This window comes from Vicugna pacos, chromosome 26 (assembly GCF_048564905.1).
Source record: "Vicugna pacos chromosome 26, VicPac4, whole genome shotgun sequence".
Taxonomy (NCBI): Eukaryota; Metazoa; Chordata; class Mammalia; order Artiodactyla; family Camelidae; genus Vicugna; species Vicugna pacos.
In genome coordinates this window covers 6,693,683-6,952,588 of record NC_133012.1, presented here as the reverse complement: position 1 = coordinate 6,952,588, position 258,906 = coordinate 6,693,683, and the positions used below count along the sequence as shown (strand labels likewise).

Below are 258,906 nucleotides of genomic sequence, written 5' to 3'. Positions count from 1 at the left end.
GTGTATTATGTTATAAAAAGCAATCTGCAAACTTGGCCCCAAGGGAGCGCCACACTTATGCCCGTTCACCTTATTTTGAAAAGCACTAATTATAAGATGTCTGTTGACTTTATTCCATGATGCCAGGGAGACGACAGGTGAGGGGGAAATTTGAGAGCATACCTGAACTGAACAAAGATTCTCTGACACGCATCCAAGCCAAGGTTCCCTCGGGTGCCACTCTTAGGTAACGTCCCACCAGCATAAATCAATGTGTTTTTTTTCCCCCATTTTCCTCCCCTACCTTATCTAGTGCAATATGATGTAAATTTTGGAATTTTAAATCCACAAACATCTTTACAACTGGGAAAAATACTCTTGGAGCACGGAATGTGTCCTGGATAGGGAGGATACAGATATGCATTTTAAAAGTAATCCTTTAAACCCAACTGAATGTGGTCACCCAAACGACCTCTTCCAATCCTTTCCTGTTTGACTCCATTTCAGAATCTTACATTTCATCTCAGAGCCCCTTTATTGGCAAATACTATATTCGCTTCTGAGTAACCTCTATCATTACAGCATATACATTTCCAGAGAGCATAGCCCATGACTGAACTGAGAAAAGTCAGGTAGATTGAGACAGAGGCCACCTACCATGATCTTCCTGTTGTCGGAACTAGCTCCCTGGGCTGCAGCATCCAATGCTATTTATAAGAACATGATGGAGTATCATCTCAAAACCATACAAGCAGAAAACAAATTCTAGGAAAACCTGCTACATCGAGGTAGGAAAAAAAAATATTCTGATAGATTTGCTTCTCTTCTGTGCCAGCTGATCTCCCTGGAGAACTAGTGACCAGCAACATGGTCCCCAGGCACATTCTCCAGGCTTCTTTTCCTTGGTTACTCAAACGAAAGCCTGGGCACCACTGCCAGTGCTTCTCAGCTCATTTGTTCTATGGACATCAAGGGTATTAGCTAGGAAAGCCACCTTCAACCTTTGCCCAAAGGGAGAGTCGAGATGATACACATCTTTCTCTCCGCTTGGAACTCTCTTCCTCTCTCAGTTCCTTTGTTCCCTAGAGGACCACAGTCCTTCTGGCCTGGAGTCTGACACCACTCTTCCACATTAGACACAAAACCCTCTTTATGCCCACCGCCAAGCCCCGTGACGTTTGGACTTTGCATGTGATGAGAGTCTGAATTGGGCTTACCCATCCTGGGACACAACTCAGCCTCCTTCACACAACTGAGTCTCCAAATCAGGACCAGCACACTCTGCAAAGAGATTAAACACACACACATGCACACCCACAGCTCCTGGAAGGTGACCCCGTGCTTCCGTGCTCTTGTTCTTTAACCGGCCAAGGATGTTTATTACTTTTCCTCTCAGGGGAAGCGTCTTGTCTCCCATCAATGACCACAGCCTCCTCCAGCCACAGTGAAGTTGCAGTTACATGTCCCCATCACCAGGTAATTATTTCTTCCAAAAATAGTATAATCATTAACATCTTCCCATCCTAATTACAGTTCAATTCCTAGGTAATCTATTACATTGGACATATACTCAAATTCATAGTGATTTCTGAGGTAGATTTAGGTCACGGTTCCCATCTCAGCATCCTTTTCATTTTTTTTTTTAATTGAGGTATAGTCGGTTTACAATGTTGTGTTAATTTCTGGTGTACAGCATAGTGATTCAGTTATACGTGTGTGTATATATATATATATTTCTTTTCGTAATCTTTTTCATTACAGGCTATGACAAGGTATTGAATATAGTTCCCTGTGCTGTACAGTAGGACCTGGTTGTTTAGCTATTTTATACATAGTAGTTAATATCACAGTAATTGTTTAACATGACAAGTGACATTTTTCATTCACATTTATTTCAAATATGTTTGGCATTCCCTGGAGACAGGTAGACAGGTAGGTAAAGGGAAAATCCAAGCATCCTTCCCTGCTGAACCACAACCCTCAGGACATTCCTAATCTTATATCTTGGTCACTAACTTCTCTGCTTCCTTGGACAGTTAAGGACAGAGGACGGTAGGCAAGGAGCTGCTAATAAGTCAAGAATGGGTTTTATTTAAAACTCCAATGCATGCCTTTGCATTTTGGGGTCTTTTGAATAGGTAGGCCAACTTGCAAATTCTTTCCAAGCTTCCTCGGTGTGTCTCTGCTCTTCCTTGGCATTCTGCTGAGGGTGCAGCTCAGGAAGAATTCAAGGCTTCCTTGGCATGATTTTGATGAATAGGAACCTATGAGGCTTAATAAGAGGCACCAAAATGGACAGGAACCTAAGGGGAAAAACAGGTCTGCGTTGATGGATGTCTTTCCCAGGGGAGTTGGGGCACTGCTGAGATGCCGTTTTTTTTCCAGCAAGTGGTAAAACGGAAAGATAATTCAAGGCAGCACATGCAAAACAGGATAGGCAATGTATTTTCTCGGCAGCAGGAGGAATCAGATAAGCAGCTGCTTCACAGGGCGCCACAGGGACATCCAGCAGAGAATGTCCTGTGTGCACCAGCCCAGAAAAGGCTGCGTGCAGTGGAAACACGAAAATCCCCCTCATTGAGTCAATTGATGGTTCAAGGTGCCCTTTATCTGCTAAGTTTTGGTGTTTCCGCTTATTTAAAAAAAAAAAAACTAATTCAGGGCTTTCCTAATCTTCATGATCAGAGAAAACAAAAGCTGTAAGGTATTGTAGCAACTTCTTTTTTTTTTTTTAAACAAAATAAAAGGAGATGACTCATGGCAGATGATGCTTTAGCTGACAGCCGTCGGTCAGTTAATGCATGAGGCACTGTTGCTAATATCCACTGAGGTGTTCCCCCACCTGGCCGTGTTCTACTGCCCCTTTTTTGAAGATCCACAACTTTTTTCGGAGGGATTTTTCATTTATTGTCTACCCGACTTTACCTCGTTTGCTGATTTCCTTACTCTTTCATCTGCTTGCTGACAAAGATTGAAAACTTCCCAAGTGAATGTGTGTTTGAATTTCATGGGTTGTGTATGAAGCACGTCTTTTCATTCTGATGCTGTGACATCCGGGGCCTCGCTGACCCTGGAGGGACTGTGCCTTCCACGGCTAGGCTAGCCAGTTTCTAGACAAAGTAAATGACTTGCCTGTGAGCCTAGCTTTCATATGCAAACCAACTGAGCCAGAGTCCACAGCCCTCACAATCTGCTCTGTCAGGCTCTCACACTCAGGGCCACCGTCCACCTGCTTTCATCACCCAAGGGCCAGGTACCAGACGCCCCGGGATGGCCCCTATGTCCCAGAGCCTGCCAGAATTACTCAAACCAGCCAGACCTAAGTCTGCATACCCCACCACACCTATTTCTTCCCACAGAAATGCTGATAAAGGCTCTTGGCCATGGTTTCCCCACTCCCTCTACCTCCTGAAGGAACCTGCTTCTTCCCTGCGTGGCCCCCTATGTCCCATGTCCCCTCCTCTTGGGAACTCTGAATAAGAACTTACCTTTACAGTGGCAATCATCAGCTGGTCAGTTGGCCTCACCATACCTGAATAATAATAATAATAATAATAATAATAATAATAATAATAGTAATAAAACTTTATATTTTAAAACAGGTGATTGGGGGTGGGAATAGCTCAGTGATAAAGCACATGCTTAGCATCATGAGGTCCTGGGTTCAATCCTCAGTACCTCCATTAAAATAAATGAATAAAATCTAATTACCTCTCTCCAAAACAGATTTAAAAAAAATAAAATTAAAAAATAAAACAGGCAATTATAGACTTCCTTTGATTTTGTATTTGTCTTAAGTGAATAGTGAGGAGGGTCTTCGTTAGTTACAGGTAGCCTCCCCCACTTCACTCCACATAAAAGCATCTCTTCTAAAGGAACTCACTTCCCCAAACGCTGACACTTCAAGAGCTAAATTGCATCTTCACAGAGTCTCTTGAAGAAATAAACAGCTAGTGACTCTCAAATTTCCTTCATCTTGATCTGCAGTCCTACCAACACAGCATGGAGGAAGGACGTACGCGAGAAGAAGGGCTACTTTGGAAGGCTACAAATACATCCTAAAGGACAACCATTGTAAGTGCACCTGTAGTTCCCTCATCCTGAGGGGGTAGTCCTTCAGAATCTCCATGCATTATGCATGAGGATCACAGGACTGACTTCTGCTCCCGCCACCACCCACTTTAGAACAGTGTGTACAGACCGAATGTGAAGGTTGTCCAGTTACCATGGGAACCAGAGATCTGGTAGGTGCGCATACATGGAGAGTAAATTCTATTCACTTTCACAGAAGGTAGCGTATGTTGATGGTGTGGATTTGCCTTAAGGTGAATGCTACTTTAAACCGTAAACAACCCCACAGTAAATCAAATGAATACTCTAGGATCTTGAATGCATTTTTTTAAATCTATTACTTTCACTTTTATTGAGTAGTTTTCTAAGACCGGCATTCTAGACTCTGTGGCTTCAAATTGGAAGGAAATATGGTTCCTGTCCCCAAAGGGCTCACAGCTCCTGAGGTCCAGGCAGGTCCACTGCCCCTTGCTGTTGTAGGTATACTGTTCTTCCTGTTTTGGAAAATGTTCTGTGAGCCTATGAGGCAGGTTAGAACTGTGCTAAGAGGCTTCAGGAAAAGATTCAGAGAATAGTTCAAAAAATTAGACCCTGAATGATAAGGGGAGGCTGCCGTGGACTGAATTGTCTTCCTCCATGCAGCTCTCCAGAGGGCGTGAGAGTGGGACCAATAGGACTGGTGTCCTTATAAGAAGAGGAAGAGACACCATGAGTGCACATGCGCAGAGGAAAAGAAACAAAGACAGAAGGAAGGCAGCCATCTGCAAATCAAGGAAAGACACCTTAGAAAGCAGTGCTTCTGGGACTCTGATCTTGGGCTTCCAGCCTCCAGAACTGTAGGAAACTACATCTCTGTTGTTTATTTAAGCCTCATCTGTAGTGTTTTTCTCCCCTTTTCTTTCTTTTTTAAAAATGGAAGCCCTAGCAAACTAATACAGATGCTATTAGGCAAAGAAAGAGCAGCTGAGAAGGATGTGGAAGGAGTGACTTTATAGAAAGTGCAGCCTTTTCAAGGGCATGAAAGAACCTGTAAATTCAGGGTCTCGCAAGAAGTTCAGCAAGACTCCTGGGATCCCTGGGCAAGTGGAGGAAACTGTCAAAGGAGAAAAGGATGCTGAGCGAGTTTGGAAAAACCCTTGAATTCTAAAGTAAACGATTTGCACCTAATCCTGTCGGTGATAGGGAACTAACAGAAATGTTAAGGAGAAGAGTTTGCATGATTATATTTTAATTAAGGTTCTTTTGGAGGGTGTGAGAATGATTTAATGAGCAGCAAGGGAAAACTTGATGGAGAGAGGGGAGAATACAGACAGCAAATTCGGTGAGAAGTGATGACGAGATCAATGAAGCTAGAGGAGTAGGGGAGAGAGGCTCTGAATCTCCAGACCCCTGAACTGTAAGCTCCTGCCATATCTTCCCCGACTCCCCGCAACATGAAGCACAGTGCCTGGATGAGAGAGTTGCCCAGTATCATTCCTGGGACTGAATAATAGGCTCGCTCCCTAAATAGACTGCTTAAGAGACTTTGAAATACCCAGCAGAATGGGCGGGGGAACATGAAACCAGGGAACATCAGAACAAACTTTTGCCTTCAATGATTTGCCTTTTCCCCCCTTGACAGCAGCTCTTATTAAAATAACATTAGCTAAAAATATTTCTCTGCCAAAAGTAATTATGATAATGGTTCTCTGCATTGATATCGTGCATTTTATTCTAAAAATTCATAGGACACAAGCCTCAGCTTAGGAGGAAAGGAAAGCACTGAACTGGGCTTGGGTTGCTCATTCCATCCCTGGGCAGCCTCTTCGTCTCCCGCCTTACCCCTAAGTCCATTGGCACCATGGTTGTAAGAACTCTTGAGTTTGTATCCAATTGGTCAGAAGTGTGAGTGGCCGCAGAACAGGGAACAGTGATGCAGTGAGATCTGCCCAACTTCCTCCTCAAGCTCCCTCTCATCTCTGCAGCCAAGGACAGAGCTGTTGCCATGGCGTTTTTAGGGGAACGATGCCCAGGGGGCCATGTCCACTCTTTCTGTTGCTACACAGCCCAGAACAGCTAGAAGCTGAATGAAATCAGGATGAAGTCCTGCTTGCTATAAATCACACTGCCCATAAATCATCAGACAATTCTCGGAGAGCCTCTCTCCTGCTCCTTTTTTTTTCTCTCCAACAAGCCAGGATTTCTCCAAGCCTGGTGGGCGATCCTCCTGCATCACAATCACCCAGGGGACCCTTGTTGAAACACAGATTCCGGACAGCCAACCATGAATTGCTGAATATTAATGGGGGAACAGAAAAATGAGCAGAAATTATCATTTTAAACAAGCTCTTGAGTTGATTCTTATGTACACTAAGTTTTGAGAAACTTTTCTATGTAGCTGAGAGTCTTAACAAGGCTGCTGGGGGAAAATAGTCCCCTTGATTCTATGAGTTCCTGAGCCCTTGGACCACGTGATACATCTTTTTCCCTCTTTGGTTTGGATCTTGGTTTTTAAGTTAGAAATCTCATCAAAGGAACTTTGCTTTCAATTGCCCAAAATACAAAACATTTGTCTGATAACAGGGATGTTTCTCCATTGAACTGCAAACTATGTTTGGTAAAGTGTTGGGTTCTGGATCGAGTCTGTCACTGGTGTTTCAGGTTGTAAGGATCTCTGCACAAACAGGCTTGGGCTGAGAAGCCAAACAGGTAGCAAGTTAAGCTGCATCCTCAAAGGACCATAAGATATACACTTCAGAGAACCTTAATTCACAAGATAGAATACATGCATGCCTGCATAACTTCTGTTTAAAGCTTTGATTTTTCTGAAATTTCAAATGCAGGAAAAGAGTGGTGTGGGAATGAAGCAGCTAATCATTTATGAAAAATATGTTAAGACTCAACGTTAGATGTTGAGTGGGGGGAGTAGGTGTCTCAATCTGAAGGCTCTACAAGGGGATATCAGGAAAGGGAAGAGATAAGAACTAAGAGGCTGGAGAAACAGAACAGATAAAAGGGAGAGTAAATTCAAGCTTTGATGTTTTCACAGAGCTGTCCAGGGCTACCCTGGATATGGGGCATAGATCCAGGTGACTTGAGAAAATTAGATGAGAGGAAAGGGTCTGAGAGAGATGATTAAGAGGAGCACTACTGAGCAGTCACATGGACCCCTGGCCCTGCAAGACTCCCCAGTAAGGAGCGAGTGTCAACGGTTCAGCTGAATGTGGAGATTAGGGGCTGGGGCTCTGATCTCAGAGAGTCAGGTCCACAACACACTTAAGGAGAGAAATACATGACAAAAAGGTTTATGTTTGATTTCAAAAAGCAATCATTGAGGGGAGGGTATAGTTCAAGTGGTAGAGTGTGTGCTTAGTATGCATGAGGTCCTGGGTTCAATCCCCAGTACCTCCTCTAAACAGAAATAAACCAAATTAACTTCCCACCCAAAAAGAAACTAAAAAAAAAGCGATCTTTTTTTGTGAAGGTCATATTTTAGTTTGGTTTAGGTAAACGTGGGATCTAAAACAAAGCCCATTTAAAATTTTTAATTTAAGAAACTATTAAATTGCTCCCCACCTGCTTTCACCCCCGGTAACCAAGAGATTGTTCACTATGTCTATGAGTCTGTTTCTGTTTTGTGGATAAGTCCATTAGTGTCCTCTTTTTTCTTTTTTTAGATTCCACATATGAATGATATTGTATGGTATTTTTCTCTTTCTAGCTTACTTCACACATTATGCTGTACACCAGAAACTGACACATTGTAAACTGACTACACTTCAATTAAAAAAAAAACCATTAAATTGAGCAAAACAATTATGACTACAAAGTTGCACAACAGAATATGTGTGCCACATATCTTGACTTACCATATTATCCTTGTATAATGCCTATGATTTTTTCATAGAATATATATAGAAATATATATATATAATTTTTTAGCATTCTATATGATGTTGCTTAGTATAGAGATACTGAGAAATAATGTGATGCAGTACTCCAGGATGACACGTACTGCCTTCTAAGAGTTTCTGGTATGGCTCCATGTGGCTTGTTCACAGTTCTTCCTACTCCTACCTTACAAATACTGTAATAATTAGAGAGGATGAGTGATGTTATTGATTTGAGACTGGAGGAAGGAGAGAAGTAAACGTGTCTCCCAAAGATTTGAAAGGTGATGCTTAACATAGTTTAGGTATTTTGGTGGGAGGGGACTCTAAAGCAAAACCAAATTATTTAACACATACACATTACTATATATAAGATAGATAAGCAACAAGGGCCTACTTATAGCACAGAGAACTATATTCAATTTCTTGTAGTACATATAATGGAAAGGAATCTGAAAAGAAAAAATATATATGTATGTATATGTATAACTGAATCACTTTGCTGTACACCTGAAACTAACATTGTAGATTAACTACACTTCAATAAAAAATAAAATTAACAAAAAATAGAAGAAACAAATTGTTTAAGAAAAAAACTAGTATTTAATAGACTTTTAAATTAATACTCATATCTGTTCTCTTATTTCTAATTGTCAGTGCCATTGGAGTGACACAGCTATGTTGATCCCAGTTCTACCCAGAGTTTTCCACTGCCAATATCCCCAAACTATGTTAGCCCATTGTAATTCTACATCCCACTGCCTTCAGGGTATAAGAAAAACACCAATGTGGAGGGAAAAGTGTGAGCTTAGAATAAATCGAATCTCAAATGATGAGATTTGCTATAGTCCTGAAACCAAAAACCTGATGAAGGCAGTATTAAGGAAAATTACAGGCCAGTCTCATTCCATGACTAGAGATGCAAAAATCCTGAAAAAGAAAAAACTTGGCAAGTTGTATTTATCCCAAGAACGCAAGGTCATTTCACATTCAAAGCCAATTAATAATAATGTAATATAAAATAATAATTTATTGTTAGCATCAGATTAGAGCAGAAGAATCACATGATCTTCAGCGTATCGGATAAATCCAACATCGTTTGTAAGAAGACAATGAAACACAGCATCCTTGCAAATGTAACAGATGCTGCCCACGTGCCCTTGCACTCACTCCAGCACACTCAGCCAGACTTCTACCTGCCAGCATCTGCCTAAGAGATTTTCCTGGTTTGTGGACCATAAGGCAGGCCAGAGGTGCCAGAGAATTAGCCCCCTGCTCCCTCCCTGGCAGCCCTCAACCAAGGACTCCCAGCTCTTCCATCTCTCCCTTCGAATAACTCTAAGGAGTGCTTTTATACTGACTCCTGGAAACAACTGGCTTTATAAAGCACCTTTCAGTGGCTTCCTTCACTTCCCTAATTCACTAAACATTTTCTTTATGGTGTTTCTGGAGATTACCTCTCAAATAAATTATTGCATTTAAATCATCTTTTTTCAGAGTCTCCTTCTGGGGCAAATTAACTAAGACAGCAAGGTAGGGCTGGAAGGAAACTTCTTAAACTTGATAAAGCAAAAAAGAAAAGAACAACAACAGAAAAATCCTGAAAAGAAAACAGAAATGCAAACAGGAAAACAAATATCACAGCAGACATTCAGCTCAGTAGTGAAATGCTGAACTTATTCACATAGCATCCAAAACAAGTCAGACACACCTGCTGGTACGCCTTCAGCTCGGCACTACACTGAAGGTCCTCGCTGAGCGCAGCAAGGCAAAAGAAATAAGTAAACGGCATAAGAATTGTAATAAATTGAAACGAAGAAAACCTGTCATTATTTGCAGATAACATGGTTGAGGAAAAAGGAAATGATTTGAATTGCTGAAAGGTCAGTATATAAAAAAATTATTGTAAAGGCAGGGCTCAGGAGAAAAAAAAGTCCACAGTAAGGGTATATCCACAGAGGAAACCCAGTAGCCAATTGAAAGTGCTCCAGTTTGGCCAAGGGTGGAACCAGTTTAGCAACAAGATAAATAAAGTAGCATCAGATTAGAGCACAAACTCTAAATTACTCATGAATCCATGCTGATATAAATAAATTACTGAATAGATAAATGGGGAAGAAGAGACAGTTTCAGGTGCAGAAGAATTCCAATTACCTTGTATAGGTATTTGGCCCTCAAAAACGTGGACCACGACTCCCCACTCCTTAGGCATGGGCTCGGCACAGCGACTTCCTTCTAAAAATTATAGTGTGGCAAGCGGGTGTGAGAGCGTACCCCTGCAGTGGTGAAATCTGACAGACACCACCTCAGCCAGATCGCCAAGGTCAGCTTCCACACTATGTATTCTTTTCTTGTTTCATTGAAGTATAGTTGACTTAAAACAGTATGTTAGTTCCAGGTGTACAACATAGTGATTCAATATTCTTATACATATGCACTCACACTATGTACCCTTGATAAAATGGAGCAAAAATAACCCATCACTTCTGTGGTCTTCCTCCCCAAAACCTATGACCATGAAAAAAATGTCAGACACATTCCAATAGAGGGTTACAGAAGATACCTGACCAGTTCTCTTCAAAATTGTCCACGTCAGCAAGCCAAGGAAATTCTTAAAAACTGTCAAAGTGAATTGGAGCCTAAGGAGACATGGTAACTAAGTGTCCTGTGGAAATTCTGGAATAGACAAAGGATGTTATGTAAAAACAAAGGAAATTTGAATGAAGTATGTACTTCAGTTAAATAGCAGTGTGTCAATATTGGTTCATTAATTACAACAAATGCATTAATAATACAGGAAACTTGGGTAGAATTTATGTGAACTCTCTGTCCTGTCTTCCAAATTTTTTCTTTAAATCTAAAACTCTTCTAAAAAATAAAGCTGATTTTAAAAAGGATAAAAAAATCAATTTCAATTTGATACATGCTCAAATACATTTATAAAAGGTAATTATTAAAAGATAGCTTTTATATTGGCTTGAAATAAAAAGAAAGTAAAGTCCCAAGGAATTAATCAAGCAATACATGCACTAAATTTGTATGGAGAAAATTATATTGAAGAAAATATTTTCAAAGAAATAAATAGAAGCCATACCACAGGCATAGCCTGTAAATTAATAATGAAAAGACAGTATCTTAAGTATGTAAATTCTCACCAAATTGCTCTAATGATGTGAGTCAACTCTCAGCAAAATACCAGCAGGTTTTGGGGGAATTTAACAAACTTATTTTAAAATTTATGGGGAAGATCAAAGGTACAAGAAGACATCTCTTAAGAAGAACAAAGTAATTGGATTTGCCTTATCCTATATCAAGTATTACCATACACTGTAAAAATTAGGAAATTCACAAAGATGGACAAATTGGAAAAGCAGAAGAGAGAGCTCAAAGACACACCCACACATGTGGAAGCTAGGTTTATAACACCATAGCGAATATCAACTCTAGCTGGATTAAATACATATATGCAAAAGGCAAAATTTTGAGCAAAATACTTTCATTACTTTGAATTAAGGAAGATCGCCTTTGTATACAAAAAAGAAAGGTAAATACTGACAAATATGAATGTATTAAAATCAAGTTCTGTTCATCAGAAGTCCACATAAATAAGTGAAATCAGTGTGTAAGCTGGAAGAAGTTATTTGCAATAGGTTAAATTTATAACATTTAATGTCCATAATGTATAAAAGATCTACAAACGGATAAGAAAAAGGCAAATGACCCAGTAGAAAAAGTGAGCAAACATAAAAACGTCTAGATATTTCACAGAAGAGGCAATGCCAATAAAATACGTAAAAGGATGCTCAATTTTATCCCTAAAGAGAGAAAGTCAGATGAAAACCACAATAAGATACCATTTCAAACTGCACATATTAGTGAAGGGTAACAATGTCATATGTTGTCATGTGAGGATGTACGGAAGGCTGAATAATTGTGCAGTATTATTCAGAAAAAGTTGTAGTAGAAACTGCTCCATCATTTTGGGAAAACGGTATGGTATTATCTCACAGACCAAAAATATGTCAGGCTCAGGACTTTGTGACGCTCTCAGATAGACTCTGGGGGGTGTGTATCACATGTTCTTGTCAGCACTCTTTGTAATAACCATCTGAGGGCCTGTTCTACCAGTTTTTCCCAGAGCACAGAGTGAATCATTCCCGATTTCCACCCCAAATTCCTCGCAGCGTGTGTTGAAGGTCAGCGACTGCGGTGGTGAATGGCTTCATTCTTGTAGAACCAGTGGCGAGTGACAGTTTTTAGACAGCAGTTGTCTTCTTTGCTTACCCATTCATTCATTCATTTTTTTTCATTCGTTCAAGTATTTAAGGATGAAGATCAAGGTAGTCAGCTAATGATGGTCACTTCATTTTAGAAAGATAAACCATCATCTTCCCCTCAGATAAATAGGGTAGCTTACTCAGGTTTTCTGGAAACAACACCTCAGTACACTTATCTCATCAACAACTTTAGTAGGAACGTAAGGTCAGGCACTAGGAAGAGAGATCCGGATGCCTTGTCCTTTTGGTAAAACTAAAGCTTCATCTCAAGGACCACTTGGAAACAAACACGGACAAAGCAGATGCTCTGTGGTCACGCACACTTGGGCTCGTGCCCCAGCTCAGCCTGTGGCTTAAATATAACCCTGGGCAGCTGATTAAGATACCCCCAGGCTTTATTTCTTCATGTAAAATATGAGGATACTGTTTCTTTCATTGCAGGTTCGTGGTAAGAAGTGGAGACAATACACTCATTGTGCCCAGTGGAACCCCTGATGCAGTGGGAGCTCACAGGAATGATGGTTGGCTGTTCTTCTGCCTATATCATGATATGGTTAGTAGATTCCTCAATAATATAACCATTTCATCATTCTATAGTATATAAATCTTGTATCTGTTTTAAATTATAGCCTAGAAGCACAGCAGAGTGTCATGGGGTGATTAGAAACTCAGTCCCTGGTGTCAGATGGCTCAGGTTTAAATTTTGACTCTACCAATGACTAGCTATGTGGGAAGATCCTTAAATTCTCTGTGTTTCTTCAGTCAAGTAAAAATAAATAAAGAAATGAGATAATTTATATAAAATGTTGGGCACCTCTAAACATCATTCAATAAATGTTACTTTGACTATTATTAATAATATTACCATCATTAACATTATTTGGTTGCTTTTGAGAATTTCCCCTCTTAGAACAACAAAAAATTTTTTTAACATTTTTTATTGATTTATAATCATTTTACAATGTTGTGTCAAGTTCCAGTGTAGAGCACAATTTTTCAGTTATACATGCACATATATATATTCATTGTCACATTTTTTCTCTGTGAGCTACCATAAGATCTTGTGTATATTTCCCTGTGCTATACAGTATGATCTTGTTTATCTATTCTACAAGTTTGAAATCCCGTCTATCAAAAAAAAATTTTTTTTGAAGAAAAAATATATATGGGTACAGCTCAGTGGTACAGTGACAGCTTAGCATGCATGAGGTCCTGGGTTCAATCCCTACTACCTCCATTAATAAATAAATGAATAAATCTAATTACCTCCCCCCCTAAAAGAGAAACCCTTAAAAACTTTTAAAAGAAAAAAAAGGGTTTCCCCTCCTATGAAACTCTAAAACCTATTTTTGGATATTGGCTTTATCTTTATTTCAATTAAAATGAATTTATTATCCTTTTTAGTTTTCAAACTTTCTCAACACCTTTGTCCAAGAAGAACTCTTAGAGCAATCATCAAAATCAGAGTTTCAGAAGCCGAACCTATAAAAACAAGCAAAAAATTTAAGGATCTTGGGTCCTATTGGAACGTGATTTTGGTTCTGTCATCAGCAAATTCTTTCTCCTTTCCAGCGCTTTAATTTTCACACTAGAGTGTGGAAATGATTTTTTTTTTTTGCCTCATTTTCCCGATAGGAATTCTAAAAAGGAGTCTCTTCTTTCCCTTCATTTTGGTTGAAATCAGCTAACAGAGTGACTGTGTGTTCAGAACTTTGTGATAAAGGGTCAGATGGAGTCAGTCGGTGACGACCAAAAGCTGCTTGGTAATAAAAGTGGAAGACCCCGGGTCACCTTAAATAATCCACTTCGCAAATAACCTGTGCCGTTGATCAAATTCGTGTGAATGCAACATCACTTCCACACGAATCGGGTTCTAAGATAACTGTACTTACTTCCCAGAAACTTTTCTCTGAAGCACACAACTCTGCAATTTATTTCAAAAAGTTGTCTTTTAAACAAAAGCAAGAAACAAAAATTTCAAAACTCCCTTAAACTAATTTTAACCAGCAATTCAGGATGGTGAATTGCCATTCAGACACCCATACCTCGAGCAGAGGAGACAGAGAGGACTCATTCTGAGTCCTGAGGAGCACAAGGGGATGTTCTGTTGCCATGACTACAGAGGCTAGCACTCAGCCTGCTTCCCCTGGGACCAAAGTTCACCGTTCTCCCTTCATGCGTGGCTTTTCCTAAGAGCCTGCATGAAGACCAATGGCCTCAGTCACGGCTTCTAAGCACCTGTCTATTTCCAGCCCACATTTTAACAAATAACACTGTTTTCCTTTCACTTTTATAATTTTGTTCCTTTTTGTTTCTTTTCAGGAGCATAGAGAGTTGAGTTTTTTTTTTCTCCTTTTTCCACATGATTCCTTCTCCATAGATAACAAAATCGAGGTCCCTAGCTGTTGTAATTATTAGCATATTCCTGGAGAAAATTGCTACAGTCTACATTAAAGGACTCCCTGCCGAAATTTACGCAGTAGGTATCCAATTTCTCTTTAAATAAAAGGCACTCAGAACAGTGAGGGGTTTAAAACAAGAGAAAAAGTGGGGAACAAACAGAGCTTTAAGGAACAGCAGGGGGATTTGCAGTGGTCAAGAGCAGATAGTCAGGCTGAATTATTTGGATAATTAGTCTTCGTTAGCAAACTGGAGAAAATTATAATGCCCCCCTAAGATGTTATAATGTGCCCGCGGGCTGACAGTATGAAGGATCAGGTCTGACCCAGTTCTCAAAGGGCTTGGCTCTCCATTCTGAATATTCTGTAGTGGAAAATAGATTTTGAGCCTGTGAGCTCTCTTCAAAATGTTTCCAAAGCTTATTAATATGTGCATTTAGTCGAGGTGATCCTGGTATCACTGTGATCCTCTCAGCATAAGAGAATTCTTAAGGAACCTCTCTGATGATCAGGAAACTTTGAAGATGAAAGCAAGGAAACAAAATGGAAATGGAAGACGTAATTGTGATTTCTGTCCTCAAGATGATGAAAAATATGAAAGCTAGGCTGACTCTTGTGTTCTGGAAATCTTCTCAAGGAACTTACCTGGTCTCAATGAAAGGAACTTAAATCTAAATTTATATTTTGAAAAAATTGTATTTAAACAACCTGCGACAGTCTGAGGAAAGCCTCTACCCTTGAGATTCATCTGGGAAAAGTCATCCTTTATTTTCTAGACTCCTAAGCATCTGTGTAAATGTCCCTTGTGAAGGCCAGTGGGATGCAGCCCACGGACGGTCCCAGAGAGCAATTCTGAGCAGATTAGAATGTTGCTCCTGCTTCAGGAAGAATACACAGAGGACTGAGACGAAGACAATAGTAGATAAAGAAAATTAGGCTGGTTTGAAGGACCAGGGTAGTTTAAGTTTTCTGAGAAGCAAATTCATTTCTTCAGAAGAGGTTTTTAAAAGTTTTTTACGTTGCGTAGCCAATTCCAGACTTGCCATGTCTCGGGCACACATGTGTATACGTGTCTGCATGTATACAGGAGGGACTCTGGGGAGGAAGACACGTGGACTTGTGACCATCACCTGTAGTGCCTCCACTGAGGCACCATTTAAAAGACTCACCCAAGGATGATTTTTTTCTAGGAGAATATACCTGGCTTGACTCACTGTTTATTACTGAATAAAAAAGTGTAATAAAATACACGCTAACTTACAGATTTTGGTCTATTAGTAATGCAAATAGTTTCCAACAGTTAGGAAGGATAACTCCTGTGCATGGTTGCTCGTGGGGCATCAGTGAGGCTTGCATTTAACCCCATTCTTATTCTCTCGTTCCTTCAAAACGCCTGTAAAAATTCCAAACCTCAGAATGCTTTTTGAATCAGCCTTCACCTTGTTACTCATTTCCTTGTTACTTAATGAGTCAGATAAAATCCTTGAAAAAAGTCCATATTATATTTACCCTGAGAGTCATACTTTAAAGTTTTTGGAAATCATGCTTTGACTTTAAAAAGCCACTTGATGTACTGAACCCTGTTCATAGGAAAGTGAGGACAAACTGGGTAAATTCTTGAATTTACAAGTATTGTGGCTAAAATTACCTCTGGTGATCTTGTTGGATAGACTTCTTTTTTTCTTTTCCTTTTAAAAAATGGATACATTCGTGAATCATTTTTCTGTCTTCTTCATAAAGAGAGATGTCATGTCGCCGGCCTGCTTGCTTCTCTCACCAGCAAAACTGAAATAAAGAACATTTGGCCTCATTAAAGGAAGAGATAGATGGAGGATTCATCTTGGTTGGAAATGCAATCCGCAAATACAAAGTTCTCTGAATCCCAGAACAAAGCCAGAGTCTAAATATATAGAAGAACCATAGCAATCAAAAGTGAATTGGAAAAAAAAGTAAGTGGGTCAATCATTTTACCTGGAAAGGCCGGGGACTGTGCGTGTGTGCACGCGCGCGCGTGTTTACCTAAGTTTTTTTCTAGATCCCTCGAAGGATATCAGAGGCAGAGTGTGTCGATCAGAAAAATGCCAAAAAGATGACAAGCTATTCTTAGAGTCTTTTCTCAGGGCACGTCTGTTTTAATGCCTCAGAATATTAAGGAAAACGCGACAGGCATTTGAGAGAAAGGAATCCTCAGTGTGGTTGGCGTGTGAGTTCTCTGGCTGTCAAAACCTGGCGATGTCAGGAAGGACTTTCATCTCCAACAGAAAGACATGGAGATGGAAACTAGACCGTTTAAGTGACAATACTTTCTTCTGCGTGGAAGTCATTTTATTTATGACCAAAAATCTAAACAACCATTTTTCTGCTTCCTACTGGTAGTGACATATTGCGGGGTCATCAATGAAGAATTTCTGTGTAGCTCTTGCCTCTGATAGCACATCAGGATGATTTATGGGACTTGGCAATAAAACCCCTCATTACTTAAGCCTCACCTCATACTTACAGAATCAGAATCACACTTAGGGCCTCTCTAAACTTCTCTAATTGTTTAACTTTCTTGGGCAATTCTTATGCACAGCTGGTATTACAGGATCTCTGAATTGAATGCTAAGCTATTAAATGGTCACTTGAATTTGTATTTGTTGCAGGAGTTTATTTTTTTAATTAAGATATAACTTATAAACTTGGGAAATAAATTCATCCTGTTGTTTATCAATTTGCCCCTTATCAGATACCCTCTGCCCTCTACCCTCTACCCTCAGTAGAGAAATATGTCAGTAACATGTTTTTAAAGCAAGAAATGCCTTGTGACATAGACAGTGGTGAGCGGTTTTCCTTCACCTTTTCCTGAGATAATGGTTCTCAGGATGGTCACCTGGGCCGGGTACTCAGCCAGTGACCTTTGAAACCCTGTGTGATCCTTCAGGAAGAGAGCTTGAGATCTTCAGAGATGATGTCTCCCAGGAGGGCTTGCCCATTTCTTCATCTCTAATGTCTAGAAAAGTTCCTGGCATACAAAAGGTGGCTAATTAATGCTGGTCGAATAGATGAACATGTGAATGCATAAGTGATTAATTCAAATAGCTACTACCTGTCCTCTGCTAATTTGAACACATTATTATTCTGATTCTTTCACTTCATTGGACTTTCTCTCCTCCAAGCGCAGACCAAAATTTTTCACTCAATAAGGGAGAGAAAGACTAATATTTCTCTGGAAAATGAGACGTTATTACATCCTCAGACTTCTCCTTCAGTTTTCTCCACAAGCCCAAATTCACTTACCCATGTTACCATCTCGTGGTCATTTATCCTATGTTTCTATTGATCCTGCACAGACAAGAAGACGAAATCTGAAACAAAATTAAGAGTTCAACTTAAAGAGGGAAAAAAAAAGCTGAGTTCCCACTGTGGTGCACCTTATAAAGTCCACACAAGGAAGGAAAATACAGGGCTCATAATTAATGACTAGAAAGCTGTCATTATTAGGGAGACTAGAGATTCCGGACTAGAGAAAGGAGAAAGGAGATTCTGGACATCATTAGCAATTAAAGGAGGAAAAAAAAAAAAAACCCGTGGCCAGCAGGTTAAAAGTTAATTAGGAGAAGTGCTAGGGGACTCTGTGGTGGTTTCAGGCTCTTTACTGCCGCTATAAACGTCCCCGTGTCAGCAGGCTCCGGGGAAACAGGACCAGTCCTCGAGGCTGTCCTGAACAGGCAAACTCGGTGCCTCCGGCACCCAGGGGTCCTCTGTCCTTCCCGGTAACGGGGGCTTTGGGACTTCTGTCCGTTTGTTCTCAAAGAAAACGTTTTCTTGGATAAAACAGACACAGCTGGCTGGAGCAGTAAAAACACAAGTGAAAATTTAATTTAGATGCGTAAGCAGCAGTTAACGAAGGGAGAAGGAATGGAACTTCAGACAAGCGAAACCATTCATGTTGATCAAGAGATAGTCATCAAAGGATTCAGAGCCTTATTATACTTGAGTGACCTGGAATTTCCTGAGACCGATATCTCCTAGTACCATTGCTTCCTTCTCTACAAACTTCTCTGATTTTCTACATGGCTGTTTCATTTGAGATTCTTAGGTGAAACTGTCAGGTATCAGAGTGAACTGTGAGACACAGCGCACTGTAGAACTAGAAAACTGGATGGCAGAGGACAGCTCAGTGATGGAAAGTCTACCAACGTGCAGGTATAGGAAGGGTCAACAGACGAGAGGTGTGGGGAAGAGGATATTTGGAGACAGGCGGTGGTTAATTATTACCCACTTTGCTCCCATCTCCGGTGTTCAGAAGGTCCCTCCCCGCCCCTTCATTCACTGGAGAAGGCTTTGATCCAAATCTTTCAGAGAACTTGATGTGAGTCTTTGCAGTCAATGAAGCCTTATTGCTGCCAAGAACGTCTAAAAGGCTTTCCACCTCTGCTGGGTGTGAGAGGAGGTGAGTGAGAAAGAGGGAACATTCTGTCCTTACCTCCCTTTCCTGGTCCTAGGTGGGGGAGGAGGACAGAAGTCCTCTCTCGGGTTGGGTTGAATGGTTGGTTTGTCTATGGGAGTGGACAGCCTAATTTCCAAAACAACCAACACCAGCTTTTGGACTGAGTGACGGTGTGATTCGAGAATCTGTGGTTGGCGGAATATTGTACCCACCCCTCCTCAGATGTCTGCATCCTGATCTGAGGACTGTGAGAATATGGTACCCTCCATGGAAAAACCGACTATACAGATGTGATTAAGGTTAAGGACTTTGGTGAAAGGGCAGGCATAAAAAACAAACAAAAAACTTCCCACCAGGAAAGGGAGAAGCCAAAAAAAAAAAAAAAGTCTGCCTTAGCCTTGGCTTTTGGTAGAAAATAACTGTAAAAACAGATAGCATCCTCTGGATAAACCATAACTGCAGACCAGTACGAGTTTCAGAGAGATCTAAGAATTTAAAAATTGCAGTGAATTGTAGAGCAAATGGACAAAGCAGTCTCCTTTTTTCAGTCTCAAGCATCCTCTATGCGTCAACCCCTGGTTATTGTCCTCTGTTTCTGATCTGATCTCCAACACATATGGATCCCCACTGCCATGCAAGATCATTCACTTAAAACTTGACAGATCATTGACCATAATGTTCTCAAAGCTCTGGATTCTCCTTCCTTGTAACTTCTTCCTGTTGGTCTGAATTTTGCTCTCTGGAGCTCAGGCCACGGCTGTGATGATGTCCTTTCTGGGTAAACATCTCTGATTCCTTGTCTGTATCTTCTTGCTTATGAGACATGGGGGCTCACATAGGCCTCAGTTAAAAACTCGTGAAATCACCTTTAAAAAGCCGGTGATGGGGAGAATATGGTTTCATACTTTGAGTGCTTTTATTTCTTTACCAAAATAATGAGAAATGTCAACTTTTTTTCTGTAGTAATGGGCTATATTTCTAAAGATTGAAAACTCCTCAAAAGCACAATCTGGATACTTCTTTCCTCTTTCTGCCCAGGAAATCCAGCCGGATTTGGTGCATCTGGATGGAATGCGTGATTTAGGAGCCCAGGCAGGCTTCCTGCAATTCAGGAAACAGGGGCATTTTTCATTTTTGTTTTTCCTGTTATTTATTTTCTTCACCTCAGGTTTCTGAAAACCAGAAACAGATGGACTAACCCAAGCTCCTCAGAGCAGACGGCGGATCCACCTCCCCGCGTAGAGGGACGGGGCTCTTCCGCAGAGTCCTGTAGTCCTGCGATGATTTACTGCAGCTCTGCCCCAGGATGAACCCGCACAGAACTTGAACCCAGTAGCCTTTCCATTGGGCCCATTATCAACAACTATTGGAAAGATGTGTCCTTGTCTGATGCTTGGGGGCACAGGTATCGGCCCAACTGCCAGACGCCAGATTGCACCTTAAGGAGCTAAGTCCACGGACGTACGCAGAAGCGAGCAGGAGAGGTAAGATGGATGGACCTCGTGTATAGGTGCTTGGCATCAGCCACCTGGGGGGAAATTAGAGATGAAGGAAAATGCTGGATGGAAGGCCAATGTGTAGTAGGATGAAAGGTCTCTTAACACATTCTTGCCTCTCTACGGCTTCATCTTTACGTTCCTTTCCTTCCTTCCCATAACAACCCAATTAAAACAAAGCTGGGTTCCCAGGTCAAAGCTTAGACAAATACCCACTGGCTGTTACCAACAAGAGACGTATGTTCAATGGTGAATAACAAGAATCAGACACAAAACAAAGTCGGCTTAAACAAACTAAGGGTTTTATTTTTCCCATGAAATCAAAGTGGGGAGCGTTTGCTGGCAAGTACTAGATCAACAAATCATAATGGGCTTGAGGTCCGTCAAATCTTACTGACCTTTTTCCTTGTGGTCACTTTATGGCTGCTTGATGGGTGCTCCAAACTTGTGTCGGCTTCCAGGCATGAAGAGAGGAAGGGTGAGGAGCAGCTGTCAGCTGTGGCGTATCTGATGCTTTCTGCTTACATCCCTTGAGCCAGAATTGTGCCCTTTGGCCAAGTCTGTGGAGGCTGAGAGATTAATTTGTAAAAATTGGGCTCAGTAATGACTGTCTCTCCCAAATTATGGATGTGGAGTTGAAGATCTAGGGGAAATCAGTTTTCGAGCTAACAGTCCCAGTCTTACTGGCTTCAAGGGCAGATGGTATATTCTAATTCTGAAAATACAGTAAAATCTTAACCAGACTGTCTTAATATGAACTATTATGAACAATATTGGGAGTGGGTAAGAGGCTTATGATAGTAAAATAAAAGCACATTCAAGGATGGGACTAAACAAGCAAACTTTATAATCTACAGATTAAATCTTAGGGCCAATACTGCTCCAACCCAATCTCTCGTGCTGGCGGACCCACATCATGGCTTTTATGCCATGAGAATTGGTATTCAGACTGATGGTCCTCCACCCTTTTGCTTAGAGGACTGAATATTTCAGAATCAAAAGTAAAATTTTAATGGACCTAGAGATGATCATGCTAAGTGAAGTAAGTCAGACAGAGAAAGACAAATATCACTTATATGGGGAATCTAAAAAAATGACACAAATGAACTTACACAACAGAAATAGGGGCTCACAGTCTTTAAGGCATTAGCTTGCTGTGATTTGCCTGGCAAAGCAATAAAGCTGTTCTCTTCTATCCTCAAAAACAAAACAAAATGAAACAAAAAACAACCAAAAATCGAGTTGCAAACATAGGAAACAAACTAATGGTTACCAAAGGAGGGGAGGGATGTATTAGGAGTTTGGGATTCAGAGATACAAACTAGTATATGTAACATAGATAAACAACAAGAACCTAGTGTATAGCATAGGGAGCCATATTCAATATCTTATAATAAATTATAATGGAAAATAATATTATATATATACACATATCTATACACACATATCTGAATCACTTTTCTGTATACCTGAAACTAACACAACATTGTAACTATATTTGATAAAATAAATAAAATTTTAAATATGAAAAATATATTAAAAATCAACAAAAATAAACCTTCAAGCTCTTCTTAGGATGCCGTACTATCTAACATGTGTCTTTGTATGCCTTTCAATATACTGTGAAGTAATTCATACACTAAGGTTTTCCATGTTTTCAATATGGTGTCACAGAGAGGACGCCTACTTTTTAACTATGAGGAAACTCAACGTACCTACCAGTCATGCTCATACTGGGTCGTGTGGTCCATGTCTCCTTCTTACATTCAGGGTACTTGGCATTGGTTGCACACATGCCCGGATCTCCTCTTGCAGGAAGGTCTGGGCATCAGAAGGAATGTCACAGGCAGTGGCACCGTTGGTAAGATAGAGCCATTGCAATAAATTGGTGATTCATGTCGTATGAGCCCAACTTTGGTAAAAGTTATGGGATTCTTAGGTCCATAATGCCATGTTTTTGGTTGTTCCTTCCTAGGAGCAAGATTAAATGCATGTTAAAAAAAAGGAATCTTTTTCTCATATAAAACTAGACTGTGCTTTCTTGGTTAACAAAAATTTTTTTAAAAGAGGAAGAAGAAGAAGAAAGAGGGGGAGGAGGGGCGGAGGGGGGTTGGAGGGAGAGGAGTGGGAGAAGAAGAAGAGAACGAAGGCTGTGCTGAGCTGTGCTCACCTTTCAGGAGCCTCGGGTGATTTTTGTTCTCGATCTGCTCCAACCCCAGGCATGGATCCTCCTTGCCCACAGCTCATTCCAGAGCCTGTTCTGTATCATCGAAACTGGCAAAACCGGGGCAGACGAGCCCTTCCAGGAGCACCCAGCTCGATGAAGCCTGCGATGCCCGACTTTGAAGATACAGGAGAGCACAGAGAAGCCGAACCTCTTCCTTGTGTAGAGAGAAGCGGACATTGGACCCTGGAATTTGGCAAACGAAGCTTTGAAAGGAGGGGCCGTGAACACCGAGGAGACAGAGGTAAGGCTGGGAGAAAGCAAAGTTGTCTTAGGATGGGTTACCCACAAGTAGACCTGAGGCAAGGAGTAGCATGAAAGAGACCTATTATGAGTGTTCTTAGGGAAAATGGACAGGGGGATGGAAAAAGGGACCAGGAAGAGGAGGAGGCGAAGCAAGGGAGAAATGCCAACCCAAGTCCCACTTGGAGCATGGCTGAACCCTGCAGGGGCGCCTTGGGGGCAGAGGATCAGGACAGCTCAGCGTTGTCCTGATCAGGTCCTAGGGGAGCCGGAAGAGTTACAAGGTCGTTGATAAAGGCTGCCCTCTGCGAACATACATGCCCAGGCACTTAACACCTGCCTAGACATTAAACCTGTGTAGTATTCACCGAGGTAAGCTTGAGCTTCTTTTTTTTTTTTTTTGACTAGATAGCTCTAGCTCTTCCCCTATTTTGATCTTGATAAAAATAGGGCAACTCTCAATATAGCATTGAACTAATTAAAAATATAATGATTACAAACAAGCCTAATTACTTCGAGCATCCATTCTCTGATGACATGAGGGAGCAAAACATGGGTCTCCCAGAGGTCTTCGAGGAAGTGATAGTTTAGATGCAAAAGGTACTTGAATGGTTTTATTATTCATTTTGGACCGAAATTGGGGGAAAACAATATATTAAAAAAAGAGTTTTTTGTAGAAGATGATTGTTACTTCAAGAAATGGTCGTATGTTATCAATTCCTACAGATAAGAAATTCTTATCTAGAGCTAAATGATCACTGTGTGTTTAATTTATTACTCAGAGAGATAATATTTTGTAAATCTAGAAGAAATTACCGCATCAACTATAAGGAACTATAGCTTTTTTGGAAATGAGAAACTTTTATTTTTAAAATGATTCGCAAACCATTTTGGTAATGAGTTTAGCAGTTTCTTATCAACTTAAATGATACTTTATGACCCAAAATCCCATTCCTGGAGAAATGAGAATATATGTCCACCAGAATATTTGCATATGATTATCATCCACAGCCGCTTTATTTAAAATAGCCCCACACTGTCAACAGCCTAAGTGCCCATCAACAGGGGTGTGGATACATTGCTGTATTTCCATAATGGAACACTACTCAGCAACATAACAAAATATGTACTGATACACTCAAGAAGGCAAATGAATCCCAAAACCATTCTGCTGGGCAACAGTAGTCAGACACAAAGCACTGCTTACTATATAAATCCAAGGTATACATTTCTAAAGAGACCAAGCAAACCTATAGTGGTAGAGCCAATTAGTTACCAAAAGCCAACATGGTAGGGAGAATTACTGCAGAGGGGCACAGGGAACCTTAGGGGAAGATAGAAATGTTCCCCCTTTTGATTGTGGTGGTTATACAAGTGTACACATTGATCGAAGCTCATCAAACATATACTTCAAATGGGTCCATTTTTAAAATACAATTATACTTCAGTAAAATTGATTTTAAACATCTCAAACCTGATAAAATTCATCAAAAAGACACATGCATAATATAGGATCTACTGGGAGGAGGTTCCTCTCGACAGATAACACAGAATGTAAATGAGAACTTTTACCACCTAGTGTTAATATCAGGCTGGCGATACCAAGATTAATTTTCAGTTGGTTGATCATTTATAAACTTTCTTTGTGTAATAACTTCAATATGCCTTTAGACAAATATATATTGAGGTGACAAATTTAAAGCCTTTAACTTCAGCTTCAATCTGTATTAACCTGATCAGAGAATTGCCCTACCACATTGAACTCACCATCTTAATTGGCGCTTGACAAAGGGCAAGTTTGTTGTATGTAGATACGGATATTTCATCAGAGAGGTGACATTTACATTTTCACTCCACGAAACCAGAGGAAACAGTCCCAGACGATTTGCATCATGATCAAAGTTCACAGAAAGCTGTCTTTAAAGAGACATTAATTATTATAACTTCACTTAGTTAAATATAAACCATTCTCATAACCTTAAATAGTGTATGGAGACAATGAAGAGCTATCTAACCCCTTGGAAATTTAAGATGTGCAGGATAAAATGGCTTTCTATAAAATGTAAATTTAATATTTGTAATCCAATCTTATATAAATATTAAATTTATAGTTTCTGCCTCACTGTGACAAAATTTGAGAAGACACATTACTAAAATTTAAACCAAAATGATCAAAGCCGTCTTATCCATCAAGGGATTTACCTTCATTAACATGCATATTACATAAACTAGTACCTTATAATAAATCTGCTCTTATTTACCATGTGTCAGATGTGTATCAGAATCTTTTATTCGTGCATTTTTATGATTATTTGTCGCTAGCCGATGTCATTTGCATTTCTTTGTTTCTTATCTAGCAATCTGCCATTGCCAGCACAGCTTGACTTTTCCTGAGCTGGTAGAGAGGTTTTTCTTAAAAGGCAGTGCATTTAAAGCATTAAGAGTTTGATTTCTCCCCTCTCTCTTTTAAATTCAATATACTCTATTTTGTTAATCTCCTCCAGAGTTAGACAAAGGAATATCAGAGCTGTGCTTAGAAAATATTTCAAATGACACATCCAAAGAATCTTATCAAAGTTAGACAAAAGCTGAGAATTTTTTAGTGTGTCCTCTCTCTGCAAGGAACAAGTCCTTTTGTTGGGTTTGAGCCCCAGTAGAGATGCTTGTCTGGAGACCGAGTTACTAAGGTTCGGATTTCAGAGTTTATCCTCAGAAGGTATTACTCCTGATACTTTTAGAGGGAAAAGCAAGAAAAGGCCAGATTATACAGAAGCCCTTCGACTTCACAGCAGGTTTGATGCTCATTAATGAGAGGTCTGCAGGCTCCCAACAGGCCCTGCCAGTTCCATCCTTGTCCCCATTCCATCACTCTTTTGGGCTCAGCTACCCAACTGAAATAAAAAGCCACGCCCCCACTCTGCTCTCCAACCCATGCCAGGCTGTTTCAGTTTCTTTAAGTAATTGCATATGCTTCCTGCCCTTTCATAGTAGATATGTGTGTTTGTCTTGGTTACTCATATAGTTTGGGATTTGGACAGATTCCCCTGATCAACAAAGGTCCAAGGATGCCCCTTAAAAGAACCTGACTGCAGATGGAAAGTGTCTATAATTATAAACAGATCATTCATTGTCATTCTCTCCCCCGTCAGGAGGCTTTCTCACAGATACACACACAGAAAACTGACAGCATCAGAAAATTCAGTCATTGTGCAAAATAATGCAAAATTAATAATATAATGGGGCTCGTGTGCTAGCAACCCTTTCATGAAAGACAAATGGAGACAAGCAACCTGAGGACTCTTTCTATGATGTCCCACCCTGTCTCCTCCCAAAGAAAAAGATCAATGAAGTATAATTTGGCATGGGACAATTTTTCAACCACCAAGTTGAGACTGGCTTGTGGTTTCATAAAAGAGCTGCTCCCTTGACCGTCCCGTGAGAAACAGGGGAAGGCTTGAGTCCATGGAAATTTCATGAAATCCTGCAGATACACAACCAGAATCGATCTCTTAGCACTTAACACTGGTGGAAAGAAACCAGATGGCCATTAATTAATGACAGAAATAATTTAGATCAGTCATGAACCAGAGATAAACTAGACAACCACATAGCTGTGAACCAGAAACAATCCAGAAACAGACTCGGCAAGCTCCTGCCATTACTGTACATGGCAACTCATCCTCGGAGCCACAAAGAGTGGGCTCCAGGAAGCTGCTGGAGAAGTACCTGTACTGAGAGTACCGAGTTTCAGTGACTCCAATAGCTGGATCTTCATGGAGAGAAAACTGTTAACATCCACCAAAGCTAAAACCCTATGACAGTTTCGGTTCCTGAGTAAGATCCCCCTACTCCTACCCTATAATAAAGAATAACACAAGGCAGTACCTGTGCTTTCAGAACCCCCGGGCACCCAGAATAAAGATGGATAGCTGCATCTATTGTTGAAATCCTTTTAAAAAATAAAAAATAAGAGCTTCCTGTTGTTCGTGGCATAAACAGGAAACAGGACATGCTTTTAGATGTGCTGCGTTCTGGCTTCGATATAACCAACTGGGAGGCCTTAGTAACTGCACAGTAACTTAGTAACTGCTATTGTCCTGTGGGTTCCTTCCACCCGGCTCAGGATGCAGGATTTTCAGACATGGAACTCTCTTCCAGCCGTGCTGTGGGACTGGCTCTTTGTCAACAGCGTTAGGTTGCTGAAGAGACAGTATGTCAGTTTCACTTTTTTCATGATCGTTTTCTTCTAGTATTTTTGTTACACTGCTATCAGTAAAATGTATTCAAAATGCTCCTAAAGCTGATAATAACATAGTTATGCCTATAAATTTTCCCACAAATTAAGTAGATTGTATTTTTGTTTCAGAATTGGAAAACCAGAATTCTCACTTTTTCTCCTTTTCTATCTGCACTCCTCCTCCGTGCGCTCTTGGAAGGGAGAGGCTGAGGGGAGGGGCTGGCGGATGTGTTCTCCCACAGCAAGTGATAATTATCCTGAGTCATTTGGGACAGTTATTTAACGGTTTCTCTAGGTTTAAAATGGCCAGTTTCCTGGTTGATCTGTGCTGAAAGGGTTAACATGCAGTGAAAGCAAAGGTAACAAGGGACAGGCCATAAATGGCTCCAGCTGTGTATAATTAACTGTAATACTGCAAAGTAAAGGACTTCTATTGGCAACCATGTCATAACTTCATTAAAAGTCATATTTATAGCCCTATCATATGAAATGAGTCCTCCTGCATTCCAGAATTTAATGAGCATTCATTTTCACCTTGTTCAATTATCTCCCACCCTCACCCCACCCCCAAGTCTCCCTCTCCCTCATATGGGAAGCATGAAGCCAAAAGACAAGAGGAATGTAATTAGCACCTGGCAGAGGGCCCTTCTTCTAGGGAGCATTTCCCCAACCACAATAAAACTGTTTCTCCTTGTTTTCAATTATAAATCGGTAACTTCCTTACATGAAAGCATTAAGTAACAGTCATAAAAACATCTGCTTGATTTGATGGAAAGCTTTTGAAGGTTAGACCTCTGAAACGCGGTCATGTCTGAAGCCATCAGGAACCAAGTCCACATGGGCACAGTGACTTGTGGTCTCAGAGAAGGAAAGGGGAGCTTGCTGTTGGTTTTGAGTCAGACCTTCTCCATGATAACTCTTGTCTGAAAGCACCTGTCTCATGTAGGAGTGGAGTATCTAATCAAATCTCTCTTCTCTCCAACCCCACTCCCTACTTGCCTTCCCTCCACTCCTCTTTCTGCCTCCTCCACTCAAGTTCAAAGGGAAGACCTTGCCCAATCCATCAAGCGTTCCAGGAACTCAGCTTTCATCCTGTCTCAAGTGTCTCCTTAGAGTTTCTGGATGTTGAACATGGGAGCATAATATCAAGAGTGGATTTTCTTTGTTGAAGTTCCAGTTGATGTTCCCTGTGGTTCAAGATGCACACATAAGGTCCCTGTGCATTTTAGGAAAAATATGCTCTGGGGACCCAAGCAGAATTGTATGTTTTTTTTGGGTGGGGATGGACATTTTTATTTTCTTATTTTCCCCCCAGCTTTATGGAGTATAATAGAGACATAACGCTGTGTGTAGGTTTGAGGTGTACGACATATTGATTTGATACATTTGTAAGATGTGAAATCATTTCCACCTTAGCATTGGCTACCACTTCCATCCCATCACACAGTAACCTCTGTGTGTGTATGTGTGTGTGTGCTGAGAACATATAAGATCTTCTGTTTCAGTCGCATTGAAGTGTACGGTCAGTATTATTAGCCATAATTACCATGCTGTACATTAGATCCCTGAACTTATTCATCTGAAAACTGGGAGTCTACCCTTTGGCCAATGTCTCCTCATTTCCCCCACCCGCAAATCCCTGGTGATCACCCCTCTACTCTGTTACTCTGACTTTGTTCTCTTTCGATTCTGTGCATAAATGATATCACACAGTATCTGTCTTTCTCCATCTGACTTTTTTCACTAAGTATAATCCTTTCATGTTCCATCCACATTGTTGCAAATGGCAAGACTTCTTTCATTCCATGGCTGAATACTATTAGAATCATTTGTGTTTAATTCTGTATCTCGTATCTTCTTTATACATTCATCCATTGATGGACCCTTAGGTCATCTTTATATCTTAGCTATTTTGAGTAATGGGCAGACCTACATTGTAATCCATACCATCCACTAGCTACATGGCATTGGAAATTCTAGCTCAGCCTTCCTGAAGGTTATTTTCAAATGAGTAGGATTAATTGCCATGTTTTTAATGGGGCTTATTAATATTAAATAAATAATACGTCTGATATTGCGTCTAAAAGAGAAAACATTCAATGAATATTTTTTTCACCTTTCCTCCCTCCAACTCCTGTCCCTTCCTTTCTCTTTGGACGTTTATAATTTCCCTGTCTTCTGTTTTAGCTAAGATAGAATGTTCGGCATTATTGTTTTGGGCTCCAGATTAACTGAAGGCTACTGTTGACAAAGGATGCATTTGTTTGGCAAGCCAAGATCTGCCCAGAATCTGTAAAATAGACCTGTCTACCATAAAAGGATGCCGTGATAGGTAACTGACCCCTAATTCAGTGGGGAAGGCAGTGAGAAAAATGATAGCCATGGTGGGCATTGAATGTGGGGTCATCTCCCCTCACAAGCCCCCTGAGGTCTGACAGCCTGAGCAGGGGTGATGGAGAGAAGGGGAAGTGCCCAAGAACCATTCATGCACAGCCAGCACTTACATTTGTGAACGTAAAGTGCCGTTGGAAACTGGCATCGTTTTAAACATAATGCCAACACGCCAGGGGATACATCTGGCTGCCAGGCCCGCTGTCTTCAGCAAACTCCACCGCGCATGTGCACTGCCGTCCTCAGCCCTCCTGCTTTATCTGATTTTAGGCTGATCCTTTATAATTAGCACTGTGGACTGGTGGTATTGTTTAGGAACACTGTTTCCAACATTCATTTGGGGATTTTATCAAGCTTAGAAATACCATGAACAACATCTAATGCAATTTTTTTCTTCCTTTTTTCCTTTTCAATTGAGACTCAAAATTTCTGAGTGGGTTATAAAATCTTTCAACTGGGTCCTAACCAACATCTCAACCTTTTTAAAATAGAATAGAACAGAATAGAATTGAAAATGAAGTACAATAATAAGGGAAAATATAGGTTCATAAAACTTTATGTATACTCTACGTACATATATATAATGTGTGTGCGTGCATGCGATGCTGTAAGATATGGTCCAGAGTTTGAAAGTCACTGATAAAATGATCAGCACCCAGACCCAGACCCAGATCTGGACAGGTTCCCTGGTCCAGCTGTGTTCTTGCCTTATTGCAGTCTGCTCTTCAAAGCTCCATTTATCTTCATCTTCCTTATCATCAAAATGAGCCCAGCAGCACAAAAGAAGAAAATCAGATTTCAGAATAGGAGACACCACAGGGGGAGGGAGGTCTATTTTAAATGAATCAAGGAAATTTTTATCTTATTGTGGCTCACAAGGGCCCCTACAGTTAATCAGCCCCAACCCCTTTCCATATAACGTCGCAATCATTTGGCTTATTAAATCCAATACAAATCTCAAATACACAAATTTGCATTTAGATGCAGTGAGCTACAGTGTGTCCCTAACAAGATAATTAAGCACCAGCGTGCAGGGTAGCATTTAATTGCTCTTTACCAAGTGTTCCCAAATAGCATATTCCAAATGTTTTGAAATGAGGGACCTCCGGAGAGGTCCAAGGTGAACGTCACCAGATATGTTCTGGCTCCATGTCTAGTTGAAGTAAAAGGAGTGGAAAGGGGCAACGCTGGGGAAAAGGGAAGGTTTGGGGTCTATTCCCAGCGCCCCCCGAGAGGTGTTATTGCTTTGTCGGTCCCTTGTCCAGACTTGCACCTTGTTAAATGTCATGCTGTCTTCCTGGTATCTTTGATCTAAGGTATCTTTCTTGTTCTCCGTCTTCTCCCACCCCCAATTCCAGAGGCTGTATTTTAGTTGTGAGGCAATTAGCTGCAGTGTGCACACTCTATTTAAAACCAGACTCCGGGAGAAGGAAGGGGAGGATGCCAGAGAGCAGTGGGTGATGGCAGATCTCTGTTGAACACTAGGTTTTCCTCTACCCAATCTGCCACTCTGTTGAAGCAGGCAATTAGATCTCACACAAAACCATAGGATGCCCTTGCATGTGTCCAAACAGATGGCTGGCCAGCAGAGGCATCTGCTCTGATTCTAGACAGAGCAGGGGGCGGCCAGAGAGAATGCCCTCTAGAATCTGGGACGCTTTGGGGAGCCTTTCCATCCTTTCCACTGCAGAGTAGTCATCCCCCTCAAACGTCTTATGCATGTCTTTTCTCCTCTTCCTTTTTTGAATTGTTGACTTTCAAAAGTCAACTTGTTGAGGAAAAAAAGGGGATGAAAACATATATACAGAGTTATTTTTTCTTTCTTTTTCTTTTCAAGAGAGGTAAAGAGAATAGAAAAAAAAAAACGAGAGAGAAGAATTCAAGGAAACGGGGGAAGGAGAAAAAAACAAGATCCAAAAATAGAAATCCTGTTTAAATTGTGTCCCACTACTTTCTTCTTCCTGCTCTGAAATATGACTAATTTTGCAACTTATTGAAAATTCAGGAGAATGGCCAGTTATTTGGGTGTGAGAAGCACAGTAATTAAACAACATCTGACCGCTGTTACAGCTGACTAACACATCTCTTTTTCTCTCTCCAAAGATCAGAGAGACCTAGTAACAGGGGAAGGTCCTGCTCTCTTCCTCGAGCGGATTCTACCCAATTAGTCATCAGACCATCAGAGGCCAAGCTCCCTGCTCCATCCCTCCCCCTGGCTTCACCCTATAAAGCTAATCTCTTAGTTCAGCAGGCTTGCTCTTTCCTGACATTTCCAAAAGACCTAACTAAAGTTGACAGATGTCTGTTTTTCATAACCAAGACGATTGCCTCCAACATGTTCATTAATTTTAACAAGTTATTTGAAAATATCAGTGCACTGTCACTGTTGATTGACAGAGGGTGAGTTAGCCCAGTCCAGGGAGTCCAGGAAGCATTTACTTACATGTGACACGTGTTATTTAACAGCTGCAGGTGTGTGGCCAGAATCCTTGGGTAGAAGCCCAGCTCTGCTGAGTGAGGCTGTGTGATTTCATGCAAATTTACTCTCCGTTTACTTTATTTTCTGCCCTGAACAGAAGAAATAAAGGATACCTATCTCATAGGGCTGTTGTGAAGAGTAAACGCGTTACTTCACGTTGCATACCTACAGTTGCATAGAACGTATCTTTAAGAGTTAGCTCTTATATGATAAGGAGGAGGAAGGAGAGGAGGCAAAAACTTTACCCAAAAGATACAGAGTCAGTACAAACAGTACAAAACATAAAATATCCAGAGACCTCTGGACTCCCAGCCTGAGAATGCTATTCATTTACAAACTTTCTTTGGAAAAGGAAGAATGACTCAGAGGGTGACACCAAGAACCAGGAAGAACAATGTGATTGTTCATTTCATGTGCCAGTTTGTCTAGGCCACGGTGTCGAGTCTCTGGTCAAACACCAGTCTGGAAGTTGCTGTGAAGGTATTCTTTTTTTAAAAAGATGTGATTAACATACAAATTAATAGACTTTGAATAAAGTAGATTGTCCTCCATAATGCAGTTGGGCCTCATCCCATCGGTTGAAGATCTTAGGAGGAAAGAGTGAGTTTAAAAAATATATATATATACACATAATATATGGGATCTGCCTCCAGACTGCCTTTGGGCTTGCATTGCAATATCAGTTCTTCTCTGGGTCTCCAGCATGCTGACCCATCCTGCAGATTTTGAATTTGATAGCCTTTACAGTTGCATAAACCAATGCCTTAAAATATATCTTTCTCGATAGGTAGACAGACAGACAGACAGACAGACATACACATGTGCATATATCTCTCTCCATCTATACATCTATATATATGTGTGTGTACATATATAGATCTACACACCCCCATGCTATTGTCTCTGTTTCTCTTGAGAACACCAACTAAAATAAAGAATTCCCAAGGACTAAGACGGAGCCCTAATCAGAGAACCAGCAGCCCATAACAGCTCAGTTTCAGATTTGCTGTGGAGCAGTGAAGGCTGTGAGACCCCATTTATGTGTTTTTGAATGGGAATGTCTATCACATCCGTTATCTTTTTATGATCTATGATCTAACGCCTGTCCCACTATTGTTTGTTGGACATGTCAGGCGTCACCGGCCACTGATGCTCGCTAATCTCCAGAAGGGGAGGAACCATATTTGAAGACCCGCACCTGAGGCGTTTCGTCTGCACCTGGACCCGGTGTGGATGATCAGATCCTGGACTTTGAGTTGCTGCTGCAATTAGATGAGACTTTGGGAATCTTGGGAGAGGGACTAAGCATATTTTCATGCGACAGAATGTAAATAATTTATAGTCAGTATGTTGGTTTTGGCTATTTTTTTAAAGGCCACAAATTCTTTGACATTCTTTTGGTTGAGAGTGGGGCATCTCTTTCTTCTCACCAGGAATCTTGGACCACTAGAATACGGTGGGAATATGTGGGCTGACTGCCAAGACAGGGTCACACAAGGAAATGCAGTGTCTGTCTAGTTTGCTTGGAAAATGCACTTGGAGCCCTGGACTGCTGTGAAAGAAGTCAGACCATCCTGAGGTCACCCGACTGAGGGGAAGACAAGGTCCCCTGATAGGTCAGATTTCAGTTTGCCATCCTAGCTATTAAGATACTCCAGGCAAGGCACTAGACGTGTGAGAAAAGATTTCAGATGATTCCAGGCACAGAGTCATCTGAAGTCATCAAATATTCCCTGCCTAATTGACAGATGCCATGAGGCAGAGATAAGCCATTGACAGGGCTGAACTTTATCAGAGCCCTGTGTTCCCAGAAAGCAGTGATGGTTAAGAAAGCTTCCCACCCTTGTTATGCCACTCTGCCCTCGCATTTTCCAAGATAAAACCCTCTCCATCCTTCCTCTTTACTCCCAGATGACTCGTGGATGTTTACCTGTCTCTATAAAACCCAAGATCTCCCTTTCTTTCCCCTGTGATTGTTCTCACTAATGAACATTCTCTCTGTTACCAAAGCCGGAATGAAATCGTGTCTTTAACTGTCAGGTGCCTTTCGTCTTTCGCTCCATTCTCACTGAGCCCCTCCCAAATACGTGACCCACAGAATCTGTGAGCATAACAAAGTAGCTACTGTTTTAGGGTCTGAAGTAGTTTTTTCCTCCAACAAAAACAACCAGGAGAGAGCTTGTAGCCATCTCTCTTTATGCTTCAAAGTTAAAAATGTCACCAAGTCAAATTTGGAAGTTAGTCTTCTACTGGTATTACCACAAGCACTTATGGGTGTTTTTAACCTGCAGGATTATGACTTTATTCAATCCAGGAAAGATCTGTCTATTCTGTTTTTAAATTATTGCTTCTGTTTGATTTGTCGTCTTCCTCGGAAACATCAATTATGTCTATGTTAGAGCATCTTTCTTTCTCGTCCATGTATTTCATCAGGATCTCATTTTTATCTCTTTTCTTCTCCAGTTAATTCTGAAATATTTTCAAGTTTGCCCCATATGTCTTCGAAATTTTTCACTACAAAGTGATGTATCTTTAAATTTATTTCCTGTGGTGTCTTAAAAAAAATATATGTATGTATATTATTTATCTATACTTTGATTTACCTTCATATGTGATATATTTTGATATTTGTATACTTTGATACTTTGAGTGTTTTGTTTTCCATTTTTTTTATATTGTAGATTTTTTTAATGATTCCATTTTGATGTTTTTTCTAATTTCCTAATCACTGGACTAGAAAACATGTATCCAGTCCTGGAGTGGTTTCCTTGTTGCCTCTCTGGTTTGTCATGTGGAACGGAGATGATTTCTGGATGGTTCTGAGTTCACTCTGCTTTTGCTTAGATTGCGCTGCCTTTTATTTTATTGGCAGAAAGAGCAAAGAACAGCGTCTGTCCTTCCGGGGGTATTTCCTAGTTCTGTCTTCTCTGTGGAAAGGACAATTCACTAAGTACAAGACCTATCTGAATCTACTCCCCAATTTACCCATCACCAGGGATTGCTGTTTTCATGAGAATTTTTCATACTATAATGGCTTCAGAAAAGGTCCTCGAAGGCTGACCCTGTGACAGTCAGACCTCGGTCATTCATCCATAGCTTGGCTGCTGACCTTCCCCGGAGGGCTGGTCCTTTTGCACATTTCTCTGCGTGCTGCAGAACAGAGACATGGGCTATGCCTGCAGCTTGACAACGCTGAAGTCTTTGTCTTCCATTTTATTATTTAGTCCTTTGAGAATTCAGGGCATAAAATATGCAAAGCGGTTTGAGAGCCTTTAAATCGAGGCCAAAAATAATGCTGATTATTTGTTATTGTTTTCTAAGGAAAGTCATTTAGGATTACCCTCCTGCCGACTTCTCATTAATGCCCATCTCAGCAGCATTTTCGCAGCGGCTTTGTAAAGGTTAAGTTACTTCCCTGAACATCCAGACCTCACAATGTAACCCCAAAAGTAGGAGCATAGAATTCTGCATCATTTGGTCCCATGTAAAGGGTAATGTTTACTTGATGGCAAAAAAAAAAAAAAAAAAAAAAGCTCCATTCTTACTCCCATCCCTCCCTAAACCACGAGTCTTTGCAGCGTGAGTGCTTTTTTTTTAGCTGACGTGTATTCTGCTTATACAAAGAGCAATAAGGAAAGTAAAGGGGACAAAAAAGAAAGAGCTTGAGCTCTCTACACGTTTTATCTTGGATTCCACATCAGCGTCATGTTAGTCGGTGCCAGGCTTTGCAAGCTGTGTGCAGAGTCCTGGCCCCACCCCAGACCTTCCCAATCAGAACCTGCAGTTTGAATACAATCCCCAAGTGATTCACATTGAAGGGTGAGAAGCACCTTTCTTTGTAATGTTCTGCCTGATGAGTTCTAGATCAAAACTCTGAATTCTCTGAGTTTGCTCAGCTGCTCTGTCCACAGGGGACTATGGGCTGGGAAGCTAGGTGCTCACCCTCCCAGACGTCTTTCTATTCTTGCTTTTCTAAGGAGTCTGGTTAATCATTGGTTACTGCCAGAGAAGCAGCGATTAGCTGCGAGGTCTCATTGACCAGACTTGCATAAGTGGTAATAAGTTTACCTTCTGGAGAGAGGGTTTGACAGTGCCAATGAGAACTTCAGCATCCTATCAGAGCCTTTAGTACCAAGTAGATGGAAGTTTTGTTTCGTCAAGCCGGTGAATAAATACAGCTTCCTATGGAATCCTCTTATTCTAACCAGGTTTGCTTGCAGAAGGAGTACAGGTCAGAACCGTGGATTGTGTTCGCAGACAAGGCAGCTTCCCCAACCTCTCACCGAGATGCGGTGCAGGCTGCTAGCCACGGAAGTGGAAGCTTCTGGTTCATCTGTCTCAAGGAAGGCATCGTCTGAGGGGTTTTACTGAATTGGTCTGGTGTGTGAAGTGTGTGAAGCTCCTCACTGGGCTCTGCTTCCTAAGAAGAAATCAGGTCACTTTTTAAAAAAGAAAAAAGAAAAAAGAAGAATGGATGAAGTCACAGATTTGCAAAACAGATTTATCAAAAGCTATTTCTTCCCTTATTAAAACATCACAATAACAACTCCTGGTGTATTTCACTAACAGCATTGAACATGAGATTTGATTTATACAAAAGAGAATCTATTCATCCTCAGCCCTTAAGAATATACCTCTTATGTTACCTGACACACACCCACTTTAAATCTTCATTCGCTTATTAGAGCCTTCAGTTATGCTGCCCTAGGAACCAGACATCATTTCAGAAGCTGTTTCTTCCTCCCTCTCTCGGATTCTGTTCTATTTTCTATCCAAGGCCACTGGGTGAAAACCAGTCCTTCCAAACCGATTCCACTCTGTTTCCTCCCTCACTTAAGCCTGCCCTCAACTGTCTGGTTGCCAAAGGAATGTAAAAGTCAGTGGAATCACGAGGTTTCCACATTTTGGCTGACTTTTCGGATAAGTCATTTGAAAGGAAAAGCCCCGTGCTCTCTTTTCTCTGTAAGTCAGCTTTGTTTCCTGCCCCTGGCTCAACGCCACAGTGAGTCATTTCAACTGCTAGAGGTTAATTTTCCTGTAATAGCCTTATTGTGTTGGAGGGTTTTGGAAATTACAAAAATTAGATGCGCTACTAATTGGCCTGTCTGTTTTTTGGAGCAGCTCCCTTGGTTATAATACAGGCAGAGGAGGCCAGATTAGATTCTCAAACCAACACTTAGATGTGAGGAAAGAAAACTGTTCCGAAAAAAAAAATCACATAAGTGTATTATTTCTTTTTTTTAATTGGCTGGGAAAAGGTACGAGAGATGCATTCTCTTCGCTAGGACTGGGGCAGTGTGTCAACAAGTACTTCTGGGCACTTGCTGTGCCCACTTTAGAGCTGAGCCAGTGGCAAATACAAAAGAAGGATATGCTGCTGCTTAATTTCCAGGGGCTGAGCTTACAGAGGAGAAAATGTCAAATCACGTAGCCATCCATCAAAGTTTCAGATCTGCTCAAAGAACACCTTGGATGTACAGAGAAAATGATCTTGATATTTTTTAATTCATCTGATTAGCTGGGTGGGTAAGTGGGAGCAACTTAAATATACCAGATAATAATACTGCAATCTTTTCTGATCTCAAGAGTCCCCCTCTAGTTTATACTTTTGTTCTATAGGAAGTCCTCCTCCTCAGCATAGCTATGATGCTGGCTATGGATGGCTCCGTCTCTTCGGGCAATTGGTCAGTCTTTTATCTTTCACTCCCCCCTCCACTGCTGCCAAATGGTATTTGGATGTAAGAGGTGGGGCTTAGAGCATTTTTATGGAAGGTTGGTTAAGAACGGGAGTCCTCAGATCTGCATGGCTTCCTCTGGATCATCCCCAGATCCCTGGATGGAGAGGTCAGGTTGTCCTACTTTCTGGTCTAGTCCCAGTGAAGGGTGAGTGGTTTCATCAGGACTTCAGAGTGAGCTGGGGACATCGCCACTGGCCTCTGTCCTGAAGTCTCAGCCCAGTGTTGTCTCTTTTCCTGAACCAAATCTTTTTCAATCCACCATCCCTCCCAGCCTCTCTGTGTCTCCTCTTAGATCACACAGGGCTTTCTGCATCATTTGTTTGCCATGCCCAGCCCGCAGAGAGCCCCGGATTCAGTTTCAATGCCAGCTAGTACCCAACCTCTACTACCTCCATACTTCTGTTCCCACATTATATAGCTCATGGCTCTGAGCTAAAGGCACGTATTTTCCTAGGACCATGGAAAACCCCATGATCTGGCCAAGGACATGAGTCAGCCTCGTTTTCCCCATACTTGGTAGATGTTGCTAAAGTTTCTCTTGCTAGTGATTGAGTTTAGACAGGGACAAGGTCTTTGGTGCCTTCCTATTGTTTCTCTCTGTCATCTCTCTGGTTGAAAGGGAAAGACTCAGAATTCCAGCTCTCTCTAAATCTTCTACTCAGGGAAATAAGCCTTATGGCCACCCCAAGGGCTTGTCCCCTCTGTACTGTGAAAAGCGCTTTGTGGCTGTGTCCTTTAAGTTTGGTTCATGGTTTGATAAATGGGGGCTCATCTGTGATCAGAAACTGAATGTCAGACCTTTAGCTTGCTGCAAAATCCAATCTTGAGATCAGAAGTTGAGCGTAAACTCTTTCTCTTTGTATGATGGAGTGGTTAAGAGGACATGCTCTGAAGCAACACCCCTGAATTTGCATTCATTCTATCCCTTAGTAGATTTGTAACCATGGTTATGTTTTGTAACCCGCTCTGTGCCTCAGTTTCATTGTCAGTAGAACAAAACGAAACAAAACAGTATTACCTCCATCAAAGGGTTGTTACTGCAGATTCTGTCAGTTTGCTTACGTGAAGTGCTTGGCACAGTGACTGGTACCTAGTCAGCCATATAAAAAATGTTGACTATTATGTGAATTTCTCTTGGAACAATCCTAATGGGTATTTCTGGGAAAACAGAGGGAGGGTTGAGTGTGTTGGGAGGACAGGAAATTGGAGGGAAGGGTCAATATTATTAAATGTAGGAGATAATTGCATAAATCTATTTTCAAAATATCATCTCCTTTATACTTATAGGAACAGTTAAAGGCTAATACGAGGCAACACAGAATTAGGCACTAAATTTTATTCTGCATAGTGGATGCACTACCAGCATTCAGCTGAAGGAGAGAGGAGATGAATTTAGTGGCAGTATGCAGGGGAGTTTTTATGGAGCTGCAGGAAATGAAAGGATGGGTGGGATTTGGGTGAAGAGACGGGGAGCGCAGAGCTTGAATGATAGCAATGGAAGGATTTTTATCTTTATAGGCAATATGTGAAACCAAGTGGGCTTTTTATTGTCTTTGGTGAATTCATTCCTTGGAAATGGTTCAAAGGGATAAAAGGGAACGGATTAACCGTTTCTGCTTGCATGGCAGGGAGATTTAGTTGTCTATAAAGACTTGAGTATGTGGCAACTGATTGGCTACCTGGCCGGTGATCTGAGTGTTTCCTGTAATCGTTCTCCTGTAATCTGATTCTGTGCCGATGAGGTTTTTTTTTTTTTTTAGAGGATTTTTTCCTCTTCCATTTTTAAAAAGAATAACAGGAGGGGACTGCTGTGCTCTGAGCAGCTCCAAAGCCCACCAGTCTGTGAAGGGGAAGTTTTCTTTTTCCCTGGCTCTGTTGCCTCATCCTTACCTTTCCCCAGGACCAGATGCTGACCCCGAAGATGTTCTATTCTGACCTTCAGCCTCCCTCAAGCTTCTCTCTGTCTTACAGCAGACTCAAGTCCAGAATGAATTTTAGTGATTTTCTAGGAAGAAGCAAGTTACAGGAAGAACATTGTGCAACCCCTTTCTGACCTTAAACACTCTAAAACCATTAGGAACATCATGGTTGCATTAAGTCTAGGACTGAACATTACTCCTGGGGGAAAAAAAAATGAGTAAATATCCTTTCTAAGCTTGATCCAAGGCTGCTGGACAATTGTTGTGGCTTCTTATATTGGTATTTTATGGATGAAAAAAAATAGGCAATTAGGGAGTGGGTTATAATGTAATCACCTTGGATACCATTGTTTCTACTATTTATAGCTGTGCTAAAATTTGTGCTAGATCTTCAGTGACTCTCCTACCATTATTCAGAGTCTAAAAACTACGAGCATGACTGTCTACCTAGAATTCTGACAATTGCACCGGCCTCTAGAGCATTGGGCATGAAAATCTGTGTTTGGGTGCAAATGAATGTTACTATTTATACACTTGTCTTCCTAAAAATCCTCTCTAAAAATCTTATTTTTCAGAGGAGGGCGAAAAAATCCATGGCATAATGAAAGTTATCAGCAGGAATTCTAATCTCATTTTAGAATTCTATAGAATCTGTCCTTGAAAACACAGACTCCCCCAAATCCCAGCAAGTGTCCTGAGGACTGCCAGAGGAGCACTGGTTATTAGACAGATTTTAATTTGTGCAAACCCATTAACAAAAATCTCTAATTAAAAAAAAAATCAATAGATGCCTGTGATATTAACCAGGAAAATCTAATAAGGGACCATTAAAAATTTTTTTTCTATTCAATTAACTTAAATACAACATGATGGACTCAACAGATACTTTAATTAGATGCATATGAATAGAAATTTTAAAAAATTAAACAGACTCTGTATTTGCCACTGTTATAAGGCAAACTGCAGTGAAAGATTTACTCCAGTCCCTAATGACCGGTAATTTCCTTGAGAGGGACATGAATTCTTAGACATCCTTACAAATCAACCCTTCCCAGGAGGCTGCTTTTTGTCAAGAAATTGTACATGGTGCTGCCTGCTTCCTTCTTAATTCTTTTTTTCTATGTGAGATATTCTTGTGGAAAACAGAAAATGTAAGTTTAAAGGGACTGGTTACCCAACTCACTCTTCCAGGCTCCTCACAGTAAAAATGGCCCAAAATAAATGGCTCTAATTTACAGGGTGAACATGTGTCCACGATTGTCCTGGACAGTCTCAATTTATGCCTGTTGCCTTGGCACCATTATTAATGGCACTTCTTTTTGCTCTAAATAGTGTCTTGGTTTGGACAATAAATTATACAGTCATCCTACTAATTTATCAACCATCCCCACACCCTGTTTCATACTGCTAAGCTGGCCTTTTCAACTTCTGGTAGAAATACAGGGTTTCCATGCTCATGAGAGGTTAAAATTTGGGAAATTGAAGAGTACCCATTACTGCCTATGCAAGAAGTCTGCAAACTGACATTTGCCCCTCCCTCATTTAGTCGCTGGCTGCTGCTTCCCTGGTTTCCCACCTCCGACTTTATGTCCAATGCTTTTGCATTCACGATGAGTGTCAGACTCTTGTGAGATGAACTTAACATAATTCCCACTACAGAGGTTCTCCAGTCCGAGATGGTTCTGGCCTCTTCTATTTAAAAGATGACTGTCCTCTTCTAAACTAATTTGTTAATTGCCATATATCACATATGCTTGAGAGAAAAGTGTATATATAAAATCTCACAAAGCCACGTGGTAGCCGGACTCCAGGCTGGCTCTCAGTCATCCCTGCTTCCTGATATTTACACCCTTGTGTGTTCTCTCTTCGTTGTACCAGGATTGGGTTTTTCAGCCAGCAAATGATGATTTGTCATCCTAAGATTAGGTGTTACAAGACTGCTATTTCCATTTTGTGTGTCCTATTGCTTACATGCTCTCCCTTTCTTTTTCAGATTACCTACTCTGGGGGAAGCCATGTTGTGAGCTAAGTTGTAAACAACCCTAGGAAGAGGCCCACCTGGCAAGGGGCTGAAGTGTCTGGTCAACTACAAGCAAATGAGTGAGCATGGAAGTGGATTCTCCAGCTCCAGGTAAGCCTATAGTCTTGGCCAAGGGCTTAACTGAAATCTATTGGGAAACTCTGAACCTTGACGATGCAGACTCCTAACCCTCAGAAATGGTATGAGGTAACAAATATCTGTTGTTTTAAAGTGTAAAGTTTTGGGGTAATTTGTTAGGCAGCAATAGCTAACTGATACAGCTAAAATCCCTGCTTGCTGGGGGAATGTCAGTACCAGGAACCAGGAAAAAGGTGGAGATAATAAGGGCATAATCCGTTGATCTGTTCATTTAACAAACACTTATTGATCACCTACAAGATGCCAGCTACTGTGTAAGACTCTGTCTAGGTACTGAGGATGTTGGAATGAGTTAAGGATATAGAGATGAACACTTGCTTCATGAAGTTTAGAATCTAGAAACATCTGGGAAAAAAACAGGAAAATTTCTTATCAATTTCTGAGCATTTGCCTATCTAGAAGGATGAGTATGTGAAAGTGTAAGGGGCATTAAATGTCAAATATACCCTGAACACTTATAGCTTTTATTGCTACTATTTAATTTATGCACACGAGTATATACCAACCCCAAATCAAATGATTCACTTGCATCACAGGAAAATTAGACCCTAGTTAATAAATTTAGAAATAATTTCCCCCCAGCTTGGAGAGTAGCTGAAATAAAACTGTGATGTTAATCACTAAGAGAAATTTGAATATTAATATACTATGGGATGATTGGTTTTAATTGAACAGTAAACACAAGGTGATAAATTTTGTCTGGTGTTAATTTACATGTGGGCTTAACCAAGAAGAAGATGGGTTGGGGGTTATTCTCCAAGGGAAACTGGCTCTGAAATTTTGGCATGGTGTCTTAATTTGGTCATAAAAATGGGAGTTATTTTTAGAATCTTAAATTCTAAGTCCATCACTGACTTTTTCAATGGTCTGAAAGAAGCAATTTACTGCCTCATATTTCTATTTATTAACACACATTAAGTGGAGATGATAATGCTTAGATAGCTCTAGCAGGAAGATTTCAAAAATAAATCACACAGTGTTGGATAAGACTTATGCAAGAGAGAGTTATCACCTGAGTAAGAATTGGTCTTTTCATTTCCCGTGCTGCGTCATCACGATTTTAAGGAAAATTCTTGGCTGTGACTGTGTGGTCCACATTCAGAGTCGTGTTCCCCCAGCCCCCACCTTCGGATGTCAGGTTGATATTCTTGCGAGATAGGACAGTGTTTCCACCTGCAGCACCGTGGATGTCTTTGCTCTGCACGTTAATGAAGAATCAGTGCTGACAGATCCACGGTAATCACCGTTCTTTTCAACGTCCCTTCTCTCCCCAAAGCTTAAACTAATAATAATAACCATTTTAAAGCTTTCTCATGGGAAACTTGAGCATGACTGGAAGGGAAGTCAGTTGTTCTTAGGACAACTATTATTGTAAGAATTAATCACCGCTATTTGCAATTACTGTACCATACAATTATCACTAATATTTATGCCGCTTTGGCTGCTGCTGGAGACTACCTTGCCTTTGCTGCTATTACCCCAGAACAGAGAGGCAGAGTGGAAAAATAAATGAAACCCGAGGATGGAGATGACAGGTTGAGGGGATCCGATTCTCCTACTGTCAGCCCAAGATGTATTAAACAGCCACTGCCTGCTCATGTCACAACAGCAACCCGCTCAGAATGGGAAGTTTTCCTCTGAAAGAAAAGAAAAGAACGCAAATAGGTTTGAGAGGATACAAATTAGAATTATTCTCAGCCTTAAACATCTATTTTCTGATCCTGCATAACTCAGTTCTCCTGAAGCATATGATTCTTTGTCATGCACACACACATGCACAAATCTGCCATTCCCTGTTTTGCACTACAGCAGTTGGACCCACCAGGGTGACACTCCATCTGTGCTGGTGAGAGATATTTGGCCGCCATATTGGAGGGGAATGGTTAAAATTTCAGGCATTCAATTTCACTAAGCAATAAAAAAAAATGACTAGTCTTTATTTTTCTTATCTATTGATCCAGCACTAATTTATAATTTAAACATATTTAAAATTATTTATGCTTTTATTTATTTTGAGTAACTTTAAACTTACAAAAAAATCGAAGACGTTGTATTAAAGTATTTGTATAACTTTCATTCATGTTTCCCCAAATCACAGTGCGATTATCAAAAATCAGGAAATAACATTGAAATAGTAGTATTATCTAATCTACAACCTTGAAGATTTCACCAGGTTTTCATTAATGTGCTTTGTTTTCAGTCCAGGATCAAATCCAGAATCCTGCATTGTATGTCATTGTCCTTAGTCTACCTTAATCTGGAACAATCCTCATTTATTGTTTTTTCTAATTTTACCTTGGATACTCTGATGGTTTTGAAAAGTAACGTCTGAATATTTGTGATGATTTGTGAAATGTCTCTCCCATTTGGTTTTCCTTGAGATATCCTCAGGATTAAATTCAGGACATGCGTTTTAGGGGACAGAAATATCACAGCAATGAAGTTGTGGCCTTCTTAGCGCATCCTATCAGGAGGGACATAGATTACTGGGGAAGTCTCTTTTTTAATTAAGCTTTTTAGTTTTGCAATAATCAGAGATTCACAGGCGATTGAAAAAAAATCATACAAATAATCTCATAGACCCTTTGCCTAGTTTCTTCCAATGTGAACAGCTTCCACAATCATAGTGCAGTACCAGGATATTGATACTCGCACAGTCAAGATGCAGAATATTTCCATCAACACAGGGATCCTTCATTTTGCCCTTTTTAGCCACACGCACATCCCTTCTCCCTCACCCTCTTCTTAGCCCTTCAGCAGCCACTATTCTGTTATCCACTTTTATAACGGTGTCATTTCAAGAATGATTGATAAATGGAATGTAAACTTTTGGGACTGGCTTTTTTTTTTCCCATTCAGCATAATTCTCTGCAGATTCATCCAGGTGGTTGTGTACACCAATAGTTTTTTTCCTTTTTATTGCTGAGTAGTATTTCATTGTATAGGTGTATCACAGTTTAACTATTCGCTTGTTGAAGGATGTTTGGGTTACTTCACTTGGGGGATAATAAGAACAAAGCTGTCATAACCATTTCTGTATGGGTTTTCATGTGAACATAAAGTTTTTCATTTCTCTGGGATGCATGCCCAGCAGTGCAATTGCTGAGTCATTGTGATTGTTGCATGTTTAGGTTTTTAAGAAACTGCCAGACTTTCCCAAAGCAACTGTACCATTGCACATTCTGACCTGCAAAGTATGAGTGATTTAGTTTTTTTGCATATTCACCAGCATTTAGTATTGCCACTATTCTTGGTTTAGCCATTCCAATAAAAGTATAATGATATCTTGTGTTTTTTAATTGAATTTTGCTCATGGCTAATAATATTTAGCATCTTTTCTTATGCTTATTTGCCATGAATATATCCTCTTTGTTGAAATGTCTGCTCATGTCTTGCCCGTGTTCTAACATAATCATTTGTTTGTTTTTCTGTTGTTTTGAGGAGTTCTTTACATATTCTAGATTCCAATCCATTGCTGGATATGAGGTGGGCAAATATGTTACCCTAGACTGTAGCTTGTATTTTCATCCTCTCAACAGGCCCTTTTACAGAGAAGAAGCTTTAAATTTTGATGAAGCCCAATAATCATTTTTTTAATAGATTGTTCTTTCTGGGTCAAATCTAACAATTCTTTGCTTAGCCTTAAATCCTGAAGATTCTGCCATATCTTCCCTCCAAATTTTAGAGTTTTATATTTTCCACTCAAGGCCATAATCTATTTTGGGTTCATTTTTGCCTATGGTATAAGACTTAGGTGAGGTGTTTTGGGTTTTTTTGTGTTTTTGTTTTTGTTTTTGTTTTGTGGTCCAGGGGTGCCAACTTTCTCCAGCACCATTTGTTGAAAAGGCGACCTTTCCTCCATTGAATTGCTTTTACACCTTTGCCAAAAATAATCCAGGCATTTTTTTCTCAGACTGCTCCTGGGTGCTCCATTTCATTTCACTATTCTATATTTCTCTCCTTTCACTAACATCCATAGTCATGATTAGTGTATCTACATACACTGAAGACTGAATCCTCCCTCTTTAATCTTTTTCAAATAGTTTTATCTGTTCTAGTTCCTTTGACTATCCATGTGAATTTTAGAATAATCTCATATAAATCTACTATGTTATCTTGCTTCCATTTTGATAGGAGTTGTGGTAAACTTGTATATTAATCTGAGGAGAACTGACATCTTTACTATGCTGAGGCTTTCAATGCATGAACACAGGAGGTTTCTAAGAAAGGAAGCCATACAGATAGTAAAGACAATCTCCAGATCCATCCATGTTGCTGCAGATACCATTATTTTATTATTTTTAATGGCTGAGTAGTATTCCATTCTGTGTGTGTGTATGTGTATGCGTATGTGTGGTATATATATATATATATACCACATCTTCTTTATCCAGTCATCTGTGGATGGACATTTAGATTGCTTCCATGTCTTGGCTATTGTAAATAGTGCTGCTATGAACATTGGGTTGCATGTATCTTTTCAAATTAGAGTTTCCTCTGGATATATGCCCAGGATAGGATTGCTGGATCATACAGTATGTCCATTTTTAAGGAACTTTTTTAAGGAACTTTAAGGGAGTTTTTTAAGGAACTTCCATACTGTTTTCCATCATGGCTGCACCAAACTACATTCCCACCAGCGTGTAGGAGGGTTTCCTCTTCTCCACACCCTCTGCAGCATTTATTGTTTGTGAACTTGTTAATGATGGCCATTCTGACTGGTGTGGCATGGTACCTCATTGTAGTCTTGATTTGCATAATAACTGCATGATGGGTATTGATATTCACAGTGTGGTGAACATATCTGAAACATGATGATGTTTAAGAGGTCAGGTCCTGTAGTCAGGCAGAGATGGATTCTGCTCTTTTATTGAGCGTATGACTTTGAGCAAGGTAACTCAGGCTTTCTGAAGCTTAGATTTGTCATTCTGAAATGGAGGTAACAATTGTTACTGTATCATCGAGTTGTTAGGATTTCTCATAATAACGTATGTAAAGCATATAACACAATGTCTGAAACATAATTAGGGTTTGATTAATGTTGCATTTTTGTCTTTATGGATCTACAGATATCATTAACAACTTTTATAGCTAGAGAGCATTACATTTCTGGAGTTTCAAAGATGTTTGCAGAGGCTACTCTGTGTACACACCACGCTCAAAGAAGCAGACACTTGGGTGAAATTCAGCATAGTGGGCACTGTTTCATTTTTAAATATATTAAATAAATAATTTGCTTTCTAAAGATGACTTTTAAAAATATGTTTGTTTGGCATCTTGTAGACACAGTGGCAGTCTCTGTTGTCCCAACCATGTGTCATTCTCTCCTGGTCTAGAACACTTATCAAATAGCTAGAGTCAGCTGTGGTAGCCAGCCCTTCACTGGCTGCATTCCTGGGGGAGACACAGCATGCTTTTAATTTTGAAAATCTATGTTGAGATATCAGTGCATTTTCATATTTTGGATCACAGAGCCAGGTTCTGGTCTTTTTAGAGGTAATTTGCAGAAGAAGCTCTTCATGAGAGGTGATTTGTGCTTCCTGCCACTTTCAAATGGCTCTTTTCTGCAGAGGGTTAATTTTAAGGGAAATAAAACACACAAGTTCAAACATTTCTATTTAATAATGAGATTTTGCAGCTCAGTGCAAACCTTGCTGTTATTGATTTTTTCTCAAAGATATTAATTTATCACAGGCTTAATTCTGTGTGGAGCATTCTCAATTATAATATTTCTCCTTCTTTACGTCCTGGAGAATTTCAAGATGACACATGTATTTCCTGTCCCTCCTTCATTTCTCCTAACCCTGTTTCTCCCAGCCTTCTGCTTGGCTGACCATAAGAAGTGTTTTGGAGTCTTTTCTGTTGAACTCATGAAACTTATCCTTTATTAATACCCCTTGGCATCCAACAACTTCAAGGTGATGGAGTCCAGGAGTGACATTAATTATTTAGAATTGAATAACCAGAAGGGAACAAGCCTCTTCCCTTCACCTTTTCACTCTCCCTTGGCAGTGTCGGGGGATTGCCCAAGCCAAGCAAAATGGGGCAAAGGCACTGACGGGAAAGGCAGAGATGGATCAACAAATCAGAGCAAGGAGGTCAGCTGGCTTTTCTGATCCCTGTGTTCCACCCAAAGAAAAGGTAGAGCTCTTCATAAGACTGCACATGAACAACAAGGGATCGTAAAGATGATCCAGCTCTGTGCTTTCTTATTCAGATGAGAAAACTGAGGCTCGAAGAGGTAAAATAATTGGTCCGAGGTCACACAGGGAGCTGATGGGTGGTCCCATGGTTTTTTTGCAGGACAGAATAAAGTCATGTTGGAGAGGCAATTTAAAGGAAATGTCCTGTGTTTTGAAACTGAGATTTTCACGTAGGTGTACCCTGGTTGAGTTTTCAAGTTTGACACTTCATCATACCAGAGAAGAAAATGTGTGAAGCCACTTATAAACATTTCTGCAAGATTCTCATTAAGACTGCAGTGGTTTTCCTCTTGACTCCAGGGCATGTGTGACAATTAGCCTGCCTCCTGTGTCTGCAGGACCCTTCAGCCCACACTATATTCCCACTGGTCCCCTCTTGCACTTGATTAATGACATGTATGTCGATATCAGTCTGCTGGACTTTTTCTCATACTGACAAACAGCTTACAGTTTATTTCCATAAGAATCTCCCCGACCAGAGTGAACACAGTCAGTAGGGACACTATGTTTTAATTCTTTCTAGCCCCACGGTTCCTATTTTATTGTTCATGCCATACTGGATGCTCAGCCAGTACATGTCCGTCCATTGATGAGTGCTTATTCGCAGGGCTATTTATGACTACTCTGCCTCCCATCCTGAATTACACTGGCTGTAGAAAAACCACTCATGTGTCTGAGGAACTGTCGGTTCTAGAAACAGACGAACTCCATCATGTGTAAGGGTCCTCCTGAGAAACCTTGCATATCCTCTAACATTAATTAATTGTTTCTAGATTTAAAAAATTCTTCTGGGTTTACATTTGTGCCTTTCAATCTCAAGGCTCTTACTAGCTTGTGTGTAAAGACGGATCTGCTGTTCTCTCATTGATTTCTGAAAGTTTTCATATCCTATTAGAGAACTGTCTGCAAGGGCAGATTATTATTGCATTATCGGCAAGGGCAACTGAGTCATAGAATGAGTTCCTTCCAAGGGATAAGCTGTACTCTGATGGTGTAGGAAATCCTATAATGCATTAAAATGTTTCCAGTGAAGCTTAATGAATGCATCACAGTTAAAAATAATTCAGTCTGTCCTGATGATTGATTTGAACCACACGATAGAGACTGGCAGCTAAGTCCCCTTTCTCTGTCTCTCAAACATTTTCCATGCAATGAAGATTAATTCCTTTTTATTGTGTTGATGAAATAATAATAGAGTCATAAAACATAACAGAACAAGAGAAAGTTGACAAAGTATGTGCTTGATTAATTGCCTTAGTAGATTACAGTTGCTGACTGAAGTGGTTTTTATTTCTCAATATTCATCTTTCAATGTTTTAACATGTAATGCAAAAAACATATATTTACCAACCCCCACCTCTATGAACAAAATGCATGTGTCAGAGCATGAAAAACCTAGTATCTGTTTAGAGTCTTTATGTTATGACAGGCTGACTGGGTTGGCTTGTCAGCCAGGAAAGGAAGATAATTAATCAGAGCAACCTGATATTTCCGGCATTTGGACTCTCTCTTCTCAAGTGATGTCTGGCTTCTGTCTTGCAAAACCGAAGGTCTAAATACCTCAGAAAAAACACAAGAACTATTCTCGGTGGCACCTGCCCCTGTGTTGTCTTAGTGCTGGTCTCAGCCAACATGGGCTTGGTCATGGGATCCTATGAGAATCTCATGGGTAAGAAGATGACACAGAGGTTCAAGAATTGGCCACTGAGTTGTATTCAGTTGATTGGGGCAACATTAATCAGAGTTCAGGGTTCTCAGAACCTTTTCTCTTTTCCTGTGTTTTTTTTTTTTTTCGGTCCTAAACTATGCTATTTTCCTATCTATCTGAATTTATTCACTCTTTCATTCATTTATTTTTCTCATCTGTCTGCCATGTGAAAAAAAAACTGGAATACAACAATTAACATCAGATGCATGATTGCTGTCCTCAGAGACTTGATAGCCTGTTTAGAGAAAAGGATATTAAACATGTTATTTTGATAAACTGTGATGGGTGTTATGATAGTGAAGATACGGGGCACTATAGAAACACACAGTGAGAGATGTGTAGAGCTAATGTCCTCTAGCACATTAAGAAAGACAGACCATCTGTAGATGGAGATGTTTAAGCTAAAATCTGCAAATTTAGACAGAGTTAGCAAAGCAACATGGTATTATTTGATGATGGGTGGATGGTGTGGTTGTCATCCTCTACTGCCTTATTCAAAAACCTCATGTTAAGAGTTGTCATTTTAGTAATTCTGGAGTAGCTTATATGAAGCAAACCTTTCTGCAGAAAACAGTTGCAAGCTTAGGGAAAAAAATGTAAAAACCATCTATGTAAATCACTAAAGAGAAGCCAAAGGTAGGAAGAAACTTGAGAAGATTCACTCCTGAAAGAAGAAAATCTCACTGGGTGAGGTCTATGATTTTACAGATTGTACCCTTGGAGCACATGGGGCTGGACAAATAGAAGTTAAGCAGAAAAACTCAGCCTCAGAGGTGGCTGGAAATCAAAGAGGGAAAATCCTTCATGTAATCTTGTGAGCTACAGAGATGTTGCCCCAATTCTGCTTATAGAATCTCCTCAAAAACTTCAGTGACCCCTGAACTGCACGTGTCCTGGGACGATTACAGAAGCCCAGAAGAAAGCAAAAGATTTTCAACTGTAAAACATAAGCAAGAGGTTCCAGCTGCTGCCTGACCCAGGAGATACAGAGTTTAAAGTCGAGTCCTATCAATTTGAGACATCTCAGAGTCGGGCTTTAGTTGTATGTTTAAGCTTTTTGAAGCCCTGTTACTCTGAAGATTAAGTGTGGGACTGGTCACAGCTTTCTCTTTGCTGCCTTTGAAGGAGATAAGATACCCTTTGTCTTTTCAAACAAGGCCCTCTGGTTTTCACCCCTAGTTTTTAATTGCTTATTAATTGCCCTCAGATTTTTATTACCTTTTTCCAGGGCTCAATTTAACCACCAAGTTCTATTGTTCTTATAGTTACTATTGTATATTTCTCAAAGACCTGATAAATTACACCAGCGAGTGCATTCTCTTCCATTGATATATCAACCCACTGGTGAAAGGTGAAGCATTTGGATCACCAGTTTTTGTAGGGACTATCTGTGATCCGCTGACCACCACTAATGGGATTGCTAGCCTGGCAACAGGTGATCCAGCTCAAAAATGCGACCTTATTGGTTGCTGTTCCTGATCAGCCAGACACCAACTACTGCCATTTAGAAGTGTATTCTTAGGTAGAGTTTAGCATGCAGGATGTTTAGGAATCGCACCTGTAAAAGAAAGAAAGCAGAACCTGGATTTGATAGACTAAGAAGTCCGATATAATGCCTGAGCCAACCAGGAGCTCGGGAACTAGGAAAGTTTGTCAGTATTATTCCCACTGAGACAAGGTGGCTAGGCCTTTGCATGTTACATGCAACACACCATGTTGTATACAGGCTACCCCAGGAAGGTCTGTCACTTGTGCAGTTTGGTTCTTGGACACTGAGCCAATCCCTAAAGAAGATGACAGCTAAAGGCAGTCTGCTAACAGCTCTCTCAAACACTGGGTCAGCAGGCGCTTTCATGGAAGGGGATTTGGGTGGTTTATCAGAGTATTCATCACAATCCACATCCGCTGTCTTGGACCCTTAGTTGATAAGCTTAATGGTAACAGGCAATACTCCAAAAGGGCAGAACGGAGAGACAGAAAGAGACTGGTTCTTTGAATCATGGAAACATCTAGGTCAGGAATTCTTACTAGGATGTTTTCCATATCTCATTGCTTGCTGTCACCATTGTTAGCTGGAGTTCTAGTTACTGAAAACTGAAAATATCTTAACAGATGGGAGAAGGAGAGAATGGCAGGTTGCACGTTGCAGGCACAGTTAACATCTTGTGAAACAGCCAAGATGCTAGAGATCACGTATCTTCTGAATAACTGAAACAAGTCTAGTACAGGTAAAATGTATATTGTACAGGATGGAGAGGAAAGAAGGACAGCTGTAGAAGTAAGCAGGGGTGAGGTCACGGAGAGCCTCTCAAACTTCATTGTGCAGTTGACTTTATCCTCAGGGTGAGGGAAAGTCATTCAGGTTTTCAGTAGGAAAGTGATACAATAAAATTGTGTTTTTTGAAAGATCTTTCCAGCTCCACTAAGGAGCTTAGCTTGAAGAGACCAAGGCAAGATACAGAGAGACCGTTTAGGAAGCAGTTGCTGTAATCCTGATGAAAAGGGGCTTGGAGCAGAGTGGTAGCACTGGGATGGAAAAAAGAAGTCAACAGAATCAGAGCTATTAACTGGTCAGAACCATTTGCACCAATTATAGACCAGTTCAACAAGAAAGCACTTGGAATTGGGGCTGTTTCCCCAGTTCTGTCTTCTGCATATGTATTTCTTGATTCTCAACATTCTTTCATTTATACTGTCCCCCTAACCCCTCTCCCCACCATCACACATGTAGCACAGATACCAGCCCAGGTTCCTTAAAGCAGGATCTCTCTCCCTCTCTGTCCCTGTCTCTTCCTCACTGCTGAATTGCTAGCACCTAATTAATATATGGGACACATATGGCTTGTGATCAATAGACATTTGTTGACTAACTGAATGATGACTGATTGATATCGAAGCCTTACTATTAAAAAACCGATACTACTGAGGCCTTGTGTTCATCCTTGAGAAATTAGGAAGTGGGATAAAAATAAAACTGTTCCTTTGACAGAAGAACAAATCATCTCTATTTAAGCAGATAGAATAAACAAGATCCACAGAGGAAATACAAGATAGACGGAAGCCACAGAGACACGGCGTATTTCAGATTTTACTCTATATATCAATTTAGCCTGCTTTTTGACTCCATGGCATAAGTACTTTCTCACATCATTAAAATTCTTCGTAAACATAATATTTAATTGTTGAACAATATTCCATTCTCTACGGAGAGACCATAATTCATTTAACTGTTCTATCGTTCAACATTTACTTTAATTTTTTTCTGTTACAAGTAAACACACTTAGGCATTAGTCTTTTTCAACATGTCTGATTATTTCCTTAGTAAGAACTCTTAGAAGGGGGAAAACTGCTTAGAAGTATAAATATATTAAATGTTACCAAGACTTATTCCTAAATAACTTCCTAAGATAAGTGTGTAATTTATATTCCCATTGTCTCTAAAAGTAGCCATTTCATAACACCCTCCAACATTAACATTTATTTTAGTCTGTTCGTTTAGAGGCAAAAAAGGATTAATCTCAATATTTCCTTTTGTATTTCTGTGATTACTAAAACCATAAATATTTCAGCTATTTGCAGTATCCCTTTTGTATTTTGTACATTTGTACAGTATATTTTCTCCTTTTGTTCTTAGTGATTGTCTCAATCTATTTGTGTGAAGTTTTTTCTGAATTAAGCATACAACTATTTATCTATTATATTTGTTTCAAATATGTATCATGACTGTAGATTTTAGAAGAACATTTGACCTAATGTCAGTAACATTAGACGCTCTGAAGGTACAGGTATATCTAATCTAAGTTAAAGCGGAAAAGTACCTTCCTCTGGGGAGTAGAATGTGCTAAAGTTTGGCCTAAGCAAACTGAACTAAGGATTTGCCTGAATAGAGTTCCAGTGGAACCTAAAGGATTCAGGATTTCACAGGATCAAGAGGAAGTCGCATTCAGTAAAGTGAGCTTCCCAAACAGGGTGTGCTAATTTTCCTCCGAAACCAAGGTCGGTCATGGCTGAGAGACCAGGCACAGAGCATAAAGCAGTCGTAATTTATCTTTTCTGAGCTAAGGATTAGACCATCTTTGATATCTTAGATACATTCTTTTCCAACCTGTAGCCTTTAACCTCACACATCTCTCCTCTGAAGCCATAATATTAAGGAAATTCTGAAAGACTTTTTATCTAATATCTGGAGCAAAGCCGGGGGGAAAAGGGCAGATGCTAAAGAGAGCAGAATTGAATTCTAAGACTTCTGTGAAGCTGGGGAAATTAAGAAGATCTCCCCAAAGAGCATTTTGATTGTGGGAGAGAAAAGAGAGACAGCTCTGGAGACAACGTTAGCAATGAGACAGCAGGCAGGTGCAGGGAGTCGACCCAACCACAGACCAGTTTAGAACTCGCCTTCCCCGGTGGCTTGAATAAGTATGTTAACAGCCAAAGGAAAATCTTCAAAAGCCAAACACCTGGGACGAGGAGAATCTATATTTTTCTTCTGAAATCATGCTCTTTGGCACTTGCGCAGCTTCTAGGGGATCTAGGCCAGCTGTGTGCCCTGGGAGCTGGCACAGACACAGGGACGCGTGCCTGGTGGCTACGCCACGTCTCCCAACTTGAGTTAAGCTCCTCGAAATGGCACCGGCTGAGAATGTCCTTATTAACACCATTACCATGCCACTAAGCTGTTTTCCCTTAATTTGAGCTGAAATTTATTATATTCAAACCTATTAAACAATTTCCTGAAATCTACTGCCACCACAGTGTCTTGCTTTTTCCGGGCTTACTTGCACGTAGACTCAATTGTCATTCAGCAACGGGAAGGAAAAAAAAATCACCTTCCTTATCTCCCGGCTTCTTATTTATTCAGAGTTCCCTGAGGCTTTTCAATGTTACCCAAAAGAAGCTGCCTTGCTCTTAGTCATTCTGTTCTTTAAATATCATGGAAATTGGCTTTAGGAGGCAGCCCATGAAAAGGCAAAAAGGAAAAGCTTACTGTGGTTAGCCGAAAATTAAAGTAGTTCATAAAAAGGAAATTTTTTTTTTATTTGCATGAATGCTTTCCTCTTTTCAAAGCCTTTTTTTTCTTTAAGATCTTAAATCTTGGAGCTGTTTGTCTTCCCGGCTCCCTGCACCATGCCTCCTCCTGCCTAGAACGTCCCAGTCCCCATCTCTCGCCCATCTCAGCTCCCATCCTGCACATCTATCTCAGCATCAAAACAGAACCCTGCGCTGATCATTGTGCTTTACTTCAGCATCACAGGAGGCATCTGAGTGTCGTTTATTCACCCATCCACTTAGCATCTTATTCAACAGACTAACTAGAAGCCAGATGCTAGGAAAATACAAAGGCTCATTCATTTGCTCACATTATTCTAGGCATGCCCCCTAAATTTTCTCTTCCCTCATTTTGTTTCAATTTTATGTATATTTTATAGGAATTTATCAGTTTCATCTGGATTTCAAATTTATTACCTATGATAATCCATTAAATACATTAAAAGTCTGTATAGTTACATCCTCCTTTTAAATTTCTGTTCTGTAGCTATGTCCACCTTTTCATTCTCCATTTTGTTTATTTGCACCTCTCTCTCTTTGTGGTTTTTGTTTGTTTGTTTGTTTGGCTAGTCCTGGCAGAAGTTTGTTTTAACAATCTTTTGGAAGAATAAGCCTTTCATTGTTAATCTTCTTTAGTGTTTATCTATTGTCTAAATTTCATTGAATCTGCTATTATTTTCTTGTTCCTTACTTCTTTTTTACTTCTAGTGTCTTCAGGTTTGATTTTTTTTTTCTCTCTAACTTCCTGAATGGAGGGCTAAATTATTTACCTACCTTTCTTCTTTCTTGATAAATGTATGCATAACTCTACGTTTCCCTTTAAGCACTGTCGTCTCTGTGTTTCACAATTTGTTTTTTAACACATTAATTAGCATTTATTTTAAATACTTCTTAGTTTTCTTTAACATTTCCTTTTTTAACCTGAGTTACTTAGTAATTAGTTTCCAAACACACTGGATTTTACAAAAATAATACTTTTGTGTTATATTGATTCTTTGAAATTCATTGAGACTTCCTTTGTATCTTATTATGGGGCCATTTTCTTTCTTTCTTTTTTTTTTTTTTTTTTTGGTCAGTGTTCATGTGTGCTTAAAAATGCTCTCTCTTTTCTTAGAGTGTGGAATATTTATTAATATTCTTTTAGTTTTCAAAATCTCTGATTTTACTTCCTGCTTAATCTCCTAATTTCTAAAAGAGGTGTAAACATTCTCAGTAATGGTTACCTCTATCTCTTAACATTCCTTCCAGTTTGTGCTTGATAAATGTGGCATCTACATTGTTTGTTAGGTGAATATGTGTATGTCCAACTGTTTTGTGATACTTTGTATAAGAACATAACGTCCTTCTTTGAATAGTGTGCTGCCTTTGCTTTAAATACTCATTTAATCAGATCCTATAAAACAACCCTAAATTTTCCTTAGTTCATTTTTGTTTGAGATATCACTGCATATCCCTTTATTTATAACCATTCCCCTCTTACTTTAAGTAAGATATCTTGTTTTATTTTCAATGAAATCTTAGTCTTTGCTTTTTAATTGATATGTATAGTCCATTTAGAATTACTTTAGTTATTTTTATAGTAGAATTTTGTTTCATCATACAATTTCCTATTTTCCATTGACTCTTTTTATTCATTATTTTTTTTTTCCTGGATCAAATAAAAAACAAACCCAGGCTTAAGTAAGGAGAGTCTTTGCTTGAGAAGTATTACAGTGAGAGGAGAAAGACAATTGCCATAGAGAGAACTCTCAGATCTTGAGATCTGCTAGCATCTTAAAGATTAGGCAGAAGGGAATTTTGTTTTACAGGGAATAGTAAACAAGGCTGCAAAGAATGAAGCATGGGGGAGTGAGATGAACGGTTGAACAGAAAACGTCTTTACTCGAGGTCAGCAGATACTTGGGAGGGCCCATTAAGAAGGACTGAATATTGAAGGCACATTGCAGTCCTGGAAGGGAGATTTTAATTTGTCCTGTATACTTCGTGCAACAAAAACTGTGTTCTTATATTCATTAGGTGAGTTTTAAAGCATCCTTATGTCCATCGGTATATTTCTTATGGTTTGAAAAACAATTACCTGCTATTTCAAACTGACTTATATCCAGAATTTTTCAGTTCTGCTTATTCTTACTCTCTTCCTCAAAGTCACAATCTTTAAATTGAGGAACATTAAAATCACATATAGTTTATCAAAACCCATGATTCTTCCAGGGGAATTCTTAAAGTCAGTAGTGTATTCTGTCTCTTGTCATGTGGATAAGGTGATTTTGATGGGCTTATCCAGCAAGCTCTCTTTATTTGTTCACAAGTCTCATGGTATCCACCCTGCAGGCAGTCACCTGTCTACAGAGCAAGTCAAAGAACATCGCTTCCTTAGCTATAAGCCAATGCATCTCCTATAGATATTTTAAGATATGGCTCCAAATCTCTTTTCTTACTTCAGTAACTATCACTGCCCTCTTCCATCATTACTTACTGCACTAAATATCTTTCTGTTCCTCTTGGTCTTTATACATGCTCTGGCTCTTTTCTTTTACCTATTCATTATGATGTGGTAAAAATATATAGGTGTTGGGTAAATCATAACTGAATTCAAACTCCAGCTCTGCCAATTACAGGTTATATTATTACTAACAAATTACTCAGAGTAATTGACCTTTAATTTCTTCATCTATAAAGTGAAAATAAAAATACTTAATTGGATGTCTGAGAAGATCAAATCAATTAATAGATGTAAATCATTTATTATTATAGTTATCCTGGTAAGTGCTCAGTCAATATTTGTTTAATCAGTTCACACCATAGCAAGCAATAATTCCAGGTATTTACCTCGTCAGCATCTACCTATTTGCTGTTCTTCCAAGCAATACAATCTATCAATCAGTAATTCACTGTACTATCATGTTGCATTATTGAGATTTCCAAGCACATGACTTACCTCAGCATTATAAATATATATATAGTTGTATCCCTTTATAATTTCTAGGAGTGTTAATAAAAAGTAAGTAAATAATTAACCCCGTATACACTGCTCACTGCATTCTATTTTCCAGCCTCCCTTCTCTATGATTTAGTCCTGGACATCATTTCACAGAAATTATCTTGTCCATTAACTACACCCGTGAAAGTCATAAAAGGTTTTAAATTGTACCCTTTTAAATGTTTACCTTATAGAGAAGAAGGGAGACTAATTCTGCTAAAATTTTACCCTGGGACCATGTGTCTTGATGAGCAGCCATTTTTAAAAGGACAGAGCAACTCCCAGAGTATCAGCTCACCCACTTCATACGGTTACCACATACGGCCATTTATCCAGTTTGCAAATAATTGCTGGCCCTGGGAATAGAGTGACTGACAAGACAAACTTGGTGATTAGACCTCTCTTGTTTCACAGTCTGGCATTGGAGATACACAATGAACAACTAATTACAGCAAAGCATGGTAAATGTTGGGAGAAAGTATGTCCCAGGTCAGTGGGAACACAGAGCAGAGGCATCCGCAAAAAAAGCAGCATTTGGGATTTAAGCCCAAGTAGCCATTTCTGAAGAAACTCCTCCAGAAAACCTGTTTATTGCAGTTAAGCTGTTCCAAATCCTGAAAAAGAAAAGATGATTTTAAAAAAATCCCTTAATCACTTAAAACATCATCTCAACCGTCTAATTCTTCCTGGAGCTGCTGGCAATTATGGTACATTTTCACCCTCAATTGTCAATGAAAATATCCTTTTGTAGGCCATTCCTGTCCTACTGTTAGACCAGGATTTTTTCTTTTTTTCTTTCTTTTTATTTTTTAGCAAATCAACCAAAACAAAAGCCCTGCTTCAGCTTAGATACTGGAGAAGCTACATTCTACCTGGTCCAAGCTGTTGTCAGCAGAAAACCAAATCTACACTGAAAAAGCAGGCTGCCTTGGGAGATAGTAACATCACTGTGATAGAAGTGATTAGAGTAGAAACTGACAATCACCTTTCAGGGAACCAGGGAATGGTCTTATCCACAGAGTGAGGAGTTGAAAGAATGATTGGTCCCTAATGACCACAGTCTTGCAAATTCAGATATAAATCATATATATATATACACACACACACACACATACACACATATACATGCACACACACATACACACACACACACACACACACACACACACACACATATATAAAATACAGTGTATTATGGGGGATATGGGAGTCCAAAGGAACAAAAGATTAATTTAATTTTCATTTAAAGGTAATAGAGAAAGCTTTATGGGAAAAGGTGGTATTTGACTTATATTTAAAAGTGATGGAAAAATTTCAGTGACATCAGAAAGGAAGATACAGAACATTTTTAGATCTTCCTGGTCTGTTGTAGCTCGAGCAGAGACTATTGAGGCTTTTTGGTTGAGATAAACATAGAAAGAGAAATCCAACTGTAGAGCCACCCAAGTAACGGACAAGACTCTCTGATTCTGAACTGTATTCTTTTCAAAAGAATCTGATTCACATTCTGTCCTGATTCTTTCCAATGAATATTCCTTTGGTCTGAACTAACAAATATTTATTTTGGAACTGAAACTATCTCTGTGTTGAAATGACTTCTTAGTGGGATTGAGGACTCAAAATCTGCCCTGAAATCAATTCCATGCACATGAACATGTGTCCCCCTCATAGATATATATATGTGTATATCTGTGTGTGCTTTCATTTGTCATTAGAGAAGACCTGATATATAATATTGTCCACAATCCCTTTAGCATCCTGGAAGGAGCAGAAACAAAGAGGCTTGTAACCAGAAGGGACAGATGTCCCCTCATTTGAACCTGTCAATAAAATCGTTGGCATCATTCTGGGTACGGTACTGAGCTCATGAGGATCTCACAGATTTCTGCTTTACTGCTTTCTTGGATGCAGGTACCAGCTAAAGGTACCAGTTACTACTGGTACTTTACCAACAGTGTCAGCAGGCCTGCCTGAAAAACATTTTTTAAAATGAGGATGTATTTGCTGAAGTAGCTAAGTTCTGCCATGTTGTTTAACCAAACTTAAGCCAATATAGCTAAAAGAGACCCCTGAGAATTTAAATGAGAGCCAAATCACCCATGTCTGAACACATGTTATCTCATACAATCAGCTTTCAATAGCAAGTCTTAGAGCAACTATGAAGAAAATACGTTTAATTCTTTAATAACGTATTAATTAATGAAAACCCAAAGGTGGAACCCAGAGCATAATCGCCCTGTGGTATTGAAATAATGAGCAAGACAGTGCTGAATACTCCAGAGGTTTGGACTCCTGAAAATGGCAGACACAGTCTTGCTTTTTAATGGTTTGGAATAGATGATTAATGTAATTCATCTAAATCACCCAAAACATTTACTAAAGTGTTGTCTTACACACCTGGAATACAGCTACAGACAAAAACAAAAACAAAAGCAGCAGAAATGTTTCTGCCCTCATGAAACTTACATTCCAGTGCAGAGATATCAGCAGTAAATGAAACCGACCAATAAAGTGTAGATCAGATGGGGATCAAAACTATGGAGAAATAGAAAGCAAAGAATAAGGATAAGGATACAGGGGCGGGGGTGGGTGGTAACTGCCATTTCATGACATCACTGATTCCATGGCAGATAAACTGAAATTTGGAGGAACTGAGCAATGAAGCCAAATTAACAGTTGAAAAATATGGGGGTTGGGGGAACCAGTGTCCATGCTCTCAAAAATCTGCATATAATTTCACAGTTGGCCCTCTGTATCTGCGGTTCTGCATCTGTGGATTCAGCCAACCACAGGTCGTGTAGTACTGTGTATTTACTATTGAAAAGCAATCTGCACGTAAGTGAATCCATGAAGTTCAAACTCGTGTTATTCAAGGGTCAACCGTATTAACTGTAAGGAGAGAATGCCTGGCAGTGGAAACAGTACAGTCAACCATCTGAAGGCGAGACTATGCTTGGTTGTTCAGGAAACATCAAGGAGATTAGTGTGACCAAAATATAATGATGAGGGAGGATGAGAGTTGAAGGAGATGAGACGAGTAAGTTTGCAAGTGAGGCAGCTCACATGAGTCCCTAAGGCCATTGGACAAGTTTGGCTTTTACTCTAAGTGAGATGGGGGGACATCACAAAGCTTAGAATAAGGAAAGGCCATGGTCTTGCCTGAGTTTTGAAAAGACAACTTTCTACTGAGAATAGACTATGGGGGAGGATCAAGTATTGGGAAGGGCAGAAGCAGGAGGACCCATAAGAAAGCCATTGGAAGATGGCTTAATACAAGTGGAAGACGATGGTTTCTGGTAGGGAAGTGGGGAGGACATGGTAAGCATTAGCCAGATTCTGTATGTATTTGCTGACAAGGATTTGCTGTATGTTGCATGTAAGTTATGATAAAGGAGAGGAGTCAAGGATGGTTCTGCCTTAAGGATGAAGTTGTCATTAGCTGAGATAAAAAAGACTAGGAGAGGAGCAGCCCTGGAGAAAGGAAAATCACAGGCTTTGACTGGAGGCATGTCAAGTGTAAGGTGCCTATTAAACATCAAAAAATATGTGTTAGGTAGCCAGGAGGAAAGAAGCATTTAGAATTGGAAGTAGAGTTCATGGCCAGAGATGTAACTTTGCACATCAGTAAGAGGATGGCATTTAAAGCTCTGAGACCAGATAAGTCATCAAAGGAATGGTGTAGAAAAAAGAAAGAAGTATGTCGAGGAGAAAAGAACTCATCAAACTGAGAAAGAAGCCCCCAGAGTTTTTATGATCACAGTATTAACTGTGCAATCACAGTCTTTCTGTTTTAAGAACGTGTTTGTCATTCCTGGTAGATGATCCTAATGCCAGTCACTCCTGGCTGATTCATTCACTCAATACAGATTCTTAAGCACCTACTGTATGCAATGCTTTTTATTCCTCCACCAAAGCATTCCTCCACCAAAGCACAAAGTGCATGTTCTCTAAGACCATTGGACCAAGATGAGATAATGAACACAGGCAAATATTCATTCTTATCACAGTTGAATCTTTCAATGGCTCAATCTTTGTGCTAGCTTAGTGTACAGTAGTTAGTGTGTTGGGTGGGGAGGGGGAAGAAAGACCACATTTTGGAAAGTGAAGCACAAAGCCCAGATAGTAGGATATGGAAGAAGGCACAGATGAGTTAATGAAGATTAGTCTAGAAAAACCAAGCTCCTGCCTCTCCATTCCTTCAGCAATGTGTGGTGGCAGGTTGATTTTCTTTAGATTCCAGGAACATTCATTCAATAAATTACTTCTATTCATTACTGTAATTATAAATTCATGACTGTAATTTTAAAGTCATCTTTTTTTTCCAGCCTCCGTTCCAGTGACATCTGAGTGCTATTGATTGCAAATGTCAAATTAAATTTCTAGGCATATTTTCCTTGGGTTGGGATCAATACATAACTTGAAGAGGTCCTTTGATAGGACACTGAAAGTTATTCCTCACCCATGTGACATTTTGGCTGTTTTTCCCCCTGAATATTTCAGCTAGGTATTGGCAGCTTACACTTCCTGGATGTTTATAGGGAAATATGGTCTTTCTTTGTAAAGTTGAACTTCCAAATTAACAACAACAACAACAAAAAGATACAGGATCTTGAATCATATGCATATTAATTTAACTTCGAGTAAACCCAATACATGAAAATCCAAATTTACAAAAGCTGATTAAGGTACCCTGACTGTGTTAATTATTTATTGATTTTTTTAACAACAGTATTCTTAGTTTTTCAATTTTCTTCCTTCAGTCATTTAAAAATGCTTTATTTACAGGTTTTTAAGGTCTCAGATTTTACATATAGAAGTCTTCCCAACAAATCATAAAGTTTAAGGAATTACAAAAGATGTATTTGCTTAAAACATTACTTTCATATTTTAATCACTTATTCATCCATTCATTTACTCATTGAATCATTTTGCTGTAAATTGGTACAGCCACTATGGAAAACAGTGTGTAGTTGCCTCAGAAAATTAAATATAGAACTACTGTATGTTTCAGCAATCCCACTTCTGGGTATTTATCCAAAGAAAATAAAATCACTATTCTGAAGAGATGTCTGCACCCCCATGTTCTCTTCAGTATTATTCACGATAGCCAATATACGGAAAGAATCCATTGTTAAATTAATGGGTAAATGTATCTCGCAATTAATATTTTTCAGCCTTTAAAAGGAAGGCAATTCTGCCATTTGTGACAACATGGATCAACCTGGAGGGCATTACACTTAGTGAAATAAGCAAGACACAGAGAGACAAATACTGCATGATCTCACTTATATGCTGAATTTTAAAAAGCCAAAGTCACAGTGATGGAGAGTAGAATAGTGATTATCAGAGGCTGGGGTGTAACAGAAAAAGGAAAAAAGAAAGTAGAACAGTTGCTAGTAGGGACTGGGAAGAGGGGCAGTTATCAGGAGTTCTGGGTACCGAATTCAGTTTTGCACGACAAAAGGAGTTCTGGAGATGGATGGTGGTGATGGTTGCACAACAATGTGAATGTACTTCATGCCACTAAACTGTACGCCTAAAAATGGTTAAGATAGTGAGTTTTATGTTATGCATATTTTACCACGATAAAAAAATCATAATGTATTTATTTACTAAATATTCTGGAGCAACTAGACTTGGAGTTGTCCAGGCACGGGAGTTGGGTCTATAGGAGAGGGAACCTCCCCACAACCCTACCAGTAGTGGTAGGGCCAGAAAGAGACAATAGAAGACAGTACTGTCTGTGGTGGGCGTTCACATTGTCTGCTGATCGGTATCGAGTGTAAACCTGTCATCCACTTGCTCTATGAAATCCCCAAGGAAGTCAGCATATCTTACTCAGTTGTTTGAGTGAATTTCTATGGGGAAGATGAAAGAGGTGGCAAGTTCTTGGTCCAAAGTTGGCATGGACTAGAAACAGACAGCCTTCAAATACACAGGAGCTGGAACAGGGGAGATGGCTCTCACTTTGGTGGTCCTCTCTTAAAATACTTCTCACCCTAGAAGGTAAGTCTCTGCAGACTTAGAGCTTTATCTCCAAATCTGTTCTGCTCCTTAATGGTAAGGTGTGCTATTTGATTTATAATTCCAGGTGCCCAGAGTCTGGCCCCTTACCCTAGAAAGAGACAGAATAGTGTAACACAAAGAAAACATATCTGGATTCAAAAGAGGTCAAGGGTTTATCCTAGCTGACTACACACCAGGTGTAGGGTCTTAAGCCCTAAACATATGAATGCTTTTAAACCTTATTTTCATCACCTATAAAATAGGGATTAAAATAATTTTTCCCTTGGAGAGTGAGAATTAAATAAGAAACCTCTAAACCCCATAAAAATGTTGACTGTATGTTCATTCAAAAATATTTATGGAGCATCTAGCACTAGTCTTGTCCCAGAGATACAACAGTTAATAATAAAGTCAAAAATCCTTATGCTTATGTTTTTTTTTCATATCTTTGTGTATGTGTTTGTGGAGATAAATAAGCAGAATGTAGTCTACAGTATGTCAGATGTGTAAGTGCGGCGGAGAAAAATAAAACCAAGAATGCAGAGGGAGAGTGCAGGGTGGAGGGAGGGACAGGAGCTGCCGTCTAAAAGCAAAAAGGCAGGGCTCTCCAAGAGAGGATGGTTGGGACAAGAATCCACCAGGAAAAGGGAGCAACAAGAGCAAAATCCTAATGGGGAGAACTTGCCAGGCATATTTGAAACAAAGCAGTGTTTGGAGCAGAGGAAGTGAAGGATAATGCAGGTGGAGACACGTATAACAGAAGCAACATGGAACCCCATCTTGCAGGGCTTGTGGTCAGTTTCCAGACCTTCAACCCTAACTCTGAGAGGAGCAGACATGGGAGCAGGGGAATTACATGATGGGACGTGTGGATTAATTCACTTTTCCTCATCTTGCTGGTTAAAGAAATGAATCTCAGAGAAGTTAAGAAATACCCAAAGATTATGTGTTTAGTTCTACCCAGAGCTGAAATTAAAAAGCAAGCAAACAAACAAACAAACAAAAAAACAAAACAAAACCCAAAAAAGCAAAACTTGCCCTCATTGAGAAGAAATGAACAAGGTGAGATGTGTTCATTGTGTGTGTGAGTTTCAGTCAGGCAGGAAGTAGGTCTAACAATGCTTCTGCAACCAAGACCCATCAGACTGACGCGTATGCTGACATCGTGTGGGAGCTCGTCTATGAGAATTACACTCTGGTGAGAAGAAAACAGCCAGAAGGGGTTGGCTCTGCCCTCATCCAGCTCAGTCACACTATCACATACCTCTCAAACTGGCAATCTAGCCACTAACAGCATCTTACTTTCCCGGGCAATTCTGTATTATGGAAACGGCAAGCTATTTCTTGGTACTTAAGACTTAGTTTCAAATACTGGTAACTATAGTTTCTAACACCCTGCAAGGAAGGCATTTCCAAAGCAGCTATCAAAAATACATATTCATTTAGTTATTGAGAAAGTAAAAGCCATCCCTTCCTTCTACCTGTGGGGAACATCATTTTTCCAACTGCAATTTGTTCATAAAGGAGCAATATTTGTGCCAAGAACTCAAGTGTAACAAATGTCCTTCTTGATGGGAAGTGTCCACACTAATTTGGAGCTGTAAAATAAGAATTTTGAATCCACCTACCTGTGATTTGGCATTTGCAACGTCTACATAATTTAACTCCTGTTGAGCTGCATGAAAGGACTCGGTGGCCAGCCCTACACGGTAAAATACCAGGCTGATGTGCTGAAATTTCCACTGTACCTTTCAAAGGTGCTGATTTCTAGAGTGTGCTGTTAGGCATCCTGTCATCCTTCTTTCCTTGAAATGTCACCCTTGTTCTGTCAAAGGCTCCTGTCTGCATGTCTGACTAGCTTTGCAAAAGCCTGGCAGAAAATTGTCAGGAAAAGCTAAAAAGGGAGACGCCTTTTGTCTCTATGTGAAGATGGTGGTTTTTGGACAACGTGGATCAGCCGAACAAATGCTAGGAGAGTTCACGAGCTCTTTGAAAAGGCATGAAGATAATGCCAGAGGGTTGAACAGTCCCCAGTCCTACTGCCTTCACGTAATTCTCTTAACACTACGTCTCTCAAACGACTCCAGATAAGCTCTCTGGAACTTTCCATGACTCTGACAATTTGATGTCTCCTCAAGGGTTCAAGACTTCCTAATACTAAAACTTCTCCACAAATATTCAGACAAAATAAGGAAGGGACCCCCCCACAAGTGAGGTAGATTTCCAGAACGAATAGACTCCAACATTTAACAGAGAAAATGGTCATCTGGAATGTATTTGACAACCTTCAATGAGAATGATTTCAGTTGGCAGATCCAAGAGTTAGGATGGAAAAATCAAAAGACCCTTTGTGTTCTCAGTGCCTGTGTTCTCATTTACTAGTTCTGATCCTCTGAGCAGTCCCGTAGGCTCCCAGTCTTCAGAGGGTCTCGGCAGCACAAAATTGCAGTCATGGGAGCAAGTGACCCAGAGCACTGACCTAGTTGTTCTTGGTTTCTGATGCCTGCAACCTCCCTGCTGAGTGGCTGCACGTTCCATGTAGAGCAGAGCAGAGAAACTCAACTCACAGTAGAAACAGTGTTTCTGCACATTAATAAGAAAATGACGCTTTAAGAAGAAATAATAGGAGGTTGGAAGTCACCAGTCCCTTCTAAAAGTAAAAAGCTGAACAGATTTAAAAAAATCAGCAACTCTTCCTGGATCCACAGAGAGAGGAAAACACAGGGCAAACCACTGCCCCCAAGATTGGAGAGCTAGACGGGCAAATACAGGGTGTCCTGACTTACCAGAAGGGAGTCCCCAGCAGAAACCAACACAGGAACCAGTGCCAGGGTAGGAAAACCTGAGCTTTAACTGATGAACTGCTGGAGGCTCAGTGTAGACCACTTTGAGAATGAAAAACTCTAGGGGGATCCAGTAATTGGGAGGACTCTGACCACGTTGTGAGATTGACCTCCAGGATCTTGATCAGATGCTCATGGTAAATATCAGAGAAAAATCCACACGTGCTTCTGGCAGGGGGAGGGAAACAACCAAGAACAGACGGGCAATGTAGTAGAGAGGTGGAAATCCTAAGAAAAACCTTGTTAGATGTCTTTTTGCTTCTCAGGGCCATGGAATCCAAACAAGAAATGAACAAACTTTGAGCAATGTTCTTTCCCGAATGTGGCAGAATATAGTTCTCCACTGCACAGAAGAATATTGATATTCACTCATTTATTCAACACATATTATGGAGCATTTGCAAGGTGCTCAGCCTTGTGTTTAGAAGAGGGAGACACAAGGAGAAATATGTCCCTGCTCAGGAAGAGCTCACAGTGTAAGAAGGGCTATTGTAGTGCAGCATATATATTAAAAACCAGTTGATGTCAGAATGTCATGGTTCCAGGGTCAGGAGTGATATTGGGATCAACTTCAGAGGGAGGGTGATATTTGAGCAAGATTTTTTTATCAAGTAGGTTTTACCAATAAGGGAAGTTTGCCTTCCGTCTGTGAGTCTGGAGGTAGCAGCATCTCTGTGCTGGAGAAGGAGAGAGAAAGACGGCGGTCCTGGGGGAAAGAGAAAGAGAGAACATGAAAAGATAACTGAGCTTCCATTGCGACGCTAGAGCCCACGATAGAAGAAGAGAAACACTTGTGGAACTGAAAGCAGTGTCTTTATTTCTACATACCAGCAAGACTATTTGAATTCAAGAGTGTGGCGTGATTTTCCAGATAGTCAGAAGTAATTTTTGGCCTCAACCTTCACCCAGCTTCTCTGAGACCTCTGAAAAAACTCAGGAACAATATGCAAATGTGGCATTTCCGATTAAGTATAAAGAGCGCTGTCATGGCTCTCCAGGCATGGGACGCCCATCAGAATCTATCCATTAAACAGGTATTGCTCTGCTGCATATAACTGAAGAGGAGTCATTTTCTTCGTATCCTCCATCCTCACCATTAAGCACATAATGAGAGAGAGCGAGGCGCGTAGAATTTTCTCTCTCTGCGTCGCCAATGCTTCAATACATAAGTAGAACAAAACAGTTGAGTCAATTTAAATACGTAGTTTTCCTTTCTACCTGTCTAAGGAAAGTGATTGTTTCTGGAAACTGACATCAGCTCTGACAAACACAAAATAACAGCTTGCCTGTCCTATTACGTATGAATCCAAGTGTAATCCCCTGGGTTAGTCTGGAAAGCTAAGTCAAATATTACAAGGGACCTTTAGATTGGGAACAGAGTCAGAAATGAGTACAACACAAACATATTAAGGGGAGGCAATTAAATGCAAACAAACACTCTTGCAGTTTTCTCCTAAGGAAATATAATTAGATTGCCAAGTAGATTGCTTTTGGATTATTTGGATTAAGTGTTGCATTCTTGAAAGCTTAGTGACTTCCTGGCATTTCATTACCTTGGAAACCACGAGCTTCCACTGTTACAAGCTCTGTGTTCTCCCGTATGCCTTGGGCATTTCTTCTACATTTTTCTAAGACTGAGAATCACAGCATTTGAAAATAGGATGACAATAAGAAGAGCAAGTGTAATAGGGAAGAACAAATCTGATTCCATATTACATCTGCTTCTTTAGCTCAAACCCTCTACTCTGTTTTCTGGGCACAGTCATGCTGGTTCTGCACCTTTTGTAAAAGAATGTTGCCTGTTGCCTGAAATATCCAGGAGAGCCCATTCTCAAGGCTCTGACCTTTAAGGGTGTAACACTTTTCCTTTCATATATAGAGAAAAAGTTGTAGAACAGAGTCACATTGTGTTGCTGGAGGTTTACAGGAACATCATGACCTGACCCACGTGGACAGCTCCAAGAACAAAGGATTCCAACACCAAGAAGCTTGCAACAGCCAACCACACCTCCTCCCCTTTCTAGTATAAAAGGAATCTGAATTCTGACTTGAGTAAGATGGTTCTCCAGGACATTAGTCCACTATCTTCTCCATCTGCTGGCTTTCCAAACAAAGTCGCTATTCCTGGCCCCAACACCTCATCTCCTGATTTATTGGCCTGTTGTGCGGTGAACAGAATGAATTTGGACTCAGTAACACAAGGATTAAGGTCGAAGAGTTCTGGCTGACTGGGAAAACTTGGGCAAGTAGCGTCATTATTGCAACCTCAAAATACACTTGGTGAGCCCCGCAGACCAGACAGCATGGACAGTCGCTCTTGCTCATAAAGTGACTTTGAGGATTTAATGAGCAGAACGACCAAACTAAACAGCCCCTGCAATAGTTAACTCAAGACCTTTCTTTTGCTCTCGTTTTAGCCTACTTTCCAGACCTTGGAAAATAACCTTTATTTACCATGGTTTTAGCTTCACACTGAGCTGAAAGTCACCTCCCAGGAGGACACACTCCCGAGCTTTCAGCTGTGTCTTATTAATAAAGTTTTCCGTTTACTGAAAGAAATGGAAAGAAAGAAAATCAGGCATCTAAATAAGAAACCATGTTGCATCCACAGTCAGAGATGAAAAGGAGAAGGACAGGGAGATGCCAGTGGCAGAGATTTATTAGAAAAGCAAAAAATGAGTGGCCATTGACTTCCGGGCTGAACTAGCCAGATCCACCAGAGAGTTGGAGCCTCAATTACAACACAGACTTGATGGAGTCAGTATTCACCTGTCAGGTACGGGGGCACACAGCTATCAACTGGGTTCAGACGTCCGGACTTAACTGCTCTGACTTCAGCTAGAAGTGTGTTTTGTTTTGTTTTGTTTTTGTTTTTGTTTTAATTCAGAGACTTCCCCGACTGATTTTTATAGCTGGCATACCCTGGGAGAGAAAGCATTCTGTCTTCTTAGCAAGGATGGTCCTTAGCAAATTATGACATGGGGAAGTTGAAATTGCATGTCTATCCTCTTCTCTCATATGCTGGCCACCGGGCACGGATATCCATCACTCTTTTTTTAAGGGCCCGGGTTAGCCTGTCCAACCCAGACTGAACTGAGATTTGAACTGATTGGCTCACATCCTGAATGTCCAACACCAGCTTCCTCTTTTGCATCCTGTTTCTCCAGGCCTGTGTTCACTAAGTGAACTTAATTAATTGGTCGAATGGAATCACCGTTATCGCTTTTAATGTGAATATGTAAACCCTGGTAGCATATTGGCACTTTAATTACATGCTTTCTGGAAACTTACCTTAATCTCAACATGGGGTTTTCGGAACTGTGGCAAAAGAATCAGCCTAATGAGGGAGATATTTGGTGTAAGAGAGTGTTGTTTTGTTGCCCACCTCTGACCAGCAGGATGCAGTGTTGGGAGCCGCCTGAGGATGGTTTAGAATCGTACCATCAAGAGGACAGCCTCAGGTAGAACTTATACAGGGGGAAGCAAATGTTGACTGTAAATAAACAGATAGTAAATATTTTAGGCTTTGCAGGCTGTCCATGCTCTGTTGTGACTACCCAACTCTGCCCTTGTAGCAGGAGAGTCATAGACAGCACACAATAAATGGAAGTGGCTGTGTTCCAAAAGCACATTTTTTTTTTACAAAAATAAGCAGTGGTCCAGATTTGACCCACAGTCCATAGTTTGCGTATCTCTGTTCTGTACTAATGAAAGTAAGACACCAGTTACCCAGCTGCCCCTGGTGAGAGTCACCATCCAGACACTCGGGAGAAAATAATAAATTTATTCCTTTTGAAACAAGAGACTCCTTGCCTGTGTATGTGTGTATGTTTAAGTGTGTGCATATATATATATATATATATATATATATATATATATATATATATTCAAATATGTGCACATTTATACACATAAGCATATTTACATATATGTAACTGATTAAACTTTATTCTCAAAACTTTTTATATTATCATCTTTTCATCTATGATGGATTTGTGCTTTCAATTTAGCTAAACCAGAACTGTGTTTCTCAGAATCCTCATCTTTGTATATTTCTGGGTTAGTGTGGGTCACAAGTAACATTTTGCATGAGATTTGGAAGAGGCAGGCTTGGAGAAACAACCAATTTTCCACACTCTCCAGGCTGGGGCAGGACCCCAGGAGCCAGTGCAGTCCAGGCATGATGCTCCTGATCTGCAGGCTCCCCTTGTTTCTGGGAGGCAGCAGCTGAGCCCTCAGCTACACCAGTCCCTGCCAGGCCTCCTCCTCCAATTTTTCCAACTCCTGGCCAGGTTTGTGTGCAGCTCTGCGGAGAAGGACATCAGCTCCTTCTGCAGAAGTTCACTTACATCAGGGAAGTTGGGGGCTGGGAGGCGGTGAGAGGCGGATGGCAGGTTCCACTTTGTCCTCATAGGCTGCTGCTCACCTTGTGAGTTCCTGTTCATCCTGCTCTCTGCATTTCCCATGATCTCTCCTTCCCAACTCTCAGCCCCGTGGACTTCAGGCCCAGCTGCAGATATAAAAATAACTGGCCTTTCATGGACTCTGTAACCAGCTCCCACAATTGCATAAGGTTAGACTCTTACAATCAGTCCCTTTCTCTGTATCAGTCATAGTGATTCTGTTTTTCTCATCAAACCCTAACTGATGTATCATCCCAACCTAAGAAATTTCCCATTCAGAGAAATGAAATCCAAAAATTAATAATGGAAAGTACTGTATTTTTAAATATCATAGTAAAAGTGATGCTCATTTCTATTCGTGAAGGTCACACTATCCCGTTCCACCCTGAGATTCTGTAGATGCTGGATTCTATAATGATGTTGACCTGTTTATTCACATATGGCATGGACTCTGATTTCATTTTCTTCTCTTCTGAGACCAGTGATACACATTAGTGAGGAGGCTGATGGGAGCTCAGTGTAGCATCCTCTTGCCCCCAAAGTAGGCAAAGCCATCTGGCCCTTAGAGGAATTGAACCCACATCATTGACCTCAATTAGCACCAGATTTAACCAACTGCAGAAATAAAAGGTGCAATTAATCCAATTGTCCTCTCTCTGGTTATTCCCAATTGCAATATTCTATTCATATTGACCTTCTAAAACCCAGTAGTTCACGCTCTTGAGCAAGAAACATTCAAGGCATGATATCACAGTAACATCACTATTACAGCTTGAAGTATTGCAGGAAGTCATATTTCCACCTGTCTCATCATAGCCCTCTCCCTCAAACCCACACCACATTAGATAAAGGAAAGGATTTCTCAAAGAAATGACGTCACACACCTATTTAGTGAATGGAAACTCATGTCCACTACCTCTCATTCCAGCCCATCTTCCCCTGCTCTGTGCTCCGGGTTGGTTCCTTGGAAAGAGAAAGCTTACTTTCAGTTACATTTTGTTCATGTTCAATGACTTAATTTGGGGGGTTCAAATATAATTTTCAATATAAAATGTATTCATCTCATTCATTTGAGGCAATGGACCAGTTGCATTCTTTTCTTTCTGATGTTCTTAATTTCAACTTTGATAAGATGTAAAGACAGAGGGAACTGTCTTGTTTTAAGTAATGATCCTTTCAACTACCTAATGGCTTCTGCTGGTTATAGCAGTCTGTCTCCTAGACTCAGGGCATTGGCTCTAGATGACTTTCAACAAGTCTCCCACACACATGCATCTTGATGGATCAGCTCATTTGTGTGTGTTTCTACTCTCCTATAGACCAGCTCAGATAAGAACTAAATCTTAATGGATAAAGGTCACAGGAAAAAGATTGTTTGCTGTTTCTAAAGTTTCTTTTCCCATTTAGCTCATGTAATGTTATACGTCTCTATTAAAACCAGCAATGCTTTTAGTTGAAAACCTTCGTGAGATCCATTTATAGATGTAGACAAATGGGTGCCGGTTGGAAGAGTGTGTGGAATGATGTGGTGATGTGTCAACTGCTGGGATTTTATAAATGGGTTTTTCAAAGTATGGTAGGCTGAGAATGGCCCCCAAAGTTACTGGGTTCTAATTCCTGAAACCCATAAATGTTACCTTATTGGAAGGAAGAGTCTTTGCAACTGTAACTAAATTAAGAATCTTGAAATTGGTTGATCACCCTGGATTAGCTGTGTGGACCCTAAATGCAGTTACAAGTGTCCCTATAAGAAAGAGACCGAGGAAGATTAGACACACAGAAGAGATGGGGTTGTGAAGTTGGAGACAGAGATTGGAGTGATGCAAGTACAACCAAATTCAATACCTTGTAATGGCCTAAAATGAGAAAGAATATGAAAAAGAATAAATGTGTGTGTGTGTATATATATATATATACACACACACACACATATACATACATATATATAAGTGAATCACTATGCTGTACACCAGAGATTAACACAACATTGTAAGTCAACTATTCTTCAATTAAGAAAGAAAGAAACAAAGAAAGAAAGAAAAGAAAGAAAAAGAAAAAGAAAAAGAAAAAGAAAAAGAAAAAGAAATGCTGGCAGCTACTAGAAACTAGACAAGGTATAGAGTAGATTCTCCTCAACTCTTCAAAGCGTCCTCAGCCCTGCCAAAACCCTGATTCTGGTCCAGAAATGATGATTTCTGGTCTCCAGAACTGTGAGACAGTAAATCTCTGGGGTTTTTTATATAGTTTTATTAAAGTTAGTCAGTTTACAATGTTGTATCAATTTCTGATATACCGCATAATGCTTCAATCATACATGAACACACATATATTTGTTTTCATATTCTTTTCCACCATAAGTTACTGCAAGATATTGAATATAGTTCCCTGTGCTATTCAGTATGAACTTGTTGTTTATCTGTATTATATATAGTAATTAGTATCTGCAAATTTTGAACTCCCAATTTATCACATCCCATTCCTTCCCCCCACTGGTAACAATAAGTTTGTTTTCTATGTCTGTGAGTCTGTTTCTCTTTTGTAAGTAAATTCATTTGTCTTTTTTTTTTAAGATTCCACATATAAGTGACATCATATGGTATTTTTCTTTCTCTTTCCAGCTTATTTCACTTAGAATGACAATCTCCAGGTCCATCCATGTTGCTGCAAATGGCATTATCTTATGCTTATTTATGACTGAATAGTATTCCATTGTATAAATATACCATAACTTCTTTATCCACGCTGTTATTTTAAGCTACTAAGTTTGTGGTGATTTGTCACAGCAGCCTCAGGAAATTAATACTCAAAGTTTGGCATATGTTTGTAATTTCCTATAGGATTGATTGCCCTAAGTGGATGGGCAGCTCCTCCCAATCTAGAACAGTAAAGTCCCAACTGAGGGGATCCTGTCTGGCTCCCATTACCATGTACCTTAAATCCCAACAAAGACATTTTTGATGTGAGTTTCTTGATCAGGTACTCAAGATAGAGGCTCTCAAATCTCCCTGGCTCCAAGGTCTTTGCCCAGTAAAACCCTTCAGTACCAGCCATTATTTAGAGGATGTGATAGTGATAATGAATTTCTGGCATAAAGAAGGTGGAGTAAGATGTTTTTGCCCTCTCTTCTCAGGGCTGGTCCCCAAGCCAAAAGGATAAAAATAGAAACTCCATATTTTGCTATACATGAATTAATCCCCACGTATTAAGAATGTCAGGAAGCATCCCATGAACATGTGGAAAGAGGTCTAGGTACTGGTGACTGCAGAAGTCAGAAAAGGCTTGCAGAGCTCAGATTTCCAAAGTAAGTGGCATATATTAACAAGAAAACTCAACGATCCCATTCTGGGAAAAAAATAATAAGCTTAAAAGTAGGAGCTTCAGTCTTTCATTTTTATTTCATTTCCCCACCGGGGCTAGTGAGGAAGGTGGACTACACAAAACAAGCCAGGTTTACAGCAGGCTGTTTGCTGGTAAGCCAGAGTGGAGACAATAAAATATGAATTTGGAGCAATACTGCAGCTGTGAGTCTCTGTTGGATGGGAGAAGAAAGGTAAACATTTCACAGAGAAAACGCTGCCATCAAGGACTTCTCTTGAACTAAAGGACAATTGCTGCTGTTCCAGAATAGAGGCCAAATTCCTCTAAAACTGAAATAATTAAGCTAGGAAGAACACAGCTCATTCAAACATAAAATAAGTAAGAAATTGATTCCAACACACAATAATCCAAGCAATATCATTTAGTGAAATGCTGTTTTAAAAGAAACGAAAATAAATTAAAAATATAAAACATGATGGAGTAGAAACTAAATTTTTTAAAGGGTCAAAAATAGGAAAAAGATAAATATCAGATGACAAAAAACTCAGAAGGGTTTCCATGGAGTAGAAGAAAATCATTAAAACTAACAACCATTAAATTAAAAAAGTGATGAAAAAATGATCTTTTAAAAACACCTACTGAAAGCAGAAATGCCATCGTTTAGAGAAATTTTAGGTTAACGGACATTGGGAGAAGAAAAGTGAGCTGGGGGAGCTAAGGAAAGAAGTGGGAAACAAGATAAAACTGTCATGGAAATGAAGGTCTCTTTGGAAGCTGGAGAGGAGACGTGTTAAAATGCAAAGAACATTTCCATTTGGACAGAATTGAGCCACGTGAGCAAACTGAAATGAGAAGTACTGAAAAGGATCAGAGAAAAAAAATAGGCAAGATGAAGGCTATATAGCATGCAATCAGATCAGTGTCCTGAAAGAACACAAATGTATAGTGGATCAGAAAAAAAGATTCAAAGTTATAATTGTAGAAAAAATTCCAGATACTACAACAATAATGTATTGAGCACCTTCTGTACAGCAGGAAGTTCTATACACAAACGACATGACAGGGTCGAAGACAGATGGCACCCCACCCACTACCAAGCTACCTTCATAAAGGAGACTGGACCAAAGATGCTCAAGAGAGGGCTTATTGTGTTAAAGAGAAGAAGATACAGGATAAGTCACACCAAGACATGTGCTAATAAAGTTACTGATTTCAAAGCCAAATAAAGTATATATTGAGTAAGCAGGCAAAAAGATTAAGTTACCTAGAAGAGGAAACACAATTGTATGGACCTAAACACAAAGCCATCAAATGAAGCAACACCTGCCAACTCCTGGAAGAAATAAAATTTTAACTGAGAAATGTATGCCCAGCCAAAGACAAAAAACATATTCTAATAAACAAGGATGAGGGACCTATAAATGCACCCTTACTGAGAAATCCTTTGAGGACATTGACATCAGTCAATGAAAAGATGCAGAGATTTTGATGAAAGGATTGGTGATGAGCGCTGAACAGGCATAGCCAAGATAGCCATGGGAGCAGCAACTAAAGAACAGAATGTAAAGGTTACACAGTAAATATGTGAGAAATATTAAATAATGAACAGAACTTGGAAAGTAAGTGGTAAGAAATGAAAGAGATTTTAAATATAGCAAACAAAATACATAAGTTAAAGTTGATAAATCAAGTAATGGATGTAAAGTTGTATTTAAAGACACAAATTTAATCATTAATAAAACTGAGAAAAAATAGCATAAGAGCTTAAATCAGGTGGTGAAAGATGGAAAGGGAAGAGTGATACAGGTGGAAGTCTTCGGGTTTCATATTCACTTACAGTGGTGTACCAACGCTGTAAAAAGAGTAGCCGGATGTCCTGAACGTTTACATTAAGAGAACTAAAACAACAAAAAGTTAACTTTCCAAATTACCTTAGGGAACACACACACACACCCCTCAAGCAAATCTGAACCATATTGTTTAAAAAATACATTAAAGGCGTCATAAAATAAAAGATGACACAACTTATACAAAATAAGGCCAAATCTGTACTCTAGTAACATTAACAAATGGGTCACCCAATTAAAAGCTTAAAAGTGGCGGATTTGATGGCAAAACAACATCTAACTTATGCTGTGTACAACAAACATATCTCAGAGAAGGTACCTCCAAACATCCAAAAAATATAAAAGGACAAGCAATAGCATGCCAGGGAAATGCAGTAAAATTAAGACAACTTATTAGTTCAAATACAAGTTATTAGAAAATTCCTAAATTCTGAATTCCTTTGTTCCTAAATAATTCCTAATTCCTTTACACCTTTGGCTTAGGAATAAAAGCAATAAATGAAACAAATAATCAGTTTTATTGTCTAAGCTTATTCTAAAATTTTTATAGAAAAAAAAAGTAAAGATTGGGAGAAAATATTTGCAAACTGTGATTCTGACAAAGAACAACCAGTCTAATCAGAAGATGGACAAAAGCCATGAAGAGATATTTCACCGAAGAAGGTACACAGATGGCAGATAAGCACATGAAAAGATGTTCAGCATCATTAACCATGTAAATAAGTGTAAATTAAAATAATATTAAATGTAAATGCAAAGTAATAAAAATTGAAACCACAGTGAGGTAACACTACACACTTACAAGAATGGCTGAAATAAAAAATACTGATAATATACCAAATACTGGTAAGATTCATAGCAGCTGAATCCCTCACACACTACTATATGTAAAATAATATAATCACTCTGGAAACCAGTTTAGCAGTTTCTTAAAAATTCTAAACATGCAAGTATCCTAAGACTCCATACTTCTAGGTACTTCCTACAGAGAAAAGAAGATATATTCACTTAAAAACCTGGCCAGGCAGAACCAACAAGAGGAATCGCGCCCCAAAGTGGCCTGGCCCAGGAAGCCTCTTTGCCCTGGGGGGCAAATAATTCACCTGACAGGTTGTCTTTAAGCAAATTCCTGGAAACAATTTGAATGCTTATATGTATAGAGACTGGTTTAAAATGGACTACTGTACAGTGCTTTAGAATGACTGACATAGTTTCATATGTCCTAATGTTATACTCCAAAATATTTTAAGTATTAAATATTGAGAATAGAAGGTTAAAGTAATTTATGTATTATGCTACATGTGTTAAATGACACAAAATATATACATCATATATTTGTATATTATACAGATATGTTATAAGTATACATACATATACATGCTTACTTATACATATGTAGAAGTGCATTTAAAAAAAATAGGAAGAAAGAATACAATATTTTAAATGAATCTCTCTATTTTTACAACAGTTTAGGTTGAATTTTCTTTTACTTTTAACTGAACACATTCTAATGATAACACTCTGTGGACTGAATACTTTAGGGCAGTTAAGGAACCACACTGCTGTCTATTTCTCCATATCCAGAGATACTGCACGTATTTGTTCCTAGATTAACAGCATAATCTAAGGAACAGAAGTGCCTGAATTTACCTTAATCCCATTAAATGGACTCTAGAGCTTGGTTTTGACCAATAACATCAAATCCATTTCCTCTCCTAAATATAAGACCAAGAGATTGTTTCACAAATTTTGTTTTAATATCTCTTCTTGAAGCTTAGGAAACTATTAAAAAAAGAACTATCTCTAAATTGTACCAGATTTTTAAAATAAACTATAAAGCTTTGCATCCTTACATCAATGTGTGGCCAGCATACGATTAGAATTTTTACGTGGGAAGAAACTTTATCCAACTTACTGTCCCCTGTTTTTTATAGTAGAGAGGTAAAATGACTTGCCCAGATAATAAACTAGTGTGAGAAAGATCAAAACTCCTAAATTCAAGTTTAATATACTTTCCATTATACCGTACGGCCAAATATCTAATAAAAAAGTGCAAACGTGCCTTCCAAAGAGAAGTGCGGATTCCAAGTCCGTGAAATGTTGATACATTTCAATCACTCTCGCAAGTGGTCCAGACAACAATTTGTGTGCAGAATCTCCACTCTGACCTGTAAAAACAAAAGCTGGGGGTTGTCCAAACCAATAACCAACATCACTATAGACATTGTTTAATGGGCGAGAACAAATAGCCCATGTTCTCATTAAACAGCTTTTTGTGATGGCTCCAGAGTGTGCTCATAAATGTAATTTACTCTCTGGCTGTCGAGGCCTCCTGACTAATTGTTCCCTGGTCCCTTGATTATCTTGAATATGCAATGTTGACTAGCTTAAGATACCAGGTGACCCAATTGAGCATCAATATAGGATGCCTAGTTTCCAGAACAGTCTTGTAAATCTGGATAGTACATCATTTCCATCAAAAAGATAAAACAGCACCGAGATGTGTCGAGCTCAGAAATAAACACTTGCAACCAGCCATGAGAAAAGAATGACGGAAATCCTAAAATCCACAGCCAAATTTACCAGATGTTCTACCCTCCAGATTCTGTGGCTTCATTATGAGTCAAGTTCCCTGTGATCTTTCAGATCATGCATGCTGTTGCCACACAGATACCCTGGAGATGGAACGACTGGGTGGGGATTCTAGCTCCATCTCTGCGACCTTGGATGTGCTACCTACCTCCTCTGTACAGTGCAGTTAATGATAGTTTATACTCCAGGCAGTTATTTTATTTATGATCTAGCTCTCTGTCTGTCTACAATCAACAGGTGCTCAGTAAATGAATGCCAACCAGACATCAGGCATCCTGCTCTGCTGGGGCCACTTGGAGATGAATAAAACATGGTCTTGGTCTTGCCATGGATTGGAGGAGAGAAAAAGACAAGGTAAGTACAAGAAAAGAGTTACAGACCAACATGTAATATAAGGACTAAAATTAACTTTCAGTATCAGAAACAAAGATTCAAATTTTTCATTATTATAATAATATTTTCTAATACCTACATGACATTAAGATAATCAACTGAAAACCCATTAGAAATGATCAGAATTTAGTAAATTAGAAAAAAAGTGCACACACAGAAAAAAACTTCCTCATATGTCTACAAAGCCAGTTAGAAAGTATGGGGAATTGACCCTATTCATACAATTTACATCAATGAGCAAGTCAATATTTAATAAATCTAGCAATAATTGTAATAATCGCTCTCATTTATTGAACAGTTATTACCATTTCAGGCACTATGATACGAGCTTTTCCATTTTTACCTCATTTTATACTCACTACTTAAAATAGGTACTATTATTAATCCCATTAAGAAAACTTACACTTTAGAAGGTTAAGTGATGTGCTTAAGTTTACCTTACTAGAAAGTAAATGTGCAGATATAAAAATAAAACTTTGCTGGCTGGCCTAGCCTAAAAGAAAGCCTGAACAAATTGAGTAATATATCTCTGGATGGGAAGGTTCAATATCATAAGATATCAATTTTCCTAATATACATGTACATGTTAAATTCTAAATCTTATTAAAAAGAATAAATAGAGAAGCCTAATTAGTTTAGTTCTCAGAGGGTAAAAATGAAGCCACCGGAGGAGAAGCCTCAATCATGAATATTTGGATGTATAATATCAGCCATCAAAAGCTGTGAAAATGCATTGAATGACTTAGGAAAATATTTATCATACATATTTATGTGAAATAGCAAGATGCAGTATTTTCCATGAGGCATCATCTCTTAACAGGACTGTCTGCTTACAGCCTTGCCTCATTCTCAGCCTGTCTCCTTGCGGCTTCCACACCTGCTTCAAAGAGATCATGCCTTCCAGCTCATGGAGGATGATATTGTGAATCTCATTTTTCTATTTTCTGGATTAAATAATTCTCATAGATAGGGTACCTCACAGAGTCTTAAGGATGGTTATGAGTTTTCCAGACTCAAAACATTTTCTGTAAGCTTTATTGCGGAAGTGTGTGTGTGTGTCCAAGATGCTCATTCAGGACTGAGGAGAGCTCTCTGTGTTTGTCAGCAGGCATCGTGGAGTGGTTCATCCGGGGCCTTAAGACTGACTGTCCCAACGCTTATGGCCACACAACTAGATCACCTTGCTAGGTGTGGTCATGTGACTACATTCTGGCAAGTGGAATGTGAGCGGAAGTAATGTCTGCTCTTTAGCCTGGTCCTTCAAAGTCTTCCTGCTCTTTCCTCTCTGCTGGAGTGAGGTAGACACATGTGGAAGTCGCCTGCTCAAGGAAGGAGGCTGGGTTCCTGACCAGCTGCTGAGAAAGGAGGTGCCCACGGATTGGGAATGCATGATCTGGACCTGTGGCAAGTGAGAAGCAACCTTCTGTGTGTTAAACCGCAGGTAGGTCACCCTGGTACAGCCCTGTAGTAATACAATGAGACAGAGATAATACATTCACCTAGCAAAGCAGCAGTCTGCCCCAGGTGAGGAGAGAGAAATTCTCCCAGTGAGATGGAACATTCGAGGGTCCAGAAAGATCCTCTTCAGCTTGTTAACCAGCCCAGATTGTTAGGGAATTAATTCCTAGTCCTAGTAATCAGGTTACTAATATCCTTGTGGACCATGAGGGCTAGTTCCTACTCGTTTCTGAAGGAAAGAAGCAATCCCAGTTTCCTTCAATGAGGGGATGGCATAGTTGATCTCCAAATGCAAAGGACACAGTGGGATGGGACGGAACATCTGCAAGCTGTGGTCAAGGTGACATCTGATCTCCCAGATACGTTTTCTGCCCCTGCTACCAAGTTGCCTTTGGGCCCAGATTTCTCTGTTTCTCTCTGAAAGCAGGCCCGGCCTCTTTTGGCAGAGGGCAGTGTGTGTGACTTGGTCCCAAATTAGAATGTTTGGGTCATAGAGGTTTCTAGGTTTTTATGTTATGAGCCGGGGCACTGCAGTAAGTGTTTTGCCTGCATTTCCGCATTCAGTTCTCACAACTACCCTGGAACACTGTCCTGTTATTGTAAACACAGCCCTACTGTTGTACCTGTTACAACTGAGGATATATTAATCTCATTATTGGTGGCCAGCTTCTCAACTAGGGAGAAAAATAACATAATTAAGGAAGAAAATAAAGCAAGAAAAGCTAGTATTCTCTTGGTTGGCCTGGAAAACACCCCAGTGAACAAGAGACGGGGAGATACAGAAGGGGAGGAGAGTTAGAGCATCGATAAAGGAGACCTGCCTTATATCAGAATAAAGGTGGCTTTGTATGGTCATTGCTATTGATTTTTTAATCTCTCACGTGGTTTGCCAGCCCATTTCCCTGGTCATGAGGAATCCACTTATGCGTGGGGAGAAAGACTCCTTGTTTATGTACCAAGGGGTAAAGTCAGCTTTTCTCAGCAGTTCCAAAAGCCTACAATTGATTTTATGTCCTGCAGATCATAGGCAAACATGTTAAACAGAACAGCGGGCCAGTGGTACCCTTGGATGTGAGTGGAATTCCCTTTCCCGGCACACAGCTGGAGGATGAATTAGAATGCCTGGTTTATCTCTTGTGAGCCCAAGATACTCCCTCCAGGGGCACAGTAGGCTTGATGTGGGCACCATCTCCATCTTCACTTTTCTTCTTTAATGTGCAGAAGAGATGAAATACATACGCAGGTAGAGTCCCCAGCCTGCACCGGGGCTCCTCCCGTCTCCAACTCACCCCACAGTTTGCTTGTTGGAACTGTAACTCCCAAAGCTCAGTGCCCTCCCAGCAGCCCCTTCTACTTCCTGCCTTTCGATTGGTTAATAAATATACTGGGATACATGATGTGGAGGAAGAATGTTGCCTGTCATATCAGTCAACAGAGGATGTTGTGGCCATCAAGCCATCCGCCACTGCAGCCGCGCCCCGAGCTGTGGCCCCTGAGGGCACTCAGGATGGGAAAGAAAAGGACACTGGCCCCAGATAGCTAAGGTGCATGGCAAAGGATTGATGGCAATGACCCCGACTCTTGCATCTTCCCATACATAGAAAAGCACTAAATTTATTTACTAAAGATACTTGCTTGTATTTAATTAACAATGGTCTTTTGCTATTCTGACCACCTGGCCTTTGTTACAAAACACCTATAGCTCCTGGCTTCTCCCTCACCTCTTTGGACCAGCCCCTCAGAGCTATCTGAGAGGATGTCTCCAAGGCTTGAAGTTCTCAGAAAGTCCACCAAAGAGTTGTACATGTTTTTCGGCCAACAGTGGGATAGCCTGAAAGTTTTCTGTTGTTGCAGACCTTGGATCTCTTATCCCAAAAGTGAGGGGGAAAAAGGTGCTTCCTTAAAGTTCTTCAGGAAAGAAAGTGTGCTTTCCTTCATGTGTGTATCAGCTTTTGTCATGAGCCATATGTCTTTTTTGTCACCACAGACCTTCCAAATATGGGGACATCCCATAGTGTTTCAGGAGGTGATCTGATGTGTGTGCATGCACGTGTGTTTGTGTGTGTGCATTGTGATTATGTCTTTTTCTGCTCTCTAAATTGTCAGAAGAATTTCAAGAGAGTTAAGAATGACAAAATCACCATCTGAAACAAGAAACTCAACACTTTTTATTTTGAAAGAGGGCTTAAAATGTGTGATATTTTTCAGCGTGAAGTATGTTAGTGAATTCCAGATCTTTGTAATGTTCCCTATTTGATGTTTTTACCCTTCGGTCTGAGGCTCTTAAATCCTATCTAAATAGGAAAATGGTCCACTATTGCTCCAGTGCATGTTTCTTTTGGCCCAGATGATCTGGCCTCCTATTGAAAACACTGTGAAACTCTCCAGATACCGTGGTCCTAATGGATAACTTCACATTCAGTGATGGGGCGCATTCTCCTGACAGACTCAGGAGCTCCCTTTCAGGGATGGGGTGAATCAAGGTTAATTTACATTTCTGAACCTGTTGTCTGCACTGTTGTATGCTGACACAATTGAGTTTCTAAGGGACAACCAAAATAATATACGAAAGCACAAAGCTAATGCTATTAAAAGCCGGGAGTGGCCATGATTAATTACCACTGAAGCTGAAGGGAAGAGAGAACTCCAGGAATCAGTTTAATTAATCATTTGGTTTAGAATTAATAAAATCCCTCTAAACTCAGTAAGAAAGAAGGATCGACAGGGAATAAATGGTGTTTGCTATTCAGAAAATCGACTGAAGCTCTTAATCTGGGGAACAGCCACGGCATCTTAGAGTCATTTACTTTGATTGTGCTTTATTTTAAAATGTAAACAAAGTTGATACTATTCTTCTGTTTTTGGTGAAGTATATGGCAGTGTAGCCTGGGGGTTTCAAAGTCCTTTGCAAAGAGGTGGCTGTCTCATATCTGCTGAGTGCAACTTACAGGGCACGCATGGGCTGGCCCTCCTCTTGCTGTTGACCGTAATTCCACAGAGATAGGCTACATCCAGAGTGTGGGGGTGGAGTAAAAGAGAGAATTTTGTGACTATTCAGTGTATTTGATCCATGGATGTAACCAAAGCAGACAGCTCCAACCCCACGCTACACATTTCAGCCTGAATGATCTTTTCCCCCATCTTGCACCCTAGATTAATCAGGTGATTGAAAAACTCTCTCCTTTATCATGAGATGGTAGAAAAGGATCCAGGAGACGAACTTTAAGTTTATTAGGGAAATGATGACATATATTTGGGGCAGCTTTTATTTCTCTGGAGTGAACTGAATCAAAGTGAGAACTAGAGCCCGGACCACTGTGCATAGCTCAAGCTGCGCATAATGCGGGCTGCTCCATCGTCAATAGTGTCTTAATCCAAAATATAAACATAAAAAGAGATACCTCTTGTATCTCTTATAATAATATAATATAATATAATTATATACATATAATAATATAATAGTATAATAATATAACATAATAATAATTGATTGTTACTTACAATCAGTGGATAGTCATTATCTCTCTCCTCTGAGGTCCCCCAAAAGAAAGTTTAGACACTGGTGTCATGAATGCACTCTCCCCCTGCCCAAGACTTCTAGCAAAAACTAAAATTTTCAATCCATTTGTGCTCAGGAAATATCTTTGGAGTTTCACATTCCAGAATGAAAATCTCATCCATCACCTCACTGCAGATACCACTCAGGTAATCAAACAATGCAATGAACACGAGTGTTTCCAGCATGAGGATTAGGCATTAAGCGTCATTCGTGGGAGACGTCCTTAAGCAGAACACTCAGAATTAAAGAATGTCTCCAAGGTGGAACAGGAGAGAATACAGAGTAGGCTAACATTTTATATGCAGGTCAGTTTCTCATGTCAGCTTGTAAAACAAAAATCACATACGTTGAAAATTACTTGTAGTTAAAGTGTCAGGAAAATGGCAGGTCGGAAACTGTACCATCTCACGACTCCAACACACCAGCACTGGACAAGTTAGCCCTTTCCTCATTCAGGCACAGATGAAGGAGTTGGCTTTGCTGAGGAATTTGTTGTCTGAGAAGTGTTTACCTCTAAAAATTGGATGCCACTGGATGTGGCTGAACATTTACATCCTGTCCCTAACCCTGAGGCAAATGCTTATTGAGTGGGTTATTTTAGCTCCACTATTTAAATTCTTGTTTTCCTCTGTATCTCCTCCTCTCCTCTTTTTTTCCCTCGGCTTTCTATCTTCCTCTGCCAAGTCTGTTTAATTGAATTCATTAAAGTTAAAAGTGCATATGACAACCCGATTAAAACCTGAACCAAAAACCTTAACCCACACCACACCAAAGAAGATATACAGATGGCAAATAAGCATATGAAAAGATGCTCCACATCAAATGTCATCGGGGAAATGAAAATTAAAATGACAACAAGACACCACTATACACCTTTTGAAATGACCAAAATCCAAAACACTGACGACACCGTATAGTGGTGAGGATGTGGAACAGAGTCAAGTCTGATTCGCTGCTGGTGGGAATGCAAAATGGTACAGCCACTTTGGATGTCAGTCTGGTGGCTTCTTATAAAACTAAACAAACTCTCACCATATGGTCTACCAATTTTACTCCTCAGTTTTTATACCCAAAAGAATTGGATATATCCAACAAAAATCTGCACTTAGATGTTTAAGGAAGTTTTATTCATAATTGCCAACACCTAGAAGCAACCAAGACGTCCTTCAGTAGGTGACTGGAAAAAGAAACTGTAGGACCTCTAGACGGTGGGATATTACTTGGCACTAACAAGTAATGAACTATCAAGTCATGAAAAGACATAGAGAAACTGTAAATGCGTATTACCGCATGAAAGAAGCCAATGTGAAAAGGCTACCTACTGTATGATTCCAACTATACGACATTCTGGAAAAGGCAAATCTATGGAGACAGTAAAGCATTTGGTGGTTTGGGGAAGGGTAAATGAATAGGTGAAGCACAGAGGATTTCTAGAGCAATGAAACAACTCTGGATGGCACTACAATTATTAATACGTGTCATTATGCAGTCATCCAAGTCTATAGAATGTACCATGCCAAGGTAGAACCCTAATGTAAACTGTAGACTCTGGGTGATAATGATGTGTCAGTGTAGGTTTATCATTTTCAACAAATGTACTACTCTGATGCAGAATGTTAATAATGGAAGAGGTTGTGCGTGAGTAAGGACAAGGGGCATAGGAAATCTCTGTACCTTCCTCTCAATTTTGCTGTGAACCTAAAGCTGCTCTAAAAAATAAAGGTTATTTTTAAGAAGTAAGTTCATCTTTGATTCCTACTTACACAAGCATGAAACTCGCACATGGCTGCATTAGAGCCTCAATTTGATAAATGATTAGATTATATTGGAAAGGTTAGCTAACGGTCCTCTCCTGTTCCTCCCACTGCACTTGTTAAATCAGAGAGTAGTTTCGCCATCTTACCATTTGAGCCAAATCTTTTAGAAATAATAATGATGATGATGATGATGATGATGATGATGATGATGATGAACCAAAGAGGATGATGAAAGAAATAATAGGAAGAAGAAGGAAGAAGAGGAGGAAGGAAGGAAGGGAGGGAGGAAAAAAGGAAGGAAAGGAAGAAAAAGAAGGAGGAGGAGGTGGAAGAAGAGAAGAACAAAAAGGAGGAGGAGGAAGAAGAGAAAGAGGAGCTAATATTCTGATATTTATGAAACCCTTACCATGTGCCCAGCAGGATGCTCATTGTTTTTGGATAGTAGAAGATCCTACGACAATTATATAAATTTGGTGCAGTATTTATCACCCCCAATTTTAAAATGAGGAAACTGATGCTAAGTAAACTGCCTGAGCTAGTAAGTGATACAGCCAGAATTCAAACCCAGACAGTCTGATGTGAGAGCTTGTGCTGTTAGCAGTGATCGCAGTACGTGTCTGAGTCATCTCCGATTCTGTCTTCTCCACCCATTCCTCCCACCACCTTAGTTTCTGTCCAACATCAAGTCATGAAAATTCTGCCTCCTGAAAACTCAGTTCCTCCTGCCACTTTCCCACTAGCAATGCTGGATTCAGCCTCTCAGTTGGGTTTTAACAATTGATATCTGCCTAACTAGCGTCTCTCCTAGCCATTCCTAGTCAGCCTAACTAGATTCTTTTATTTTTCTTGTCTTTGTCTCCTCAAACCATTCTTCCCAGGGCCGCCAGAGTGATATTACTGAAAAAAAAAAAACCAAATTTTGCTCCCCATATTAAACCTGCTCCGTGAGTCCCCATCCCTGCAGAGATACAGTCAGATTCTTCAATGGGGCATACAGAGTCGTCTGTGGTCTTACTTTAGTCCACCCTTTTAATCTCAGCCTCTTCCGCATCCCCACACCTACTCCTGGCTCAGTTATATCAAAGGACTTTCTTTGTCCTCTTACATCATCCTCTATTCTGTTCCTTCTGCATAGAATATATTCCCACTACTCATCTCCAGCTCCTTCTCCTCCTAGAAAACTTTTAGCCATATGTCCGATCTCACCTTGAATGATCACCTGTACTGCGATGTGGTTCCTAGCCTTGTCTGTTCTCTCAGAGTTGCTATGCCCAACTCTATGATAGTCCTTAACCTCTTGCATGATGATTGTTTGAGTGGAAGCCTGTGACTCCAAAGAGCAGTGGCTATGTAACATCTACGGCCCCCTACAGTCCTTTCCCCACTCACCCACCTGTGCTTGTAGCCTTACCTCACCACCCATAACTGACATGCCCTCCATCTATGCTAAATCACAACTTCTGTAAATACCTCATGATTTATTGCTTCTGTGTAATTAATTGGTCAGGTCATCCCTTCTATCTGAATAGACTCCCCCTCCCCCAAATCCCGACCTATCAAGCCCGTTCCTATATTTTCAGTTCAAGCCCAAGTATCACCACTTCCTCAAAATTTTCTCCACGCGGAAGTGGTCTCTTCTCCTTGGAACTGCCATAAAGCTGTCTGCTCTTTGGCCTCATCTCCCTGGCACTTGGTGTCAAGCTTCTCAGCGTCCATGCCTTAGTTCCTCTACTCTAAATAAGTCCTTTGAGCTTTTTATTAGAAATCAAGTCTTAGTCGTCTTTGTTTCACCTTCACCTGCAACATACTCATCCATACTTCCCACCTGCCACCAGCCCAGCCAGACATGATGAAAGAATGTGTAAATGTTAGTGACTAGCTTTGTTCATCATGGCACTCTCATCCTCATATTTTCCTTTTGCAAAAGAAAGGGCTTATGGCAGCATCAGTGGGATAAGAAATGGTTAATACTAGAACATGGACTGAAGGATGTCCTTTGGTTGTGCTCCGGGCCTGATTTATATCGAGCCTTGGTTCTGTCTGGTCTGAGTGTATTGAACTGAGTGTTGATAAAACTCTCACTGGAGAATTAAGAATCGTTCAAATCATCATAGCCAACACATGCTTGTGTTTACTAGTGTCTGTGCCAAGCATTTTGTGTGCATTTGCGGATTCTTTATAGTAATCCAATAAAGTAATACCACTGCTAATTTTACACCTGAGAAAACTGAATTATGGAGAGGTTATATAACTTATTATGATTGCACAGCTAAGTAGCAGATCTGGAAGTAAAATCTATGTCTTTCTGACTCTAAGCTTAAGCTTTTAACCACAATTCTCCTTTCTTTAGAAGCTTTTTTTTTTTGTCTAACATCAGAACTCAGATACCTTACCATGGTAGAAAAAGAAAAGCAGTAATGTCCCATTCTCTGAAAATTTGTTTAAAGCAAAGTTTCTCTACCTTAATAAAATTAGCATTTTGGGCTGCGTAATTATTTGTTGGGAAGGGGGAGTCTGAATTTTGCGTTTCAGAATTTTTAGCAGTATTCTAGCCTCATCTACTGGATGCCAGTAGTACTCCTGAATGGCCTTCCCACCCCCATTTTTAGCAACGAAAAAATATTTCCAGGCATTGCCAAATCACCTCTGCTGAGAATCACTTGATTTAAAGGAAGGGAAATCCTCCTTGTTAAGATAGCATATCTTGGTCATAACTCAAGGAAAATACTAAATAGAAAGATATTGCAAAAGAAGAAATCTAGACGAAAACAGTTAATCTCAGCTGAGGGGCCATTAAGCAGAGTTTCCTGAGGTGTTTTCTTTAATGTTCATGACGGTCCAAAAAATGTGACCAGAACCTTGGACAGCGGTGGGGTGGGGGCGGGGCGGGGCAGCTGAGGCAGTAATCTAAATCTTCCCACAAGAGATGACTGAGGAGGCATTGCCGGGGTATTTAGTACACGTGAAGCCACTTCCAGCATTTTTACCCTAACAAAACCTAGTTAGAAAGGTCACTGAGAGTGCTCTGTCAGAGGAATAGCCATCAAGGGGCACTTTGAGAGGACATATGTGGAAAAGGCGGGAGGCCACCCTAAATTTGCCATGGTAATGGGGTCAGGTGTTTTAATGGATTGCTCACATGTGAATTTCATTTTTTTTTTAAATTAGTAATAGGGGAGCTCCCATCCAAGCCTGCCACCAGCCATCACTACAAAGAATGGAGGCATAGTTCTTGGCCTTGGATAAGGCTGCTATGGTACCCAGTAAAAGATTACAGCAAACTCATGTCTAAACAAAGGATGAATTAACTGAATTCACCGAAGGATCTTTGTATTTCTAAAAGGGACAAAAGCTGAAAAGTCAAGACTTTTTAACATCTTTTAATGTAAGAAATGGAGGCAGTGACTTTGAGATTCTTAGGTTTGAGTTGGATACATTGAGGGCTACTCTTCTTAGTAGCATCTCAGATTTTACCTTGTGCCCATCACCCTGGTTTTCCCACTCACTACAATAAATTTTATTATAAAAGTATAACTCTGAAGCTGACCCAAGTCTTGATCGGCGAATACAAGGGAACCATGAAAAGTATTAGTTGTATGGCTTACTGTGGAGAGTAAGAACAAGGAAGGGCAGTCCTATGTTCTCCTCATGGTAAATACTTGGTCACGTTTTTGAAGAGTGTTGATTTTGAAACCTACTCTTGTAATGAGAACATTTTGGAAATTATGTGGGAAACCTCCTGGCTTCTCTCCTTTCTAACTCTGTGACTTAGGATATGACACTCAATTTCTTTGAACCCTAGTTTTCTCCTCTATAAGATGAAGACAGCAATATCTACACAGAAGAGTTGATGAAGGGTAACCGGATTTATCTTTTCTTTTTCCTTCTGGTCTTTTCCATGTGTCAGGAAGGGTGTAAGCTATTTAAGAACATCATATATGCTATTATTCCAGTACAAGGTGGTTTCTCTCCCTTTCTATTTATTCATGACTGCATTCAGTCAGCCAGTAGATTGATTTTTCTCTGCTGCCAGCCTGCAGTTACAAACAGAAAGAAGTCCTGCATACTTAGCTCCAGCCACTTTGGGAAGGTCTTTCATATACTCTCTGATGCACAAATATCTATTGTTTTTTATTATTTATGCTGCTGTCACTTCTGTAAGACCTCACATAGCTTATACTCTGTCAGCACAGGGACACCATTCAGATTTCATCTGCTGACATGCGTTGGCATCCTTGGAGGAGCTGGGAGGCAGTGTACCAAGCCGTCCACAGAAGGCTGGGTGGCTCCGTCACCTTCATCAGTCTCCCATTTCCTGCCCTGATCTCCCACAGTTCTATGGCGTAACAGCCAGGAGAGACAGAACAGAGCAGAGAAATATGGGAAGAAAGGGAATTGCTTTTCAAGATGAGGCTTTTTGATTCTGGGATGCCATTTAACCAGTGTTTGGCTGAATTTAAATTTTACTAGGGTCTCTGTTATCTTAAAAATCTATTATTTTGTTCTGTCCCAAGATATGTGCTGACAGCAAGTGGCATTTCTCTATAACTGTCCCAGAGAAATACGTGGGGAAAAACTTCAGAACAAGGAGGCTGATAGTCTCCTTCAGTCCAAGTAACCTATGAATTAAGGAGTGATTTTAAATGTGAGTTCTCTGGATCTGTAGGGTTCTTTAGAAATGCCTGCAAGGGGCCATCTTGGAAAACCAGGAAAGGGGACTGAGTGTAGGGCTCCAGGCTCTCTTTACCCATTTAAATCAGAGCAGCTCAGAGTCCATCTATTTTTAATATATTAGAATTATTCATGAGATTTTTTTAGAAAACAGTTGTATTACTAAAAAGACACCTGAACACATTTGAAATGGTGCCTCTGGGGCTTTATGTGGAAACCTTCAATCCCACCCTAGACGGGATGAACTTGTGGCTTTTGAAAACCAATGACTTAAATAGCTACAAAAATGTGAAGGATGTTCAGGGGGAAGAATTAAAGTGGTCAAAGCTTGGAAGGATCCCTGAACCAGATAACTTGTGAAAATCAACAATTACTGTCTTTTTCTTTACAACAACACTGTGCTACCTGTGGAATATCAACTCATCCATAAAAAAGAATGAAATAACGCCATTTGCAGAAACATGGATGAACATAGAGATTCTCAGACTAAGTGAAGTAAGTCAGGCAGAGAAAGACAAATGCCATGTGATACCAGTTGTATGTGGAATCTAAAATATGACACAAATGAGCTTATTTACAAAACAGAAATAGACTTACAGAGAAAACAAATTTATGGTTACCAAAGAGAAAGGAGACGGGAAGGGATAAATTGGGATTTGGAGATTAACAGATACAAACTACTATATATAAAATAGATAAACAATGAAATTCTACTGTATAGCACAGGGAACCACATTCAATATCCTGTAATAAATCATAATGGAAAAGAATATAAAAAAGAATATGTGTGCGTGTATATATATAACTGAATCGCTTTGCTGAATCACTCCAGAAACTAAAACAAGACTATGTAAATCAATTATACTTCAGTAAAAAAGACACTGTTTCCCCACCATCTTCTCTTCTGCCCCTCTCATTCACAGTTTAATCCAGTCTTGCCTGCCTTCCACCCTCATCACTTCACTAACGCCAAAGTCTTCCTTGTAATTAAGTGAAATGAACATTTTTCAGTCCTTATCTCACTTGATGTCTCAGCAGCATTGACACCAATGGCCACTTCCTTCTTCTTGAAACCATGCTGATCCACTAGACTCCATGGTCTCAAATGCTTCTGGTTGTCCTTCTGCCCTCATGCATCTTCCTTGAGGATTCCTTTTTTTTTCTCCCTCCCTATCAGTCCTGTCCTTGGTTCTCTGGTCTCAGTGTTCTGCAGGGAACTCATTCACTCCTCTGATATCCAAGTGCTAATGATTCTTAAATGTTTCTTCTAGTCCTGAGTGGTAGATTCACAAATCTTGTACTTCCCAAGGGCACCTCAATTTCAAAATGTTCAAGGTCTATTTCACCATCTTCCCTGTAACCTAGCCTTAAATTTTTTTTAGCATGCTCATCGCTGCCATCTTCTGCATAGTTGTCCAAGCCAGAAATCTTGACTCATCCCTAGACATCATCCTTGACTCCAGAATCTTCAGCTTGACCTTCCCTCTTCTCTTCCTTCATATTTAATTAATTATGGGGGCACCACGTTGATTCCTAAGTGTTTCTCATATCTTTCTACTTTTCTTCTTCCCCCCTTTCAGCTCTCATCTGTCATCAAAAAGGCAGCAGGGACCTCCTAGCTGGTCTCCCAGCATTTAGTTGCACCATCTACTCATTCCCTATACTCCAGGCGAACTGACCTTTCTAAAACAGAAATTTAATTAGATCTTTGCTTTAACACCCTTCAATCATTTCTCACATTTCTTTGATATACTCAGACAATTTTAACGTGGCTAATAAAACAAAGTATAAGATTATGCTAGCTTACCTCTAAAGCCTCTTCTCTTAGTATCCCGTCAAAATGTGAATTATACCTGCTCCTTGTTCTATGACATTTCCACGTGTTGCTCTTGTCTTTAGCTGGAATGATCTTCTTCCAGTTCTTTGCTTAATTAACCATGACTTAGTCTTCAAATCTCAGCGGACACACTACTTCCCGCAAGAAGTGTTTATTACTTCCCTAAGCCTTGGTAGATTTCCTACCAACGTGCTGCTGTGGCCACCCTTCTTTTCTGTATACAAGCACTTATCCCCTTGTATTGCCATTGTCTGTTTACCTTTGCTGTCATCCATCCAGATCCCAAAGCTAAGGAAGACAGAGAATGTTGCATTCCGTAGTACTTAGCAGTGTGCTTGGCATTCAGTGAAGAATCCCCCATTAAAGAACAAATGAATGGCCTCTGAAAAACAAAGGAGAAAGTGTCTTATCAGGGACTCGAGATAGTTGGCATTTGAGATACAGAAAATGAAGAAATTAAAAATAGGCAAACAGTGGGGAATATGATTCCAGCATGAAAAGAATCATTTAACATCATTTGAAGTATAAACTCTGTAAGTCATGTAAGACAAGTTATGCATGATTTAAGGAGTTCTGGAATTGAGCACACAGATGTGAAACCAGGCTAGATTTTCTTAACTGTACATCTGGGGCTGATATGGGGGAATAAATGTTAGGAAGGGTAAACCTGAAACAGAGGCTCCTAAGCCTTTGGTGGGGGACCGTGCTCAATCAGTAACTACTCAACAAGCATCTTCCATAAGCAAGCACTATACTAGGTCCCAAGGACTCAGGAACGAGTAAGCCCATATTTCTTTTAATGAGTTCATGACATTGAGAGAAAAATCACCACAAACAACAAGAGAATCACTGCACTGAACTGATAAGCAAAAAAGCCAGAATGAAGAAAAATTGTAATTGCATAGAGGGAAACCTGTAGCTCTACTTTTCAGGGAGACTTCCCAGAAGAGATGACAATTGAATTAAGCCACGAAGAACAAAGGAGTTGGGTTTAATCTAACAGAGAAGAGAGAAAGGGGAACTTTAGGAAATTCTGGGCAGAAAAGGCAGCAATCCGAGGCAAGAATTGTTAGGAAGAAGCATGGCGTGTTCAGGGATGGCAAGCAGACTCATGAAACCAGCTGCAGAGTTCATGCAGGATGGAGCAGGGTGATGGGGTGGAAAGGCCAGTAAAACTCAGACTGTGACCCCCATATTCAGGTGACTAAAGGCATGGAGTAGACACCAACTTTTTAAAGGAAATTAATGACGTAACTAGATGTAATTTTTAGAAAATCTCTCCAATTGATTGGAAAATGGAGAAATTAGAAGAAGCAACACTCAGGTGAGTGCTAAGGCAACTGCAAGGGTCTTCAGGCTACTTTAAACATGAATGGCTCACTCACGGAGATGATGAAGTGTGTCGCGGGGGTGGGAGGTGGCTGTGTGTGCGACAGGTGGGTATATCGAAGGAGTGACTGAGGCACAGTCTACTTCTCCAAATCCTGGATTTGCCTACAAGTAGTGCCTTGGTGATCTTATTGTTCCACACAGTTTGAGAAGGTCAGATTTCGGAATTAACTTCATGAGGTGAAGGGCAGCTCAGAGAAAAGATAATGAAGCATATCGCAGGAACTAAAATGAGATATTTTTTTCATCTCTAAAGTGATTGCATGCTGAGTGTATCCAACGGCCAGATTTCACCTTGTCTCTTCGGAGCACCCTCCTAGGTGCCTGGGTGGTTTTTTCCCCTCAACAAATTATATATGAAATGGTAAAATCCCAGGTAAATTCAGAATGCTAAGATCAATGCATTTGCTAAAATATCAATACAACCAGAACAGCTGGCTTGCTCCTTTCCCTGAAAAAAAAAAAAGAGTGTTCCTGCGTTTTCTGGCAGATCTGTCATCTCTTCCTCAAGCCAAGTGACAAGTGAGTTATACAATGGGGCTTCAAAAGGTTCTCACCATATTGCACAGCAGATGCTCTGAAACTATTATTCAGAGAGTCTTCCCAGGCCTCCTATTGCCCTCCGATTCCCTTGAAGCGATGTATGACCTACTCTCTCTTTGCATCCGTTACATTATGAATACATTAATCCAAAGATGCATGAACCTCACCTCTACTTCAAATTCTCTGAATCCTCACCACCACTCCCCCTACACACACAGGTACCTCACATCTCTCCACCATATATACACATTATGCTCTTTCATATATTGTCTAAAGCAGGATGATTTCAGAAATGTATTAGTACCAAAACGAGCAGTTTGATATGTACTGAACTTTTACCTAATTCACTCATTCTGGTCTTTCTGCTTTTGTGCCGCCATAAATCTTCCAGCAGCTTTCATTTTGGAGGATAATGATCTTTCTTCTCATTTCTATTTCATCTTATTTCCCAATCAATCTCACCTTAAAATTAACCTGGGCTAGAGCATCATGTGATGCTCACCCTATATGAAATTCTATAGATCGTCCTTAGATCCACATTTTAGAGGTACTCAATAGTGTTCATTAGAATGCTACTTTCAATGAAATCTTATCTTTGACATATTGAGACTACAAAGTACTTTGCATTTATAGATCTTGTTGAATTCATGACTGTTACCTACACAGCAGCAAATCATGAAAATTAGAGTTGGAAAAGTCTTACTAGGACTTAGAGCACATCCCCAGAGGCTATGTAAGGATGCTACTTATAATTCAGAATTTATTAAGCCCCCAAAGTGCACTTGTCTCTTTTATGGAACAAAGAGCCAGACCAAGTCAGAGCCTGAGTTACTTACAATAATGCACCATCACCCTGTCCATTTTTCTCTTTAAAGGACTCCCGAAATGGGGCTTCTAATGTTTTCCACAAACAATGATTCTACAGCTTGACAAATTTCTCTGATGAGAAGTTTATTTCTGGTATCTAGTCTATATACTCATTTGAAGAGACATTTAATTCACCTTAGGCTAGTCAATAATCAGCAGCAAAAAAAAAAAAAACCTACACTATGAACCCAGAGTATGAACCCTGGGAGTAACTCCTCTCTGCCTGTCACCCAACTTCCTTTCCTATCTTGAAGCAGGACTGAAGAAAACTGATTCACAGTAAATATTTGCTTACGTATTTCTTAAAAATTGAATAGCTGAATAATGCCTCCATGAACTTTCTCCTCTCTCTTCTCCCTCTTTTGATAAAAACTACATTTGTGAATACCCCTGCCACTTAATACAGTATATTACACGGTGCTTGGCACATTGGTAAGCATTTAGTAAATTTTTGTTAAGCGGAGGTTTAAGATAATTTTTTTTTCAGTAACATGTGATTGTGGTATGCTTGGCTCATCTTTGCACTGTTAGACCAAGAATAGGGGAAAATATACTACCACTTTGAATATTCACCATGCTTTATAAAATCCATGGGTTCAGATACACAGTTCTTTAGTGCACCTCTGAGATATATGGATTCATAAATCATAGGGTATAAATTAACTAACATTCACACCAGGAATTTTGATTACCACTCAAAAATTATTTTGACTGAAATATACCAATGTCTACTGGGTGAGAAATTTTAAAATAAAATCAGGTCACTGAGGGAGGAGGGGTGATGGAAACTATCAAACAAACAAATCTGGCCTCTCTTTTTTTTTTTTCACTGAATTGATTGAATTGAGAAGTTATTGGTCTCAGATACAAACTTATTGTTTAAATAAACATGCTATATAGCCAGTTGATGGACTGAATATGTTACTCCATCTCTTTACTATTTCAGCGCCAGGATCTATGTATTTAATGCAAATACCTCAGGCTGCAATTTATCACCCATTCTCTCATTTTGGCTCTGGAAATTGAGTGATAATTATAGTTAATGCTAAGATATTTTTAAAATCTCATGATATTTGCCATGTGATAAGTGAGACATTGATCCTCAATTCTCCTGCCAAAGGGAAATGGACACTGCTCAAGATTTCATTTTCCAAATGCTCCCAATCTATCACACCCTTTCTCACGTCTCCCTTACCACACCCTCCCCCTAACCAAGCAGGGGACACGTGGAGATGTATCCCTAAAGCATTTGCCTGAAAACAAAAATGTGTGTCTTAAAGCAAATCTCATGTTCTTAAATCTATAGCCACTGGAGGTGAAGAAACGAAGTGTGAAAATATTTGCAGTTGAAAGTACAGGATCTTCACCATTTAGATTAAATGGGAGGCAATTGCAGTAAAACTTCTGTGCATTAGAAGCCTCGTTAGGGGTGTAGCTGTGGGAGAAACCTGTAACAGCTCTGGTCTGTTAGTCAGAGACATGTGGTCTTAGATCTGCTACAAACTAACCACGTGACTTCAGAAACGACTCATGTGCCTTTTCTTGGTTTGAGTTCATTGACTTATAAAGTAAAAAGATGAAACTAGATTATTTCCAAGGTCTTTGCTGCTAACCAATCTCATGTATTTTTAAAATTTTTATGCTTTAAAAAATGTTTCATAGATCTTGATAGATGATAGAAAAGCATTATGTTAACACTAAAGTTCCTGAAGTTGACAGCCATACTGTGGTTGTATAAGAGAATACACCTGTTCTTAGGAAACACAGGCTGCGTTTAGGGGTAAAGCGTTACGGTGTCTGTAACCCCTCAAGAGGTCGGGTATAAAATAACACATACATTACACATGCACACACGGCCTGCACAAAGCAAGTGGGGTAAAATGCTAACAATGGGTGAATCTGGATAAAGGATATACAGGTGTCCTTTGTGCTGTTTTCATTTATGAAATATTTCTGTACATCTGAAATTCTTTCCAACTAAAAAGTTAAATAAAAAATATTTCATAGATCTTGATATGAAATAGAAGATATGATTTGACTCTTGATATCATAACTACATACAATAAAAACCTGATATGACATTAAACACCCATAAGATAAATATAAGGGACGTCAGTCCTTACTGAGCATTGGCATTTAGTTCTTGTCACTTTGTCACACCCCTGTAAGGATGGCCTCAGCGCCTTGACTTTACAGCTGAGGAAACCGGAGCTGAAAGAAGATACAGAATTTACTCCATTACACCGTCTGCTAAGAGGTGGAGGTGGGGTTAGAAGGCCGGTCTTACTGGAAAGCCTGTGCTTTACAAAATGAATCTTGAGCAACAAGTGAGAGTCTGTTCCCGTATTTCCAATTTCCAATTTTTTAATTCCAGGAACCACTGAAACGTAATGATAACTTAATGGATGTGAGCCTTTCCACTGGACCAAACACCATTCGAAGCACTTTTATGTGTCAGTTTACAACAACCCTCAGGGGAAACACAGGAGGACAAATGGAGAGAGAGGCCAACGTCATGCGTAAGTACGAGAGTTAAAGATCTGAATGCCTGTATCTGAGGTCAGAGCTTGCCAGTCCGTACTGTCTCTACCCAAGACACCTCTGGATCTGAGACTGCAGTTCTTCCTTAAGCAAGCAGAGAAAATGCTTACGGATCTAGGTGACTGCCTTGTCTGAAGGAAAACCGTTTCTTGGCATCAGTCTCATTGTGAGTCTTGCTTCTGGGTATATTGAAAAAACTAGAGTATGGGGTCAAATCATGCTTCAGGTGCTCAAGGTCATTTGCAGGCACCATCAGTTACTGTTACCTGTCGCCCTGCTTTGCCTATTTTGACGTCAGTACTAATGTCTGACCTGTTCCCATCCGTGTTTAGCCTGTGAAGGGCACCCTAAAACCCTGACAGGTTTGTGTGGACCGCCTCAGTAGTGAAGATGTGCTTATTTTCAACGGCTGTGGATTTAATAAGTGATATATACACTGGGTATGTGTAATAGGAGTCACACTTTAATGTATTTGAATGCACAGGAACCAAGATGTAAGTATATACAAATACAAAGAGACTCATTTTGTTTTCATTTCAAGTGTATCGGCCCTGGGTTCTCCATTTTTTTTTCCCCCACATATCAAGTTATTATAAAGGTTGCCATAGCAGAAAAATGGAATCTTTGGGAAAGGCCAGTTCTTAGCTTTCTTTTGTAAGTTGTTTCAAACCCTGCTGACATAGCCACTCTTTGGTGAGATTTGCATTGATACTAAACATGCCTAAAGTGTCGTCTTCAGAGGGTGAAATTCACAGTCTCCTGTGACCTAGAAGTTCACCGTTGTTCATTTCCTCAGAAGGGTTATACTTCCGGCTGTACACAGTGAATAAATCCGTCATATTTTTGGCAGAAAATAGTATCCCAATTTAGATGTCTTAACTCAAATGATCATACCGTGTCCGCAGACAGAAACTGACATGAAAGAGAAGCCAGCCATTGACTGGGATTCGGCAAAGGTTCCTTCCCACCAGCTACGCCTTCACCACCTTCAGATCCTATACGTCAGGATAGTCTGAAAGATCATTTGGCCCCTAAGAATATTTTCACCTTACAAAGTGAAACGGACAAGTGGCATTAACCCTTATTAACTCCCTAATGTAATAAATATTGGCAACCGATCTTGATTATGTAACCTCCAGAATGATAAAAATCTGGGAATACTTCCACAGCTCCACAGGACTGCTCCTTCTAGCGGAAATGCTTCAATCCCTTTTCTCTTTCAAACCTTTGCATAAACGTCACTGTCTCTGGGAGGCCCACTCTGATCAGACAATTTCAGCCTACCCCTGTGCTGTCTCTTTCTTTTCCAGTTTATTCTTCTCAACAGCACTATTACATCTGACTTCCCATGCATTTTCCTTGTTTTTAGTGTCTCCTCAAATGAAAATATAAATTCCATAAGGGCAGAGGGTTTTGACTTTTGCTCACAGCTGTATCCCCGGTTCCTAAGTCAGTGCCTGGCCCGTACTGGATGCTCAGTAAGGATTTGCTGAACAAGTGAGGGAATGATAGCTACCAAATACAGGTTTGTAACACTTCTGGTATTATCCTATAATGTCCCGGAGTTATATCTAAATATAACTTCTTCTCTGGGATACAGTCTACTAAGGAGTTTATTTTCTTTTCAAAACAATAAGGAAAATGTTGGTTGGAACATCCAGCATGTTTTCCCAAAGACCTCAAAAGTCCAGAAACCTGAGTGTTGCACAATTTGTGTCCTGGTCCTGATCCACCATCGTCTCCAGCAGACTGACTTTGTTCAGATCACTTAGATCTCAGAACCTCAGTTTTACGGGAATGCAAATTGAAGGACATAAACTAAATGATGCTTGATTCCGTTTCAGACTCTGAAATTCTTAGGATATTTGCTTCCATCTCTCCAATGCTCTAAGCATTTCATGTATATAGAACATGCACTGGTTGATAAATAGATATGGACAAAATAGAAAACCGAAGTGCTTACTCAATAGATATAGAAAATCAGGAACCAGGCAGATCTATTATCCAGGTTTTTATATGTAAATTTATGTGAAAGTTATTCCGAAAGTCAAATGCTGTAGCTTCCTTGCCATTACCTCCATCACTGACAGTTCTGAACCTGAGAATTACACCCTACAGAAGCACAGCTCCACGATTCTTTTTTTATCCAGATTACAAAGCCACTGAACTGTCTTTTCATCTTGGATGCTCTGCTGAACATACTCTACAATTTTTCAACACCATAATTTGATCTGAGAACAGCTGCAAAAAATCTGTGACATATTTTTTTCCCCTTCTCAGCACTTGACTTCCAAGCGTCTCTGCATCAGACATTCCCCCACGGTCTCTGTGACATATTATTGGGCAAACCATCCGAAGCGCTTCTGCAGAGTGCCCGTAGGAACAGAAAATGAGTCGATTGCCTTCATCATTAACAGAATTCTTAATTACCTGCTCAACCTATGGATCAGGCTGCTTCAGAAATAATCTTGTGGCATTTTCCCCACTGTGAGTCTTCATTTGAAACTATTCTTATATACAGTCAAGATTGTATCACTCACCTATTGATTTTCTCAAATAAGCTGAGTTTTCCTGGAAAGAAGGGCAAGGCTTTGCCTGAGGTTGGTGTTTCAGAAAGTGAGGAAGGGTCAGCTGAACATTCCAATTTCACCTCAGTCATGCACGCATAAAACCTAATGTGTACTTTCTCTTGTTGTGCTCCTTTATTCTGTGCTGTTAGTCTTGGAGGTCTCATTTCCTCCTTTCCCCAGAAATTCAGTAAGAAATGCCACCGTAGCCTTTGACGCCCGCCCTTTTCTTCCTTCCTTTCTCAATTGCATCCTAATATTCATTTATTTCCATCTCAGTTTCTTGTAGATTTCTAGCTACCTGCTACTAATCTCTATTCTTCTTCTGTATTTCTCCTTGAAGGATTTTACTTTATTTATTTTTGGGTTCTGACAGTCTGGGTGGCTTGACCAGCAGAACCTTATTTTCTCTCAGTCCTGGAGGCTAGAAGTTCGAGACCAACATGCCAGCAGGGTTGGTTTCTTCTGAGGCCTCTCTACTTGGCTATATACGGCAAGTATCTGTATCTTCAAATGGCCCTCCCGCTTTGTGAGTCTGTGTCCTAGTCTTCTATTCTTATAAGGAGGCCAGGTACACTGGGTTAGGGCCCAGCCATGTGACCTCTTTTTACCTATATTATTACTTTCAGTGCCCTGTTTCCAAACACAGTCACATTCTGAGCTACTAGGAGTTGAGACTTCAACATATGAATTGGAGAGGAAATTATTCAGACTATAACTTTTTTTTTTTTTGCAAACACAACTTGACCATTACTTTATTTGATTGCATCTTATTTAGACAGCTTGCATATTTCAAATCCCATTAAATCTCTCTCTCCAAAAGGTTATGAGACAATAGAAGAAAAAGATGCAGCAATATGCAGTCATCAAACAGCAGTCCAGTGTTTTGAGATACACATGATATTTTATAGATACTCAACTCGTATATGACATCTGTTTTTCTACTTTATTGTCATAATTTGTATTTTTACCCTGGTCTCTATTCTTCAGACCTGTCTACCCTTTTTATGCCTCATGGACAATCTTGTCCCCGTTTCTTTCCAGGGCCGCTCACCCCCAAGAATCCCAGCAGCAACAGACCCTTTGTAACTTGCGGTCTTGAGACTAAAGAAAGCAGTTAGATGATAAGACTTGAAAGTGACATATGCCTGCTCCACCCTGAAGCAGACGCCGGGCAGGCTTTTCCAGCCAGCCCGCCGCCACAGCCAAGAACGACAAGGGGGAACAAAAGGCCAGGCTTCCAGATTTGATCTCTGTATTTGTTCCCATGAAAGGCTGGAAGCATACTATCAATTGTGTTCATTTCATTCTTGCTGCTGACGCTTCACGCTTAATCACTGAGCAGAAACACATCTGTTCTTCCACTGCCACCATCTTTGAAGAAAGAAACACCGCTGGTCCTGCCAGTTACGTGCTGAAGCACTGCTCAGTGACTGTGCACCCCAGAATTTCCAGAGACAGGCTCCATGGTTTTCTTACTCAGAGATGCCGAGAGACCAACACTCAGACCCTGATTAACCCCTTCCTCTCTAGCTGTTCCACCCCCATTCTCTTGCCCCAGGTGTTTGTTGAATCTGACCCTTCATTCCCCTCCCCCCCCCCCAAATCAGAGTACAAGAGAGATGCTGTCACTCTGGGGACATACAATGCTGTGTTCAGTCAGTTCTGAGTTTCCCACCAGGCAGAGAACGCGCATGCCTAGCGCACTCTGCAAAGTAGGAGCACCGAAAAGATGTCTGAAAGAGCCTTGTTTAATAATGATATTTCCTAAGAAAAGCATGACATGAGAAATCTTTGGGGGGAATATTAGAATTTTATTGGACCTTCTTACTTTTATTTTACATCTTGGTATTCTTAATTTTTAAATTTTTAATTATTTATCTGGGAAGACTGGGCGCAACATAAGATTCTCAGTGCCGTTATTGCTCATTATCTTGGCCCAGCCTGCTTTATATTTAAATTGCAATTAGAGATGATTTAGTTCTCTAGTTTAAAAAGCTAGGATACAGCTCTTACTTTAAGTGCTCTTGACTAGAGAGAGTTTTCAAAGGCACTGAGTCTGAGGCATTGGTAAAATGTATGATTCAGAATATTCACCGGTTCTGGGCTTATAGCATTTTCACGTCTTTGTGAACTGTATGGCTATTTTTCTGACTCCCTAAAATTCTTACCTATTGATGTCTCTAAGTATTTAGTTCATGGGAACCGATCCCACACAAATTGCTAGGATGAAAGCTGGAGAGTGACAGCTCAGTCCTTGCCCTGACCCCATCTGGAGGCTTCAGCTCCATGTAGACACTAGGACATACCCTCCTCCCATTAGGGAGAATTTAAAGAATTCTAGGTTAAGAGTTGAAAAAAAACCCAAACAAACCTGAATTAGCCTCTTTGCCCCTTTTGGTCTCAAGGTCCGGTAACTGAGTTCCAGTACTAGCAAACCTTCACTCTCTCAGCCCCTCTGGGGTTGTAGCCTTTCTCCCACTCTTACCAAAAAACTTGCCTTCAATTCCAGGAGTATAGCCTCTCTTCACCAACAGAAGCTCATTCAACTTAAAGACATCACTGGGAAGGACTTAGAGCAGATATTAGCCCTGACATTAGATAAGTTTTTCCCTAAGGATCTTCTACTGGTTCTACTCATGAGGAAATCAAAGCTCAATGACTCGCCTCAAATCTCACATCTTAAAGTCAGATCTTCTTGTTTGGTACATACTGTTCTAATCTCAGCTCTATTCTTTCTCCCAAACAACCCCCTGTTACTCTACAGATAGGAGACTTCCTGTATTCCACAAATAATTTGACTCCCAATTAAAGCAGAAAAATTTCTAATGGGATATAGCCACCCAGTGATTATTTAAAAGTAAGAATCAGAAAGAAGATTCAAAGCAGCAGGTCTAGACGTTGGAGTGGGTCAAGCCCTCTTAGTCCAATACAGGCGCCATGCTTCTCTGTGGAGAAAAGGAAGCTAGTATTGGCACCGACTTGCAACCTCTCGTCCTACTCTTACCCTTATTATGTCACTTACAAAACCCAAAGTTGAGCATCTAATGCTGATTCTTGTCCTTGCAAATCGAAGGTGTCTTTTGTTCAACTTCTCTCGCTTAGCAATTTATAATACAATTTTCGTGTTGAACACTACCAAGATCAGAAAGTAAATACTAGAATAATTTAAGAATCAATATGGCATTTACTAGGATTCTGCTTTTAGTTTATCCAAATATTTCCCACCCAAATGAACTTTAAATGACTTGTCTACAGTGTACGTCCCCATCTCCACAAGAACCACTTGAATAATGTTGTAATTAATATGCATAGTCACACAAATGTGCCCCACGAATATCAATGCACTCTCCACATAGTGCACCTACATTTATACTTACTCCCTAGAATAAATGTCAACTGACTTAGCGGGAGTGATGTGTACAATCTGTAGCAGGATACTGAGCTTCCGGATGTGCTAGAAAAGATGCATATGTGATGGAGCCAGTGTTTAGCATGTAGCAACATGACTGATGGGCATTCTCTGCAGTGAAGTCCACGGAACGGGAAGCATCTTGCCATGTTATTTTGCAGGGCAGTGTGCGAAAGCTAATGTGTAATAGCTGTAGAAGCAAACGATTTGAATGAGTCTCTATTAAAACCTCCGGAGGGCTGTAACTGATTTTTAGTTTTAGTTTTAAATCAGAGCAAAGCAATAGCAATTTAAATAACCTTTTAGGGCAGAGCTTCCTTTTGGCTGCTGGATGTGTCACTTGCTGGGATAAGGGCTAAGTGGCCAGAGCATCAGCATGCTACCTTCCTCAGCGGGAAAGGAGGAAGAAGGGGGATTTATGAGTGGTGTTGTGATCCAGTCTTCTGTACGGTGATGTCTTTAGCAAGTGGGGGAGCAGGGCTCATGCCTGTCCTCACAATGTAGTAGGAAACAGGACCTGGAAACTTGGGGCATTTTCCTCAGTTACTTTCATTTTGCAGATGTGCAATCTGAGTCCAAAAAGGCAGTGTAACTAACTTAGGATCACACAGTTAGTTAATGGCAAATCCTAGACCCCATCGGCACCTCTGAATTCTCTGCCTCTACACGTTTGATATTTGGAGACAAAGTAGGAGATGAGGACGGTCGACTGAAAGTCAGTACCTGAGGCTACAAAATAATTCATATCTGAAAAAAATTTTTTTAATACTGACACACTGACTTCCAAAAAATGAAGTAGAAAATGAGCATGGATATCCAAGGGACCAATTACAATTAAGAAATCTGTTCTTTCCATCTGCTCCAAGAGCTGTTCCCACCCAGCTTCATATACTCCCAGGCCTTCGATCAGTGGTAGCAGGCCACTTACCCATTAACAGTCAGAAGGCAGGGGCAGAATTTCTGGATCAGGAAGGATCTGAGAGGATCCCAACGTCCTCCCCATCACAGAAGTCCTACCCACCATACTACTAAGAGGCGAGGATGATTCAGCCTTTGTCCTAGAACTGGCAGCGGCAAAAGCTAGCTATATTCTGAAACAGTGTGATCATCAAATCGTGCTGTTCATATGGAAATTGATGATCAGGGCTACAAAGTTTGGTTGCATAAGCATTTTGAGGTCTGTGATGTCCTGCTGGGGAACGAGAGTAGCAACCCACGTATGGCAGACTTGTGCCCTGCAGGTGACTGCGTCTACCTGGGTGAAGGGGGATTCTCTGTACAAAGGCACCTCTGTCTTCCAAACCAGGTATCAGTGGGGCTGTCAGCAGTAGCGGGAGAGAGGGGCGGAAGTCCAGCTTTTCCCAATGTACCTGCAGCATAGGATAGTGGTGGCCCCACTGGCAATACGTGTGTACTTCTGGACATCAAGAGAAAACTAAGAAGAAAGAGCTGTTAAAAAAAAAAAAAGGATACTAACCAGGATGCTGAAGCCCAGAAATGATTTCTCCAGTGTGGGGAGTAGATGAACCACCAGTGAGCTTCTACTCTCAACAAAAGCAGTTTTCCAGACTCTTAAAGATGAAAGGAACGACTCTGGTTGGACCACCTCAAAGGTGAAAGTAAAGATTGTTGCTAAAGTCACACTATTCCAGGGGGATTGGGAGCTTTGTAGCAACATACCAGCCTCCTTAAGCATCCAGATCCAACATAACTTCCCAGCATCATTTGCTGCCATTTAGGCCCCTCCCTTGCCTTACTCACCACTCCCCTTCACCAAACCGACACCGTCTATGTTCCGGCCACATGGTACTTCTCACCTTTGCACAAGCATCAGGCTCTTCAGCCCTCGGCCCTCCATGCTGAGCCATCCCATCCCATTACCTGGAATTGACGTGGCACATGTCCATCCACAACCTTGACCCAGCTCAGAGGTTTTCCCCTTTGGGAACATGCCCTCCCCCAGCTGTCCCACTACACTCAAGTCTCAATGATGGGGGCCATTTCTTATTTATCTTTGTGTCCTTGATACTTAGACTGAATAATGAATACCCTGTTGTATCGATCTCCAGATCAGGGCTGTCTGAAACAGTCTTTCACTGGACTTTGCTTTCATGTGGCTATAATTTTCCTACACTATCTTCCACTTATTTTATTACCAAATTCTTGAAATTCCAAATCTGTGTGATCCTTAGAACTTCAGTTTCTTTATCTAAAATTGAGGCAAAGATGTAAATATCTCATAGGTTTCGAGAATTAAATGAATGATCCATGTACGGGGCTTAGCAAAGTGCCTGATATAGTAACAGGGGCTAGGTTATGATTGGTTTATATTCCATTTTTGTGGTGTCTATGCTTTTAAAAGACTACACTTCTAAAATAAACCAGGAAACCACTGACATTAAACTAAAAGTAGAATAAGTGTAAAATCAAAGAACGTGAATTTTTGCTCTAACTCGTGACCCACATGTATCACGGAAGAGAGTGGCTTCTTGACATTTGGGGGAGCTCACTTCCGGTTCCAACATTCCACGGATGCCTTTCAAAGACTCAGCACCTTTAGTTCTAACCAGAAGTGAGGCACGTAGTATGGAGGTAAATAGCTGGCTTACTCTTGATCCATTTTCCTCTGTGGCTTCTTGCACAAGCTAAAATATCTGCATCATGGGGAGAAACGCTACCCAATGTATAGTTAAACATTTCATATCACATATAATCAACTCACTTGATTATATTTCAGGTCATAGGTTATGATTTAAGCTTTTCCTTCATGTGGCTAACTCGCCTCCATTCCCCGGAGGCCCCATTCGCATCACGCTTTTAACCTCTACCCAGTTTAACTTAAAATCACTCTCAAAGCTGATTAAAATGGGACCTCATTTCAATATCTTGTAATATCCTATAATGGAAAAGAATCAGAAAAAGAATACATACATATGTATTACTGAATCACTTTGCTGTCCACCTGAAACTAACACAACATTGTAAATCAACTATACTTCAGTCACAATAAAAAGACAAAAAAAAAAAAAGATGATGAAGACTTAAATGAGCAGAGAGTGGTTCACTTACGCACAAGAAAATTGAATCTATTTGCCTGATAAGATAATTAAAGAAAATTTTATCAGAGCTTAAAAAAAAAATGGGACCCCAAACATGTCTTCTAGTTAACGAAAACCAGGGTCATTGCCACATCCATATGTCTCCAAGAACAAATGTAATCTCATCCAGATCTGTCACAAATATCTGTCAGCCTGAGCGCTATTGATTATTAATGGTAATTCCTTGCTTGAGGAATCCCTCCCCAGGTGCTGTATTTCAAAGCACGGCATCTCCAGGCTTGTTGGCGGAGGCTATTACTGGGACAGAGGAAAGGGGGAGGGAGGGAGCGGAAGCAGCAGCCCTTTCCTCTGGGAGGCCTCGGAGGAGATTGATGGAATCACAGATAGTCTTTAACCAAACACCAAGCCTTCCTGACAGACACCGCACAACCATTCATAGGGTCCGGGAGCAAGAGCGATGCATTTTAAACATACTCCCAGCCGTCGGTCTGTCAGTAACAAATTAGACTTGTCACTTTCTCCAGGCAGATTTAGTGAGGACATTACCCATGTTAATGATCTGTGCTTGCCACGGGAGGACAGGAGGAAGGGGCTGGAAGCTGCGTTTGGTAGCGCCCAGGGAAAGCTTCCAATTTCTTTTCATTGCTTTTCTCTTGGCTGCGTGGTAGCCTGACAAGTGCCCCTTTTCCACTATCATCCTTCTCTCAAGTTTGGAAATGTCAGGCGGTGTGAAAATCTGTTATATATCCTACTCCTCCGCAGACAGGCCAGCGCTTCCCCACTGCTTACTCCAATGCATGAGTTCAGTTTAGGGACGTCAGTGAAATTAACCTCGAAGAGGTGCGTGCCTGTGAGCAGAGAGCTTGTTTTGCAGGATGCAGGTACTCCTAGGTGGTCCGTGGACGGGTGATGTTTTGTGCATAGTGTGTCTTCAGCAGGATTCACAATCTCCTGGATTCTGCTTCCACTGAATCTCACTTTTGAGAGGAAGGTTCTTGAAACTAAAGGACAAGAGGCAGGATCCCAGGATTCCAGTGATGAACTGTCTACACAGAGCACCTCCACCTTTAAGAAGAAAACTCCTTTAATTTATCCCCAATAATTAAAGAGTTTTCTCTAATGTATGGGTGCAACGCCATTGATAAGTACTCTTGGCTTTGCTCAAGCGTTTTTAAAACTCGCCCAGAAAGGCAAATGACAGTAAAAACAGTATGTCTCTCCATCCAGTCACAACCAGGTACATTGGAGGAGATACATAATAGATCATGGAAATCAATTCATCTAAACCTACTAAGCTCCAGTAATTATTTCAGTGACTCAAACTCCAAAATTGGGGGGGGGGGGAATTAATCGTGATGGCTCTGGTTGCAACTGGTTGAAAATTTAAATTTGCCAAACACCCACGTAGATGACTAAATGTAAGACAGACTAAAATGTCATATCGCATTAAAGGACAAAATGGGTTTCAAAGAGAAGACTCAGGCTGAGTATATTGAAAGTGGGTGATTTATAGACAGAAGTCTCCTGAGCTTGTCGATAGCTTCGCACTTGCCTTAGAAGGTAAGCAGCTCCTCCCACAACTCAAAGGTCTGGACCGAGCCCTCCCCAAATGAGTTTGTAGAAACCACAGTCAAGGATAATTCAGGAGGGAAATTGATTTCATGTTGTTGATATGATGGGCTGTTCATTAACTGCTAAGAGTCTTTGGGCTGTAGGGGAAAAAGAAAAAAAAAAACAGATCCATGGCAAAGAGAGCACAAATCAAAAGGATAAACGTGGCTGTGCTCATTTTCCTGTAGACTGGAGTCAGCTTTGCTTTCAAGCCCTGAGTTTGCAGCAGCCTGGTGGCTAGAAAAACACCGAGAACAAGGGGGGAAAAAGCCCACAAAAGCGTAAACAGCCGACGCCAAGGAAGGCTTTCAGAAGCAGCTCTAGTTAATTCTCCCTCCTTCTGCAGTCCCAGCCAACACCTGCCCAACAAGGAGGCGGTGCAAGTTGTGTGTTCATCTCTCACTGTAGGCTCACACCTTCTCTGCTTTGATTCTCTGGACTTTGAAGTATTTTACTGAACACACACACACACACACATACAAACACAAAGTTGAATTTCTACAGGGCAAACTTCAGTTATTTTTTTTTTTCTCTAAGATTTTTTTCCCCTTGTCTTCTTGCTGCTTTCTCATCTGTATTTCTTCAGTATGCACTTCACTCCTAAACCCATTTTCCTTCTTAGAGCCTTCATTCTTAACTCGCCATTCTGGGTCAAGAGATAACTAAGTTCTGTGAGCATCTCCCACTGGGAACCTTGCCTCCGTACGAGCGGGTTTGAATTGCAAGCTGGCTGCATTTTTGATAAGTCCTGAACATAATGTACTATCAACCGGGGATGGAGGAAGCCAGTGGCATTTGGACTGAGCGGCTCAAGGAACACATTTTTCAGACATATTGGATTTTGCAACGCCCGCATTGGATTTCGCCCCACAGGTATCCTACTTATTTATTCCTTTAATTTCCAGGCCTTTGTGGATTTAAAGGGCCTGAATCCATCGGAGCAATTGACAATGAAGCCTTTTAAAGTTCAGCTTAAAACCCAAGATGCAAAGAGAAATCTAAATGGATGGCAATTCTGAACTTAGTGAAACATGATTTATTGCCAACACGTACAACGGTGTTTAAAATCCAGCGGTAAGCAAAGGGTAGACACGAAATAATACATGTTGATGTATATATTCATCAGCTTTTGCTGTGGCAGCAAGCAAACTCAAGATCTCAGCAGTTTGTAACACAAGCATGTCTTTCTTCTTCCTGGATCTGTGGATTGAGGGTGGCTCTGCTGGGCTCAGCTGGGCTTGGATGGACTTGGCTCAGTGTTACAGTTTGGGTTCGGGTCTGTTCTACCAATCCTTATTCTGGGAATCAGACTCAAGGGACAGCCACTCTCTGGGGCCTGCTGTTCTGATGACAGAGTGCAGAAGCTCAAGAGGATAAGCAAAAACATGGAATTCCTCTTAAATCCTTCGCTTCGAGCCAACACAATGTCAAATTCATTGTCCCACAATTCATTGTTCCAAGCGAGTCACATAACCAAACACAAAGTCAATGGAGCATGGAAGGCGTGGTCTAATGAAAAAAAAATTGTCCTTGTTCATGGTTCCTGGCACAGAGCTCCTAAAACTCTTGGAATTTACTAGGTTCTTGTGTGTGTGTGTGTGTGTGTGTGTGTGTGTGTGTGTGTATGCCAATAAGGTGAATCACAGGAAAGGAAGCCCGAGGTAGCTTTAGGATGGGGACTGGTCACCTGAAAAACCAGCCATGTGAATCTAGCGGAAAGACATTCAGCCCTACCAGCCCCCCAGGGGGAGGAACAAGGGGCTGGCAATTGAATTCAGTCACCAACATCTACGAATTTAATCATTTGTGCCTGTGTGATGAAACTGCCATAAAACTCCTCTGATGGGGTTCAGGGAGCTCCGTGGTTGGTGGAAACATTGATGGGCTGGATGGCGGCATGCCTGGAGAGGGCGAGGAAGTTCTGTGCCTGCCCGCTCCCACCTCGCCCTCGGCATCTCTTCCATTTCGCTGTTCCTGAATTGCACCCTTCATAAGAAGCCAGCAACATAAGTGAAGTGCTTTCCTGAGTCCTGTGCAAATTACTGAACTTGAGCTAGGGTGTTGTTGGGACCCCTGAATTGTTGGTCAGCGGGCAAAAGTGTGGATCACCTAGGGGCCCCATTGGTGGGGACATCTGAAGTGGGGGCAGTTTTGTGGGACTGACCCCTTAGCCCATGGGGTCTGCACTAACTGTGGGTAATTAGGATAAGAATTGAACTGAATTGTTGGACATGCAGTCAGTGTTGAAGAATTGGAGGCTTAAAATGACATGTTTAGTGTTAGAGAATGCCTCACAGCAGTGTATTCTCATCAAGGGAAACCAAACCTGAGGAATGAATAAATACCTGTGAACAAATAACACAGTCGACCACAAGGTACTTTGGATCAGATTTAAATGCATTAAAAATATTTAGCACTATCGAGAATCCTCAAAATCCCAGTTTCCCAGCCTACTCCCCACCTGACGGTAGCAAACGGTACCATCTCCTTTTTTCATAAAAACGTCAACATCACTCAGCATTAGCCAGAGGAGGTCCCCTCTGCTTCCTAGTAAACATTTCATATAACTTGAAATAATAAAAGGGAAGACTTACGGGGATATATTCTGGGTCCCTAGTGAGGCTTCAGATACTTCAAAGAAGATACTCCGTCTTAATGTGTTCTCCGTGCAGATAAATACAAAGTCTGGCACGTGGTACCCGGTACCTTTTGCTCACTGACATCCTATAGTTCTAGGTGGCAGAACTTTTACTCTTCTGTGTATAATTATAAAGGCATCTAGTTAAAGAGTGTTTAAAAGAGTACCCCCCCAAAATCTCAAGGACTTGTTTTCTCAAGCTCTACACACATCTCTGCTTGTCCCCCTCTCAAGTTACAAAGGGGGAAAAAAAAGACAAAGAAATTGAAAACGTCACTAGTTCAGCACAGTCTTGGATGCTTCTCTATCCTTAGCCCCTTCTGATCATCACGACAGCTCTGTAAAGGGAATACCATCACCCCACGTGGGCCCCCAGCTGTCCAGATAGAAACAGAGACATAAGTAATTTGCCCCCTGATGCAACTGGCACGTAATAGAACACACCTGAGAACTGCGTCCTGCACAACAGTTTTTCTCTCTCCTCAGCAGTGTTCCACAGAAAAGGTCCCGTGCTTGAACTCATCTCAAGGAAAGACCAACTAAGTACCACTGTCAAGTGTATTATGAAATCTATTCAGTGTTAAATGCATTTGGAGAAGAAAGGGGTTAAGTAAGACCACATTAACCTGAATAAAGGAAGCCAGTGCTAGGTTTGCTTATTTTCCAGAGCCATCGATGTACCTTACATTCTACAAATACACAACAAATAGCCCCCCACCCACAAAGTGGGCAAAAGATCTGAGCAGACAGTTCACCAAAGATTAGCAGATGGCAAATAAGCACGTGAAAAGACACCCAGCATTGCTCGTATTAGGGAAATGCAAATTAAAACCGCAGTGAGCTACTACAGCCCGCACCAGAACGGCTGAAGCAGACAAAGAAGGGACAATAACAAGTGTTCACAAGTGTGCAGAGGAACTGGAACCCTTGTACACGGATGCCAGGTGAAATCCTGTAACCTAAATTGTACAACCATTTCGTAAAAGAGTTTGGCAGCTTTTTAAAGTGGTAGACAAACCACATGACCCCAATTTTTGACTATTAGATATTTACACAATAAAATTAAAATATATGTATACAAAAATATTTATATACAGATGTTCAGAGAAGCCTGATTTGTAATGAATTCTTGAAATGAGTTCAAGCCTGGGACCTGTTCTGTGGAGCAAAACTGGACAACTCGATTATCCATCAGATGGATGTATATAGTGTTGCGTATCCATACGATGGGACAGTACTCAGTGATAAAAATGAATGGGTTACGGATACACAGAACAACATGGATGAATCTCAGAATATTTATACTGAGTGAAATCAGCCAGACTCTCCCCTCCAAAACTATATGACTTAATTTATGTGAAATTCTAGAGAATTCAAACTGATCGACAGTGACAGAAACACCAGTTCTTGGAAGGGGATGTGAAGTGGGGAAATTAGGGAGGAGGAATTACAAAAGAACATGAAAAAACTTTTGGAGGTGATACATTTTTTTTTATCGTGATGGGGTGATGGTTTCTTGGGTGTACACATACATCAGAACTTATTAAATTGTACCCTTGAAGTATGTGCAGCATGCTGTATGTCAATTATACTACAATAAACTTTTTTAAAGTACATCATATAGGTATATTGTGAAGATAAGTGATTTCAGACATAAAAACTTAGACACACTGTAAGCATTCAATGCATGTTAAGATCTTACTACTGTTACTTTCATTGTTATCAAGAGGGATGTTGCAGAGTCATGCTGGTGTTAAGTATAATCTGCAAAGATCTTTCTCTTTTCTGCAGCAGTTGCCTTACTATGTCACTGCTCAACCATGACAGAGGTGACAAAATCTGAGGCAAAGCATTAAGACTCTCTGTGATCAAAAGACGTTTTCTCATGTCTGCACTTCACAATGTGAGAGTATAACAGATTGTATTTTTCTAATTATATTCTGTTCTGTGTGAAGTTAAATTGTTTCTACTAAAGGAGGCTTTTGATAAGTCCTAATGAGCCACAATAATTTAGATAATTTAGCAATACTGAGTTCAAGAGTCTAAGTTTTCTCCCCAAACATCTTTCCTTTTCACCCACGCTGAATGAGACTCAGAAGTTTCTGAATATTTCACTGTTTCTTGGGGAACTGGAAGAGCAGCTAGCCCCACTCTCAGGGTAAACAGAATCCACAGGCTTTGGCCGTTGCGCCAATTGCCCAGGTTTTAAAGAAACAATTCTTCTCTTTTTATTTGTCTTTTGATTTTTGGTTTTTTAAAAAAATTTTTTGTTGAGGTATAGTCAGTTACAAAATGTCAATTTCTGGTGTACAACATGATGTTTCAGTCATTCATATACATACATATATTCATTTTCATATTCTTTTTCACTATAGGTTACTACAAGATATTGAATATAGTCCTCTGTGCTATACAGAAGAAATTTTTTAATCTATTTCATATATAGTAGTTAATATTTTCAAATCTCGAACTCCCAATTTATCCCTTTCCGCACCTTTTCCCCTCTGGTAACCATAAGCTTGTTATTATGTCTGTGAGTCTGTTTCTGTTTTGTAGATAAGTTCATTCGTGTCTTCTTTTTTCTTTTTTAGATTCCACCTGTGAGTGCTAGCATATGGTAGTTTTCTTTCTCTTTCTGGCTTACTTCACTTAGAATGATGATCTCCATGTCCATCCATGTTGCTGCAAATGGCATTATTTTATTCTTTTTATGGCTGAGTAGTATTCCATCACATAAATAAACCACAGCTTCTGTATATCAATTCAAAAAGATACATGCACCCCAGTGTTCATAGCAGCACTATGTACAATAGCCAAGACATGGAAACAGCCTAAATGTCCATCGACAATGAAGTTGACTACCTTTAGATGTATTTATTAGCCATATTGATAACCCTTTTGTGAATTCCCTCTTCAAGACTGTTGCCAGTTTTTTCTATTGAACTTTCTTATTGGTTTGTCTAGGATCTTCATATATTCTGGATTTAAATCCTGTGATGAAAGTATGTATTGCAAACATCTCTCTCCACCCTGTGGCTTGCCTTTTTATTTTCAAATATATATTTGACAAATAAAAGTTCTTAATTTTAATAGATTTTTTATACATCAATTATTTTTATGGTTAGTACTTTTTTGGTGCTATTTAAGAAAACTTCGTCTACTCTAAGATCATGAAATCATTCTCCTATGTTTCCTCCCAAAAGGTTAATCATTTGGTCTTTTACACTCAGATCTATAATCTATCTAAAAAACTGATTCAGTGTGTAGTAGGAGCTAAGATGCACTTTCTCCATCTAAATATCCAATTGACCTTATACCACTTCCTGAAAATAAAATTAAGAAAACAAACAAACAAAAAAACCACCTTTCCACCATTTCTTTGCAGTGGCAATTTCATCATATATCAAGTGAGCAGGTATCTGTGGGTCTCTTTTGGGACTTTTTAATTTATTCCATCAGCCTGCTTGTCTTTCCTTGCACTAAAACCACACAATTTTAATTATGTAGCATTGTGTAAGTCTTAATATCTGTTGGAGAAATTCCCTTACCTTTTTTATTTTTAAGTTTGTCTTGGTTTTTCTTGGGCCTTACATTTCCTATTTAAATTTTAGAATCAAATTCTTAGTTTCCAAAAACAAAACAAAAATCTTTCTGGGATTTTGACTGAGATAGATTTGGTTTTTTTTTTTTAATTGAAGTTTAATTGATTTACAATATTCTATTAGTTTCAGGGGTATAACACAGTGACTCAACATTTTATAGAATATACTCCATTTAAAGTAATTATATTGTATACATAAATATTAAATATTTAAAGTTGTGGGTAATATAATATATCATATTATTATTATATTTCCCTGTGCTATACATCACATCCTTGTATTTATTTTATGCATAGTAGTTTGTGCCTCTTAATCCTCAACCCCTGTCTTATCACCCCCAGCCCCCGGCTTTGAATTTAGATAACCGATTTGTGGTAGAATTCACATCTTGAAATATTAAGTCTTCTGATTCATGGGCATAATAATTCCTTTCATTTATTTGAGCTTTCAAAATTTATCTCAACAAGTAGTTTTCAGTGCAGAACTCCTCTCCATATTTCATTAGATTTATTCCTAAAGAGCTGATATTATTTATGTTAGTAGGAATGGTATTGTTCATAAATTTCAACAAAAATTTTAAGTAATACACAGAAAATACAATTGATTTTATATGTTGACTTGAATCCAGTGACCTCATTAAATCATTTCTTTTAGTTTTCTGTGTATTTATTTATATTTCCTAGTCACACGCTAAGGCCATGTATAAATAATGACAGTTTACTTCCTTTCAGGTTTTTATTTTCTGACTTTCGTGCATTGTCAAAGATTTTATTACATGTTGAATAGAATAGAAATTGAAACAGCATAAATCTTCACCTCATTTTTACTTTTTGTTTGTTAGTAAGACACTGTTAAGTATTTTATTTCTTTAGGTTATTTTTTGATACGTTCTGGTTTTATCAGATTGAGAATGTTTGCTTCTGTTAATTTGCTAAGAGTTTTCATTATGAATGGCTGTTAGATTTTATCAAATACATTTGCTGTATCTTTGCAAGGAATACATCATTTCTTTCTTCTATTTATGTAGTGAATTCCATTGACTGAATTTTCATGTTAAACAAAACATACGATCATAAAATAAATCCAATTAGGCTGTGTTATAAAAAAAGGTCTTACATATAGTTAGATACAACTGGCTGATATTTTAACTAAGATTTTCCATCCATGTTCATGATTTGCTGATTTATTATTTTCTTTTCCTGTGGTGTGCTTGTTACAATAATTTTGTACCAAGATTTTTGTAACAAAATTATTCAAGTTTCATATGAGTTTTTCTTTTGTTTTCTGTTCTCTGAAAGGGTAGATATAAGTTTAGTGCTTTTAAAGCTATTTATCCATTTCATCTAAATTTTTTTAAAGTTTGCATTACATTCTTAAAAAGACATCATTATTTTTTAATATCTGTAGGATTTATAGTGATTTCCCTTTTTTTTTTTAGTCTTGATTTTGGTAATATGCACTTTCTTTCTTTTTTCTTGATCTGCTTTGCTAAAACTTTAGAAATTCTATTAGTCTTTTTAAAGAAACAAAATTTTGTTTGTTGATTTATTTTTCTCTATTGTGTATTTGTTTTTTATTTAATTAATTTCTACTTTTATCTTGTCTCATTTTTTCCCACTTTCTTCAGGTTTATCACACTGTCTTTTTCCTAACACCTTGATTTTGAGTCTCAGATAATTAATTTTTAGGCTTTTTTTCCCCAGGCTCACGAAGTAATTAACTTTAATAGATTTTGAAAAATAGCTAGCCTTTCTTTTTTTTTTTAAAAAAAATGTATATATACTATGAATGACACTCTAAGAACATCTTTAGTTTCATTCCACAAGTTATGGAATGTTGTACTTTCATTGTCGTCCACACAGCAAGATTTCAATCCAGAATTTCTCTTTTTCATCCAGAATTCTTTCAACTAAAGTGTACTACTCTTATTTCTTTGTCATCCATAAATAAAAGGTTTTCAAATTTCTATGTGAAAACCTTAGATACCAAAGGGAATAAATACAGTTGCCATTTTTTCATTTGCACCTTCTGTGCCAGTAAATGCTCAAGCTTTTTCTTCGTTTATTTATGTCTTTATATCTGATACTAATGACACCTCGGGGATATACATTATTATCTTCTCTCCACAAAAGGAGAGACATGTGAAAGGAGATGCAGGGGCTGTGTCCATCTGACTAGTATGTAGTGGAACCAGAATTTGAAGGTAACCAAGATAAGCTTCTCTTGCTCCAATGTTCTTTCTCTTTCATGCCCTCCTACTCTCCACTGCTTCTACACATACACCCTGCGTTCAAGAGAATCCAAGAATTACAGCCAGACTGAGCAAAGTACATTAGTCCCTTATATTTTGCAGGTAAGAAAAGTCAGCTCTGGAGAGGCAGTGTGGCTCGTCCAAGGCCATTTTGCCAGTGAGTGGTTGAGCCAGAACCAAATATGAGTCCAGATTTCTAGCATGATGGTCTTCCTGCCCTTCCAGATTGCTTCCAGTTGACCTTCAGGAAGAGGCAGTCATGCCACACCATCAGCCACACTTACTTAATCACTGAGTTCACTTGGTTGCAAAACTTGAGAAGTAAGTTTGTCAGTATTACTACAAAAACGTCCTGACATTAGTCCCCATTACCAACTTGAAAATATTTTTGTAACCTCTTCAAAAGGTTTCTTGTCTCTCATGGGTGGTCACTGAGGGGAGTTAATATGGCGAGCAGAGAATGAGGGTCTCAAGTTGTCAGCAAGAGTACTGCCTGGATGTACCGACAACTGTTACCCAGGTTTAAACTTGACTTCGGGGAACAGAGCTCAGGTGTGCTGATTCCATGAGGGCTGGCTGTTAAAACTCCATCTGCCGGGTTTCAAGTATGTTTTGTTGTTTTGTGTTTTGGTCTCTGGCACTTTTAGCAGTTACTCCCCTGCTCACCAGGCAATTCTATCAGGGGTTCCCAAAGCTTTGATACGGGGTCCCTATGGGCTGGGACAGGAAAGAGGAGACTGGAGCTGCATGGTTTAACCTCTCTTTACCACCCATGCTCCTTACCAGCCAGAATCTCTGTCACAAAGTCTAAAGGCAGAGACGAGGTCAGTGAGAGAAACTATAAACTGAAAAATTCTATTCTGAGAAGACACATCATCCAATGAATGCCTTGTAGCTTTTGCTGAGAGACAATAAATGTTACCGCTGTACAGTAAGGAGAAATGAGAAATCCTATTCCCAAGGGAGAGAAAAATCCATCTCCGTGTATGACAAGTAGTTAACATTATGAATAGCATCTGCCCGGGCTCTTATCATGATGTAAATTTGTTTTCCATTCACTGGCTTGAGTGCTAATAAAATAATACTGAAATGTGAATGAAGCACCAGCTACAAATTTTCTTGCAAGTTCCTTGGTAATCTGACCGTGGAGGGGAAGGGTTAGGAGTGAACAAACCCAGGCAGCAGTTAATCACCTCTAGTGTTTGTCCTCTGTATGGAAAGCCAATCTGCTTATTAGTAATAAGCCAAATGCTTCTTGGAATGAATAATTTCTTTTTAAGCTTTGCCAACATTATGTAATGGGAGTTTACGTAAAGTTCCTGAAGGACTAACAAGTACTAACTTGTTGACAAGATTGTTCATCATCCCTTTTGGATGAAACATAAAATGAAATTTTGGCCACAAGGCTCATAAAAACTAACTTATGCCTATTTTTTTTCCCCCTAGGAGTAGACACACTAGTTGTGAGGTTCTGGATAAATCTACTTCAGATTTATTCTTTATATTAAACTGCTCAGAAAGGTCCATATTTCTTATAAACGTAGTATAGCACATAAGTTTAGGTGAGTTCGAAGGTGTGTATTGACAATGATGTACCGGGGGATTTTAAAACTTACGGGATGATAACAGAACGCCTCCTTGAAGTCAACACTAGCATTTCAAGTGGACATAGGAGATTTTATTAATTATCCTTTAATACTTAATCTACATGATTTCCTCAGGTGCATGGCCTGACTTTTAGAGAGCTACTCATTTTTATCATGGAGCTAACTGCTTTTAAGAAATGGAGATATATATTTAAGAGTTTACTCACTGCTAAATTAGATGCTTATGAATCCTTATTTGAAAAAGGAAAATATTGGATACATGACAGAAGCCTTAGAAATGAGGTCACTGGGTGAGAGAATGTGAAATTCTTAATGTCTCTTCAAAGGACAGAATGAATATGTCCTAAGGAACCAGTAAGACATATGCAGACTGTTGAGGGCTATGAGCAAACTGGCATCTTTGCTTAATATCATATGGCCAGTAACAAAAATCATAATTTCAACTATTATTCTAACTAACATATTAGGTTAAAAAATGGGTGCTGGGAGAGATACGAAAAAATGTAAGGAAGTCAGAATATATTATATTAGGAAAGTCAGTGCTTTTACTTGAAAAATATACTTTGAAGTTGTCAACATTAAAAAGGTCAATCCTAGAGAAATTTGAGTGACAGTGACATTGAGGGGAGAGAGAGAGAGAGAGAAAGAGAGAGAGAGAAGGCCTGGTGTTCTGTTTTATCATATTGTCTTGTGACCACCACCTCTTACCCCAATCTTCAGTAAAAGCTCACAAATTTTGATAGATGTTTCTCAATAAAATCAGGTAATGAACTGGGTTTTGCCTGCAAGGAGCTGCCAAATTTTACAAAGATTAGAGGTTAAAAAAAAAAAATTGAGCTCAGGAGTGGAGAGAGAGAGAAAGAGAGAGACATAGAAAACTTTGGGAAAAGCACAGAAATATCAGAGGACTTCAAATGACAGTCAGCCCTGCTTCTGGAATCTAGGTACAGCTTCACAGATGTATGAGTGATGACAGGGCGGATGCAGCTAACATTTGGACCACCTGTGTTCAGCAGAAATATATACATATATATCTCCACAGAGTTGTACACTGTTAATATATATACACACATATATAAATCCTTTGTATGTATGTATATATGTGAAGGAATTACATACATATGTAAAGAAATTACATCTATATGTTAAGGAATTATATCAAATATTCATACTGGTCGTCAGTCGGGGTGACAAGGTTATATGAGATTTTCATTTCTGTCTTTATCTATTTCATTATTTTTCCAACTTTTCTATAATGAATATTTATTACTTTAAAATATGTAATTAACTATAATTTTCCTAGAAAAGTCTAAATTTATTGAGTATCTCTAGCCAACTTCTGAAAAGCCAAAAACTTGGACACACCTTATTTACATTTAAATCAAGTACCTCTCCCGTCTGCATCTTGCTAGTTGTTTGGAGGTTGTACTGCTAATTTTTAATAAAAATGGTAATTTTTTACCAGATAACTAAATTAATGATTCTATTTTAATGTCTCTATTATTGTCATTTCTTGCAGTCTTGCATTTCTCTCAGCATTCCATTTTCTTCATGTTGAAGTATTACTTTTTTAAATTTATTTTTTATGGTTATCACCTTAGCTTCACTGAGGTGTAGTTGACAATTAAAAATTGTATATAATTAAGACATACAACTTGATAGTTGTATATATACACACATTGTGAAACAATCACCACAGTCAAGTTGATCAACATATCCATCACCTCAGATAGTCATCTTTTCTTGAATGTGGTGAGGACGCTTAAGGTGGACCCTCGTAGCAAATTTCAAGTATACAACACAATTTTCTTAACTATGAAGTATTACTCTTAAAATATCTTGCAGGGAGAGTTTGTGTATGAATGGTTAACTTTCTTAATCTTTGTCTATTTGAAAATGTCTTCATTCTACCCCTTATTTTTCAAATGGTAGTTTAGGTGGGTATCGAATTCGAAGTTGTCGATCATGTTTCCTTCAAACTATAAAGATACTACTTCATTGTCTTCGGCTATTTATTACTGCTGAGAAAACTACTGTCAGTTTACTTTTTTGTTTTTAATTAGAAATCTGTTGTTTCTGGTAGGAATTTTTTAAATTTCTACATTTAAAAAATTTCAGATGCATCACACACACAGAAAGGAGCATTAAGTGTTTATATCCTATTTAAGGAAGGTGAACAGCCCAGGTGCTACTTTCTGGGCCAAGCTGTGAGGTTTTACCGGCATCTTAGAAGCCAATGATGTGCCCTTCCCATCACAGTCTCTTCTCTTTTTTCTAGAAGTAACCAGTATCTTGACATTTATCATAGCCATGTTTTGATTTTTTTTTATGTTAGAGGTGTTTTACAAGGAGAATTGTACCTCTAAACAGTGTAGTTTTACCTATTTATGAAAAATGTGATTAAATACCCCAAAAGAGACCAAGACTCCTTCCATCTCCATTAAGAAGAGAGCCAATTTCCTCTTCTTTCATTCAGTTTTCACTTAACACTCATCTCTGTAGAGTAACGAAGGGTGGATCCATGTTGCTTGTCAAACAAACACTGTCAGCACGAATGCAGCTATGTTAACACTATTGCAGGTTAATGATAAATAATGATCAATAGTGAAGTAGACACCTACAATACCATCCCAGCTGTGAGTCTCCAGGCATTTGGTAGGCATCCATTAAGTGATTGATTGATGCTTATTAAAGGATTACCAGGTCAGCAAACTTCTTGATTTTCTGTGCTTCAGAGAATGTTCCAGTGCATGAAGATATGATTTCAGAAGGTTAAGATGCATTTAGCATATAAGTAGTTGACAAACAGGAAGTTGCCTGTTCTCTTACCACCCCATTAGCCTCTTTGACAATTTTATATTCTGTGCGCTCTGAATTGCTGTCACAGTTGGTGAGAACATAGAAATCATCTCGGACAATTGTCTCATTTGAAAGATGAGGAAACTGGAGTTCAGGAAAATCAAAGGACTGGCCAGACCAGAAAATAGGACTCTTGGCTTTCATTCTGCATCCTGATATATAAAATACCTACAAAGAATTTTTTAATACTTTGATGGGGCTTCACTGTAACTTGGAAAAATACTTTGTATTATATTCTCAAATAATTTTGACTCCATCAAATACACCTTTATTAATTGTTTACCATGTGACAAGCTATCAGGATACTACAAGAAATGGACTATGTTTCTTGCCTTCAGCAAGCTCACAATTCAGTGGGGAAATTAATTGAACAACAATAAGCAAGTCAACAGGGAGCTGTGGAAACATCAAATAGAGAGGAATGGATTATGCTAGGGTTAACTATGCGAAGAGAGTAGAAGTCCCAGAGGAGATGGATTTAATCTGGATTACAAAGACAATAAACATGCATTCACTGGATGAAGGAAGAGTGACAAAGGACAGCCTGAGCAATGGCACAAGAATGTAAAAGGGCTTGGTAGCTTCAGGAGAATATGAATGTGGTGCAGTTGGTGTGTGCACGTAGGAAGGTGGGCTGTCAGGAGATGACAATAAAAGGAGATGGTCCTCAACTCTGGCTGCATATTAGAATCACCAGGGAACTTTCAAAGAATGCTGATGTCCAGGCCCCACTTCCAGACCAACTTATACCTGGATATCTGAGGGTGGCTGCAGGCATTGGTCTTTGAAGCGTTCCCCAGGTGATTCTTTGGTGCAAATTTGAATACCAGTGAGTTAATTGCGCTTATTATGAAAGGAAAAGGTTTTAGGTCAGTGGTTGTCTGGATCATGCTGATCTGATCCAGGATCAGATCCTGAATGTTAAATGGCTTTTTATTTCTGAGTGAATAGTCTCAGTCTAAACACAGTAACTTTATCTGATGACTCACGAACCTCACTTTTGCTGAAACTATTAGCTGTAGTTGTTAAAACACTTCCTAACTACATTAAAATCAAGCCTCAGAATCAGGGGAAGAGACAACTAAAAATTCAGACTCTGCTTTCCTTAAATTTAGTTCCCACTCAAATATCTAGTGACCCCAGCATCAAAGGAAGCCCAACATAGGATAATTTAAACTTCCCTGGATTTTCCAAATCCTCAGATGACAAACCCAGCCCAGAAGTTCCCCAGCGTTGTTTTAATTCAATCATTTAACTTTCATTTATTTAAAAACAATGTTGATTGCATGTTAATGGTGTGTCAGGCACTGACCCAGGCTCTTCGGACACAGCTATGAATAGGACAGCCCCAGCTCTGTGCCGTGGGGCTCACGTTCCTTCAGAGGACTTCTTTCTTTCAGTTAACTTCAGCCCTCCGAATTCCATCCTCTAATTCTTTACATAGTATGAGCAACTCAGAACAAATTGTGAGTTTGATTGGAGTATGTAGTCATTTTTTCATCGCTCTTCCTACTGTTCCTCTTCCACTCTTATTAATTTCTTAAAAACTCTACTGTCAGTACCTGTCACTCCCTGTTCCAGAGTCCCCAGTAGATCCCCATGGCTTAGAGCAGCGCACCTGTGGTCAGTTTTTAACCTCCGCTCCCATCCCACTCTTTTCTGAGGACCACTGTTATTTGGCTTCTGTTATCGAGAGCAGTAGGTCACATTGCCCTGGTGTATCAGGGTAGAGGGTAAAATACAAACCCCTTACACTGACTTCAACCACACCTGACCCCACGACGTCCTGTTCAGCCTGATCGCCCTCTGATACAGGACCATCGGCGCGCTCAGTGTTACTTACATACTTTCTATATCCCTGCCGAAATCTCTTTCTTCACCCTGTTTTTTCTGCCTCAAAGGCCCTGGTGCTTTTGGTCTCTTCCATTCTTCAGTAATTAAATTTTTTGCTTTCTTGAAATATTGTTCATGTGATTATTTTCCTCTCTTATTTACTTCAACAGACGATGAGCCTCTTGAGGGATCTGGGTTTCATAAACAGGTGCACTGGTCACAGCCCAGGGAAGCAGGGCACACAGAGCAGTTCAGGTTCAATGCAAGAGCTTGGGGTTGGGCATCTGATAGACCTCGGTTTATTCAGGTACCAAAGAATGAAAGAATAATAGAAAAAAAACCCCACTCTTATCTTTTTAAAAAATTGCAAGTCTGAGTCTAGTAACTTGCCAACAAAGGAACATACAACAGTGAAGAAATTCACTTAGTTGTTGCCTGGGTAGAAGAAGAAATAAGGCATTTTTAGTGCTGGAGAGTCAGAGTCAATGGTGGCGATGCTAGGTAATTGTTAAGTGCAGACTAGCATTATGGGCAGAGCAGAATGGTCCATGGGTCCAGCATGATTAGTAGGAATAAGCTCCGATACTCATTATTTTGAACAGTTAAGCCTAATGAGGGTCTAGAGTAATGGATCATTCAAAGTCATGTCTTCTATCTGCTTCCGCTCTTAGAGTCAGTGATTATGAAACACAACAGTGAAATTTGGTACCTCCTAGGAAAACACTACCTTAAGTGGAAAATTTCCTTGATAAAGGCTTGAATTTTAAAAAATAGTTCATATGTGTACATTGTCTAGCATGTAGTACATATTTATTAAAATTACATGTGACATTTGTATTAAGTCAATAATATTTGCTCGTTGATTGATATTTAACTTGGTCCCAAAAGACACGTCCTTGATTTTTATTATCTTTCAAGAGAATTTGGAGAATGAGAAGAACTAAATATATTGATTTTAATAAATATTATTTAAGGGATGCTATGGCTGGATTGTGGCCCCCAAGTTCATGTTTAAGTTTTAACCCCCAGTGTTGCAGAATATGACTGTGTTTGAAGATAGAACTGTTAAAGAAGCGATGAAGGTAAAGTGAGGTCCTATGAGGGAGGGGAGCTAATTCAATCTGACTTGTGTCCTTGTGTGAAGAGGAGATGATTAGGACACGGACTCACTCAGAGGAAGGATTGTGTGCTAGAAAAAGCTAGATGGGCTGGAAAAGACTGTTTGTGGAAATGTAAGCCTTAAATGTGCTTCTGGAAACATCTCAGACAGAAAGGAGGAGTTCAAGTGATTAGAAACTGGAGGAAGGGCGATTCTTATTACAAAGTGGCAAAGAACTTGGGTGAATTGTATTTGAATGTTTATTGGAAATTTATCAGTGATAGACTTGGATATTCAAAAGGAGACTTCCAAGCGAAGTGTTGAAAGTGCAGTCTGTTTTCTCTTTGCTGCTTAATGCAAGAAGAGAAAGAGAGCATTTTAAGCTAAAAGGAACTTGAACTTGAGATTTGGGAAATTCTCAGACTACCGGTATTGCAGACAGTGAGAAAGTGTGTCCTGGAGAGCACACCAGGAGGCTGGCTGGACCACCACTTGCTAAAGATTATAGAGATGTGACTGTGGATCCACTTGGCCGTCCCAGCAGAAGCCAGGAATAGAGGTGGGATTTCCCAGGATGCATCTCTTGAGGGCTCTCTTTTTTGATGGTTTCGACCTGTGAATTACATGGGAGGCAACAAGGTGTGTTTTTGAGAATTTTATACTAGTATATTTTATACTAGTATAATTTTATACTAGCTTGGGTTGAAGGAGACAGAGGTGGGATGAAATGAAGGAGCGCTGTCAGAACTGATGGATTCTACAGGATGGGCCATTAGAGCTGTGCACCTGCAAGCATGTTATTATCCTTCAAGAAAAGGGAAGTGTGACCCTGGAGGCAGTTCAGGGGTCAGGAGAGCTGCCCCTGCCACGATGGGCCCAGAGGGCAGGCCGAGGGTTGCGACTGTCTCTTCCTCTGCTCCAGAGGTTTCAGCCACTTTCCTCTCCTAGGCTGATGGCTTCTCACCCTGATTTATGGATGGTAGGAAAAAGTCACTGTGCACCAGACTCCACTTTGCACATACATAACGTGACTGCAGCACACAGCCCCATGGAGAGGGCAACAACTGCCCAATTTGTCTTTGGAGAGTTTCCATCTCTCCTCTCTGCCTTGTTCATCTCTGCCTCCTGATGCTGTCAGCATGTGGGTCAGTGGTACCAGGGCACTCCTGAGACGGTGATGCATGCTCCTCCACTCAGAATCTATCGCTCTCGTTTTCCCTTCATCTCTGTTCTATAATTTCCAAGAAAACAGTTTTGTCATTCATTAGTGACTTGCTGTATTGAGTTGCTGTAATTAATTCTTATGAGAGCTGTTAAATTTAATGAGAAAACCTGAAAAAGAAACTTCTTAAGCCAGAGGTAACCCTTGCTGGTGAATAAAATGTCATGGAGAAAATGGATAGGGCTGTGGGGATTTCAGGTCACTCCCTCGACACTCCGGCAGGATGAACCTGGTCCCCTGGGAGGACTCAGGGGCTCCCCCAGATGCCCTTCCAACTTGAAGGAAATGCATGGAGCATTCCTTTTTCAGATGCTCCACTGGATTATCTCAGCACCCCAAAGACCAGGGGCTGAGAATGGGAAGGAAGAGGCTTTTATAATTAGGAGAACTATTCATAGCTTCAAATTCAGCCTCCTGGATTCCAGGAGATCTGTTCTGTGTTCCAGGTTGTAATTCAAGACTGCATGGGTAGGAAGAAAATTTGTGTGGCATAGAAGAAGCATGAATTAAAGTTTAAAATAGTAAAATAATATCTATTCAGTCACAACACTGTATATAATCCTGTTTAAGAAATGGTTCCTTCCTTTGTTTAATTTAGTCTAAGATTCCATTGGATGTCTGTGGCATCATCATAAGATTTTAAACCAAAGAGATTGGTTCACTATGTTAAAAGGGGAACAATTCTTTCTCTTCAAAAATGGTAGCAAAAGTGGTTTGAAATATTGAATATCACTCTCTCAATTAAATCTGACAGAATGTAAATCTCTCTTAATATGTCTCATCCTCTTTTTAAAAAAATACACCGGGAGAAAAGAGTCTCTTCTCTCCCTATGCTTTGAATAGATTTAATCCCTCTCATTTGTCTCCTGACTCTTAGCTGCAAAACAAAGGACGTGGAAGACCACGGTAGACGCTTAGCTTCTTGCATAAAATAGGATTTGGGGTTGATTCAGGGTGTCGCCCAATCCAGAAGAAATCAGAGTCCAGAACAGTTGCCAACCTGGAAGCCAGCTGTGAGTCTTCCCGTAACCTGATGTTTTCTGAGCGTGCCTTTAATCCAGATTCAGAATTCATTTGGATTTTAATCAAATTTGTAGAGTAACCAGGCAGGCAGGATCAACAGACCCTGGGTATATGGATTTTCTGTTCCTCACAACATGGGCAGCCCCTACTGGGAGGTGATCCTTGTGTTTTGGGGGGTGAAGAGGGGACTGAATAGAATAATTGCTTCTTTATTAAAGAAATAATACTCAAGACTTTGAGTCCCTTTGTCTTTAGCTTTTATAATGCAGTGTCCCTTAATATAGACCAAATTAATAATTATTTTTACATCTTCCTTGAGTATCCTGAATTCTTTTTTTCTAGCTTTATTGAGATATTATTGACATAGGACATTGTGTAAATTTAAGGGGTACAGTGTGGTGATTTGATACAGGTATATATTGCTAAATGCTTACCACAGTAAGGTTCGTTAACAAGCTTTGCCTCATACAGTTACCATCTTGTTGTTGTTGTGTTGTGGTGAGATTGTTAAAGCTCTACTCTCATAGCAACATTCAAATATGCAATACAGTATTGTTAACTACAGTCACCATGCTGCACCATAGATCCCTGGGTCTCATTTATTTTATAATGGGAAGTTTGCACCCTCTGACCAATATCTCCGCATTTCTCCAACTCCTCAACCCCTGGCAATCATCGTTCTAGTCTGTTTCTGTGAGTTCAATGTTTTTAAATTCCCCATATAATCAAGATTATACAATTGCTAAGAAGAGTTAGAACCCCCCCAGTCATGGCCAAAACAACTAACTCTTCATTTAAAATACATACATTTTCCCAGAAAAAAAAAAAGGGGGAATTTGCTTTAAGATGTTCTTCATTTAAAGTTTAAAGTATTAGTTATTTAAAAAACAAAACTCATGTGCCCTTCAATATAAAATAGATTTTCACAAGCCAAGGATCTTACTATATTGAATCATGTAAGTCATTGGAATAATCCAAAAGGGATTGCTTTCTCAAATTAGAAACAGTATTTCAGCAAGTTAGTCAATGTTTGATTCAATGTTTGATGGAGACTTATGCCTATACTCATGAGTGTTGCTGAGCCAGGATGATCCAATCACTTAAAAAAATATCTTACAGTCCCAGAACTAGGCAGTCTGGGCTCAGTCAGGATTCCTGAGAATTGTTCTGACAATTGACAGTAGAAGAACAGAGGGTGTCTGAGAGCCTAAAGCTCAGAAAATCTTCAGGATTCTCAATGGTGAGCTATATTCAGGTGGAAATCAATCATGCAGATTTCAAGTCTAGATTGCTAAGAATAGACGAGGCAGAGGATGTCCCGTGTGGACTGACGAGCCCTTCCTTCCACGGGTTACCCAGCAAAACAGGTTATTGAAAAGCCAGGGCTACCTCTAAGGCAGAGAGAAAGGGTGTCCTACAGTTCATAAGTATGCGTTCAGCAACAGGCACCCTGAGCTAACATGAAAAAGGCTAGAGATTTCTGGAGAAAACTCTAAATACTCCATTGCTAAAGTAAGTCGATGTGAAGGTTCATAAGCAATGTCACAACAGAATCAAAAGCAAGGAATCTAGAATTCTGAAAATAACCAGAGCCAAAGTCATTTAGATTTTATTAATCGGAGGGAATGAAAAGGGAACTCATGTTGGGGGCGCACATCTGATGCAAGGGCAGGTAATAGATGCTTTAAACACATCATTTCTTTTTATCTTAGCAACCCTTTGAAGTAGGTATTATTAACCTCCAAAGTCACATAGTTTATTAGTAAGTTACAAAATCAGGATTCAAACCCAGGCCAGTATGACTTCCCAGTCCGTGCATCACCCCTGCATTTGGCACTGCTAATGTGGAGGTGGCAGCAGGCATTAGACAAGAGGTACAATGAATTTTGCTAAATTACAGATGTGTTCCTGCTTTGAACTAACAATTTGGCTCATCATCATTTACTTTGAAAATCTACTGGCACAAGCCCAAAATATTAGCCACAAGGTTTTTATTGCTGCATTATTTGTATTAGTAAAAACCTGGGGATAAAAAACACAAAATGTTTCCCAATAAGGAAGTGATTGAATAAGATATGATGCATCCATACATTGAATTATTATGCAACCACACAAAATAAATAAAAAAGATAACTATGGACAGAGATTGCAATGTCATTGCCAGATGTTGTTTTAAGGAAAGCAAAAACCATACCTAAGTACCAATATTGCTGGTACCACGAGTATCATCAGTATTGTCACAAGTACCATCAATATTGCCCCAAGTACCATTATTGACTAGTGAGTGGGCACCAAGACATGCGAATACTGAGGTCTTGGAAATCAGGGCAAGTGCCCCCTCTCCATCCTTCCCTCTCTGTCCTCTCCACAAGCCCCTGCACTAAAGGCTTATCTGGCCACAACAAGTATTCTGGCGGCAGAAACAACGATGTTTCTAGTCTGATTTGAGCAAAGAATTCCCTATAAAGTAGGGAACTCAGGAATACGTGGAGTTCTAGACCTAGAGGACTACTCAAAAAATATTAGCCTGCTGGGATTGGCAGTGTTAATCATGCAAGGGTAGACTTTTCTGTGCCAATCTTTCTGCCTGACATAGATTGACACTTTTCATTTCTCCAGTGACATGATTTAATACTGCTTTTATGTTAATTAATAAACCCTTCGGTGCCAAATCAGACTGCTCTGTGAAGCACTTTCCATAGCCCTCTCTGGGGAGTTTGGACTGTGCAATAAGATTTTCAGATTCTAACCAACCACTTCTGATACGTTCTGAAATGTAAGTTACCAAATAGTGTACTTTACATGTTATGTGACCGTCTCTGTAGTCTAGATCGATGTTAATTTAGATATGCACACACACCTCACTGTCAAACTGAAACACTCCAAATAAATTTTAGAAAACAGAGTGATAGTCCACAGAACTTTTTTTTTTTTGGCCAAGGAAATCACTTTTCAGTGGATTCACTTTACAGTGACTCTAAGCCCATGGGATTCACTGATCTTACCATTTAGGAGCAGCTAGCCCTGTAAATCAGTAGATTGTCTCATTAAGGCACAGAGTTAACCAGGGGAAAACACCAAACAAGACAGGGATGTTGTACGTGTAATTGGAATTCACTGTACACCAGCAACCAGATGGAGCGCTTTATCCCTGAATGCACAGGTGCGGGTCCATGAGGTCAAAATGAAAGGATTCCCTTCTATTTTTACACACATAATAACCATCTCACAAAATTTCATCTTGTGCAGCATATTAATAAACATCATTGTTTTTGACCAATATTCCAGTATCACAGATCTCCTTTCGTTTTGTTTAATCGATTACTGGAAAAGCCCAGGATAGCCAGGTGTATGTTACAGCATCAGAATTAATGGAACCATTGTTGAGTCTTTAAGGGGAAGCACTATTCTCCTGAAACATTAAAATCTTGAAACCAGAGGAGCCCAGGGTCTGTCTTGGTATCAGACAACAAAAGACGATATATGGCAGTGATAACTCCTTCCTTCTGATGATTATCTGAATCTCCTTTTAATACTTGGGGAATTCCTCACAGTATGAGAGGAAGATAGTCTCCCAGTCCTCTCTCCCTCCATCAATCCTAGCCCCAGTCAAAACTGTTACAGAAACAGCTAGGTTTGCAGAGAACAATCACGCCGCATCATTTCGTTAATTTCTTGGGACTATAGGTGGAAATAAGTGTTCCCTTTCCTCTAGGACAGCATCCAAGATAATCCCACAATGTTCTGCTTCCCTGCTTATTTAGGTACCATCTATACCCTCTTCTCTTTACTGCTGACTCCACTCTGGCTCTCTTCTTGTTCGGGACATCTCATCATCTGGTATGTTCCCCACACCTTCCTGCGCCTGCGAAGCCTCTGCTGTGCACCTTGGATCTTTTTATCTGGAATCAGTAAACCCTCCTCTAACCCTTCATGGCTTTACCTTTGTTGAAAATTTTCTTTCTCCTAAGAATTCTCGTGTTCTCAGTGGGAGGCCTTTGATCTCCCACTCATCCTCCACATGCAGGGCAGGGAGGCAGTGTAAGTTTTCCTTCCTACTGCCTCTTCCACACCACTCCTCCCTCCTCCTGCACGGTCCAAGCCCCTCTGAGACTCAGGCCATCAGCATATGCAGAGATGCCACCCCCAACTCCATCGCTGCTGTCTGCAGAGATGGTGCTCTTTCTCTTTCCTTCACTGAAGAGGTGATTCTTGCAGCTTCTGCTCAGATCCCATCTTCTTAGAGGAGCTTCCTAGGACCACCCCATCTAAAGTCATCCTACCTCCTCCCCATTTCTTCTCTAACTCATCGCCCTGTTCATCTCCTTCATAGCATTCCTCTTGTAAAACTGTTTACTTATTTATTTTTTTCTTCATTTAGTGTGTGTTCCCCTTGTTAGAATAAGTCAGAGTTTTTGTCTGTTCATTTCACCGTTGTATCTTTGGTACCCAGAATAGTATCTGATGCTTTAAAGTAAAATTGCCTCTCTGAAATTGGGTTAAAATGACTATAGGTGTACTTCATCATTGTATGAAGCTCTACCTTGATATTTTATCTGAGTAGTCAATTTCCCAGATACTATTCATAGAATGATAGGCTGCCTCCTCACTCACATGTCGTGCTTTCTCTGCTACACATTACGTACTTACAAAAGGTCTCTTTTATGATTTTCTACTCTATCACTTGGATGCATACGCCTGATAGTTTTGGCAAAGTCAATCCATTTTCATCACTATGATTCGATAAACTTTGTAATAAATGATAGGGCACGTTATTGCTTTTCCCCTTTTAAGTTTTTCATAGGAAATCTTTTCCAGATGAGCACAAGAATTCAGATTATTGAACAGTTTCAATGTAGAATGAAAGGAGAACAAATCATGAAGGATAAAACCCTAAATTTGTTTACATAAAAATGTGAGCTTCTGTACCTTGGAAATTATCAGAAGCAAACTCGGGGAAAGTAGTTGTACAATATCTAGCAGGGTCTGGGTGGGGGTCAGACAGGTGCTGTGAGTCCTGATGACATCAGGTCATGCCACTCCCTCCCCCGCCCTGGAGGGAATAGCCTCTACCTGCTGACCAGCTACCTGACTGCCATGGCGTGCTCAATGCTCAGGAGGGGGGAGGGGAGGGATGCTCAGATCAGCCTTTCACCTGGAAGGATCTAGGCTGAGAGAGAGAACGTGAATATTGAACACATTCAAATGTGTCTGCAGATCTGACAGATGGACTGGACAGAACAGAGAAAACAGCGGAGAGTGTCTGGGAAAAAGTGCCGGAGCCCAGAGATCAATGGGAAGACAGGGTCCAAGAAAAGCATGCAGCAGGCCTGGCCATCACCTCCCACAGTACCATCTCCACGCGCGGAGCTCCTGTGCTGTCTGGCAAGGGGACGCCAATCCCGTGGGAAGATTGAGGAATCTGATTTCCTGATGTGGAAAAACTCTTCCAAAGAGCTGGTTAAAAACACAGAGGAATTTACCTGCTGACTGGCCAGAGAGAAGACCCCCATGTTGGTTTGGGAATATGGAGAAAAACATCGGGCTGGTTGTCAAGGACTTTGAGACAGGAGGAGCGGCCATAATGGAAAGGTATGGATGTCTGATCTTTATGTGAGTCCCTCCCCTTCCCTAACCAGGTTCCTATATAATAATGTGGTGATGGGGACCCTAGAAGTGCTTGAGTGAAAGGGGAAGCTCTCAGCATTACCATTTGTGGAACTGCAGAAAGTTTGTAATCACTGGTAAGTGAGGTCAGGACATCTATAACTTACCAACAAAAGAGCCAAAGGGTTAATTAATTATTATCATTAATATAAAAGATAATCTTAATGTGGAAATAAAGAAAGGAGTGCCTTTCCAATAGAAAAAAATGTCAATGAATATTAACAGATAATTTACCAGTGAATGAAGGAAACCAGAGCACTTGACCTCCAAGTATGCATCTTAGACATAAATATTATTTTGAGCTGAAGGCAGTTAGGAAGTAGTAGACACAGAAAAAGCTCCCCCTTTTTCTGCCTAAGGGAAGGATATAAATCTCCTTTACTAGAGATAGACTCCTATTGTTACCAGAGATTAAGTTCTCGTCTTGAGCAGGAAAGAATTCAAGAGTGAGTCATAATAAAATGAAAGTACATTTATTCCAGGAGAGACACACTCCATAGACAGAGTGCGGGCCACCTCAGAAGGCAAGAGAGGTGGCCCCGAGGGGTGGGGGTGGTTAGTTTTTATGGGCTAGGGAATTTCATATGCTAATGAGTGGGAGGATTATTCCAACTGTTTTTGGGAAGGGCCAAGGATTTCCAGGCATTGGGCCACCGCCCACTTTTTGACCACTTACGATCAGCCTGGGCACCGTCATGGAGCCAGTGGGTGTGTCATTTAGCAGCTGATGTATTACAATGAGCCTATAATGAGGCTCAGGCTCTACTGGAAGTTGAATCTTCCGCCATCTTGGGCTGAGTTGATTCTAACCAGTTTATGTCTTATCCTCAATTGCTGTGTGATTCTTTTAATGGTTGTGCCCTGCCTTCTTCCCTCCTGTCTCACTCTTAGTCCAGAGATGGCGCCAGGGGAATCTATAAACACACTTCATTAAGCCCTTATCTTCCTAGCTACTGCCCCACCATTTACTACTTCTAGTTCAAACCCTTGGGTCTCATCAATTCTTGGCAAATGCATTGTTTCTTTGTCTTAAAGGTATAAAAGCTTCCTGCTCTAGTCACTTCTTTGGGTCTTCATTCTCTTGTGAAGTCTCCCTGTACATGCAAAAATTCTATACAATTTGTATGCTCTTCTCTGACTGTCTTTGTCAGTTTAACTTTCAAGCCCAGCCAAGTAACCATAAGAAGATTGAGGAAAAACGTCTCTGCCCTGCATAAAGAACTGTGACTTATAAATGCACATGTACAAACATTCAATTTAAAAAATGAAAGAAGAAACAAAATGATAAGATACATTAAATGATCAATGCATGGATGTCGGAAAAATGTTATACAGGACAGTGTGGGTGGAAGAGAGAAGGTCCAGGAGCTCCAATGGGAATAAAAATGACAGGAGTTTTCTAAGAGATTTTGGCAGTAAATGTCGAACACTTAAAAAGTTCACATCATAATTTCACTTCTAGGTCTCAATTCAAGCAAGTTACTCGAGATGGGGGCAAATATTTCCAAAGATACTGCAGCAATTTGATAATAAAAAAGCATTGAAAGCCTAAGTTTTTAGGAAAAGGCTAATGATTAAGATGCCATAATGCATATTACGCAGTCACAGAAACGATGTTTTAAAGTGATTTCAGCAACGTGGAAAATACTCACTATCTAACGTACAATAGAAGGAGGGGAAAAACGCACAACTGCATATGGTATAATTGTCTACGAGCCATAAAATCACTGAACTGTATCTCAAGCATCACCCAGGTCTCTGCAATCACTTTATGGCTGAAGAAATTTAGGTCCAAGAAAAGAAAGTAAGGGTCGAAGTCACAGGGTTAGTTTGGGCAGACCAGGGCCGGGATTCTAGTCCTAGTCTGGGAAACTCCCCATTCATAGTTCCTGGATTTTGCTCGCATAACTTTCCTGACTTGCATCATGTTTTCAGGGATTTCCAACCTCCCACCTACCTCAGCACATTTCTCTCTTTTCATTAATATTACCCTTATCGACCCATTATGACCCTAGTCTTTAAACTCCCTTATCTCCAAATCCATGTCTGACTGATTAAAGGGAATTCTTTTTTTTAACTGCTTTACATCCTCTCCTTTCTAAATTCTTTTGTTCTTACCTGGACCACATCATCAGTACTTTAAGAAACATGCATTCCTGTGGGAAGTGTCCCAAGTCTCCTGAAATTCACAAATTTCAAAACACCACCATCACTTATCATTCTCTCCATAAAATGCCATAAAGTACAACTTAAAATTTTGGCTGACCCCTGTAGACAATGCATGAGCCTATAAATTCAATCCTAAAGTCTTTACACAGCCATTAAAATTAATCCTGGTACAAGCAGTTGCGGAGAGAGTTTCACTGATCGCTTACTCTTGTCTCTCTGTAGAGCACATCACAGTTCCCCGTTGAACTCACCATTTAACTCCTTAGTACGATTTTCTGGCTGAGAAACATAACCTCTGGGGCCATTTTTATCCCAAACTTAGTGGTTGACTGTCTTGCAAGGTCATTTTTCAAAAGATCTAAATGTGTCATTTGGGGAGGGGGTTTGTTTTTATTTTTCAAATTTAATCATGAGCTGTAGTGACCAGACAGGATCAAATAGAGACTGGAGTTGAATCAACTCTCTTCCACTCACTCATCTTTTAAAATGTGAACAGCTATAGACTGCACACGCTCAATGGTAAATAGTGTATTATGTTGGTCTTATGCCCTGCCCAATGTGTTTCAGTGCTTTGGGGCTATTTCCATGTTCTGAACACTGTCTCCAGGGTTGAGACCCCAAACTGAAGTCCTTCTAGGTGACTTGGTCCTCTGCCACCCACAGTCCTTGCTTTCCTGTCTCCCAGGGGATGGCCACACCATTAAAGCATCACAACATCCTAGTCTGACTTTTTCCTAGAAGAGCTCTCCTTCCTCCATGCAGGCTGCAAGATGCCACTGATAGGTGTGGTGACCGGCCTCATCCCGTCGGTGTGCTCTGCCATCTCATTCCTCCATCCCCCGTCCACCTCTTCCCTCCTTAGACTGAAGAGCTCCCCTTAGCTACAACATGATTTCCAAATCACAGCTGCAGAGGCAATGGGGATAGGTTTTTATATAAGGCCATTAAGGATCCTTCATTAGCATCGAGTGCCCCTTTGTATTGAACCGTGAGGTCTGCGGGGAGGATGGAGGTTTAACCTCTCTGCAGGGAAACAGCCTCAGAAGCCGGAGATTTCCTTGCCCAGGACACAGGCAGCTGCCAGCAACAGACCAGCCTGGAAGGCAGTGTTGCTTAACAGTGATGTAGAGGAGGGTCCCTGGCTGGGTCTGAAAAGTAAACCAACAAAGATAGACAAACGAGAGAGAAGCATACACATGTTACTGAATTTTTACATGTAGATGAGAGCCTTCACCAGAGAATGAAGACCCAAAGAAATGACCTGGATACCTTTTGGACAAAGGAACAGTAAATTTGTAAAGAATTGAAAAGACAAAAGAGTTTGGACTAGGAGGAGTTCATGGCGAAGGAATAATTGAGAAGACAAGGGTTAATTTAGCAAGGTTTGTTTATACAGACTTCTTGGCCCTAAATTTCCTGCCCCTGGTGATAAGAATATCTTCTTTCTGTCCCGTACAGGGAAGAGTACCTTTCACAGGGGAGTTTTGTGACCTGACCTTTTAAAAAAAAATTCCTTAAAGTATTTAGTATGCCAAAGTGCCACATTTTGGGGTGGCCTGTCTTGAACCCTATTAGTGAGAACCCCATCAGTGATTCTGGAGTCAGCTGTGACCTGGGCATCACCACTTGTTAGCTCAGAGGTCTTGGCCAAATTGCTGAATTTCTCTGGACTTCAAACCTGTAAAGTAGGGGAATGGATAACTGTTGCACACGGTCGTGATGATTTATTGAGACAATTGGCATAAAGTGTTTATGATGGACCCCTAGGCTCAATAAATGATGTTATTATTGAATGTTCGAAGTACTAGCCCACAGAGGGCTTGATTCTTTCCATGACAAGGTACTTTTTTCATAGTACCTGACTTGACCCTCATGCAATCTATGAGGTTGACTCTTCTGAGGTAGATATTTTATCTCTCAAGAGAATGTTTCTTCCCCAGATCTGGTAAGTAGAGAAGTCAAGACTCAAAGCCATCACTTGGAGGTCCAGGGCACTGTCCCCTGGCCCCAGAGGCCCTCTTGACTCTCCAGGGGAAGAGCTACCATCTGCAGAGGCCGTGATTCCCCAGTGACTAATGAGTTTCTAAACGATGTGCAGTGGTGTGTGGTGGCTGTTTTCTTTCCATCGGCTTGGTTCAGCCGGGCAGCATGAAAGCTGAGAGGTCCAGCTATCACGGGCTGTCAATTTGTTTAATGATTATTCTAGGAGCAGGTGATTTCTATTAGAGTGCAAGTGACAGATTGCCCATTAGATAGAAATGCATGTTTTTCAAACTAGGGACTGTCAGCAATCAGGGAAGCAGAGCTGGCTTGTCCCCAGCCCCACACCCAATAGCAAGGTTAATGATGTTATTATCTGAGTGTTGTTTGGCCAGACTGGGGTACTAGACTCTGAACATCCCTCCTGCCAACTGCTGCTGCCTCCCTCCAGCAGTGAGGATACGTAGGATGAGAAAGAGCAACCAAGAAAAGGGCAAGCAGAAGAAATGCTTTTGAGTGGAGAAACAATAAAATCGTTTCCTATTTTGATTTTTGCATTAGGGTTACGAACCCAAGGAAGGATTAACTTTGCAAACATGAGTAACACTTCTCTGACATACAAAAATCCAGAGAGAAAAGGCAACCAGAACCACCTTTCTGGGGCTAATGAGATTCACGGGCACAGCCCCAAACATCTGTCCCTCCAGTCTCACCGAGGTGAGTCAGGGCGTCTGCAGACGAAGGGCGAGTCGTGGGTTCTCCTTTACCTCACTTTCCCAGGACTCCGTTCTGCCCTGAGTAGGCACTGCAAAGGTGTGATTTTTGAAGGGTTTATTTGTATGTGCCCTAGGGCAAAAAAAAAAAAAAAGCCTAATTCTGCCTTTAGAAAAAGGGGTGGGGACAGGGGTGGGTTGGGGGAGCGCTTCAAGGCAAAAGTTAGTGTTGCTCCCTAGGGGCAAGATTTCCAAAGAGCAACCTTTGCTTTGGTGAGTTAATCCCTGGTGTCCACAAGTCCTTGGTTCAGGACCCCCATCTCCCCCACCTCCCCCACACCAAAATCCCCGGATGCTCACGTCTCGTAAAATGACACAGTACAGCTGGCCCTCTGCATCCCCGGGTTCAAATGCAGTGACACTTGCCAAGCTAGAACCTGGCCCTTGGCACTAGTGACTGTAGACAGTAAATGGGGAGAGGAAGGGGGTGCCTGCTTACTGATGGCCGTTCCATGGGGTTTGGCTTTCTCCGCTAGGAAACAAAATCTTTCTCCTTTCACTCTCTTTCCTGGCCAGGAGAGATCAGACCCCTATCTTTTCTGTAGTTCCTTTCTTCACCCTCCTCCATCAGTTCAATGTTTGTTAGAAGTGAGATTAAAAGATGTTGTAAACTACTCACGCGGCACAAATATATTCCCAAACAAGATGATCATTAGGACTTGGTGACAGTCACCATCCCAGGTTTATCTCTTTCCTCCGAAACACTGTGCATTTGGGTGAGCTGGGGTAGCTCTGCTTTTCACAAACTGAGGAATATATTCCTCTGCCATGATCTCGGTTTCCTCATTTTTAAAAGAAATGAATAGAACTTAGGGATACACAGATTTAATGCTCAATAATTCTTGTACCTCAATGCTTATCTACATAGTTTTTGCATATTATATTTCCAAAAGGCCCTTACTTCAAGGACATCCTGGGGAAAAAAAAATGTATTAATGCAACAGTTACATTGAAACTCTGTATCAAGGGCATTGCTTATAGAGGCAGTTTTCAGACAGACACAATTAAAATCACAATACTGATGAAGAAAGTCAGAAATTCTAATGAAGAGGACAGTGCTACCCTTTGATGGGAGAAATAATAGAGCTGGGTGAATAAGCCGACTTCTGTTTTAGGAAATGTTAACCAGCTTCAGAGCACTTCATTTGCCTTGTGCATACCTGCCTGTCATTTGTTTGGGTTTTCTTTTTTAAAAAGAAAAAAAAGTATAGATTAATATCAATTTGGGTTTTTAGGAAGTTATTATGTATCTATAGAGAGAGTTATTTCTGTCCTGACATAATTGGAAAGTTGCTAGGTTATCCCCAAACCAAAGCTGAAGCTAAAAGCCATCCCTTCATTTCCTGCCAAAACCTGCGAAGAGACAGGGGCGTTTGGAGAGGCATGTGTGGGTGGACGCGCCATTTCAACAGGAGCTGAGACACGAAAGATGGCTTTCATCTCCCTTACTGTTGGTGACAACTCAGTTTTACAAGCTAATCTCCAAGTTGGATACGATTGCCCGGAGACTCAAACAAACACACCATTCACTGAAATTGGGATTCTGGAAACACACTCACACAGCACCCAGAGGAATCATGCAACTGGCTGCTGGGACAATGCCTGGTGATCCGCCTTAGCTTTTCAGTGGTAGACCAGTCATTCCAAACAGGAACAGCAGAGAGGATGCATGGAGTGATGTCCTGGTGGCCACTGCTTTGGAACCACGGCCAGAATCGCCGGTTGGAGCTGCCAGCCTGAGCATCCCCATTGGTCTCCCTCACACCACTCTTGCTGGTGGGCATTAAGTATTCCAGCCAAATCACCGGCTTCATGTTCAGCTGGCCTGATTGCTGAAGAAGCTGATTGCATTATTCATTCTTATGAAAGGATATTTAGGACACTCAAGGATCCATAGAGATTACATTAAAAAAAAAAACCCAAAAAACTCCAGAGTTATCCATAGTTTAATTTATCCTCCTATTCTTTCAACCGAGGCAGAGTCACAGAGGATAAATGGAAAAAGCCTGAACAGAAAATGGATTTTTGGGTGAGTTTAGAAGCCCTGGGTCCTATAGGATTTGTCTCTTAGTTTGTTTTTCATTTCTCCTTTCTACTTCTCTTCCAGACGGGTCCTCCATCTTCTTAGAAATGACAACCAAACCAGAACCAAACAAACAAAAACCCTGCTGTTTGCTTAATTCCCTATGATTTACTTCCATCTACTGGCCAAATGGGAAAGGTTCCAGTCTCAACTTCTGTTGTCCTTTGCACTAGAACTGGTGAAGACGACCTTCCGTACAATCATTGGAAATCACAAATCAGAAAATTAAAGAGGTGGAGGAAATTCTTCGCTTTGACCCTAGCAGTTCACCCAAGTAAATCCCCATGTATATGATATACCTGTGGGCACACATGCAGTTTGCAAACATCCAAAATGAAGCATAACTCTGCAGTTTCACAGAAAGCAAATGAATGAGAAGGGCTGGGAGACCAAGCAGAGAAAGAGGAAGAGAGGGCCTCTTTGGCAAATGAGTTAGCACATTTCTAATCAAACCACACGGGGAAAGAGGCTCTTGGTTCAGAGATGGAATCAGAGATTGTGGCCAAGGTAACCACATGTTTCTTCTATGAAGAAAAGTAATTCCATGAGACCTGAAAAGAAATAAAATTGTGTTCCAGGTTAACTTATCAAAGGGGAGGCTCTTTCAATAAAAAAAAAAATAAAAAGTCACTCAGAAGTGATGCTTCTTCTTGTATTTTTTATTTTTACGTTTCATACCGATGACTTGTTTATTTTATTTTGCATCTCAAAGTTTGTACCTCTTAATTCCCCTCACCTAATTCTTCCCCCCCCCAACCTGCTCCTCTCTGGCAACCACTTATTTGTCCCCTTTATCTATGACTCTGTTTCTATTTCATAATGTTTGTTCTTTTGTTTTTTAGATTCCACCTATAAGTGAACTCATACAGTGTCTTTCTCTGTCTTACTGCATTTAGCATAATACCCTCTAGGTCCATCCATGTCTTTGCAAATGGCAAGGTTTTTATTCTCTCTTATGGCCGAGCAATATTCCTTATCCATCCATCTATTGTTGGGCACTTAAGTTGCTTCCACATCTTGGCTATTGTAAATAATGCTACAATGAACATAAGGGTACACGTATCTTTTTGAATTAGTGTTTTTGTTTCTTCAGATAAATACACATGAGCAGAATTGCTGGATCATATGGTAGCTCCATTTTTAATTTTTCTGAGGAACCTCCACACTGTTTTCCATAATGACTGAACCAATTTACATCCCCGCCATCAGTGCACAGCGGTTTCCTTTTCTCCACATCCTTGGCAATATTTGTTATTTGTGGGCTTTTTTGATGCTAGCCATTCTGACAGGTGTGAGGTGGTGTCTCACTGTGGTTTTGATTTGCATTCCCCTGATGATTTGTGATGTTGAGCATCTTTTCATGTGCCTGTTGGCCATCTGTATGTCTTCTATGGGAAGATGTCTATTCAGATCCTCTGCCCATTTTTTAATTGGGTTATTTGGATTTTCTTGATGTTGAGTTGTAAGAGGTTCTTGCTCATTTTTCAAAAGAATCTATAGGGGAAATGAGGTCAGACCCTGGAATATGGAAAGATGTTTACAATCTATTAAAGAACTAATCTGGGCTTATAGAACATCCAAGCTGGTAGGAATCTCAAATACCAGTCCAGCCTCCTTTTACTGATGAGAAAATTAGGGAAGAATAAGATTAGGGAGACTCCGAAGCCAGTCAAAAGACTTATACTTCAAAAGTAAACCAACAGATTTAACAGAAGATAAAAACAAAAGTCAAGGTTTCTGTATGGATTTTAAATACAAGTACTTTGTTTATAATGGAAGCCTCTCCAGACCTGATCATTTCTAAAAAACAAAAAACAAAAAACCCCGTATACTCACCAAAATAGCATAGACATTCTATTGGGCTGAAATGCCTACCGCAGTGGACCATCTTCTGAGGTTTGTCCACTTAGAATAAACAGAGAGCGACAGAGTGAAGAAAAAAGGATGGTGCCTTTTTTTAAAGGGTGGGTTTCAATAGATCATGGGTCTAAAGAGAATACAAATTAAATCATATCCCTCAAAAGTAAGCCTCCTCTAAAACTGGGTCATATACCATCTCTCCTAGTCCACGCAACTTTACGGAGAGGAATGGAACCAAAAATGAAAACTTAAGAAGGTGAAAGTTGAAACGTGGTAACTGAAATAGCTTCATGGAAACACTCTGAGAGATGGAGGCGATAACATTTAAGCAGCATCCAAAGTGATAGATGCACTAAGTCAATGAGAAGACGTTTACCCCAGAAACGGCTTGATGTGCTTCCACTGTGACGTGAGTTTTCTGTGGAGGTAAAACCATCTCCATCCTTGACGTTGGACCTGGTTCTGTCCTTGACTAGCTGCCTGAACTGAGGCTTCGTAGTTCTTAACCAGTGCGCTTGACCGATGGCGTGGGTGTGCCTTGGAGTGTGAGGTAAGCCTCTGCTTGTCGAAACGGAAGAACAAGAACATGGGGTCATACCATGAAGTGTGAGGGATGGTTTTAGGCCCTTAAAAGATAACATTATCTTAACCGTATGATTTATTACATTCAGAAGCATTAAAAACACAGGCACACACACATTCGTGGTCGCTGCTATATACACTTAAAAAATGAAGTTCCTGCTTTCTCAGAAATGGCACGTTTCTTGAAGAGAGCAAATTTTTTAAATGAAACATTTATTCAATCTTATTACAAAGTATAATTTTTTTCCGAATATGTGAGTGCCCAGAGGTAAATTACAGAGATGTGTACAAAGTGAAGCTATTTTTCTAATCAAATCACTGACATGTTGAAAAATTCATCTAAACTGGGGGAAAAAAAAAAAAACCACACTTCATTAGCAAAGTCTTCACTTCTCAGATGTAGTTTTAAATTCATAGCCTTGAAAGACCCCCACAACCAGCTGTAAGTACCATCCAGAGGGCGGGGTCAGCCTTGACACGCCCCCATGTGACCCCCTGGAATTCCCTGCACCTGCTCACTTGTCTCCGCCCACCAGCACTTCTCACCTGGGCCAGTGTCTTCTCTGTATGGAAGCCAAGACCGTCCTTTCACAGCTGACCTTCAATCCATCAACTCCCTTCTTTAAGGCCCTTCAGTCGTTTTCTCTGAAGATAAAAGCTTTTTGTTTGTTTGTATTTCTTTATCTTAAACTGGAGCACAGCGGTTCCCTCCAGACACAACCAGCCTTCTCTAGGGCCACTGCTTTCCATCCAACCAGCCCCTTCAGACGTTCTGTTTCCCTTCCCACCTCTGCCCTTGGGAGTCCCCCAGCCTCACAATGTTTGTCCCAGCTTCCCTGAACCCAGTGGAGCTCCAGGCCCAGGTCGCTTCTCACACTTCAGACCCCAGCTTCAAACACGACATCCTAGAGGCAGAGTATTCAGACTAAGTAAATGATGTGAATAAACTGCCTTGGAAGCTGTGACCTTATTTTACAAATATCTATAGGCATATGTGTGTGTGAGATAAACAAATAATTCCTTCCTTCCTTCCTTCTTTGTTTCTTCTTTCTTCCTTCCTTCCTTCCCTTCCTTTACCCTCCTACCCCCTCCATTCTTTATACTCAATGCTGTTCAGAAATAGATCTGAAATAGCTAATAGGATCTTTTCTTATATTGAGTTTTATGCTTTTCAAAATATAATCCTGCTACCTTATCGAATCCTCAATAATTCTATCAAGTATATATTATCTTGGTCATAAAATAAGACTAAAAACAGTAAAGTGGCTTGGAGACATCACACAGTGACTTCACGGAAGGTCTGGGGCTGGAGCTTAGGGCTCCTAACTCTCAGAGCAGCGTTCTTCACCATGCTTCCCTCTGCTAGTTAGCTAGCTCAAAGACAGGATCTTGTGGACATTGTAGGTCAACTTAAAGGAAGGAAATACACCTGTGGTGGCATAGTCAGCCTTCCGTAGCTGAGTCATGGCAGGTCCCAAAGGATGACGACCTTTCTCCTGTGTCTCATCATCTCATGTCAGGTCATCGTCCCAGTAACTGGGGGTAACTAGATACTCCCTTGGATGCTGACATTTTGCCTGCACACTGAAAGGCGTAACATTTATTACACCTTTGAAAACATCAAGAGAAAATAAAAGCTATTGCTTTCATTCTGAACTTTACCCCCCACTGGACCAAAGGGTTTGCCGGCAGGGCAGGGATAAGGGGAACCGATTCCTGAGCTCAAACGCAGTCGACCGGTGTTCACCCTGGTGAAGTCACCTCCGACAAGACCTGCACTCTAGACGGTGCCTTTCTGATTGAGAGGATACACAAGTATCTTAGAGTGCATCTCTCATCCATCCTTCCGAGATTGCTGAGAACGTGGCATCGCTCAGGAGAAGAATCAGATCATCCACACCGGTGGTTGGAAGTCATCTCCCTCAGAAAGAGTTGTTCTGAAATTGTTTGCATAAACCAAATAGATGGCCCATTGACCATGGCCACAGAGGATGCACTTTCCACAAGGTCATGGAGAAGGTCAATTAACAGCATCCGATCTAAAATTCTGGTCTTCCGAAGACCACATCGTGGACCTTCTGCCACCGTTTATTGATTTGCATCCTGTGAGTCAGTACTCGGGTGGTTACCCGACCCCCTCACTGTCACTGCACCGGCATTAGGACTCTAATACACTGAACTCGAATTCCCAGAATCATCACCATGGAGTCATGACATCACAGAAGGAGCAGCGCAACAATTCTGTCTTTTGATGTTCTGAGCCACTTAAGAGGACGATAGCTGGGAAGACCTGGGGAAAATGCCTTGTACAGCCAAGATCCAAGCAGCGTTTATCCTTTCTTCCTTTGTGACCTTCATCAGTGGACTCCTCATCTTATTAATATCCAGGGTAATCTGGAGGGGCATAAAAAAATGGCAGAACATCAAGAGAAAAGGAATTCTCTTGGTCAGTTCCCCCGTGTGAAGACAGGAGACAGGTTTGACGTGCGTCTGTGTTTAGAAGGCGATGCAGGCTTCACTCAGCTTTCCCGGCTCACAGAGCCGGCTCTGACTGGTGACTTAGAAAGGGGCTGATCCTGCCCGGGGATGGAAAATAGGACCCCCGGGCGCCATTCCAAAGGGCGTAGCTGCAGGGCCAGGCCTCCTCTCCCACCGCTGGGAGAAGCAGCGGCTTGTGTGGGTGATGATGAGTGTTAGCTCTGGAAACAGAGGTCACTGTTCTGAGAAAACATCCACCAACGTTCTGTCTGTGCCTCTATTTAGAATTTTAAAATGACAGTTGTGTGAGGTACCGCGAGGGAGGCAGAAAGCACCATCAGCATGGACTGCACTTTCATGCAGGATGCACAGGTCCTCAGGACTGTCCACTGCTCTCTGAACACGTCAAGACAACACACGGAGTTACATACGTACACACAGAAACCCACACAGGCATGCTCAGGCCATCCAGCCACAAGCGCGGGGACACTTTTTACACCCAAACAAGCTTTGCAAGGGTACATGCTGTTGAATAACAGCTGGAAAGCGGTGATGGTGAGAATAAAGGCCTCTTACCCACATAAGGCTCTGCTTAGGAGCTTGAAATTAAAAAAAAACTCTCAAATGCCACAGAATGGCTGTTCTGTTACCAGTGGTCAAAGACAAAGGGCTATCCTCTATTTTTGTTTTCCCACCTTTGTTTCTCTGATAGGTTATAGTCCTTTCCATAACAGAGCACAGTTCTCCTGTGCTTTGTAATGAATACTGAAAAGTTGCTTAAAAACATCGCCTCTCGAGGCTAAACACTGACATAAAATAACAGAATTTGTAATTCAGTAACTTTTTAAGGTCACTGGCAATGTCACGATATGAAATTCAGGTGTCGGTATTCAAGACAGTGTGAAAGTTTATAGATTTTGTGGCTGAGTTCACTCTATTACTATTATTTCTAGATTAAAGACTTTAAGTAGTGGCGTTACAATTGAGAAAATAATTGTGGAGTATTCACTTCTTAATGACACTGATAGGGTGTGTGAACGGGCACTGGGTGTGGTGAATCTGCCTTCTAACTTTTTTTTCAATGCCGAACTGAATCGGTAGAATTATGTAATCCCCTAAGACTTCTGCTCCAGGGTATGTATTTTCTTCCCCCCTATATTCATTTGTGTGTGGTTACAAAAATGTGAGGGTCCACCTGTCCATTTTAAACATCTGCTGTGTTCTTTCATTTCTTTCCTTTGATGTAATTCACGTCGACCCACTGGTCCAGAGGTACCTTTTTATTTCAAATAGGAAGCAAACGTTACAAAATGTTAATAAGTGGGGTCTGAGCAGCCAGAATACTATACCGTTCTGATTTTAAATCTTGAGGAGAGAGGCTGATGAAAGTTGAGTGACTTCTCAATAATTTGTCATGTCTAATTAAATTGAGAGCGTTGTATTTTTTCTCTAAGCCTTTGGGAAAGTTGGCCTAATGCAAAGATGTCACAAATCTCGGTACTGTGAAAAGTCCTTTTAAAAATTATTTGGAGAGTCATAATTTTCTCCTTAAATGTGTGTTTTTAAAAGATTTACTACATTCATAAACACAACTTTATTATAGCTTAGGGCTAATTTGTTTTCCCACTGAAGGCACCTCCAACTTTATAATAGAATTCAAATGAACATTCCATATTAATGCATTGAATATTAAAAAAAAAATCAATGCTCAGGCCACTTCCCAGGAATGCATATGATGAGTCTTAAATATTAGAAGGCAATCATCGATCAAGTTATGAACTCTCTCAAATAGTCATTTAATGAGACTTCTCTTCCTACCACTCAGAAATATGAGTAGAAAAATTAAGTCATTTCAAATCCTTGGCTCCACATAAAATGAGCTTTTCTAAAGGCAGAGGCTTCAGCCTGCATGGTGCGGTCCATCCCAGCTTGCTTGTGTCTTTCTCAAGGGTCGTTCCAGACTGTCAACAGACACGGAGCCTGGTTCAGACTCCAACCTTTCCTCTCTGCCTGCTCAGAGGCAGGTCACTTACTTTCTCTAGACCTCAGTTTCCTTATTCAATATAAAATTTGTTTGATCGGACTTCCTTTGTCAACCTCATAGAATTATTAGAAATTTCAAATACAGTCATCCCTTGGTATCTACAGGGGATTGGTTGCAGGACACGCCCACATACCAACATCTGAGGATGCTCAAGTCCCTTGAATAAAATGATTTGCATACAATGTGCACATCTCCATTTTCCTTCAAATCATCTCTAGATTAGTTATAATACCTAAGACAATGTAAATACTATGTGAAGAGTTGTAAATACAATGTAAACGCTATGTAAATATTTGCCAGTACCCAGCAAATTCAAAATTTGTTTTCTGGAACTTTTTGGAATTTCTTTTTCCAATATTTTCCATCTGAGATTGGTTGAATCCACAGGTGCAGAGCCCACAGATACAGAGGGGGAATTGTATGATGAGTAAAGGCATTTTGTAAATGTGACGAAGGGTCATCATCTCAGTGGGATATGAGATCAGATGGGAATTAAAAGCAACATAAAATGGCTAAAACGTTCCTTCTTTCTCTCAAAAGAACCCAGATATTTTACCTACAAATCCATTTGTAATCTTTTTTTCCTTGTTTGTGGATCTTGATAGAAAAGGGTAAGATACTCATTCCCAGATCAGAACGAAGCACGCTGCTCCCAACCCTGAGCACCCCAGTAATGTTGGCGTGAAGGGTCTGGGACTGAGAATGTGTGAGAAGGGCATGGCGAAGGCTGCAGAATTCAGAACGGGGTAAAAAACTAAAACTGTGCGGAATGACAGTAAAATGCAAACCCAGTAAAATTCATTGTATGAAATACACAGTAAGTGACCTCCTCAGGGCTCCCGGGGGTGGACAAGGCGGAGTGACTTCTGGGCGATGCCGCACCAGGGGACTCCATCAACACGCATACAACAGGAGACTTTCTCTGAGACCTGGCTCACTCTCAGAATTCCATTCTCTTGCTTATAGGAAACAATGTCAAGTAGAGTTGGCCATAGTCATTCAAGAAGTCTCAGCTTCCAAGGAGCATTTCGCGATCGTATAGAAATGCTGCTTTCGGCGCAGACCTTTGTGGGACAAGTGTTGGTAAGTACGTTTCCCATGTTGACTTGCTAACAAACTTTACTGTGATGTACAGTCAGAATATGTAATTTTATCGCCCAGGTAAGCACCTGCTGCCCCCTGGTGGCCATATCTACAGTGTCACTACCTCCCAACTGCCATCTCCCTGTGGCTACCTTCCCAGCCTTGATTGGGCTTGCTTTTTTTCTTTGGAGTGAATGTAATTACTTGGCATTATATTTTTCTATTTATTGTCAGCCTGTCCACTAGAAGAAAAACTTAGGGCAAAGTTTGTATGAATTTTGTTCTCCTTGTTTATAGATGGATGTCTGGCATATGGCACATGTTCAAAAAAAATTGGTGCATTGGATTATCTGGCCTGAAATGTACAGCTGTTTTCCCCTCTGATTCCAATAGCCTCCTTTCTTCCTCTTACAAACTGGTCTCTTTTGCCCCTCTGTGATATTTACCATTGAATTCCTGTTTTAATCTAGATAACTTTGACATATTGAAACTCAGTCCAGGCACCACCCTCTTGGGGAGCTCTTGCTTCATCTCCATATTAAGCTAAGAGCCCCCGTCTCTAAGTTTCTCTAATATCCATTGAACTCTGATACTAAAATTATCTGTGCATAAGCCTGTCTCCCCCACTGCACCGTGGGCTCCTTGAGGAAAAAAAAAAAGAAAATCTATGTCCAGGCAATGTTTATGTCCTATTATGCCCTGTAAGTGAACACTGAACGGATCGTCATTTCAGCAGCATAGTTTGATCTGAAACATTAAAAACCGGAATCTGTAACTGAGGAGATGCTGCCATCAGATGGTGGCAGGTGGGAAGTCGAGGCATGTGAGCCAAGGATTGTCCTCAGCTTTTCGTAACTGGTACAAACATTGCTGTTTTCCAGTTAATGTTGTTTAATTTGGACCTAACTGATTCTTAAAACTCACTTTAAGGTACATAAGTCAAATTGCTTTGTTGAATTCTGCAGGGGATACTGAGTCATCAGGGAAGGTGGAAGTTTTGGTCTCTTTTTTGAAATCGCTGTTGGTATGACCTGTTAGAGAAGGATTTTGTGATTTTTTTTTCTGATCTTATCAGGGATTTCATGGTTAGGATCTCTTCAGACGCTCAAGTCATGGTGGATTATATGTGAATAATGTCAGGAACAATGTCCTAGAGGTCACTGGGGTGAGGCAGAAGAGAACTTATACCACCTCCCATATAAGCACTGCCTACAGGGAGTGGGTGGGAAGGCATGATCATTGATCACATACCAATACAAATTACTTCTTTAATGATAGAGAAATTGTTCTTTCAGTCTGTTACAGCTTGTGATTAAATGGTTGGAACAACAAGAAGCATGGAGTAAAGGTTAAATGAGAATAAATACTTTAGCATTGAAACATTGAATTGGGACTCTCAGCAGGGCTGCCAAGCAAGTGTTTTATGAAAGAATGAGAAAAGAGTGGCTAATAGATTTCCTTCCTTCCTTCCACCCACACTTCTTTCTTTCCTTTGTAACCCCTTACTGCCTTCTTTCGACAACTATTTATTGTTTGCCAGCTGCATGCAAGGCAGATACTCTAGACATGATGAAAAATGCAGGCAAGAGTCTTCCACTTATGGGACTTAAGTTCTAGTGGGGGGTAGAGATGATACATTTGTACATAAATAAATAGGGTGAATTCAGGTGATCGGTGCTGTAAGGGATGTGTTTGAGACTTTTTGTGTTTTTAGAGTTAGAGCCCATTAGATACAGTGACCAGAGCGAGAACTTCTGACAAGGAAAGATTTGAGCTGAGAGTTGAAAAACCAGAAGGATAAAGCCCAACGAGTGGGAGGAACAGGTTTCCAGGAAAGAGAGCAGATTTATGGAAATGAAGAGCTCAGGTCACTCTCAGTACCAAAGGAGGTGCCTGAGCTAGAGGCCCTGGAGGGCAGGGGACGGTGAGGTCTGAGGAGAGATGGGAGAAGCATGCAGTGTTTTGTTCTTCGCAGTAAGGAAGTAGGCTATTCAAATGTAATGATTGTATTCTAATGCAAAGAGGAGTCATTGAGGATTTTTAAAGCATGGGTTGACATGGTCTAATTATGTTTTGAAAATTCAAGAGGCACTATAAAGTTTGAAACTAAAGAAACTGTCAAAGGCATACTAGGCAAATGACGATAGAAGCTGGGAGCACAATTTTTAAATCAGATAAGTGTGAATTCAAGGCAAAAGAGCAGTGAACAAAGCCAAGTGACCCCTGCTAATTTCTCTCTTTGTTCTAACAAAGGACCACAGACTGAGTGGCTTAAACGACAGAAATGTATTGTCTCAGTTTTGGAGGCTAGAAGTCTTAAGACCAAAGAAAGGTTGGTTCCTTCTGAGGGCTGGCAGAGAGAATTTGTCCCTGCGTTTCTCCAAGCTTCCGGTGGTTTGTTGGCAATCTTTGGCTTTCCTTGGCTTGTAGCTGCGCCATATCTCTGCCTTCACTTTTACGTGGCATTCACATCGTGTTTCCTCTGGTCATGTCTGTGTCCAGATTTCCCCTTTTTATAGGGACACCAGTCATCCTGGATTAAAGGCCATCCTCATAAACTTACCTTAGCTTCAATACGTCTGCAAAGACTCTGTCTGAAAATAAGGTCACTGTGTGAGGTCCTGACGATGAGGACTTCAGCGTATCTTTTTAGGGAACACAATTCAACACTTAATCTTTGTGATGATAACTGTAACAAACTTCAAGGTATAACATTATGAATATCATGACAAAAATATAGCTTCAAGATAATTAATAAACTTAAAAAATTAGAAGAAATAAAAATGAAATATTAAAGAGACATTGGTAATAGAACCTTTTAGTTCATCTATTTCGTATCAGGAGAAAATGGAAAATAATAATAATGTGGAGAAGAAGAAGAAGAAGAAGAAGAAGAAGAAGAAGAAGAAGAAGGAGAAGGAGAAGGAGAAGGAGAAGGAGAAGGAGAAGGAGAAGGAGAAGAAGAAGAAGAAGAGGCATAAAGAAGAACAAAGAAACTTAATTAATAAGAAAGAGCTGTTGAAAGGATCAAACTCCGTATGTCAGAAACAGAAATTAAACCTACAAATGTCTACGGGCAATTTGTAAAACTTCGGCGTATGTTAGGTCATAAAAAACAATCCCAATTGTAAAACAAAGTAGAGGCAGAGGACATAAACTGACCACAGTGCAGTAAATAAACTAAAAGTAATAAACTCAGAAAAAAAAAAGAACCATAAACAAAGACCTTACAGCAAAAAAAAAAAAAATTGTTTTAATCTCTCCTTCTTGAGTGACTCGACTCTGAGAAATCAAAATTAAAATCTAAATAGACTATTTAGAGAGCAAAGGTAGTGAAAACAACACACGTCCCTTGCACCTAGAGTATGAAACGGGAACTGCTCCAAGTTAAATGCGAAACACGAACAACTTATTTTGATAAATGAAAAATAACTAAATTAATTATGAACCTCAAGAAGTTAAAGAAGACATTAAATCTAAGCAGGAAAAATAAGAAAGCCAGAAATTAACAAGTTATAAAACAGCTGATAATTTGAAAGAGACAATAAAATAGAGAAATCGATGGCTTGGCTAAATAAGCAGAACAAATGTATGAAATAAGACACTAAAATGAGAACAGAAGTACAGATAAAAAGGAAATTGAAAGATACACAGACAATTAATTACGGAAACCAAATGATTCCTTAGGACAATAGGAATTGCCAAAACTGGCCATGAAAGAAGGAAAGAAACTTCAGCAGACCAAATACCTGGAAGAAATAAAGATGTCAAGGACTTTTGTCAATATCACCACCCTTGCCCCTTCTCCGTCTCCGCCTGTGGGAGACCTAGATGATTTCAGGGTCCCGTCTGCCAGACCTTTAAGCAGTGGATCTCTCTAATGCTCATCAGTCCCAGGGCATAGAAAATAAAAGGAAGAAAACATCCGATTTTCTCTTTCAATGAAGGCACACTGTCTATATCAAAACCCCCAATGATGGCAAATAAAAAATATCTACATGTTAATGTCTTAAATGCATGGATACATGGCCGACAACGCAGTGGAAGAAGAAGAAAAGGAAAGGGGGTGACAAGGAGGAGAGGAAGTTGTTTTTTTTTTTTTTTTTGAAAGAAGGAGGAGGGAAAGAAAAAGAAGGAAAATGAGGAGGAGAGGAAAATTCCAATAGTCACAGGGAAAGAAATTATTGTCTCCAAAACTAGAGACCTTCTGAGATCCTGCTACAGATAAAACATGGCAAAGTGCTCATCAGCTCTGCAGCATCTTTGGGTTTGTTGCTCTGGTTATTACAAAGTATGTTATTACAGCTACCCGTGGGAGATTTTCTACTGAATTCAGTTCCAAATAGAATGCAATTCCTAAGCAAACTAGCCCCCCTCCCGCCCCTTTTTTAATTCTTTGATGTTGTTAATTGTGTAACTATGTTTCTCTGTTGCTTTGCTGGCTAAAACACTTAGAATGGAATATATGGCTTATCTTTAGTGTGTCTGTTTTTAGCATCATCCTAGTCACTGTTTTATGGCCACATTCTGTTTCTCTGTCTTCTCCGGGTTCTGTGTTTTTGGGTAGTCTAGCATTTTATGCATCTCTGTATTCTGACTTTAATCTTTTCTGCAAATGTGTAATCTTTTCTCTAAATGTGTTAAGTTTTTCTGTAAATGAGTAAATAAACCCTCAGCAAGAGCGATAGGTGTCACCTTTGGTATACAGAACAACAAAAAAAGCAAATAAAGCATCACAATTCGTTTGGAGATGAGAAAGAAGAATTCAGGAATGATGCTGAGGAAAATAACTGCATAAAAATTTATTTTGCTATTTTTTGCTGATTTTCCTAATGAAATGCTACTTTTAAAGGGAAAAAGGAAAAGCATAAAACATACCAGAAAAGATCCGTCTCTTACTCATACCTTATGTCCATTGTTTATGTTAAAATATAAAATTTTAAAACCTTTTCCACCATCTGGAGATGTGTTGTGTCTTCATCTCTGTTTCTACCATTTCCTTTTCTTATTTCATACTTTATGTTTAAAATACACTCATGCATCAGGAACTTATTTTATTATATACTACAAGACTGTGCTTTAATTTAGAGATCCAACAGTGAGCAGTGCTTGGGTTGCTTTAGGAGCAGCAGAAAGGAAAAAGTGTTTATTCCAAAGTCTGTAAGAGTTAAAATTAGGTAAGTAAAATGAGTGGGTACGTGCTCATTTATTGAATAGCCAGCAAAGGTCCATTCAGTTTTTCTTGAATGAATAAATGTATGAATGCTAACATGAAAGTGTGAAAAAAAATGGCTACAGATATAAAGGCAAGGAAAAAAGAGAAAATACAATATTGGTAGTATGTTTGTCTATGTTCAGGATAATAGGATGGTTCTGTACATTTATCTCTGGTTTTTTTTTGTTTTTGTTTTTTTATAGGTTATCCTTGTCTTTGTGCTAAGCATTGGGTCTCTTGTAATCTATTTCATCAACTCTACTGAGTAAGTAAAATCCCCAGCCAATCTTGTCTGCTTAATATCACCAGGTTGCCAGCTAATTTGGAATTGTCTCTCGGGAATAATGCTTAATATACTTTCACATATACCCCCGCACAGAAGCTCATAAAAAAAGGATAAGTGTTTAGTTTCCCCCAGGAAGCACTAAACCTAACTCTACCACCAAAAAAAAGAAAAAAAAAAAAAAAGCATGCGTTTCCCCTGCATGCTGTCACCTTGCTGTGCTGGGAGCTGGGCTGCGGTCATAGGCCTACCCTGGGATCTCTGGGACTGCGGTCCCCAGGTGTTATCTCCTCTCTTGGACCATTTATGAGGACCTTACATGCTAGACGTCCCTTGGGATAAAGGAGCAAATTATCGTCTATTCTTCGCTGAAGGCATGCCCTTCTCCCGTGCCAAGGTTAGGACCTGTTGGTTTCCTGGACACGGCACAGTCTACTCTGAACTCCAGGCGGGTCCTCTGGGAGTCATACTGGATTTCCAGTAGACTGAGGCTGGGATTCCAGGGCCACAAAAGTCAGGCCACTTTAGGGCTCCTAGGAACACTAGGAGCCTTTGCTTTGTAAACTCCTTACTGATCTTTTAGGACATTTTTCTTTGAATTTGGCTCAGATCAGTTCGTTTGACCTACAATAGCTCTATGTCAGGAGCATAGGGAAGCCAAAATGTCTCGGCTGGGTAGGTGGCCTTGCAAACCAAGAAGAACCACGTTCCCTCTGTGCCTCTGAATCCCATTGATAAAATGGAAACTGAACCGATAGGCTCTGTGAAAGGAGAGCAGGTAATTTTTCTGTTATTTTCAGCTCCGTTCACAGCCCAGTGGTTTTTTTTTTCCCCTCCATGCATCCATATCTACTCCTAAGAGAAAAGTAATTTCCTTGAGATGTGCACTGAAGTGTCTGGGTTGACCATTCATGGCAGATAAATAGAAAATTGCCCACCCACTCGCTTTATTTTTCCTCTGCAGACACAGCTTTTAAAATGCACATCTTTATAAACTGTCTTTATTTCTTTTCCAGCCCCGTTGGAAGCTGTTCTTCATACGAGGACAAAACCATTCCCTTTGATCTGACTTTCAATGCTTTCTTCAGTTTCTATTTTGGGTTGAGAGTAAGTACCTATTGGAAGTTGGGGTAAACACATGAGCACAGCAGAGGCACCATAAGGAGATCTGTGCTGTACAGAGAGACACCCTCGTTAGGCAGCACCCGCCCCCGCCCCCGCCGCCGTTTTCAGGCTCCAAAGCCAGAGGCTCTGGGCCCTGCGTTGTTCCATGTATCGTGAGACCTGAAAACTCTCTCCTGCACTTGAAGCTGTAACCCAAGCCAGAAATTTCAGCGCAGGTGAAAAGGATTCCTTTTTTAAATGTCATCACCCCATCACCCTGTCCTCCTTACGGGCTTCCCACCCTCCACCGAGAAGGAATTACTAGTAATCACAAGCTAGCTGACACTGAATATCAAGCCTCTGAAAACGTACACTGGCGTCACGGATGGCGTGTGTGCCTGATGGCTCTGTGGAATACTTCTGTGTCTTTCATTTTGTTGCATTCATTTATTAAATAGTTTTCTCATTCCACAAGCACTTTTTGAGAGCCCACCCTTGATCTAGATTCTAGATTGATCTCTCCCATGTTTGTGGGAGACTATAATGATGTGTATAAATATATGTGTGTGTATGTATATATATATATATATATATAAATATATAAATTTTTAAGTATATATATACACACACACATATATATGTATACATATGTATAAAAGATATATTTTATATATATGTGTGTGTGTGTGTGTGTTTCTATGACCTTCCTTCAAAACTTACTTTGACTGCACTGACCATCACAATCTTATTTTTACTCTTCCCTTCTGGAAATGCTTGCTTTCTTAATGTAAATAGGGAAGTTCATAAACACAAGTCTTAGCTGTACCTTGTCCATTGAAGAGCATCCTAGATCTTGTTTCCTCTATGCTCACAAAGAGGGGGCTTTATCTGCATAATGACATCTATCAGAAAGCCCTAGGAGCGGCAGGAAGGTCAAAGGTTTGTTCAAAAGTGTGAGCGTTAAGATCTGGTAAGTAAAACAGGTTCATGTTCATTCATTGAACACCCATGAAAGGTACAATCTTTATATAAATATACAGATGTCTACATATCTATATAAATATATGCTCATCTGTATCACTATATAAATATATGTCTATGTGTGTATATATTGTATGTATACAATAATAGAATGAGATCAAAGCTTTAGTTGCTGAAAGAAATGTAGCTGAAAAGAGCCACTCTTGGGTTCACTTTAAAATTTTTGAGGGTAACAGAATGTGGGGTCTTTTGTTTCCATTTCGTAGTTTTTGGCAGCTGATGACAAGGTCAAGTTCTGGTTGGAGATGAATTCAATCGTAGACATATTTACCATCCCACCAACCTTCATTTCTTATTATTTGAAGAGTAATTGGCTGGGTAAGTGAGTTGTCGCTATCAGCAGCACTCTCAAAACAATCCTTCAATATTTATACACAAGCATCCTTCATTTTCTTTTAAAGCCTAAATGCCATTAAAAAAATTTTTTTTCTCCCTGTGATGGTATGGTTTTGTAGTATATTTTCAGAACCCATTTTTTTTAACCCCAGTGAGAACATTTTTGTTAACCCCAGTCCCTGGAGTAGCCCTGATCGTGGTGGTTGACTGTGTGTGGATTAGCTCATCCGCACCTGAGGGGTGGGACCCCAACATCCCCGCCCCCGTGGCACCTTTGTGCTGCGATCCCACCAGACTGGGAGAGATGAAAAGCCTCTCGTGGCCTTTAAAAACCTATCACTCATCACATCCAGACAGGCAGTGACCTGTTCGAGATTTATTTAACTAGTTACTTCATCTCTAAGGTGGATGTATTGACAGCGCCTGGTCGTTCTGTGGCTTTTTGCCAGCTTTTATATAATCTTATATGATTATTTATTTCCTACAAAATACTCCTTACGAATGTTACATTCAGACTGCGTAAAGGAAAACCTCATACAAACCCTGGGGAGCCTGTCCCCAGGATTGTAGAGTCAGGAGTTTCAGTGGTTTATGGAACATTTATTTTCCATCCTCGAGAAGCGTTAAGCAGAGTGAAAGGTGAGTAGTGCTTATTACATGCTTTATGTTAGCTCAGCAGCCCTGCGAGGCAGGTACTGTTGGAATTCTCATTTTACAGATGAGGAACTAGAGAAGCTACGGGGTTGCTTTAGATTACAGCAGCCACTGAGTGCAGGGGCCGGGATTTGAAGCAGGACTCACGGTCTTAAACTGATGGCTCTGGAATTGAGCATCTCGGGGAGAGAAGCGCCAGTGGTGGGATGACTCAGACCGCTGCCGGCAGTGACCCTCTTCCTTCGGCAGCTTTCTCTTTTTATTGCTTTGTAGGTTTAAGGTTCTTGAGAGCCTTGCGGCTGCTGGAACTCCCACAAATCTTGCAAATTCTGCGAGCCATCAGGACCAGGTAAGTGCCCGCCCCGCCCCACGCACTCCTTACTCACTCGCTGGGATGAGGAAATTTGCATGTAATCTGAATCTCCAGCTCAGCTCGTCTCCCCTCAGAACTCCCGTTCAAAAATCACAAGCTCCTTTACATCCCAAGATACCTTTCACTCACCTTCCCCCATTGCATTAACATCACATGCGGGCTGCAAAGTGTGCAATCATTTGAAAGAATCCTTTTTTTCTTTGTTTCTTGGAGCTACAGTGTGTCCATCCATTTAGGCTTTATTTCTGCACCCCCCTCCCAAATTTTTTTTAAATCAACGCAGTTCAGACAGTTGGATTCTCACCATTTGGTGTCATGAATCACACCTCTGCTATGTAGGAAAGTAAGACGATTAATTCCTCTGTAGTAGCAGCAGTGAACTCTTGCTCACAGAAATAGAGCTGCCTAAATGTCTCAAAAAAAATTAAAATTAAAATTAAAAAAGGAATCCAAACCACCTTTAAGCAGCAGTACTGCTGAGGTTTTTAAGCAGTTTGGTGTAACATTACCCGCTCAAAATCTCCAAGCCTCTGTGTTCTCATAAGAAGCACCCAATAGTACCAGCCAAGTGGATCTCACTGCTGAGAGTTTATGCTGGGATTGGAGAGGGCTGTTCTCGTGTGACGGGCACCTGCTGAAAACCACAGAGCTTTCGGCTAGAGTCTAGGCTGTACTTAGGAGATGGGAGCTTGTGGGAGCCTCTTCATTCCAAGATCCTGGTGTGAGTGAGTTCAGCACTATGAGATGACATTTCCGTTATCTATGCAAAATTTCATTTTGCAAGCCCACCCCTTGAATTCCCAGGACACTGCATTGGGTCCACATAATATCAGGCTAGTGGGGATCATCCCAAATCTAAACTTTCCGAACAAGTGGGTGTGACTGGGAGTGACTGGGTGTGTTTGGGAGTGGTGCGTCCCCAGGCCTCGTGGGTACACGAACCATGCAGAGGATGCTGGAGCCTTGCAGGCCAGTCGGTGAAGGCAGGACCAGCGATTGTGCATTTCTCATGTGCTCCCAGGTAAGCATATCATTGCTTCTGGTCCATGAGCCCCACTTGGAGGGGCGACTTTGGAGGCAATTGTGTTGTTCTGGAACCTGTCAGCAGCTCTTTGTCTTTCTTCCCTCTAGCAATTCAGTGAAGTTTTCCAAACTGTTATCAATCGTTCTCAGTACCTGGTTCACTGCGGCAGGATTCATCCACCTGGTAAGCATCTCATCAAACCCCCTGATGATGCCAGTGAGCATGAATGGCTTTTCTTTGAAAAATGGAGGCACATCTCCTGAGCTCCTGTCTCCATCCCTGTAACCAGGGAGAGGTCCATCTTTCTACTTCCCTTCTCTGGGTTTTCTCTCCTCCCCATATTTTTCACAAACATGTATCTCCTACACTCAAGGGATGTGCGTTCCCTCTTCCAACTTTCAAAACCTGCTTTTAGGAAAGGATTTGATAAGCTTCCTCTTCAAAGGTATAAACACTAGGTAAAATGTATTGCTGTATCTTCATAGGGGCTCCAGCATTTTGAAAAAAGAATAAAAAGTCAGAGATGAAATCGATGAGAGAATCTGGCTTTCAATAAAAGCTGCAGAGTTGTGGGGGGCAGTTTCTCAGTTGCACAGGGGAACTTTGGGGCTTTCTTGGTTCTCTTGGAATCAGTCTGTTTACAAAGCTGCCTCCTTTGCCTAAAGGGAAGGCTATTTCTTATCCCACATAATCAGCAACAAATTGAATGGTTCTTAACAAGAGGAAAGAAACTCCTGGATTTTATTGCTGAAGAACAGGTATTAGAAAATGCAGAAACTGAAGTGGAATATTTAAAGCCCGCAGAGGCCTTTGAGAAAAGCAAAATAAAATAAAAACTAGAGCAGAAGTCTTTTCCACTTGAGTCTTTCTCTCAAAATTAATTTTTAAAAATGACGAGAAAAACAAAAAAAAAGTAAAAAAAAAACTTAACCATGTTCAGTTCATCGAGAAAAATGTCCAACACCAAAAGCAAACTGTGATATGAACCTTCAAGAAACAGACAGAAACTGCGAAACACGAAACAGGTAAGCAATAAGGATTTATTGTATAGCATAGGAAATTATATTCAATCTCTTGTGATAACCTGTAATGGAGAACAATCAGAAAAAAAAATAACTGAATCGCTATGCTGTACACCTGAAACTAACACAGTATTTTGTAAAATCAACTTTGATTGAAAAAAAAAGAGAGAAATCTGAAACCATCACCTCCTTCTCACCATGCAAGCAGGAGACAGATTTCCCTAAAAAGAAGTGTAACAGCAGTAAAGGTGGATCCCTGCATGGGACAAGCAATCACCACTGTCCCTGTAGTGGGAGGGGACAGCTCAGTGGTAGAGCGCATGCTTAGCACACTTGAGGTCCTGGGTCCCTCCCCAGTCCCTCCATTAAAATTTTAAAAAGTAAATAGACTTAATTACCTCCCCCCAAAACAGAAACAAAAAAACAAACCAGTGTGCCTGTAGAGATCTGCTGGCCCTCACAGAAAGCGGGGCAGGAGAACGCTAAAAGAGAAACCATGGTAACAGGATTTCTTTTTGCCTTCACTCGCGGTTCTAATGAGGGGCTCTCATTCTGAATGTGGCCTATAGGCATATTTTATCAGACCTGACGTATCTATATTTTCTATATTCCACTTTTGTATGGGTTGCTAACTTTTTAGGAGAGCTCACGTTAAAAACCTGGATTTCTGGATTATTTGTGAAAATCACAAGTTTCTGACAAGCCACTCTCCCAAGCCACCAACAGTCCTAGTTGAAGAGTAGTGGCTCCCTGTAAATATCTCGTGCTTCTGGGTTGAACACCATCTCTGTTAGACTCCCTTGCATCATCAAAGTCCCTTGCTCGGCCCCTCTAAGCATGGGGACATTTGCTTCTGTGGGACATCCTGTCCCCCAGCAGAGGAGCTCTCCACCGAGGATGCACAGAGAAGCAATTGGACAGCTTGGAACTTAGGGCTATCTACTGTGAGTCACACCAACACCTGGATTGTCTGAAACCTAGAAAACCTATATCCCAGAGCAAAAAAATAAAAAATAAAAAAAATTAGATTTTGTTTCAAGGGTATTTGAAGTGACAAACTAAAATAAAAGCGATTTAGTTATACATATACATACATATATATTTTCTTCAGACTGTTTTTCATTACATGTTATTATAAGAAACTGAATATAGTGCCCTGTGCTATACAGTGGGTCCTTGTTGTTTATCTGTTTTATATATAGTAATGTGTATCTGTTATTCCCAAACTCCTAGCAGGGTATTTTTTTAATTGAAGTATGGTTGATGTAAAATACTATATAAGTTACAGGTGTACAATATAGTGGTTCACAGTTTTCTAAGTTTATACACCATTTATAGTTATGATAAACTATTGGCTAGATTTCCTGGGTTGTACAGTGTATCCTTATGGCTTATTTCAGAGTTTGTTTTTAATCACTGGAAAGATTTTTGCAGGGAGGGAGGGAAATAATCTGGAAAGCTTGTTAGCTTTTCCTTAGACACTAGCCTTCATGTGCTTAAGCTCGCTGAAATGAAGGGCCCACTTAAGTGCTTCTGTCCTTAGTGATGGGCCTGATCTGGTGAAAAGCAAGAATGAGTCGTAACTGCCCAGTCTGCGAGCCTCTAGTCCCCTGGCTGCAGGATGCGGGCATGTGCGCACTGAAAAGACAGAGATGTGGGCAGCCTTCCCCGCTGTGAGGCACCCCCGTGTGGGCTTAAGCTTCGTGCCCGCTCAGCAGTAATCACAACAAAGGGAAACCAGACTTCACCATTGCTACCCGCAATATTTGCAAACCCTTCACGACAACCTCTGGGAATCATTTAACATTTCATCTGGACTGAATTCAGTGGAACTAATCCAGTGTTTTGCCTGTTCTTTGTAAACTTACACCTGGATTACATGCAGAGACCTTTGCTGAGTCTTCTCTTTTTGGACAGGTGGAGAATTCTGGTGATCCCTGGCTCAGAGGTAGAAATTCACAGAATATATCGTATTTTGAGTCCATTTACCTTGTCATGGCGACAATGTCCACTGTCGGCTTTGGAGATGTGGTAGCCAAGACATCCCTGGGACGGACTTTCATCATATTCTTCACTTTGGGGAGTTTGGTGAGGAATATTTTTAGTATCTTTTGACTATAGCTACATAAACCAAAGACGTTTGGTTAATGGTGAGAAATAAAGGTTTGAGAGTGAATGTTGCACTATTCAGAGCAGGTGTCAAAAGAAAATTAAGAGATCCATGCATCCCCTGTTTTCCAAATCGCATCCTTTGGAGTGCATGACGTAATCGCCTGATGGCCAGGGATGAGGATGGTAGACAGAGGAGAGCAGACTTTCCTAATTAGCCTCTACATTAGTTTGAGCAACCCCATCTTCCATCATCTTCTGCCCATCAGATTAAAGTCCTTCTTCCAAAGAGGAAGGGGATTTGAGATTTGACCTGCAGGAAGTACTGTTCTCTCCAGCCCAAATGAGTAAGCTCTTTCCAAACCAGCATTGTACTTCAGATAAGTGAACATCTATGTTTGGTTCAAGAGTGAGTCAAGGACAAAGGATGCCTCTCATTCTTTTGGCAACCTTCATCTCAGTTCCTTAAGAAGCATCCCCAAGTTCTCCACTCCACCTTTCTGATATCCCCTGTCCACATCATGGTTACTTCCCCTCATTTCAATCATTTTCCCTTAACCTCACTCTGTTCCATATGCTTTATTTTTTTTCCCCTCAAGTAATACCAAGTGAAAGAGTCAGAGGGGCAACTAGAAGTGAGGACAGGACAAAGAGTGTGGGGAGGTTGCCCTACTGTGTGTCTTTGCTCTCAGCTTTTTAAGCATTTTATTCAATTTTAACCCAGTCCAAAGGTGGCAGTAAGGAAGAGAATTGGTCTCCCTTTAAACATAAAGATCACAGTCATGCCCTTCCTGGATGAGAGAAAGTTGTATGTACCTTCTTTCTTCTTTATAACCTTGGAATTTTGAGGTATCCTTCAAAGTAATGAGACTTAAGGTTTTATTTGCTGATCATTTTAAGGTACTGTTTGCGAACTACATCCCTGAAATGGTGGAACTTTTTGCCAACAAGAGGAAATACACCAGTTCCTACGGAGTGGTCAAAGGGAAGAAGTAAGTAGCTTTCAAGTGTAATTTCTACAGTTTGAGATGTTCTGCTGGTCACTCTCTCTAAACACCCAGTTTGAGATGTTCTGCTGGTCACTCTCTCTAAACACCTGTTGTCTGGCCAAGGTGACTATGTTGGCAAGGTCCTTCATTCTCTAACAAGGGCTGTGCTAGAATAAATACCGTAAGTAGATGATATTTTGCTATTTGATACTTACTGTATAGATGTTTGCAAGAAGATTAAATAAACTAAAATGACAGATAGTGTTGTCATTCAGAGTGACATGTTGACTGTGGCGATAATTCTGCACTCCTTATCACCGCCTGTCCCCTTACATCCATTCCTAATGGTCTTATTCATTTTAATCATGTGGTTGACTTATGGCTAACTTTACATAGCGGATCAAATTAAAGTCACAGTTCGAATTTAAAATAATTCATTCACGGCAGTTGTCTTAGTCCAAAGTCCCCTAAAGCATGTGGGGCTCATGCACGGGAAGAGGCTGGCTAGAGGGAGGGGCAGTTCCAGCCTCTCCCACAGTACTTCCCAGACCCCGTTCCGTCCACGCCGCAGCTGCCTGTTCCCAGGAGCAAAATGGCGCTGTTTTCACACTTCTTCTCTGTGGATATGTGTTACCTCCATTTCCATTATGACTTTTCACTTCTAAGAAGAAGATGGTTAAACTGGAGATCTTGAATTCGACGTGATTCTTTTTTATTTAGACTCTTTTATCTGCTGTAGAGGAAAGAGCCCCAGTAGAGAGAAGCTCCTTTGGAGTGATGTCCTAACACAGCTGGATGAAAACCAAGATTCACATAGGAGTATGAAGAGGAAAGTGAAAAAAAAAAAAAAGAGAGAGAGGGAAAGAGGGAGGAAGGAAAGAAGGAGGGAGGAAGGAAGGACGAACAGACAAATATTGAAAACAGTGAAATAAACTAGATAAATCAAGGTCTGACCCAGTTCATCTCAGGAAAGGGGTACGGGACACACGCTAAATCAGCCAATCAGATCTGGAAAATTCAAGGTTCACTTAGGCTGAAATCATGCTTTCAGTTTCCTTAAATGACTAATGGGGGAGAAATAGCTTGTACATATATATATATATATGTGTGTGTGTGTACATATATATATATATATATATATATACATATATATGTGTACATATATATATATGTATATATATATGTTTAGCCTAAGGAAATTGACAGTGATTTTCACCATAAAAGTTGCATGTGTATATTTTTGGACCTGTCCTAGATGTCTCTCCATTGAGCTCATTTGTTTTTTTGGTGACTACTAGATGATTTTAGATGCAGAAGATAAACCAAAATAACCTTGATTCTGGTGCTGCGTCAACCACAGAATTTGACTGTGGGAAAGTCGGTGAGCCATTCCGAGTCTCTGCCGTTCCTCGGCGAAAAAAGACAGGAGTCAGTTGGGAAATCAAGTGACATTAACACACACGCAAGTCCATTATAAGCTATAAATAACCAGGAAAGACCTAGCAGTTACTATAGTTATCCCTGTATTCCTGAAAAGCTATGTGTAATTCAACTGTGTGGAGTCGTTCCCTACGCGAGATGAACCAGACTCTGCAGAAATCTGATGCTTCTTTTGTGTATTGGAGATGCAGTCCTTGATGTTTCTAACTTTAAAATCTAGGTGGTGCAAATACCAAATCTACGTAGAACTAAGTTTAAGCTACTTGCCCAGCTCTGAATCTAGACGCAGAGGTGCTTCTGTTCCCACAGACCCACCTCCACGCTCTTGCCTCCTAGGTTCATTGTGGTCTGTGGGAACATCACCGTGGACAGCGTGACGGCTTTCCTGAGGAATTTCCTCCGACATAAAGCAGGGGAAATCAACACCGAGATCGTCTTTCTGGGAGAGTAAGTGCATCTGTGTGGCTCATGGGCTTGAAATAGGTGTCAGTATTTTTAATGGAAGAAAATTACCCTTGCAGTATTTATTTTTTAAATCAGGAAATAATAATAATAAACAGGAAAGAAAGAAAAAGCAGTTCATGGCCAGAGTTAACCTCAGAAAATATTTTGGAGTAGATCTTGCCAGATGTTTTACTGTATCTGTGCTAATATTATTTAAGTGATTCCCTATCATTTAAGATATTCTGCACTTATTATTATATATGCCTATAATTTTGTGCTCTGCTCTGTGCAGTTCACAATTATTTTTGTTTTGTTTTTTTGGTGGGGAGGTAATTAGGTTTCTTTATTTCTAATTAATTAATGAATTATTTTAACGAAGTATTAGGGATTGAACCCAGGACCTCGAACACACTAAGCACACACTCTACCACTGAACTATAACTGCCTCCCCAATTCACAATTATTATTCTAAGTGTTAATTCTCAGAATTGGAAATGTGACGTTCAGTAGACTGAGAAAGGACTGTTTTTGATGGCTTTTTCATTCTATGTGCTCTATCTTTTCACAAGCACAGTCTGAGACAAATATTTTGTGAAACACTGGGAAATGCATATTTAATACAAAAAGAGTTTTAAGTAGGCACAATGGCTTCTAGTTGTTTTATTTTTACAGTTCTGGTTCCTAGTGAGATTGAGCAATTTTGTGTGTTTTGCTGGTTTGCCTTTTTACTGGAATTCCTCTTTATTCCTTTTTTGTTCTTTTCTATGAGGAGGGTTGTCTGTGACTTTGCTGACTCTTAAACATGCTTAATATATTTTGATATTAGCTGTTTCGTGTCATCTGCTGTAAATATTTTTCTCCCCCTTTGCCTTTTAATTTTTGTGTGTTTTATTTTAGTAAGCATTTGATTGACACATACTTCAAGCCATCACTCTTTCCTTTTGGCTTCTTGCTTTTCTGGCATTCTTAAACCTAACCTCTGTTCTAGAATTAAGTAAATACTTCTCTAGCATTTTTAGATTCTTGCATTGAAATGTTTTCCATTTGAGCTTGCCGGAATGGACTTTGTGTAATGTGCAGGGAATAGAATTCTTTAGTTTTTCCAAAATGGTCAGTTATCCAGACATTACTAAATAAATCAGTCAGATATGAAATGACATTTTGATCTTACACAGGATTGCATGTGGGATCACCTGAACCTGCAGGCATTTCATAGCTGAACACTGCATTTTTTACTTTACAGCATCTTCAACCCACCATTACCTTGGGCTCTCGTGTGTGAGATAACCTGTAAGCATTTTGAACTCCTTTATGGTCCTGTTCATGGACAGTAAGCAGGTCCGCTTCGGTATCATCGGCATGCCTATATTTTCAGTAATTTGTGCATTACTTAAATCCTTATTTTGAAAGAATTTTGAAAAATCAAAGTGCTAATACCAGAGATAAGAGGCTAATCCTTGTAATCCAGTTGAGACAAAGAGAAAGTCATTACATGGACAGAAAGGGACGTCTTTTATCCTCTGCTGTATTTACATAGACTAATGTATGTTGTAGGGACTTGTCAAAATAATGAATGAAGTTTTTTAAATGGTGCAGAATGTCAGAAGTACCTGTCTAGAATTTTGCCAATTGCATCTATACTCCGATGACTCCAAAATTTACATTCTCCACCAGACCTTCTCTGTGGCTTCAAATTAATTTCTTCAAAATTCAAAACTAATTGCCTCCTGGATATTTCCACCCCAGTGTTTCAAAGGCCTCTTAGACTCAAAATTTTCGAGAGTAAATTCATGATCTTATGTCCCCCTTTCTATCTCACAAGGCAAATTAAAAAAAAAATTAAAAAGAAGGAAAGGAAACAGCCTTTCCTGTCTCAGCACTGCAGGTCCTTAAAACAGAAAATGAGGTGTCACCTTTGACAGTTCTGTCTCCCTCAAGCCCTGTGTACCCATTCATCAGTATTATCAGTTTTGCCTCCTAAATAAATTCTTGGTTTCAGAAATAAAAATATTCTATTTCTACCATTCGTCTCTGCTGTCACAGCCCTGTTCATAGTTCATGTCTTGTCTCTCCTGAATTTCTGTGAAGGCCACTTTATTGATTTGTTCTTTTGGCTCAGAAGCGCTTTTACTTCATAGAACCGATGTATCTTCATCTTCCAGCACTCAGAGCCATTCCCCAGCCACACTCTCTAAGTTTGCATCTTCTTCTGTCTCATGACTCCGCTTACTTCCTCTAATCTGTGACCACAGTCTGTGATTGTGGCAGATTGTCCCTCGATGCAGAGGTTAACAGTGCCTTCCCTTACTGTGTGTTCACGCTGCTTCTCTCCATAAAGGGGGCCCCCCTCTCGCCCCAGTTTGAATCCGGGTTGGCCTTTGACTTAATTTGATAAATAGAGTGCAGCAGAGGTGACTGCAAATTTCAGAGGACTGGCAGTTCCAACTTCCACTCTCTCGGAGCCCCGGGCTACCATGTAAAAACTCAGACAAGCTTGCCGGGGAGAAGGCCCAGCCGCTCTCAGCATCTCCAGCCGCACAGCGGAAACGTCAGTCATATGTGTGAAGTCATTTCGGACAAATATACCCACATGAACGGCCATCCTAGACACTATATGGAGCAGAAGGATTACCTTGCTGAGACCAGCCGCCCCACAAGATCATGAGAAATAGTATGTCCTGGTTGTTTTAGGTCAGCAAGTTCTAGAATGATGTGTTTGCAGAAAGGGCTAGCTGATACAAACCATGGTACTAGCAGTGGGGGGCTCTGGGAACAAAAGCCAGAATGGCCAAAAAGAATGGGGCCTTTTCCTTGGAACTGGAGGCAGGTAGAGGCTGGAAGGGTTGCAGTGAATACTCTTGGAAGAGGCAGGAAAACCCATAAGGAGATTGCCCTTGAGTACCGGGAAAAGAGCAAAATTTGGGTAACAGTGTCACCAAAAATAACATGGAAGATAGAAAATGTGCCTAATAAAGTTGTAACGCTGCATAAGAAACTTTCCTGGAGGGAAGCTGTGTGTCGTCTGCCTCAGTATAATCATGTGTGATAAGGTATTGTAAGAAAATTGAGCTAAAGAGGAAACTCTTTAGTTTTTCAAGCAGAACTTAAAGGAAATATAAAAGGACCAGAACAGTCTCTCCAAGAGTTGCACGTGAGTCATTGGCGCATAGAAAAAATATCTCAGAACTTCCATTTATTTTTTAAATAGCAAGGTAATAATTAAGCACCATGTTTAACACCATTTATCCCAAACCATAACTCAGAAAATTACATAGAATTACGGTGTACGTTAAAATGAATTATTATAATGTGAACACGCATGTAACCACCACTCAAATCAAGATACGTTCTGTTGCCAGCACCCTGGTGTAAGATTCCCCAACTGTAGCCCCATCTTCAGTCCCTAGAGGTAATTTTAATTCTGACTTTATATCTTCTATTTATTAATTGTCCTGTCTCCTATGTTTATTTAGAGAATGTAAGTTTTTCCTGTTTTTTAAAGTTACATAAATGAAATATAAATTTACTCACCTCAGTGTAATGTTTGTACGAGTCATCTCGGTGGGAGCTGGATAAAGCTGGGCATGTTCATTTTCAATGGTCTCTAGTAGACGTTCCATTTTATGAATGCGCCACCATTTTTCTTAATCCGTTCTACTGTTGGTTGACATTTCTCCTCACTTTTCAGCTATTATGAAGAATGCTGCCTTGAAAATCCTTGTCTGTGTGTCCTGGTAGCCAGGAGTAAAATTGCAGGGTGGTAAATCTCCCTGTAATAGAACTGTCAGTTGTCCAAAATACTCCTTCTGGTCTGCACTTCCACGAGCAGCCGTGAGAGTGCCCCTGGCCCTGCGTCCTTACTACCACTGGGAAATGTAACTGCACATCCTACCTAACACTTAGAAGCATCAGTCTTTGTAATTTTAGCCTTTCTTCTGGATAGTGTTTTATAAGACACTGGTATCTTATTGTGGTTTTTATTCTCATTTTTCTGGTTAGTAATGAAGCCAAGCATATTTTTATATGCATAAGCCATTTGGATTCCCTCTTAAGAAATGACTGTTACCTTGCCCATTTTTATCCTGAATTAAATGCAGATCTGCTGATGACAAGCTTTTTTTTTTTTAATGTAAAGACATCTTTATTTTCTCTTCTTTCTTTGTTTTTGGAAAGTCTTTTGGGGGAGGAGTGGTAATTAGGTTTATTTATTCATTTATGTTAATAGAGGGACTGGAGATTGAACCCGGGACCTGATGCATGCTAAGCACACACTCTACCACTGAGCTATACCCTCCCCTCCACCAAAGCTCATTTTAAGGATATAGAGCTCTAAACTGTTGGTTTTTATCCTTAAGAACTGTGCAGGTATTATTCTGTTGATCTCTGGCTTCGGTTGTTGCTGTTAAGAGGCTGGCTAAACTATCTTCTTAAATGAATTATCTTCTTAAAAGATGTGTTGTACTTAATATGAAAGTATGTTATACTTCTACTCTGATGTTCGAAGGATTGAATTCCTCATAAGTTAGTGTGTTTAGTATTCATGAGTCTTCCTGGGTCTCTGGATTGGTGTTTTCCACTATTTCTGGAAGATTCTCAATTATTTCTTCAAATATCACCCTCGTCACCATGTTCTTTCTCCTCCTTTTCTGGGAATCCAATTATAAGTGTGTTAGCCCTCTTTTACTGTGCCAGATAAATTTCTTACCCTCTCTTTTGTATTTCTCCTCTTTTTTGTATCTCTGTGTTACATTCTGGAGAATTTACTCTGACCTACCTTGCAGATTCTTACTTCTCACTTTTATCTGCATTTAATTTACTTACCAACCAACCCATTCACTGAGGGTTTTTTTTTTAACATTTTTTATTGATTTATAATAATTTTACAATGTTGTGTCAAATTCCAGTGTAGAGCCCAAGTTTTCAGTTATACATGTCCACCAGCAGATGACTGGATAAAGAAGATGTGGTATATTTGTACAATGGAATACTACTCAGCCATAAAAACTGACAACACTAAGTTTTTAATTGCATTGTCTAGTTGTTTGCTTTACGTATTAAGAAAAAATCAGAATTCACTTTTGTATATTAACCTTCAGTTAATCCAAATTGTTAACTTAGCCTCTATTATTTCTAATTTTTTCTGTAGTGTTATTAGGGATTTCTATGTAAATAATCATATTGTTTCAGATAGAGACAAATTTCCTTCATTCCAGTTTTGCCTTATGTTTGCAGTTTATTTTCTTATTGCAGTTGCTAAGACATCAAATATGATGTTGAGGGGAAATGCAATGACTGCATCTTTTCTTCCTTTCTCATTTTAAAGAAAACTTTTCTAATATTTTCCCACTAAGGTCACCCTTTCTATTTTAGAGAAACCCTTTATTTGGTTAAGGACACCCTCTTCTATTCCTAATATACCATGAGTTGTATGTCTTGACTGTGAAAAGATACTTGATTTATCAACTTTTTCTCTGCATCGGCTGTGGAATTTTTCACCTTTAATTTGTTAATGTGGTGAATTATATTAATAGTTTTGGTATAATGGTTATTTTGGTTTTGTAGTACTAGTTGGGAACCATTCTCTCTTTTTAAGGTATTTGAAAGACTTTGTATAAAAATTGAATTATTTGTTGCTTGAAAGTGTGGTAGAAGTTGCTCATTAAACTGTTTAAAACTGGTGGTTTTAAAATTTTTGTTTGGTGTGTGGGTGTTTCTATGTGTTTTGTTCATATTTGTTTGTTTTGAGAGATTTTAAACTAAATTTCAATTTCTTTAAATCATATGACCATACAGAGTTTTCTGTGCCTTCTAGAATTTGTTCTGATAAGATATATTTTTAGTAATTTGTTTATTTTGTCTTAGTTTAAAAAGCTGTTGCATTTGGTTTGTTGATGTATTCTTTCATTATTATTTTTTATCTCTATTTTATCTTCTTCATTCAGTATTGTGAGTCATTATTGTCTTTTTCCCCTCCATCAATTTTACCACAGCATTGCCTATTATATTAGTGTGTTTTTTTCCCAAAGAACCAGCCTTTGTCTTTGTTGCTCTTCTCTGATTTATCTTCCTTTTCTATTTCACTGTTTGCACTCTTGCTTTTATTGTCTCTTTCCTTCTTATTTCTTTGGGTCTATTCCAATGTTAATGTACAAAGCTGTCATCTTTCTCCTAAAAATAGCTCTTAATGCATTCAAAGACTTAGATATTTAGTGTTTTCAACATAATATATTTCTTAGAATTTTATTACTTGTAGTACAATTTCTTCTTAGCTCATAAGATTTTCAGCAGTCTGTTTTTCAAAATTTCCAAGTACGATGAATATTGAAGATGTTTGTTATTAACATCTACTTTAATTGTGCTGTGAACAGAGATCATAATATGTATGGCAGCTATTTTCTGCAGTGTGTTGAGGCTTTTTGATAAAGTGTGTTGATATTTTGATAAATATCTGTGTGCCCTTGAAAAAAATTAGGATTATTTGCAGTAGCTAAGATATGGAAGTAATCGAATCTGTGGATGAATGGATAAAGAAAATGTGGTATATACATACATACATATATATATATATATATATAGGAATATCATTCAGCTCTAAAAAAGGAAGGAAATCCTATCACTTACAATAACATGGATGAACATGGAGGGCATTATGTTGGGTGAAATAAACCAGACAGAGAAGAACAGATGCATGGTATCACTTATATCTGGAATCTTTTTTTAAAAAAAGTCACATTTATAGAAACAAAGAGTAAAAAGATGGGTTGCCAGAGGCTGAGGGTTGGGGGAAAGAGGGGGAGTTTGATAAAAGGATACCAACTTCCAGTTTTAAGATGAATAAGTTCTGAGGATCTAACATAAAACATGTGACCATAGTTGATAACACTGTGTTGTATCATTGAAATTTGCTAAGAGAGCAGAATTTAAATGTCCTCACCCCCCCAAAAAGGTAAATATGTGAGGTGATAGATGTGTTAATTAACTATCCTTTCAGTGTATACGTTATCTCAAAACATCATACTGTACAATAAATATCTTACAATTTTAATTGTCAGTTACGCCTCAATAAAAATGAAAAAATTTAGATACCCTAAACATTGTTCCAAATTTATAGGTATCAAACTTGATGATAACTTTTTTGCTCCTTGATCTGTCAATAATTGAGATGTGATGAAATCTTTCATTATAATGGCAGATTCATCAGTTTCTCTCTAGTTTCATCATTATTTTTGTATTTAGAAGCTATATCTCATAAATTTATAGTTGTTCTAAAATGTTATGTCTTTTTGAATAATTGAATTGTTTTCATTTGATTCTGAACAATTTCATCCTGTTTAATTTTTTTGCATTAATCTGATTTGGATTTTTTCATATCACTATGCTTGATTTACACCTGAGCGTCAGGCCCATCCTTGGAATTAGGCTGGTGATATCAAAATCACTTAACCATGTGGATTAATAATGGAGGATGGACGTTTTCCAAGAGGAGATTAGGGCTTTTATGAAATGCATGAAATAAATATAACAAACTCAAAACCACAGCCAGTCTTCTTTTTCCATATCTGGCACCACGTCCTTTGTCCAGGGTTCCTCCTTCTTTGGAATTGGAAACCATATTCAAGTGCTACATGGCCTACACGACTTTCGTGTCTGGATCTGCACTGAAGTGGGAGGACCTGAGGCGGGTTGCGGTAAGATCTAATTCTCTTCCTCCTTGTAATTTCACTTAAAATGGTAGGGTGAACTGCTCTTTCCAAATATATTACTCCAGACTCTTAAACTGGGGGAAATATGACTTCTTCCACTTTAAAGCTGATCATAAAGGAGATGTAACAGACCTCCAAATCCTTCTTGACAGATATCAAGCCGACCTCTCTGTCTACCTCCACTCATACTTAATTTATTTATATCACAAAATTCTCTGTTTATCTAGAACAGTCCTATTTTGTCAGTCTAAGAGACCTTAAAAAGTCAAGGATAGCAAAAGTGTGTTCGGTCTTACTATCCAAGCAATTTCTAGCAGATTTCTAGGCATCTGTCAGCTTTTACCAGCTGCTCCTGAACACACTGGTGTGCCCTCTGGTAGGAGGAACATGAAGGGAAGTAGCAGAGATCCCATTTAGGCTGAGACTGAAACAGATGAGCAACAGACAGCCCTCCAGGCATCGCTCATTTAAGAGCAAAGCCAGCTTCCTCTCATGTTTTAGATTTCACAGATTCATATACAACAAAGGGCTTCAGTTTTTAAAGCACAATTCTATAGAGCCAACACAGAGAATGGAAGCAAAAAATTGACACAGCATAATCTCTTTCCTGCAACTGGGGATTAAAGAGCCACTTCCATAATTTTCTAGAACTTTAAGATTCAGAATCCACAACTGCTGAATGACTGCTTGCTTTGAGCCCAGCAAACTTCCAATTCTTCCATTCCTTGCTATCCTGAAAGGTAAATAAATATACAGGCAGTTGCTTTAAAAGATCCTATTACACATCACTAGTATGTTTATGGATGATGGGAAACATATTACTATGCACTTGACCCCGTTTTAAAGCAATCTACATCTGTGCCAGAGACGCTATGCCCTGGTCCCTCTGATGCAACCCTTACAGCATTGACTGGACTGTGATTCTGATGTCAAGACATCCTTATCCCAAATCCTTCCCAAGTGTGCTCGCTTTCTTACTGCAAATTGTATGACAAAGTCAAAAGGAAACCCAAAAGGGGAACACTTGGGGGTTTCCCATGTTATTAACGAGGTGGCTGCTGTTTAATCTTGAGGAACAGGTGGATTGTGCAGAAGCATGCCTGATCATAGCCAACCCTCTGTGCAGTGACTTCCATGCTGAAGACACTTCAAACATCATGAGGTAAGAAGCTCACACTGTGTCTTAAATGCTCCAATGCTGACTTACTTTCACCTCTTTTAAAATAAAGCTCAGTGCGTAGGATTAAACAAGAGAAGATGTCATCTGTCACAGCACTGGGTTTAATCATACTGCAGGTTTCTGCCTGTTTTTTTTTTTTGCCCCAAACTGTGCAGATATATGAAAAAGGAAGTCAAAATAGAGTATTTTGTGTCTCCGTGTGCTTCTCCACTTACTGGACTCCCAGATGGGTAACTGCTACCTAAATTTGAAAAGCAAGCATACAGATAACTGATAACTGTCCACATAGCACCGTTCTGCCTAACTTCCTCTCAGAAATAAAGCTGGCGTTTGTGATTTGTGAACCTTATTAGTAAGACTTCTACTTATTGAGTTTTTTTCTCCAAGAGTTTGAGTGAAAGATTGTACATGGTTCAGTAAGATATGCTTTTGACTCTTAGCAAGTATTTTCCAGATGGCTAGGGTCAGCGTTACCATCTCTAACTGTGAACTGTCTGTGAGCAGGAAGTTGATTTGTGGGAACAGATTTAAACCATTATTGTGCTGGCAGTGGCCTTGTACCTAACCCAGGTGAACTTCTGGCCCCCAGACCAAAATAAATGTGCACAGCTGAAGGTGACTCTACAGATAGCAAGAAACAGCTGAGAACATGCACCATACAGTAAATATGAGATAGAGCTTTATTTCTTAATTTGTAAAATGAGAAAGTTGGTTTAGATAGTCTATGAGCTATTTCAAGCTCTAGACAGCGATCCAGTCTCTATTTTTTCCTGTAATTAATGTGTCTGAGTTTGAAGGCTAAAATAGATGAAATTGTTCATCTCCTCCTCAAGAATTGGTCTCAGAAGGCCACAGTCTCTTAATACCAAGAGCTTACCTAGGCATAGTGTTAATTTCCTAAGTCCCTAAGATGTTAGCACCCTCCTGTGTATATGCTATAAAACAGGACATTTTTGAAAATCGTCACAATGACCTTTGCAATATGCTATTTTCCTGTGCTTGCCCACGCGTCACACCACCACAATTCAACTTTGGGTTGAGTTACGTAACAAAGACGTTGACTACGGCACACCCCCGATGAGCATGTTTGTTCCTTGTGTAGGGTGCTCTCCATCAAGAACTATTACCCGAACACCAGAGTCATCATACAGATCCTTCAGTCCCATAACAAGGTACTGTACGTAACACTCCAGCCTATCCGGCTCCCCCTCTTTTAGTCTGTAGAGCTGGATGAACTTAGTTCATCTAAGTAATGTGTGAACTTACTACTTTCTAATGGGTCTTACCTATTTTATACAGACTACATTGTATCTCTCAGTTTCCTTCCCGTGTCCTGCCCCTCCCTCCTTCCCTTTCCCCATGGTAACCATGGGTTTGTTCTCTGTATCCACGAGTCTGTTTCTGCTACTTTCTACTGTGAAACAGGTCTTTCTGCCAAAGATCCCCAGCTGGAACTGGAACACTGGAGACAACATCATCTGCTTTGCGGAATTAAAGCTTGGATTTATCGCCCAAGGCTGTTTGGTGCCAGGCTTGTGTACCTTCCTGACGTCTCTATTTGTCGAGCAAAACAAGAAGGTAACCTTGTAAACTGATGTTGAATCTTGGCTCTGTCCTCATGTCTTCAACTATTAAGATCAGAAATAGAAAATAAAAATCGAGAAAAACAAGAATGACCCAAGAAATGAGATTTGACTTCTACCTGAGCTGGGGAGGGATTGAGAAATCTAGATGGAAGTCCCAGGGAGCACACTGACCTTGAAGAAGTTATTTATCTTACTCTTGCCTGAGAATATTTATCTGCAGAGTAGGAATCATAACTCTGCTTCCTCCCTGCAGCCCGTGATGTTATGACAGTAAATATATTTGTAAGTATAGAAGCACTGAGACTTACTGAAGGTAAAAATACAAGGGTTATGTTATTAGTGGAGAAGTCATATATTTAAATGTAAGTTGTATACAAAGTAATTGACATAATAATAAATAACTATAGTCATCAAACAAATAATAACACAAATAATTAAGATCTAATTTTCCAGGTTATTTGGGGACATTCTATGCAGCAATAATCACAGTAGCCACATGTTGAATGTCTCCTGTGTCTTATGCATTTTAAAGACATTATGTTTCCCCTTGATATTTCAAGGACGTATCCCAGTAACAGACGCTAACTAATTTACTGTAGCGTAAGTCAGTGAGCCGCGGAGGTAGACTTGTCTGACCTACAGTCTTACCACTGTGCCCTGTGCCTCTGGCTGTGGGAGTATCTACTCACAATCTCCCACGTTAGGTCTTTTGATACCTTTGTTTGAGGCAAAGTAAGTGGCTGAATGGACCACTGGGATGCAATACTGCAGCACCTGGCACGGCCTTCCAAATGCCCTTCCCGTGAAACGCTCTAACCTTCAGCCGGGCTTCATATCCTGTTGTCTAGAGGCTCCCCAGAAAGTAACCTTTCCCTCCACTTAACTGTGTGTCCACATTTGCCTTTTCTTATATGCAGTTTTCCTCGTGGCCCCCCTTTGCACTTTATTTCGTTTATTAAATAAGTTAAAAAAAAAAAGTCTCCATCTTTTCTGGTTCCTTCCCCGGTGCCGTTAAGGAAAAAGCAAAAGAGGGCAAATATTCAAAAGATGGTCTGGCCAGCAAACCCTGACTGGAAACCACAGAATTCTCCAAAACTTCCTTCTGTGACTGTGAGGAGGTGTCACACGCAGATGAATAGAATGGACCATCAGGCAGTGAGGACGAGCCTTGATGGTGCTACGTGAACATGCTTTAACCTTCTTCTGGTCACTGTGTGGCCCAGGAAATGGCTCAGAGGGAAAGTGTGTTTACCTGTGCGTTGTAAGTTTAGAAAGCGCGAGGTGACTGCAGTATCTTTTGCAATGATCGTGATTTTAATGTCCACGGCTGGAGATCATAAATGGAGGCAGACCTGTGTATGAAGACTTTGTTCCGTCATGGAAATAGAGAAGATAGACAAACAGCCAGCCCTGTTGTGGGTGTTTTGTTGTTTGTTTATCTAAGGTTGTAACCTCAATGATGGTGGTCACCTGTCAGTGTTCATGAGATGTTTTTGGAACATAAGAATTGAGAGAGATTTGTGGTCATGATAGTATTTTTTTGTGAGGAGTGGGGAGTGATATCTGAAACCCACTTTCAGAAATGCTAAACTGGGCAGAATCAGGGCAAGATTTTTAATGATGGACTCTGCTCTGATGCTTTAGATTCTGTAATTAATTAAATTAACTAAAATTAATGTAGTTAATTAAACCTATTAACTTAGGTTTAATGGCCAGGACTCCAGTGTCTTATGTCCTATTTTGCTCGGATTGGACACTTACTTTCTCTGTCAGTTTCTGCATCTAATAAGACTTGTTAGAAAATATATATATATATTCATATATATATATATGAATCACTTTGCTGTACACCCGAAACTAATACAGCATTGTAAATCAACTATGCTTCAATAAAAAATAATAAAATAAATAAGACTTGTTAATCTACTCATAACCTGATATTTTCCAAGTATTGAGCTAGCATTTGTAAAACTTCTGAACACTCAGATTGAAAAGCCTTGGGCCAATGCCATGTATTTTGACTGTATTGATCTATATTGATTACATGGTGAGAAATTGTAGTCCGAGGAGCATTTCCGGTTGGTTCTAGGCACAGAGCATCGCCTTAAGCTTAAGTTTAGATTAGATCTAACCCAACTGATTTACTTGAGCTCCCTGATTCTGCCATCCAGATCCAAAATCCATCTTTTCTTTCTGTTTCCCTGATTTTTTTTTAAACTAACTCAGGAAATCTTCATCTCTACGGGTTTTTTTTTTTTTTAAACCCTCTTACAAAAACTGAAACATTTGGATTGGAAGCACTAAGCCAGTCTTTAATAATGAGGACTTGAACTGAGCTCGAATTGCCTGGGGAGGGAGCCTTCCTCAACAGAGGGCTTTAAGAAAGTGGGGAAAGCAGGAGATTCGGCTGCATCTTGGGACGAGGAAGGGGTGTGCTGGACATAGGTGGTCCTTTTTAGCAGGGCAGAATTTTTTGCTTGTGTGTTTGTTTCTGTCTTGTTCTTGCTACACCACAAGGTGGCCATCTGAGGATAGTTTCTGGGCTGGCCTGAACTGCCCACAGCCGCTGTGTTCCGGAGTTCCTAGAAATCCCAGGCTTCCACTGGAGATTCTGGGCTCTGTGGGGCCTGTTCTGCTTGAACAGCCATATTTAGGGGGAGACAGGGTGGATTCCATATTATCCTTCCCATCTTATTGTTCCTGATTCAAAAAATCAGTCTACCATGCTGAAATTATTAGGGGAATTGTAATTTCTAGCAAAGAGGCTTGGATGCCACCAGGGTAGAAACTGAGTCATGATGTTCCCACTTCATTCCCAACCCTCTGGTGGAAATGGTTGAGATGCACGTGAGAGTTTCAGTTCTTCTTCTGACTTTTCTGCATTCTCCCGGGGTGCAGGCGGCCTGGCGGGAGGAGAGCCCGGGGGCCTGCCTGGTGGCGGAGCTCCTCCAACAAATGGTGCCTCCTTTGGGCCCACCATTGAAGAGGTTGGTTAAGCCAACCCTGCATAGATTTAAGATCGCAATCATCACAACAGATATTGCAGTTATCTTGTGCTGTCTAAGCTCACAATGCACAGGCAGAGACAACACACAACTTGAACCCCAAGATCGCACATCCCGTGTCATTGTGATTCACGCGACATAACTGTGTATTCCAGGTTTGTCCTAAAGAGCCCTGGCAAAAGTATTTCTTCAGTGGCCTGAAGAACAAAATCCTGACTCAGCGTCTCTCCGACGACTTTGCTGGCATGAGTTTTCCTGATGTGTCCCGGTGAGTTAAGAGCAATCCTTCCCTCATTTGTGTGCCACAGCGTTCTTTCCACCATGTTCGCGGGGGGCTCACCGTAGGCCAGGCTCTGTGACACACCCTGAAGACACAAGAGGGCTTCAGCCTGCGTGCCCGCAACCTGGAGGTTACAGTCCATGTGGGACCGTTTCATTTCCATCCCAGGTGGCACGCTGGCTGTGAGTTCCTCCAGGGTGGAGTCACTGACAAGTGAACATTCCAGATGTGAGGGGCCCTTTGTCTGCCAGGGGTGGCATTTCCTGGGGCAAAGGGCACATAGTATCAGCTGTGTTCTTGGGCACGAGGCCCCACTGTCCTCTCTTGCCTCACAGTTACTTGTCTTCCTTCCCAGGCTCTGCTTTGTGAAGATGCATCTCATGCTGATAGCCATCGAACACAAATCCATGTGTCACGGTTACTGGTACCAGTGGGCCTTCCAACCTCTTCCTTTTCTTTGAGGAGAATCTTTATGATTAAGATTTTCCCAAACATGCAGCCATCACTTAAGGTTTTTGGCATTTGTTGAGAGCCAGCCAGTCGGGCACCGAGGCTGCTGTGGTGTTGTTAATACTGTCTCTCACGACAGGGGTTATAATCTAAGGATTGAGGTTAGAATGGTTACCCTTGTGGGTGGGCAGGAATTCTGCCTTGGTTCCTGTGGCCTTGCCCCAATTCCCTCTCATGATCAGGGGAGCAAAGAAACGGTCACTTTCTCAGATCTGTTCCTCCTAATCTATTACCAGTTCTTGTAAGTCTTGCCCATGAAATAGAATCATCTGTGATAAAAATTCTACCATCAACTCTAGCCTTAGAAACTAACCTGCGAAATATGGAAAAATGGGAATTTGACTGGCCTCGTGGACAAAGTATGCTGTTAACCAGGTAGATAAAGGGAAGAGGTAACATTATCAGACTATCAGCATTTCCTGAAAACCCATATTGAGTAACGTAAGAAGCAAGAGAAGTTATTGCATAATGAGAAAGAAAATCCAGGAAAAACAGAATCAGCCGCAACGATCCAGAAATAACAGGTGCTGAAAAATACGGAAAAGTGGGGCTTATGTGGGATGAGGAATAAGAAAGGCCACTATGTTGGCTTATGTGTGTCTTTTTAGTGGAAAACTGCCTTGAATTCAGTTGGAATCAGTAGATGAGATAATGATCCTGATTATGATTTGCTGGCCCAGTGGCCTTGGAGAAGTGTCCGTCATCTGTAAAATGAGGAGATCACATGAATTAGTCCCTAAGACCCCTTCCAGCTCCAACACTGAACCCTTGAATTATAGAGAAACAGTCAGGACTCAATAATTTTTGAATGATACCCGATGGGCCATAAAGGGATGATTTTATTGGAAAGAAGAAGCAATCTCTCAAGTAGGGAGGATGTGGAAGATACCTGGGCAAAAAGAATTGGTGAGATACTGTAGAAAGTAAATCCTTAAGCAGAGAGTGAGGAATAGTGTTAACTGGCTGGCTACATTTCATTGAACAATTCTGCCACGCTCAAGAAAATCTCAGACTCTAAACCCATGTCAAGTCTCCTTTCTACTAGAAACAGGTCAGAGGAAAGATGATGACTTCCTACTTAGCCTCATTCACCAGGCCATTTAGGTTTCATACTAGCTCAGAGCTTGATCAAGTTCTAACATCTTTGGCCTTCCCCAACCTGGGTTATACATCGGAGTTATTTGCAAAGTTTTAAAGACGTATAGAATTCAAAACCCCAGTTCTGATTTTATAAAATCAAAATCTCCAAGGATACCAAAATCTCCTGTGAATTTTTTTAAGTCCGCATGAGATAGTCATTTTCCTCACTGACCTTCAGAAGTGATTGGACCAAATGCTCCTAATACTGTTTCGACAAAATATTTCTATAAACTTTATTAGGATGGTTGGTAGGACATGGTAGACCAGAAACATGAATAAGCAACTGATTTCTACACGTATTCAAGGAGCCCTGGTACTGCTTACTAGCTAGCCATACATCTGCCCCCACTAAAAGGGGCACCTGCTCCAACATAGATTTAACTGTGGTTTCTCACCAAAGAGTCAGATGCCTCAAAGGGATGAAATCCTGATTGGGCAAACATACTGACATTAGCAGTCTTACCTGATCGCGTGTTCATGACCAGCACTGCTATAGACCCTTCTCTTCCATCAACTCCTGAATCCTCACAGCGATGCTGTAGGAAGAGTATAATTAATAGGCCCATTTCATGGGTTGGAGCTCAGAAGAGTTCAGTGCTTTCCCCAAGCTTGCACCACCAGCAAGTGGCAAAGCGAGAATCCAAACTCGGTCTGGCTCGGGGCACTCCCGTTCACCAAGCTGTACCAAACCCATAGTCACTGTACATGGAAGGAACGTGGGGCATCGCAGTGCGGGGCTTGAGGCAAGTGCACTGGAAAACTCGGCGGGGGGACCTACCTTTTCTCCCCTTTTACCTTCTCCCCTAATTGATACAGTCGACTGTAGGACTTGCAGACGCCCTGGACAATGCCCAGGCTCTGTCTTAGGGAATAGCTTGCCACCTGCTGAGAGGTGAGGCTGGGTCCAGCCCCCATCAGGTAATGTTCCGAGTTTATTCCACTGGCGAACTTTCTCTAAGAGAACACGTGGCTGTTCTCTTAGAGAAAGAGTCAAGCGATGACGGCGGTTTGAGAAAGTCTTCAAAGGAGGTTCGCGTCTTCTTTCAGCTGCAGCCAGAGACACGATCATGGCAGTATCTACATGGCTAAATATTTAACATGGGTTCAGAGGACCCTGCCTTTAAAAGAGGAGAAACGAAGATACAATGGAGCTCAAGTGAACATCAACCAATGGCATCGGGGCAGGGGAGGCACAAGTCCATGTCCTTTCCTTTTCAAAGTGCAAAGCAGTCATTCCAGTGACGTATTAATATCAGTCAATACTCAGAAAGTGCCAGACAGTGTCTCAGGTAATGATGTACTTGAACACAGCCATTCAGCATCTTTCTACTCTTGGCCTAGGGCTAGAGAGCTTTCATTGCACCCATCTTTTATTTTTGCAGGGCTCTCATATGTGCAGGTTACTTTGGACTCTCCTAACAACAGACTGAGCTTTGCCCAAATGAAGACTTGAACTCTTTCCAACGTGAGTAAGAAAGGAGGCGTGTGTTTTCAAGGAGGCAAGGAGTCCTCTCATGACACGCAAACGAAGTGAGGGGAGGTAGATGGTAACAAGTCCTCACCATACTGGAGGTCTGAACTAAAGGAAATAAAAACAGGAGATCCTGACCGACACAGGGAGAAATGCGAGGAACTCAAGAGTCACGGTGGAGTCCTGCCAGACGGAGTGTCGTGAATGAAGTTCGTAAGACAGTGTTTTCAAACACACAGACCATAAGGAAATAGAGAATCAAAATATTCAAGTAGTGTGGAAGGAGAAACAATTCACCTGGTTCCTGCTCTCAAAAATCTTGAAATCAAGGTGGACAAAAGTGAAGTCAGAAGAAACATACAAGTTGGAAAATTGTACAGGCGAATAGAAGGAACTTCTGAATCCAGCTCATTAAGTAGATGTATCTAATTTTAGGAGGCAAATAGCCAAAGAATGTACAGACCAGTATGTACGACTCGTCTGACCAGAAGGGTGACCAGAAGACTAGCCAGCATGTGGCGGTGGCCTGTTTGGCATAAGATAGCTGAAATTAGCAAGGCGTCACAGATCTGAGTTGGTTTGACCATTTCCGGTGCAGGACTCAGTCCAGGAGGAGCTCATCCTCCCTCAGCTCAGCGAGTGGGTTGTCACCTGGTGCCACTCAGCCTATTCAGCAGCAATCAAATAATTAAATACAGTCACGTTCACATTTTCTGTTGTAAATTTTGGCGGTAGATGATTGAGTCCCATGAACCCTGCCCCTTAGAGAATCCATTGGTAAAGACAGAATGAAACACCATATATTGCCCTGGAAATAGGAGGGGGAAATTACTGTTTTTTATTTTCTGTTCCCAGTGGTCTGATACTGAATCCACCTGCACAAGTGAAGCTCCATAAGAACACGTTAGGGTTCTTTATCGCTGAATCCGCAAAGGATGTCAAAAGGTAAATTTTATTTTATTACTTTACAGGGACAAAGTCCTAAAGCAAATGCAATCTAATGTCAGGCAGACTGAGTCCGTGTGGTACTTCCTTCCATGTGCAGCCTCACATAAGTCATTCTTGATTTGTTTGTCTTGTCCAGAGCCTTCTTTTACTGTGCCATCTGTCACAGTGATGTGTATACTCCAGAGCTAATTGGAAAGTGTGGCTGCAAAAACAAGAATCTTCGACACATGACAGGTAAGCGTGCTTTCTGTCCGGCCGTCCCCAGCCCACCTTCCAGGGGGTGTGGCCAAGGGACAGGGAAGGGGGGGTCTGTCTCTTAAGACAAGTGTCCATTGGAACTTGGCCAAGAATTGGCAGGTGTTTACTCACTGGGCATCCAGGACCTGAGAATCAGTCTTTTAGAGCTGGAAGAACCCTTACTGGATACCTAGATCAACCCCGACACAGCCAGGCAAATGCATTCTGATAGAGCTTGAGTCACGTGATTCCCAAGTCACACAGCCCAGGTCAACCCCAGGCACGCTGGCTTTTAGCCTGCTGCTTTTTTGTTGCATCGCACTGGTCTTCCCACCTCAGTCGCATCTGCATGCTTGGTTGGCCATAAAGATGCCACCTCATGACCCTTTGTATTAAAAAAAAGTCATTGGGTTATCACTGACATACAACATTGTATAATTTTAAGGTTTGATACGCTTATATTGCAGTGTGATTGCTGCGGTAGCTCTAGCCAGACACCTGTATCACGTGCATAATTATCATTTCTTCTAGTCTGGGAACAACACCATTCCTTGAGTACTCTGTTTCCTTCCTAGATTGTAGGGAGTTTAAAGTTTATTCATTCTGACCCAGTGATGAGGAAATGTGACTTTCTCTCTTTTCTCAAATTGAACCCGAAATAGCTCACCAATGACCCTTTTCACTTCACAGCAGAGAAAGGAAAATGTATCTCAAGCATGCATGATAACAGAGTCCCTTCTGGCTTAAAACAGTCTCTTCCTGGTACATTGAGATTGTTTGGGTAAAAATCCCAGTGTTTAAACTTAATCAGTTCAAAGTCTGAATTTCCTAGCAAGACTCTCATCTCTATGGTTCTGATCTTCTGCTCGCCCCAGTGGTATTCTATTTAAATGCAGGAGTAAATGTGCTTAGCATCGTTGCAACCTTGTACAATTGGACAGCCGGGCATCATTTCATGCAAGTCCTTGCTGGTTCCTGAGGCCTGTGCCAGTTTCTGTGACCTCTGCATTGGCAACTCTGTTCCTCCTGGGTTTGGGTCACCTTCGGTCGTTTGTTACTGAAATCTGTCGTCCCTGCCATGGCCTCTGGTCTGGAGGTCATCAGGGCCCCTGTACTCCTAGTCTTTTTATTCCGTATGTTATTTGAGTCTCTCTGCTGTGTGAGATTTTCCCATCTCCCCACATAGGTACGTAGGTTTGTCAGGATGTGGGAACCTAAGTGATGCCTTCTCGGGCTTTCGTCCTGCTTAAACACACGTGCCGCCTTCTCTTCCATAGTCATCTTGCCTCGTTACCCAGCACTCCTCGGAGTGCACTGCGCACCAAGAATCTGCATGAGAAGGATTTCCAGATGGATTTTCTCCCCTCGCACATCACAAAACTATCACATTCTCCTTGCCTCGCTACCCTCTCACCATCCGGAAGCACTAGATGTGTGTGCTGGGTGGTGGAAGGGACTGAGTCTTTTCTCAGGGGTCCAGGCACTGCCACTTTTTTTTTTTAATAATAGCTTTATCAAGATATAATTCAAATACCACGAAGTAAAATACCACATGCTTTTAAAAGGTCCAACAATTCAGTGGACTTTTTGTATGTGAGCAGATTCGTGCAACCATCACCACAGTCAATTTGGGAACATTTTCCATATCTCAGGAAGAGACTCCATACCCCGTAGCAGGAACTCCCTGTTCTCTTCTCCCCACGCCCCTGGCGACCTCTAGTCTACTTTCTGTCTCTCTAGATTTGCCTCTCCCGGCCATGTCGTAAAAAGGGAGTGACACCTGACGTTGCTGCTAAACTCTCTTCCTCTGCTGGTATCACACCCAGCTCTTGGGCCGCACTGACTGGCTGCCGATGACTCTGTTATTTTTGACAGTATAAATGGCTCCATCACACTGTCTGGTTTAAGTTGAGCCCCTTTGCAGGAGTAATTTCTGAGGCCAGTCTGACGCTTGTTCTGACCCTGAGCACTTACTAGCTGTCTCTCTCCTGCTTCTCTGTAGTAAATTCTGGCCCGTGGTTTACCTTGTGTTCTCATGGGGCACGGTGTCCTCTTAATTATTTGCCACCAAAATCACCATTGTTTTCAAGAGTAGCCTTGGGCTTGAGGTTCTCCACGCTCTGTTCCAAGTAAAGCCGGTTCCCTTGGGAAGAGCATCAGTGCTTTCCATTCTGGTGGCCCGCCTACCCCTCCAGGCAGAATCTTTGAGCCACTACCCAGGAGCTGGGGGGTAGAAATAGTGGCCCCCTTCTCTCAAATGGACACCTCTGCTTTTTGAGGAGGTCTCTGGGCCCTGGTGGGAGCTTCTGGCCTTGGTTTGCCTCTCCCACTGTGAAGCCTCTGCCTTGGGTGCGAGCTGGGGTGAGAGTAACCAGCACACCATGGTTTTCACCCTGTGACGCCAGGGCTGGCGCTCTACCCCGAGAACAACAGCTGCGTGGAGGAGGGGGCCTCCATTCTCTTGACTGTACTGCCCTGAAACTTAGCCTTGGCAGCATGAGACATGCTGGTACCCTGCCCCTCCCAGAGACACACGAAACACACCATAGCCCTTGCCTGGGAGCTGGAGGGAGAGGGGGGTCTCTGTTCCTGGACACACTCATCCAGAATGGGGCGTCTGTCACACTTGGTTGGGTTTGGAGGAAAGGAAACAATTTGTGGCTCTTTTGCCTGTGGCCCTAATCTTCCTAAGATTTGGTATAATTTTTTGTATACATTGTCTTTATTTGCTGCACACCTGTAGGGCGGTTCATTATAGAGATTTTGAATGGGCGTGTGTGTTAATAATTGTCACTGGTTACTGCTGTTTTACGAGCAGGTGCATGGAACTTTTCACGCTTCCATCCACAGGCCAAACTAAAGGCTTTGTCCTAACCCTATCTATTTCCTCTGACTCTTTAAATTTTTTCCTTGAAAACCTAAGACAATTTTGAGCAAAGAAAGAAGCTTTTCCTATGTCATTTCCTGAACTCTGCATTGCATGTAGGGTTTGCAACTGCATGTTTTAGTCTGAAGAATATTGTTAATTAATTGCAAAATGACACTTCTCTCCAACTGCGTTGTTAACTTGCCTGGCACATTGAAAAGGTACCTGTGGAGTTTGTCACTGCCTTCCAATACTCTCCAAGAGGAGGGTGCTTTGATTCTAGAGGACCAACAGCCCTAATCTGGATTAAAATATCCTCAGAATAAGGAAAGCTTATTTCCTGGACTTAGATGACTTAATGGAGATATCGTTTTAGAGCATCTAACCCTTTATGTCCGGTTATTGATATGTAAACTGGTTTTCATAGGGAACCTGATATGTAGATAAGAGGATTCCATTGTCAAGTCAGGTTTATTTCTCATTGTAATGTATTATTTTTTCCCTTGAGGAGAACAAAAAAAAAAAGAGAAAAGAATACTGTTAATTAAATGAGTTTCAAGATCCTATTTTGGATTCAGAAGTTAAAACACTGGCTCTCTTTACACTCTACAACAATCTGCATCTTTCTTGAGGCAATGGAAGAGGCTGACTAAATGGAGAAATGTCCCATTAAAGAAGGTGTGAAGAAGAAAGAAAAAAAAATACACTTAGAGTATCATCTTATTACCCATATCTTTATCCCATATAGAAATTTAACATGATTTCCTTCACTGTAAACAGTGTACAAATCAAACTTTTGCAGACAAATCATACACACCCGTATGCATGCACTGCTCAATCGTTTTGTGAAACAAACATATTTTATAAATTGAATAATTACCTCTTTATTTAGCTGGCTTTGAAGTATGGTTTTGTTATAAATATTTTAAAGCAGGATGTTAGTTGCCCTAGTATAAAGATGGAAAGATTTTTGTATAAACAGAAAGCCTCTGTCTTCATATTTGAAGACTGGCCAAATTTTACCCATTTCTATGACATGTAATTTATAGGGAAGAAGTAAGACTTTCAATTTACAATCTAATATTGGAGTTTCTATGTAGTGATCGCGTGCCCTGGACCTTTCATTCTTCTCATAGTGGAATCCTTTTTCCTCTTGCTCCGTACCGATCCTCGGTCACCATGTCTACCAAGCCTGTCCCACCGTGTCCAGGAGAATCCTGCTGCATCTGGTACCAGGACCCTTTAATAGCGGGCCATGAGTGAGACGGCTGTTCTTGACTTTGGTTTGCCAGACGGTGGCAGCAGAGTACCATGGAATGCTCACGGGTCTGGAGGCGGGGGACTGCACGTCTGTGCAAATCTGAATCTGCAGAGTTAGTTTGAGCCAAAATGTGCCAAAGAGAACATCATTGCAGAAGGGGACTGCTGGGCCTTATCGATTTAAAAGCCATGATAGTATCTTGGAAATTTTCACCAAGAATTAACTCTTCAGAGGGACTTAGGGACTTACCAATAGATGATCAAATGGAAAAATCTACTGACTTCAAGTTAGTACAAATTTCAGTTTGAATATTTTACATTTCAGAGCCTGATGAAGTGTGTCCCCAGTCCATTCCCTTTGAAGAATCATCTCTTCATTAGGCTAATTAACCTTGCTTGGTCCCGCCACCTTCTTCCACATCTTGTACTCAGTCAGAATTCAGAAGAGCTGAATTCCGACTGCATCCGTGCCGCTGATTGGCTGTGGTTTGGGGAAGACACTTTACCTTTTGGGGTCTCAGTGCCATCATTTCAAACTGGACAGTCCTAATCATCTTTATGGCCCGTTTCAGTTCTGATGTTCTGTGATTTATAATCCTTCTTCTTTGATGATTTCCATTTCTTTCTGAACTAGAACCATACCAGAGGGTCTCCACTTAAATTCGTAGTGTAACATCTTAGAGAGATGGCGTGGTGCGCTGGTTAAGAGGGTTGCATTCTGTGTTGGTGACTTACCAGCCATGTGACTTTAGGCACATCATTTAAGCTCTCAAGGTGCTTCAGAGTTCTGTTAAAACACTGATAATAATAGTACACATCTCAGAAGATTAAATGAGCGTATTAGTCCATAAAGAGTGTACAAACTGAGTAAATTAAAATAAAAAGCATGAAGACCCGTTCCTGGCAAATAGTAAGTACCACATAGATGGTGATTATCATAGTACCCATGGGAACATACACTCAAAAAGAATCTCATTATTTCTCTCATCAATGAAACACAGGTGAAATATGAACTGGCAGAGAAGTCCTGGTAAATTATATGTATTTGAACCCGTTCCCTGATGTCTTTTGGATTCCTGAGCACGAAGACCAGTAGGGCCAGCCTCCGGAGTAGCGGGAACCGTTGTCTTTCTGCTTTTCCACTAAATGTGATTAGATGGTTACTGGGCAGAATCTTTCCCAGCCCCAGCTATACAATTCACTGACTGCCATTACACCACTGAAATCTCTGCTGCCCAAGGGATCAGAGTGGTGGTCCTCAGCCAGGGCAGGGAGGAGCACGGACGAGCTGTAGAGAGAGGGGGCCGCATGAAAATGGCCTTAGGGAAGTTGTGTCCCTAGTTCCCCTAATCCTCTGGAGAACTGTTTGAGTCCCCATAAAATGTGAATTTTTGCAATGGAGTCACACCTAAAGGAGAGGGGAATTACAAAGAGGAAATTGGAAAGAGGATATGAAACGAGTCTGGGACAGGAAGAAATGATAAGAAACCGTTCGAATGGGTGGTCCAACTTGAAGTTACTCTACTTCACTGTTTTCTTTAGGTTTGGCTCTGGGTCACTTTTTCCATATACATCCAAGACTAATTGACCTCTTTAAGAAGGGAGTCACCCTAGCCAGTGTCCCCTAGGGGTGACAGTTGCAAACCCAGAAGGTTGAGATCTAATGACGCCCATAATGACTCTACCAGCTCATGTCTCTAGCTTGGCTAGAAGCCATCAGAGATCTGCTCCTGCATGAGTGACCTTGGTGGGAGAGAGATCCGAGGTGTCCCTAAATGACTCTTCTTCTCCAAAGCAGAGTCAGGAACCACGTGTCCACTCAACCCCAATAAAAAGGAAAGCAACCTGGTAGTAAGTCCGCAAAGAGCAGTATCTTGAGTTCCTGTCTTCGTGGCGGTTGCCATTGGTCTTGTAGTCAATCCTGTGGTTAACGGTGGGGCTCCATTTCTCCTGTCCTCAGTGTCCACGTCCCCCTCGGCTGTTGCCCTCATTTTTTCTCATCCCAGTGATTACAAGCACGTCCTAGCTCATTCTTCTGAATTTAGCCTCTCTTCATGCCAGTCCATGCCGTCTTCCACGGCTATAATAATTGTCTTGAAGTTCTCATCGTGAACAGATGTGTAAATTAAGAAACAAATAGATGGATGAATGTTATCCCTACTTTTGCAAGACAGAGGCAGCGGCTTGGTCTCCTGTCCTGTTGCTGCTTCAGCTCCTGAGAGCCGTGTTTCTTGTCCAGATGACATGGTATCACTGCTTAGGTGTGTCACAGTGACTGGTAAATACTAAATTCTATAAATAATTGGAACAATTTAACTACGTAGTGAATTGGAGCAGATTCAGGATTATCCAAATAATGCAGGAATTATTTTCGCTCACTTGGACTATGATAAGATTTCTTGAGGGAGACGGGAGTAGAATTATTGCTGTCCGTATGGAACTCATGTATGAGGCATGTCTTAACGTGCAGTCCTGTTGTCTGGCAGGGAAGGGAAATGTCTGCCTGTAACTGTCCAAGAAATCAGTTCTTGAAGAAGAGAGAGAGATAATCAAAGTACTGGCCATGTATAGGACTTTTTTTTTTTTTCCGTCACCCACAGGTCTTAGACGTCTTAGATGCCATGTCTTTTGTGATGTCTGCTGCTTTGTATGGAAAACATTTTCCATGTTTTTAGAATAACCGGAGGGAAGGAGTCATAGTAAGCCATGGCAAGCCATCAGTAGTCTGATTAGGGCATTAGACCAAAATCCATTTTGTTTTTCCTTTTCCTAGAATATGAAAAAAATAACTACTTGCATGCCGTCAACCGTAGATAGGTAAATAAAAATATAAATAAATAAAGTGATCGAACTGTCTGAGAAATCAGGGAAACTTCAGTTCCCTCCCTGCTGCCTTGAGAAAAGGGGACATTGCTTCCTGTTTTTAGTTTATCCTTTGCTTTTCCTCCCCAACTGTTTAAAGCAGCTTAGAAATTGGGCGGAAAGGGAGTAATGGGTTGTTGCACGTTCTGTCTATAGCCTGGGAGAGCAGGCGCTTGGAGACTTTTTTTTTTTTTTGGAAATTCATTAGGATTATAGAATTTAGACCTGGAGGGACCAAAGCGATGGTGTGGACCAGTTTTCTTGTACCTTCAGGCAGCCAACAACACACACCAGAGACTCCAGCAGCCCTCCTCCCTCTTGCTCTTCCCAGCCCCCACATACGTGCGCGTGCTTCCATAATGATGAAAGCTTCCCAGATTATGCCAATCACTCATGTGTTTTCAGGAGAGATTTCGTTAAGTAAGACACAGGGGACGATTCAAAGCTTTAGCAAAAATTTCATGAGGTTGTTACCTAGCGCTCACTTCACCCACCTACCCCAACTCCCGCCTTTTTTTTAATACCTGGCAGACGTTGTTGGCAGGAGAGTTTGGCTCTGAGGAAGCAGAGACTTCCCGAAAGGTCCATTGCTCCCAAGCCAGTTAAGGCATGTTGCCTTTTACATTCCAGAGCTCAGCTTCCATCACCCGTCCTAAGCCGGCTAGCCTTTAAAGACTGACAGTTGGTAACACGTTAGTCTTCGCTCAGATTTTTCTTCAGAAGTTCCCTTCCCAAGCCATTCCCCCAGGGCAAAAGGTAACCACAAAAGAAGGAAACATCACTCAACCTGAAAAGCCCCATCAAAATTCCGTATGTAAGTGAAGGCTTCTGAGGATTACAGTTACGGAGCAACCTTACCCCAAACTTGGCTCTCAGCACACCTGCGTGATGCAGTGACTGCTGATTTAAGCCGACAAATCACATATCCCAGGGATGTCCCTCGTCTTCCAAACGTGTGTTTTGACTTCGTTGATAGTTTCTCCAGATCAAAATTGTTTAGAAAGAACTACATCAAAAGGAAAAGGATTGCAAGGTATCTCTGTGGCTCTTTCTGCCTGCCTTGTCCAAAACCTGGTGAGATGTGGGTTTAAAAGCTTGTTCCAGGTGAACTCCACATTCTGAGTCATCTAAGTACAGAGAGATTCTTCAACTGACACGGGAGGAAAGGTTATGACTCTCTTCACCACTTAGGTGGGCAGAGGAAGGGGAGGAGCAGTGATGGCTCCTCTCGGACTTTGTCCATCTCCTTGATAACTTCTTCCCAGGCAGTCTCCCCATCTCTGATTACCTGGCAGCCAAGTTCAGGCAAGCAGATAATGAAGGGTTTTTGAATAGTGAAAGAGAAGCATTTAACTTCCAGAGCATCTTTTAGAATGTTCTTTTTTTATCACCATACCAAATGTCAACTCTTATAGACCAAGGATGGCTTCCTAGCCCAGGGTGTTGAAAAGGTTCCTAGGCATAATCTCAAGTCTGGACTAAGAATGGCATGATGAAGGGTCAACATATGGGTGCAGGAAGAAGTCATGGCTCGTGTGTATGTTTTTGTTTTTGTTTGTTTTCCATCTCAAAGCAGCTTCCTGTTTCTCATTTGGTTATTAAACTTCAAACATTCTTGCATTTATCCTCAACAGCCCCCTCTTTGAAGTCCCAGTAGTATCTCCATTCTGCAGATGAGAAACTTACCTGCTTCTGTGTTATTTCCAGATGTGGACATTCACCAATGTTTTGAGATAGATCCCACGTAAGATCAGGTTTCTTTAAAAGTTAAAATTAATAGTAAGGGAAGCCTTGAAGGAAAAATTAAATGAAAGGAAGCAATATCGAAGGAGCCTGAAGGAATTACAGCCTGACCAGTATCTGTAGAAGGGAGGAGGTGACTCGTATAGTAACCTTCTCTTAGAATCCTGCAGAAAGGCTCTCCAAATGCTGCACTCCTGGGTGAGATGGGAGGAATAATGGATTAGAAAGGTGCCGAGTGGATTAGAAAGTACTCAATAGGTACTTATTGCAAGCATGCCATATGGTATTAAAATTCTCATAATCATTTAACATGCACTCTCTAACTCCATAGAAGGAAATTAAAGAGTTTTTTTAAAAAAAAAATTTGAAGGGTAGTAGATTTACAATGTTAGTTCCAAGTGTACCACAAGGTGATTGAGTTATACATATACATACATATATATTTTTTCTTTTCAGATTCTTTTCCATTATAGGTTATTACAAGAGATTGAGTATAGTTCCCTGTGCTATACAGTAGGTCCTTGTTGTTTATCTATTTTATATATAGTAATGTGTGTCTGTTAAGCCCTAACCCCTAATTTATCCCTCCCCACCCTTTCCTCTTTGGTAACCATAGTTTGTTTTTCTCTGTAAACGGTCATCTTAGAACTAGTCTGTAGCTAAGGATTCCCAGCTTCTCCTTAGTCAAGAGCCTAGAACTGTCTCAGCCAGTAGGAATGGTCCAAAAATCCCTTAGAAAGAGGTCACGCCAACTCACCAAGACTGCCATGCTATTACAGGGCCAGCGGTCACGGTGACAGCAAACAACCTGAAGAACTACCCTGGCGCAATGAGACAGGACTCCAATCCAGAGCCACAGCCAAACATGTGGAGCAACTTGAGCCTTGCCACCAGGTAAGAGCCTCAGAGAACCCCGGTCCCCTGCAGTTTTCTGAGAATCACTGGGCAGTCAAAATTTGACTTAAAACTGGAAGATGTGCTTTATCAGCTCTTATGCTGACTAATGCAATTATTCCTCACCAACATGAATTCACCCCTACTTCTCCCAGTACCACTGAGCTAAGCAGATATACCCCACCTCATCGTTGCTCAAACAGTATATACTCATGACAACCAAAGGTTATGTGCCCAGTTTGCTCTCAGATCACCTTACAGGCACTCTGGAAATGTGGATCGGGGCAAAATTTCAACTCTTCCCAAATGTTTTTTATTCTATTATTAATCCATCCCTTATTTCCAGCAAATTGATAACAAGATTGCATTTGGTTTTAAATCTGCAAAATAAGACAGCAAATTCTTCCTCCCCTACTCTTTTTTCCTATAGCTCTTTGGTCCATTAAAACCCTGATTAAGCCAAATGCAGGGCTGGAGGTGGAGGGTGATCTGTTTCGTTAATTTTTAAATAGAGGGTTGATCTGAAAGTTCTATCACTCCAGATTTTATTATGAATAAACTCTCTTATATGTTGGCAACATTTCAATTTAGTAGCTGTAATATACCAGGTAAATATTTAATGACTGAGAATTGTGATGGGATGTGGGTAAGTACTGCATGATCTGCAGAGCCTAGAAATTGTGCTCTGGCATTACACAATGTTAAGTGCAAATGCTGTGTGATCGTGCGCAGGGGCTTTACTTCCAGGTGTCTCAGTTTTGATATCTCAAAGGAGTATGATAGGAAAGAATACTCTGTTGGGTTTTTTGTAATGACGGAATGAGAGGAGGTATTTAAAGTGTGTTCCTTGGTTCCTGGCTGAGAGTAAGTGCTCACTAAGTGTTCCTTATTGTTGCAATTATCAATGATTGTGTCAAGGAAGGTGTGCAAAATTGAACTGAATATGTAGTAAGTGCAGAAGCCTCCAAGGATGTGGATTTTGAAATAAATCCTTGCTCTTGTCTTTGCTATAATTCACCTTTTTCTTTTGATGCATGAAGAATCATGCTTCCATTTAACTGAGGGTTCTGGATGGATGGGTCTGGTTATCAGAGGTTTTATCCTACCTGTCCCGCAGGTGAGGCAGGCGGCAAACATCTGAATCACGAAAGGTGCCGCTACTAATATAAAAGTTTAGGAGTTATATTTTCTGCCCTTCCTTGCCTTCTGCTCCAGAGTTTTATGAAAACTAAGTGAGGTGATCTGTGGGAAAGGATTAAGAACTGTTTGGAGGAAAGGTTCTCCGGAGTTTCAGGAATTCATATTTTGCCTCACACTTAACGACCAGGCTAGCATTGAGATTTGTAGATTTTGTTCCTTTTAAAATGGTTGGTAAATAGGTTATGTATTGAGTACCTCTGTACGCCAAGTGGGCACCCTGCTTGATGTGTTCGTAGGTGTAAAAATCACGTTTCCACCCCGATGCAACCTACTTGGGTAAACAAGATGAATTCATGTAAATTAAATCAGAGGCTAAATAAGGCAGCAGCCCTGCGACTGCTCCATTGATGAGTCTGGCAGGAGGTCAAAGAGGAAGAGGTCCGTAGGAGTTGGGTGGATTGTTCCAGAATGTTTCCTGCAGGAAGTGGGATTTGGGGAAAGGTAAGAAAATGGGGATCTCAGTTCCTGGGAAGGAGGTGACATGGGCAAAGCATGGGGAAAACGTGGAGCCTTCCATGCACCTAGGAACCTGACTACAAAGGTGAGACTGCATGACAGGCTGAGAAGTAACATCCCAACGTTCTCAAGCCTACACGCTTGGCGGTTGGTATCGCGCATTCCCGGATTGATGCGCGTACGTGATGTTTGTGTTATGCAAAGTAGTTACAAACACACGATTCCAATTTGAAAAGTGTTTTGGGACCATAAAGATGACAAACGTGGTGACACATAAAATGCCCCCACCCTGTTAATGCTTTTATTTATTCTCTCCCATGCCTTCTCTGCGACAGTAGAGGATGGGCGAGTCATGGCCACACAAAACGCACAGAAAACCCTTCAGTCTGCTGTCAGCCATCTAGTTTCACTGCCTGTTCCCACTGCTCTTTAACACAGTTAGAGACCAAACAGCTGACTCATGTTGTCCCCATTGTCTTTAATTCCTTTATTGTCCACAATAAATAAGGAAATGGTCTAAAGCAGACTTCTAAAAGGCGAATCGATCCAGGTGGCCTGCTCCATCCTCAGACTGGACCCACCAGCCCTACATAAGGCTGGAGGATCCCCGAGTATGCTTGAAAGCCCTGAAAGGAGGTCAAAGATAGTGATCGTTTCCCATCCAGATCGTCTCTAGAGATGGTGCTTGATTCACTTGCTCCTCTTAATTCAAAAGCAGATTCTCATGCACTCACAGTGCTTAAGAAACTAATCAAAGCCACGCTGCAGATCAGATGGTCGTCTGCACTTCCACAGTTAAGTGCCGTCTGTAGGTGAATTTCTGTGATGTTCCCTCTAGGGAGCGGTCATCTCTGTGGATGAAAGTGCAGTGTTATCCGTGGCGCGTCCCGCTCCCACCTGGGACGATAGAATAGGATGGGTTTGAGTTTGGGTTTTGTAAAGCAAAGATAATTCCAACTAGTCAGTTAGCAAACAGATGTCCCGGGTAACCACCATGAGCAGTAAAATAGACTTGATGGCTTAACAGAGACAAGTAGGCATCATTGGGGGGAAAGTGTAAAACGTGTGGTAGGTGCTATTCATGATCCGTTTTTGATGTGTTAATAGTATTACATTCACATTCCAAAAACAGCATACTGTTATTTATAGCTTTGCTGACAGTGGTCTTGGTGCTTTTAAAGATGTAATCTCAGGCCACCAGGGAGTTTTCTGGTAAGGTTAGAAACTATTTCATTCTTAGTACTTGAAGCAGTGCAGACAACCCTAACTTACACAAAAGTGGTAGCCTAGTATGTCATTGCATCCTTGGTGTCTTTCTTTTCCCACGGAATGAGCAACAGTAAGCGACATTATTAATAGCAGTTAGGTTCCAGACTAGCACACGGCCTGTTTAATAGATGGTGGTTCGATATATATTTGTGAAATAAACAAATACTAGTTCTGTATTCTTAGATTGAGGGATTATGTAATATGAAAGGGTGAAAATGAACGTTTCCTCTTATTTTTTCCAAAGTGCTACAATTAGACCTGTGCAAAATGTTATGATAAATAAAACTGCATCTCAGCCACTTCCTGGGGCCCCATTGCCTGCAATTCCCATTTCTTTACCGTGGCCATCGTACTTGGGTTGGGCTTAGGAGAGTTCTGTCCATTTTGCTGACGTACAGTTATTTGCTAGCCTCTGTCTCTTCCCTACCAGAATTCCCTTCTCCAGGAAAACCGGTTTTAATCAGACATTAGGAAGAAAAGATTTACATACCACGAACTCATGTTATGCTGTGACTGACCAGCAACACATAACCACACTAAGTCAATTTGTATTTTTAAGAGTAGGTGTTTATAAACTCGAGTAGCCATGGGTAGAAATCTAATCAGTGAAACAAGGAGAGAGAAATTTCCAAGCAGTGGCTGATAGATCTGGGTCAGGAGAAGAAACCATTTGTAATAGGTTTGTCTTCTTTGGGCAAGTCAGCCCTTCCCTCGAAATCTCCCCTCTGGGTCTGCTTGCTTCAGCGCTTACAGACTATATTGAAACCTAAATACGATCCCCTATGACTTCCCTTCCCTTTGTGAAATCTGCAGCTCAGGTGGTATTTATAACACCAGCTTTGTCTTCATACTCTTTGTGCTCTTTTAGAGATACTAGAGACTGGGAATGTTATTTTTTCTCTCTTTCCTGATGTCCACACAGCCTCATCTCTTTAAAGGGCGACTGGCCCTCCAATACCAGCCATGCCATCAGCATTGTCCCACTGCAGACGGGGGCCCTAGGTGGCCACCTTCCTCAGCCTCTGAGCTTCAGTTTCCTCATCTGCAAGATGGAGATGCTGTTGACCCTAAATAATTGAAGCATTGTGAGGACCGAATGAGATAAAAACAGATTCAATTCTTACGTAGCAACATTTGAGCAAGTAAAAACTGAGCAAGTGGAAAAGGGTTCCCGTAGTTGTAGTTGTAGCTCCGCCCTCCCAGCCCCCTCTGCCATCATGTCCCTGGCTCGTGGGTTTCCATTCGTTTGCATCTGGTTTGTTTCTCATTCAAGTGGGAGAGGGTTTGAAGTTTAAGACTTTTCAAAATTTCATGCTACCCACCACCCATAGACCATCAGCTCAGTGGAGCGTATCGACAGGGTTTTCAGGGGAGATCTGTAATGTAGTACTTCCCACTGGCCACTCCCACACCTGCCTGTTCCTTGCCACTTTCAGGCACCACGCCCCTTCCACACACACACACACACACACACACACACGCACGCATGTTAATGTTAGGATAGGAAGCTGGGCCCTTCCTCCCTTTTTATTCTCAGCTCTTCACACCTTGTTGAATTCTGTGCCCCACTTGACCCAGGCAAGAGAAACCCCATCTTTCAGCCTCAGTGGTGTCTGAACTCCTACCGAGGACCAGCTCTAGGCTCTTTCCAGGGGGAGACGATTGGGCACAAGTCATCATACCTGGTTCCTCTCTCTCCACATCCCGCCTTAACTCTCTATAGGAACGAATCAACTGAGATTACCTGAGCAGGTACTTTTTTTTCCTCTTCTCTTTCCTATTAAGCTTTTAAAATAATTTTCCCTCTAGACAAACATAGGTTTTTCTGGTTGGGTAAAATATAGCCCATCCCCAGTCCATCGAAAGCATTCTTTGATTCTCTTATCCATCCGTGCTTATTCAGTATTTCCGTACTGTATGATTTCATTTTGTTTTAGAAATCCGCATCTCCTTAATACTGTGTAGCCAGCATTTCATCTTCCAGACTTACCTTCTGCCAGGAGTCCAGGTAGCTCTTCTGTTCCTGGTCCCGTAGTTTACCACCTGAGCTTTCAGAACCTCTAAAGATGCCTTCTTCACTTTCACTGATGGAATTTGGTTACATAGAAATCACCAGCAGGGGTGTGTTTTGGACATAAGTTTAATAAGCATCTTCATCAAGTCTCAATAAAAAGTTCAAAGACAACAGTAAGACAAATGTATGTGCATAGAGGTATAGGTTTAGGGGTAGGGACAGACATGCACAAACACAGACATATATAGAAATGTTTTTTTTCAGCACCTCAAGCCTGAGTTCCAAAGACAGATAAGAGGGTGGCAAGGAATCCAGGAATAAGAATTTGGAAAGAGTGAGTAGATACTTTCTGTTAGACCTTCTAAATACCACTTTTCTAGTTCTTCTCTTGTACCTAAAGGCGAAAATCAGATTTCCTGAGAAGCCACGTGCCACGACTCTCACAAAGTACCATATGGGCAGGTGGCCTCATTTAATTGTACTGTCTGCAGGCATGACATGTTTTACAAATTGAAGGTTTGTGGCAACCCTGCCACGAGCAAGTCTTTGGTCTGTCAGCACCGTTTTTACCAACAGCATTTTTCATTTCGTGTCTCTGTGTCACGTTGTGGTAATTCTTGCAATATTTCCAGCTTTTTCATTATTGTATGTGTTATAGGGATCTGCGATCAGTGATCTTTGATTATTGCTCTCATAACTGTTTTGGGGCACCACAGACTGCACCCATAAAAGATGGTGAACTTAATTGATAAATGTGTGTGTTCTGACTGCTCCACCCACCAGCTGGTCCCACATCTCTCACCCTCTCCTTGGGCTTCCCTAGTCCCTGCGACACAACGATGTTGAAATTAGACCCATTAGTAATCCTGCAATGGCCTATGAGTACTCACATGAAACGAAGGGCCCCATGTTTCCTACTTTAAATCAAAACCCAGAAGTGATTACACTTAGTGGAGAAGGCAGAGCTCAGGGAGCCCCAGAGCTAAACCAGTTATGCCAGACAGTTAGCCAAGTTGTGAAAGCAAAGGCAAAGTTCCTGAAAAAAATTAAAAATGCTACACCAGTGAACACACAGATAATAAGGAAGTGAAACAGCCTGGTTGCTGAGATGGAGAAAGTTGGAGTGGTCTGGATAGAAGATCAAACCAGCCACAACCTTCCCTTAAGCCAAAGCCTAATCCCGAGCAAGGTCCTAACTCTCTTCTATTCTGTGAAGGCTGAGAGAGGTGAGGAAGCTGCAGGAGAAAAGTTTGAACCTAACAGAGGGTGGTTCATGAGGTTTCGGGAAAGAAATCACCTCCATAGCAGAACAGCGCAAGGTGAAGCAGCAAGTTCTCCAGAAGATCGAGCTCAGGTCACTCGTGCAGGTGGTCACACGGAACAACAGATTTTCGGTGCTGATGGAACAGCCTTCTGTTGGAAGAACATGTCACCTAGGACTTTCATAGCTGGAGAGGAGAAGTCAATGTCTGGCTTCAAAGCTTCAAAGGTCAAACCGACTCTCTTAGGGGCTAGTGCAGCCGGCAGCCTTCCGCTGAAGCCAGTGCTCGTTTCCCATTCCAAAAATCCTACAGGCCTTAAAAACTATGCTAAGTCTACTCTGCCTGTGCTCTATAACCAGAACAAAGCCTGGATGACAGTACATCTGTTTACAGCATGGTTTACTGAACAAAGACCCACCGCTTAGAAAAACTATATTTCTTTCAAAATATTACTGCTCCTTGACAACGTACCTGGTCATCCAAGAGTTCTGATGGAGATGGACAATGAGATAAATATTGTTTTCCTGCCCGTTAACACAACATCCATTCTGCAGTCCTTGGATCAAGGAGTAATTTTGGCTTTCAAATCTTAAATTTATTTAGGAAATACATTTTGTAAGGCTGTAGCCACCATAGATAGTGATTCCCCTGATGGATCTGGGCAAGATAGATTGAAAATGGAAAGTGGTCATCATTCTAGGTGTCACTGAGAACATTTGTGATTCATGGGAAGACGTCAGAATACCAGCGTTAACAGGAGTTTGGAAGAAGTTGATTCCAGCCCTCATGGATGACTTTGAGGGGTTCAGGACTCCAGTGGAGGAAGTAACTGCAGATGTGGTAGAAATAGCAAGAGAACTGGAATTAGTGGAGCCTGAAGATGTGACAGAATTGCTGCAATCTCATGAGAGTATCTGAATGGATGAGGAGTTGCTTCTTTGGATGAGTAAAGAAAGTGGTTTCTTGAGGTAGAATCTACTCTTGGTGAAGATGCTGTGAAGATGGTTAAAATGACAACAAAGGATTTAAAATATTAAATAAACTTAGTCAATAAAGCAGTGGCAGGGTTTGAGAGGATTGACTCCAATTTTGAAAGAAGTTCTACTTTGGGTAAAATGCTATCAAACAGGATTGCATGCTGCAGAGAAATCATCTGTGAAAGAGTCCATCGATGCAGCAAACGTCATTGTTTTTCATTTTAAGAAACTGCCACAGTCTTTCATCTCTAAAACAAGTGGTACCAGTCTCATCGGCTGGTGAGAAGACTAAAGGTAAGACTCTTGGCCAGGTTCCTAGCAGAGAGTGAGCGCTCAGCAAATGATAAGCATTATCACAACCCAGAGACAGGATCGTCCCACAAAATAATTGAGTCTGGAGACTCACCTCAAAGCGGCTCTCTGCTAAAATTTCATTAGGATTCTACACTTGTGTTAACACCGGTAGCATTAGTGGAAAAGACAGAGGATTTACGGATAAATGTCATTTTAATTTAAATCTGAGGGCTGGCAAAGCTGCAGTGGAACTCACCTTGAGTAACGTGAGAGGTCGACCCAGTGTCTGTCTCCCCACGAAGCAATATGAGCTTTGCCTGATCAGAGAGATTTCTCTTTGTAGTCCTTTCTCTAAACACATGAGAATATAAGAATTTCCAACATATATTTGACCCATGATGGGCTCTTAAAGACCATGGGGGCTTTGACAGTGAAAGTCAAGGGCAGGACCACAATTGTCCTCAACTTAGCATCAAATATCCAGGGGTGTTGACCCAAGATGTTAATGACTTTCATGGAATTATTTGTAACTTTTCATGCAAACTTGGCCAGGGACAAGTTAGTTTTTGAGCCTGTAACAGCCCCCAAATAATTGGGAAATTTTTTTTTCCAAGAGCGGATTAAGCAAAGGCATCTTTGTTAAAGTTTGTTCAGCTCCTCCCCTCCCCACTCCAGCATCCATTTCTCTTTCCCTCCCTGCTTTCTGTCCTGTTCCTACAGCTGTTTGTTGAAGGCAAACACAAGGCAGGCAGAACTTCAGGGTCACTGGGTGGCTTTACACCTTAGCAGCTGTCTTCAGCACATGCGCAGCTTTCAGGACAATAAAATATTGTTCGTTGCTTCTACCCCACAACCAATTAGGTCAGCTGTAAATATTGGAATTGCTCGGTAAACATGCTGGAGGATTGTGCTGACTTGTTAATATAAGTGAAAATGTAATTAGATTTATAACACTTTTTTTTTCCAAGCCATAATTTACAACAACAACAGAAGAAAAAAAAATTCTCTTGCAACCTGCTGAAATACCATTATTAAAATGCACATGAAAAGTCAATTACGCCAGAGGGAGGTATTTAAGAGAAGTGAGTTTCCATACCCTGGGATTACACCGTGGGGATTACATATTTCTTATTTATTTTTTTTCCTTGCGATCTTTGCTGCTGCCAAATGAAAAGGAACAGATATTTTACTTACTTTGCTCTGAAATACTGCTGCAGATAGTGCTAAAAAGTGAACTAAATAACCTGGCTCCCTGGAAACCTGCTCTGTTCGCCTCAGAGCCCCAGGAAAAGCTGAGTAGCCACCATTCTTTTTTATTTGCAAGCCCGTCTCTCTTTAAGCAATAGTCATATGCCTTAACACATGTAGAAGTCACCTCGTTTTTTTCAGTATTATTCTGCTTAATGCTTTAAATGAGTAGATTATTTTATGTAATTCTATGGAGAAGTCTTATGTAAAGACTAGAAATACTCCCCCTCTTTTTTCTTTTCTTTCTTTCTTTCTTTTTTCTTTCTCTCTCTTTTTTTTTTTTTTTTCCATTTTAAAACCTGGAGTTTCCTCTACTCCCAGGGCTGTGTTGGGAGCACAGGTGTCACTGCTTGTCCTGGCTGGGTCAGGAGACACTGGCATCTGTGCACTGGGCTGGCATTCCCTCCTGCAGGAGCCTCGGGGGGGTCAGGCGAGGCTCTGCCTCTCTCCCAGAGGCTGTGATTTTAACCCCAGTTTCAGTTTTCATCCAGACAGGTTGTTGCCTCTCTGCTTTCTAGTTTCCTCATAGTGAAGTGTAGGTATCTTAGCTCATCGGCCTTTAAGGTGCCAGTGGGAAAAGCTAGTTAAAAAAAAAATAATCATAAAGCCATTTATGTGAGTGTGAGAGGAGTGCCATTTGCAGTCTCAAATTTCTCCTAAAATGTTCAGTTTAGATAATGGAAGAAATTTTAATACATATTTTTTTAGACTCACTAGCACCTATATTGCAGATAAATTACTCTTTGGAGGAAGACTCTGGGGTTGCAGTGTAAAAATCAATCAGTAAATAAATCACACATGTCTGTGCGTATATATACATACGTGACTCACTTCACACATTTGAACTTCGTGCACACCTGTACACACATGCATTGCAGATGCACATGTTTATAAGAAGATCGAGGAGAGACTGAAGTGGGAAGTGGCAAACAAGAGATTTTAATTCAAAGTAGCACCTTAATCCAGTGTGTGGCTCAGTAATTGAAAACAATGCAAACAGGCTTCCAATGTTAAAATGCTCTGAGTTTTTATTTATGTATTGATGTGATCATTATGATTAATACCTTTGTGTTTGTATTTTATTACATGTAAAGAGCCTGTTAATGTTACTAATTCTTAAAATATTTCATGAAAAGACATTTTCATAATGACTAAGCTAGTTCTGCTTCTGAAATAAAATACCCTGTTAGGTTTTACAATCAGCCAAGCCCGGTTTGGGGATAAATCTGAATATTCGTGGGCATTTCTTAATTTCCCTGGGTTTTGCTTTTGCCCACGGCATAGGTATTCAGCTGCCAGGAGCATGGGTACCATGTTGCCTTTTTTCTCACCTGACTTCTGTTTTACATCTTTGAGAAACCCGTCTTGTAGATCAGCGTCAGAAACCAGTTTTAAGAGACTGAGAGGTGGCTCAGAGACAAAGATAACTGGAAAGGATTTGTAAGCCCAGGTCAAGTATCTGCGTGTCCTGTGAGGTCATCTCCCAGGAACAGTTCCCAGCACTCACACTCCACCCAAAGCCATTGATTTCCTGCTGCATCCCTTAAGCTCACCCAGCAAGGCATTCTGAGGGAGGCAAAAAAAAAAAAATCAATGAACCAATTGACAGGTCTGACCTCTCTACAAGGAGTCTGTGGTTTGTTTATTTATTTATTTATTTTTAACAGCTAGTTTGTAGGGGAAAAGGTGAGCATGTGAAAGAATGAAACAGGCAAAAACCATCCTGGGTGAGTTTACATCCATCTGTTTTCAGAGTCAAAGGTCAGTGTCAGATGACTCTAAATCTTAAGGGTTTTTTGGGACCAAGAAGCAGACACAGGAGAAGTATTTTCTCACAGTCCACCTGAGCAGATTCTCTCCTAGCAACCAGATGGCCTCTCAGGGTCCACCTTCCCACCCCGAACCTTTTTCTCTCTTGGGGGAAGGAGAGTAAAGGAAAAGTGTTCTTAATCAACCTCTCTTTCACTCTCTCACCAAATACTCTCGCCTCTCACCTCCACCTCCAGATCTGTGGAGCTGCCTCCTTCCCTTGACTTCTTCTTTATCCATCTTCATTTTACTATTTCAGCCACTGACTCTTAACATAGTATTTTTCCAGTTGTATATTTCCAACCCAAGAACCCACAGAAGAGTAGAGAAGGAAGGAAACTTAATTCCCCGTGGGGGCGGGGAATGGGTGTGTATGTGCATGGATTCACCTATTTCTGGGAACAGAAGGCTGCTTCGAAATGTCTCCCCACCCAGACCCACGATCTGACAGCTCGCCCTGGCTGGCGCATCTTCACTCTGAGCCTCACAGTGTGCAAGGCTAGAGGATAGCAGTGTGCCAAAGTTGTAAGGAAGAGGAGGGAAGAGAAGAAATGGAGAAGTAGGAACAGTAACTGGATTCTGGAACAATGTCATGCCAAATTAGGGAATAAAATTATAAAACGTAGACTTTCGCCAGATACCTGATTTCTAGCCTGCCTCTATTAAATGCACTCAGAAACACACCGTAAAGCAGGTTATAACAAAGGCAAAACAAACATGAAAGCAGTGAACCTAGCCCAGTTTATCAGCAGCTCACACCTGGGCTCGCAGTCCTGGTGACGGTGAATCAAGTGTGGAAGCTGGGAGATAGGTGTCTCTCCCAAATTCCATCAAGTCTCATGTTTTCTCTGTTTCACCCCAAAACACATCCTGAATATCTGTACCCTTCCCATCTCTAATTCTCATCCCAGTCCAAGCCACCATCTTCTCTTCCTGGACCACTACTGAAATGGCCTTTGACTTGATGTCTCCACATCTTCTCTTATCCCCTTTTATCTGTCTCTATATTATACATAGGATGATGTGTCAAAAATGAAAATCTGACAATTTTGCTTCTCTGCAGTGATTTTTTTTCAGTGTCTTTAGGAATGAGGCCCTTCATCACGTGGCCACTGCCACTCACAAAAGTCCTTTGAATTTGAACAATATTCTCTTACTTCTGCACACAGGCACCATACTTCTTTTCCTGCCTTGGGTCCATGCATAGACCTAGAATGTGCTTTTCTTCTCACATGTGTCTAGTAAATTCTTCCTGTATTCCAGGCATTCCCCAAACTCAACTCAAAATACCCTGGATTATCAAGATACAAAGGGCTTTGTATTTGATTACATCCCAAACAAATACAAACAAAACCAGCATCCCATGGCATGAGGGTCTGACCCCTCCACAGGGAGTTTGTGGTTTCTTTTTCTTTCTTTTTTTTTTTTTTACAGCTAGTTTGTAGAGGAAAAGTTGAACTCCTTTCAAAGGAGTCTTTTATAAATGTAGTCTTTTATAAAGCTGGCTTATCAATGAAATGTAAACATTTTAATTAGTGTCCAGTTAACTTGCAAGTAGCAGAAGCCTTCTTAAGCTAAAGAAAGACAAGAAAATTCTTAATAAGGAATCATGGAACAGAAAAACTATGAGGGAGAAAGTGCTGTGGGACTGGAGGCAGGACGTGGACATCTGTGTGCCCTGAGGTGGCCACTCTGTCCACTGCCCTCTGCCTTTGGGTCCTGGGACTGTTGTCTCATCTTCGTCCTCTGCACAAAAGGGCTTTCTATGACTCAGTTCCGTGCAATCCAACTCCTGTCCTGAAGCCACCTCCCAGCTCCAGGGCTACAAACTAGGTGACCAGATCCTAGTTTCCTGTTACAGGAAGAGAGTGTCTGATCGGTTCAGCTCGAATCAGTTCCCCGACTTGTCTGATCATATCCAGGAAGTGGCGTCATCAGGAAGAAACTTGGCCCTAGATGGAGGACGAGGTGGTTTCCAAAAAAGCAAATGAGTGCAGATAATGGGCCTGGTTGACACTCCAAATGATTTACTCCAAATAAACACAAGAATCATAATCATAATAAACAAACACATTTAAACAATATCATGTCAATTAATGGATAGATACGTGTGTATGTGTATATATGTATATGATACACACACGATATACACACGATATATACACATATGTATGCATAGATACATGATAAATGTGTATAAATCATATATGTATATGTGTCATGATCCTACAGGATACACAGTGTATAGCAAATACTTGTGGTGCCCCCAAACAGTAAATCTTTCCTTGAGGAACATGTGCATGAGATGCAAGAAAAAAATGAGGCGTTGATTAACTGCAGAATGGATAGAATAAATCAATGCATGTTTCCATCTCACATCTGGTGAGTGCCTTTGATGTGCATTGTACTTTCACAGATTCATTCATTACAGAGTTGTGTGGAGGGACGGGTCAGGCATTGTGCTAGAGATCAGAAACTCAGTGAAATTAATAAGGAAGGCTTCCTGCAGGAGGCAGATCTCGAGCTGCATTTGCAATGCCAAATATTTAAACAGCTGGCCTGCTGTGATCTGTGATGAAGAAGAAATCATTACTACCTAGCTAAGCAAACCCGATTGAAGGAAAATACAGGTTGGCTTTCTCCGCCCATGAAATTTACGTGGCAACTGGTAAACCATTGAGTGTCTTCCCCCACCCTCCCCCCAGAGTGGGCATTGTAAAGGTTGGTTTATGGCTCAGATATCTGTTGCATTTTAATAGGGCTTGGAAACTTAGATGTTATTCACTGCTGCTGCCAATCGAGTACCTGCATAAAAGCAGGACAAACATAACAATAAATGCTAAGCACTCCCGCGCTCAGCAGCTCTGGCAGGGTGCACTGCAGGCTTTATGAATGTGTGAGCGTGAATCTGCAGAAGCTTGGGAAAAGGTCATTGGTATTTTTGGAGCAATAAATCAAGTATGGAAAGATTTGCATTTTGGCTGTATAACATACAGGCCTGGATTAGAGAGGGAGAATACTTTGAAGTAATATTTCTCTGCTGACTTGTTTTATTAGCTTCCTTTAAACATGTTACATTATTGCTTATAGAATTTCATTTACTCGGATTGGCAGCTTGATAAATACGTCTATTGGCGATGATTTGGATTGCTCTGGGCATTAATATTATTAAAACCTGTCACAGGGAAATGTCTGAAAGATGACTTACTGTAAAGATTACAGCACAGAATAAATCATCCAGTGGTATTTGTTACCATTATGGCCTCTTGGAGCTGAGTCAATCCCTTTTTATGTTGCATTATTTTTCAAGTTTTTATAGCCTTACATTATATATTGCTGTCAGGAGTGAACAGATGGAGTGTCGAACATGAGCTTTCTGAATAATTCCCACCCTCCAGTTATTTGTACGGAGGGCAAGTGCAAAACTGTGCGTTCTCGAGAAAAACAGGAGAGAGAGAGGGAGGTGGAGAAGCTGCTGTTGGGGAAGAGGGATCCCTTTTGTCGGATGGTTGAGGCCAATTCCACCAGCTGGTTGGAATCCCTGACTGGCAATCACCCTGTTTGGGTTTCAAGCAAGAAATGAGGTGGCTGGATGTGGCTCCCGCGAGCCAACAAATGCCATTCTCAAAGGCGGTTTTTTTTTTTCAGAGTGCCTCTTACTGAGATATCTTCACATTTGGAGGTGAATGTGTCATCCTCCCACTAAGAAGCTGAGAAATTAAAAAAAAAAAATCTCAAAAGAAAAAAACCAGGAGAACAAAAAGACACATTGAGAGGACTTAGTATTTTTTGAGTGACAAATGTGCGGCATTCCAGGGGCGGGGTGGGGGTGCATAAAGGGTTCTGCACCGTCTGAATTGAATTGTTCGCCAGGGCCCTTGGGATCAGTATGAAGGGAGTCAGAGGAGCCCCGTGGAGGTTTCCAGGCCCCCCGTGGAGGAGGCAGGAGCAAAGGTCTCCCGGGCCAGGTACACTTTGAAGCTGGGTGTGCCCTGGAGGGGGATCTTCAGCTCACCTCCTCCTCCGACCAACTGAGCCAGGCATCTGCCTAATTGTCACACAAGACCCTCTTCAGGGTCCTGAGGCTCTGCCACCATTGGAGGAGGAGAGAAAACTAACCCCCTAGAAAGCCCACGAGCTTTTTAAGAAGAAGCATATGTGAATTTCCCTCACTTACCTTCCCACCCAGCACCGCATCCATTCTGAGCAGCTCCATAAGGTACCAGCAGATTGTAGAGGAACAGGCAGGAGACACAGCGTCTGGGTGACTAGGACCCAACTCCATTGCTTACCAGCTTGGGACTTTGAGTCATTTAATTTAGCATCTTTCTAAACTGTGGATAAGATATTTTTCCTGCTCATCTCATAATGTTGCTGTGAAAAGTCAAATCATACAACACACACATACACGTGGTTTAAAGTTTACTGGCTCCTACATCTGTCAACGTTGGGTATTTTAATCACCACATTGCTACCAGACTCTTGCCTTCCCTCCTATAAAGCTCTGCATTTTTCGAGTTTATCACTCTCTTACTCATCCCCTCATCCTCAGACCCCTTAATGTCAAAGCCTCCCTCTGCCATCTCTTAAAATTGTTACCTTCCTAGGAGGGATCTGTCGATAAATCATCTGAGTTTCAGCAGCCCTTCCCTAAGACCAGACTCATTCTCTCACACTGAACCTCTGAGCCCGTTCCCCCTTCTCTTCTTCTTCTGTGTCATCGTCCCAAGGACCTTCCATAGGAGTTTCTGTGATTTGTCACATTTGCATGAGGATGCCATCTGGATACACCCATACAAGTGTCGATATTTACCAGTCACACCTGAAAAGCAGGGAGGGCCGAGGAGGACTGCTTCCTTCAGGGCCAAGTTTACAGCTTTGCTGTCTTTCATTTCAGGTCTCCCTCTCCAGCAGCAGAGAAAATTCTCTACCCTTAACCCAGGGAGATAGTACAGAAGGGTAACTTACAGATGTTTCATGAGTTGATAAAGGCAGGCAGTCAATCATGCAGAGTTGAATTTCTGTCTCCATGCAAGAACTGGGCATCTCTCTGTCTTCCCCACCGCTCCCCACAAAGGAGCGTGTGCATAAAACCCATCCGCATCCCAACCCAGTCGGCAATGTGGAGCCTCCGTGGTCCAAGATACATAAACATGCAACTCCTGGAATTTTACATCTATCTATAAAGCATTATTTTATTCTCTTTCTTCTCTCCCCGCTCTTTTTTTTTATATCCCTCCCTTCTATTCTCCCTTCCTGATCTTTTAAATGTTATTAATTTTTGCTTCCCCAGAGATGTACTGAGTCAAAACTGTCAGCCTCTTGTGATGCGCATCACGATATCTCTGTTTCCATAGCAGCTCTCTTACCTCGGGTGAGGTTGTAATTCACCAAGCTGAGCATCAGTGAATTACCTTTTCTGTACTCTGGAAACTAAGCATTGCCCTGCCTTCAGCATTCTCTCACCCAGTCCCGTGCCCAGAAAACCTTGATGCTCACCGATTTCCCCATCAGTCCACAGCCTTCAAAGCATCAAAAAAGAGAAGCTTGAAGCCTCACTCTCTTATTCGCTGGCAGCCAAATAATTCCTTTAGGCTAAGTCCCCTATCTTTAAAATTAGAGAGGAGGTGAGACCTGGTCACCTAAAACTCCTTCAAGATTTAAGTTACCACTTGCTCCTGTTTCTGCTGCCATACCTTGAAACATCCTCACAGCAACTGATTTCTCCTTGCGGTGCTTTGCCTTTTTTTCTGGAGAGAAAGGATTCTTGTGATGATAATTAACCAAATCTCTTCCTCTGACCCATTCCCAGATGATACTCATGCAGGGTTTACAAATCCTTCTTCTCCTGGTTGTAGCTCTCATTTAAAGTTATCATAAATACACTAAAACCATTAAGCCATTCATTCAACCATCTTAAAGGTGTGCGCGTGTGTGTGTGTGTGTGTGTGTGTGTGTGTGGTGTTGGGTGTGTGTGGTGTTGAGCGTGGGGTCAGGAAGAGATGCTATGTGACCCAGAGTGACCTGACATAATAAAGTTTCATAGTAACGTGTAATTACCGCTACTCACTTCTTTATCATTAATTCCACAATTCCAGCACATAAAATAACTTAATCATTTTCAGAATTTGCATGACTAATGGGGTGAGTTCTGATAGAATAAGGATAAGTTTCATAATTAGGTTTCACCGGGAACTTGTACAAACTGGTCTATTTATAATTTGGTCAGCTCTTGATTTTTAATGAGGGCACTGAGAGTGACTGAAGCCTCTGGCAGCATTCACTCCATATTTTAATTACCCACAGTAATTCTGACAATTACATACATGTCATAAATCACATCATAATGACCCATAAAGGAAGTGTCTTTAATTACTGAAGGGGGAGTGCTTGGATTAAACAGGTAGACGGGATGTGCTGGAAGCTGAGCTGCCCGAGTCTGTGACACGGAGGGAACAGCCTCTGAAGCTTGCACTGTGGGCAATAAGGAAAGACACGGCCACATTTTCAGTTTTAGCTCCAACATGTAAAGAGCTTTGAAGTCATCACTTCTGTCCTTACAACAGGAAAAAAAAAAATTGAACAGACTGAAAATTAGAGACCTTTCTTTGCCCATCAGAGAACTGAAGCTGCAGGGCACGCCGTCACCCTGAAATCCAGAGAGTCACAGCCGGGGTCTGCTGTCCTGCGGAAGGGACCATGGGAGTCATAAGCCAGGAAGAGCCCTCACAAAGTCATTGCTATTAATTACAGGAGGGGGAGGGTCTAGGTGAAGAGTGAGACACTCCTTGGGGCTACAGGGTTGGAGAGAGGTTTTACCTCCAGGAATTCTACCAAATTCTCACAGTGAAGAGACAAGAAAAATCCCCTCTGTAACTCTGGCAGAGGAAGGGGGAGAGTAACTCTGGTGAAACAGACCCCATGGGTTCTCCGTAACAAAGACTCGCTCTCCACGGGAAAGGATTTTCCAGTGCCCCGTCTCAGGCAAGGGAGCAGCATCTCCCCCACTCTGGCCTTCCTGTCTCACCTGAGGGGAACAGGTGGCGATCAGCACGCACTCGGAAAGATTACAGCCCCAAAATACCGGGCCACTGAAAAGCTGAGACTTAATCACAAAATTACATAATCTTCCCTTCTCCCACCCAATATTACCACACCAACAGAGCCCCAGAATAACAACAGTGAATTATAGTTGAAAGAGCTTCAAGGGGCAGACTATTCAAGAAAGAGTTTTCAGAGAAATCCAAACACAATAAAGGAGACAAAAGCAAGGACATAAGAGGAATTTGAGGCCTCTGGAAACTACAGCTACAGCAAACATTAAACACAGTGCAGCCGCTAGCCAGATTAACATAAAACCTCAAACTGCAGATCTGTTTGCCTGAATTCCTTGTATCTAATACAGCATATACCGTTGTGGGGGGAAAAATTACAAAGCATGCTGAAAGGCAAAAAGAGGCAATGCAAGTATTAGAACAAGACTCAGCTATGTCATCAATTTAGAATTATTAGGGGATTTTAAATGAGTATGATTCATATGTAAAGGGCTCTAAAGAAAATGGTAGGCACTGCAGGAAAACAAATGAGTAATGTAAGCAGAGAGATGGAATCTCTACGAAAGAATCAGAAGGAAATGCTAGAAATTAAAAACACTGTAACACAAGTTTTAAACATTTAAAAATGTCTTGATAGGCTCACCAGTGGACTGGACAAAGCAGAAGAAAGAGTAAGTAAGCTTGAAGATATGTTATCAGAAATTTCCCAAATCAATATTAAAGAGAAACAAGAAGTTTTTTTTTTTTAAAAAAAAAAACAGAATTATATGAAGTAATATGGGACCATTTCAAAATGTGCAATAAATGTATAATCAGAATATGAAGAGAAAAAAGAGAGAATAGAGTAGAAGAAATATTTGAAGTTAACATTGGCTGAGAACTTTCCAAAATTAATGACAACAAATTACAATTCTAGAAAGCTCAGAGGATACCAATTATGGTTTATACAAAAATATCTACAAGTGTGCATATCATATTAAATCTGCTAAAAAAATTTTTTTAAAGAAAGAAAGAAAATTGCAAAAGAAGCCAGAGGAGGAAAAAAAAATCGTACCTCAGGAGAAACAAGGTTAAAAATTACATTGGTCTTTTTGTCAGAAACAAAAGAAGAGAGTGAAGGGAAATTTTTAAAGTATTGAAAGAAAAAAATTGCATCAACCTAAAATTTTATATGCAGTGAAGTTTTCCTTCAGAAGTGAAGGGAAAATAAAGATTTTACCAGACAGACAGAAATTTAGGGAATTTACATCACCAGAAGCCTTGCCCTGCAGGAAAAATCAAAAGAAAATAGAAAGTAAGGTCTTTTCAGGAAGAAGAAAATTAATATAGGTCAGAACCTCAGATCTGCATAAAGAAAAGAGCATTAGAGAAGGAATAAATGAAGGTAAAATAAAACATTTAATTTTTCTTATTCTTAATTGATCTAAAACATACCCGTTTAAAGCAGTAATAATACAATTGTATTGGGTGATTACAGCATATAAATACATGAGGGAAGAACTGGGAGTACCCTGTTTTAAGCCATCAACACTACACATGAAACAGCATAGTGTAATTTGAAGGTGGACTTAGATTAGTTAAAAAATGTGTATTGCAAATTTGAAGGCAACTCCTATTTTTTTAAGAAAAAAGTATGAGTAATATGCTAAGAGAAGAAATAAAGTGGAATCTCATAAAATGCTAGAAACCAGAGAAGGCAAAAAAAAAAAAAAGTGTAGGGGAAAACAAATACAAGAAATTGCAAACATGGTAGGCAATCCAGCTATATCGGTAATCACGTTTAATAAGAATGGTATAAATAAAATAAAAGGCAGATATTGTGAGAGTAGATAAGGAAACAGAACCCAATTATATACTGTCTATAAGAAACCCACTGTAAACATAAATATCTGGATAGATTAAAAACAAAAAGATGGAGAAAAATAAACCATGCTCACACTAATCAAAAAGAAAGCTTGAGTAGCTATATTCATTTTAATCAAAGAAGATTCAAAACAAGGAAAATTGTCATGGATAAAGCAGGGCATTACATAATGGTGAAGAGGTTAGTCCTTCAAGATAACAATCCCAAGGTTAGTCCTTCAAGATAACAATCCTAGATGTGTATGTACCTAAAAACTGAGCATCGAAATACACAGAGCAAAGAATTACTAAGACTGAAAGGGGAAAGGGGGAAACAGACAAATCTCCTCCAAGATGGAGACTTCATGACCCCCTTTTCAGTAATTGTTAGCAGAAAACCAGTAAAGATGTAGTTGGTCTGAACAGGATTATCAATCAACTTGTTCTAATTGGCATTTATAGAATACCCCAGCAATGGCGAAATGCACATGCTTAAGTGCACACAATGGACTACATCCTGGGCCATAGAAAATACACCTAACAAATTTTTTAAAATTGAGATCATGCAAAGTAGGTTCTCAGAACACAATGAAATTAAACTAGACATCAGTAGCAGAAAGAGAGCTAGAAGGTTAAAAGCGATCAATGCAATTTATAAACTTCTAGCCAGACTAAACAAAGAGAGGTCATACTGTTGATCCCATGAGAGGCAAAAAGCAATAATTCGGGAATTCTGAACTCTCTGCAAATAATTTATTAATTTAGATGTCATGGAGCAGTTCTTCAAAAGAAGGAATATAAAATTTTAAAAATAACATTTATGATAGCACCAAAAATATGATGCATAAATCTCACAAAATATGTATAGATCTGGATACAAAAAACAAAACTCTAATGAAAGAAATTAAAGATCTAAGTAAATACAGAGATATTCCATATTCATAGGCTGGAAAATGCAATATATTAGGATACGAATTCTTTCCAACTTGATTTATAGATGCAACACAACGCCAATCAAAATTCCAGTAAGCTGTTTTGTAAATATTGACAAAGTAATTCTCAAGTTTATTTGAAAAGGTAAAAGATCTAGACTAGCCAACACAAGACTGAAAAAGAACAAAGTTGGAGCTCTCGTACCCCCCAGTTGCAAGACCTACTTTAAAGCTGTATTAATCGAGACATAATGGTATTGGTAAAAGAATAGACACACCGATCAATGGAACACAAGCAAAGTTCAAAAAAAGGACCACATAAGGATGGTCAACAGATGTTTGAGGAGGGAGCAAAGGCAGTTCAGTGGAAAAAGCTTAGTCTTTTCGATGAGTGGTGATGGAACCACTGAATATCCATACGCCAAAAAAAGCCCAAAACAAAACCAAAAAAAAATTAACCTAGATGTAGACATTACACCTTTAACAAAAATTAGCTCAGCATGGATTACGTATCTAAATGTAAAATGCAAAAAATAGATAAGTATCTAAACGTACAAGTGCAAAACTTCTAGAAGACATAGGAGAATGTCTCCATGAACTTGGGTTTGTGGATAAGTACAATTCAGAAGAAAAAATATTGCAATGTCAATAAGTTGGAATTGATTAAATCAAGAGCATCTGCTCTTCAAAAGACACTGATAAGAAGATGAAAAGATACACCACAGATTGGGAGCAAATATTTGCAAAACACATGTCTGATACAGGACTTGTGTCCAAAATAAACGAAGAACTCCTAAAACTCCATGAGAAAACAATTCAGTTAAAACATGGGCAAAATAACTGAAAGGACACCTCACCAAAGAAGGTATACAGGTGGAAAATAACCACAAGAAAAGATGCTCAAGCCATTTGTCATTCCAGAATTGCAAATTAAAACGACAGTGAGATACCACTGCCTACCTGTTTATTTAGCAATAATTCAGCAAAACTGACAATACCAGTTGCTCCCAAGGATGCATACCAACAGGAAATCTCATTCATGGATGGTGGGAATGCAAAATGTCGCAGTCACTTAGGAAGACAGTTTGGCGGTTTCTTAAAAAACTAAACATAGTCTTACCATAAAATCCAGTAATTGGGCTCCTCGGTGTTTCCCCAACCTCTTTGAAAACTTGTGTCCACATGAAAACGTGCATGTGAACGTTATAACAGCTTATTCAGAATCACCAAAAAAACTTCAAGCAACCAAAACATCCTTTAATAGGTGAATTGATAAACTGTGCTGTATCCACAGAATGGAATTTTGTTCAGCAGTTTTTTAAAAAATGAGTTATCGAGGCCCAAAAAGACATGAATGAATCTTAAATGTCTATTTGTTAAGGAGCCAGTCTGAAAAGGCTACATGCTGTATGATTGAAATTATATGACATTCTGGCAAAGGCAAAACTATAATGATAGCAAAAACAAAAGCCATTACCCACCCATCAAAACTCAGGCTACATCGTTGCTTATAAACAAGGTCAAATTTGTGTCTATTTTGAAATATGGCATTCGTATTCATACTTATGGGTTTTTTTTGTTTTAATTTATTTATTGTTTGTTTGTTTTGGTTTGTTTAGACCTTGATGCAAGTGCAAAGGAAATTTCCACATTTGAAGTTCACTTAGCTTTGCAGTTGAGAAGTTTCCACCTAACTTTCCATTGCAAGCGATGAATCTGCCAGATAATGACATGCTAAGGGCAAATACTGAGAGAAGGGTCTAATACTGTCTTCTAAGTGATCAATATTCTCAATTAGAATCATATGTTCCTGAGCGCTGTTGGTATTTGGCAGTACCTCTCTGTGCAAACAAACAAACAAAAATTTCAAAGATGATATGTGTTAACTCTCATTAGGGTCAACATTAACAGATGAACATTTGCAATTGATTTTTTTTTAATTTTTGTTGGGGTGGAAGGGAGGTAATTAGATTTATTTATTTACTTATTGACTTACTTACTTACATATTTATTTTGAAGTGGTGGTACTGGGGATCGAATCCAGGCCCTGGTGCATGCTAAGCACATGCTCTACCACTGAGCTATAGCCTGCCCCCAACAATTGATTTTGCTCATAGAGAACACTATTTTGAATGCCAAATTCAGCAAAATCCCTCTAAAAATTTCTTTATTTTCATTAGTGCATCTGTAATTCAAAATGCTATATTTATTATAGATGATTATTATATTTTGAACATCAATGAGAAATCGTGAAAATTTATTTTCTCTCTTGTTATATACCTACATGTCTCTGGACCTGCAAATTTTAACATATGTACCATGTGGCCTTTCACAGAAAAAAAAAATTTGCTGATCCTGTTCCAGATAGTTAAGTTGTCCAGTACAACGTCAGATGTCTGGAAATAATAGACAGAGAATAATTTTAGGATAATTTTGCAAAGGCATTAGTTCTCATCCTAAACTAGTATTAAAAATTTCGAGTTTAGATTAAAAGGGTGTTGAACAGCTTGGAAAAGTGGAGGTGAATTAAGAGTTCCATAAAATACAGTTGACCCCTCCATTATATAATCTCAATTTCCTGCCGAAACCAGAAAAATAGCATAGAAAATAAAAGACTCAGAGAGTAGGACAAAATAATCATTAAGTCACCTGAAATTTGTTGTAGTTGTTCTTCGACTTTTGCCCTAGACTCCTGCGTGAAAGAGAATGGGTTCTTGGCGGATGGTCAAACTGAAGAGGTTGGGAGATGATTTCGCAGAACGTGTCGTTTCTTTATTCTTTTACAGAGTGATGAAAGCTCAGGCGTCACTTGAAATCAGTCTCCATGGAGATTTTGATGTGGAAGAGAAGGAGATGATAAGAAAGAATTTGCATTCTTGCAAAATATTCCAGAAATGACTCATCAGGAACTTAAATATTACTTATATTTATAATAAGTATCTGTATAATGCGATACAGATGCAATTTAATCTATAAAAGCCAGAGCTGCTTAGCTGAAAACCTTGATAGCGCACTACTTTGGGCTGTCCATTCCGTCTACCAGGGCGGTGAAGAGGTTCATGCTCACACTTGAGCCTCTGATGGTGGACCATGGGGTGATCTTGTCCCTGATGCAAGACATGGCACTTATCAGCATACACCCCGGTTCCATGGCACAGGACACATTTAAGTGTGTGTGTATGTTTGGTGGTGATTTTTAAATTGATAGGAAAATTCCCAGAGAGTTGGTAGAATCTTCTCTCTCTCTTCTCTATAAATGGCTGTAACTGGAAGACAATATTGGAAAGGCAATACATGACTTCCAGAATTTCCTTACAGGGCTTCGACAGTAGGAGTACATGGTGGGGATATCCAGATGGTTTCTGGTTGCAAGAGTTCTCAGCTTCTAGAAATCCCTATAGGAGTGTCACCTGTTTGAGAAACGCCACCTACATAAGAAAAGTCAAGTACTTGATGTACTGCAGAAACTTAATTTCAAATAAGAGGTGAAGCGAACCATATGAGCCATCTCTTCCTCTCCCACTGTCCTCATCCATCGTTAATTTAAAGAGCTGAAAGGAAGGGAGGATCTAAGGAACTAAAAGCACTCCAGCCTCTCCTTCCCTATGAAGACTGTCTCACCCTGTGGCGTCTCTTCTAAAAGCCCCACTTCTTACCGCTCATTCTGCCCCCCAAACAGCCCAACCTTAATCATTTCTTCTCATATAAGCACACTAACCACAACATTTTCCCTCCCACCAGAGACCACTAATTCTAACTTTTCACCTTTAATCAAGGCAGACCACTTTTTAAAAATAGCCATCCTGTAACACGTAGAGCAGGAGGAGGGCTCCGTGTCAGGACCGACCCCAAGTGGCCTCCACCCCCGTTATCCCCAAGGCTTCTTGACAGGTCGCGGGTGCTGAGTAAAATGTTGGAGGCCCCAGAACGCCTTTATTCAGCAGGCTTGCCTCCAGTGATGGCTTCCAGATGTGGGGAAATGTTTTAAAGTCTGTGGCCCTCCACACATCATTAGGCCCTTCCAGTGTTTCCAAAAATCTGTAATCACCGAGGCTCTAACAATTTGTCTCCATTCTGACATTCAGCAACAGGGATTTCAGAGAAACGAAGGAAGGTGTGTAAGACGACTTCACAAATAACACCCTATTTCAGAAAAAAAGGAAGTCTGCTAGTATTCATGCGCCCCAGAGTTGTTTAATTTCATCTACACAGTGTGTACCTTCCACTTTGATACCCCGCCCTCATTCTCTCTCTCTTATGCACACACATGCACACTCACACCCCTAACATTTTAATGGTTTCTATTTTTTCCAGTTCTCATTTCTTTTGGTGGCGGTAGGGTATTATTATTAATCATTTTCAAGGCCAGCCCTCTCACCTCACTGCATAAGGAAAGCATTTTTGTCACACTAATCTCTGTCCCCGGCTCAATCCCTTAAAACCTTACAAAGTGTGTCAATACAATGAAAAATGAGCCCATTTTCAGATATTTCAAATTCCTATTTCCCACCTCCAGATCCTACTGAAAAAAAAAAAAAAAGCAGGAAAAGAAAAACCTTTTGCCTGAAATTCACACTGGTGTCAGTCACGTCTACTTTAAGATCAAAAGCATCAGAATTACTGACTTAATTGTTCAGTTCCTAGTCCGTTGAACAGAGAAGACTGTATCCCGGACTGTCTAAAGGGAGGAAAGTATTCTTCATTCAGATGAGCATCTATGTTTACTGTATCATTTGATGTTTAGAAAATGGTGCATGGGGCGGGAAAGAACACCAGAAAATACAGCCTCATGCTGGAGGGCTTGGCTGGGGAAATCCTTCCCGTGAGAGGTGAAGCCCGCCGTGCATCCAAGGCTCCTCTGCCCAGGGCACAAGCTCCAGCCTGTATTAAAGGTACCTGCTGCTCTGGGTCATGCCTCATTTGTCCTCACCTTGTAGGAACTCCCGAACGCAATATCCAGAAAATATAAAGGGATTTAAATGAAGGTCCATATGGGGAATGGGTGAGGAAGAGGGAAATTGTCTTTTATTTTATTTTTTTTTTGAATCTTTCCCCTGGATCTTCCGTCTGGTAACAATTTAAGTTCTGAGATGCCTATATGAATACTTTCACAGCAAATGCTCTGCGGAGAATCTGTCAGTTTATACTCACCAGAAATAAAGCACAACTTAGCAGAGAGATGCTCAAATGTGAGCTCAGATGTGGGTTTATCTAATGGAAACACCATGCTATTCCTGCCTTCACCTGGGCTGCGGCCACTCTGCCCTTGGGTCTAACTTCTAAGGCAAGAGGGTGGGGGAAAAACGGCTTTGCGGAGATTTTAAATTGTAAATATTGAAAACAGCGGCCATGGATTTGATAGACTCCATCTGTAAAGCAGCATTTAAAGGCGAACAGAACGCCCCACTCACAGCTGATTTGGTTTACGGTAGGAGACAGTTTACATTCTCCAACGCAGACTGAAATAAGATTACACTGAATGCAGTGATATCCTGAATTTTAACACATCTCTTTTTAAAAATATCATTTTCAGATTTTTTCTTAACGTACCTACAGTCTTTACCATTAAAGTTTATAATTCCTCAATGACTTTGCGGAGACTGCATATGCAAAGAATTAGGGGACAGGAGCCAGAGGGAGCCTGGAAGATATAATTTACTGGAACCTCCTTGTCCTAAAACATCCAGGGCTCTGGCCACCCAACTGTCCTTTATTCCACTGAACGTCCGCCAAACTTAAATACAAACGTAAAGGTGTGGAATGCTTTCCGGGCAAAGCATTTCAAAGTTTTATTCTTCCTTGCCCTTCCTGCCTCCCTCCCTCGGAGCTTTTCAGATTAGCAGGAAAGAAGTATGCCCGTGTGGGCAGCAGAGTGACCAGTCTTAGTACTGAAGTCTCCTGTCCTGGGACACCAGAGACTTAAGGCAACCAGAAGAGTCAGTCACTCTAGAGGCACCACAGTGGCTTTCTTAGTTCTCTCCTTCTTCAAGGTTTCCCACATGGCAACCAAGAGGTCATGGCGCTCTGGAGATAAGCAGCCTGCTGTCAATGTGTGTCATGCCTCGTGAGGTTTTGCAACAGATTTTCTCACTTTTTACCCAGTCAAGGGGTCTCAGAAAGGAGATTGGGTCAAGCCGGAGGGAAGGCGCAGAAGGTGCAGCGTCCCCTTCTCACAGAAAAGGATATGATCACAAAGGCCTTTCTAATGGGGAAGGTGGGTGAGATCCTTCCATTGTTCCTTGGTCCTGAAGGCTTCTCAGAGCTCACGGGAGCCCTTTCCAGCTTTTTCTTGCCCAAGTTCCTGGGGGAATGGACTGTAAAAAGTTATCCACGTTTTTAAGGCTTAAGCTTCCCCCCAAGGTGAAAATAATGCTGTGTAAAGAGTAAATGGCAACCAGGTGAAACGCAGAAAAATGAAATCATAATGTGGCCATAAAGGTTCGTATTCTGAAGTTTGACTCTAGCATGTGTGTATGTGAATAGGGGTGTATGTATATGTGTGTAAGTTTGGTGGAGGAAGCAGAGATTATACAAGGTGCCGTCATATTCCCAAATTTTAGGTGATTTCCTCTTTCCCAGAACCCAAAACGTGGTAGTCAGAATTGACAATGCATTGACTCTTTCTGGGTGAAGTGTGAGCCGCATAGCCCTGTCGCTACGCCTGTGCAGCGTCACTGGGGAGAAGGCAGCTGTAGCCTGCAGGAAACAAAGTCCTCCGCCGCACCAAAGGCATCCTGGGACTGGAGCTTTTCCCTCCATTTTTGGTGGGAACTTGATCACCGCTTTCAAGAGGCAGTTGTGATGGATTTTCCCAAAGATTGAACCAAGAAGGGCCCTGAAACTCCGGGACACAGGGACACACCCCTCTCCTCCTCCCCAACGCTCAGCCAAGGGATTTGTTCCTTGCCCTCTCTTAAGACTTTATGAAATGTGTTCTTTTTATTCAACTCAAGTCTTGAGCAAAAAAATATATATATATTGTTCTGCAAAACAGGCCAGAAAACTCTCTCCTAAGAATTTACAAGCCACCTGTGGAGTTTCAAAGAGGTTTCAGATGGAACAGTCACACGCCAGGATTTCCTACCACGGCCAAGACTGAGACCTGCAAAAAGAAAAAGAAAGGAAACTCAGGCTCTTGGAAATCATGCTTCCTGACCTGGCACTGAAACCTTCCTTCAGCACCTTAATAGAGGTTTCCTGGCATGTTTTGGTCTCTGTCGCATCAGGCCTCATTTGGTTTCCACCACCATTGGGAACCAAAGTCTCTTTTATATCCTCCTGTAAGTGACAGGATTCACAGAGGAGAAATTCACACAGGATAAGAGGGAGGAAAAGCATTCTCTTGAGAATGGTTCCAGAAAGCAGAGAGGAAGGAGCCTGCCTGCCTGAGCTGGGACCCGTTCAGGCTTGTGCTCACAAGACATCAGCTACGTCGTGCATATCAAAATTGTCAGCAGAGAAAGCTGGTGGCCTTTTTCAAGCACCAGGCTGCACATTCACAGGTGGGCGGCTGCCAAGCTGTGCTCACCCAGCACGCTCAGCCTATCAGCTTCCAAAGGTGGAAGTCGAGCCCTGATTCTGAGGACATCTCAAGGTTCAGTGCCTCCTGGGTTCTCCCAGCTGGAAGCACTGCACTTGGCATGGACAATAAGAAGCCGAAATTGTGACCAGTGAACCAACCCCACCCTCATCCCCACCCTCTCAGATGACTCCCACCTCGTTTCTTGCCAGGCTCTCTTACCCAGAAAGCCCCCTCGCCCAAGGGACTTCTCCCTGCAGTCAGGATGTGGCTTTTCTTTTTTGCCCTAAATGACCTAGATGGTGCCCGCGGCCACCTTTTCCTCCCACGGAATCAGTCTTGATAATATAATCCTTGTTTCCGAGTACTAAGACCGTTAGTGCTGTGCATTCCCATGCATGATCTATGAGTCTCTTTGGGAGGGTAAATTTATGCAAGGATCATGTCATTTGCAAGGCATATGGCTGAAGGGAGCTTTAGTTAAGGGATGGTGAACGAAACTGCATCAGGTTTTGCTTTGGCAAGGACACCAGATGGATGCCTTTATGATGAAGTGGGTCTCCTCCAGCCTTTCCTTTAATGCAGGTCTGCAACAGGTGTTTCCTCTAAGGCAGATCTGTTTTCCATAACATCAGAATGAAGAAAGATGTTGTCTGTGACAGCTTGTGTACATAGATCATGCTTTTATTATGATAGAAAAGTGTACAATGATTTATTTGCTACTCTGAGTCAAGTTAAAATGTGCTTGGGAGAAGATCATCTTCCATTTGCCAAAAAAGCATTTAATATCCAGACCAAGGGCTTTACTCATTATGGGAGGAAGGGTGGGGAAAGGAAGAGTTACAGGAAGTGGCAAAAAAAAAAAAACAGAAGAAAGTGACCAGAAGCAAATTAGTGGCCATTGTTGTGGACTTGGATGCTGAGGACAGAGGGCAGGAAGCCACCTCTTGAAAGTAACTTGGGTACATCACACCAGCATCTGAGGGATGCTGTCTTGAGAACTACACCTGGAGAAAAAAATAGCAGGTTCTGCTGAATGAGTAATACAGCCAGGTCTCCAAATCCTGATAAAAATCAAAACCAGATTCGGGTCTTTGGTGTGTTTCCTTCACAAGCTTGGCCTAAAGCCATCACCGTGGTCCTGTCTCACCACCACCATTAAGAGACCCTTTGTGGCTCTTGGGATTCTAGGTTGGGGCTTATGACATGGATATTTAACCCACCAAAAGTCACGTTAATTTGGATGAACAAGATAACCCATTTTGGTCAAAGTGACCTTGAGGCTTATGTTATGACATCTTCTGGCTGGGTAAATGACGAGACTCCACTAAGTTTGTAGGTAGGTCTTAAATGGAGAGAAAAATAAAGGACTTAGTCCTTGGCTGATCTTATTAGCAATTAGCCTCTTTACTTTTCCAAATCCTTCTCCAGTGACCCAGTCCTCCTGCCCCAGCTTCTCTGTCTGGGTCCTCTCTCTATCCCGTTACTTTAGGTCTGACTGAATGATCTAAGTTCAAGTTCCTATGTCTGAAAAATTATGACTTAAGGTAGCAGTTTAGAAACTAACCTGATTAAAGAGAGCAAAATTATTCATTGTTATGTTGGAGTCTGAGTTTGGGGACTGAGTGTTGAATAAGAAGAAGTGTTAATTCACAGGGAAAACCCTTAACCCTTCAGCACAAAGAGCAGTAGGTCATATTAATCCAGGATGTATAGTGAAGTCTCACGGGAGAATGCTGTCAGAAGCTTCTGATTCCCAGGGCTGAACCTATAATGTGACATAGTACAGTATGCAAAAAGGTGTTTCAAGGCATAGTAACATGTTTTTAAATAAGCTCTTAAGTAAATAGTAAGTAAGTGTGTGAAACACTTGGATTATACAAATTTTAAGGGGATCTATTTTTCCAAGACTCTCAGAACCTTTCATTTGCTAAGACAGTGTGGTGTGAATTTCAAAGACGGGATAGTTTTCTCAAAATGCACTTCCTCCGGATCCCTCCAGTTGCTAATACTCCATGGAACAGGTATTTTGGATAAAGTATTTGTGTTAGGATTGGGTGGACCAGTGCTGTGGCAACAACCATGAAATCACAGTGGCTTAGCACAGCAACAGTGGATTTCTTGTTTATGTCACGTATCCAGCACGGGTCAAGGAGGCCAGGGACTCTGCTCCACATAGTCACTCGGGTACTCAGGCTGGTCATGCCTGCAGCAGGTTAGGAGGGAGCCCAAAGAATCACAGGGGGGCTTCTCCCTCCGTCAGCCATCACTTCTCACATTTCATTGGCCAGAACTAGTCACATGACGACCCATCTGCTAAGGCAGGAAAGGAGAACTGAAAATTGTGAGCACCAAGGATCTCAGTCCCAGCATGATATTAAGGTGTCAGCTCTACGGTTTGTCAACTCCTTGACTTCTATCCATAAGTGAAGGGGTGTTCTTTAAAATCTCTGAAAGAGACAGAAATGCTCACCAGATATTTCAGTTGCTTCCCATGTTCCTCAGTCCCTTGAAGTCAACAAGAGTCATGTGTCTCATTGTGGCCAATGAAATGTGAGGGGCAATGACACGGTGCTCTGGGTCAAGGCAGTTAAAAGCCTGAGCTTGGTTCCCTAGCCTCTTTGTCCTCTCTTGCCTTAACAACAGAGGAGGACACATGTTCTGGAGGTGTGCTCTTAAGAAGGTAGAACCTCTGTTCCCCCGAGACTCTGCGTGGCTGTGTGTAGCAGGGAAACCTGGTCACCGGAGTTAAAATATATAGTGTTGGTGAGAACCAGCCTGTGTTGTGTTAAGTCCTTGGGACACTGAGGTTGTTTCTATAGCCCACGCCTAGATTCTCTTGACTTGATCAGGTCCTTTCTAATTCTAACCTTTCTGTGATTCTTGAAGGCTTTCCTTTCTTCTCTGACAAGCAAATATGCATTCCTCGGGATCTGAGCGGGATTTGTTGAAAGATCCTCCAGCCCTTTGGTGACTGAATGTATGACATGACTGTGCCTGATCGCAGTGTAGGGGGATCTCAGGCATCGCTTTGCCAAGACTTAACCGAGATTTGAGCAAATTTTAGTCAAGTGCAAGCCAGTAGTGGAAGCTATAAAAGAAGCCAAAATGCGTGTAATAAGTAAGGATATTTCAACAGAGACCCATAAGGAAAGATATGGAAAAGAGAGGAGAGGAAAACAGGCCAAGAAGAAAGAGGTGCCACTCACGACCTGATCTCACAGCTTTTTAAGTTCTGTACTCAGGTGCACAAAATGCCTCTCACCATTTCTCCCAAGCAATAGTAACATCGTGACAATAGCAAAATTAAGAGCAGAAATAACTACCTTCAAGGCACATCTAATCCAAGGTAAAAAAAAAAAAAAAAGACTGGTGTGTCTGTTAGGCATACACGCACACACGCGCACACACACAAACACACACACAATTCTCGTTGGCCTTGGCCCAGCGTGCTCAGTATGTCTTCAGCTATGGAGGCATTCAGCCCTCGGTGTCCTGCCGACACGGAGTCTCACGGGCACGAGATCGTTTTCCCCGTGGTGGTGTTCAGTCCGGGCTTGAGGCGCTAATGAGCTTGACGCCACGCGTTGTTACACCGGAGTCCCAAGCGTTCCCAGGCTGACTCTCCATTCTCCATCTTTAGGGCTTTTCTGTATGAAATGGAAGAAGAGTCTGACCGCCTTGACAGCAGCGGCATGTTTCACTGGTGCAAAGCCACGCCTTTGGACAAGGTGATTCTGGTAGGTGATCTTGTAGCAAACCTCAGATAAAAATAAAGCTCCTCTTAGGGTAGATGACGTCCTCCCACTGCCATTTCTCTTCATAAACTGTGAATTCTGAAGGGAAAACACATACCTCACCAGCCATCAGAACGGCATGCGGGGTAACAGAAAGGGCCTTTGACCAGGGCCGTGTGGGTCCGAGGCTGGAATTTAAGACAATTACATCAGATTCTCCAGCTTCTTTTCCCCTCCTTTGACTGTTTAGCTGAGTCAGTTACTCAGAATAATGTTCTCCTGAAAATTTGCTGTTTTGCTAGGAAATCTAATCAATTTAAATGCACCAGGGGAATGTGCCATTTACAAGAACTCTGCAGTCTTTACTTTCTTTTTTTTAAAGTATATGAACATTTTCTGAATTTGTTGTTTTTTTAAAGTTTTGCTTTTCCATAGGATTTTTGCTTACAGCTGGCTGTACTTACACTCAACACATTGGCCCAGAAGGTATCTTGCAGAGGCTCACGCCTCCCACCCTACACAACACGAGTGAAGCCTTACAGATGCTAGATTCCTGTCTCTGCCTCTTTCCTCCCAAGGAGACAGACTAACTCATCCCACCGAAATGCCAGCAACTAAGATGTAAAAGGCCTTGTGTTCTAATCCAGGCTCTGACACCCGCTTTCTGGAGCCCCGTCTAGTCACATTTTCCACAATAGGAAACTCAGGTGTAATCTCAGTGGTTTACCTTGCAAGCACTACTTGGTAAATTTAACGACTCAAGGTGATTGCTTGCAGGTTGTAAAAGTCTTATACAATTTTTTTCAACTATGACTTATTGATAATTCTGTATTTTTCTTGCTTTCCAGAAGTAGTGTAGTTCACTTGTTTTTTTCTGTGACACACACACACACACACACACGCACGCATACATTCCTTGTGGTTTGGTGCCAATGTCCTGACAGAATACATTCCAATTTTTGTAAAAACATGATCAGTCATTTGATCAGAAGCACAGAATTGTCAGAGCTGTCATATCAACTGGAAAACTATTAGTGTTGCTGAAACTCACCATTTTAGCAATTATGTCTTATTCCAAACTAGGCAAAATAAACATCCGTTGAGCAGGAAGCCAAACAGGTTTTCAGTGGGAGGGAAATCTTGAGAAAGGTTGGGAGGTTGCTTGCAGATGGAAGCATCCAAGTCACCAAGAGATGGAAATAGCAGACGTTTTCTTATTCCCTACTTACGAAACCCGCAGACAGGCTGCGAAGATAGATGCTCCCCTTATGACTGTCCATGTGGAATATAGTTTAGAACAGCAACTGAATCTTTGGATAAGTTTCGAAGGATTTTTAGTTTAGAAACTTCTAAGGGTTTTGAAACTGTGACCATGGACGAGAAACGTCCAGGTTGCAAAATCCGGGACCTCTTTGAACTTGGTCTAGTTTGCAGAAAAGTCAATTGGAAATTGTCGATTTCTTTCTGGGAGCAAACAGTGCCTCCTCCTCCCTTTCTCCCCAAAGCCACCATCTTTCTCAGTTGGGAGACAGTTTTGTGCCACAGTTTCTTGGAGAAATTGCCTCTCTAGCTGTGCCCGTTAATGCAGTCTGCCGTGTGTCTCGATCCTAATTATTTAGTTCGACTCAGAAGAGCAATTGCTGGACTTCCGGCCTGTTATGTAAAATACTGTTAGAGGCTTCATCATTCAAGTGAAAAGTAATGGAATTAGCTGGAGACAGTTATTTAATAGATTTGGTTAAGATTCATACCGCTCTCTAGGAAGGCTCTCCAGACGAGTAGGGCCATTTCCCCTCACGTGGCCACTCCCTTTGGAAAGTATTTCCCAGTACACGCTGATTTGAAAAACGAATTGTTGAGATGTCCCATGTGACTTATTTATCCTGTTAGATTTCAACAGCCCCTGTTTCATAGAAGCTTGTCAGTTAACCCAGCAAAGGACTGGCATAAGAAAGACTGATAACATCCCTTTGAAATAGTCTGAGTCTGCATGTGCTCAGGAATGTAGAAGACGGAATTCAGGAAGTGCTTGTAAATACATGTAACCAACACCAGCTTCCAAGAGTCATCTTCTGAAAATCTAGGAATTCAATGGGAGTCAGATCAGATTAATAGTTATTGAACAAATCAGAAGGGTTGGGCGGGGGGAGATGTCAAAAAAAGTTACCGAGCAACAGTTCATGAGTTGAGTGCTGTAATTTTAATGTATTATTTAATTTCCACAACAGAATTAACTTTTATTTATTTTTCAACCATTTGAACTTAAGTTGGGAGTCAGAGAAGTGAACTAGTTTATTCGTAGTCATGCACTAATGACAGCCAGAATTCAAAATCAGTGTCAAGCTACCCCATCCCAGCCCCGGGAGAGAAGACATCGACTCGTTCCCTGAAAGCAATCAGATGGAGGCTTAAAATAAGTTTCCTGCAGGAATATCATTCCTTCCTCTAAAAGTTACATTTATTGTTTTTCAAAGTCCCTATGAATGTGGGGGGAAACCTAATCTAAATATTCGCCATGGATATTATTTTGTCTTCAGCTTAGAAGTACAGGCGAGATGTTGTTAACAAACTCGTCCATGCTGATGAGATCGAGAGACATGGCCAAGTATTTGGGATCAAATGGGATTTTTATAACTTTCCAATTTATTTTGTGTGCTTTTCATGATAAATTTCCTTAACCCTGGAGTCTGCTGAGTCCGTTCAGCATGGTAGGTGGAACCACATGAAATTGCCAATACTCAACCATTTTCAACCCACAGAAAGGCAACTTCAAATGGTTCAAACTAATACAGATATTCACATCTGTGAAAATCCACTGAAAACTGCAACGTGTTGAGATGTAATTTTCAGGGCTCACTAGAGGACAGGAGTTTAGCAATGGAATTTGGAATGTTTCCATTTTTCATTGAGTCGTCCAGTAAGCACATCCAAGGCAAAAAAAAAAAAAGTAATGAAAATGAGAGATAGTCTCCTCATTTGGTTCAATGATTTCACACCTGGAGAAATGATGCTAATCAGAGTTTTGACTGATACACCCCAGGCTAATAGGAAAGTGGAAAAAGTGAAATAAGAAGGGACACCACAAAAGATGCAAAGTATAATTGCCCCACTGTGAATAAGTCCCATTTTTTATGAGCAGTTTGCAAAATTCAATTATTTTTATGAAACTGTCCCCGTGAATGTAACTAGAAGAGTTGGGATGTGGGGAAGGAGCCTTGTTTAAGGGACTCTCATCTTGTTTCTAAAAATGACCAGACTCTGGCCTGCTTCTACTTAGAAACGAACTGACAAGTCAAAGCATGAGTTTCGGAACCACATCGTAGCATGTGTCTTTGGAGACGCACACTCAACACTGATGGGGCTTCGGAATTTCGTCATGCCACTGAGAGCTAGCTGCTACACCCGTCAGGAGCTGAAGGACATCGTGTTCGTTGGCTCCGTGGATTATCTGCAGAGAGAATGGCGGTTTCTCCGGAACTTTCCCCAGATATACATTCTGCCTGTAAGTGCCACAGAGGGGATAGCGAACATTTATAATCATAATAACACTAACAGTACTTGGGTCAATAATGATAATAATAGTAACATAGCAATAGCTTGCAGTTATACGGTGCTTACTGGTACCAGAAAATGTTCTAAGCATGTGTTCTAATTTACACATATGGACTCACTTAACCCTCCAATTAACCCCATGGTGTAAATTTTCAAGATGTTGATTGAACTTTAAGCACAGACAGTAGCCTGTCCAAGTTTACACAGCAGGTAAGTACCAGGGTTGGGATCCTGACACATTTCATGTTTTACGTTTAGAGCCATGTTTTGTGGCCTTTATGTAAATCAGAGTTTCTCTGCGTTTCTGAATCTGATTCTGACGTGATGGCTAAATCTAAGCTGATACCAGTCAGCCTTTGTGCTCTGACTTTCTCATCCTTCCTGGAGACTCGTCTTTTATGGAACACAGAATGCCACACGGTCCTTGATAATCAAGATGTATGAGAAGGAGGAAGTAGGCTCACATTTCTGAGAAATGGGTCCATTGTGGCATTGTGGTTGTAATTGTGTTTGCTTGGAACCTTCGTAGGTCTGTATCCCATTATATGCCTCCATTTCTTTGGATTTTTGTATATATATATATATATATATATATATATGTATATATATATATATATATATATATATTCAGTGTGAAATGCACCAAAGTGTTTGATTTTTCATGAAATAATACTAGCAATGCTATGTTTAGCATTGCCAAAAATATGTAAGGAGTATTTTTCCAACTTCAAAAATGGCTGTCTCGTGAAGCAATTTATATTAAACTTGCATAAACTTCCTTGCACTGCCTGCCCCCTTACACTTGTCCATAGAAAGGAAGAAAAGAGAATGACAGAGGCTCCTGTTCCAGCTAGCATTAGGAACTACCAGTATTAGAGTGTAAGCTCCCTGCAGGCAAGCCCAGCTTTACCCCTATTTCTCCACCAAAGGACAGAAGCAACGGCCACTTTGCTAGTTAATCCAGGGTGCAAGTGGGGTCACAGCCAAGCAAAGTGGCGAGGATGGAAAATTGGTCTTTAGGTCGGTACCTCCCACTGTCTCTGAGTTTTGCCCTCCCTGCTGTTTTCCTTGCTCTGATTCTTGTGTCCCACTCAAGTCGTCTAAATGGATTTAAACTCTCCACTCTCCTTTGTCTCGTGCAGACTTGCTCTCCAAAAGGGTACCTGTAAAATTGTAGTCACATGCATATTCATGATGGACAAGACTAAAAGTGTCAGGTATCAGGTAACTAAGTCTTCAAGCCAAGTCAGTGGAGGCTGGAGAAACTTGGGCTCAAAATCTTGCATCAGCCACAAAGAGTCATCACCCTTTTTCTCTCCTTAGGGATCTGCGCTCTATTCTGGAGACCTCCATGCAGTCAACATAGAGGAGTGCTCCATGTGTGTGGTCCTGTCCTCCCCGTCGAAGTCATCCAGCAGCCCGACCCTGGTGGACACAGAGCCCATCATGGCCACCCTCAATGTCAGATCACTGCAGATTAGCTGCTCAGCCCAGAGACCCTCAGAGCCACGTAAGAACAACACCGGGGCAGGAAGAGGCCGGGGAGACTGGGACGAGGAGAGAGGTCAACTCCTCTGGGAAGAACTTTCATGATGGGCAGGGGGAGAGGTTGGACCAGATGTCCTGTAAAATCTCATCTGACTCTGGAATCCTGTAACAGAAGTAGTGGGCAGTTCAGTCCTTGGGGATCCCAGTCAAATGCAAAATGATGTCCATCTTCTAAATGGAAGGCATGTAATACTGTTTTCCTATTTTAAGGAAAATCATGGAGTCTTATTTTTATTAATCAAATATCAGTGAACATAGCATTTGGGATTTTATTATAATTAATAACCCCTATTATTATTGTTAATCAGTTCTCATGGGATCTTGTAGATGTTCAAGTTACTTTCTTAGTTTTGTGGTGGAGAGAATGAAGCCTCATTCTTTTTTACTCTTTAAGATACTTTCAATATATGAATTTTAGAAGGTTATCTCTATAAAGTCCCTTCCAACTTCTGTAGACTAAAAATGTCACATTTCAGCTTCAGATTGGAAAGAGACGGTGAAAAGCGGGGCCGTCTCCAGGACGGGGCTCTTGTCTTTTCCTCCTTTGCGTTCCCCTCAGCACCCGGTACAGTTATGGTCACTTTGCAGGTGTTTAACACACACCTGTTGGATTGAAGCCAGTGAGCCAGTAAGCTGGACTCTTGAGTTTCCATGCATCTCACTGTGCCCGCAATGTGCTTCAGGTAAATTCCCACTCCAGAACTGTGGTTTTCCTTCTCCCCTAAATGGGAAAAGGCTTCTATATGAGTCCATTTCTGAAGGTTGACCACTGGCCACTCAACCTATTACAAAAGCACTGTCACGAAAGATTTTCAGCATCTAGAACAGATTTTCAGTTCAGGAAATAACAGTCACCCATGGTTGGAGCCCCCCAGATCCAGCCGTTTCCCTTGGGGATGGAGATGTTTTGTGTTAAGATCAGGCACTCTGTCCTCTGGCAGCGTGCCTGCTGCCCACAGCTGTTCCACTTTGCCTGGAGCGTGGGGAGGTCAGATGTTCAAGCCGTCAAGCCCAAGGTGTTCATGGTTACAAGCTGTGGATAAAAATCTCCATGAGTCAAATTGGGAAACCAAAAGAACTCTCTCTGACTCCTAGTACTGTGGCCAGGAAGGAAAATATGAGGTTCTTGGGACAAAGGAGAGAGGAATCTAGTCTGATCTTTGGGAGCCAGCTACATCACCCACTGTCACTACACCACCGGACACCATTCAGCACCCAGCGTTTCAGGCTTTTTGGCAAAGAGGAACTCATAGCAAAGCATTTCCCAAATATCAAAGTGCACTGACAATCCCCACTAAGCTCTACTTTTGCTGAGCTCATCTGAAGATGCATAAAAATGGCATTGTGTTCTGCATGTAAATCCTTAGCTTAGCAGTGAGGGTCACTCAGATTTACACAAGATTTATGTGTACTCTGTGTGTGTGTGTACATCATGCTCGCAACTTTCTAAAATTGGACCAAGAAGTAGTCACTGTAAAGGCAATGTCATCAGTGTACAAATGAAAATGCCGGATCACTAAAAGCCGAATATACACTGACACCATAAGCCACCTAGCTAATCATCTAGGTGACTCACTTTTCCTATTTGTTTTAATTTCACATCCTATAGAGGCTCGAAAGATATAAAGCTCTGATTTGAATTCTGATTCCTTTTATATCTGGTGACTTTCATCCTTCCACTTATTCACTCATTCATTCATCAAAACTGTATTGATTTTGTATAATGGGTCATGTTCTCTGTTACAGGAGCAACTGGCTGGACTGGTAGAAGGAAGTAGAGGAGAGGAGGGGAAAGGGTTGGGAAGGAGGAAGAGGAAAGGCAGGAATGTCAAAGGATTTGAGTCATCATGATGGAGCAATTTTGTCCCCCAGAGCTCATCTGACAATGTCCGGAGACAGTTTGGTTGTCACAACTTGGAAGGATGCTATTGGCACCTGGTGGGTAGAGGTCAGAGATGCTGCTGAGCACCCTATAATGCACGGGGCAGCCCCCGCATGATAAAAAACACTGGGGTGCCAAATGTCAATAGTACCAAGAGTGACAAATCTTGCTCTGACATACCTGGTGAGCCTTTGGCGAAATCAGTGGGGTTTCCCACATCTTCCCGGTCATGATGAGGTTACATATAAATCCTATCTGGGGCCACAGAGACAATTCCATACAGTGGTTCACCAAGGGATGTCGGGGGTGGGGGATAGCAGGACCGAGGACTCTGCAAAGGATCGGCAAGAACACCAGGTCTCCTGGACATCCCCGTGGAGAACTTTAGGTTTTTCAGTGATGCTCTAATTACTGCCCCTGTCATGTCACAAGAACAGGTTGGCAAACCTAGGTACTGAACTAAATAATCTGTGGCATAATCTAAACATGTAACGGTAATTAAGTCTGACAGCTTAATACGCTACTGAAATTTAAACGTACAGTAGTAATCTACAATTAAGCAATCTTTTGTAATAGCACCCTGCCAGCCTGGAAGATTTCAGGTATAATACTGTGTACGATTAGGTAGCAAAAATATTGACATTAGTAAAATGTGCCCAGGCTGTGATCCGACACTTATTCAAATTAACCATTCAAATGAACCATCGCTCTCCAAGAAATGATGTGGTTAAGGCAGAAATTCTGTTGCTGTCCTGCAGCCGGTGTCAGGGCCGCTGTTCAAGCAGTCACTTGAGCTGATGTGGGTGTGTCTGTATCCAGAAAGAATGTTTGCCTCTGGCAGTCAGGATATCCCGAGCCCTCTGTTAGAGGGTCTTGGAATCAGAAAATGAAGTTCAAGGGAGGATTTCCCCTTTGAGGGAAAGAGATCTCAATATTTCATTGAAAATGCCAACCGAACCTTGTGCATTTGAATAGGGCTACAAAGCAGCCCTGAAAAGGGCATGGGTTTGACGTTGGTGCTGAGTGGGGGGTGAAAACCCACCCCTCCTTTACGAGCCATATAATCCGGGACAACGTGTGTGAACCCTGATCAGTTGCCTCATCCTCAGAGGTGGTCTAACTCGACGTAATTCACAGATCTGATGTGACCGTGGTGCAACTCTTACCTCCCTGCAGTTCCTGCTCTTCACAGCAGCCAGAAGGAGGGATCTTCTACAAATATTTATCAGATAATGGCAGTTCCCTACTTTAAACCCTGTCCTGGTGACCTGTGACAGTTAGAGAAAAATCACATAGGACCATGGAGGCCAGAAGGGAGCTTGAAATTTCCCCTACTTCAGTCTGTTTCTGCTGGCTTTTCCCTGCCTGAAGTTCCTTATCCCAGCCCCTCTGTCTGGATAGCTTTTTCTCATCCCCCAGGACTTCATTCCAATGTCAGAGAAGCATCTCCTCAAACCCTGTCTAAAGTCACCTCCCCTATGTGAGTCACTGGCCCCCAAAAGTTGGGTTTATTCACAGTCGTCATCACTATCTGAAAGTCTTGTATTTGCAACATGTGGAACGTAACTGGGGCACAGACTGGTCACAGTCCTAGCCTGGAGTAGGCACTCTTTAAATATGTGTGGAAGGCAGGCGGGAAGGAAGGAAATGAGGATGAAAAGAAGGAAGGAAGGCAGGACACGTACAGCAGATACAGCATCCTGCACGGTTGGTGCTGACAGCCAAGGAGCATCTCAGTCCCCCCAAGTCTGCCCGCATCGTGGACATACTGGGAGTCTGTTTAGGAGAAACAGTTTTCGGTATTCAGATCCCACCGCCAATAAGATTTCCCAGTGAGATTGGATATCTGATCTCTAACCATCACGTAAACCCTCCTCCTCTTCAATAGCTGGCTGGACAAGGTTAGCCCCCGGGCTCCTATTTCCTCCCCTGAAACTGAAGGATTTTGCTCAAGTCCTAACGCCATTTCCGGTCCTAGCTGTAAACCACAGGTGTTGGGCTCCCGGGAGCTTCCATGTTTACCGTGAATCCATCTGGAAGCAGGACTTGGAATTTTAGTAGCAGTCCTAACATACCGTCAACTCTATGTCACAAGAAGGGGCCCTTGCACTGAATGTTTCTTGGGGAGATGGAAGAGGTGGTCAATACTGTAGTGCGTAGCATTCTCTCTGGGAAAAAAAAAAACAAAAACCCTCCCTTTGGACTTCCTCTTTCCCAGGTCCCCAGCTCAGTGGATCCCCAACCCACAGCCCTCCCTCCCTTTGTCTGTCTCCCAGGCTGTCTTTACCCACCTGGCTCAGTTCACCCTCCCCTCTCCTGCCTCTTACCTGGCTCAGGAAACAGAGGGCCCTGCAAGTGTCTCACCTTCTTCCCAGGCAGCAGGGAATCTTAATTACAAGTAGAATTTCAACTTTCACCACATTTTTTCCCTGTTACATACATAGCGTTCTCAGAAAAGTTCAAGAACGGTAACCCACAGTTTTAAAGCATGACTTTTGATGAGATCGCTGTGTATTTGTTTTGTTTCTTTTTTTTATTTAATCAGGATACTAGCTTCCTATTTCTCTCTTCCCTTTTCTTTCTTTGAAACTCCACTGAACTATGGTTTAGTGCATGCTAATGCTGAGTTCCAGGCTTGTGCTGTGTACTGCTAGCTTTGTATTTTTTTAAGTTCTTTTTTTTTAAATTGTAGTCATTTACAGTGTTATGTTAATTTCTGATGTATGGCATAGCGATTCAGTTATATACACACACACACACACACACACATATATTCCTTTTCGTATCCTTTCATTATAGGCTATTACAGGATATTGAGTATAGTTCCCTGTGCCCTACATTAGACCTTGCTGTTTATCTGTTTTGTATGTAGTAGTTAGTATCTGCCAATCCTGAACTCCCAGTTTATCCTGCTCTTACCCCCAGATAACCATACGTTTGTTTTCTACGTCTGTGTGTCTGTCTCTGGTTTGTGAATAAGGTCATTTGTGTCATTTTTTAAAATTCCACATGTAAGTGATATCACATGGTATCTGTCTTTCTCTGCCTGACTTGCTTCACTTAGTATGACAATCTCCAGGCGCATCCATGCTGCTGCGAATAGCGTTATTTTATTCTTGTTTATGGTTGGCTCACTTTTGGATTCAAGGCTCATGGAGGCGGATGCGGGGCCTGACCTCCTACGGCAAAGGACAGAGGCCCCCAGTGACCTCCCAACCCAGTCTTTAAGGAGCTCCCAAGGCATTACGGGTTGGGGAGGCCAACCAGAGATGGGAGGCAGCCAGTCTTACTGAAGAAGAAAGAGGGCGTGGGTAGAGCCTTGGCCCGGAGAGGATCTCAAAGAGGCAGAGGCACCGGGAGCCAGAAGCCAGTTGTGTGAAGCACTCAGGGAGCCACAGCTCCTATTTATTCAAAGCTTCCTAAGAGTCCTACAAGGAGATAGACGTGGTTTGAGGCACTGCCTGCCTGAGCCATCACCCAGCACTCCCACCTGGTGGAGAATAATCCTGTTTAACGTACGCTGTCAGTGAGCACTGCGGGGAGAGGGTCACCTTTTTCTGGTAATTCACTTGAAGTGCCATTTAGAAAACACACACACACACACCCCACACTTGTAGAGAGAAGCAGCTGAGGAGGCTCCCATTTTTTTGTTCTAAATATACAAAAGGGTTTGAGATTCGGGCTTGAGAGTCACTTTGCTAAGAGAAAGCACTGGTGACACCGTGTGCCTCTGCCTCCTCGTCAGTTTCCCGAGCCACGTGGTTTTTGTTTGCCAATCTCTTTTCCTCCTTGTTGTTGTCTGTGTCTACAGAGTATGCACGGTGCTTCAGTGACTATCCCCAGAAGTCACAATACCGAAGAGTCCCCATCCTCACTGAGCTGAGTAAGTTGCGTTTCAAGGGCAGAATTCAAGGGGTAAATCTTCGTGATCCAGACTCGATGCCCCAAGGCTGTGTTTAGAAGCCACGGTCAAAAGACCAAGGACCCGAAAGGGGGCCCAGAGACTGTGGAAAGCTTGACTGATGTTACGTGGGGCTCTTGCTCGGTTGGTGGCATTGCCGTCAGCCAGCAGAGCCCGCTCTCTCTGGGTGTTGGGGCACAGGAGTAGCTTCCCCACTCTTGCAGTTTCCGGGAGAGGAACACCAGCGTCTGGCTCAGTCAGAAGGACTCTCCCAGGGGAGGGGATGTGGACGTGACTCTCCCTGAGCCAGCTTATCTACCCGCCACGGGACTTGAGGTCAGGTGCCTTCCTCTCCGGGAGTGATACCAGGGCAGGCACGAGAGTGAGGCCAGGGAGGCAGCCAGGCTTTTAGGAGATGCTCACTCTTGGGGTCCCTCAGTTTGGCATCCCTGGTGTCTTCTGAAGCTGAGCCCTGAGCAGTGCTCTTCTAAAATGGAAATACTCAGTGCAGAAGCCACAGGATGAGCTGTTACCTCTCACCAGCACCTTAGGGAGAAGACACGTGGATGCAACTTTCCGAGAGGTGAGCAGCTCTGGGAGCAGAAAGAAGGGCAGGGAAGGCAGGTGCCTTGTGCATTTGGGGAGGTGTGTCTGGGAGGTCACAGGGGAGACACTGCAATGTGATATTGATAATAATTGGTGAGAAAAAGGGAGGCTACCAAAGAGGGGGAACAGTGCCCTTAACACAGACTGGGCCAACTCAAAGACGATCTCCAAAGCTGGGCCCCGGCGTGTGATTTCACTTGATTCCCTAGCATAGCACACATTTCAGTTGTGCGATTCAGAGTCTGTACGCTGAGTGAGGCCTCTGCCAAAGTAGACGAACAGACCTCTCAGTCCCAGAAATGAAGCAGGGGGACATAGAGAGGAACCAACAGGTGACACTGTCACGTGATTGAGGACCGACAGGCGGGACAGAGTCCAGTCACCCTGGATCCCTGTGCAGCGGCTCTTCAGATCCAGCATTGATGATTGCAGATCTTTGATCCTGGCTCGCACCTACCAGCCTGTCTGTCACCACCCTAAAGCTCTTGGCTGCAGCTTTATTTATATTTTATTTTTTATTTTTCTGCCCTTTTGAGCCATCTCTCACCCTGGGGTGTATATACCCTGGGGACATTGATCAGAAGACCGTCACATAAGCTAGAGTGGTGGGGAGGGGCCACAAGTGCATCTGGTCACTCTCCAGGGACGCACAGCCTTGTTCAGCTAAAGACTTTCTGGCACCAGGCAGTGCCTGTCAAATTAGCCTCACAAATCACCTGCCAGCTCACTCAGTCTCTATTCCTTGGCCGCTAGCAAGAGTCACCATGACACGAGCACTGCAGGTCCGACTGCCAGCCCTTTGGTGCAGAGTGTATGGTGGCCTGCAGGAAATGGCTGGAAAGCTGAGGCCCCTGGCTTGGGATGGCACAGCACGATTTGGACCAGGGCTCCCGGGATATGCGTATGTGTTGAAGTTGGCAGAGCCAGGAGCAGGAAGGATGTGTGCATAGGAAACGTGGGTTGATAATAGTCACGCCTCCCTCATCTTTTGTAAAGATGCATAATTCTTGAAAGAAAATGATTCCCTAATGCCAGCAGTATATCCCACAGCCCAGGCTTACTAAGGAATAATTTTAAGAATTGGGGAGTAATCCAGTCTTTGCTAGGCATGTACTCTGAGTTTTATGTCCAGCACATTTGCTTGGATCTGTAATATGACCATCAAGAACTGTGAAGGGTCTAAAAGTGCATGCTACTTGGAAACAAACAAGTTAATCCATCCAGTTTCACGGATGCTAGCAGAAGGCACGAGACGGCTGGGTCAGAAACAAAGAGCGGTAGCTGTAGCCAGAACATCATCATTCCTGTGCTGGTTTCCCAAACCCTCGTTCCCACAGGCGGATGGGGAAAGGACCAAGTGATACTTCCACCCACGTGAACTGCTTTATAGGAGAGGAGCCCTGAGGTTAGGGAACCACAGTCTTTTGAAATGGGCAGTAACATGCCTGCCGTTGGCTCTGCTGGGAGAGGTTCTCACTGTCTGCCAATGCGATTCTCTACACAAACGTTGTGGATGCAGTAGTCGTGGACCACAGGCAGTGAGCGCCTCTGCTGTAACTCCTAGAAGTGATGTGTTGCCCTGGCCTCAGAGGCTGCCCACGGTGGGTCTGAGCTGCCGCCTGGGGCCAGTATAGATGTGCTCACGGGTCATTTGGCCACTCCTTCACTGGTCCCATTAGTAGCCCTTGCTGCTCACAGTGTAGACCATGAACCAACACCATCAGCAGCATTTGGAAGCTTGCGGGGCAGGCAGACTCTCAGGCCCCACCTAGAGCCAGTGAATCAGAATCTGTATGGTAGAAAGGCCCCAAGTGGACCCGCGTGCACGGTAGATTTTGAGAGGCACTGATTAGCTCATTCTGGGCCTGAGTAACTCGGAGAACCCAAGTAAATACCAAGCCGTCTACGACACGGTACATGGAAAAAACCAGTAACGGGGCTGAGCAGCTGTCCCCGTTTATGCCTGTCGTCCCCGTGCAGTTATTGAAAGTGCCCCCCCCTTTTCTTCCAAAAGTGTCCTTGTTTGAAAGGTAAATTATCTAAAGGCGGCATTCAGGACACTTGCTTGGAGAAACTGGACCCGAGGGGCAAGGATATCTCCAAGAGCACTACTTGTCTTCAGGGGATGAAGATGCTTGGAAAGAAAAAAAAAAAGCATGGAAGTAGAGACAGGTCCCACTATGACCCCAAAGTAGGCATCCTTTGAGCGATGCCTCTGCCCACCTCAGCCTGCCTTGTCTGCAGGAGTGTACTCTTTTTTTTATTTTGTTTTATTTATTTTGAGCGGGTAGCTAACTAGGTTATTTATGTACTTATTTTGATGGAGGTGCTGGGGATGGAACCCAGGACCTCGTGCATGCTAAGCACGCGCTCTACCACTTGATCTACACCCTCCCCCGAGCAGTCCTGCATCGTTAAGCGTGTCTGCCTGCCTTGCCTTTTTGCCTCTCGTTTGCAGAAAATCCGTCCAACATCCACTTTATCGAACAGCTTGGTGGAATGGAAGGAAACTTCTCGGGAACAAGCCTGCATCTCAGCACCTCCTTTGCCACAGGCACTGTCTTTTCCGGCAACTTCTTGGATTCCCTCCTGGCCACGGTAAGGAGCTCATCCCAAAAGCCAGCCGAGGAGGCACGAACTTGGTCATGAGGCTTCTCACCGCTCCCTTGTGAGTGTGACCTTGGGAGCTCTCTGGGGAGGACCCCTTCCTCCCAGGCTGCCTTCAGATACTGTACCTAGTTCTGCTGGACAATGATGGAAGCGATGGGAAACCTCAGGGGTTCTTCCCAAGGCCCCGTGGTGATGTCCGTGGGAGCGAATGCTACGTACGGTGGCCTGAGGTGGGGGACAGTCGCAGGAGGTCACACGCCATGCCTCGGGGCTCCTACGGAGTGCTTAGTTTAGGACTGGCACCTGTCACGTGACTGGGGGGGAGGGTGACAGTGGGGCTCAGGGCACCTTCATCCTTTATGGGAAAGGGGCTGACTTGGATCTTGAACCCTTAAATCTCCACCCCGTGGCCTCCTGCCCCAGTTCTTAAATCCTTGATGACACAGCAAAACGAACACACTTAACACAGTTTAGAGCCCCAGCTCCGAATCTCTGGCCATGATGAGCTGAGCTAGAAAAGCGTCAGGGGCCACGTCCCACTCATTACCCTCCCCCTGGGCCTGGTACTGCCGGCTCCACTTGGCCTTTGAAGGATGGAGGCGACTTCCGACCACACCAGCCACACAGAGAGAAAGAGCCCCAGATTCAGGCCTGAGCCCCGGTTCCACTGTCTCTGCTCTTCTGAGGACCGTTTGGTCTCGGCGGGCCTCCCGGCCTTACACCTGCTCGCTGGCAGTGAGAGCAGTGGCCCGGAGAGGAAAGGAACATTTATCTCCCGCATCAAAAGCACTGGGGCCACTATAGTGACATGTCAGCGGCTTCTGAAACAGGGTGAGATCACCACTTGACTCCAGTCTCGGTGGACCCCGTTTCCGACCCAGGATCCCGGGGCCCTCTTGCTTGTCACGTGCCCTCAGAACGCGGCATCGCGCGTCCCTGCCCTTTCCTCCGAGTCGCCCGCGAGAAACACAAGGAGCGTGAACTGGCAGGTCCCCAGGACAGAACAAAGCCCGAATATCGTGCTGTGAACTTGTCACCCCTTAGAGAGACTGAAGTGCTATTTTAGCTTTTCATGCAGTTTTTTTCTCTTCTTTCCCTCATAGACCTGTGATTTTTTTTTTCACTATAAAATATTGAGTTTTCTCTCCAAATTTCCTGGTTCAGATGACACTGTAACTTCAGGTATCCCCTGTAATATTGACGTAAACTCCAGGCCCTGCTGGAGAAACACGCTTGTAGGGTGTAATCTGGATTCACTTTGAACCCTCTCTCAGTTCAGTGCTATAAAAATTATAATATGGAGGGGCACCCCGACCCCTCCACGGGGGGCAGGACTCCCACGTGGCTTTATAACAATAGAGCTTCAGAGCCGGACATGAATTAGGGAGCATTTTCCTTTACTTATACAGAAAGAGGAAAGAAACAGAAGTTAAACGGCTTTCTTCAGTTCACTCAGCTGGTAGGGGGCAGGTTTCCTACCATTTAGGAAGTATTTCTCAATTAGAAGTATTTCTCAAAGAATGTTTGACCTCACGGACTTTCGAGATTCTTAGAATAAAAAGCAGCACGTGGCTAGGATGTTAGTTAGTATCTGCTGTGAAGCAATACTATTCCGGGTTATGAGAGAGCCCTCAAGCTTTCTTGTAGTTAAAAGTTAAGACACTGTGGGCTGCAACGTTTTCTAACACGGGCGGTCCAAATTCTGCTCGGTCTGATTCTGTTAGAAACACTGTCCAAGTTTAGAAGTCCTGAAATATTTCAAGCACATTTCAACTTCCAGATTTTCTTGAGAAAGAAAAAAAAAAGAGAGAGAGAGAGAAGGAAAGAAGGGAGGGAGGGAGGAAAGAGAAAAGGAGAAAGAAGAAGGAGACCAGTTCGGGCAACGCCGTGGAACCCCGGATAAGAACACGAAATGAGCTCCCAGAGGGAGGGTGACATGTAAATCCCATCATTTCCCCCAGTATAGAATTGCAATCCTTTTGATGTCAAAACTGAAGCAATGATGTATTCAAAAACTAAGCCTCTCTCCGTTAAATATGTAAAGCACACATTTCCCTGGAGCCACTGACACTGGCATAACCCCAGAAATCACACCTTTCCTTTAATCAGCGGAGAATTATTCTAACAGCATTATGTCTGATCATTCTGCGCGATGGCCACTTGTCCTTAAATGGATTGTGGCCAAACCTGGATTTGGTGTTCGAAGTTATTTTTCAACCTAGGAAATATTGTAAAAGTTATTTTTTTAATTGGCTCTTCATTTATATTGATTCTGTTATTTCCTGGGTCAGCTTGTCTAGTGGCCTCTTTATTTAACTAGCAGTATTTCTTTGTTAAAATTTAACTGCCAATTCCACTCAATATCCCTACAGCATTTTTTTGCACTGAATATGGTTTTAAAAAATGATTTGCGTTAATTCATTATTTGCAGTAATTCTTGTCCTCAGTACTCTTACACCTGTCTGGTCCAGTGCACGCCTGAAGACGTGAATTTTAAGTAGACAAAGTCTGGCCCCTGAAAGGGCACATCATTTAAGGAAGTGTTGCTCAGAGTGTGATTTGAGGACCACCAGTGTCAAAGCCATCAGAGGTGCCCTTTAAATTCTGGTTCCCACCCCTGTCCATAAATTCTGATCAGTAGATCTGGGGTCCCAGAAATCTGCTCTCACAGGCATCACTGCAGGTGATCCAGGTACACGAGAACCAATGGTGAAGGCAACAGAATTCAGTAACATGTGCTGTGTGGCTCATTTAATCCTCCAAACGGTGCTGAGATGTGGGTATCACCATATCAGCTTTAACATCCTGAGACTACTGCTGGGAAAGGATACATGAATTGCCCAAAGGTATTCCGCTGGGATGTATCGGTCCCAGATGCAAACTCAGATGTGTTTCATACAGAACGGAGGGGCCGTGGGAGTTGGTGTCCGCCCATGAGGGCTTTGAATGCCAGAGAAACGAGGCTGAGCTGGGTTTTACAGCAGGGGTCTGACACAGAAGGTTCTGGGGGGTGGGGGGCGTGACCCTCCTTGTGTTCCTAGACAGCCTCTCTGGAAGGATGTTGAACAGTGGGTGGTACATGAGAAGAACAAGATGCCCAGGCTTCAAAAGACAAGTCCTCTGAATCTGGAGAGTAGGGAAAGTGAGGGGCCGAATTTCTCAAACAGTAACAACGACAGTCACTCCTATTATTTATAATGAAAGCAAAACACTGATTTTTATATAGGTAACGTATAACCGTGTGAATTCTCGTTTCTGCTGGAATAGAAGTCTGCGGGTAGAAAGGATAAGACAAAGGGCAGAAAGTGAAAAATACTGCACAGCTAACAGTGGATTTGAGAGAGCCCAATGGGCAGTTGTTACAATGCTGCTTACACGCATGTCATAGCCTAGTCTACACTGAACGTGCAGGGATCCTCTGAGAAAGGAGTCTAAGCAAATGGCTGGGCTTATTCAGACTCCAGCTGGTTTCAAGCTAGGTTGGCCCACGTGCCCTCCTCTGGCTTCCTCTTGATCCCAGATATCCTCAAATTCCATTCATTTACTCGGCACCTATAATTTTCGGAGTACATGATAAGAGCCGTGGGAGATAGGTTAGTACCTGTCCTCAAATAGGTCAGAATCAAACCGACTAGGAGTATATTCATGTCTGGAAGATTCAAGCATAGACGACAATAATATCAGTTGCCCCCCTAAGGCAAAACCTATAGAAATCTCATTAAATTCGTATTTTAAATACATATTGATGGTTATTGGGGTGTTTGTGGTCTGACCTACTCCTCTGGTCATTTTGGAAGAAAGGACATCCTTGGGGTCAGTGTCATTACCCATTTTCTATTGCAGTGTAAGTCCTCCCCAAGGCAGCAGGTACGGGGTCTGTGTGATTTACTCCGCTCTCTGTCTCACCCAGCATCCTCCCCAAACTGACGACTTTGCGCCATCGGATCCGTTTCAGACAGTGATGCCCACTGAGTCCCCACATCTCTCCACGCGCAGAGTTTACGTACCGGCTCTCCTGATTTTGCGCGTGCCTTGCCCTTGCTTTCCAGGCTTTCTACAATTACCGTGTGCTGGAATTACTTCAGATGCTGGTGACAGGAGGGATAAGCTCTCAGCTGGAACAATATTTGGATAAAGAGACGTTCCATGAGCTGGACGACAGCTGCTCCTCAACTCTGTCTGGAAGGACGTGGTGTAAGCTGGGGCTTCTGTCCTTAAACCAAACCATTTTGTCAGACATCCAGGTGAGTCTACTCTCATCGTAATAGAGTCCCCCACTTCCTTGCCTCTCTGACTTTCTGAAAATGTTCCAGCCTATTTAGGTTCCTGGCTAGCCTACGGCACACAGATAGCAATAATAACAAAAAGTTAGCGTAACTTATTCATAGCATATTCACAACATGCAATGCATTTTCATGTGTTATATTTATTTTTTACAATTGCAGGAGGTAGGTCGAGCAGTTGTTATCATTCCCATCTTCCAGGTAAAAAGTCCAAGTGCACAGGAAGCACCAGAGAGGTTCAGTAGCTTTGTCCGTTGACCAGCATTTTAACAACAAGTTTAATAGTTAGTATTCACTGTGCACCTGCCCTGTGCCCATCTGCTTTGGTTTTTTTTTCACTTAATCTATCTAAGGATTTGCATAGTAGGCATCGTTATTAATTCCACTGAACACATCGAGAAAATGAGGTATAGAGAAACGGTTACTTACCCGAGACCATATTGCGTCCCAGTGGCCAGGCAGGGGTCCCTCTAGGGCGGTCTGACCCCGGCCTGCCCATTGTCCCTGCACCCGACCTGCTAAAGAAATCTGATCAGGTCAGCTGAAGTCAGGCAGAAGAATTCTGCGCTTGAGTCGGAGAATCTGACCGGGCTGGCCAGCCGTTTCTTAGTCCACTGAGCTAGCAAGCAGGAGGTTACAGCAAGGAGGAAGACAGCACTTCCGGCAAATCCCAGTGGGGCATCTGGGCATTTGGGAATCTGCTTAGGGTCCAGCCTGGCAGTGAGGACTCTGCTTGTCAGCGTGGTGCCTTTTGACCTCGTTGTGACTGGCGTTGCACTCAGCTCTCCAGTGTCACCGTCAGGGGCAGGCCTTTCCAAGGACATGAGCAGAACTCCACACGGTGCAGGCTCTTCCAGCGCCCGTGCCAGGTGTCTCTCGGCAGACACTGCCAAGAAGGCAAATCCCACGCTCTGTGCATCTAAATTCCAGGCGCAAACACCACTCCAAATCTCCCTGTATGGTCTAGTCCTTTGCGTTACTGTGGTCCTGATTCCCAGGCCCTAAGGCTGACTTGTGACGGATGCTAAGCCCAGGACAACTGCCGCCGGCAGCTTCCTGTTGGTCCCAGAGGTGGCAGTGGACTGGCCAGCCCTCTCTTCTCCATTTCTGTCTGGCCCTCACTTTCTTCTTTACCCTGAGGAATCGCAGAACCAGACAGACGGTTCTCTTTCGACTTCCCTGAACCCGTTTGCTGCTGCCGCTTCGGAACCTGTTGCCTCCTCCTAGCGTCCTTGTCGGCCTGAGAACAAGGTCAAGAGGAGCGTCTGCGGCTGGGACCTGCGCTAGAGCCGGACTGGAAGGCCGCTCCCTGGAGGTCGCTTAACATCCCAACTCACTATACGCCTTGAAAACTGAGTTTCCCAACCTGTTGCTCATTGTGGCTCCTGAACAGTTCCCAAAGCAGCAGGAGTGATGAAAATGAGCGTCACACCTCACAGCACCGCCCCCACCAGAGGCTCCTGAAAGACCAGAGTGATCAGAAACTGCGGCTGGTGTTAGAGGCTCAAAGCTCGTCACAAACCTGATTCCCAGTCCATCTGGCACCCCCACCATGAGGGCATAAGGAACTGGCTCTGCTACTGCAAGAAAAGGCAAAGGACCCTCCAGTAGGTGCTTGTTATTGAAGTGCCACCGGGGCCGAGGGTTAGCTCAGTGGTAGAGCACGTGCTTAGCATGCACGAGGTCCTGGGTTCAACCCCCAGTGCCCCCACTAAAGTAGATAAATACAATTCCATCCTCCTCCCCACCAAAAAAGTATTCAGTGCTGTGTATCAGTTATATTTCAGTAAAACTGAAAGAAAAAAATTTTTTTTAAAGAAAGTGCCACCAGACGTATGTTTTTCTCTTCTCTCCCCAGCCAAGAAGCACCTTTGGGCAATTATTCTGCGGCTCGTTAGATAATTTTGGAGTCCTGTGCCTTGGCCTGTACCGCATGATCGACAAAGAGGCATGCAACCTGGAGCACAGAAGGGGAGTGTGCTGGTGTGGGGAGCGGGCCCCCTGTCCACGCGGAAGGGCCCAAAGGGACGTCTGGCGCTCAGGGCGCACATTTACATCGGCAGGTGCAGGGCTGTAGGCGGCGGTGTAGGAATAAGGAAGAACAAGCAGAAATAACACGCACGGACCCTGGTGATCAGGGTCCAGTTAGTATTGGCCAGGTAAGGAGAATGGTGTCTCCGTTCCCAGTGAAACTGGAAATGGAGACCCAGATTTGAAGTCGAGGTTATTTTCTAACTGACCCCGCATCCATGTCTGGGCAATATTTTTAAAACTGCAAGTCATCGTCCACGTTGGACAGGTTTACTCGTTTTCTGCTGGACTCACTGGGGGAGATGTGTATTAAGTGCCTCTTTCTAGCCCCTGTGCTTTGTCTGTGTAAATGATGGGTGTGCTATGGAGAGAAATCAACCTGACAGCAGTGGGGCAGATAGAGAAAATGTGTGTGCGGGGAGAAGAGGCAGCGAGCGTGCCGTCCACAGACAGCACAGCAGGGTAGGTCCCGAGGAAGGTTCCCACGGGGGAATGGACGGGACTCAGTAGAGAAGGAGTAATTCAGAATAATAAGGTGGAAGTAGATGGATGAGCTGTTCCAGGAGAAAGGGGAAGGAAGTCCATCCACTCAAACAGGAGGAGCCGTGAATACAAAGAAAGACGGTGTCTGCTCATTGGAGGAAAGAAGGAAAAGAATGATGCCAAGACAGATCCGGTTATAGACGAGGGGTGTGCTAAAGGGCAGGCTTCTGTGACACTAGGATCTCTCAGTGGGGTCCAGGCACAGCCACCGCTTAGAGAAAGGTGGGGGGAATGTATTACAGGGAGTGGAGAAAGAGGCAAAAGTTCCATTAATTACCGAGAGGAATGGAAAAAGAAGTTTCCTCTGAATTTGTAGGAGCAATCCTCGGCTTTACAGGGAAAGGACAAGGGATTGGAAATCCTGATGCAATAAAAGAGCAGATGTGCTCAGAGTAAGGACTTGGGAGAGAAAGAATGACGGGAAGTCATGGTCAGAGAGTGATGTACCGAAGCATGAGATTTTAGAGGCAGGACAAAGCAGGTGGGAGATGAAGATGTCTGCATAGTGGAAATCAGAGAAACTGGTCTGCACGTTGGAGTCGTAAACCACGTAGACACTGCGGGCTTATAAGTTGATGGTGGCACCAGAGTTTGAAAGAAAAAGTGTCCCAAGTGCCAAAGCCCTCAATAAACATGGGGGTCTGGAGATGACACTGATGGATCGAGAGGCAGGCTGATGTGGCTGTGGAGTGCTGGCCACGAAGATGGTGGGGGAGCAGGGAGGTTCTAGAAGCAGCAGTTGGGAAGCATCAGTGATGCTGATTCCTCTGTCTCTCTCTGCCTCTCTCTGTTTCTGTCTCTCCTTCTCTCTCTCTCTCTCTCTCTCTCTGGCTGAACTCCATCCCCTCTCCCCCAACACCTCTGGAAACCTATGGAACATGGTAATTGGATGTGCAGCCCGTGGTTGAGCAGACCTCAGGGAAGGAAATGATGTTTTATTTCTGTTTTGAAGAGAGTATGTGATGAGGGTGGGTCTTGTTCAGAATATACAGAGTTTCCAGGGACTCAGTGGGCAAGATAAAAACGGGAAGGCTGTTCAGCGACAGGTCAGTGGTGCTCCACGGCGGGTGCTTAGGAAAGAAGAGGTGATTATTCCAGGGCGGCGATGAAGAAATGCCGGATGGAACTCATGAGAGGTTATCCTGCCTCAGCGTTTTGACAGGAGCACTGGGTCTTCGTGAATTTGACTTGCCATGTGCCTGGCCTCGGGCTGGGACATCCTGCTCCCCTCCAGCGTCTTCCCCCGCAGGTCCAGGCTCGGGGTGCCAGGCTCAGGCTGTCCTTTAAAACTCGTTGACATGCATTCTTTGCTTATGTCAAGGTTTCAAAGAGAACTTGAGTTTCTTTTCTCTTCTTCATTGGCCAAACTACATTCTGTGTGAAAGCTGGCATCATGAACATTCAAACAGGCCTAAACCAGGGCGGAGACATCTGGAGGGCGTGCACCCTTCCAGTTTTGATAAAGCTTGGCTGAGTGCCCGGAATTGTGCCCAGAATTAGTGCAGTGGATATTCAAAGCAGAGAAACCTAGAGTTAGAAAGGTCATTAGAAATCAATTAGTCCGAACCACAGTCCTACCTCTCCCCCATTAAAATGATGAGAAAAGAAGGCCCACAGGGAGATGGAGTGCCAAAGGACTAACCAGGGGTGGCTTCAGAGGCAGGGATGAAAGCTGGTCCCCCAGTTACTGGCCCAGGACGTCTCCTGTTGCATCATGCCGGAGAATTTTCTGTCTTTTTTTTTTTTTCACTATTAATCAAAAACCAAATAAAGCAAAGCAAAACAAAAACATTTCCTCTTTTGGCCCAGCAAAATGACTTTCTTATTTGGGCCACTGCCTGCAACCACAGTGTCCCAGCCACAGAGGTTCAGAACGCATCTTTGGCTTTTCTTACAGGTTTGTGATTACCCGGCCAGAAAACGATTTTAGGGTGCTGCCCTCAGATCTTGTGTTCTGTGCCATCCCTTCCAGCACCTCTTGCTACAAAAAGGACAGTTCACCTCCAAATCCATATGAAATTATAAATATAGTGCCACTGACAGAAGAGATGCTCACAGACATAGATTGTCCTCCTCCAGTTGACCAAGTCAACAAGAGGACAGCCCAGCCACTGAGTAAGTCTGCCCATTTGTTGGAGCCCAGAACGATGCCCACTGGTGATTCTAAGGCAGCGGTGCTGGCTCAGAGTCTCTCGTCCAAGACACTTCCAGGTGGAACTGGGAAAGATAATGGAAGGGAAAACATGGAGGAAGCCACAGTGGCACATGCCTCTGTCCGCCCAGAGTCAAACAGGACCTACTGACGTTCTCCAGGAGCTCCTCGCTCGCTACTTACAAGGCATCTCCAGAGACGGTGACTTTGCACGGGGAAGGTAAAAATGGAAGCATGCCATTTTTGAGCCCATGGCTCAGTGGTTGGTGGATCAGCAAGTCCACACTATTGGGGAAAAGACGAAAGTCTGATCTCATCGCACTGGATCTGCTGTGATAAATAAAGAAATCGATTGTAAATGCCTCTGTAAGGGAAGTTCATTGCTGTCTGTCTCTTGAGCAGAAAAACTGTTAGTTGGAGCTGTGTTGAAGAAGTCCTTCAGTGCTTGCTGGGTTCCTCCAGACAGGAAGTAGAGGTAATCGAGATAAAAATGAGAAGGACTTAGACGTAAGAGGCAAGAAATAAAGAACCCCCAAATCAAGCATCTTACATTCTGCATCCACAAACAGGCCAATAGCAAGCCAGTACATCATCTTCTCTTTTCTCCTCATGCTTTTTCTCTCTTTATCTCTTTCTGTAGGTGGTGAGAAAGACCAGATGGGGAGATACTTGTATGAATTGCAAACCAGTTGGTAACTAAAACCCAGGCATAGCCTGGCCCAAGAATGAATACTAGGGTATCCTTGGATAGGGTAACTGGGAAAAGCCGGGTAGATTGAAATATATAGCCTTCCAAATTCTCAAATTCAAGAATAAAGACATCATCACATGGAAAGTATAAAACATTCCCCCGTGTTCCAAAAGGAACCAGTCCACTACCCTATAAACCTCAGCTTTAAGCACTACTTTAGCTATTGCTCTGTTAGCACAGTCAGCGTTCACCGCATCCAGGAAGCGCTCGCTTCCAGCTGGTGAGCTTCCTAAGCAAAGCCTTGTGACATAAATACAACACAGGCAGAAAGGGGAAGGGACGAAAATAATAAACCGTATTTCTCATGAGTTGTTTTACATAATGTTTATGGTGTCCTTGACATTTTTCACAGCATTCATGCTGGTTTAGTATTACTACCTCCATTTTACGAGAGAAGAAACTACGTTGCAAATCGGGTTCCCAGATAAAAGAAAGGATACCCAGTTAAATTTGAATTTCAGACCAACAAGAAACTTTTAGATTTTATTCTAAGTGCAAATATATATTGTACATCCATATATACATACTCATATGTATATAAATACACACGTGCACACACACATAGCGGCTTCTGGTAAATTGAAAGATCTGGAGGTTTGGTTTTAATAAAACAGACCCCTTCCTACATTTAGCTATTTGGCCGTGTTAACTTCTCTTTAAGACCTACAGTACATTCCAAACAGCTCTCATTAAATAAAAAATCCTTCACCTAAGTACCTTCAAACCATACAGGAGTTAAGGGAGATTAGAACTCAGTGAAGTGGGTGTGCATTTCCCTGGAGGAACAATAACCTATAGCTCAAAGGCGTGGGTTGTTTTCTTCCAGGCCAAAGAAACAGAAGAGCTCAGAAGAAATCCACTTCGATTCCTAGACCCTAGACCCGCCAGCTTGGGAGCACTGTCGAGGGAGGAGAGGAGGGGGAGAGGAACTGGGCTGCTGGGGCTGGGTGGAGAGAGGGAGGGAGCTTCTCACGCTAATTAGGTTTGAAAGAATACAGGATGAGTCCAGCCACTGCCCGCTGAGAAGGCAGGCACCGGAGCAGCTGATGCTAAATTCAGACTAAACTAACCGCAAGTCCCCTGGGGACATCACAAGGTAAACCTGATCGTCCCTGTCATTTACAATCATTATCAGGCAGGCTGCTTCTGTAATTTTACTGGGGCGCCAATTAACAGATGCCTGAAGCTAGGGGGAAAATGTCCCGGCCCTCCTCTGGTTTTTGAAAAGGAAAACCCAGGCAGCCTCGGCGCTGCTGTCTTCTGATTGTTGCCTCTGTACAGGCGGGGAAGGGGGATAACTTCACACAAGGCGGGCGGCTGGAGTCAGGCTTCTGTCTGCCTTCATTTACTTTTTTCTCCAGCACCCTAAATTAGCCTCCAGAGAGCCCAGCAAGCCTTGTTTCTTCCTCTTCTGAGATACGGAAATGCTCATCAGTCTTTCTCCTGTTCAGGAAAACACCTTTGCAGTGTTTCATCTTGCAAGAAAGCGGGGCGAGGCCAGCTGTGGCATTGAGAAGACGGAAGCAAAGAAGGACCACTCTTCTCTGAAACGTGTTACTCAGCCTCCATCTCTCCCGACACCATCCTTTCTCTTGTCTAATGTCACAGTCAGACATTAATTAGTTGTCTACATCACTCCTTTATTCCCACAGCTCTGATCCTTAAGCCACCCCATCCTCTGGCTGGAACCCCCGTGATTTTTCTAAAAATACTCTTTCTAAGGTCACTAATAACTTTTAAGTCACTCAGCGGAGAGGAAAGTTTAGTACTTGTCGGACCAGAAGCCACGGCAGGATTCGGCACCAATGATCGCCCCCTCGGTCCTGAGACATTGTGTTCCCTTGACTTCCATGATACAGCAGTCTTCTTAGCATCCTTTTGCTTTCCTGACCATGCATTCTCAAGTTCACTTCAGCTCTCCTTTTATACAACACAGGTATCAGCATCACTCAAAACGTGATTATGGACTTTCTTTTTTTTCACTCTCAGGGATCCCTGAGTGGGATCCAGATAATTCAAGAAAACTGGAGCGCGTGTACCTGAAATTAAAGGAACAGGGACTACTTACCTCCAGCTATGATATCTTTGCAAGAATATGGGCTCAGTGGTGCTAGATTTTTTTTTTATTTTTAAGAGCAATTGAGAATTCTGATTTTTATATAAAAGTATTATGCTTTTAAATTTCTGTTTATAGTTATGAGAGAGTAACTATAACTGCCCAACCCTCACTCCAGGAAAAAAAAAGTTTAAAACTGGTTAAAAAAATTTTTAAATACTTGTTTGAAGCAATCATAGATTACTTCAAGTCAGTAAGAACTCGAAAGGCTAAGATCCAAGAGAAAAGAAAGCCATCCAGGTGAGTCGACTGTTCTCTGCTGTTTTTCCCTCAGGGCATTTGCCGGTTCGTCAGTGGAACTAAACAGGCGATCAAGCTGAATGTCAAGGCCAAGGGCCTTCAGCACTCTCGGGGGCTGGGAGGGGAAACATGGAGCTGAGGGTCACCATGGCAGCGAGGCATTGAGGGACTAGGTTTTAGAGAAAAGAGAAATTGGAGCTCTGTAAGCGTGACTTTTGGGGCAGCTTTTTCTCCTTGAGGATATTATTTATTACTAATATTTTCAGCATAAGAGGCTGAGAAGCCAAGAAGAAAGGACTAGCTAAGAAGCTAGGAAGGGAAGCAGAGCTTTGGCCAGTCTTAAAGTACTGGGGACGGGAAAATGGCATTCAATGCCTGGCCGGGGGGAGGGGGGTGCTGGGCCCTGGGAAACAACCTTTGCTCTCAGCTGGTCTTCCTTTAGGAGGACTTCAAGCTAGAAACCGAACAGTTCTCACCAAGCCTGAAAGGACCTTACATGTCTCCCGATTGTATCAAGGAGGTCAACCCCGTCTCCAACGGACCTGTAAGTAAAAATAAATAAATAGTAATATTTTCTTATGGGATTTAAAACTTAGGAGAGGGGTACATGGAGTTAAAAGATACCTAAGGCTTGTGCGTCGCTGGAAACTGGCAGAAACAGCGGTGCTAACACCCATTCATAGTAACTTTATTAAGTGGAAGATGCATCTTATCCGCTCTTGGGTAAATAGTAAGAGAACAATGCAGGAAATGCATAGTGAACGAAGAAAGAGCAAGATAGAAACAATAACCCCGAGTAATCAAAAAGAGAACAAAAAGGTTTAAAAAAGAGGGCTACTTAACAGTCAACTAACAAAATAGTAGGTTTTAAAAATAAATATGGACTATTTACTCAAAAAGTAAAAATTTTCAGACTGAATAAACATTGTGTGAGTTTAAGGTATGCATATATATTGCAAAATGGTTACCATAATAAGGTTGACACCTCCATCACCTTACATAGTTATTCTTCGTTCTTTTTTATTTTTTTATTTTTTTTGGTGAGAACATTTAAGATCTATTCTCTTAGCAACTTTCACGTAAAGTTGAAATAAACACGGGGCTGCAAACATCTCTCCACGAATCACTAATAAGATGAGACAGATTCCATTTTCTTGGAATATATGCCCAGAATTGAGATTGCTAAATCATATGGTATCTCTGCTTTTTTTTTTTTTTTATTGTTGAGAACCTCCATTGTGTTTTCCATAGTGGCTGCACCAAGTTACATTCCTTTGTGGTTTCAAACAAATTTCAGGATTGTTCTAGTTCTGTGAAACATGCTGTGAAATTCTGATTGGGATTGCATCAAATCTTTCATTTAGATGGTGGGGAGACTGAATCAGTAATCAAAAACCTCCCAAAACAGAAAAGCCCAGGGCAAGATGGCTTCACTGGTGAATTCTGCCAAACATTTAAACAATAATCAGTGCCGATCCTTCTCAATCTCTTTCAGAGAGGCAACCAGCAATGCCTCAAAGCACATTTCCTCTGCAGGGTGTATTTGTTCTGCAGTGAAAGGGTCCTCCCAGAACACCTGTTGTTCACGATAGAAGCAAAAGTTGTCGTTTATTTTGGCCTATGATGTCAACACCAGGATGTCTGATGGTACATGAGGTTTAAGACGGCCAAGAAAGAAATACGGATTCCACCATTCCCTCGGCCCCAGCCCTTTCCTCATTCCTTACACTTCACCTCAGTTAACTCTTCCCTCAAGTCCGTGTCCAGTCCATTAGCAAGTTCTGCCCCTTCCAGCTCTAAAACATAGCTCGGTTCCATCTGCTCATAACCATCTAGTTCACCCTAGCTCATCACTTCACAACTGGACTACGTTCCTGGCCTCTGAAGAGATCTTATTTTAAGTTTCAAGTAAATTTGTTTTAAGTTAGATTTTTTTTTTAAAGACTCATGGTTCCATTCAATACCAAGTTCTGGACATATGATAGTGCTTTACACATATTAGGTGCTGAACAGATATTAGATGAACAAATTAATAGTAAACAGAATAAACGTGAGGTTTCATACCAAAGGAAGATGTTTCCTCATTTTATAAAACCTCACTTGATAAGTTAATAATTCTTTGTAGGCACATGTGTCCTGAAGCTTTGTGCCACCAAAGATACAAAGTAAAGCAGTTCAGATAATGGCAGCTCAGGATTTCATTGCTACCAAAGACACTCCGTGTTTGGGCATCTTCTTCACGCATGGGCTTCTGATCTGAGACCCAAAACAAAAAAATTCTTAACCTGCTGCCAAGGAGTTAGTATCCCAAGAAGTCTGAAAAGCATTGTTCTTTTGAAAATATTCTTCTGAAGGAGTGTCTTTTTGTAGTCCCTGCATTTAGACTGTTGAACATCCCCCAGTGTGTAGAAGCTGCTACTCTAAGTCATTCCAACATTTCCCAAATGCCCTCCTCCCTGCCTTCTCATTTTATTCTTGCCTTTTAATAACCCACAAGCCCAGTAACCTAATGAAACCCTCATGAGGCAAACATCATCTTCCTCTCGGGATGAAGGAAATTCTGAGCCAACCTGTGTGAAATTCCTGATGAAGAAAGAAGCTGGTTTTAAAGACAGAGAGACTGGGTTCCAGGTTGGGTTCTGATTTATATCGAACTGAAAGTTGGAGAAGTGATGTAACTTCCCCAGATCACACTTTTGCAACCCAAGGAAGGTCACTAAGAATGTCTCCCTTAATGAGATGCTCGTGACATAAAGGCATCTTCTGTCTGGGACGGTGCACGTTGGTAAAGTGTTTTCAAGAAAACTGCTCTGTTTTGGACCTTCTCTGCAAGGCTTCTGTTGTGGTCTCTGTCAGTCAATCAGCTACTCCCACCCCCAGCGCTGGCACTGGTACAAGTACGAAAACTATTACAATTCCGCTTACTGGAGCCCTCACCTCAGTCCAGGATCCAGACAACCAGAGGCCAGTGAGAAATTGGGGACAAGTCTCACTCCTCACATTAAATCTAGCTACCTGTGCTGACTAAAGTCACCCTGATAATCAATACACTTTTCAGGATGAATTAATAGATGGAGCTGGATGTTTGTTCTTCCTCCTTTACCAGCCGGACGAATCTGGCCACACTTTTCATTAGTCTGCACTACCTCCCAGGTAAGAAGCTCTTAGACTCCCAGGCTGGTGCCCAGAGAGGACAGCAGGGCCGAGGGGAGGAGTTGTGAGTTAGGGGAAAGCAGAGGTTTGATCCTGAAGAGAAAATCCGTACTGGGTCAAGGCCGCTTTTGCATAATTCTATTATCGCCAGGAAGAGGAGAAATAATCATATTAGGTGTGTGCTCCGCCGCACGGCGTGGCTTGTCTTACCTTACTTTTGAAGTCGGACAGGTTTTATTGCTTTGTGCGAGTGAGTCGTTCAGAAGGCACCCGATCAATAAGGCAGGTGCTGCCAGAGCGGAGCAGGGAAGTTTTTGATGTTGACAATGACATGCATTCTTGTGCAGAAAGGAGTAATCCGTTCGGTCACAGTTCTGAAGAAGTTATACGTGTGTTGCCTTGGGGAGCAGAGGCAGGGCCATCTGGGAGGGTGGCCCCCAGGCAGGCGGGCCGCAGGGCATCAGCCCACGAGCAAGGGCAGTCCTTTGTGTGGGGAAGTGGGCATTCACACAGGCAGCTGCCCGGGCTCGCTGTCGGCGTCAGCTCTATCTCATCTTCTGTTTACAGAGCCCAGGCATCTCGTCTGCTGTGTTCAGTTGCTGCTCACCATTGCCTCTCCCTGAAGTCCAGCGCGATGCCCAGCAAGGCCCGTGCTCAGCCACGGCTCGGCTGACTCCAGGTGAGGCTTGTCAGAAAGCTCCCCTACCATGGACCCCTACCCCTTCCCCTACCAGAGGCGGCCAGGGAAGTGTCTTTTCACCTGGATCCCACCGTAGTGATACCCAGGATGAGGAAAGAGAACAGAAGCTGTGGACCTGTGAGAGTCAACTGTGAATGGCTTCCAAACTCCGGTGATGTTGGTGGCTGGAATTTGGCCATAGTGGCTGTATTTGCACCATGGAAACCAGCAAACTGGACAAATCAGGGGGCTGGCTTGTCTGTTTGTTTACTTTTTGAGAGTTGGTTGTTAAGTATCTACCAGCATAACACGGGGTGAGGTGCAGAAGGCAGAAACAGGGAAACTGCACTTCAGAGTCCTTAATGACGGTACCCCTCTCGTGGTGGCTGCTCAGTGGCTCAGCTGAACCTCTCCCCTGTAGCCTGACAAGCGTTGCAGGCAATGGCTCCCCATAGAAGTTTTTGTAGGTGCTTTTGTTTTCAATCAGATTTGTATTTTTAGAAAGGTAACCCTGGCCACAATGTGTCAGGTAGATGGAGAGGGTATAAAATCAGAGATCATATCAGAGTCAAAGAAATCAGATAGTAATTTAATTGCCTTTGTCCAAATAAAAGATGATGAGGTCTGAACTAAGGCAAGAGAAGTGGGAATAGAGGAGACAGGACAGATCTAACAGACGTTTGAGAAAAAGAGTTGACAGGATTTATTGACTGATGGGGTGTCAGGATGAGAAAAAGAAGCCAGCCAGCAGGTGATAACACCCAAGTTTCGTATGATAGCGCCATTCACCCAGACAGAAGGAGAAGCAGATTTTGGTGGAAAATTGATGACTTAATGTTTAGAACAAGTTGAGAAGCCTGAGTAGAAGGTAGATGGGGCTGGCGCTCAGAGCAGAGTTGATCTGAATGCATCTTGAAAGTCAGCACATGGTGGTAGGTGACAGCAGGGATGAGAAGGGCTCCGAGATGGTGGGAAGTGAGGAGAGTCCGAGAAAGAAACATACATAGGATGCACAATATTCGAGGGGTGTGCAGAGAAATACGAGTCAACAGAGGACAGGGGATGGATTGGTCAGTGAAGCAGGAGACAAGCAAAGAGAGAAAAGAGTGAGAGAATGGGACAGCCATTAACGTAAAATAAGGGCCAAAGTCAGGAAACATGAAAGCAAACAAAGACTGCAGGTGTTTGAAGAAAAAGTGAGCAGAAGGTGGAAATAGCAGAAAACAAGTGAAGAGGCAAAAACTCCAGGCTTAGGAGGTAAGGAAAATCAAACAGACACTGGGTCAAGGGAGGACTTGATTTTTCAGATGGACCACAGACTTGGTCATAATTGTATGCTATGCAGAAGGGACCAATTGAGACGAAGTTGCCAACCTGGGAAGGAGAAAGGGAATTGTAGATCCATCCTGAGGTCTGCATGATGCTGGAGAGTCAGTCAAGAGCACAGGTCTTAAAGAGGCAATGGCCTTAACAAGAGAAATGACATCTCTTTCTGCAAGACCAGAAAAATGGAGGAGAGAATTCATGCAAATATAGATAGCTCTTGCATGCTGGAAATTGAGGGATCTTATGCCTGAGAGTCTCAGTTTTCGCTTTAAGTTCTAAAAGTTTAAGGAGACTGGAAGACTTTTTTGAAATAAACACCATGAGGATTGGGAGAGGGTGTAACACTCCATTGTAAGCCTACATTACATTTCAATGCTCTAATGCACAGACATAATTTTATAGTTCTGTGGGGGGGTTTTGGTATATTTTGTACCCCTTTTAGCATCTGTACTATGGCAGACATAATAGCGCATCTTACCCAGTATTACTATTACTCATTGACTACCTGCCTTTCTATCTAGAAATAAACTTAGAGTAAAAAAAAAAAGAAAGGCTTTTTGCCCAGCAGAGTGTCTGACATATAATGAGTGATTAACAAGTATTTATTGAATTGATGAATGACTGAGTAACTGAGTAGGTGTCTGAGCCAGTCCAGTCTTCCCAGCTGAATGGTAGACTGCACTGCGTCTTAATTCAGTTGCATTGCTCAGGAGCTGCACGACCAGGGAGAACGAAAACGAACTGGACCACGTAAAGACCAGAGCATTGATGTAAAAACCAGGAAATGCATTCTGAGAGAAAAGCTTGAGATGATGGGGGAATGGGCTTCAAAACCAACGCAACCTGTAGAAGAAACTACAACGATCTTCCTCCTTCCAACAGTTCCAGTTACTGATTTGTTTTCTTTTAAAGTTTTAGGGAAAGGATCCAGAGCTAAGGGTTTTCCGTTTCTCGGTGGAATCAGCAGGTCATGAGGAAGGGTCAGCAGCGCCCTTCACCCAATTCATATTCTGGCTTCTCAGACCATCGCGATCGTGGTCTAGAGACTGAGGCCCAGAGAAGAGAACCAATTAGTGTCAGATGCGTCCCTGCCTGTGGACTTCCTAGTTCTAAACCTGTGCTCCCTCTTGTCAGCCCTCAGTACTGACAGACGGAGAGAAAGCCCTCAGGCAGGCAGTGAGAGGCAGTTCCTCTCTGCCCTGCTCTGAGGTGTCCCATAGCAAATGACAGTGGCAGGGAAATGTCTTAATACAGCGTGTTGTTTAGCATAATTGATGTTCAGATGCAACGGTGGTAGAAACAAGCCCAGTTAATTGGTCTCTCAACCTACATTAGCTCTTGCATTGCAGCCAATTAGGTAGGGGCCAGAGGGCCCTTTGCTTGGCCATTAGCGCCCTCCGCGCCGAGGCGGGAAGGTGCTGGCAGTCAGGCAGTGGAGCTGGTACAAATGACCGTGATGTGCTGCGTGTACAGCTGGCCATATAGGAGCACAAGACCTTAGACAGCCAATCTTAAAGGTGAAAAGCAGAAAGAAATGTTCAGGAAAGGGAAATCTGGGCTCTCCCATGGGATGGAGTGCTGGAGGAATCTTTGCACAGTGTAGACTTGAAGGGTATAAACCTAACACTAGTCCGACAGCGATCTTGCTAATGAACTAAATGCCCGTCTCTGTTCTCTGAGCCTCAGTCTGATTGGAAATGCTGTGGACGCAGAAAGGAAGGACATTTTCCAAGGAGACACTGTAACATTGCTGTTCAACGTGAGGCCCACGGACAGCGTCATCGTCTCCGGCTGGTGGAGCGTCAGGAATGCAGATCTCAAGCCCTCTCCCGACCAGCCGCGTCAGAATCTGCATTTTTAACAAGATCTCCAGGTGTTCCATGTGCCCATTAAGGCCTGAGAAGCAGTGCTCCAGGCCAGGGGGCAGCAGACACGATTTATTGGAGCTCAGTGTGTCCATTCGGTGGCTTCTTGATTTGCTGGCCTTCATGCTACAGCAGCAGGCTTGACCGGTTGCAATGGAGACCCGAAATACTTACCCTCTGGCTCTTAACAGAGTGACTCGGCCAACCTCTGCTCTAGGCAGAAATCTCTGCCACCAACCCCTGTGGCTCACATTTCTGTTCGTCCTCAGAGGGCAGGGCTGTGACAGAACCAAACTTGGGTCCGCTTGCCCGCGTGCAGTGAAGCCAATCTCCTGACACAGGGTGATGGTGAAGGAAATTGAGGCATTTATTGCAGGGCACCGAGCAAGGGGTCCAGGTAGCTAGTGCTTAAAAGACCTGAATTGCACGAAAGCTTGCAGGGCAAGATGTTTAAAGACAGGGTGGTGGAAGGGGGTTGTGTGATCAGCTCACGGACCTTGTTCTGATTGGCCATTGGTGACGTCATCGCGAGTCAACATCTTCAACCTTCTGGTTCCAACCAGTCTGGGATCTCTGTGCTTGCGGACAGCATCCAGTTAACTTCTCCTACCTGATAGAAGTTTCAGAAACTGCAAAACAGCTCAAAGAATATGGCTCAGAATATTATCTATAACCTTTGAGGAGGAACTCAAGGTCCTTGAATTTATTTAATGGTTAAACTCTTCTTATTTTGTCTTGCATGACTGTTTTCCTTTCTTTCTGCAGTTTCTCACTTCTCTGATTAAATGTCCTCTTTGGAACTCGGGGAAGTCCAGGAGACTGAAGGTTTTCTACAGGTAAGATGCGGGCAGAGGACTCAGGGAGCAGGGGATCTGTTCTGGGAAGGCCCCATCGGGTCCTGCTCAATTACAAGGTGAGGGCCAGACATTTAATTTGCTGTGTAAACACAGGACATTGTGGCCAATAAAGCCATATTTTAGATGATCACTCATTTAGGGGCTGAGGAGTTTGTGAGATTAGATACTTCAGCAAACGTCAGCCAAAACTTTGAACTTTCTGCTACCTTCAGTGAGTCCAGTGGTTTGAAAGATCCCTTCCCTCCTTCGTTCACGTGGAAATGATAAGTTGGCACTTTTAATTAAACAGACACCGAATGTCTCTGTCGCATGCTTGATAGCATGTTCATTGAGATTGGAAGGATTAACTTTTTTCTAAATATACCAAGAGGTTCCTTTGACTTTATGCCAGTGTTTGGAGACGATTTTATATGCGATGAATTACCCAAAGGGACTGTATTCTCCCCCTCTTGACTTTCACCAGGGTGAAATGTTAAAACAGGTGTGACTACTCCGTTTTATGTGGAGTAAAAGGATTGTTGAAAATATGCATTCCTTAGCACACGCCAGAAAGAGGGGTTATTCAAAGCCTTCACGAAGGACTCCAGTGCCTGATGGTGAGGAACAGGCCTGCTAAACCAACATTTCTGCAGTTGCTGAGATATTTTGATAGGAGATCCTGGCCTGGAGCTTCTAGACTTGTACTTGCAAGAATATTAAAAGAGCACCTCGGTGTGCTTCTGAAACCCTTGGAGTTTTTCCAAGCTAGTGTTTCGCAAGTCCATCTCTGTCCGTCTCTGTCTCTGTCTCTCTGTCTCTGTCTCTCTCCTTCTCTCTCTCACACACACACACACACCCCACCCACAAAAGCCAGGCTGCAGCCTCAGACTCCAGACACATGCATCAATCATAACTGCAATATTGCCAGCAGTCATGTAACTGCTTAAAGACCTCAACAGCCTTCTGGCACTTAAAGGGAAAAAAAAATCATCTAATTAATCACAGGTGAAACAGCTTGGACTGTCTCCAAAAGCCCCTGGATTTACTGCCAAGCTTTGATGCTAATTTTCTTTCTAAGTAACCCCCTAAAGAAATTTACGATTAGGTAATTAAAGTAATGAATAAAGAGATACTTAGGTGGAGGGAAAGAGGAAAGGGAAAAAGTCTCCATTTCCATCCTGCAATAAACACATCTGGGCGTGCATCCTTTGTGAACCCCCACTGAAAGGTCCCCTAGTGGCTTTCTCTTGAAGAATATTTTAAAAATCAATATTGGAAAGACCAAAACGAAGCATATAAATGAAGTTGGGAGCAGGTCAGTCTTCTAGGGACCCTAAGACAGGGACGGAAATCTGCCTTCTGCCAGACTTTCTTTTTTTTTTTTTTAATGCCACAGCTTGTGTCCCATGGGAGGCTGCTAGTGGTTTCTGCCTGAGAGCTGATTGGCTAGCATCACTGGGTTTGATGTTAGCCAATCCCCCATGTCCCTGCTGGGCTAGATCCTAGGCTTCTGAGTTTCATTGCCTGGAAGGAAATTTCTCCCATCTTTTGTTCAGGAAGTGTTCAGGGGAGGGCCCTGGAGTTTATCATCCCAGCCCTGATCCTTCCATCTGTCTTGACACCTAATGTTGGAACATTCCAGGAATGGCAACTTTAGTTAATTGGCTACTTTAGGTTTCAGAATTAAACTGAAATACTCCTTGTTTAAATAAATCAAACAAGTTTCTGCCAGCCTACAAAGTGCCTAGAGCTTCAATCCTTGCTGAAAAATCTTGCTACCAAGTATTGTTTGGTCTTAATAAATAAAGTGTAATAAGCATAATGCTTTTTTAAATAATTCAGAGTCTTGAATTTTTGATTGAAAAGCTCTTTTCTGTGATTTATGTCTATCTTCAAGATAGTTTATAAGTTTCTTGCAAGCCTAGGAGAGAATAGGTTTTCCTTCCATCTCCTTACCAAGTCTAGCAGAATATGAGTACCGATTTCTGTCGCTTGCCTGTATCACAGCTTTATATAAAGAAGGTGTAGGAGATTGTACTAAATAAGTACCGGCTCAAAGATACACCCTGGAAATTTAGTTTTTGTTTTTTCACTAGGTTACC

General features: G+C 41.4%; 1 protein-coding gene and 3 long non-coding RNA genes across 9 annotated transcripts; 1 reads left to right on the top strand and 3 right to left on the bottom strand.

Annotated features, from left to right (window-relative positions):
- Window positions 1-1,852: 1,852 nt before the first annotated feature.
- LOC140689587 (uncharacterized) lies at window positions 1,853-4,161 on the bottom strand. Of its 2 annotated transcripts, none has more exons than XR_012064624.1 (3): window positions 3,863-4,161; window positions 3,468-3,511; window positions 1,853-2,282 (listed from the first exon to the last, which is right to left on the bottom strand). It is a non-coding gene; the product is annotated as an uncharacterized lncRNA (long non-coding RNA). The 2 variants fall into 2 exon arrangements; XR_012064625.1 differs by having other exon boundaries at window positions 4,064-4,161.
- Window positions 4,162-22,858: 18,697 nt separating this feature from the next.
- On the top strand, window positions 22,859-246,197 carry KCNU1 (potassium calcium-activated channel subfamily U member 1). 3 transcript variants are annotated; one of them, XM_072950280.1, is made up of 33 exons: window positions 22,859-22,991; window positions 41,748-41,885; window positions 79,118-79,234; window positions 80,379-80,714; window positions 97,729-97,873; window positions 131,896-132,270; window positions 137,056-137,211; window positions 147,281-147,397; window positions 152,816-152,877; window positions 153,912-154,002; window positions 155,247-155,358; window positions 156,304-156,379; window positions 157,535-157,610; window positions 160,367-160,537; window positions 161,459-161,550; window positions 163,324-163,434; window positions 171,014-171,119; window positions 172,214-172,296; window positions 173,417-173,486; window positions 173,740-173,892; window positions 177,061-177,173; window positions 177,541-177,609; window positions 181,162-181,251; window positions 181,391-181,488; window positions 191,002-191,116; window positions 222,637-222,733; window positions 226,008-226,232; window positions 227,606-227,792; window positions 233,524-233,595; window positions 236,678-236,817; window positions 240,879-241,073; window positions 242,971-243,084; window positions 245,585-246,197. In XM_072950280.1, the coding sequence occupies exons 7-33, from the start codon at window positions 137,161-137,163 to the stop codon at window positions 245,987-245,989; spliced, it is 3,291 nt and encodes a 1,096-aa protein (XP_072806381.1). In that variant the 5' UTR covers window positions 22,859-22,991; window positions 41,748-41,885; window positions 79,118-79,234; window positions 80,379-80,714; window positions 97,729-97,873; window positions 131,896-132,270; window positions 137,056-137,160; the 3' UTR covers window positions 245,990-246,197. The 3 variants fall into 3 exon arrangements, with proteins under 3 accessions (XP_072806381.1, XP_072806379.1, XP_072806380.1); XM_072950278.1 differs by lacking the exons at window positions 22,859-22,991; window positions 41,748-41,885; window positions 79,118-79,234; ... (2 more) ...; window positions 131,896-132,270; window positions 137,056-137,211 and adding an exon at window positions 144,008-144,238; XM_072950279.1 differs by lacking the exons at window positions 22,859-22,991; window positions 41,748-41,885; window positions 79,118-79,234; ... (2 more) ...; window positions 131,896-132,270; window positions 137,056-137,211 and adding an exon at window positions 144,009-144,181.
- On the bottom strand, window positions 32,068-43,153 carry LOC140689443 (uncharacterized). Of its 2 annotated transcripts, none has more exons than XR_012064383.1 (4): window positions 42,946-43,153; window positions 39,726-39,840; window positions 36,166-36,536; window positions 32,068-32,186 (listed from the first exon to the last, which is right to left on the bottom strand). It is a non-coding gene; the product is annotated as an uncharacterized lncRNA (long non-coding RNA). The 2 variants fall into 2 exon arrangements; XR_012064382.1 differs by having other exon boundaries at window positions 36,381-36,536.
- On the bottom strand, window positions 43,397-60,501 carry LOC140689442 (uncharacterized). 2 transcript variants are annotated; one of them, XR_012064380.1, is made up of 3 exons: window positions 60,338-60,487; window positions 58,059-58,485; window positions 43,397-43,570 (listed from the first exon to the last, which is right to left on the bottom strand). It is a non-coding gene; the product is annotated as an uncharacterized lncRNA (long non-coding RNA). The 2 variants fall into 2 exon arrangements; XR_012064381.1 differs by lacking the exon at window positions 43,397-43,570 and having other exon boundaries at window positions 58,257-58,485; window positions 60,338-60,501.
- Window positions 246,198-258,906: the final 12,709 nt, after the last annotated feature.

Bases quoted from the DNA above. Each gene is read 5' to 3' on its own strand.
- KCNU1 (XM_072950278.1), top strand. From the start codon at position 144,092: ATGCCTTGTACAGCCAAGATCCAAGCAGCGTTTATCCTTTCTTCCTTT. The intron at 144,239-147,280 runs GTCAGTTCCCCC...TCTTGCTTATAG, and splicing joins AGAGAAAAGGAATTCTCTTG to GAAACAATGTCAAGTAGAGT. The intron at 160,538-161,458 runs GTGAGGAATATT...GATCATTTTAAG, and splicing joins TCTTCACTTTGGGGAGTTTG to GTACTGTTTGCGAACTACAT.